This window comes from Hemitrygon akajei, chromosome 10, assembly GCF_048418815.1.
Source record: "Hemitrygon akajei chromosome 10, sHemAka1.3, whole genome shotgun sequence".
NCBI classification, from domain to species: Eukaryota; Metazoa; Chordata; class Chondrichthyes; order Myliobatiformes; family Dasyatidae; genus Hemitrygon; species Hemitrygon akajei.
Window position 1 is genome coordinate 177,183,958 of NC_133133.1, and position 280,638 is coordinate 177,464,595.

The following is a 280,638-nucleotide window of genomic DNA, read 5'->3' on the forward strand; positions in this document are numbered from 1 at the left end:
GAAGATGGACATCTGCTGCAGGATTCTCTAAAGGTTAATTGGCAGGTTGAGTCAGTGGTGAGGAAGGGACATTCTTTTACAAGGGAGATGAGAAAGATTTTCTTTAGTCAGAGAGTGGAGAATCTATGGAATTCATTACTACAGGTGGCTGTGGAGGTAAGTCTTTATGTATATTTAATGCAGAGGTTGGTAGGTTCTTGATTGGTCAGGGCATGAAGGGATGAAGGCAGACATTGGGGTTGAGAGGAAAAACAGATCAACCTGATGAAATGGTGAAGCAGACTCAATGGGCAAAATGGCCTAATTCTGCTCCAGTATCTTTTGCCCAAGAACAAAAGCCGATGGAATGATATTGTTCTTTTTTCAATACAGCACTAAATGATAAATTTCATTGATTGGAAGGTAGACTCTTCATCCGAGATTACCTCGGAACTATATTTTGTTCTAAATTTCTAATCCTTGGATTTAGATTCACACAAAAAATGCTGGAGGAACTCAGCAGGCCAGGCAGCATCTATGGAAAAGAGGACTGTACTCTTCCACAGATGCTGCCTAGCCTGCTGAGTTCCTCCAGCATTTTGTGTGTGTTGCTTGGTTTCCAGCTTCTGCAGATTTTATCTTGTTTGTCATTGGACTTAGATAGCAGGAGCTCAGCAGTGTCTGACAGATCCATCTGTTCCTAGTCCCTGCGCCTACACACTCTACGGACTGGCGGGGAATGCACTGGAACTACCACCCATGGCTGCCTCAGTACGTAGAAACCCGTCTGTCCGATATAGTCCCAGTGATACACATGCGCGGCTAAAATGGCGCAGCATCTTTGCTCACCAGCAGAAAACTTCCCTGGGCTTGGGTACGGTTCGTGGGGCTGAGAGAGAGGGGAAGGAACAGGATTGTCCCAGGTTTGTAGGGCCTCAGTGTGTCCAGAGCTTACAGCAATTGTCCCTCAGTTGGGGTGCAGACGCCGGTGTTTATGAAAGACAAAAAAATCTGCAGATGCTGGAAATCCAAGCAACAGACACAAAAGAAAATCTGCAGATGCTGGAAATCCGAGCAACATACACAAAATGCTGGAGGAATTCAGCAGGCCATACAGCATCTACGGAAAAAAGTACAGCCAACGTTTCTGGCTAAACCCTTCCGCAGGACTGGAGGAAAAAAAGCTGAGGAGTAGATTTGAAAGTTGGGGGGGGGGGGGGGGAGAGAAATGCCGGTGAAACTTGGAAGGGGAGGGATAAAGCAAAGAGCTGGGAAGTTGATTGGTGAAAGAGACAGAAGGGATAGAGTAGGGGAAGGAGCACCAGAGGGAGGTGATGGGCGGGCAAGGAGATAACATGAGAGAGGGACAAGGGGATGGGAAATGGTTGGGGGTGTGTGTGGAGGCATTACTAGAAGTTTGAGAAATTGATGTTCATGCCATCAGTTTGGGACTACCCAAATGGAATATAAGGTGTTGTTCCTCCAACCTAAGTGTGGCCTTATCCCTACAGTTGAGGAGGCCATGAATGGACATATCAGAATATCGGAATGTGAATGGGAAGTGGAACTAAAATGGGTGGTCACTGGAAGATCCTACTTGTTCTGGCAGACGGAACATAGATGCTCAGTGAAATGGTCTCCCAATCTGCATCAGGTCTCAGCGATGGAGTGATAGGTGAAGACAAGAGGAACCCTATCCCTGGTAGGGTGGTGGGAGGATGGGGTAAGACCAGACATGCTAGAAATAGAAGAGATGCGATTGAGGGCAGCACTGATGGTGGAGGAAGGGAAGCCCCTTTCTTTGAAAAAGGAGGATACTGCCTTCATTCTAGAACATCTCTTCCATTTCATGCACTTCTGCTCTTACCCCATCCTCCCGCCACACTACCACGGATGGGGTTCTTCTTTCCTCACCTATCACCCAGCCAGCCACCGCGTCCAGCACTTAATTCTCCAAAACTTCTGCCATCTCCAAATGGATCACACCACCAAACACGTCTTTCCCTCCCCCCTACTTTCTGCAGGGATCACTCCCTACTTGTCCATTCGTCCCTCCCCTCTGATTTCCCTACTGGTACTTACCCTTGCAAGCGGAACAAGTGCTTCACCTGCCCCTACACCTCCTCCCTCACTACCATTCAGGGCCCCAAACAGTCCTTCCAGGTGAGGCGACACTTCACCCGTGAGTCTGTTGGGGTCATATATTACGTTCGGTGCTTCCAATGTGGCCTCTTGTATATCAGTGAAAGACCCAACATGGATTGGGAGACCGCTCGAGCATCTATGCTCCGTCCGCCAGAACAAGCGGGATCTCCCAGTGGCAACCCATTTTAATTCCACTTCCCATTCCAATATGTCCATCCATGGTCTCCTCCACTGTCGTGATCAGGACACACTTAAGTTGGAGGAACACCACCTTATATTCCATTTTGGGAAGCCTCCAACCTGATGGGATGAGCACTGATTTTTCAAACTTTCGGTAATGCTCCCCACCCCCTCCTCTCCTTCACCATTTCCCATACCCTTTTCTCTCTCTCACTTTATCTCCTTACCTGGCTATCACCATTACCCTTTTCTTTCTTCCAGGGCCTTCTGTCTCTTTCACCAATCAACTTCCAAGTTTTTTACTTCATCTCTTCCCCTCCAGGTTTCACCTATCACCTGTGTTTCTCTCTCCCCTCCCCGCACCTTTTATTCTCCAGTTCTGCCGAAGGGTTTCAGCCCGAAACGCCGACTGTGCTTTTTTTCCCATTGATGCTGCCTGGCCTGCTGAGTTCCTTCAGCATTGTGTGTGTGTTGCAACAGACACAAAACGCAGGAGGGACTCAGCGGGTCAGAAATCATCTACGGAAAAGAGTAAACAGTCGACGTTTCGGACCGAGACCTTCCTCTTTGACGTAAATGCTACCCGGCCTACGCTGTTTCTGAAAGCTCCGCTCCTACCTGCTACCGAAACTCCAGAGCCTTTTGTCTACTGAGCGCATGCGCGATATTCGGGACTAGCCAGTGTGTTTGATCGTTGCGTCACCGATGGCGAATTTGGATACGCGGGGGTTTCTGGGTAAGCACCGTGCTGTAAACTTAATGTATCTGTTGATTACGTTGTGATTCTTCTTCACCTTGTCTGCAAGGATAACCTCATCCTTTCTTTTAACCATCCTGATTTCTGTATTAAGTGTTTTCTTGCATTTTCATGATTCTACCAGAAGCAAAAGAAAATCTGCAGCTGCTGGAAATCTAAGCAGCACACAGAGAATGTTGGAGGAATTCTGCAGGCCAGGCAGCATCTATTTCCATAGTCACTTCTCTAAGGGTAATAAGGCGGCCGATGGGTTTTGGGGAGGGAATCTGGAATTGGATTAAACTGCTCTACACAGACATCTGTAGTGCAGTCCAGGTGGACGGGTGGGAAATAGACAGCTTCCCCATCAGGTCTGGAGTCAGGCAGGGTTGGCCTCTCTCCCCTGTCTTGTTCGTGTGCTGCATTGAGCCCTTTGCTGAAGCCATCAGGAGGGATGAGGGCATAAGAGGGGTGACACTCCCAGGCAGTGGAGAGACCCAAGTTAAAATCTCCCTGTACATGGATGACGTCACCGACTTCTGCTCTGATCAGAGGTCAGTTCACAGACTTATGCACATCTGCGAACATTTCCAGCTGGCGCTGGGGGCCAAGGCTAACCGCACGAAGAGCGAAGCCATGCTCTTTGGCAACTGGCCCGAACGATCCATTGTGCCCTTCATCATCAGGTCCGACCACGTGAAGGTGTTGGGGATCTGGTTCAGAGGGACCGAGGCGTACAGGAAGAACTGATGGGAGCGGACTGCCAAGGTGAAACAGAAACTGGAACTGTGGGGAGGGTGCTCCCTTTCGATAACGGGCAAGAATCTGGTCATCAGGTGTGAGGTGCTCTCAGGTCTGTTGTACTTGGCGCAGGTGTGGCCCATTCCCTGCTCCTGCAGCTTGGAAATCACCAGAGCCGTCATCAGATTCATCTGGGGATCAAGGATAGAGCGAGTCAGACGGGCCATTATGCACAAGTCCCTGGACAATGGGAGCAAGAACGTCCCCAATGTCACCCTCACCCTGATGACCAGCTTCGTGTTTGGCTGCATCAGGTTGTGTGTGGATCCCAGATACGTGGGCACAAAGTGGCACACCCTGGCTGCGAAGGATAGGTCTGGCCCCATTCCCACGCAATGCCCCAGTCAGCTGGTCATTGCCGCCATACCTGTCCTTCGTAGAAAAGTTATTCCAGGTCAATGCTTTTGACCATAAGGCTATTGGACAGTGGTCGGCACGTAATGTCCTGCAGGAGCTGCAGAAGGATAAGATGGACTCAGTGGGGTGGTTCCCTGAGCAGACTGTCCAGTACATCTGGCAAATTGCCTCATCGCCAGACCTCACTAACAGGCACCAAGACCTCGCCTGGCAGGTGGTGAGAGGAGCCCTCCCAATCAGATCCTTCCTGTATGCCCGGAACATTGTCTCCACACCCTGCTGCCCACGGGAGGACTGCAAAGAGGTGGAGTCAGAGAACTCACCTCTTTGCACACTGTGGGTTTGCAAAAGAGGTGTGGAGGAGGATGGAAGGGATGGTGTCAAGATTCATGCCCAGCAGCTGTGTAACTGAGGACTCCCTGATTTACGGGCTGTTCCCGGGGACGCACACAGAGACAAACATGCGGTGCTGCTGGCAGATCATCAGCTCAGTGAAGGACGCTCTTTGGTCAGCCCGAAACTTGATGGTCTACCAGCACATGGAGATGTCTGTGACTGAGTGCTGCCGGCTGGCACATTCTCGCCTGCAGGAGTACATGCTGAGGGATACACTCAGGCTTGGTGTAGCCACTGCGAAGGCCTGTTGGGAAAGGACCACAGTTTAAGGTTCATCACCCACAGGAGTGGGAGGGGTCGGGTGGGGAGGAGAATACCCCTCATCAGTGGTGTGGATAGATGAGTCAACATGGTGCCCCAGGAGTGGCTGGAAATGTATAGACTGTAAAGGAACTTTGGTAAAGGAATGAGAGTCAATGCCTGGATGTTTATTGTTAATAATTTTTATTTTATTGTAAATAAGTCTTTAATCCTTGCCTAAAGTTAGAGAGTCAATGAATGGTTTATTGTAAACATCTTTAATTTGAATAGGAACAAAGAGCCAATACATAATTTATTGTAAATAACTTTATTTATTGTATAAGGACTCAGATTTAACAAATGGTTTTTTCTATGTAAATAACTTTATTTTGTAATATTCCTGAATAAAGTATTTTGGAAAAAAAATAAGGCGGCCGATCGTACTGCAGTTAGGCCACCCTTGTTGTTCCAGAAGTAAGCGCAGATTGGTGCTGATGACACCTCCCAGTTTGGAGCAGCAGAGCAGTCCACTCCATCGCATGAAAGGGCAAAGTGGGGCAAGCTGGGTTGGAAGCAGCACGATGGTATGGGGCCTCACACAGATGGACTCATTATGGCTCCATTAGTACTATGGATAGCCCGATGTGTTCACAGGTTCACAAATGTGGGCAAGTGCGAATGACTGACCAAACTTGTTTTGCCCCTGTAGTATCTCAAGTTACAGAACAAATTTGTAGACATTGTATGAGATGTGTCTAACAGAATACGGGAAAACTGGTACAAGTAACAGCGGCTCATACCCTGTCATTAGATGGCCCTTCTGTACACTTACAGATGAACTTCATTCAGTTTCCTCAATGTGATGGGTATCAGTAGGTATTAGTCATTTTTGATCTGTTCTCACCATTGGTTGAAGCATTCCTTGTAGAAAGAATTATGCAGTTATGGTGGCAAAATGTTTATTAGAGGAAACAATCTCACAATTTGGGATCCCTGGGAAAATATCGAGTCCCAACAGTACCCATTTCACTGGCAAAGTCATTAAAGAACAAGCTACGCCTTACAGGTAGATCAAAATTTCTATTGTGTAGCCACCATCCTCAGTCAGCAGGCCTTGTAGAAATGATGAATGGAACAATTATGAATAAACTTTGAGTGAAGAAACTGGATTAACATGGAAACAGGTGCTGCTTTTGGTTCTGATGACTATTCGACTGCTCATAGAACCATTGGCCTGTCTGTCCCCGCATGAAATCATAATCAGACGGCACTTGCACCTGCCATCTGATGTGCCACTGGAATTTAAGCAGATGGATGTATATAACACGGAGAAGGGTATGCTGAACTATTGTATTGTCCTCACAAAAAGCATTACCAAATATCATCAACAGTTAAAGGCAGCCCAGCAACCATTGAATTGATTTCATTTCTTACATCCTTCACATACACAAGGAGTAAAAATCTTTACATTGTTTTTTACTAAATGTGCAATGTGCAATTTATAGTAATTTGTAAAATAGTCTGTACAGTAAGATATACAACAGGACAGTCAATATAGCTTATAGCATGAGTTAATCAGTCTGATGGCCTGGTGGAAGAACCTGTCCCGGAGCTTATTGGTCCTGTTAGGGTTTCATCGAGGCACGACTGCTCAAGCGTGTGGATGTGAGTTAGACCAGCGGGAAGAGTTTAAAAGAAGACAGCTTTATAGAGCGGGCATCAGAGGAATGGGTGACGGAGTAGAGAGAGACAGAGTAGGAGGGATTTGGCTCAACAGGGGTTAGGCAATAATGGGTTGAGGTGAGGTAAGTTACCTCTGGAGAATAGAAAGAGGAGGTATGTCTGTGAGGCTGGTGTTCTGTATTGGGTGTCAGATGTGGGAAGTCCGGGAGACTCACGTTCTCCCGGATGGCTACATCTGCGCCAGGTGCGTCGAGCTGCAGCTCCTTAGGGACTGGGTTAGGGAACTGGAGATGCAGCTCAATGACCTTCGTCTGGTTAAGGAAAGTGAGGGGTGATAGAGAGGAGCTATAGGCAAGTAGTCACACTGGGGCCTCGGGAGACAGATAAGTGGGTAATGGTCAGGAGAGGGAAGGGCAAGAGTCAGATACTAGAGAGTACCTCTATGGCTGTCCCCCTTAACAATAAATACTCCTGTTTGAGTACTGTTGGGGTGAATGGTCTACCTGGGCGAAGCAACAGTGGCCACGCAGAGTCTGGCCCTGTGGCTCATAAGGGTAGGAAAAGGAAGAAGCCAGCAGTGATAGGGGACTTTATAGCTAGGGGGTTAGACAGGCAATACTGTGGACGTAGGAAAGAAACATGGATGGCATTTTGCCTCCCAGGTGCCAGGGTCTGGGATGTTTCTGATCACGTCCACAATATCTTGAAAGTGGGAAGGTGAACAGCTGGAGGTTTGTGTAATAACGACATTGGTAGGAAAAGGGAGGAGGTCTTGAAAATAGACTACAGGGAGTTAGGAAGGAAGTTGAGAAGCAGGACCTCAAAGGTAATAATCTTGGGATTATCGCCTATGCCATGTGACAGTGAATTCAGGAATAGAGTGAGGTGGAGGATAAATGCGTGGCTGAGGGATTGGAGCAGGGGCAGGAATTCATATTTCTGGATCATTGGGACCTCTTTTGAGGCAGGTGTGACCTGTACAAAAAGGACGGGTTGCACTTGAATCCAAGGGGGACCCATATCCTGGCAGGGAGGTTTGCTAAGGCTATTGGGGAGAGTTTAAATTTGAATCACTGGGAGGTGGGAACCGAACTGAAGAGATGGGGAATGGGAGGTTGGCTCACAAATCGAGAAAGCTTGTAGACAGTGTGAGATGGGATGATAGGCAGGTGATAGAGAAAGGATGTGCTCAGACTGATGGTTTGAGATGTGTCTATTTTAATGCAAGAAGCATCATGAACAAAGCAGATGAGCTTAGAATGTGGATCAGTACTTGGAGCTATGATGTTATGGCCATTACAGAGACTTGGATGGCTCAGGGGCAGGAATGGTAACTTAGAGTGCCAGGCTTTAGATGGTTCAGAAAGGACAGGGAGGGAGGCCAAAGAGGTGGGGGTGTGACACTGCTGATCAGAGATAGTGTCAGGGCTGCAGAAAAGGAGGATGCGATGGAGGGATTGTCTACTGAGTCTCTGTGGGTGGAAGTTAGAAACAGGAAGGGGTCAGTAACTCTACTGGGTGTTTTTTATAGAACAGGGACAATGAGGACCTGATAGGGAGACAGATTCTGGAAATGTGTAATAATAACAGGGTTGTCATAGTGGGAGATTTTAATTTCCCAAATAACGATTGGCATCTCCCTAGAGCAAAGGGTTTGGATGGGGTGGAGTTTGTTAGGTGTATTCAGGAAGGTTTCCTGACACTATATGTAGATAAGCCTACAAGAGGAGAGCCTGTACTTGACCTGGTATTGGGAAATTAACCTGGTCAAGTGTCAGGTCTGTCAGTGGGAGAGCATTTTGGAGATAGTGATCACAATTCTATCTCCCTTACCATAGCATTGGAGAGGGATAGGAACAGACAAGTTAGGAAAGTGTTTAATTGGAGTAAGGGAAAATATGAAGCTATCAGGCAGGAACTTGGAAGCATAAATTGGGAACAGATGTTCTCAGGGAAATGTACGGCAGAAATGTGGCAAATGTTCAGGGGGTATTTGCTTGGCATTCTGCATAGGTACATTGCAATGAGACAGGGAAAGGATGGTAGGGTACAGCAACCGTGGTGTACAAAGGCTGTTGATAATCTATTCAAAAAGCAAAGAAAAGCATACAAAAGGTTCAAAAAAACTAGGTAATGATAGAGATCTAGAAGATTATAAGCCTAATAGAAAGGAGCTTAAGAAGGAAATTAGGAGAACCAGAAGGGGCCGTGAGAAGGCCTTGGCAAGCAGGATTAAGGAAAACCCCAAGGCATTCTACCAGTATGTGAAAAAGAAGAAGAAGAAGAAGAAGAAGAATAGCCCTTAACTCAGCAGTGGAGTTATCGAGGCACCGTCTTTTGATGATGTTTCCGTAGCAAGCTATTCTTGTTTTTATGAGGCCGAGTTGCTAGCTGGATGCTCAACCTGACTTGGTTTCGAACTCGGGAACCTTTGCTCCAGAGTCCGGCACAGATATTATTGTGCCACCAAGTTGGACCAAGTATGTGAAGAGCAAGATGTAAGATGTGAGAGAATAGGACCAATCAAGTGTGACAGTGGAAAAGTGTGTATGGATCCGGAGGAGATATCAGTGGTACCTAATGAATACTTTGCTTCAATATTCACTACGGAAAAGGATCTTGGCAATTGTATGGATGATTTACAGCAGATTGAAAAGCTTGAGCATATAGACATTAAGAAAGAGGATGTGCTGGAGCTTTTGGAAAGCATCAAGTTGGATAATTCTCTGGGACAGGATGAGATATACCCCAGGCTACTGTGGGAGGCAAGGGAGGAGATTGCTGAGCCTCTGGCGATGATCTTTGCATCATCAACAGGGATGGGAGAGGTTCCGGAGGATTGGAGGGTTGCAGACATTGTTCCCTTATTCAAGAAAGGGAGTAGAGATAGCCCAGGAAATAGACCAGTTAGTCTTCAGTGGTTAAGTTGATGGAAAAAATCCTGAGAGGCAAGATTTATGAACATTTGGAGAGGCATAATATGATAAGGAATAGTCAGAGGCAGGTCGTTGATGAAGGTAGAGCAGTAGATGTAGAGTTTGTGGATTTCAGCAAGGCATTTGATAAGGTACCCCATGAGAAAGTAAGGAGGCATGGGATCCAAGGGGACATTGCTTTGTGGATTCAGAATTGGCTTGCGCACAGAAGGGAAAGACTGGGTGTAGACAGATCATATTCTGCATGGAGGTTGGTGACCAGTGGTGTGCCTCAGGGATCTGTTCTGGGACTTCTACTCTTCGTGATTTTTATAAATGACCTGGATGAAGAAGTGGAGGGATGGGTTAGTAAATTTGCTGATGACACAAAGGTTGGGGGTGTTGTGGATAGTGTGGAGGACTGTCAGAGGTTACAGCAGGACATTGATAGAATGCAAAACTGGGCTGAGAAGTGGCAGATGGAGTTCAACCCAGATAAGTGTGAGGTGGTTCATTTTGGTAGATCAAATTTGATGGCAGAATATAGTATTAATGGTAAGACTCTTGGCAGTGTGGAGGATCAGAGGGATCTTAGAGTCCAAGTCCATAGGACATTCGAAGCTGCTGTGCAGGTTGATTCTGTGGTTAAGAAGGCATATGGTGCATTGATCTTCATCAATCGTGGGATTGAGTTTAAGAACAGAGAGATAATGTTACAGCTATATAGGACCCTATTCAGACCCCACTTGGAGTACTGTGCTCAATTCTGATCACCTCACTACAGGAAGGATGTGGAAACTAGAAAGGGTGCAAGAGAGATTTACAAGGATGTTGCCTGGATTGGGGAGCATGCCTTATGGGAAAATGTTGAGTGAACTCAGCCTTTTCTCCTTGGAGCGGCAGAGGATGAGAGGTGACCTAATAGAGGAGTATAAGATGATGATAGGCATTGATCGTGTGGATAGTCAGAGGCCTTTCCCAGAGCTGAAAAGGCTAGCATGAGAGGCACAGTTTTTAAGGTGCTTGGAAGTAGGTACAGAGGAGATGTCAGGGGTGGGTTTTTTACACAGAGTGGTGAGTGCGTGGAAATGGCTGCTGGCAGCAGTGGTGGAGGTGGAAACAATACGGTCTTTTAAGAGACTCCTGGATAGGTACATGGAGTTTAGAAAAATAGAGGGCTATGGGTAACCCTAGGTAGTTCTAAGATAAGGACATGTTCAGCACAGCTTTGAAGGCCAAATGGCCTATATTGTGCTGTAGGTTTTCTATGTTTCTATGCATGACCATACACTTTCCAACATTGTATTTGATTTGCCACTTCTTTGCCCATTCCCCTAAACGATCTAAGTCTCTCTGCAAGGAGATCATCATCACCTCCTGCAAAGAAATAATTGGGTTCAAGACGAAAAAACATCAGGATTGGTTTAATGATAACAACAAACTATTCCAACAACTCATCGGCGAAAAGAGAAAAGCTTTCATCACCTTACAAAATGATCAACAATCGACTACCAAAAGGAAACGTTATCAGGAATGCAAGGCTGTGGTCCAGAAGAGCACCTAAAGCCTGAAAAACCAATGGTGGAGGAAGAAAGCTCAGGAAACCCAACAACTAGCCGACGCCAATGACACAAGGCTTTTTCAATTCAAATAAAGCTATTTTTGGCCCATCCACTCACGGTCAAGCCGCTCTCAAAAGCAAAGATGGATCAACCATCCTGAAGAGCAATGCTGACATCAATTCTAGATGGAGGGAGCACTTCGAAGATCTTCTAAATCAGACCTTCTTATTTGACAGGAATGTGATTAACAACATTCCAAAACAGCCTGTTGACAACTCCCAAAGCAAAATACCAACATTTGAAGAAGTCAAACCTTGAAAAACAACAAGGCCACTGGACTCTATGGAATACCAGCCAAGGTCTACAAAATTGGAGGTAACCCAGTTCATTACCAACTGCATCAAGATCTGGATAAATGAAGACATACCAGCAGACTTTAGAGACTCAGCAATCATTACCATCTACAAAAGGGAAGGTGATCGATCTGAATGTGGAATTTCCCTGTTAGCAACAGCAGGAAAGATCCTCACCCACATCATGAACAACCGGCTCAAGCCTTTAGCTGAGAAGATCCTTCTGGAGATACAAGCCGGTTTTTGACCATCAAATGGAGCAATCGACATGATCTTCACAATGCGACAACTACAAGAAAAATGTTGTGAACAACTTCAACCTTTGTACATGGAATTCATCAACCTCACCAAAGCCTTTGTCTCGGTATTAAGGGAACTCCTACGGAATGTCCTATCCACCTGTGGATGCCCTGAAGAGTACATTTGAATCCTGAGACTCTTCCACGATGGCATGCTTGCCACAGTCATGTCAACAATAGTAACTGTGAGCCTTTTCAAGTCAGATCAGGAGTAAAACAGGGATGTGTGATTGCCCCAACTTCGTTCACCATCTTCATTGCGACAATCATCCACATCATCAAGGATGACCTACCCCCAGGAATCGAAATTGTCTACAGAACAGATGGCAGACTTTTCAATCTTGTCCAAGTCCAAAAACAAGACATCCACAAGTTCCCTCATTGAGTTCCAATACGCAGATGACAACAGTGTTGCAGCTCTCTCAGAAAACCACCTGCAACAGATTCTGACTGCCTTTAACTGTGCATACACGAAAATTGGACTTGCCATCAATTCCAAGAAGACTCAGATCATCTAGCAACTGTCACCAACTGAGACAAATCAGATAAAACCAACAATTCAACTTGGTGAAACAACCTTGGAAAATGTGGAACACTTTCCGTATCTTGGAAGTCACCTCTCCTCCAATGTCAACCTTAATGACAAGATCCAACATCATCTTAAATGCATTGGAACAGCTTTTGGACATCTCTGAACAAGAGTCTTTCATGATCATGATATCTGAACAGACACCAAAATGTTAGTGTACAAAGCAGTGGTGATCCCAGTGCTCCTGTATGCATCAGAAACCTGGACAACATACCGACCACATCTGAAGGCACTTGAAAACTTCCATCAACACTGTCTTCGAAACATCTTAAATATCAGCTGGGAAGATAGAAGAACCAATGTCAGCATGCTAAATGAAGCAAAAACAATGAGCAATGAAGCCTTCGTCATCAAGAACCAACTAAGATGGAGCAGTCATGTTGTTCGGATGAAAGACGAACGTCTGCCGAAACAAATCTTCTACTCCCAGCTTAAAGAAGGCAAACGTAAAAGAGGCGGACAACAGAAGAGATTCAAAGACGTCTTAAAAGCCAACATGAAAAAATGTAACATTGACATCAACAATTGGGAAACCAATGCCAAGGACAGGAAACTCTGGCAAACCATCATCCGATAAGGAACAGCAACTTTCGAAGCCAACAGATGTGCAGAATTAGAAGAAAAGAGAAGAAATTGGAAAGAGAGGCAGCAACAACCAAAGCCCGATTGGACTCATAAGCCACTTGAGAGCCCATAACTAGAACTTCAGAATGAAGACCATCATCCTCAACCTCGAGGGATAGCCACAACAACAACAATGGCTAAGTCTCTCTGTAGGCTCTCTGTTTCCTCAACACTCCTCCACCTATCTTTGTATCATCAGGAAATTTAGCCACAGATCCATTAATACCATAGTCCAAATCATTGCCATACATCGTAAAAAGCAGCGGTCCCAATGCCAACCCCTGTGGAACTCCGCTGGTAATCAGCTTCCAGCCAGAATTGGATCCCTTTCTTCCCACTTTCTGTTTTCTGCCGACCAGCCAATGCTCCACCCATACTAGTGACTTCCTTGTAATTCCACAGGCTCTTATGTTGCTAAGCAGCCTCACGTGCAGCACCTTGTCAAAGGCCTTCTGTAAATCCAAGTACACCACGTCAATTGCATCTCCTTTGTCTACCCTGCTTGTAATTTCCTCAAAGAATTGCAGTAGGTTTGTCAGGCAGCATTTTCCTTTCAGAAAACTAGTTTTGGCCAATCTTGTCATGTGCCTTCAGGTACTCCATAATCTCATCCCTAACAATTGATTCCAACAACTTCCCAACCACTGAAGTCAGTCTAACAGGTCTATAGTTTCGTTTTTGCTGCCTCCCACACTTCTTAAATAGCGGAGTAACATTTGTAATTTTCCAGTCATCCAGTACAATGCCAGAATCTATCGATTCTTGAAAGATCATCATTAATGCCCCCGCAATCTCTCCAGCTACTTCCTTCAGAACCCAAGGGTGCATTCCATCAGGTCCAGGAAGTTTATCCACCCTCAGACTATTAAGCTTCTGAGCACCTTCTCAGTCATAATTTTCACTGCACATACTTCACTTCCCTGACACTTTTTAATGTTCGGTATACTGCAGATGTCTTCCACTATGAAGACTGATGCAAAATACACATTTAGTTCCTCTGTCATCTCTGCAATATCTCCAGCGTCATTTTAGATTGGTCCTATATCTATCCTTGACTCTCTTTTACCCTTTATATACTTAAAAAAACTTCTAGTATCTCCTTTGATATTAGTTGCCAGCTTCCTTTCATAATTCATCTTTTCCTTCCTGATGACCTTCTTATTTTCCTTCTGCAAGTCTTTAAAAGCTTCTCAAACCTTTATCTTCCCACTAGCTTTGGCTTCCTTGCATGCCCTCTCTTTTGCTTTTACTTTGGCTCTGACTTCACTTGTCAGCCACGGTAGTGTCCTTCTTCCCTTTGAAAATGTAAAATGTATTCTTATTTGGAATTTATCTGTCTTGCACTTCCCTCATTTTTCACGGAAGCTCCAGCCATTGCTGCTCTGCTGTCTTTCCTGCAAATGTCCCTTTCCAGTCAACCTCTGCCAGTTCCCCTCTCATGCCATTGTAATTTCCTTTATTCCACCGAAATGCTGACACATTGGATTTTATTTTCTCCCTCTCAAATTTCAATGTGAACTCGATCATATTGTGATCACTGTTCCCCAAGGATCATTGCACAATCATTAGGATTACCTCCGGATCATTGCACAACACCCAATCCAGCACAGCCGATCCCCAAGTGGGCTCAACAGCAAGTTTTTCTAAAAAGCCATCCTGTAGACATTAGAAAAAAAACATAGAAAACCTACAGCACAATTCAGGCCCTTCAGTCCACAAGGTTGTGCCGAACATATCCCTACCTTAGAAATTACTAGGGTTACCCATAGCCCTCTATTTTTCTAAGCTCCATGTACCTATCCAATAGTCTCTTAAAAGACCCTATCGTATCCACCTCCACCACCGTTGCTGGCAGCCTATTCCACGCACTCACCACTCTCTGAGTGAAAAACTTACCCCTGACATGTCCTCTGTACCTATTCCCCAGCACCTTAAATCTGTGTCCTCTTGTGGCAACCATTTCAGCCCTGGGAAAAAGCCTCTGACTATCCACACGATCAATGCTTCTCATCATCTTATACAGCTCTATCAGGTCACCTCTCATCCTCCGTCACGCCAAGGAGAAAAGGCAGAGTTCACTCAACCTATTCTCATAAGAAATAAATATATATACTAAAGCTATTATGAACTCCGTGGAGCATGTGGGGATCTTCCGATATCCAGGCTTGCTTGCTTGCTTTCTTTCTTTCTCTTTCTTTCTTTCTTTCTATAGGGATATGTTAGGGGGAGGGGTTAAGGAGAGGGGGGAAGGGTTGATAATTTTTTTTTCTTTCTTTCTGTAATAATTTGAAAACTCAATAAAAAATTTTTTTTTAAAAAAACAAACCTATTCTCATAAGGCATGCTCCCCAATCCAGGCAACATTCTTGTAAATCTCCTCTATACCCTTTCTATGGTTTCCATATCTTTCTGTAGTGAGGCGACCAGGACTGAGCACAAATTCGACAAATTCTCTCTCTTGAGGTCCAGTATTGATCTGGTTTTCCCAATTCACTTTCATATTAAAATCCCCAACGATTATCATGATATTGCCTTTCTGACACACCATTTCTATCTCCTGCTGTAATTTGTAATCCACATCTTGACTGCTGTTTGGAGGCCTGTATACAACTGCCATTAGGGTCATTTTACCCTTCCATTTCTTAACTCAACCCACAGAGACTCTACACCTTCCAATCCTGTGTCATCTCTTTCTAATGATTTAATATTATTTCTTATACACAGGGCCACACCACCTACTTTACCTACTAACCTATCTTTCCAATACACCATATATCCTTGGACATTCAGCTCCCAATGCCAGCCATCTTGTAGCCAAATTTTAGAGATGGCCCCAACATCATATTAGCCAATCTGTAGCCGAATTTCAAGATCATCCATTTTATTTCTTATGTTGTGTGCATTAAAATATAACACTTTCAGTCCAGTATTTGTTGCTTTCTACTTTAACTGCACCATGCCTCTATTGTCCTGTAACTCATGCCACTGGTTGTGATTAAGTCTCATTTCCTGCCTGTTCTTTCCATAATCTCAGTTCCACGCTATCCTTGATTTATTTGTTTTTCCCTTCCTCAACCCTATCACTCTGGTTCTCACCCCCCCCCCCCCGGCTAAATTAGTTTAAACCCTCCCTAACAGCTCTATTAAATGTGTCCACTAGGATATTGGACCCCTTTGGGTTCAGGCATAACCTGTACTTTTTGTACAGGTTGTACCTCTCCCAGAAGAGGCCCCAATGATCCAGGAATCTGAAGCCCTGCCCCCTACACCAGTCTCTCAGCCACACATTAATACACCTGATCATGCTATTCTTGCCCTCACTTGCATATGGCACATCCTGTAGCATGCAGACTGATTGGCCAGACCAATAATGGACAGTTTTAATTTTGGTTGCTCTTGTTTCAACTTCTGCCTGTACATGGGCAGAAGCAGGATGGAGGAGTGGTCAGACTTCCCAAGCAGTGGACAGAGAAGCACTTTGTAAGTTTTGTGGAAGGGAGGGTAGCAGTGATTGAATGTGCTATCTCCCCATGTGCTCACTTGGATGTGTTGACAAAACTTCAGACAGACATTAATCAGCGACACATGATTAAAGTCTACGGCGATTTTGAAAGCAGCCTCCAGGTGTACAGTCTCCAGTGTGCTGATGGTCTCGTACAGTTCCTTGAGAACTAGGTCATTATCTACCTGCGGTGGAATATACACAGCTGAGATAATAACAGTCCTGAACTTCCTAGGCTGCCAGAAAGGTCTACACAGCAGCACAAGGTACTCCAGATCCTAGGAACAAAAGGATTTGAGGGCATGCACATTCCAGGGTTTGCACCAAGCATTATTGACCATGAAGTATACCCCTCCTCCAAAGAGGTTTTTAGACATGTCTGCCTGGAACAGGATTCGATGGTGTCATCCAGTATCTCCTCCATCAGCCAGGTCTCCACAAAGCACAGAACGTTACATTCCTTTGTTTCCCTCTGGTAGGAGATTCCAGCTCTCAGCAGACACAGCTTGTTGTCCAGAGACTGAACATTAGCCAGGAGTACATGAGGGAGTGGCAGCCGATTAGCATAACATCTCAACCAGGATGCCGGCCCTTGTCCCTCGCCTCTGATGCCACTTCTGAGGTAGTGATGGTGTAATAAATGAGCCTCCCATGGATTGTGTAAGCAAGGGTCCCCAGTGTAGAAAAGGAGGCATGTTGTGGGTAAATGCTGTCTTCCCGATTTTCAGAAGAGTCAGTCAATAATATCTGATAGGACTATCAGCTTTTTGAACAAGAAATAGGAAGGAAATTGCAGAAATTAGCAGTACACTGTAAAGTTGGTATGGAGCTTACAACACGGCTGCCATATGCGGCGCAGTCGTGGAAACCAGCAGAAGATGCTAAGTGCTGCAGCATTGAGCCCCAAGATAACGTGCTAGTACGGAAATTTAAAAGGAAGAACTTTTTGGAACTTTGAAGGACGATTTTGGGTTTTACTGGTCACTAATATAGCCATCGAAGTAAGAGAGAAGCCATTGTGGGATCACACTCTGACTGTAAGAAGGTGGCTAATGAAGTAGAAAAATGAAACCACTGAGAGCACCAATGATTGTGGTTGGATTAGTGCTTTTTCCTTTCTCTGACAGATGTAATAGCCATGAATACTTTCTTATGAATGACTTACGAACATGCAAATAGGACCAATATCTCCATTTGCTTGGTTTGTATGGCTGTGCTGGCACATGTAGAAATGTGTGTATCTGTTTTACTATGCCCTTCAGAAAAATAGATGAACTGTAACTTTAATTGGTCCAGGCCCTCAGCCCTGGATACATTTGGTTTCTGGTACAATGATGATGGGACTCAGGCACCAAAAAAGTCATTAAGAAGGTAAAGATGGAATATGTAAGTAAACTAGCCAATAATATTAAGAAGATACCAAAAGTTTCTTCAGGTACATAAGGTGTAAAAGAGAGGCAAATGTAGATATTGGACTACTGGAAAATGATGCTGGAGAGGTAGTAATGGGGGACAACAAAATTGGGGATGAACTGAGTAAGTACTTTGCATCAGTCTTCATAGTGGAAGACACTAGCAGTATGGTGGAAATTCCAGGTTTCATGGGTCATAAAGATTGTGAAGTTACCTTAGAGAGAAGACTCTTGGGAAACTGAAAGGTCTGATGGAAGATAAGTAACCTGGACCAGATGGCGTACACCCCAGGGATTTGCAAGATGTGACTGAAGAGATTATGGAGGCATTAATAATGATCTTTCAAGAATCACTAGATTCTGGAATGGTTCTGGAAGACTGGAAAATTGCAAATGTCACTCCACTTTTCAAGATGAGAGAGAGGCAGAAGAAAGGAAACTACAGGCCAGTTAGTCTGACCTCTGTGGTGTTAGAAAGATGTTGGAGTCGATTATTATGGATGAGGTCTCAGGGTACTTGAAGGCACATGATAAAATAGGCTGTAGTCACCATGGCTTCCGCGAGGGAAATTCTTGCCTGACAAATCTGTTGGAATTCTTTGAAGAAATAACAAGCAGGATAGACAAAGAAGAGACTTGGTTGATGTTGTGTACTTGGATTTTCAGAAGTCCTTTGACAAGGTGCCACACATGAGGCTGCTTAACAAGTTATGAACTCATGGTATTACAGCAAAGATTCTAGCATGGATAAAGCAGTGGCTGATTGGCAGGAAGCAAAGAGTGGGAAGAAAGGAAGCCTTTTCTGGCTGGCTGCCAGTGACCAGTGGTGTTCCACAGGGGTTGTGCCAAAAGTTAAGGACTATTCACAGATCCAACAGAAATAAGCCTTGCACATGCAATGCTGCATGCAACAGACTTTATTGCTAAGTTACACCAAGTGGTACTTATCTCGGAAGTGCCCTGAGCCCATTTAATTGCAGTGTCCCATTCCAATCAGTCCACAGCGTCAGTTGTGCCCTAACTTGTGATGACTCAAGAGACCTCACCACCGGTGGTGCTCATTCTCTTATACACTGATCACTTCTCTCCATCCCTACCTGGGTCGATCCTTTGTCCAGGTGACCCATCATGTGACCATTACCTCGGCACTGCAGGCTCAGGTCAGCAGAGACAATACCTTGGTCATCTGGCACCCAGGTCACCCTTCCCCTGCTCATCACACATTTGATCCCAGCAACTGTTCCTCGCTCGCCCTCTGGCTGACATTTTAGGATTCTTACTTCAACAGGGGTCTGTGTTAGGACCAATTCTTTTTATGTTACAGTACATGTCAATGATTCAAATGATGGAAATCATTGAATCAATGTTGAACCATGTAACTTGCTCTAGAATTACCGCACAGCCTTCTATTTTTCTAAGCTCCATGTACCTATCTAAAAGTCTCTTAAAATACCCTGTTGTATCCGTCTCTACCACTGTCGCTGATGGTGCATTCCACACACCCACCACTCTCTGTGTAAAATAAACTTACCTCTGACATCCCCCTTGTACCTGCGTCCAAGCACCTTAAAACTATGCTCCCTCGTGTTAGTCATTTCAGCCCTGGGAAAAAGCTTCTGACTATCCACACAATCAATGCCTCTCATCAGGTCACCTCTCACTTCCTATCACTCCAAGGAGAAAAGGTCAAGTTCTCTCAACCTATTCTCATAAGGCAGGCTCTCCAAACCAGGCAAAATCCTTGTAAATCTCCTCTGTCATCTCTCTATGGTATCCACATCCTTCCTGTAATGAGGTGACCAGAACTGAACACAAGTGGGATCTAACCAAGGTCTTGTATAGTTGTAAGATTATCTCACAACACTTGAACTCAGTCCCATGGTTGAAGGCCATCACACCATATGACTTCTTAACAAAACTGTCAAGCTGTGCAGCAGCTTTGAGTGTCCTGCACACGGATCCCAAGGTCCCTCTGATCCTCCAAACTGCCAAGAGTCTTACCATTAATATTATATTCTGTCTTTAAATTGGACCTATCAAAATGAACCACCTCACATGTATCTAGGTTAAACAACATCTGCCACTTCTCAGCCCTGTCCTCCATCCTATCAATGTCCCACTGTAACCTCTGGTAATCTTCCAGACTATCCAGAGGATAAGACGCGAAAGAATAGGATCTATCAAGCGTGACATTGGGAAAGTGTGTATAGAACCGGAGCAAATAGCAGTGGTACTTAATGAATACTTTGCTTCAGTATTCACTATGGAAAAGGATCTTGGTGATAGTAGTGATGACCTGCAGCAGACTGAAAAGCTTGAGCATGTAGATATTAAGAAAGAGGATATGCTGGAGCTTTTGGAAAGCATCAAGTTGGATAAGTCACTGGGACCAGATGAGTTGTACCCCAGGCTACTGTGGGAGGTGAAGGTGAAGATTCCTGAGCCTCCGGTGATGATCTTTGCATCATCAATGGGGACGGGAGAGATTCCGGAGGATTGGAGGTTTGCGAATGTTGTTCCTTTATTCAAGAAAGGGAGTAGAGATACCCCAGGAAATTATAGATCAGTGAGTCTTACCTCAGTGGTTGGTAAGTTGATGGAGAAGATTCTGAGATACAGGATTTATGAACATTTGGAGAAGTGTAATATGATTAGAAATAGTCAGCATGGCTTTGTCAAGGGCAGGTCTTGCCTTGTGAGCCTGATTGAATGTTTTGAGGATGTGACTAAACACATTGATGAAGGAAGACAGTAGATGTAGTGTATAAGGATTTCAGCAAGGCATTTGATAAGGTACCCCATGCAAGGCTTTTTGAGAAAATAAGGAGGAATGGGATCCAAGGGGACGTTGCTTTGTGGATCCAGAACTGGCTTGCCCACAGAAGGCAAAGAGTGGTTGTCGATGGCTCATATTCTGCATGGAGGTCAGTCACCAGTGAAGTGCCTCAGGGATCTGTTCTGGGACCCATACTGTTTGTGATTTTTATTAATGACCTGGATGAGGAAGTGGAGGGATGGGTTAGTAAGTTGGCTGATGACACAAAGGTTGGATGTGTTGTGGATAGTGTGGAGGGCTCAGAGGTTACAGTGGGACATTGATAGAATGCAAATTTGGGCTGAGCAGTGGCACATGGAGTTCAACCCAGGTAAGTGTAAAGTGGTTCATTTTGGTAGGTCAAATATGATGGCAGAAAATAACTATATAACCATATAACAATTACAGCGTGGAAACAGGCCATCTCGGCCCTTCTAGTCCATGCCGAACACTTACTCACACCTAGTCCACTGACCTGCACTCAGCCTATAACCCTCCATTCCTTTCCTGTCCATATACCTATCCAATTTTTCTTTAAATGACAATATTGAACCTGCCTCTACCACTTCTACTGGAAGCTCGTTCCACACAGCTACCACTCTCTGAGTAAAGAAGTTCCCCCTCATGTTACCCCTAAACTTTTGCCCCTTAACTCTCAACTCATGTCCTCTTGTTTGAATCTCCCCTACTCTCAATGGGAAAAGCCTATTCACGTCAACTCTATCTATCTCCCTCATAATTTTAAATACCTCTATCAAGACTCCCCTCAACTTTCTACGCTGCAAAGAATAAAGATCTAACTTGTTCAACCTTTCTCTGCAAGTTAGGTGCTGAAACCCAGGTAACATTCTAGTAAATTTCCTCTGTACTCTCTCTATTTTGTTGACATCTTTCCTATAATTTGGTGACCAGAACTGTACACAATACTCCAAATTTGGCCTCACCAATGCCTTGTACAATTTTAACATTACATACCAACTCCTATACTCAATGCTCTGATTTATAAAGGCCAGCATACCAAAAGGTTTCTTCACCACCCTATCCACTTGAGATTCCACCTTTTGGAAACTATGCACCATTATTCCTAGATCACTTTGTTCTGCTGCATTCCTCAATGCCCTACCATTTACCATGTATGTCCTATTTTGATTATTCTTACCAAAATGTAGCACCTCACACTTATCAGCATTAAATTCCATCTGCCATCTTTCAGCCCACTCTTCTAACTGGCCTAAATCTCTCTGCAAGCTTTGAAAACCTACTTCATCATCCACAACGCCACCTATTTTAGTATCATCTGCATACTTACTAATCCAATTTACTACCCCTCATCCAGAACATTAATGCATATGACAAACAACATTGGACCCAGTACAGATCCCTGAGGCACACCACTAGTCACCGGCCTCCAACCTGACAAAAAGTTATCCACCACTACTCTCTGGCATCTCCCATCCAGCCACTATTGAATCCATTTTACTACTTCAATATTAATACCTAACGGTTGAACCTTCCTAACTAACCTTCCATGTGGAACCTTGTCAAAGGCCTTACTGAAGTCCATATAGACAACATCCACTGTTTTACCCTCATCAACTTTTCTAGTAACCTCTTCAAAAAATTCAATAAGATTTGTCAAACATGACCTTCCACGCACAAATCCATGCTGAATGTTCCTAATCAGACCCTGTCTATCCAGATAATTATATATACCATCTCTAAGAATACTTTCCATTAATTTACCCACCACTGACGTCAAACTTACAGGCTGATAATTGCTAGGTTTACTCTTAGAACCCTTTTTAAACAATGGAACCACATGAGCAATACACCAATCCTCCGGCACCATCCATTTCTAATTACATTTGAAATATTTCTGTCAGAGCCCCTGCTATTTCTACACTAACTTCCTTCAAGGTCCTAGGGAAATCCTGTCAGGACCTGGAGATTTATCCACTTTTAGATTCCTTAAAAGCGCCAGTACTTCCTCCTCTTTAATCGTCATAGTTTCCATAACTTCCCTACTTCTTTCCCTTACCTTACACAATTCAATATCCTTCTCCTTAGTGAATACTGAAGAAAAGAAATTGTTCAAAATCTCCCCCCATCTCTTTTGGCTCCACACATAGCTGTCCACTCTGATTCTCTAAGGTACCAATTTTATCCCTCACTATCCTTTTGCTATTAATATAACTGTAGAAACCCTTTGGATTTATTTTCACCTTACTTGCCAAAGCAACCTCATATCTTCTTTTAGCTTTTCTAATTTATTTCTTAAGATTCTTTTTACATTCTTTATATTCCTCGAGCACCTCATTTACTCCATGCTGCCTATATTTATTGTAGATCTCTCTCTCTTTCCGAACCAAGTTTCCAATATCCCTTGAAAACCATGGCTCTCTCAAACTTTTAACCTTTCAACCTAACAGGAACATAAAGATTCTGTACCCTCAAAATTTCTCCTTTAAATGACCTCCATTTCTCTATTACACCCTTCCCATAAAACAGATTGTCCCAATCCACTCCTTCTAAATCCTTTTGCATCTCCTCAAAGTTAGCCTTTCTCCAATCAAAAATCTCAACCCTGGGTCCAGACCCATCCTTCTCCCCAATATATTGAAACTAATGGCATTGTAATCACTGGACCCGAAGTGCTCCCCAACACATACCTCTGTCACCTGACCTATCTCATTCCCTAACAGGAGATCCAACACTGCCCCTTTTCTAGTTGGTACCTCTATGTATAGTTGTAAAAAGCTATCCTGCACACATTTTACAAACTCTAAACCATCCAGCCCTTTTACAGAATGTGCTTCCCAGTCTATGTGTGCAAAATTAAAATCTCCCACAATCTCAACCTTGTGCTTACTACAAATATCTGCTATCTCCTTACAAATTGGATCCTCCAATTCTCGCTCCCCATTAGGTGGTCTATAATACACCCCTATAAGTGTTACTACACCTTTCCCATTCCTCAATTCCACCCAAATAGACTCCCTGGACGAGCCCTCTAATCTATCCTGCCAGAGCACAGCTGTAATAATTTCTCTGACAAGCAATGCAACACCTCCCCCTCTTGCTCCTCCGATTCTATCACACCTGAAGCAACGAAATCCAGGAATATTTAGTTGCCAGTCACACCACTCCTGCAACCATGTTTCACTAATAGCTGCATCATCATATTTCCAGGTATCAATCCATGCTCTAAGCTCATCCATCTTTCTTACAATGCTCCTAGCATTAAAATAGATGCATTTAAGAAATTCTCCACCTCTTACTCTCTGTTTATCCCTAACGGTGCAAATAGCTTTACTATCTTCTTTTTCTTCCTTCTCCCCTACATCTTCGGTCTGAGTGCTCCTCTTCTCTATCACCTGCCTATCCTCCCTCACACACTGTCTACTAGCTTTCTCTGTTTGTGAACTAACCCCCTCTCTCCTAGTCTCTTCAGTTTGATTCCTACCCCCCAGCCATTCAAGTTTAAAGTCTTCCCTATACTGTAATAATACTATATTAATATAGTATTAATGGTAAAACTCTTGGCAGTGTGGAGGATCAGAGGGATTGAGGTCCGAGTCCATAGGATGCTCAAAGCAGCTGTGTAGGTTGATTCTGTGGTTAAGAAGGTGTATAGTGTATTGGTCTTCATCAATCGTAGAGTTGAATTTAGGAGCCGAGAGGTAATGTTGTAGCTATATAGGACCCTGATCAGACCCCACTTGGAGTACTGTGCTCAGTTCTGGTCACCTCACTACAGGAAGGATTTGGAAGCCATAGAAACGGTGCAGTGGAGTTTTACAAGGATGTTGCCTGGATTGGGGAGCATGCCTGATGAGAATATTTTCAGTGATCTCGGCCTTTTCTCCTTGGAGCGATGGAGGATGAGAGGTGACCTGATAGAGGTATATAAGATGATGAGAGGCATTGATTGTGTGGATAGTCAGAGGCTTTTTCCCAGGGCTGAAATGGTCACAAGAGGACACAGGTTTAAGGTGCTGGGGAGTAGGTACAGAGATGTCAGGGGTAAGATTTTTACTCAGAGAGTGGTGAGAGCATGGAATGGGCTGCCAGCAATGGTCGTGGAGGTGGATACGATAGGGTCTTTTAAGAGACTTTTGGATAGGTACATAGAGCTTAGAAACATAGAGGGCTATGGGTAAACCTGGAAACCTAGTCATTTCTAAGGTAGGACCATGTTCGGCATAACTTTGTGGGCCCAAGGGCCTGTTTTGTGCTGTACGTTTTCTATGTTTCTATCCACAACACCCCCAACCTTTGTGTCAGCAGCAAACTTACTAACCCACCCTTCTATTTTCTCACCTGGGTCATTTATAAAAAATTCACTAAGAGGAGGGTCCCAGAACAGATCCTTGTGGAATACCGCTGGACACCATCCTCCATGCAGAATATGAACCATCTACAACCACCCTTTGCCTTCTGTGGGCAAACCAATTCTGGATCCACAAAGCAAGGTCTCCTTGGATCCCATGCCTCATTACTTTCTGAATGAGCCTCGCATAGGGAACCCTATCAAATGTCATACTGAAATCCACGTACCCTACATCCACTGCTGTACCTTCATCAATGTCTTTTGTTATACCCTTAAAGAATTCAATAAGGTTCGTAAGGCATGGCCTGCCCTTGACAAAGCCATGCTGACTTTCCCTAACCAGATTATGTCTCTCCAAATGCTCTTAAATCCTACCTCTCACAGGATGTTCTCCAACAACTTGCCCATCACTGACTCATTTCTCTATAATTTCTAGTTATCTCCACTCCCTGTCTTGAACAAGGGAACAACATTTGCAACCCTCCAATTCTTTGGTACTTCTCCCATCCCCATTGATGACGCAAAGATCATTACAAGAGGCTCAGCAATCTCCTCCCTCGCTTCCCACAGTAGCCTGGGGTATATCCAATCCGGTCCCAGTGAGTTTCTAACTTAAACACGAGGAAATCTGCAGATGCTGGAAATTCAAGCAACACACACTGTTATGTGTGAAGCCAAGCAGAGCTGCAGAACGGATGCTGCTAAAAAGAGATAAGGGAGAGCTATTCAAAAATGCTAATAAGAGAGAGATAACGAGAGAGAGATACATAATTCAGTATTTTGGCGTCTGTAGTGATACTGCCATGGACACTTTGCTTTGAACATGAATTGCTCATTAACACTTCTGTTGAGACAAAAGGAAGCGGTGAAGTTTGATGGACAGGTGATATCCCATGGGGGTGGGGGGATAAAATAGCGGGTTTGCTAAGACACTGCAGACATGCCACGAGACCCTGAATAGAGCATTGTGCCCCAACAAGTCGTTGGGAGTTTGGAGGCCCGATTCGCGGGAATCGGTCAGAGGTTCACAGGGTGTAAAGATACGACCAGTGGGGACCTGTTGTGTGTCCACCCTTGGCTGGGTGACGGGTTCACCACGGAAGAACGGTCACATCTAGAACGGAGGGGTCACAGTCGGTGACCACAACAGGACAAGAAGACAATGGAAGGTTTGCCTGAAATCTCAGCTGTATCTCTCACTCTCTCTCTCCAACAGTACCACAACAACTACCTCGAACTACTCTAAACTGAACTGAACTCTGCTTCACCTGAAGACTGATCATTTACCCCTAGACTTTGATAGAGCTTGGCGGATTCCTATTCACATATTTCTGTGTATATTATCATTATTAACCTGTTATATTTACATCCTTGCCTTTAGTGTACTGTATTACTTAATTTACTAATAAACGTTATTAGTTTCTAGTAATTACAGACTCCAACGAGTGTTCCATTCCTGCTAGTTTGACAACCCAGTTATGGGGTACGTGACAACACAAAATGCTGGTGGAACACAGCAGGCCAGGCAGCATCTATAAGGAGAAGCACTGCCGACGTTTCGGGCCAAGACCCTTCATCAGGACTAACTGAAAGGAAAGATAGTAAGAGATTTGAAAGTAGGAGGGGGAGGGAAAAATGTGAAATGATAGAAGACCGGAGGGGGTGGGGTGAAGCTGAGAGCCAGAAAGGTGATTGGCAAAAGGGATACAGAGCTGGAGAAGGGAAAAGATCATGGGACGGGAGGCCTAGGGAGAAAGAAAGGGGGAGGGGAGCACCAGAAGGAGATGGAGAACGGGCAGAAAGAGAGAAGAAAAAAAAGGAGGGGGGGAAAACTAAATATATCAGGGATGGGGTAAGAAGGGGAGGAGGGCATTAATGGAAGTTAGAAAAGTCAATGTTCATGCCATCAGGTTGGAGGCTACCCAGCCGGTATATAAGGTGTTGATCTTCCAACCTGAGTATGGTTTCATCTTGACAGTAGAGGCCATGGATAGACCTATCAGAATGGGAATGGGATGTGGAATTAAAATGTGTGGCCACTGGGAGATCCTGCTTTCTCTGGCAGACAGAGCGTAGGTGTTCAGCGAAATGGTCTCCCAGTCTGCGTCGGGTCTCACCAATATATAAGAGGCCACACTGGGAGCACCGGACGCAGTATACCACGCCAGCTGACTCACAGGTGAAGTGTCGCCTCACCTGGAAGGACTGTCTGGGACCCTGAATGGTGGTGAGGGAGGAAGTGTAAGGACAGGTGTAGCACTTGTTCTGCTTATAAACCATATAATTACAGCATGGAAACAGGCCATCTCGGCCCTTTTAGTCCATGCTTTGTAATGCTTGCTTACAAGGATAAGTGCCAGGAGGACTTGTTCCGCTTACAAGGATAAGTGCCAGGAGTTTCTAACTTAAATGCTTTTCAAAAGCTGCAGCACATCGTCTTTCTTAATGTCTATATGCTCAAGCATTTCAGTCTGCTGTAAGTCATCCCCACAATTGCCAAGGTGTTTTTCCATAGTGAATACTGAAGCAAAGCATTCATTAAGTACCTCCACTACCTCCTCCAACTTCATGCACACTTTTAAACCATCACACTTGATTGGTCCTATTCACATGTCTCATCCTCTTCTTCTTCATATACTTGTAGAATGCCTTGGGGTTTTCCTTAATCCTGCTCATCAAGGATTTCTCATGGCCCTTTCTGGCTCTCCTAATTCCATTCTAAGCTCTTGATTTCTTGAACCTTTCGTAAGCTTTTATTTTCTTCTTAACTAGATTTTCTACATCCTTTGTACACTATGGTTCTTTAACCCTACCATTCTTTCCCTGCCTCAATGGAACATACCTCTGCATGACTCCATGCAAATGTTCCCTAAACATTTGTAACATTTATGCCGTGCATTTCCCTGAGAACATCTGCTCCCAATTTATGTTCCCAAGTTCCTGCCTATTAGCATTATATTTCCCCCTACCCCAATTAAACGTTTTCCAAAATTGTCTGCTCCCGCCCCCCTCCAGCACTATGGTGAAGGAGATAGAGTTGTGGTCACTACCGCCAAAATGCTCTCTCACTGAGAGATGTGACACCTGCCAGATTCATTTCCCAAAATCTGATCAAGTATAGCCTCTCCTCTAGTTGGCTTATCTACATATTACATCAGGAAACCTTCCTGAACACATCTAACAAACTCCACCCCATCTAAACCCTTTGCGCTAAGGAGATGCCAATCCATATTAGGAAACATAACATCTCCCATCACAACAACCCTATTACTATTGCACCATCCCAGAATCTGCCTCCCTATCTGCTCCCTGATATACCTGTTACTATTGGGGAGTCTATAAATAAACACCCTGGAGAATTATTACCCCTTTCCTGTTTCTAACTTCCACCCACTCTGACTCAGTAGACCATCCCTCCATGACTTCCTCATTTTCTGCAGCTGTGACACTATTCCTAATCAGCAATGCTATGCCCCCCTCTCTGTTCTTGTTGAAACATCTAAAGCATGGCACATTCAGCAACCATTCCTGCCCCCTGAGACATCAGGTCTTTGTAATGGCCTCAACATCATAGTTCCACATATTGATCCACACTCTTTCATCCGCCTTGTTTATGATACTCCTTGCATTAAAATAGACACATCTCAAACCATCAGGTTGAGTTCATCTTTGCTCTAACATCTGCCTATCCTTTCTCACAAACTCCCTGCAAGCTGTCTTTACTTGTGCTCCAACCTCCCATCCTCTACCTCATCATTTCAGTTCCCATCCCCCTGCAGATCTAGTTTAAACCCTCCCCAATAGCATTAGCAAACCTCCCCACCAGGATATTGATCCCCCTCAGATTCAAGTACAAGCTGTCCTTTTTGTACAGGTCACACCTGCCCCAGAAGAGGAACCTGATGATCCAAAAATCTGAATCCCTGCTCCCTGCTTCAATCCTTCAGCCACGGATTTATCTTCCACCTGATTCTATTCCTATACTCACTGTCACGTGGCAGAGTCAGCAATCCTGAGATTACTACCTTTAAGGTTCTGCTTCTCAGCTTCCTTCCTAGCTCCCTGTATTCCGCTTTCAGAACTTCCACGCTTTTTCTACCTATGTTGTTGGTACCAATATGTACCACGACCTCTGGCTGCTCCCCCTCCCATTTCAGGATAATGTGGACTGTTATGTACCCCCAGGGTTCATTTCTTCTGTGGACTGTCACTTTAAAACGCTGGGAGAATGAGACTGACTTTGGGCACTGTTTGAGGGGGTGGGGGAGAGAGAGAGTGTTATTTGATAGACAATCAATGTTATGGTTTCTCTGCAGCTTGCCTTGAATTTACAAGGACAGTTACAGACACACAGAGTCAAGATGGATTTGGTCAATGGAAGACACCAGTGAGTCGGTCGCTGGTTTAAACTTTCAGTAGCCCACAAGGGGTGAGTTGAGATTGATCCAGAGTATTGACAAATGACTGTCACAAGTTTGCTGCAACTAGAAGTTTGCAGGGAAGTGGAGAGGAAGGTTTGAAACAGAAGAAACCTAGTGACAAAGAGATCACTGTTTGGACTCTCTCTCTAAGTAGCCCATGAGGATGAGCTTAATTCCATTCCAATACGAAAGTGCGACTGTCACTTAGTTAATCAACAGGAGTGGGTTCTCTGTGAGGGGAAACCTTTGTGAACACCATGTGTTTGTTTACCCTTTGTCTGGGTGTGGTAATTCACTGAAGAAAGGCAGCCCTGTGGCAAATCACTGTTGGAGTTATTTCATAAGTCGTGGAACTCAATAAGTGGCTATCACGTTGTGTGATTGGGGTAACCTTGTGGAACTTACCAGTGTGTCGACCCTTGCCTGGCGGTGGTTCCCTTAAAGATGGTCCCCTTTGTGATAAGCTACTGCTGGTGATAATCCATATGCGGATTCTGTTTGAGTATCCTGTGGCCACCACTTTGAGATGTCCCGTAGCTGAATTTGGGTGTGGTACTACTTGTGTTGAAAGGATATTCGTTGAAGATCACTGTCAGTGATACTTCGTGTATGGAGTGGAACAACTTTGGAGATAAAACCTACTGCTATTGTTATTTTGTATAGCTGTCATGGCATCTGTGGAGTATCGAGGTAATTGCCTTCATAACATTCGCCTTTGGATTACAAACATCTCGCATTAATTAACCTGTGCACTTGAACTGAACTTTTCTTACATACCATCATAAGATTGTATCACTTACCACTTGAGCTTGAATAAGTTTGGAAACTTTATTTACACCTATATATGCATAACACCAATAACTTTTGATTTACCTGGTTTAAGTTACTATATTACGTAGTTACTAATAAAATACTATTTTGTTAACAGCAAAACCAGATTCCAGGTGTGTTCTATTGCGGCTGATACTTTTACAGGGTTGCGTGTATGTGACAGGACGCACTCAGAAACATCATGAACCCTGGCACCTGAGAGGCAAACTACCATCTTTTTTTTCACGTCCACAGAATTGCCCATATGTCCCCCTAATTATAGGGTCCCCTATTGCCACTGCTCTCCTCTTCCATTCCCTATGCTTCTGAGCCACAGGGCCAGACTCAGTGCCAGAGGCACGGCCATTGTTGCTTCCCCCAGGTAGGTCGTTCCCCCCCCCCCCAACAGAACTCAAAATGAAGTACTTACTGTTAAGGGGGACAGCCAGTGATGCCCTCCCTTCCCTCTCCTGATGGCCACCCACTTATCTGTCTCCTGTGGCCCCGGGTTGACTACCTGCCCATGGTTGGCGAGCCATGAATTTGCGTTGAAGGAATTTCAAATATATTCAAAGTAAACACTGAACTAAAGCTCTCAGTTTCAACTATTCCCATTATCTACCAAGGTATGGACATCAGCTGGTTCTGGACATCAGACATGATCTCAATGTTCCTCTTCAGTTGGTAGAAAATCGCTTATCTTCTTATCTGTAAGATAAATTGTAAGTTTCTCATGAGAGGAAAAACTCAGAAATATATTTTTTGTTCAAGTCCCAAATTCTTGGAAGTAGATAGCAAGATCTCAACTGTGCCTGGGAGGTCCAGCGTGCCCATTGACAGAGCACTTTGTTTACTGAACGCATGTGGACCTTTCAGCAAAAGCTTAGACTCTCAGCACCTGCACATTCAATTCATAGTGATAGCACATCGTTAAGATCAGAGATTTCTGGGTAAGAACATGCCATTGAAAGCATTGCCTCCCCTCTGTCAAATGACACCAATCCAGTCAATACCCAGTTTAACACAGCAAGTTCCCACAAACAATATACTCAATGTCAATAGGCATGGTATGTATCAACAGTCAACCTTATTGTTTTCTGTCAATCAACTTCCAAATGTTGCTACTCAGTCATTAGTTGCCATGGTCCCTGATCCTCATTATATTGTTTAAAGGTACACTTAATATCAGAGAAATGTATTAAATATACATCCTGAAATGCTTTCTCTTTTCAACCATCCACAAAAACAGAGGAGCGTCCCCAAATAATAAATGACAGTTAAATGTTAGAACCCCCAATTCCACCCCCCAGCTCCCCTCCCTCCCGCGCGTAAGCGGCAATAAGCATGATCTCCCCTCCCCTCAGTGGCAAAAAAAAAGCATCGGCACCCGCCACCAAGCACTCAAGCGTGAGCAAAACAAGTGCAAAGGCACAGGCTTGCAGTTACCCCAAAGACTACGCATTTACCCAGTATTCGCCATATCACAGACAACTCGCTGGTTTACGTTGTTAAAAGTCTATTGTGTCGCTTTTTCCGAGCTTTGTGCTCAAAGATCTGATTGTAAGGTTTACCTCTTAGTAATAAAGATTAGTTAGGCACAGATTGAATCTGTATTGACAAGTATCTTTATTGTCTTAACTAACAAACACAGGAATTCACAAACTGTCTGTGTGCACACCTACTAGTTTTCCATGACCCTCCATGAACAGAAAAGGTAATACACTGGCCAAGCGTTCCTTGTGGTCTTGATCTATTCTCCATGTGTCCGATGTGGGGTCCTCCACATTTGCAATGGTTGGTCTCTGGGGAATTGTCACTGCTTGAACCCCTTAATTATCTATTTTTATACTTTTCCTTATCAGGTTAATCTATGATGTTTCAATTTAGTTGACTTGAGGTCATCTGACCTGTGTCACATTCCCATTCACTGTAGCCCAGGGCTACAAGCAATATTGGCCTTTACCTTCAACTTCATGCCTTTTGTGATATTTGTTCTATTCAACTCTTATTGGTTCAAACCAATCAAATTGGGTCCCCCAGACACTGGGCCATGATAATGAGATTACATCAGCAACTGTGTTATTTTGCACAATAAAAAGCTGCTTATCACAATAAACAGACCATAAGATATCGGAGAAGTAGGCCATTCAGTCCATTAAGTCTGCTCTGCCATTCAATCATGAGCTCATCCAAATCTCCAGTCATCCCCACTCCCCTGCTTGCACCCCAAACCCTTTGATGCCCTGGTAATCAAGAACCTATCTATCTCTGCCTTAAATACACCCAATAACTTGGCCTCCACAGCCGCTTGTGGCAACAAATTCCACAGATTTACCACACTCTGACTAAAGTAATTTCTCTGCATCTCAGTTCTAAATGGACATCCTTCAATCCTGAAATCATGCCCTCTTGTCCTAGACTCCCCTACCATGGGAAATAACTTTGCCATATCTAATCTGTTCAGGCCTTTTAACATTCAGAATATTTCTATGAGATACCCCCCTCATTCTCCTGAACTCCACAGAATACAGCCCAAGAGCTGCTAGGCATTCCTCATAAAGTAACCCTTTCATTCCAGGAATCATTCTTGTGAATCTTCTCTGAACCCTCTCAAATGTCATTATATCCAGTATATTTTCTAAAATAAGGAACCCAAAAATGCACACAATACTCCAAGTGTGGTCTCATGATATAGAGCCTCAACATCACATCTCTTATATTCTAAACCTCTAGAAATGAATGCCAAAATTACATTCGCCTTCTTCACAACCAACTCAACCTGGAGGTTACCTTTAGGGCATCTTGCACAAGAACTCCCAAGTCCCTTTGCACTTCTGCATTTTGAATTCCCTCCCCATCTAAATAATAGTCTTCCCATTTGTTTCTTCCACCAAAGTGCATGACCATACACTTTAAAATATTGTATTTCAATTGCCACTTCTTTGCCCATTCCCCTAAACTAAGTCTCTCTGCAGGCTGTCTGTTTCTTCAACACTACCTGCTCCTCCACCTATCTTTGTATCATTGGCAAATTTAGCCACAAATCCATTAATACCGTAGTCCAGGTGGGATAAAGATGAGATTCTGTGGATGGGATAGACACACCCAGACGGTACGTTGTGTCCCCGGTGCCAGGGTCAGGGATTATTTTGGAACAGATCCTTGAAATTCTAAAGGAGGAGGGTGAGCAGCCAGAAGGCTCAGTACACATTGGCACCATTGACATGGGTAAGAAAGGTCAGGAGAGCCTGAAGAGAGATTTTAGCGAGCTAGGTAGAAAGCAGGACCTCCAGGGTAGTAAACTCTGGATTGTTGCTTGTGCCACATGCTGCTAAGGGTAAGAATAGGATAATCTGGCAGATGACTGCGTGGTTGAGGAACTGGTAAGTAGGGCGGGGGGTCCAATTTCTGGATCACTGGGTTTTCTTCTGCAGAAGGTGTGACCTGTACAAAAGGGTTGGGTTATAGCTGAACCCTTGGGGGACCAATATCCTTGCAGGCAGGTTTCCTAGATCTGTTCAGGAGTGTTTAAACTAATTTGGCAGGGAGTTTGGAACCAGAGTGATAGAGCTGAGGATGGGGTAGCTGGTTTAAAAACAGAGGCAGAGTGTAATGAGACTTCTTGCAAGGAGAGGCTGATAATTGAGCAAAACTGGAGTCAATAGGATGAGTTGCAATGTAAAAGGGGGTCAAAATCAAAAAAGGTGATTAAGAAAAGAGGACTGAAGGTGTTGCATTTGACTTCCCACAGTATATGGAATAAGGTAGATGAACTAGCAGTGCAGTTACAGATTTGAATGTATAATGTTGTGGACATTACTGAATCGTGGCTGAAAGAAGTATATAGCTAGGAGCCTAACATAAGATATCGGACTATAATTAGGCCATTTAGCCCATCGAGTCTGCTTTGCCATTCATCATGGCTGATCCCAGATCCCACTCCACCCCATACACCTGCCTTCTCGCATCCGCTGATGCACTAAATGATCAGGAAAGGATCAATTTTCGCCTTAAATATATGCATAGATGTGGCCTCCACTGCAGACTGTGGCACAGCATTCCACAGATTTACTACTCTCTAGCTAAAAATAAATTCCTCCTTACCTCTGTTCTAAAGGGTCGCTCCTCAATTTTGAGGCTGTGCCCTCTTGTTCTGGATACTCCCATCACAGGATAACTAGTCCTTTTAAAATTCAGCATGTTTCAATGGGATGCCCCCCCCCCCCCCCCGGCATTCTTCTAAGTTCCAGTGAGTACAGTCCAAAAGCTGCCAAGGCTCCTCATATGTTAACCCCTTCATTCCCAGAATCATCCTTTTGTGAACCTGCTCTGGACTCTCCAATGACACCACATCCCTTTTGAGATATAGGGCCCAAATCTGTTGACAGTACATGAAGTGCAGCCTGACTTGTGTCTTATAAAGGCTCAGCATTATCTCTTTGCTTTTACATTCTATTCCCCTCGAAATAAATGCCAATATTGCATTTGCCTTCTTTACCACAGACTCAACCTGTAAACTAAACTTCTGGGAGTCTTGCACAAGCACTCGCAAGTCCCTCTGCACCTCTACTTTTCGTGATTTTTATTAACGACCTGGATGTGGGGGTAGAAGGGTGGGTTGGCACGTTTGCAGACACAAAGGTTGGTGGTGTTGTAGATAGTGTAGAGGATTGTTGAAGATTGCAGAGAGACATTGATAGGATGCAGAAGTAGCAGATGGAGTTCAACCCGGAGAAGTGTGAGGTGGTACACTTTGGAAGGACAAACTCCAAGGCAGAGTACAAAGTAAATGGCAGGATACTTGGTAGTGTGGAGGAGCAGAGGGATCTAGGGATACATGTCCACAGATCCCTGAAAGTTGCCTCACAGGTAGATAGGGTAGTTAAGAAAGCTTATGGGGTGTTAGCTTTCATAAGTCAAGGGATAGAATTTAAGAGACGCGATGTAATGATGCAGCTCTATAAAACTCTAGTTAGGCCACACTTGGAGTACTGTGTCCAGTTCTGGTCGCCTCACTATAAGGAGGATGTGGAAGCATTGGAAAGGGTACAGAGGAGATTTACCAGGATGCTGCCTGGTTTAGAGAGTATGGATTATGATCAGAGATTAAGGGAGCTAGGGCTTTACTCTTTGGAGAGAAGAAGAATGAGAGGAGACATGATAGAGGTGTACAAGATATTAAGAGGAATAGACAGAGTGGACGGCCAGCGCCTCTTCCCCAGGGCACCACTGCTCAGTACAAGAGGACATGGATTTAAAGTAAGGGGAGGGAAGTTCAAGGGGGATATTAGAGGAAGGTTTTTCACTCAGAGAGTGGTTGGTGCATGGAATGCACTGTCTGAGTCAGTGGTGGAGGCAGATACACTAGTGAAATTTAAGAGACTACTAGACAGGTATATGGAGGAATTTAAGGTGGGGGGTTATATGGGAGGCAGGGTTTGAGGGTCAGCACAACATTGTGGGCCGAAGGGCCTGTAATGTGCTGTACGGTTCTATGTTCTGATGTTTGAACCTTCTCCCCATTTAGATAATAGTCCACACTATTGTTCCTTTTACCAAAATGCATTAACCAGTTAACAATTACAGCACGGAAACAGGTTATCTTGGCCCTTCTAGACCGTGCCAAACGCTTACTCTCACCTAATCCCACTGACCCACACTCAGCCCATAACCCTCCATTCCTTTCCTGTCCACATACCTATCCAATTTTGCTTTAAATGACAATATTGAACCTGCCTCTACCACTTCTACTGGAAGCTCGTTCCACACAGCTACCACTCTCTGAGTAAAGAAATTCCCCCTCATGTTACCCTTAAACATTTGCCCCTTAACTCTCAACTCATGACCTCTTGTTTGAATCTCCCCTACTCTCAATGGAAAAAGCCTATCCACGTCAACTCTATCTATCCCCCTCATAATTTTAAATACCTCTATCAAGTCCCCCCTCAACTTTCTACGCTCCAAAGAATAAAGATCTAACTTGTTCAACCTCTCTCTGTAACTTAGGTGCTGAAACCCAGGTAACATTCTAGTAAATTTCCTCTGTACTCTCTCTATTTTGTTGACATCTTTCCTATAATTTGGTGACCAGAACTGTACACAATATTCCAAATTCGGCATTATCATATATTTCCCAACACTAATTCCATCTGCCACTTTCTTGCCCATTCTTCCAATTTGCCTAAGTCCTGCTGTAATTGCATTACATCCTCAGCACTAACTACCCCTCCACCTATCTGCAAACTTTGCCACAAAGCCATCAATTCCATTGTCTAAATCATTGACAAACAACATGAAAAGCAGCAGTCCCAATACAGACCCCTGAGGAACACTACTAGTCACCAGCAACCAACCAGAAAAGGCCCCTTTTATCCCAACTCGTTGCCTCCTGCCTGTCAGCCATTCCACTATCCATACCAGTATATTTCCTGTAGTGCCATACGATTTTATCTTGTTAAGCAGCCTCTTGTGTGGCACCTTAGCAAATGCCTTATGAAAATCCAAGTAAATGACATCCACTGCCTCTACTTTGTCCACCCTGCTTGTTACTTCCTTAAAAATTCTAACAGATTTATCAGGCAAGGTTTCCTTTGCAGAAACCATGCTGACTTTGACTTTGATATTAGTTTCCAAATATCTCAAAACCCTCATCCTTAATAATAGATTCCAACACTTTCCCAACCACTAAGGTCAGACTAACTGGCCCATAATTTCTTTTGCCTTCCTCCCTTCTTAAAGAGTGGAGTGACATTTGCAATCTTCCAGGATACACACTGTATGAGAAGGAAAGTCAGGCTGGCAGAATGGGCTATATTGGTAAAAAAATGAAATCAAATCATTAGATCTGAGATGACATACATCAGAAGGTGTAGAATCATTGTGGGTAGATCTAAGAAACTACAAGGGCAAAAAGACCCTTATGGGAGTTATATACAGAACTCTGAACAGTAGTAAACATGGCCTACAAATTATAATGGTAGATAGAAAATACATGTCAAAAGGAACATTATGACAATAATGGGGGATTTCAATATGCAGGTAGATAGGCAAAATCAGGTTGGTGCTGGATCCCAGGAGGGGGAATTTCTAGAATGCCCAAGAAATGGCTTTTTAGAGCAACTTATGGTTGAGCCCACTAAAGGGTCAGCTATTCTGGATTGGGTATTGTGTAATGAACTGGAATTGATTAGAGAGTTGAAGGTAAATGAAACCTTAATGGACCGGAAAATTGCAAATGTCACTCCTCTCTTCAAGAAGGGGGAGCAGCAGAAGAAAGGAAATTATAGGCCAGTTAGCCTGACCTTAGTGGTTGGGAAGATACTGGAGTCGATAGTTAAGGATGTGGTCTTGGGGCACATGATAAAATAAGCTGTAGTCAGTAAGGTTTCTGCAAGGGGAAATCTTGCCTGACAAATCTGTTGGAATTCTTTGAAGGAATAACAAGCAAGATAGACAAAAGAGAATTGGTGGATGTTGTAGAAGGAATCTGACAAGTTGCCACACATGAGGCTGCTTAACATGTTAAGAGCCCGTGGTATTACGTGAAAGATACTAGCATGGATAAAGCAGTGGCTGACTGGCAGGAGGCAAAGAATGGGAATAAAGGAGCATTTTCTGGTTGGCTGGTGGTAACTAGTGGTGTTCCACAGGGTTTGTTTTGAAACCGCTTCTTTTTATGTTATATGTCAATGATTTGTTTGATGAAATTGATGGCTTTGTGGCCAAGTTTGAGGACGATATAAAGTGGAGTGGCAGGTAGTGTTGAGGAAGTAGAGAGGCTACATAAGGACACAGACAAATTAGGAGAATGGGCAATGAAATGGCAGATGGAATACAGTGTCAGGGAATGTACAGTCATGCACTTCGTAGAAGAAATAAAAGCTTAAGACTATTTTCTAGATGGTGAGAAAATTCAAAAATTGGAGGTGCAAAGAGATTTGGGAGTCCTTGAATTTTCTAATAGTTAACTTGTAAGTTGGGTCGGTTAACTTGCAATTTGAGGAAGGCAAATGCAACATTAGAATTAATTTTAAGAGGACTGGAATATAAAAGCAAGGATGTAATGTCGAGGCTTTATAAGGCACTGGTGTGGCCTCACTTGGAGTATTGTGAGCAGTTTTGGGCCCCTTAGCCAAGAAAGGATGTGCAGACATTGGAGAGGGTCAAAAAAAGTTCACAAAAATGATTCCAGGATTGAAAGGCTTATCATATGAGGAGTGTTTGATGGCTTTGGGCCTCTATTCTCTGGAATTACGAAGAATGAGGCAAATCTCATTTAGACCTATCTAATGTTAAAAGGCCTCAATAGAGTGGATGTGGAGAATATGTTTCCTATGGTGGGGAAGTTTAAGACCAGAGGACACAGCCCCAGAATAGAGGGATGTACTTTTAGAATGGAGATGAGGCAGAATTTCTTTAGTCAGAGTGTGGTGTAAGTGTGGAATTCATTGTCGCAGACAGCTGTGGAGGCCAAATGCTTGTTTATATTTGAGGCAGAGGTTGATAAATTCTTGAGTGCAGTGGATAGAGGGGAACAGATGTCGTATACTTGGATTTCCAGGTGGTGTATGATAAGCTGCCACACAAGACTTACAAATAAGATACAGATGCATGGAGTTGGAGGAAGTGTATTGGCATGGATAGTGGATTGGTTAACTAATAGAAGGCAGAGAGTTGGTATAATTGGGCGTTTCTCCAGTTGGCAGTCAGTGGTGAGTGAGGTGCTGCAGGGGTCAGTGCTGAGCCCGCAGCTGTTTACCATTTACGTTAATGATTTGGAAGAGAGGACTGACTGTAGTGCAGCAAATTTGCTGATGACATTAAACTGAGTGGAAAAGCAAATTGTACAGAGAATGTGGAGAGTCTGCATAGGGATATAGATAGGTTAACTGACTGGGCCAAGGTCTGGCAGATGGAATACAACATTGGTAAATGCAAGATCATCCACTTTGGAAGGAATAATAGAAGAACAGATTATTATTTGAATGGTGGAAGATTGCAGCATGCTGTTGTGCAGAGGGACTTGGGAGTGCTTGTGCAAGAATCGCAAAAAGTTGGCTTGCAGGTACAACAGGTTATTAAGAAGGCAAACGGAATGTTGGCCTTCATTGCTAGAGGGATTGAATTCAAGAGCAATGAGGTCATGCTGCAACTATACAGGGTACTGGTGAGGCCGCACCTGGAGTACTGTGTGCAGTTCTGGTCTCCATACTTGTGGAAGGATATACTGGCTTTGGAGGCAGTGCAGAGGAGGTTCACCATGTTGATTCCAGAGATGAAGGGGTTAACCTATGAGGAGAGGTTGTACTCTCTGGAATTCATAAGAATGAGAGGGGATCTTAAAGAAACATACAAAAATTTTTAAGGGATAGATAAGATAGAAGTAGGAAAGCTGTTTCCATTGGTAGGTGAGACTAGAACTAGGGGACATTGCCTCAAGATTCAGGGGAGAAAATAGGACGGAGATGAGGAGAATCTGTTTTTCCCAGAGTGGTGAATCTGTGGAATTCTCTGTCCAGGGAAGTAATTGAGGCTTCTTCACTAAACATATTCAAGATACAGTTAGATAGATTTTTATATAGGAGGGGAATCAAGGGTTATGGGGAAAAGGCAGGTAGATGGAGCTGAGTTTACGGACAGATCAGCCAAGATCTTATTGAATAGCGGGGCAGGCTTGATGGGACGGATGGTCTACTCCTGCTCCCATTTCTTATGTTGTTATGATAGTCAGGGCATGGAGAGATACAGGGAGAGGCAGGAAATTGGGTCTGAGAGAGAAATGGATCAGTCATGATGAAATTTCAGTTAGAATCAATGGGCCAGATGGCCTATTTCTGCTCCTATATCTTATGGTCTTATCTGAAAATGGTCTTAGGTTTAGCAGATCATTAGCAGAAATTCCTAGGGTCCATGTTCAATTGTTCTGGTTAAGTTATCCCAGGGCATGAATCAGTTCATCAAACAATTCACAAATGGCAGTTGCAAGATCAGTTTCACAAAATGACCACCTCCATTCCTGTTCACTGACTGTAGTTCTCTCTGGCCAACATCTTCCTCCTCTTGAACCAAAGATAATTATTTTAGGATTATCATCATCCTTGAATTCTGTTGGCTCATATGGACCACCTGCAGGTGTGCAACACTCACAATATATAAATGCAAAAGTAACATTTACTTAATGAATTTTTACACACATTTTATACCAGAGATTGTTTCTTCTGTTTTATAAGACCATCATTGTCTATTTTTTGTGTAATTTCAGTCTTCTAACTTCTAAGTTGATATACATTAAGCATTAACAATTAATGTACATAAAAGTACTATTACAGTAGCATGCATTACTCTTCTCACCCACAGATATATTTGAACAATGGATTCCCAGTTCCAAAACTTACTCTAAAAGTTTGAATCACACAATACTTCATTTGAATTACCAACATGTGTCCAAACTCCTTTACTGTGTTTAGTCCATTGATGGATTATCTCCTTTGCCTCCTCCACAACACGTCCATTCTGCAGTCAAGTAAGGAATTGGTAGCAACTCTGTAATGACAGTCCTACAAGTATTGATCCGTACCAGTGCATTGGATTGTGAGTTCTGCTTCATTACCATGTTTAGTGCTGGCTGAGGGAAAGTTCATCTTCCAATAACCACTTCTAAAGTCATATCCCCAATTGCGATATGTGACTTTTCAAAGAGCACTGTTTCCATCCCTTAGTATAACTAGTGGCTGCTGTTGCTATATGTCTGTTATACTAATGTATATTGCAAGACAGACTGATTATTCACAGAAAAAGTCCACAACAAACAATTTTCATAAGTTTGTAAATTTCTGTCGTCATTTCTTCTGGGCAAGCTCAGTAGTCTTCTCTTTGAAGGCATCTTGATGAATCCATCCCTTTCCCAGTACCATTCATAACAATAGCATGTGTTGGTGGGTTACTTAAGGATATTGAAGCCTTCTCATGATATTTGTCCACACTGTGAACCCTTTTTACTCTACCAACCTCCATGCACAATGTCTTCCGCTGCACAGTTAATGATTGAAGCATCCTATGGAAAATACTTGGTTCTAACCACCTCAGTAGATATATCTTGCGTGAATCAATGCCCCAGACATATCCCACGGAACTGTAATCATACTGCAGCCATTATTACCTGATGGCTGTTCAATAATTGGACCCAAAAGCTGACTCATGATCATTCCTTCTGGGATACTTGATAATGTCACCTGGAGAATTTTGTATAAAAACTATACACCCATACCCTTTGGGGTACCTAAGACTTCGTCCATGCATGTCAGACCAGCACAATACAAATTTAAATCACTATTACTCCCTCATTAGCCTTGCATTACCCAAATCCACTGTGAAAAGTTGTCTTTGATCACTGAATATTTTCCAAGTAGCAACATCACTGTTGACACATTTGTCTGCTCTAATGATCCTGGAGCAAGACCAACCATAGCCCCAATCATTATTAATTCCATTACAACAAAATACGTTTTCCCCTTCATCTTGTGTTTAAAAGTTTACACTTTTATTCTTTCCAGAGCACTTTCAGCACCCTGATAATCCCATAGTTTATGGCATCAGTGGGTTATTTGGTTTCATTCCCCCTCCAGACCCAGAAATTTCACATAAGACCACTCAGCCTTTAGTAAGCACTCCTGTATGCTCTTTGTACAGTCCTGCCTCTTCTAGAAGTTATCGTACATCTGTTTTTATTTTTTCTCATCATAAAGCCATAGTCTTAATATGTTGCTCTTTTTGCCTCTCAATTTGGCCAATCTGCAACTGCCCTGTTTGCAATACCTTGTTTTGCAAACTTATTAGCCATATTATTCCCCCTTGGGATAACTTTTGAGTGAGCTTTAATTTTTAATGACTTTGTTTTCTTTTACCCTCACATATTTCCCACAGTTGGTCTTCCTCTCACTATCCTGTACAGGTGAGAAACAATCTACAAAAGAAAAAGCTTTTCCTTTGTGTCTTTGTTATTGGTTATTGCTTTATCTGATCTTCTTCCACTTTCCCCCTTTTTGTTTTGATACAAATACTCCCTCAGGATTATTTGCTATCATATCCTGACATCCATGCAGTTCAAAGTTGAAACTTTAATACCCTTTACAACTATATCTTAACACTGCAATGTCAGGGCTGACTGACCATTCAGCAGCAGCTGAATAAGATATGAGCTTTAAAATGGTGAGGGAATTAATGCATAACTGCTTTTTTCACCAGCCCAATATTTAAATTAAACTTTCATTTGTAATTTACATGATAAACACTATGATTGCTCAAAATTTTAAAATATTTTTCAAAATTTCAAACTCAAAGTCTATGTGTCTAAAGTCTTGGGAAACATCTTCTATATTAGTAAAAACAACTTTTAGGATTGCTCCCCATACATTCCAATCTTCCAAATATTAATTTCAAATTCCCACTTCCAATCTTCCAAATGTTAATTTCAAATTCCCACTTTAACTGTCCAGCAATAAGGAATTTCCCCAAATGCTCATTTCCCTCTAAAATGTGGGCCTCTCATATCCGGAATAGAGTTGCACAGATTTCCATCACCTTAACCTGGATTCCATGTGGCTAATGTGAAATCCGGCCTCTAAACCCAATTCCATGGAAAAGGAATAAAGAAACACAAACCAAAAACTTATTCCAAAGAAAAATCCATGCTAGTACTCTTCTTCCTTCAACTGCAAAACTTAGAATTAACAGTTAATGCCCACCATGAAAACCTTTAAGACATTTTTCAAAGAACAAAGGAAAGAAAACTGCTGTGTGGAATCCCACGAGGCATTCATACAACCGCTTAAAAGATAAGAGCTCCTTCAAATTCATTTCTGAATAGCAAAATATTTCAACTAAACCCTAACCCTACTGCACCTTATCCTCTGAAGCAGAGGATTCATTCAAACTTCCTCCCAATATTGATCGGCCAAACATGTAACAGCTTTTGCACACACTCACACACACATTCATTCTCTCTCTCGTGAAGTCATGTCACATGTGGCCACACTTCACATTTGAAACACACCATTTCAGAAAATCCCTTGCTCCAAAACATGGTTACAAACACAACTGAAGAAATGTGTTACCTTAAGACTTCAAAACAAATAAATACTGAAAGTTATTCATCATGCAAAGTATACATTCAACTAACAAGGTTAAAGCATGGCATCCCCAGATTAATCAAAATTCCAACATATTCTGACCTTTCTGTAACCCTAATCCTTGATCTCTGTTAAAATTCACATTAAATGAACTGTTTGCTGTACTGTTCTGGGTATAATGAACCCACATTACCACAGCTGAAACAGCAGATTTGAGCATTGAACTGGGATGTTTGCCCCCCACAACAGTTTTCCTGATTGGATGAAGGTGCACTCCAGCTCTGAGCTACTTTTGCAATCTCTCTGCAGTCTATCCTGACCTGCATTTCTTCACACAATGTCCCCTCAATTTTCTTAAAGGGGAAACGCTTTAGCTGAAGTATTCCTAAAGTTAAAATCTAACTCCTGCACTTCCTTCTCCCATTGTCTAATAATTTTCCTAAGTGCCCATTTTTCAATATGTGTAGGGTTTCCGGTATCAGCAGTTCCAACATCTTTCTAGATTTCTCAGTGTTATGAGACACCAATGTTTTAACCATTTATTTGTGAGTTCTAGTTCAAAATGATCCCAATCTAATGTTAAACCTTACACCCCTTGGAACACCATCTACAGATGCAGTGGGGCGTTCTCCTTTCTTCTGGTAACATCTACATAACTCATCTATTGGGTCTCTGCTGTTATTACCCATAACAGTCAGTGTGGCCATCCTTAACTCCTCATTCGTTCCCCCAGCATGTTACTGTGCTTCTGGCAAAGTTGGGTGTATGTTTGGATGCAAGCACATTATAACCAATCTCCCTTCTGTAGCACCATCTAGACTGCGTATTGCTCTCTTGTAACTAATTGCCTGGAACAGCTCCCTAGGGTCATTCCAGGGCATATATATCCCTTAGTTGCTGTACCCCAAATGGCATAGTGTATGGTATATTCTGGTTTTGATTTTCTGCCCCATTTCCTCCCTCTCTGATAGTAATTAGGGGAGCAATCACGCTGAGGGTAGGGTAGCCTCTTTTTGGTTGTACGTTGGGGGGAAAGCTCATTATCATAATCATATCTGGCTACATCAGCTGCTAAATTGCTCTAATCTATATCTCCATTTTCATTCTCCTCACCTCTTTCAGATCCAAAAGCACATATTATTCCCCTCTGTGCAGCAAATTGGCCCTGCAGCTTTTGTATCTGCTTTAAGCACTCTGTTTGATCTCCAGTATTACTTTTCATGTACTGATTTCTGCATCACACTCACAGCCATCTTTAAATCACTGCACTGTTTCATCAACCCCTTGTACATCATTTTTAGCCACTTGGGCTTCTTCTTTTAATTACCTCCTTTCTTTAACCAGTTTCATACATTTTAGCTGAAACTGGTTCATATGTATCAAATTCATACTCCGCTGTATATCAGTAACCTTTTCCTTAAGGTATACTACCTCCCTGCAAAGCCTTTTAATTTCCTCTTCTAATCAATTTTACTCTAGTTTAGTTTCCTGCCAACATTAATCCTCAATTAAACTGCCAGCTACTGCTGGCTTGTGGAATGGTTTAAATTTCCTGACAGCTTCCCCAGCGGTATTTCTTTTGCTGCCAGCGTGACCAGCAAAAAGCTTTATATTGTGGCCGCTTCCTCAATACATATTTCTGGAGGAATCCCCTCAAATCAAAACAATCCAAGTCCTTCGGACTTGCAGAATTCCCTTAATTTTTCATGCTGTGCCAGTAGTAACTAACTACCCAGCCCCAGATCTCTCTAAACTTCACCCATATGGAACCAGGGTTGCCAATTCTGTTGCAAAGATTACCCCTTAGTAATGATGATCAGTTAGGCACAGAGAGAATCTGTACTTACTGTACCTTTATTGTCTCAACTAACAAGCATGTGAATTCACATACTGCCCAATTGCGTGCACACCTGCTAGGTTTCCTTGAATCTTTGTGAACAATCAAAGAATAAAAAAGATAATACCCGGGAAAAAGGCACCTATGCTGGCCAGACATTCCTCATGGTCCTGATGTGATCTCCACCTGTCCAACGTGGGTTCCTCCACGTTCACGATGGTCGGTCTCCAGAGAGTTATTGCTGCTTGAACCCCCAAAATCATCTATTTTTATACTTTTCCTTGTCAGGCCAATCTATGATGTTTCAATTTCATTGGCTCAAGGTAATCAGACAGACCTGTGTCAGATTCCCAATGAATGTAGCCCAGGGCTTCAAGCAGTATTCTTCTGTGGCCTTCACCTTCAACTTCATGCCTTTGGTGTCATATTTTGTTCTATTCAACTCTGACTGATTCAAACCAGGTCACCCAGATACTGGGCTCAAATGACAAAATCTTCTACAAATCTGCCATTTTACACAATAAACAGCTTATCTGAGAATGGTTTCAGGTTTTGCAAATCATTAGCAGAAACTCTTTGTGTCCATGTTCAATTGCTCCCAGAGCAAGAATCAGTTCATCAAATAGTTCACATAAGGGCAACAGGAAGGACAGTCTCACAAAATGGCCACTTCCATTCCTGTTCACTAATTGTAGTTCTTTCTGGCCAACAATATCTTCTTACCCCTACCACTGTGCAGAAACCCAAACCCTGCCCTGTGCTGACGCATCACAGGTTTCTGACCCTGCTCCATTGAGCAAACAACTAATGGTACTCCACTTTGTTTTTATACTTTAAAGGACAATGGTGAATTCTAAAAAACCCTTTAAAAGCAGTAAAAATGACCCATAACATTGAAATGAGCAGGGAATAAGGAGGTTAACTACTAACGTCATTCTTCCTCAGCCTAGAGATTTGAGGGATGAAGAGCGTGAGACATAACTGCAGTCAGCTCATTTTCTCTTTCAATCTGCAGAAAGTCATGCAGAAAATTCAAAGGAAACCTCTTCATCTTCAGAGTGGTGACTGTTTCAAACCCATAACCATAGGGAGAGTGAGGTGAACAACAGGTATGGATATAAAAGGACTGTCATGGAACAGAAATACAGGCAGGGACCAGCTGGGATGAGTTCACTCCCTGCTGAACACTGGATGTATTGTGGGTTCACTAAATACCTGACAGAGAGTTTAGAGTAGTCAGATCCGGAATGTTAAACTATAGTTCAATTAAAGGTGAACATCAGCTAAAGAAACTCCTTCACTGCAGAGCGACCAGGGTGCAGAAATAGGTGTGATGAACAGCAGCAATAATTCTAGAGTTTGTCACCAACAGTCACTCTTGAACTTGAACTTGCCTCTGGATTCAGCAACTGTGGTTATTATATACTCAGCATGCAGCTTATTTAAAATTTTTCCCAGCATGAACTCGATAGTGTGCCACAAGGTGGGATGACTGAGTGAATCCCTTCCCACATTCAGAGCAGATGAATGGCCTCTCTCCAGTGTGAACTGACTGGTGTATCTGTAGGTGGGATGATTTAGTGAACCCCTTCCCACAAACAGAACAGGTGAACGGCCTCACTCCTGTGTGAACTCGCTGGTGTATATGTCGGCTGGATGACTGAGTGAATGCCTTCCCACATTCAGAGCAGGTGAACGGTTTCTCCCCAGTGTGAACTCGCTGATGTACTGTCAGTTGAGATGACCGAGAAAATTCCTTCCCACAATCTGAGCAGGTGAACGGTCTCTCTCCAGTATGAATTCTCTGATGTACCTTCAGTTGAGATGACTGAGTGAATCCCTTCCCACACACAGAACAGGTGAATGGCCTCTCCCCAGTATGAATTCGTTGATGCTCCTTCAGTTGAGATGATCGACTGAATCCCTTCCCACAGTCTGAGCAGGTGAATGGCCTCTCCCCAGTGTGAATTCGTTGATGTTCCTTCAGTTGAGATGACTGAGTGAATCCATTCCCACACACAGAACAGATGAATGGCCTCTCTCGAGTGTGAAATCGCTGATGAACCTTCAGTTGAGATGACCCAGGAAAACCTTTCCCACAATCTGAGCAGATGAATGGTTTCTCCCCAGTGTGAACTCGCTGATGTACCTTAAGTTGAGATGACTGAGTGAATCCCTTCCCACAATCTGAGCAGGTAAATGGCCTCTCCCCAGTGTGAACTCGCTGATGCTCCTTCAATAGAAATGACCGAGTGAATCCCTTCCCACAGTCTGAGCAGATGAATGGCCTCTCCCCAGTGTGAATTCTCTGATGTACCTTCAGTTGAGATGATTGAGTGAATCCCTTCCCACAGTCTGAGCAGGTAAACGGCCTCTCTCCAGTGTGAACTCGCTGATGAACCTTCAGTTGACAGGACCGAGGAAATCCTTTCCCACAATCTGAGCAGGTGAACGGCATCTCCCCAGTGTGAACTAACTGGTGTGCCAGTAGGTCGGATGACCGAGTAAATCCCTTGCCACAGTCTGAGCAGATGAATGGCCTCTCCCCAGTGTGAACTCGCTTGTGTGTCTGTAGATTGGATGACTGAGTGAATCCCTTTCCACAGTCCAAGCAGGTGAATGGCCTTTCCCCAGTGTGAACTAACTGGTGTGTCAGTAGGTGGGATAACTGAGTAAATCCCTTCCCACAATCTGAGCAGGTGAATGGCATCTCCCCAGTGTGAACTGACTGGTGTGCCAGTAGGTCAGATAACTAAATGAATCTCTTCCCACAGTCAGAGCAGATGTATGTCCTCTTTCCAGTGTGTCAGTGGAGCAGTTGACCGAGTGAATCTCTTCCCATAAACAGAACAGGTGAACGGCTTGACACTGCTGTGAATTTTCTTATGTACCTTCAGCTTGGATGACAGAATGAATTGCTTCCCGCAGACAGACAGGTGAACCCTCTATGTTGTGAACGTGCTGACTTATCTTCGAGCTGAATGATTGAGTAGATCCCTTCACACACACAGAACAGATGAATGGCCTCTCACCACTGTGAACTCACTGGTGTGTCTACGGGTTGCTGAGTGAATGAATCTCTTCACACATTGAGAAGATATCTCCCTGCTATCAATTTTCTAGCAATTCATCAAGTCAGAAGTTAGATGTAGTGAATCCCTTGCACAATCAATGTAGTTAAAGAATTATCTCTGGTGAACAGATGCTAGTATGTTCTCAGCACCTCGGTTCCAAGTGGATTTCATTGAGTTAAAGCAGAAAACTTCATTTCAGACACAAAGCATGTTTTCAACTGGGATGAAATACTTCTTCATCTCCAAGGATCAACAACAGGTATATTGATGTTACAATTGAAATATCTGGTCATTCCCTGAATATCTGGACAGACAGCAAAACTGACGCAATGTTGTTTGTGATTCCCATTGACAAATCCTTTGCCGTTTCTACCCTGTTAGAAGATTTACAAAAGACATCAATGGGTAAAGAACAACATTTCAGATAACTTTAGTCTCTACAATGAGCTCTGACATCACACTTACAATGAGCTGCATCTCAAGCTGAACAACTGAAGTTAGGTGTCGCGGTAGCATAGTGGTTAGCAGAACGCTTTACAGAATCAGCGACCTGGGTTCAATCCCATCACAGCCTGTAAGAGCTTGTATGTTCTCCCCTTGACCAAATGGGTTTACTCTGGGTGCTCCAGCTTCCTCCCACAGGTAGGTACGTAGTTTGGCAGGTTAATTGATCATATTAAGTTACCCTGTTGTTAGGCAAGGATTAAATCAGGGGATTGCTGGGCATTGTGGCTCAAAGGACTCAAATCTCAATAAATAAATAAACATCTCATCTTCTAAATGGGCATGGGAGAGATCACCAAGTTCTCTGCAACACACACAAAATGCTGGTGGAACGCAGCAGGCCAGGCAACATCTATAGGAAGTACAGTTGACGTTTCAGGCTGAGACCCTTCGCCCTTCCACCAGCATTTTGTGTTGCTTGAATTTCCAGCATCTGCAGATTTCCTTGTGTTTGCAACAAGTTCTCTGACTGTTCTTCTGTTGGTATCAGAATGGGACATTTTTGCCTGTTTTCAATCTATGACTTGGCTCAGTTTGTCTCCATTAGTAATATTTCAAGTTCTGGTCAAGTCCTACAATGCTACAGAGAACATATGATATTACATTACAAACAAGAGAAAATCTGCAGATGCTGGAAATCCGAGCAACACACAAAATGCTGGAGGAAATCAGCAGGCTAGGCAGCATCTATGGAAAAAAGCAGTCGAGGTTTCGACCCGAAATGTCGACTGTACTTTTTCCCACATGGCTCCTCCTGGAGACATGACTCTCCCGCACCCCCCCCCCCCCCCACCCGCTATCTGTGCCTAGTGACAGTGAGGGTAGGAATAAAATGAGATGGCAGTAAATGTGTGGCTGAAGAAATGGAGCAGGGGGCAAGGATTCAGATTTCTCGATAATTGGGACCTCTTCTGGGGCAGGTGGGACCTGTACAAAAGGGTTGGGTTGCATTTGAATCTGTGGGGAACCAATATTCATGCAGGCAGATTTAATAGTGCTGTTGGGAGTCATTTAACCTAAAATGATAGGGGGATGGGAAACAGGATGATAGAGCTAAGGATGAGCCAGCAGGTTTACAAGTAGATTATGGGTGTAACATGAATGTAAGGAAGGACAAGCCAATAATTGGGTACAAATGCAGACAAAGCAAAGAGCTAAATAGTATTACAGAGACAAAATCCAAAAAGGCGAAGAATGCAAGACTGAAGGTGCTGTATTTAAATGTGCATAGCATTCGGAATAAGGTGGATGAACTTGTGGTGCAATTACAGATTGGTCGGTATGACGCTGTATCACTAAGCTGCGGCTGAAAGGCGGCCACAGTTGGAAGCTTAACATCAAAGGATATTCTTTGTATCGAAAGGACAGGCAAGAAGGCATAGGCAGTGGTGTGGCTCTGTTGGTAAGTGATGGAATTACATCTTTAGAAAGAGGTGATATAGGGTCAAAGAATGTTGAATCTTTGAGGGTGGAGTTAAGAAATTGCAAGGGTAAAAAAAAATATAGGAATCATATATAGGCTTCCAAATGGCAGCCCAGGTGTGGAGTTGAGATTGCAAAGGGAGCTGGAAAAGGCATGTAATAAGGGTAATGACACAATTGTAATGGGGGTACTTCAATAAGCAAGTTGATTGGGAAAATCAGGTTGGTGTCAAATTACAAGAGAGAATTTTTTAAATGCCTACAAGATGGCTTTTTAGAACAGCTTGTGCTTGAGCCTACTCAGGGAAAGGCCAAATTAGATTGGGTGTTGGTGTTGTGTAATAACACAGATCTTATTATGGACCCTTAGGAGACAGTGACGGTAATATAATTGAATTCACACTGCAGTTTTGAGGAGGAGGAGGATACTGGTGGGGATGACTGCAGAACAGAGATGGCCGAAGTTTCTGGGAATTGTTCACAAGGTGCAGGATAGATATGTCCCACAGAAGAAGTTATTCTCAAATGGCAGGGGTAGGCAACTGTGGCTAACAAAGGGAAGTTAAGGACTGCATAAAAGGGCATATAAGATAGTAAAAATGAGTGGGAATCTGGATGATTGGAAAGTTTTTAAAATCTAACAGAAGCCAACTAAGAAAACTGTAAGAAGGGAAAAAATGAAATACAAGGGTAGACGAGCAAATAATATAAAGCAAGATACCAGAAGTATTTTCAGTTATATAAAGAGTAAAAGGGAGGTGAGAGTTGATATTGAACCACTGGAAAACGATGCTGGTATGGTAGTAAAGGGGGACGGGAGACAAAGAAATGGCAGATGAACTTAATCGGTACTTTGGCATACTACTAGTATCTTCTACAGTGAAAACAGATGCAGGGGTCTGTATGTATCAGGGAGCAGGAGTGAGTGCCATTGATACTACAAAGGAAAAAGTGCTAGGCAAACTCAAAAGTCTGAAGGTAGACAAGTCACCTGGGCCAGATGGACTACATCCCAGAGTACTGAGAGAGGTTGCTGAAGAGGTAACGGATGCATTGGTCATGATCTTTCAAGAATCAGTTGACTCTGACATGGTCCCAGAGGACCATAAAATATAAGATATAGGAGCAGAAGTAGGCCATTCAGCCCATTGATCATGGGCTGAGCAAATTCTTCCAGCCATCCCACTCCCCCGCCTTCTTCCATGCCCTTTGATGCCCAGGCTAATCAAGAATCTATCTATCTCTGCCTTAAATACACCCAATGACTTGGCTCCACAGGCACTCATGGCAACAAATTCCAGATTTACCACCTTTTGACTAAAATCACTTCTCCACATCTCTGTTCTAAATGGACGTCCTTCAATTCTGAAGTCATGCCCTCCTGTCCTAGACTCCCTTACCATGGGAAGTAACTTTGCCATATCTAATCTGTTCAGGCCTTTAACAGTCGGAATGTTTCTATGAAATCTCTCCTCATTCTTCTGAACTCCAGGCAACCCCAAGAGCTGCCAGATGTTCCTCATACAGTAACCCTTTCATTCCTGGAGCCATTCTTGTGAATCTTCTCTGAACCCTCTCTAATGTCAGTATATCCTTTCCAAAATAAGGTGCCCAAAACTTCACACAATACTCCAAGTGTGGTCACACGAGTGCCTTATAGAGCCTCAACATCACATTCCTGCTCTTATGTCCTATACCTCTAGAAATGAATGCTAACATTGCATTCTCCTTCTTCACCACTGACTCAACCTGGAGGTTTACCTTCAGGGTATCCTGCACAAGAACTCCCAAGTCCCTTTGCATCTCTGCATTTTAAACTGTCTCCCCATCTAAATAATAGTCTGCCTGTTTATTTCATTTCATTTGCCAGTTCTTTGCCCATTCCCTTAAACTAACCAAGTCTCTGTGCAGGCTCTCTGTCTCCTCAACACTACCCGCTCCTCCACCTACCTTTGTATCATTGGCAAATTTATCCACAAATCCATTAATCCCATAGTCTAAATCACTGACATACATTGTAAAAAGCAGCAGTCCCACAACGAACCCTGTGGAACTCCTCTGGTAACTGGCAGCCAGCCAGAATAGGATCCCTTTATTCCCACTCTGTTTTCTGCCGATCAGCCAATATTCCACCCATGCTAGTAACTTCCCTGTAATTCTATGGGCTCTTATCTTGCTAAGCAGCCTCAAATGCAGCACCTTGTCAAAGGCCTTCTGAAAATCCAAGTAAGGACTGGAGGATTGCAAATGTCTTTAAGAAGGAGGAAGGCAAAAAAAAGGAAATTATAGGCCAGTTAGCCTAACCTCAGTGGTCGAGAAAATGTTGGAGTCTATTATTAAGGATGAGGTTTCGAGGTACTTGAAGAAAATAAGTCAATGATACAATAAGTCGAAGTCAGCATGGTTTCTGTAAAAGGAAATTTTGCCTGACAAATCTGTTAGGGTTCTTTGAGGAAGTAAGCAAAGGAGAGGTAGTAGATCACAAATACTTGGATTTTCAGAAGTCGTTTGATAAGGTGGAAGACTACACAAAAAATTGGCAGATAGAATAGTGTTGGGAAATATCTGATAATGCATTTTGGTAAAAGGAACAATAGTGCGGACTATTATCTAAATGGGGAGAAGGTTCAAACATCAGAGGTGCAGAGGGACTTGGGAATGCTCATGCAAGGCTCCCTGAAGGTTAATTTACACACCAAGTCTGTGGTAAAGAAGGCAAATGCAATGTTTGCATTTATTTCAAGGGAAATAGAATATAAAAGCAAGGAGATAATGCTGAGCCTTTATAAGACACTGGTCTGGCCACACTTGGGAGTATTGTCAACATTTTTGGGCCCCATATCTCAGGATAGCATGAGATATAGAACATAGAATAGTACAGCACATTACAGGCCCTTCGGCCCACAATGTTGTGCCGACCCTCAAACCCTGCCTCCCATATAACCCCCCACCTTAGTCTCTTAAACTTCACTAGTGTATCTGTCTCCACCACTGACTCAGGCAGTGCATTCCACACACCAACCACTCTCTGAATGAAAAACCTTCCTCTAATATCCCCCTTGAACTTCCATCCCCTTACCTTAAAGCCATGTCCTCTTGTACTGAGCAGTGGTGCCCTGGGGAAGAGGCGCTGGCTGTCCACTCTGTCTATTCCTCTTAATATCTTGTACACTTCTATCATACCTCCTCTCATTCTCCTTCTCTCCAAAGAGTAAAGCCCTAGCTCCCTTAATCTCTGATCATAATCCATATTCTCTAAACCAGGCAGCATCCTGGTAAATCTCCTCTGTACCCTTTCCAATGCTTCCACATCCTTCTTATAGTGAGGCGACCAGAACTGGACACAGTACTCCAAGTGTGGCCTAACTAGAGTTTTATAGAGCTGCATCATTACATCGCGTCTCTTAAACCCTATCCCTCGACTTTTTTTTTCCTCAGCAGTTTAATGGGGGCATGACTGCGCAAGTGCGTGTAAGTCGGATCATGAGGCAGCGGGACTATTTAAAGAGAACAATACTAATTTTATATTTTAACTTTTGTTATACCAACCCTCTCTTATAATGTGGGTTGTTTGTATTTTTTTAACTTTGTTGCGTCTGAGTTGCCGTCTTGAGACACGGGGGTAATTTTAGTATTAGACTGCTTGCTTGCCTCTTTTTGGCTTTTTTCCTGGGGTTTTGAGGGTGGAGGGAGGGGGATTTTTCTTTTTTCTTTTCTTTTTGCTTGCTTTCTGCTTAGTTTTATTTCATGGGCTTATATGAAACTACAAAAATGGTTGCAGTGCCGTGACTTCCGGTTTCTCCTTGAACTTACTTCCTTCTTCCGGGTTCATGAGTTCACTTTTTTTTCAAACTTATGTGTTAATTGTAATAAATATTGTCAATATGGATAGGACTATTAACTTTGTTTCTTGGAATACTAATGGTTTAAATCATCCGATCAAACGGAAAAAAACATTCAAAGTATTCCATAGAATGAATGCTAATGTTATTTTTGTACAAGAGACTCATGTAAGGAAGGTGGATAGTCAACGGTTGTTTAGGTTTTGGAAGGGCCAACAGTATCACTCAAATTCGCAAGCCAAAGTGAGAGGTGTTTCTATTTTTATAGATTCATCAACTTTTATACATCATGAAACAATTTCAGATCCGCAAGGTAGATTTTTGCTTATTACTGGTCTACTTTTTAATCAAAAAGTTGTTTTAGTTAATGTTTATGCTCCAAATACTGATTGTCCTGAATTTTTTAAATGTTTATTTACATCCTTTCCTAATTTGAATCAATATAGATTGATAATGGGTGGGGATTTTAACTGTTGTTTAAACCCTTTGATGGATAGATCCAAGCCCACCCAAACTCTTCCGAATAAATCGGCTTCTCTTATTAACTCTTTTATGATTGATTCAGCTATTTGTGAAATTTGGCGCTTTTTACACCCTAACGATAAAGAGTTTTCATACTTTTCCCATGTTTACCATAATTACTCAAGAATTGATTACTTTTTCATTGATCACCATTTACTTACAGATGTTATGGATTGTAAATATGACTCTATTACCATATCTGATCATGCACCTTTGAAGTTATCTATTAAGGTGACGGATTCATCTATTAATACTAAAGGTTGGAGGTTTAATCCAGTTTTATTGCGGGATCCTGAATTTGTCAACTTTATTAAACAGCAAATTGATTTGTTTTTCTCAACAAATTTTACAGCAGAGATCTCTAGTGGAACTTTGTGGGATACTTTTAAGGCATATATTCATGGACAGATTATTTCATATTCTGCTGGAGTTAGGAAACGAACTAATTCTAAAATATTAATACTAGTTGATAAAATTAAAGCAATTGACAAGATTTATTCAATGACCCCTAGCAAAGAACTTTATAAAGAAAGAGTGGAACTTCAAATGGAGCATAGCTTACTATTATCCTCTTCGATTGAAAGTCAGTTAATTAAATCAAAAGCCCAATTCTATATATATGGAGGTAAGTCTGGTAAATTACTAGCTAATCAATTGAAAATTGTTTCAGATAAACAACAGATTACTAGGATTCGTAAACAAGATGGTACTTTGACGATCGATCACAAAGAGATAAATAAAGCCTTTCAAGATTTTTATGATTCCTTATATCAATCAGAATGTACTAAGGACTCTTTTATAATAAATGAATTTTTAAGGAAATTGAATATTCCAAAAGTAACTGTTGAGGATAGTGTATTTTTGGATACACCTATTACGGAGTCTGAAATAGGAAAGGCTATTTTTTCAATGAATTCGGGTAAAGCTTCTGGTCCAGATGGTTTTTCTACAGAATTTTTAAAATCTTTTTCTTCCATACTTTCTCCTTGGCTTTGTAAAATTTTTAAAGATGCATTAAGTATAGGTAAACTACCACAATCTTTTTATGAAGCTTCTATTTCTTTAATTCTTAAAAAAGATAAAGACCCTACTGAATGTGCATCCTATCGGCCTATATCCTTGTTGAATACGGATTTTAAGATTTTTAGTAAAATTTTGGCTATTAGATTAGAAAATATATTACCTCGAATTATTTCTGAAGATCAGACTGGATTTATTAAAAATCGCTATTCATCTTTTAACATTAGAAAATTAATTAATATTATTTATACCTCTTCATCTAAAATACCAGAATGTGTCATTTCTTTAGATGCCGAAAAAGCATTTGATAGAGTCGAATGGCCATATTTATTTAATACAATGCAACATTTTAATTTTAGTTCAAAATTTATATCATGGATTAAATTAATATACCATAAACCCCTAGCTTTGGTTTTTACCGATAATCAAAGATCACCTTTTTTTCAGCTATTTCGTGGTACAAGGCAAGGTTGTCCTTTAAGTCCTTTATTATTTGACATTGCTTTAGAACCCTTGGCTATAGCTATTCGTGAATCACCCAATATTTTCGGTATTACCCGTGGGGAGACGACGTATAAGGTATCATTATATGCGGATGACTTGTTATTATATATATCTGACCCTGAAAGATCTATTCCTGCTATTTCTTCTTTGCTCGCTCAATTTAGTAACTTTTCTGGTTATAAATTGAATTTTAATAAGAGTGAACTATTTCCATTAAATATGCAAGTTCCAATTTATAATCATGTACCATATAGAATTGTTACAGATTATTTTACTTATTTAGGTATTAAAATTACTAAAAAACATAAAGATTTATTTAAAATTAATTTTCTACCTTTAATCGATCAAATTAAACAACTTGCTAATAGGTGGTCTCCATTATCTTTGTCTTTGGTAGGCAGAGTTAATGCCATTAAGATGATGATACTACCTAAATTTTTATATTTATTTCAAGCATTACCAATTTTTATTCCTAAATCATTTTTTAATATGGTTGACTCTAAAATATCTTCTTATTTGTGGCAGAACAAAAATCCTAGACTAGGCAAAAAATATTTACAGAAGCCTAAGAAGGAGGGCGGCTTGGCTCTACCAAACTTAAGATTTTACTATTGGGCAGTTAACATATGGTATTTAATATTCTGGACACAAGAATCGACTACAGCTGCTTGCCCACAATGGGTAAATTTGGAATGTAAATCTGTGCAAGATTTTTCATTGATCTCAATCTTAGGATCTTCACTTCCTTTTTCGTTATTTAAAATGAATAAACAGATAACTAATCCCATAGTCAAGTATACATTACGAATTTGGTTTCAATTTCGTAAATTTTTTGGCTTGAATAAGTTTATGCTGTCATGTCCTATAGTATCTAACTACTTCTTTCGGCCTTCATCTATAGATCAAGCTTTTCTATTATGGAAAACAAAAGGTATAACATGTTTTCGTGATCTGTTTTTGGATGATAACATTATGTCCTTTGAACAGCTATCTAATAAATATAATTTACCTAAAACCCATTTTTTTAGATATTTGCAAGTCAGAAATTTTCTGTATAATGAATTAAAGTCTTTTTCGAAAGAATGTCCATTGGACATTACAGAAAGAATTTTAGCCCTCAATCCTTGTCAAAAGGGTTTAGTAGCTATCATTTATAATATGATTATGAGTGTACAGCCAGACGTATCAGAAAAAATTAAGAAGGAATGGCAAGAAGAATTGCATTGTCCTATATCTACTGAGCAATGGGAAAAAATTTTGTCATTGGTAAATTCGTCCTCTATTTGTGCTAAACATGCCCTAATACAATTTAAGGTTGTACATAGAGCTCACATGTCTAAAGATAAACTTGCTCGATTTTATTCTTATGTTAATTCAACTTGTGACAGATGTCATTCTGATGTTGCTTCATTGACTCATATGTTTTGGTCTTGTCCTTGTTTACAAAATTATTGGAAAGATATTGTTAATATTATTTCAAGAGTTTTAAATATCAATTTCCAACCACATCCTTTTACTGCAATTTTTGGTTTACCAATGATAGATAATAATCGTCTATCCGCTTCATCTCAACGATTGATTGCATTTGTTACACTAATGGCTAGAAGATCTATTTTACTGAATTGGAAAGAAATTAACCCTCCAACTGTATTTCAGTGGTTTTCTCAAACTATTTCTTGTTTGAGTTTAGAAAAAATTAGAAGTGTGGTTTTTGATTCTTCAGTTAAATTTGAAGAAACTTGGAGACCATTTATTCAACATTTTCATATGAGTTAAATGGTCTGATCCTAAACCTTACTGTTATTATCCTTAATTATTTGGATGGAGGTTCGGAGTTATCGGCACTACTGTATGTATTTAACATTATGCAATTGCCCATGTTGGTTAGTTTTTTTTTAAAGTTTTCTTTTAGTTTTTTTTGGGGGGGGGGGTTTCTCTTTTTCGATTCTTTTACATTAATACTATGAGTTTGGGAGGCTTTATATATTGATTATTACATATCTGATTGTCTATTTAAACTATTAATTATGTACTCTCAAATGTTTTGTATTCATATTTCACTTATGTTTTTCTTAAAATTAATAAAAAGATTTAAAAAGAAAGACAGAAAGAGAACAGTTAGATGGAGCGGGGGACAGAGTAGGAAGGCTTTGTCTCGAGAGGCTTTGGCGTGCAGAGGCTGAGGACGTGCTTCACTCCAAGTGAGGTAAGGCCGGGTAAGTTCCTTTAAAAGGAGAAAGTTTCAAAAGCTGAGGCAAGTATCTGGTAGGTCATGGCAGCTGAGATCGGCCCCATGGTTTGTTCATCCTGCAGCATGTGGGAAATCAGGGATACTTCCAGTGTCCCTGACGACTATGTGTGCAGGAAGTGTGTCCAGCTGCAGCTTCTGGCAGACCGCATTGAGCGTCTGGAGTTGCGATTGGATTCATACTGGAGCATCTGTGATGCTGAGAAAGTCGTGAATAGCACATTCAGAGAGTTGGCCACATCGCAGGTAAAGGCTACACAGGAAGAAAGGGAAGGGGTGGCCACTAGACAGCATAGCAGGAGGCAGGTAGTGCAGGAGTCCCCTGAGGTCATTTCCCTCCTAAACAGATAGATGTTTTGGATACTGTTGGGGGAGATGTCTCATCAGGGGAAGGCAGCAGCAGCCGAGTTCATGGCACCATGAGTGGCTCTGCGGCATAGAAGGGAAGGAAAAGGAATGGGAGAGCTATAGTGATAGGGGATTCGATGTAAGGGGAATAGATAGGCGTTTCTGCGGCCGCAAACGAGACTCCAGGATGGTATGTTGCCTCCCTGGTGCAAGGGTCAAGGATGTCTCTGAGCGGCTGCAGGACATTCTGGAATGGGAGGGTGAACAGCCAGTGGTCGTGGTGCACATAGGTACCAACGATATAGGTAAAAAACGGGATGAGGTCCTACAAGGTGAATTTAGGGAGTTAGGAGATAAACTAAAAAGTAGGACCACAAAGGTAATAATCTCTGGATTACTACCAGTGCCACGTGCTAGTCAGAGTAGAAATAGGAGGATATTTCAGATGAATACATAGCTTGAAAAATGGTGCAAGGGGGAAGGATTCAAATTTCTGGGGCATTGGAACCAATTCTGGGGGAGGTGGGACTGGTATAAACAGGACGGTCTGCACCTGGGCTGGACTGGAACCAATTGTCTACGGGGAGTGTTTGCTACTGCTGTTCAGGAGGCTTTAAACTAATGTGGCAGGGGGATGGGAACAAGTGCAGAGAGACAGAGGGGTGTAAAATGAGGGTAGAAGCAAAAAGTAGTAAGGTGAAAAGTAAAAGTGACAGGCAGGCAAATCCAGGGCAAAAAGCAAAAAGGGCCACTTTTCAACATAATTGTATAAGGGCTAAGAGTGTTGTAAAAACAAGCCTGAAGGCTTTGTTGGTCAATGCGAGGAGCATTCGTAACAAGGTGGATGAATTGAATGTGCAGATAGTTATTAATGAATTATGATATAGTTGGGATCACACAGACATGGCTCCAGGGTGACCAAGGATGGGAGCTCAACATCCAGGGATATTCAATATTCAGGAGGAATAGACAGGAAAGAAAAGGAGGTGGGGTAGCGTTGCTGGTTAGAGAGATTAACGCAATAGAAAGGAAGGACATTAGCCTGGAGGATGTGGAATCGATTTGGGTAGAGCTGCATAACACTAAGGGGCAGAAAACACTGGTGGGAGTTGTGTACAGGCCACCTAACAGTAGTAGTGAGGTTGGGGATGGCATTAAACAGGAAATTAGAAATGCCTGCAATAAAGGAACAGTAGTTATATTGGGTGACTTCAATCTACATATAGATTGGGTGAACCAAATTGGTAAGGGTGCTGAGGAAGAAGATTTCTTGGAATGTATGCAGGATGGTTTTCCGAACCAACATGTTGAGGAACCAACTAGACAGCAGGCCATTCTAAATTGGGTATTGAGCAATGAGGAAGGGTTAGTTAGCAATCTTGTCGTGCGAGGCCCCTTGGGTAAGAGTGACCATAATATGGTGGAATTCTTCATTAAGATGGAGAGTGACATAGCTAATTCAGAAACAAAGGTTCTGAACTTAAAGAAGGTTAACTTTGAAGGTATGAGACGTGAATTAGCTAAGATAGACTGGCAAATGATATACTTAAAGGGTTGACAGTGGATATGCAATGGCAAGCATTTAAAGATCGCATGGATGAACTAATTAGGAAAGGGGAAAAAAGATTATGAGAGAAAGCTGGCAGGGAACATAAAAACTGACTGTAAAAGCTTTTATAGATATGTGAAAAGAAAAAGATTGGTCAAGACAAATGTAGGTCCCTTACAGTCAGAAACAGGTGAATTGATCATAGGGAACAAGGACATGGCAGACCAATTGAATAACAACTTTGGTTCTGTCTTCACTAAGGAGGACATAAATAATCTTCTGGAAACAGTAGGGGACCGAGAGTCTAGTGAGATGGAGGAACTGAGGGAAATACATGTTAGTAGGGAAGTGGTGTTAGGTAAATTGAAGGGATTAAAGGCAGATAAATCCCCAGGGCCAGATGGTCTGCATCCCAGAGTGCTTAAGGAAGTAGCCCAAGAAATAGTGGATGCATTAGTGATAATTTTTCAAAACTCCTTAGATTCTGGATTAGTTCCTGAGGATTGGAAGAGTGGCTAATTTAACCCCACTTTTTAAAAAAAGGAGGGAGAGAAAAACCGGGGAATTATAGACAGGTTAGTCTGACAGCGGTGGTGGGGAAAATGCTAGAGTCGGTTATCAAAGATGTGATAACAGCACATTTGGAAAGAGGTGAAATCATCGGACAAAGTCAGCATGGATTTGTGAAAGGAAAATCATGTCTGACGAAACTTATAGAATTTTTTGAAGATGTAACTAGTAGAGTGGATAAGGGAGAGCCAGTGGATGTGGTATATTTAGATTTTCAAAAGGCTTTTGACAAGGTCCCACACAGGAGATTAGTGTGCAAACTTAAAGCACATGGTATTGGGGGTATGGTATTGATGTGGATAGAGAATTGGTTGGCAGACAGGAAGCAAAGAGTGGGAGGAAACGGGAGCTTTTCAGAATGGCAGGCAGTGACTAGTGGGGTACCGCAAGGCTCAGTGCTGGGACCCCAGTTGTTTACAATATATATTAATGATTTAGACGAGGGAATTAAATGCAGCATCTCCAAGTTTGCGGATGACATGAAGCTGGGCGGCGGTGTTAGCTGTGAGGAGGATGCTAAGAGGATGCAGGGTGACTTGGATAGGTTAGGCGAGTGGGCAAATTCATGGCAGATGCAATTTAATGTGGATAAATGTGAGGTTATCCACTTTGGTTGCAAGAACAGGAAAACAGATTATTATCTGAATGGTGGCCGATTAGGAAAAGGGGAGGTGCAACGAGACCTGGGTGTCATTGTACACCAGTCATTGAAGGTGGGCATGCAGGTACAGCAGGCGGTGAAAAAGGCAAATGGTATGTTGGCATTCATAGCAAAAGGATTTGAGTACAGGAGCAGGGAGGTTCTACTGCAGTTGTACAAGGCCTTGGTGAGACCGCACCTAGAGTATTGTGTGCAGTTTTGGTCCCCTAATCTGAGGAAAGACATTCTTGCCATAGAGGGAGTACAAAGAAGGTTCACCAGATTGATTCCTGGGATGGCAGGACTTTCATATGAAGAAAGACTGGATCGACTAGGCTTATACTCACTGGAATTTAGAAGATTGAGGGGGGATCTTATTGAAACGTATAAAATTCTAAAGAGATTGGACAGGCTAGATGCAGGAAGATTGTTTCCGATGTTGGGGAAGTCCAGAACGAAGGGTCACAGTTTAAGGATAAAGGGGAAGCCTTTTAGGACCGAGATGAGGAAAAACTTCTTCACACAGAGAGAGTGGTGAATCTGTGGAATTCTCTGCCACAGGAAACAGTTGAGTCCGGTTCATTGGCTATATTTAAGAGGAGGTTAGATATAGCCCTTGCGGCTAAAGGGATCGGAGGTATGGAGAGAAAGCAGGTACAGGGTTCTGAGTTGGATGATCAGCCACGATCATACTGAATGGCGGTGCAGGCTCAAAGGGCCGAATGGCCTACTCCTGCACCTATTTTCTATGTTTCTATGAAAGCTAACACCCCATAAGCCTTCTTAACTACCCTATCTATCTGTGAGGCAACTTTCAGGAATCTGTGGACATGTACCCCCAGATCCCTCTGCTCCTCCACACTACCAAGTATCCTGCCATTTACTTTGTACTCTGCCTTGGAGTTTGTCCTTCCAAAGTGTACCACCTCACACTTCTCCGGGTTGAACTCCATCTGCCACTTCTGCATCCTATCAATGTCTCTCTACAATCTTCGACAATCCTCTTCACTATCTACAACACCACCAACCTGTGTCGTCTGCAAACTTGCCAACCCACCCTTCTACCCCCTCATCCAGGTCGTTAATAAAAATCACAAAAAGTAGAGGTCCTAGAACAGAACCTTGTGGGACACCACTAGTCACAACCCTCCAATCTGAATGTACTCCCTCCACCACGAAACTTTGCCTTCTGCAGGCAAGCCAATTCTGAATCCACCTGGCCAAACTTCCCTGCATCCCATGCCTTCTGACTTTCTGAATAAACCTACCGCGTGGAACCTTGTCAAATAACCATATAACCATATAACAATCATAGCATGGAAACAGGCCATTCCGGCCCTCCTAGTCCGTGCCGAACTCTTAATCTCACCTAGTCCCACCTACCCGCACTCAGCCCATAACCCTCCACTCCTTTCCTGTCCATATACCTATCCAATTTTACCTTAAATGACACAACTGAACTGACCTCTACTACTTCTACAGGAAGCTCATTCCACACAGCTATCACTCTCTGAGTAAAGAAATACCCCCTCGTGTTTCCCTTAAACTTTTGCCCCCTAACTCTCAAATCATGTCCTCTCGTTTGAATCTCCCTTACTCTCAATGGAAACAGCCTATTTACGTCAACTCTATCTATCCCTCTCAACATTTTAAATACCTCGATCAAATCCCCCCATCAACCTTCTACGCTCCAATGAATAGAGACCTAACTTGTTCAACCTTTCTCTGTAACTTAAGTGCTGAAACCCAGGTAACATCCTAGTAAATCGTCTCTGCACTCTCTCTAATTTATTGATATCTTTCCTATAATTCGGTGACCAGAACTGTACACAATATTCCAAATTTGGCCTTACCAATGCCTTGTACAATTTTAACATTACATCCCAACTTCTGTACTCAATGCTCTGATTTATAAAGGCCAGCGTTCCAAAAGCCTTCTTCACCACCCTATCTACATGAGACTCCACCTTCAGGGAACTATGCACTGTTATTCCTAGATCTCTCTGTTCCACTGCATTCCTCAATGCCCTACCATTTACCCTGTATGTTCTATTTGGATTATTCCTGCCAAAATGTAGAACCTCACACTTCTCAGCATTAAACTCCATCTGCCAACGTTCAGCCCATTCTTCTAACCGGCATAAATCTCCCTGCAAGCTTTGAAAACCCACCTCATTATCCACAACACCTCCTACCTTAGTATCATCAGCATACTTACTAATCCAATTTACCACCCCATCATCCAGATCATTTACGTATATTACAAACAACATTGGGCCCAAAACAGATCCCTGAGGCACCCCGCTAGTCACCGGCCTCCATCCCGATAAACAATTATCCACCACTACTCTCTGGCATCTCCCATCTAGCCACTGTTGAATCCATTTTATTACTCCAGCATTAATACCTAACGACTGAACCTTCTTAACTAACCTTCCATGTGGAACTTTGTCAAAGGCCTTGCTGAAGTCCATATAGACTACATCCACTGCCTTACCCTCGTCAACATTCCTTGTAACTACTTCAAAAAATTCAATAAGGTTTGTCAAACATGACCTTCCACGCACAAATCCATGCTGGCTACTCCTAATCAGATCCTGTCTATCCAGATAATTATAAATACTATCTCTAAGAATACTTTCCATTAATTTACCCACCACTGATGTCAAACTGACAGGTCTATAATTGCCAGGCTTACTTCTAGAACCCTTTTTAAACAATAGAACCACATGAGCAATACGCCAATCCTCCGGCACAATCCCAGTTTCTAATGACATCTGAAAGATCTCCATCAGAGCTCCTGCTATCTCTACACAAACTTCCCTCAAGGTCCTGGGGAATATCTGGTCAGGACCCGGAGATTTATCCACTTTTAAATTTCTTAAAAGCGCCAGTACTTCCACCTCTTTAATTGTCATAGGTTCCATAACTTCCTTACTTGTTTCCCACACCTTACACCATTCAATATCCTTCTCTTTAGTGAATACCGAAGAGAAGAAATCGTTCAAAATCTCTCCCATCTCCCTCGGCTCCACACATAGCTGACCACCCTGATTCTCTAAGGGACCAATTTTATCCCTCACTATCCTCTTGCTTTTAATATAACTGTAGAAGCCTTTCGGATTTACTTCCACCTTATTTGCCAAACCAAACTCGTAACTTCTTTTAGCTTTTCTAATCTCTTTCTTAAGTTTCCTTTTACATTCTTTATATTCCTCGAGCAATTCCTTTACTCCATGCTGCCTATATCTATTGTAGACATCCCTCTTTTTTTGAACCAAGTTTCTAATATCCCTTGAAAACCATGGTGCTTTCAAACCTTTAACCTTTCCTTTCAACCGAACAGGAACATAAAGATTCTGTACCCTCATAATTTCACCCTTAAATGACCTCCATTTCTCTATTACATCCTTCCCATAAAACAACTTGACCCAATCCACTCTCTCTAAATCCCTGCGCATCTCCTCAAAGTTAGCCTTTCTCCAATCAAAAATCTCAACTCTAGGTCCAGTCCTGTCCTTCTCCATAATTATATTGAAGCTAATGCTATTGTGATCACTGGACCCGAAGTGCTCCCCAACACATACATCTGTCAGCTGACCTATCGCATTCCCTAACAGGAGATCCAACACTGTAAATGCCTTACTAAAATCCATGTAGATCACATCCACTGCACTACCCTCATCTGTATGCCTGGTCACCTCCTCAAAGAACTCTATCAGGCTTGTTAGGCATGATCTGCCCTTCACAAAGCCATGCTGACTGTCCCTGATCAGACCATGATTCTCTAAATGCCCACAGATCCTATCTCTAAGAATCTTTTCCAACAGCATTCCCACCACAGAAGTAAGGCTCACTGGTCTATAATTACCTGGACTATCCCTACTACCTTTTTGAACACGGGGACAACAATCGCCTCCCTCCAATCCTCCGGTACCATTCCCGTGGACAACGAGGACATAAAGATCCTAGCCAGAGGTTCAGCAATCTCTTCCCTTGCCTCGTGGAGCAGCCTGGGGAATATTCCGTCAGGCCCCGGGGACTTATCCATCCTAATGTATTTTAACAACTCCAACACCTCCTCTCCCTTAATATCAACATGCTCCAGAACATCAACCTCACTCATATTGTCCTCGCCGTCATCAAGTTCCCTCTCAGTGATGAATACCGAAGAGAAGTATTCATTGAGGACCTCGCTCATTTCCACAGCCTCCAGGAACATCTTCCCACTTTTATCTCTAATCGGTCCTACCTTCACTCCTGTCATCCTTTTGTTCTCCACATAATTGAAGAATGGTTTTCCTTTACCCTACTCACCAAGGCCATCTCATTCCCTCTTCTTGCTCTTCTCAGCCCCTTTTTAAGCTCCTTTCTTGCTACCCTATATTCCTCAATAGACCCATCTGATCCTTGCTTCCTAAACCTCATGTATGCTCCACTATGTCAGTGCAGAGAGTTTAGCAGTGGTTCATGAGGATGATTCATGGAAAGAAAGGGTTAACATATGAGGTGCATTTGGCAGCTTTGGATCTGTACTCTCTGGAATTCAGAAGAATGCTGGGGTGGGGGGATCTCATTGAAACCTACTGAATGTTGAAAGGACCAGATAGGTTAGATGTGGAGAGGATATTTCATTTGGTGCAGGTATCTAGAACTAGATGGCACAGCCTCAAAATTGAGGGGCAACTCTTTAAACAGTGGTAAGGACAAACATTTCGCAAAAGAGTAGTAAATCTATGGAATGCTCTGCCACAGATTGAGGTGGAGACCAAGTCCATGAGTACACTTAAGGCAGAATTTGATTGCTTCCTGATCCGTCAGGGCATCAAAGGATATGGTGAGAAGGCAAGTGTATAGGCTTGAGTGGGATCTGGGATCAGCAATGATGGAATGGTGGAGCAAACCCAATGGACTGAATGGCCTAAGTCTGCTCCTATAGCTTGTGGTTTTATGATATTATTGTGTACCCAGAGGGAATGGTAGAAAACATATTCTTACAGTCAGAAAGGTCCAGAACAAGAGGAGGTAGAACTGAAGTGATTTTCTCAAGAACTAAAGCTGATGGAAGGATTTTCTTTTTTTTTCATACAGCACTAACTGACACTTTTATTGACTGGAAGGTAAACCCTTCAAGTTTATTTCGGAACAATATTTTTGTTCCGTGTTCCTAATCGTTAGATTTAGATAGTTAATATTCGGCAGCGTATGGGAGACCCATCCACTCCCAGTCTCTCTACTTACACTTTCGAATACGTCCTACGGACTGGCACGAAATGTACTGGAAGAGTCACCCATGGCTGCGTCTATACCCAGAAAACAACACGAACGAGACAAGTCAAGGTCCCAGCGATGCGCATGCGCCGCTGAAATGGCGTCAGCATTTTCGTTCGTCAGCAGAAAATTCCCCGGGGCCCGGTTACGGATCGTGGGTCTGAGAGAAGAGAGACGGGAAAAGGACAGGGTACCGTCTAGAGTTGCGGGGCCACGCTGTGTCCGGAGCTCACAATAATTGTTCCTCAATCGCAGACACCGAAGCTAATGAAAACCCTGCTTGGATCCCCGCTCCTACCTGCAGCCGATCCTCCAGAGCCTTTTGTCTACTGAGCGCATGCGAGATTTTCGGGGTGTCAGTGACGCTGGCGCCTGCGCATTTGATCGCAGGGTCACCTCACCGGCAGCGAATTCTGAAACGCGGAAATCTCTGGGTCAGCAAGATACCATTAAATGTGTCTGCAATTGCCGGTTCCGCGGCATGCCTCAAAAACAGTCAATATTTTTATGTAGAAAACTCAGCAGCTACTTTAACGAAGCAAGCTCCCACAACAATATACTTAATATCAGCAGGCGTTCCATATGTCAAATGTCAAAGTCCAACCCACTTACAAAGCAGATATAAAACTCAAAGAGATTCTGTTGATACTGGAAATATAGACCAACGTACACAAAATGGTACAGGAACTCGTATGTCAGATGACATCTAAACAAACTAGTCATGGTGAAGGGTTTAGGCTCAAAACATTGACTGTTTATTCCTCTCCATAGATGCTGCCTGAGCAACTATGTTTCTCCAGCATTTTGCAGAAATAAACCTAATTTTTCAGTCAGATTCCAAATGTTGCTTATCTTTCACTTGTAGCCACACCTTCCTGCTCTGATTCCCTCTTCCTCCCTGTAACCTTTAGCCCCCAAAACGTCCTGGAGCCCCAAAGCCCTGATGTATGCTGGCCTCTGTTTGGTTTGTGACCCTGCTTTGCTCCTTCGGAAATTTACCTACCATTCTGTTGTTATACTTTAAAGGAGATTGTTGCATTGCAACAACCGAGCTGTGTGAGGCACAGCTGGAACCGGAGCCCCTGGCCAGAAAGGGGAGGATCTCATCGGAAGGTAGATGTCAGAGAAAATGTTGAAATGCAAAATTGAAATTATAGGTATGATGGGCTGGATGGTTGGAAGTGTGTATATTTTAATGCTAGCAGTATTATGGTAAGGGTGATGAACTTAGAGCATGGATCAGTACATGGAACTACAATGTTGTAGCCGTGACTGAAACTTGGTTGAGAGAGGGGCAGGAATGAGTGATTAATAATCAGGTTTTCAAAGCTTTAGAAAAAATAGAGGAGGAAGTAAAAGAAGGGGGAAGTTGCACTACTAATCAGGGACAATATCAGAGCTTCACTCAGGGGAGACATAACAGGTCAGACACTGAGTCCATTTGGTTAGAACTCAGGAATAGGAAGGGTGCAATCATACTGATGGGATTGTACTACGGACCCCCCTAATAATCACTGGGACATTGATGAACAGTCTAAGGAAATGTGTGAAAATAATAGGGTTGTTGTCATGGGGGATTTCATCTTCCCTAATATAAACTGGGACCTTCTTAGTCCAAGGGGTTTAGATGGGGCAGAGGTGTCTCCAGTTAAGTTTCTTAAATCAATATGTAAATAGTTTAACAAGAGGAGGGGCCATATTGGACTTGATATGTTTAAATGAACTATTGCTGCTTGAAACCGATGGAAACAACATCGATGGGGATCGGAAGCACCCACATAGGACACCTCAGAGGAAGCGCTGGTGTAGAGTGGGGTTACAAGTGCGTTTAAAGAAGCGGGGTTTTAAACTCCCTATACTGACTATCTGGCTGGCAAACGTGCAGCCTCTGGTGAATAAAATCGATGATCTCAGAGCTAAGGTGCTGAATCAGAGGGACATTAGGACCATGTGTGTCCTTTGTTTTGCGGAATCCTGGTTAACCCCTTCTGTACCGGATGCAGCGATTCAGATCGACGGGTTTATTATACTCTGTCAGGATAGACCTATAGAGTCTCCCAAAAGCAAAGTGGAGGAGTATGCCTCATGATCAACTCTTCTTGATGCACAAATATATCAGTGCTGTCCCAATTCTGCTCACCAGACCTGGAATATCTAGCAGTTAAGTGCCATCCTTTTTACCTACCACGGGAGTTCTCTGGGGTCATTTTGGTAGCAGTTTAGAGTTAATCTCAGGCCAATGTCAAGCAGGCTTTAGATGATCTGAGCAATGGGATCAACATGCACAAAACAGCGCATCCTAACATCTTCACCATCGGTTTGGGTGATTTTAACCAGGCCGGTCTGAAAAAATCACTAAGCAACTACCATCAACAGATCTCTTGCAATACCAAAGGAAACAACACACTGGGCCATTGCTACTCTACCATCAAGAATGCTTGCCGTGCTATTCCACGCCCTCACTTCAGGAAGTTGATCATCTACTGTACTTTACTCCCTGAGTATAGGCTGAGACTCAATACTGCAGCACCAATAGTGAGGACCAAGAAGGTATGGACAAGGGAAGCACAGGAGCGCTTACAAGACTGCTTTGACTTGATGGACTGGACTGTATTCAGAGATTCATCTTTGAACCTAGATGAGTATGCTGCAGTTGTTACTGACTTCATTAAAACCTGTGTGGATGAGTGTGTGCCTACTAAGACTTACTGTACATTCCCAAATCAAAAACTGTGGATGAACCAGAAGGTATGTCGTCTGCTGAAGGCTAGAGCTGTAGCATTCTAGTCTGGCAACCCAGACCTGTACCAGAAAACCAGATATAATTTTGCAGAGGGCTATCTCAAGGGCGATGAGACAATTTTGTAGGAGGTCGGAGACGACGTCGGATACATGGCAACTCTGGCAGGGTTTGCAAGACATTACTCCCTACAAAGCGAAACCCAATAGCATAAATGGCAGCACTGCTTCACTACCAGATGAACTCGATGCCTTATATGCACGCTTTGAAAGGGAGAACACTACTGCAGCTGTGAAGATCCCTGCTGCACCTGATGACCCTGTGATCAATGTCTCAGAGGCCAATGTTAGGCTGTCTTTAAAGAGGGTGAACCCTTGCAAGGCAGAAGGTTCCGATGGAGTACCTGGTAAGGCTCTGAAAACCTGTGCCAACTAGCTGGCGGTAGTATTCAAGGGCATTTTCAACCTCGTACTACTATGGGTGGAAGTTCCCACTTGCTTCAAAAAGGCAACAATTATACCAGTGCCGAAGAAGAATAAACATAAGAAATAGGAGCAGGAGTAGGCCATTTGGCCCATTGAGGCTGCCACACTATTCAATAAGATCATGGCTGATCTGTCCATAAACTCAGCTGCATCTACCTGGCTTTTCCCCATAACCCTTAACTCCCCTACTATGTAAAAATCTATCTAACTATATCTTGAATCTATTTAGTGAAGAAGCCTCAACTGCTTCCCTGGGGAGAGAATTCCACAGATTCACCACTCTCTGGGAAAAACAGTTTCTCCTCATCTCTATCCTAAATCTTCTCCTCTGAATCTTGAGGCAATGTTCCCTAGTTCTAGTTTCACCTACCAATGGAAACAGCTTTCCTACTTCTATCTTATCTATCCCTTTCAAAATTTTGTATGTTTCTATAAGATCCCCTCTCATTCTTCTGAATTTCAGAGAGTATAGTCCCAGGTGACTCAATCTCACCTCATAGGTTAACCCTTTCATCCCTGGAATCAACCTGGTGAACCTGCTCTGCACTCCCTCCAAAGCCAGTGTATCCTTCCTCAAGTATGGAGACCAGAACTGCACACAGTGCTCCAGGTGCAGCCTCACCAGTACCCTGTATAGTTGCAGCATGACCTCCCTGCTCTTGAATTCAATCCCTCTAGCAATGAAGGCCAACATTCTGTTTGCCTTCTTGTGAAGGACCAGGGTAAGCATAAAACTAGGAGAGCAGGTAAAGGTGAAAAAAATAGGGGTTTTATTTACCCAAAACGCTTACAAACTCAAAAGAACTGTTCTAGAGTCCAAACTTGAATCAATTAAACAAAACAGAATTTGGTTACAACAACATAATAAATACTCCTCAAGCCAAGAGACACCACTCATCTCCTGACTGCGGGATTATATTTGATGCTGGCCAGTCCATAGTAAATTGCAGAGGAGAGAAACATTCCTCTCCTTAAAAAGATATGGCATAAATGAAGCAGCTCCAGAGAACACACCTCTGGCAGTAGCAGAATGGCACAATCCTATTATCCAGCCCCATCTATTTAGGCTGGTGTAATGCAACAACTCAGTCATTTACCAGATTATCAGGAGGATGGTCGGCTACAGGACACTTTAATATGCCTGGTTGATGGTGTGGCTGGTAATTGCAGCCGCCACACTTCTTAATAACCTGTTGTACCTGCAAGCAACTTTTTACAATTCATGAACAAGCACTCCCAAGTCTCTCTGCACAATAACATGCTGCAAACTTTAACCATTTAAATAATAATCTGCTCTTCTATTATTCCTTCCAAAGTGGATGATCTCACATTTACCAACATTGTATTCCATCTGCCAGACCTTGGCCCACATACTTAACCTATCTATATCCCTCTGCAGACCCTCCACATCTTCTGTACAATTTGCTTTTCCACTCAGTTTAATGTCATCAGCAAATTGAGCTATGCTACACAAATCATCAATGTAAATGGTAAACAGCTGCAGGCCCAGCACCAACCCCTGCGGCACCCCACTCACCAATGATTGCCAACCAGAGAAACGCCCATTTATACCAAGTCTCTGCCTTCTATTGGTTAACCAATCCACTATCCATGCTAATACACTGCCTCCGATTCCATGCATCTGTTTCTTATAAATCTCTTGTGCGGCACCCTATCGAACACCTTTTGGAAGTATATGACATCCACCTATTCCCCTCTTGTCCTCAAAGAACTCCAATAAGTTTGTCAAACAGGACCTGCCCTTTCTGAATCTATGCTATGTCTGTCTAATGGAACCACTCCTTTCTAAATGTTCCGCTATTTCTTCCTTAATGACAGCTTTAAGCATTTTCCTGACTACAGATGCTAAGCTAACTGGCCTATAGTTGCCCAGCTTTTGCCTACATCCTTTTTTAAAAAGTGGTGTGACATTTGCTGTCTTCCAATCTGCCGGGACCTGCCCAGAGTCGAGAGAGTTTTGATAAATGATTACCATCACGTCTACTATAACCTCTGCCAATTCCCTCAGCATCCTGGGATACATCCCATCAGGACCAGAGGACTTATCTACCTTCAGGCCCTACAGTTTGCTCATCACAACCTCTTTAATGACCTCTTAATCATTATCACCTGGTAGCACTCACATCTACAGTGATGAAATACTTTGAGGGGTTGGTCATGACTAGACTGAACTCCTGGCCTCAGAAAGGACCTGGACCCATTGCAATTTGCCTATCGCCAGAACAGGTCAATGGCAGATGCAATCTCAATGGCTTTCCACACGGCTTTTGACCACCTGGACAACACAAACACCTATGTCAGAATGCTGTTCATCGACTATAGCTCAGCATTTAATACCACCATTCCCACAATCCTGATTGAGAAATTGCAGAACCTGGGCCTCTGTACCTCCCTCTACAATTGGATCCTCAACTTCCTAACCGGAAGACCACAATATGTGCGGATTGGTGATAACATATCCTCCTCACTGACGATCAACACTGGCGTACCTCAGGGGTGCGTGCTTAGCCCGCTGCTCTACTCTCTATATACACACGACTGTGAGGCTAGGCATAGCTCAAATACCATCTATAAATTTGCTGATGATACAGCCATTGTTGGTAGAATCTCAGGTGGTGAGGAGAGGGTACAGGAGTGAGATATGCCAACTAATGTAGTGGTTCCACAGCAGCAACCTGACACTCAACATCAGTAAGACTAAAGAGCTGATTTTGGACTTCAGGAAGGGTAACATGAAGGAGCATATATCAATCCTCATAGAGGGATCAGAAGTGGAGAGAGTGTGCAGCTTCAGGTTCCTCAGTGTCAAGATCTCTGAGGATCTAACCTGGTCCCAACATATCAATGCAGTTATAAAGAAGGCAAGGCAGTGGCTATACTTTATTAGGAGTTTGAAGAGATTTGGCATGTCAACAAATACACTCAAAAACTTCTATAGTTGTACCGTGGAGAGCATTCTGACAGGCTACATCACTGTCTGGTATGGAGGGGCTACTACACAGGACCGAAAGAAGCTTCAGACAATTGTAAATCTAGTCAGCTCCATCTTGGGCACTAGCCTACAAAGTACACAGGACATCTTCAGGGAGCAGTGTCTCAGAAAGGCAGCGTCCATTTTTAAGGACCTCCAGCACCCAGAGCATGCCCTTTTCTCACTGTTACCATCAGGTAGGAGGTACAGAAGACTGAAGGCACATACTCAGTGATTCAGGAACAGTTTCTTCCCCTCTGTCATTCAATTCCTAAATGGTCATTGAATCTTTGGACACTAACTCACTTTTTTTAAATATACAGTATTTCTGTTTTTGCACGTTTTTTAAATCTATTCAATATATGTACAGTATAATTGATTTACTTGTTAATTTATTATTTTTAAATTTTCATTTATTATTATTATTTTCTTTTTTCTCTCTGCTATGTATTGCATTGAACTGCTGCTACTAAGTTAACAAATTTCATGTCACATGCCCGTGATAATAAACCTGATTCTGATTCTGATTCTGTTGGGTAATATGCCCAGCTAGATGACTGACCATTCAGTGGGGAAACAGTGCCCACAACTCCTCAACTTTCAGGATAGCTACAGAAAATAATAGGTATGGTCATTGTGGGAGAATTGTGAGGGCATTAGGTAGGAACAGTTTTTCTCTGGCAAGTCCACATCAGACATGGGAGGCTGTTTAAAGATCGATTGCACAAAGGTATGTTCCTGCTAAAAGGAAGGACAGGGATGGATAGATAAGAAAACTTTAGATGTTCGGAGAGACCATAGGAGCAGAATCAGGCTATCTTGTCCATCAAGTCTCCTCCACCATTCAATCATGGCTGATTCTTTTTTCTATCTCCTCTTCAACTCCAGTTCCCGGCCTTCTCCCCGTAACCTTTGATTCCATGTCCAATCAAGAACCTATCAATCTCTGCCTTAAATGCACCCAACGACCGACACCTACAGCTGCATGTGGCAACAAGTTCCACAAATTCACTACCCTTTGGCTGAAGAAATTTCTCCATATCTCTGTTTTGAAAGGGCGCCCCTCTATCCTGAGGCTGTGCCTTCTTGTCCTAGATTTTCCCACCATGGAAAACATACTTTCCACATCTAATCTGTCTAGGCCTTTCAACATTTAAAATGTTTCAATGAGAACCCCCCTCATCTTTCTGAATTCCAGCAAGTACAAACCCAAAGCCATCAAACGTTCCTCATATGATAACCATTTCATTTGTGGAATCATCCTTGTAAACTTCCATTAGACGCTCTCCAATGCCAGAACATCTTTTCTAAGATGAGGAACCCAAAACTGTTCACAATATGCAAGGTGAGGCCTCACCAGTGCCTTATAAAGCCTCAGCATCACACCCTTGCTTTTGTATCCTAGACCTCTTGAAATGAATGCTAACATGGCATTTGCCTTCCTCACCACCAAATTGAACTGCAAGTTAACCTTCAGGGTATTCTGCACAAGGATTTCCTAGTCCCTCTGCATCTCAAATTCCTGGATTTTCTCCCCTTTTAGAAAATAGTCTGCACTGTATTTCTACTTCCAAAGTGCATGACCAAGCATTTTCCAACATTATATTTCATTTGCCACTTTCTTGCCCATTCTCCTAACCTGTCTAAGTCCTTCTGCATCCTACCTGTTTCCTTAACACTACCTGCCCCTCCTCCAATCTTTGTATCTGATGCACCATCAATAACTCTCAGAGACGGGAGGCAAGAGATAGGCTTTTATTAGCTGCAAACGTGACCACAACATCTTGGAGACTGAGGGAGGAGCAGTGCCTCCAATCGCCTTTATACAGGGGTCTGTGGGAGGAGCCACAGGAGCAGTCAGCAGAGGGGCGTGTCCAGACAGGTATACACATAGTTTACCATATTCACCCCCCCTTTGTTTTAAAAGAGAGTCTCCACGGGGCGAAGTTTCTCACAAGTATATTTACAGGTTAAGTCTATCAGGTGGTCGAGTCTGTCGCTGCGATCTACGTAGCAACGGTGGTGATTGCACCGGTGACGGTGGTTGTGCTGGCTCCGGCCTGACTTGAGGTGCCAGCCCGTTAGGCATCAGTAATCCCTCATGCGTGTGCCTGGTGCCCGGAAAGGGAGTGTCGTGAGGAGTCTGCGTAGGGCTTGGTGTGCGCGTGGGCCTCGGCTGAGAGGGGAGAGTGCGCGGGGTCTCGTGAGTATATATATACATTGGTGGGTACGGGGTTCATAGTCACCGTGGAGTGTTCAGGGTAGGGGTCTGGTGCTCCTGCGGGCGCCAGATCGCGGACGGAGACCGTGTCCTCCCACCCATCAGGTAAGACCACGTAGGCATACTGGGGGTTCGCATTAAGTAGGTGAACCCTCTCGACCATCGGGGAGTATTTATTGCCCCTTGCATGTTTCCAGAGCAGCACTAGCCCTGGGGACGTCAGCCAAGCCGGTAGGGTGGTCCTAGTGGCAGACTTCCTGGGAAAAGAAAAGAGTCGCTCATGAGAGGTGGCATTGGTGGATGTGCATAGCAGGGAACGGATGGAGTGAAGTGCCTCTGGGAGGTCCTCCTGCCAGCGAGAGACTGACAGTCCCTTTGACCTAAGGGCTAAGAGTGTGGCCTTCCACACAGTGGCATTCTCCCTCTCCACCTGTCCATTCCCCTGGGGATTATAGCTCGTGGTCCTACTAGTAGCAATACCCCTAGCCAGCAGGTACTGGCGCAGCTCGTCACTCATAAACGAGGACCCTCTATCACTGTGGATAGAGCAGGGATATCCAAACAGAGTGAAGAGCTGGCGCAGGGCTTGTATGACGGACGTGGCAGTGGTATTGGGGCAGGGGAACCGCGAGTACTCGTCGATTACGTTGAGAAAGTAGACATTGCGGTCGGTGGAGGGAAAGGGGCCCTTAAAGTCGACACTCAGTCGCTCAAATGGGCGGGTGGCCTTGATAAGGTGTGCCTTTTCAGGACGGTAGAAGTGCGGTTTGCACTCAGCACGGACTTGACAGTCCCTGGTCATCGTCCTGATTTCCTCAAGGTTCCGGGCTTTCACGAAATTGTAGAGTCGGGTGACCCCCGGGTGGCAAAGATCTGCATGGAGGGCTTATAGCCAGTCGAGCTGCGCACTGGCACACGCTCCCCGTGATAGGGCATCAGGGGGCTCATTGAGCCTTCCAGGCTGGTACAGGATGTCATTGTTGTAGGTGGAGAGTTTTATTCTCCACCTCAAAATTTTATCATTTTTGATTTTGCCCCGCTGTTGGTTGCTGAACATGAATGCAACTGAGCGCTGGTCGGTCAGCAAGGTGAACCTTCTGCCGGCGAGATAGTGCCTCCAGTGCCTAATAGCTTCTACTATGGCCTGGGCTTCTTTCTCCACCGTGGAGTACCTAATTTGGGCCCTGAAGGGTATGAGAGAAGAATGCTACCGGCCTTCCTGCCTGATTGAGGGTAGCAGCCAGCATGAAGTCAGAGGCGTCACACTCTACTTGGAAGGGAATGGTCTCGTCCACCGCATGCAACATTGCTTTGGCAATGTTCCCTTTAATGCGGCTGAGGGCCGCGCGGGCCTCGGCTGAGAGTGGAAATGCGGTGGACTTGACCAGGGGGCGGGCCTAGTCTGCGTAGTGGGGGACCCATTGGGCGTAATAGGAAAAGAAGCCCAAGCACCGTTTGAGGGCTCTGAGGGTGGTGGGGAGAGGGAGTTCCAATAGGGGGCGCATACGGTCGGGGTCAGGGCCAATGGCCCCGTTCTCCACGACATACCCAAGGATAGCAAGCTGGGTGGTTCCGAACACACACTTGTCCCTATTATAGGTGAGGTTAAGAGCTTTGGCCGCTTGGAAAAATCATTGGAGGTTGGTGTCGTGATCCTGCAAGTTGTGACCGCAGATGGTGATGTTATCCAAATATGGGAATGTGGCCTTCAGTTGGCACTGGTCCACCATCCGGTCCATTTCCCTCTGGAAGATGGAGACACCATTCATGACACCGAAGGGGATGCGCAGGAAGTGATAGAGCCTGCCGCCTGCCTCGAAGGCGATGTGGGGGCGGTCCTCCGGGCGGATGGGGAGCTGATGGTAAGCGGATTTCAGGTTTACGGTCGAGTACACCTTGTACTGGGCTATCTGATTGACCATATCCGTGATGCAGGGTAGGGGGTACACGTCAAGCTGCGTGAACCTATTGATGGTCTGGCTATAGTCCACGACCAGAGCATTTTTTAAAAAATTTTTTTTTATTAGTTTTTCAAAACATTTTACAAAATTAAAAACCCCAAATCCCAGTGAGGAGCATTAATACAGAGCAAGGTTAAGCATACAATAACAATATGCTACAAAGGAAGAGAATTTAACAAAAAAGCACCTAAATTAAAGACAAGTGAGCTTAGTGTCCCCTCCAAACCCCACAACACAAGAAAAAAAACAATTCCAGACCAACCACCACACAATATAGAGAGTATAAGTCCGGACAGTCAAACTCCCAGACTGTGAATACACTTAGCAACAGAGGATAATAATGCCTACTACCAGAAAAAAAAGGGAGCTGAAAGCAAGGGACCGAAAAGAAAAAAAACCCTAGTCAAGAGGAAGGTTATGAAAGTACTCGATAAAAGGCCCCCAGACCTTATGGAACTTTAAATCCGAATTGAGAACTGAATAATGAATTTTTTCGAGGTCCAAGCAGGCCATAATGTCGTTAAGCCATTGTGCATGAGTGGGCGGGGCAACATCTCTCCATCTAAGGAGGATCAAGCGTCTCGCCAGGAGAGAGGCAAAGGATAGTATTCAGCATTTGGTCGGACCCAGACATAAATCTGTCTCGCCCCAAAAACCGAACAGAGCAATTAAGGGGTTAGGTTCTAGGTGCTGATTCAGAATACCCGATAGTGTAGTGAAGACATCTTTCCAGAATTTCTCCAAGCTAGGACAGAGCCAGTACATATGGATGAGAGAGGCCACGCCCCTCTTGCATTTATCACAGAGCGGACTAATGCCAGGGTAGAATCGAGATAGTTTAGATTTAGACATATGGGCTCTATGAACAATCTTAAACTGTAAGAGACAATGGCGAGCACAAAGAGAGGTTGAGTTAACCGACTTGAGAACTGAGTCCCAGCTCTCCTCGGATAAGGTGATATTTAAATCCTGCTCCCAGGCCATTTTAATTTTATCCACAGGGGCCCGTCGTAAGGCCGCTAGTTTATCTTGGATAATTGAAATTAAACCTTTACCTAGTGGATTAATGGAGAGAAATAGGTCCATAGCATTTTTCACAGGCATTTCAGGAAAGTTAGGAATTAAAGGAGCAGTGAAGTGTCGGATTTGAAGATATCTGAAAAAGTGAGCATTAGGCAGGTTGAACTTAACAGAGAGCTGTTGAAAAGAAGCAAAGCGGTTATCAATGAAGAGATCTTCAAAATGTCTAATGCCCTTCCTGTACCAAACATGGAATGCTGAATCGAACTTGGTAGGTAAAAAAAGGTGATTGTGTGCGACAGGGCTAGAAATGGAAAACCCTTGGAAACCATAGCATTTCCTGAACTGAGCCCATATACGCAAAGTGTGTCTAACCAGAGGATTAGCTATTGATCTGGGCAGACTGCTAGGGAGTGCAGAGCCAAGAAGTGCAGATATAGATAATTCTTTAGTGGAGCTCAACTCCATTGCCACCCAGTTAGGGCACTCAGGTTGACCGTGGAAGAAAGACCAGAAGGCAGCACAACGTATATTAGCTGCCCAGTAATATAAGCGAAAGTTAGGTAAAGCCATGCCACCCTCTTTTTTAGATTTTTGGAGGTGGATTTTATTAATTCTAGAGCGCTTATTCTGCCACAGATATGACAAAATAATAGAGTCTAAGGAATCAAAAAAGGATTTAGGAATAAAAATTGGGATAGATTGAAATAAGTATAAAAATTTGGGGAGAACGTACATTTTGACAACATTGATACGACCTACCAAGGACATAGATAGAGGTGACCATTGTACCAGATTCTGTTTTGTAGCATATGAAAGATCGACAAAGTTTTCATGAAAGAGATCTTTAAACTTCCTTGTGACTGTAATTCCAAGATAAGTAAATTGATTATGGACTACTTTAAAAGGGAGATCACGAAATATTAGTTCTTGTGCTTCTTTATTAATTGGGAAAAGTTCACTCTTATGTAAGTTGAGTTTATAGCCAGAGATCTGGCTAAACTGGTCAAGAAGTGAAAACATTAGAGGTAAGGATGTAGACGGATATGAGAGAAAGAGTAGTAAGTCATCAGCATAGAGAGAGACTTTATGCTCAACACCCCCTCTCCAAATCCTGGTCAGTTCAGGACATTTTCGAAATGCTATCGCCAGAGGTTCTATAGCCAAATCAAAGAGAAAGGGACTTAAGGGGCATCCCTGACGGGTGCCACATTTGAGATTGAATACTTGGGATTTCTGAAAGTTAGTTAGAACAGAAGCAGTAGGACACAGGTACAGCAATTGGATCCAAGAGATGAAACTTTGGCCGAGGTCAAATTTTTCTAAGACTGCAAAAAGGTAGTTCCACTCTATACGATCAAATGCTTTCTCCGCATCAAGGGAGATAACACATTCAGGAGTCCCAGTTGGAACTGAGTATAAAATATTAAATAGACGCTGAATGTTAAAAAAAGGGAGACGGTTTTTAATAAAGCCTGTTTGGTCATCAGAGATAATGGAGGGAATAACGGTTTCTAATCTATGAGCCAACACTTTAGCTAAGATCTTTACATCAACATTGAGCAGAGAGATCGGCCTGTACGAGGAACACTCTGTTGGGTCTTTGCCCTTTTTTAAAAGAAGAATGATAGATGCCTCATTGAAAGAGGGTGGCAATTTGCCGTAGTTAAACGAGTCAGTTAATACTGAAAGTAACTGAGGAGAAAGAAGTGAGGAGAATGATTTATAAAATTCCACAGGGAACCCATCAGGTCCAGGAGATTTCCCTGAGGACAGTGCAGAAATTGCAGAAGATATTTCTTCTAGTGATATAGGCGCATTAAGTTTGGCTTTGAAATCAGATGAAAGTGAGGGGATATTCAGATTCTGTAAAAATTGATCCACAGAGATATTGTCATTCAGGGATTCAGAGGAATAAAGCCGAGAATAAAAATTTTTAAATGCGTCATTAATTTCTAAATGATCCGATGTAAAGTCTCCGTTCTCCTTCCGGATCTTTGTAATATGTTGTTTGGCTTTAGAACGCCTCAGCTGATTGGCTAGGAATTTACCAGACTTATCCCCATGAATGTAAAAGCGGCTCTTGCTTTCGAGAAGTTGGCATTCGACAGGTTGAGTGGACAGAAGATTAAATTTAGTTTGAAGTTCAACGCGCTTCTTGTATAATTCAGGGTTCTTAGTTTGGGCATATAATTGATCCACATCTTTGATCTGGTTAATGAGGTCTGCTTGATCTGCACGGGATCTTCTATTGAGATTTGCTGTGTAAGAGATTATTTGACCCCTCAAATATGCTTTCATGGCATCCCAGACAGTCTGGGATGGCACTTCAGGTGATGTATTAGTGTTAAAATAGAAGGTTACCTGGTCTTTAATAAATTTTACGAAATCATCATCCGATAATAAAGTTGAATCGAACCGCCAGTGTTTGTTCCTCTGAGAGAGACCAGGAACGTTCAGAGAGAGGGTAATTGGGGCATGGTCAGAAATCAGTATACTCTGATAGTCACAAGTGTGGGCAAATGGGATAAGTTGGTTATCGAGTAGGAAATAGTCAATTCTAGTGAAGGTATGGTGAACATGTGAGAAAAAGGAATAATCTCTCTCCGTAGGATGGAGGAAACGCCATATATCAGAGATACCAAAATTAGAGAGAAACGACTGAATAGCTAAGGCAGATTTGGTAGGTGATCTGGTAACAGAGGACGATCGGTCCAGTTTAGGATCCAACCAACAGTTAAAGTCACCACCCAATATAAGAGAGTATGAGTTTAGGTCTGGTAGTGAGGAAAAAAACCGTTCAAAGAAGTTAACATCATCAAAGTTGGGGGCATACAGGTTTGCTAGTGCAACTTTAGTGTTATATAGTTTACCAGAAACAATAATAAAACGGCCATTTGTGTCCGATATTTTATTATGGAGTTCAAAAGGAATATTTGAGTTAATAAGAATGGAGACTCCCCTAGCTTTAGCGGCAAAGGATGAATGAAAATGCTGACCCGCCCACTTGGACAGAAGCCGGGAGTTATCAAAACAACAAATATGAGTTTCTTGGAGGAAAGTAATGTCAGCTTTGAGTTGTTTAATATGTGAAAATACCTTCCTCCTTTTAACAGGGTGGTTCAGTCCCTTTACATTCCAGCTCACAAATTTAAGTGCACTAGCCATTATCAATTACTAATGCATAAAAGGCAGCAGGCATATAAAAAATCAAGCGGTACAATAGCAGTCTGGGAGCAGAGATGTAAACATAGATTCGTAAGGTCAAAATATAAACATGTCCTAAACAATAAAGAAATGTTGGAACTGGAAAATCCACCCCATCCACACAACCCAGAACTAGACGGCTACCAAAACAAGTAGCTAGCTCTACCAAAAAAATTAACCCAAATACAACTTCCAGATCTGTGTCATTGACAGCAGTTCCGTATAAATGCTATAACAAACAGTAACTAGTTTATGCACTAGAAAACATAACTACAGATTAGAACACCTTCTGCCGAGATATACAACTTAATACAGAGAAAATCGGAAGAAAACCAAAACTAACCTACCCGCGAAATATTATAGAAGAATAAAGTAAGAGAAGGGGAAAAAAAAGGTAAGAAGGAAAAAGAAAAAAGAGGAAGGGGAAAATGATAAATTCAAGACGCGTATTTATCAACCGTTTACCGAGAAGGGAGAAAAAAAAATCAGAGAATGGAAAAAAAAGGGGGTGAAGAAAAGAAAGAGATAAAATAAATAAATATTTAAAACAGAGGAAAAATAAATCAGCAGTTGAACTGTGAACCAACAAACAGGGAGGCCTTCACTAAAGACTTCAAACCTCCAAAACAAGTTAGAATTAGTTGTAGAACTCTGTAGGTAAAGTTATACAGAGGTAAAAATAGATTACACACACACCAAATCCCGGGAGAGATTGTCAACAGCCTTTAGAGTTTCAGTGAATAATGTCTGAGTGATTCAAGTGAATTCCGAGTCCAGAGAAAGTAATTTTACTACGAGGAGTACTTATCCACCATTTTAGGAGGCCTGATCAGATTCTGAAGATGACTGGATAGCCGGAAGACTTGCCACAAACGCTTCAGCTTCCCTCGCTGATTTGAACCACTTGAATTCCCCGGTATTAAACTTGATTCTTAGGTCAGCAAGATTACAAAAGGAAGGTTTGAAACCACGATCAAAAAGCACTTTCATTGCGCCTTTATACTCAGCGCGCATCTTTAAGGTCTGGGGTGCAAAATCTTCCACAAAGCGAATGGTTGTATCCTGGAAAGAAAAAGAGCCTCTGCGACGTGCCTCCACAATCAGACTGTGTTTTACCTGGTATTGATGGAAACACAAGACTACTGGTCATGGACGGGATCCCAGAATTCCGGGAGGGACGTTAACTCTGTGTGCCCGTTCGAGCTCGGGCGGGTTTGGAAGCAGATCCTTCCCGAATATCTCACAGAGAAATTCGGCGAAAAACTTCACGGTTGACCCCTTCTCAGTTGCCTCTGGTAATCCCAGAATTCTGATGTTGCAGCGTCTGCTGCGATTTTCGAGATCCACCATTTTGGAAAGAAGTTTATTAGATTTTTCCTCTAAGCTGGAACAGAGAGTCTCCAAGTATCGAACCCGACTTTCTAAAGCTTCAGAAGTCGAATTGATGCGAGATAAGTGTTCAGCATGTTTGTCCACTTTATCGTTGATCCGATCCAGTTTCTCTTCTAACTGTTTGAAAGCAGTTTTAATTTCCTTTAAGATTTCGTCTCGGAGCTTTTCAAGCGCCTCCATCGTCACGTCCGACGAAGTCGTAGTTTCTTTTCTCCCGGATTTAGAACTCTTGCTAGACATTGTAAGTTAGATATATTCACAGGCAAGTAAGAGATACCGAAATAATTCCTAACTAAGCTTTATAAAATGGAGACATTTAGTGCAAAGGTAGCGACAGTAACGGAACAAAAGTTCGGAGCAGCTAAGCAATTGCCATCTTACCGGAAGACCAGAGCATTTTACGACCGGACAGACTGGACATTGATCCTCAAGCTCCCGAAGCAGCTAATAAAATTGATGCACCATCAATAACTCTCGGAGACGGGAGGCAAGAGATAGGCTTTTATTAGCTGCAAACGTGACCACAACATCTTGGAGACTGAGGGAGGAGCAGTGCCTCCAATCACCTTTATACAGGGGTTGGTGGGAGGAGCCACAGGAGCAGTCAGCAGAGGGGCGTGTCCAGACAGGTATACACATAGTTTACCACAGAATCATCTGCAAACTTGGCAACAAAGTCATCTATTCCATCATCTAAATCATTTATATACAGCTTAAAAAGAAATGGTCCCAACACCGACCCCCGTGGAACACCACTAGTCACTGGAAGCCAACCAGAAAAGGATCCTTTTTTTCCCACTTGCAGCCTCCTACCAATCAGCCAATGCTCTAACTATGCCAGTAAATTTCCTGTAATATCATAGGCTCTTAACTTGGGAAACAGCCTCATGTGTGGCACCTTGTCAAAGGCCTTCTGAAAGTCTAAATACGTATACAACATCCACTGCATTGCCTACTTGTAATCTCTTCAAAGAGTTCCAACAGTTCTGTCAGGCAGGATTTTCCTGGAAGGAAACCATGCTGACTTTGTCCCATCTTGTCCTGTGTCACCAAGTACTCCATAACTTCATCCTTAACAATTGATTCTGACATCTTCTCAACCACTGAGGTCAAGCTAACTGGTTTATAATTTCCTTTCTGCTGCCTTCCTCCTTTCTCAAAGTGGAGTGACATTTGCAATTTTCTAATTCTCTGGCACCATGCCAGAGTCCATTGATTTCTGAAAGATCATTTCTAATGCCACCACAATCTCTAAAGCTACCTCTTTCAGAACCCTAGGATGCAGTTCATCCAGTCCGTGTGACATATGTACCTTTCGGTCTTTGAACTTTTTGAGCACCTTCTCCCTTTTAATGGTAACTACATCCACTGTTCTTCCTTCACATACTACAACATCAAGCACACTGCTAGTGTCTTCCACAGTGAAGACTGACGCAAAATACTGATTTAGTTCAGCAGCCATCTCTTTGTCTCCCATTATTATTTCTCCTGCCTCATTTTCTATCCACTCTCATTTCTCTTTTATGTTTAACATACTGTACTTGGAAAAAAAAACTTTTACTATCCACTTTGATATTGTTTGCTAGCTTGCTTTCATATTTCATCTTTTCCCTTCTAATGATTTCTTAGTTGCTGTCTGTAGGTTTTTAAAGACTTCCCAATCCTCTATCTTCCCACTAATTTTTGTTTTGTTGTATGCCCTTTATTTTGCTTTTACAATGCCTATGACTTCCCTTGTCAGCCATGGTTGTACTATTTTACCTTTTGAGTATTTCATCATTTTTGTAATACACATGTCCGGCACCTTCCTCAATTTTCCCAGAAATGCACGCCATTGCTGCTCTGCTGACATCCCTGCCAGTAGCTCCTTCCAATTTACTTTGGCCAATTTATCTCTCACACCATTGTAATTTCCTTTACTCCACTGAAATACTGCTATAACAGACTTTACTTTCTCCCTATCAAATTTGATGTTGAACTCAATCATATTGTGACCACTGGTTCCTAAGGGTTCTTTTACCTTAAGCCTCCTAATTGCCTCTGGTTCATTACATAACACCTAATCCAGTATAGCTAATCCCCTAGTAGGCTCAACGACAAACTGCTCTAAAAAGCTATCTCTTAGGCATTCAATAAGCTCACTCTCTTGAGATCCATTACTGACTTAATTTTCCCAATCGACCTGCATGTGAAAATCTCCCATGACTTCCATGACATTGCCCTTTTGACTCGCTCTTTCCTGTTGTAGCCTGTGGTCTACCTCTCAGCCACTGTTGGGAGGCTTGTATGTAACTGCCATCAACGTCCTTTTACCCTTGCAGTTTCTTAACTCAACCCTCAAGGATTAAATATCTTCCAATCCTATGACACACCTTTCTACTGATTTGATGCCATTCTTTACCAGTAGAGCCACACCACTCCCTTTGCCTACCTTCCTACCTCTCCAATATAATGTGTAACCTTGCACATTCAGTTCCTAACTACAACCATCCTTCAGCCATGATTCAGTGATGGCCATAACATCATACCTAGCAATCTATAATATTGCAACAACATCATCCATCTTATTTCTCAGACTACACACATTTAGATAAAACATTTTGAGTACCATATTTGCTGTCCTTTCTGATTCTGCATCCCTAATGATCTTCTACTCAGCTCGTTGGCTGCAACTATGCCCCATCACCTGCCTGCCCTTTCTGACAGTCTGACTGCATGCTATCTTTACTTTTTTACCACCCATCCTATCCTCAGTCCCTTCACTTCGGTTCCCACCCCACCCTCCCCAATAGCTTTAACAAATCTGCCCACAAGAATATGGGCCCCCCCTCGTGTTCAGGTGCAACCCATCACTTTTGAATGGGTCATACCTCCCCTAGAAGAGATCCCAATGATACAAGAACCTGAATCCCTGCCCCCTGCACCAGCTTCTCAGCCACATATTTAATCTGCCAAATCACCGTTTCCACCCTCAGTGGTGCATGGCACAGGCAGCAATCCAGACATTACTACCCAGGTGGTCCAGCTTCTCAACTTTCTACCTTGCTCTCTAAATTCTCTTTTCAGGACCTCATTGCTTTTCCTTTCTATGTCATTGCTACCAATATGTATCCCCCTCCCTCTCCAAAATGTTGTGGACGTGATCTGAGACACCACTGACCTTGGCACTTGGGAGGCAACATACCATCCAGGTGCCTCGTTCACGTCCACAGAATCTCCTGTCTATTCCCCTCACTATTGTGTCCCCTATCATTAATGCTCCCTTCTACTGGCTCTTTCCCTTCTGCACCACGGACCCATGCTCAGTGTCTGTAACCCAGTTGCCGTGGCATTCTCCTGGGAGGTCAACCCCCACAAAGGTATCTAAAGCAGTATACTTGTTTTTGAGGGGAATGGCCACAAGGCTGCTCTGGTCTAACTGCCTATTTCCATTTCTCCTGACAGTCACCCAGCTACTCGCCTCCTGCAACTTCGGGGTGACTACTTCCCTGTGACTTTGATCAATTAAGTCCTTACTCTCCTGTACAAGCCGAAGGTCATCCAGTTGATGCTTCAGATCCCTCACAATGAGCTGCAGCTGGATGCACTTCACGCAGATGTAGTTCCCCAGGAGACTCTGGGTCTCCCAGTTCTCCAACACCCGGCACGAAGAGCACACCACAGCCATTTAAATGGTACAATAAGAGAGGGAAAATAAACAAAAAGGAAACCTTAACAGATGCTTTCCGAGCCAAAGCCTGTCGCTTCTACTCTCACCACTGGCCTACTCCCAACAATGGCCACCCCAACAAAGGCCGCTCTGCTTATCCCTCTGTACTTTTATTTAGTTTGTAGAGCTCTCTTGATGCCGCTGATAGGCCCTGTACAATTTTGTCCTGTCACCAGCCTCTACTTACTAGGAATCTGACTATACACTGCCTCTGTTTGTTAACCAACTTCCTCATCTTCAGCACTATCACTTCTGTTCCAAGCCCCCTGCCAAATTAGTTTAAATTCTCCCGAACAACTCTAGCCAACCTGCCCGTGATGCTATTGGACCCCCTCGGGTTCAGGTGTAACCCAACCCTTTAGTACAGGTCATACCATCCCCAAAAGAAATCACAATGGTCAATAAATTTGAACCTCAGGTACGCATTCACTTGACAAGGTCTTGACGAGTAGGGTAAAGGAAAACCCCAAGGCATTCTTCAATTATGTGAAGAACAAAAGGATGACAGGAGTGAAGGTAGGACCGATTAGAGATAAAAGTGGGAAGATGTGCCTGGAGGCTGTGGAAGTGAGCAAGGTCCTCAATGAATACTTCTCTTTGGTATTCACCACTGAGAGGGAACTTGATGACGGTGAGGACAATACAAGTGAGGTTGATGTTCTGGAGCATTTTGATATTAAGGGATAGGAGGTGTTGGAGTTGTTAAAATACATTAGGACTGATAAGTCCTTGGGGCCTGACGGAATATTCCCCAGGCTGCTCTGTGAGGCAAGGGAAGAGATTGCTGAACCTCTGGCTAGGATCTTTATGTCCTCGTTGTCCACGGGAATGGTACTGGAAGTTTGGAGGGAGGCGAATGTTGTCCCCTTGTTCAAAAAAGGTAGTAGGGATAGTCCAGGTAATTATAGACCAGTGAGCCTTACACCTGTGGTGGGAAAGCTGTTGGAAAAGATTCTTAGAGATATGATCTATGAGCATTTAGAGAATCATGGTCTGATCAGGGACAGTCAGCATGGTTTTGTGAAGGGCAGATCATGCCTAACAAGCCTGATAGAGTTCTTTGAGGAAGTGACCAGGCATATAGATGAGGGTAGTGCAGTGGATGTGATCTACATGAATTTTAGTAAGGCATTTGACAAGGTTCCACATGGTAGGCTTATTCAGAAAGTCAGAAGGCATGGGATGCAGGGAAGTTTGGCCAGGTGGATTCAGAATTGGCTTGCCTGCAGAAGGCAGAGGGTTGTGGTGGAGGGAGTACATTCAGATTGGAGGGTTGTGACTAGTTGTGTCCCACAAGGTTCTGTTCTGGGACCTCTACTTTTTGTGATTTTTATTAATGACCTGGATGAGGGGGTAGAAAGGTGGGTTGGCAAGTTTGCAGATGACACAAAGGTTGGTGGCATTGTAGATAGTGTAGAGGATTGTCGAAGATTGCAGAGAGACATTGATAGGATGCAGAAGTGGGCTGAGAAGTGGCAGATGGAGTTCAACCCAGAGAAGTGTGAGGTGGTATACTTTGGAAGGACAAACTCCAAGGCAGAGTACAAAGTAAATGGCAGGATACTTGGTAGTGTGGAGGAGCAGAGGGAGCTGGGGGTACATGTCCACAGATCCCTGAAAGTTGCCTCACAGATAGATAGGGTAGTTAAGAAAGCTTATGGGGTGTTAGCTTTCGTAAGTCGAGGGATAGAGTTTACGAGACGTGATGTAATGATGCAGCTCTATAAAACTCTAGTTAGGCCACACTTGGAGTACTGTGTCCAGTTCTGGTCGCCTCACTATAGGAAGGATGTGGAAGCATTGGAAAGGGTACAAAGGAGATTTACCAGGATGCTGCCTGGTTTAGAGGGTATGGATTATGATCAGAGATTAAGGGAGCTAGGGCTTTACTCTTTGGAGAGAAGGAGGATGACAGGAGACATGATAGAGGTGTACAAGATATTAAGTGGAATGGACAGAGTGGACAGCCAGCGCCTCTTCCCCAGGGCACCATTGCTCAGTACAAGAGGACATGGCTTTAAGGTGAGGGGAGGGAAGTTCAAGGGGGATATTAGAGGAAGGTTTTTCATTCAGAGAGTGGTTGGTGCGTGGAATGCACTGCCTGAGTCAGTGGTGGAGGCAGATACACTAGTGAAGTTTAAGAGACTACTAGACAGGTATATGGAGGAATTTAAGGTGGGGGGTTATATGGGAGGCAGGGTTTGATGGTTTTTTTTTGTTTTTTTAAAACTTTTTTAATTGTTTTCAAATAGTTACAGAATAAATGTGTATGAAAAGAAATGTGTTACCCAGCCCCCCTCCCCTTAACCCCTCCCCCCTAACATCCCTATTAAAAAAATAAGAAAGAAAGAAAAAAAAAAGGAATGCCTGGATATTGGAAGATCCCCACATGCTCCATGGAGTTCGTAATAACTTTAGTATATATATTTATTTCTTTCCCCAAGTAACCAATTATTTCATCTTCGGAGCACCTATATATTTAATCCTGTCTTTTGTAAATAAGGGCGCCAAATTTTCAAAAATGTTTCATATTTATCTCTTAAATTATAAGTAATTTTTTCAAGTGGAATACAGCCATAAATTTCGTTCTTCCAACGATCTATACTTAGATATATATTCGATTTCCAAGTCACTGCAATAGCTTTTTTGGCTACTGCCAATGCAATTTTTATAAATTCTTTCTGATATTTATTCAATTTGGATATCGGTTTTATCCCTTCAATATCACCTAGTAAAAGTAATATTGGGTTGTGTGGAAGTTGTATTCCAATAATTTGTTCCAATAAAACTCTTAAATTTGTCCAAAAAGGTTGAATTTTAGAACAAGACCAAGTGGAATGTAAAGAAGTACCAATTTCTTGGTTACATCGGAAACACTGATCAGATAAATTTGGGTTTAATTTATTTATTTTTTGTGGTGTAATATATAGTTGATGTAAAAAATTGTATTGCACTAATCTTAATCGAACGTTTATTGTATTTGTCATACTCTCAAGACATAGTCTTGACCAGTTTTTTTCTTCAATTTTGATATTCAAATCACTTTCCCATTTTTGTCTTGACTTATGGACTCCTTGTTTAATTGCCTGTTTTTGAATCAAATTATACATACAAGAGATAAATTTTTTAATCTTTCCTTTTTGAATTAAAGTTTCTATTTCATTGAGTTTCGGTAATAACATTGTTTGACCTAACTTTTCTCTTAAATAAGCCCTTGGTTGAAAGTAACAAAAAAGAGTGTTGTTTGATACTTTATATTTATTCTTTAATTGATCGAATGACATTAATATACCTCCTTCAAAACAATCTCCTATATATCTAATCCCCTTTTGAAACCAATTATATAAAAGTTGATTATCCATTGTAAAAGGAATGTCTATTTTGAATTAAAGATCTCTTTGCTAATAAGGATTTCTTTGTCTCATCGTCAACATTTATCTTATTCCATAAATCAATCAAATGTTTTAATATAGGAGATTCTTTCTTTTCCCGTATCCATTTAGATTCCCATTTATATATAAAGTCTTCTGGTATGTTTTCTCCTATTTTATCTAGTTCTATTCTGATCCATGCTGGTTTATCTTTCTCAAAAAAAGATGCAATAAATCTAAGTTGATTTGCTTTATAATAATTCTTAAAATTTGGAAGTTGTAACCCTCCTAGCTCAAATTTCCATGTCAATTTTTCCAACGATATTCTTGACATCTTACCTTTCCAAAGAAACTTCCTCACATATTTATTCAGCTCTTGAAAAAACTTCTGGGGTAATTGTATTGGTAGTGATTGAAATAAGTATTGTAATCTAGGGAATATATTCATTTTATGGTATTTACTCTACCTACTAATGTTATTGGTAATACCATCCATTTATCAAGATCTTCTTGAATTTTTTTCAATAGTGGTAAGTAATTTAATTTGTATATGTTCTTTATATCATTATCAACTCTTATACCTAGATATTTTATACCATTTGCTGGCCATCTAAATTGGGTTATTAATCGACATTGATTATAATCTCCTTTAGTAAGAGGTAAAATTTCACTTTTATCCCAATTTATTTTATAACCTGATATTTTCCCATATTCTTCTAATCTATAGGATAATTTACGCAACAATTGCAATGGGTTTGTTAGATAAAGCAGAACATCATCAGCAAATAAGTTAATCTTGTATTCTTCCTGGTTAACTCTAAAACCCTTAATATCTGGGTCCATTCTAATCAATTCAACTAATGGCTCTATCGCCAACACAAATAAAGCAGGTGATAATGGACAACCTTGCCTAGTTGACCTTGTTAACTGAAATGGTGTTGAAATTTGACCATTTGTCACTACTTTAGCTTTGGGATTAGTATTTAAGGTTTTAATCCATTTTATAAAAGATACTCCTAATCCATATTTTTCCAATACCTTAAATAAAAAATCCCACTCCAATCTATCAAATGCTTTTTCTGCATCTAAAGCAACTGCCACGCTCATTTCCTCCCTCTTCTGTGCTAAATGAATTATACTAAATAAGCAAGTTACATTATCTGCTGATTGTCTATTTTTAATAAATCCTGTTTGATCCATATGTACTAATTTTGGTAAGCATTTAGATAATCTATTAGATAAGATTTTTGCTATTATTTTATAATCAGTATTTAATAAAGAAATCGGTCTATATGATGATGGCTTTAAAAGATCTCTATCTTTTTTTGGCAATACTATTAAAATAGCTGTTGAAAAAGATTCTGGAAGTTTATGCGTTCTTTCCGCTTGGTGTATTAACTCCATAAGAGGAGGAATTAATAAATCTTTAAACTTTTTATAGAATTCAGGCGGAAAACCATCTTCTCCTGGAGATTTATTACTTTGAAGTGATCCTAGGGCTTCTTCGACCTCTTTCAATGTAAAAGGCATATCTAATCCCTTCTGTTCTTCTGTATTTAATTTTGGAAGAGTTATTTGTGATAAAAACCTTTCTATCTTGACATTGTCATTTTGTGATTCTGATTTGTACAACTCAGCATAAAAATTCTTAAAAGCTTCATTAATTTCTAAAGGTTTATAAGTAATTTTATTTACTCTTGTTCGAATTGCATTTATTGTTTTAGAAGTCTGATCTGTTTTTAGCTGCCATGCAAGAACTTTATGTGATCTTTCACCTAGTTCATAATATCTTTGTTTAGTTCTCATAATTGCTTTTTCTGTTCGATATGTTTGGAGCGTATTATATTGTAACTTCTTGTTAATAAGTTGTCTTCGTTTTTCTTCTGTCATATTTCTTTGGGATTCTTTTTCTAATTTTGTAATCTCTTTTTCCAATTGATCTATTTCTATCATATATTCCTTCTTAATTTTAGAAGTACAACTTATTATCTGACCTCTCAAGTATGCCTTCATTGCTTCCCACACTATAAATTTATCATCAACTGAATGTGAATTTATATCTAAAAAGAACTGAATCTGTTTTTTCATAAAATCACAAAAGTCTTGATGTTTTAATAATATTGAATTAAATCTCCACCTATAAATTGATTCCTCTTTATCTATCATTATCATTGTCATTATTAAAGGAGAATGATCTGACAATATTCTTGCTTTATATTCCACATTTTTCACTCTATCTTGAATATTCGTTGATAATAGGAAAAAATCTATCCTTGAATATGTTTTATGTCTATTTGAATAAAATGAATAATCTCTTTCTTTTGGATTAATTCTTCTCCATATATCAATCAGATTTAAGTCTTTCATCAATGATAGAGTTAATTTTACTGCTTTTGATTTTGTAACAACCTTTGTTGATCTATCTAAAACTGGATCTAGACAAAAATTAAAATCTCCACCTATTAATATTTTATCATGTGAGTTAGCCAAATTCAAAAAGACCTCCTGTATGAATTTTACATCATTTTCATTTGGTGCATAAATGTTTATAAGGGTCCATAGTTCTGAAAAAATTTGACAGTGTATAATTAGATATCTCCCCGCCGAATCAATTAATACGTTTTGTATTTTAATTGGTAGATTTTTGTTAACCAAAATTGCAACTCCTCTCGCCTTTGAATTAAATGAAGCTGCAATAACATTTCCAACCCAGTCTCTTTTTAATTTCTGATGTTCTATGTCTGTTAAATGAGTTTCTTGTAAAAAAGCTATATCTGTTTTCATTTTTTAAATATATGTTAAAATTCTTTTTCTTTTTACTGGTCCATTAAGCCCATTAACATTAAAACTTAAAAATTTAGTAGATTAGTCATTTTTTAATTATTATATTACTCCAATCTATAATAATACCTAATCTTTCAACTTTCGTGGTATCCTGGGAAATCTTTATAAAAATCTCCATGTTGCTATGTGTGTCCCCACCAATCATCCAGGCAAAAAGATAGAAGAAAATTAAAATATAAAGAAAAAAACAAAATACCCCCCTACTAATGTTGTGGGAAAAAAACACAACATTACCCCCCTCTGCTGTACGGGTCATGGCAACCGCCATGATTACACACGTGAATCCCGCAGTAACCGATCCAAAGCTCCCCAGCCCCCCTGCAACATAAAAAAGTATATGTATAAGAAGAGAAAAAAAAACTATTCTCATTTAGTATTTCTAAAATTTTGCTTTTCTCTTCTATAATATCCATCATTTCTGTTCATTGGGTCTATCTTCATCTTTAATCCATTACGTTTGGAAGCCTCTATGTGTAATTAGCGAATAGATGGAAGTTCTTGTACAAACTCCTCTGCTTTTCGATAATCGGAGAAAAATAATTTTCCCTCCTCCAAAAAAATTATCAGTGTTGCTGGATGACGCATTGTAAATTTATAACCCTTTTCCCATAAGGCTTTTTTTGCTGGGTTAAATTCCTTCTTTCTCTTCAACAGGTTGTAACTTATATCAGGATAAAAAAGAACTGGTTTCCCTGCTATCATCAGTGGCCCGTTTCTATTTTTGGCACTTTGGGCAGCGGCCTTCAGGATCTTTTCTTTGTCTTGGTATCGTAAGCATTTTATCAAAATTGATCGTGGGTTTTGATCAGCTCGAGGTCTTGACCTTAAGGATCTATGAGCCCTTTCAATCTCAATTGGAGTTTCTCTTTCCATTTCCAATTTTTCAGGGATCCATTTTTGAAAAAAAATTATTGGATCTTCTCCTTCTATATCTTCTTTAAGTCCAACAATTTTAATATTATTTCGTCTACTGAAATTTTCAAGCTTATCAATTTTTTCCATAAATTGTTTTCTTTCTGATGTCCAAGCAGTATTTTCATTTTCCATTTTGTCCATTCTTTCAACCATGTCCTCCGTTGTAGTTTCCAAGTCCATAATTCTTTTTTCCATTTTTTCCTGTCTCTTTGTCATTTTATCAAGCATAATCTCCATATTGGTCATTTTTTTTCGAGTATTTTTTGATTATTTTTAATTACTTTTAATGTGTCTAATTTACGCATTATTTGCCTCAAAGTCTTTTCTATATTTCTAGAAGGACTTTTAACTCCCTCTTCATCTGATCTTTCCGGAAGATCTGACTCTCCCTCCAATTCGCTATCACTTTCAGTTGCAGTGGTAGCTGGGCTTTGTAGTTCTTGTTGCTCCCGTTTGCGCATGCTCCATCCTTCGCGTTTGCGCAGTTCACGATGGGCTTTTCCTTTAGAAATGGCCGATGTTGCCGCAGTCTCCTGTTCCGTATCACCGGTGGTATAATGTACCTGAGACCGCGGTTTCTCGGTAGACATGGGCCTTGTTCTTGTTCCAACTTGCGTAGTCTTCCCGGTATTAGTTTTCTTCATCTTCCTTCCTTGAGGCATAGCTTGACACAATCCGGAGTAGTTTATAAGTAACTTTTAGAAAGTATTGACTAACTTTTCTTCATTTAGACATTAATTTATTAACTTTTTACGGGAGAGCTGGGTTCCAGCGTCTCGATCCTACGTCATCACGTGACGTCCCCCCAGGGTTTGATGGTTGGCACAACATTGTGGGCTGAAGGGCCTGTAATGTGCTGTACTATTCTATATTCTATGTTCTAAGTCATCCTATTCTTACCCTCACTGGTATGTGGCACAGGCAACAATCCAGAGATTATTACCCTGAAGATCCTTTTTCTCGGCTTTCTAGTCAGCTCTCTAAAATCTCTCTTCAGGACCTTCTCACCTTGTCTACTTATGTCATTGGTGCCAGTATGCACAAAGACTCCTGACTGCTTACCTTCACTCTTGAGAATGCCATGGACCCGATCCGTGACATCCCTGATCCTGGCACCAGGGAGGCAACTTACCATCCAGGTGTCTCTATCAAGCTCACAGAACCTCATCTCTTTACATTTTATGTGCAAAATTACGTGAAAACTTATGTCACACCACCATGTGATATGCACAAGGATCACTTAAAGTAAAGACAAAACTAGACACACATTATCTCCTGGATCCATATTTTTCTTTTAATTGGTTTTTGAGTTTTGGAGTTACAAAGCATAAGAGGTGGGACCTGTAGAAAGGGTGGAGCCTCTAGCGGTAATGTCTAGCATCAAGGACAGTTGAAAAGCTCAGGCAGGTTGGCATCCATCATTAAGGACCTCCATCACATAGGACATGCCCTCTTCCAGGTAGTACTGGAGCCTGAAAGCACATTTCAAGAACAGCTTCTTCCCCCCACTGCATAATCAAATTTCTGACTGGACAATGAACCTATGGACAATACTTCACTATTTTTTGTTCTCTTTTTGCACTACTTATTTAATTTAATTAATTATTGTGTGTATTCAAGTATATTGTAGATTTTCTTAGTATGTATTGCAATGTATGGCTGCTGGCCTAGTAGATAAGGCATTGGTCTAGTGATCTGAAGGTCACTGGTTCGAACCTCAGCTGAGGCAGCGTGTTGTGTCCTTGAGCAAGGCATTTAACAACACATTGCTCTACGATGACACTGGTGCCAAGCTGCTTGGGTCCTAGTGCCCTTCCCTTGGACAACATCGGTGGCGAGGAGAGGGGAAGGCTTGCAGCTTGGGCAACTGCTGGTCTCCCATACAACCCTGCCCAGGCCTGCACCCTGGAAACCTTCCAAGGCACAAATCCATGGTCTCATGAGACTAACAGATGCTTTTATATATATATATATATATATATATATATCTATATATAGCTAGAGCCTACAACTTTTGAATAGTACAGTATACATCAATATGGAAATATGGAGCAGAGAGTGAGTCTGTAAATCTGGTGGGAGCAAAGAATGGGGGTAATGGTGAGGGTGGAAGTGTGTGAGATAGGTGGCAGAGAAGTAGCATCCAGGGCAGGGGGTGGCACATTAGAGTGCAGACACATTAAGCCATGAGACATCAGGCAAGGTCATCTGATTCCAAACAATTAGTTTATTGATCATTATAGAATGTTGCTCTGTTGCTTCCCACTACCCCCCCCCCAACCTCCTTCCCCTTCCCATTCTTGGTCCATGACATCAGAATCATGTTTATCATCACTCATATATGTACCTAAAAATTTTACACAGTACTGTGTACCGGTGATATTTAACCTGATTCTGAAGACAGACTTGTGGTGGGAGAGTGGGAGCGGGCTTACGGAAGGGACAGGACGTGGTGCAAGGGTTGGGCTTATGCTGGGATGTGTAGGGGGCAGGACCTGATAGACAGGACTCTCAGAAGGGGTGGGGCCTGCTGAAGAGAAGGTGCCTGTGGAAACAGTGGTGCCTGTAAGAAGAGGCACGGTCTATGGAAGTGTCAGAGATATGGCGGGAGCAGTGTCAATGGATGGGACAGGATATATGGGAAGGATGAAGCTTCTGGGAAGGATGGCCGTATGGGAGAGCTGGGGCATGTGGAAGGGGTGGGGACTGTGGAAGGGGCGGGCCTGTACAAAAGGACTGGACTGTGGAAGGGAACTTGTGGAAGTGGTGAGGCCTGTCAAAGGAGTGCACCTTTGGAACGGGTAGTGTCTGTGGAAGTGGTCTACAAATTACAAAGGGAGATAGAAAATGCATGCCAAAAGGACAATGTTAGTCATGGGGGATTTAAATGTGCAGGTAGATTGGAAAAACCAGGTTCGTGCTGGATCCCAAAAAGGGGAATTTATAGAGAACCTATAAGATGGCTTTTTTAGAGCAGCTCGTGGTTAAGCCCACTAGGGGGCCTGCTTCTGGATTGAGTGTTATGCAATGGTTGGAGAGCTTGACGTAAAAGAATCCTTAGGGGAGAAATGATCATAATATGATTGAATTCACCCTGAAATTTGAGAAGGAGAAGTTAGAGTTAGATGTATCAGCATTACAGTGGAGTAAAGGGAATTACAGAGACATGAGAGAGGAGTTGGTCAAAATTGATTGGAAAAGAACATAGGCAGATCAGCAACGACTGGGAAATCTGGAAGCAATTCTGAAGGTGCAGGATATATACATCCCAAAGAGGAAGAAGTATCCTAAAGGCAGGATGACACAACTGTGGCTTACAAGAGAAGTCAAAGCCAACATACAAGCCAAAGAGAGGGTGTATAATAGGGCAAAAATTAGTGGGAGGTTAGAGGATTGGGAAGCTTTTAAAAAACAACAGAAGTCAAAAATGTTATTAAGAAGGAAAAGATGGAATACAAAAGTAAGCTAGCCAATAATATTAAAGAGGATACATAAAGTGTAAAAGAGAGGAGAGAGTGGATATTGGACCACTGGAAAACAATACTGGAGAGCTAGTATTGGGGGACAAGGAAATGGCGGATGAACTGAATAAGTATTTTGCAGCAGTCTTCACTGTGGAAGACACTAACAGTATGCCAGAGGTTCCAGATTTTCAGGGGCCAGAAGTTTGTGAAGTTGCCATTACTAGTGAGAAAGCTCTTGAGTAACTGAAAGGTCTGAAGTCACCTGGACCAGATGGTGTACACCCTAGGGTTCTGAAAGAAGTGGCTGAAGAGATCATGGAGGCAATAGTAATGATCTTTCAAGAATCACTAGATCCTGGAATGGTTCTGGAAGACTGCAAAATTGCAAATGTCACTCCACTCTTCAAGAAGGGAGAGTGACAGAACAAAGGAAACTATAGGCCAGTTAGTCTTACCTCAGTGATTGGGAAAATGTTGGAATCAATTGTTATGGGGTACTTGGAGACACGTGATAAAAAAGGCTGTAGTCAGCGTGGTTTCCTCAAGGGGAAATCTTGCCTGATAAATCTGTTGGAATTCTTTGAAGAAATAACAAGCAGGCTAGACAAATGAGAATCAGTGGATGTTGGGTACTTTGATTTTCAGAAGGCTTTTGACAAGGTTATCCTCTTTAACATTATAAGACCACAAGACCATAAAACATAGGAGCAGAATTAGGCCAGTTGGCCCATCGAGTCTGCCCTGCCATTCAATCATGGCTGATTTTTTTTTCTCCTCCTCAATCCCATTTCCCGACCTTCTCCCTGTAACCTTTGATGCCATGTCCAATCAAGAACCTATCAAACTCTACCTTAAATACACCCAACAACCCGTCCTCCACAAATTCACCACCCTCTGGCTAAAGAAATTTCTCCGCATCTCTGTTTTGAATGGACACCCTCTTTCCTGAGGCTGTGCCCTCTTGTCCTAGACTCTCCCACCATGGGAAACATCCCTTGCACATCTACTCTGTCTAGGCCTTTCAACATTCAATAGGTTTTAATGAGATCCCCCCTCATCATTCTAAATTCCTGCAAGTACAGACACAGTGCCATCAAACGTTCCTCGTGTAATAACCCTTTCATTCCTGGAATTATCCTTGTGAACCTCTTCTGAACCCTCTCCAATGCCAGCTAAGATTATTGGCTAGCTTACTTTCATTTTCCATCTTTTCCTTTTTGATGTCATTTTTAGTTGGCTTCTGTTAATTTTTTTTAAAGGCCTTTAACAAGTTAAGAGCCTGCAGCACTACAGGAAAGATATTAGCATGGATAAAGTAGTAGCTGATGAGCAGGAGGCAAAAAGTGGGAATAAAGTGAGCCTTTTCTGGTTGGCTGTTGGTGAATACTGGTGTTCCACAGGGGCTTGTGTTAGACCATTTCTTTTTATGCTACATATCAATGATTTGGATGATGGAATTGATGGCTTTGTTGTAATGTCTGTGGATGATACAAAGATAGGTGGAGGGGCAGGTAGTTTTGAAGAAGTAGAAGAGCTAAAGAATGACTTGAAAGATTGGGAGAATGGGCAAAGAAGTGGCAGATGGAATACAGTATTGGGAAGTGTATGGTCATGCACTTTGGTAGAGGAAATGGAAGTGCAGACTATTTTCTAAATGGAGAGAAAATTCAAAATTCTGAGGAGCAAAGGGACTTGGCAATCCTTGTGCAGGATTCCTGAAAGGTTAATTTGCAGGTTGTGCCTGTGGTGATGATGGCACAAGCTATATTAGCATTCATTGCAAAACGAGTACGAAAGTAAAGATGTGACACTTCATAAACACTGGGGAGGCCTCACTTTAAGTATTGAGAGCAGTTTTGGACCCCTTTTTTTCAAAAGGATGTGCTGAAACTGGAAAGGTTTCAAAGAAGGTTCATGAAAATGAATCCAGGATTGAACAGCTTGTCATATGAAGTGCATATGATGGCTCTGGGCCTGTATCACTAGAATTCTGTAGAATGAAAACTATCAAATGGCTGAAGGCCTTGCTAGAGTGGATGTGGAGAGGATGTTTTCTATTGTGGGTGGAGTCTAAGAGCAGAGGACACAGCCTCAAAATAGAGGGAGTCTCCTTTTAGAACGAAGATTATGAGTAATTTTTTTAGCCAGTGAGCGGTGAATCTGTGGAATTCATTGCCATGGGTAGTTGTGGATGCCAAATCTTTACATAAATTTATATCAGAGGTTGATAGATTCTTGACTGGTCAGGGCATGAAGGGCTACTGGTAGAAGGCAGGAAAAATAGATCAACTACGATGAAATGGCAGAACAGACTCGATGGGCCAAATGGTTTTATGGGTGGGACGTGAGGAAGGGGCGTGGCCTGTTATGGGACGGAGGTGTGACATATGGGGCGGGGCCAGTGGAAGGGGTGTGGTCTGTGGAATAGGCGAGACCTTTGTGCTGGGAACTGGACCTATCGCCTGGCAGAATCTATGAGGCGGTTTCGGATGCGTTTCTCTTTGGAGAAGTTGCTCTATGATGGCTGGGTGGCTGGAGTGAGTGGTCCTCCAACAATCGGAGCGTTACCCGGCAACCGGGCCTGAGCGTCGCTCGGCAACCGGAATTCCCGCAGTGGCCGCGACTACGGCCTCGGCCTGGGAGGTGAGGCTCCTGGCCCCAGCTTCCTGGTTCCGCGATTAGTTATTGTTTCCTGCTCGGAGCTGTTGTCCTCACCAGGGGCGGATCGGGACCCGGCTTCGGCTGATGCCGGAGGAAGAAGCCGGCAGAGGCCGGCCCATCATGGTTTGGAGATCCGTCAGTGCAGTGGGAGTGTCACAGGTAAGGAGAGAGGGCAGCTAAATGTCCGCCTTAGAGAGCGAGTGGGAGGTGGCGGAATCCCAAATTAAAAGGTTCCTCCGCCGTAGGTCAGCGTCACCTTTAGATAAGATGTGATGTTGTCACGCGTTCATCAAAATGCACAATGACATGTGTCATTTGAATCAACAACCAACGGAGTCCGAGGACAGCTGGCAGGCTGGTCTTAATGTAGATTGATGGATTAGCTCAAAGTAAATTTATTATCAAAGTCCATATACAATATATCGCCATATACAGAATAAGGTTTAATATCGCCGGTATATATCGTGAAATTTGTTAACTTTGCGGCCGTAGTTCAATGCAGTACGATAATAAAAATATTGTATATAAAATAGTTAAATTAAGTAAGTGAGGTAGTGTTCATGGGTTCAACGTTCATTCAGAAAAGGCTGTTCCTGATCGTTGAGTGTGTGCCTTCAGGCTCTGTACCTCCTTTCTGATGGTAGGCATGTCAGGGTGGTGGAGGTCCTTAAAGATGGAGGACACCTTTCTGAGGCAACGCTCCATGAAGATGATCTGGATGCTACAGAGGATAGTGCCCATGACGGAGCTGACTAATTTTACAACTCTCTGCAGTTACTTAGATCCTGTGCCCCCCCCCCCCCACAACACTAGACGGTGATGCAGCCAGTTAGAATGCTGTCCACAGTACAGCTGTAGAAATTTGTGACTGTTTTTTGTGACATTCAAATCTACTCAAACTCCTGGTGAAATATAGCCACAGTCTTGATAGCTGCATCAATATGTTAGGTCCTCAAGGATACTGACACCCAGGAACTTGAAGTAGCTCACTCTCTCCAGTTCTGATCCCTCTATGAGGTCAGCTGTGTTCCCCCTGTCTGAAGTCCACAATCGGTTCTTTGGTCTGCTGACATTTCAGTGCAAGGTTGTTGCTGTGACACCACTCAACTAGCTGTTATCTCTTGTCATCATCTGAAATTCTGCTGACAATGGTATCATTAGCAAATTTATAGATGGCATTCAAGCTGTTCCTTGCCATCTGTCATGGGTGTAGAGAGAGTAGAGCAGTGGGCTAAGCACACATCCCAGGTGTGTTAGTGCTGATTGTCCATGAGGTGGAGATGTTATTTCCAGGTTCTGGAAATAACGGCTAGGTTCTGGAGCTTTTTGATTAGAGGTATAGGAATGATGGTGTTAGACACTGAGCTGTAGTCAATAAACAGCATGCTGACATGGCTTTTTGTCTTGTCCAGGTGATCCAAAGCTGTGTGGAGAGCCAGTAAGATTGTGTCTGCTGTAGACTTATTGTGGCAATAGGCAAATTGCAGTAGGTTCGGGTCCTTGCTGAGGTAGGAGTTGATTCTGGCCATGACCAACTTCTCAAAGCACCTCTTCACTGTGGATGTGAGTGCTGCTGGACAATAGTTGTTGAGGCAGCTCACCCTGTCCTTCTTGGGCACTGGTATAATTGTTGCCCTTTTTGAAGCAGGTGGGAACTTCTGACTGTGGCAGTGAGAGATTGAAAATGCCTTTGAACACCCCTGCCAGTTGGTTGGCACAGGTTTGCAGAATCCTACCAGGTACACAATCAGGGCCTGTCGCCTTGCGAGAGTTTATCCTCTTGACAGACGTCTGAAGTAAGCCTCCAAGACAGAGATCACTGGATCACCAGGTGCTGCAGGGATCTTCATAGCTGTAGTTTTATTCTCACTTTCAAAGCGAGCAGAAAAGGCATTTGAGCTTGTATGGGAGTGGAGCATCAATGCCATTCATGATGTTGGGTTTCATTTTGTAGGAAGCAATGCCCTGCAAACCTGCAATTAATTTTCTTGTAGGCATTCACAGGAAACACAATTGAATCAGTGAAAAGCTGCTACAAGATGGACAAACAACCAATGTGCAAAAGACAAACTGACAATGCAAAAAAGAAAAAATGTAATAATAAATAATTATATATTAGATATTGAGAACATAAGATATAGAGTCCATAGATTGTGGGTACAGTTCATTGTTGTGGTGAATGAAGTTATCCCCATTGGTTCAAGATCTTGATGGTTGCAGGGTAATAATTGTTGTAGGTATGAGGCGTGAATTAGCTAAGATAGACTGGCAAATGATACTTAAAGGGTTGATGGTGGATATGCAATGACAAGCATTTAAAGATCGCATGGATGAACTACAACAATTGTTCATCCCAGTTTGGCAAAAGAATAAACCAGGGAAGGTAGTGCACCCGTGGCTGACAAGGGAAATTAGGGATAGTATCAAGTCCAAAGAAGAAACATATAAATTAGCCAGAAACAGCGGCACACCTGAGGACTGGGAGAAATTCAGAGGAGGACAAAGGGCTTAATTAGGAAAGGGAAAAAAGATTATGAGAGAAAGCTGGCAGGGAACTTAAAAACTGACTGTAAAAGCTTTTATAGATATGTGAAAAGAAAAAGATTGGTCAAGACAAATGTAGGTCCCTTACAGTCAGAAACAGGTGAATTGATCATAGGGAACAAGGACATGGCAGACCAATTGAATAACTACTTTGGTTCTGTCTTCACTAAGGAGGAGATAAATATTCTTCCGGAAATAGTAGGGGACTGAGGGTCTAGTGAGATGGAGGAACTGAGGGAAATGCATGTTAGTAAGGAAGTGGTGTCAGGTAAATTGAAGGGATTAAAAGCAGATAAATCCCCAGGGCCAGATGGTCTGCATCCCAGAGTGCTTAAGGAAGTAGCCCAAGAAATAGTGGATGCATTAGTGATAATTTTTCAAAACTCCTTAGATTCTGGATTAGTTCCTGAGGATTGGAGGGGTGGCTAATGTAACCCCACTTTTTAAAAAAGGGAATTATAGACCGGTTTGTCTGACATCGGTGGTGGGGAAAATGCTAGAGTCGGTTATCAAAGATGTGATAACAGCACATTTGGAAAGAGGTGAAATCATCGGACAAAGTCAGCATGGATTTGTGAAAGGAAAATCATGTCTGATGAATCTTATAGAATTTTTTGAAGATGTAACTAGTAGAGTGGATAGGGGAGAGCCAGTGGATGTGGTATATTTAGATTTTCAGAAGGCTTTTGACAAGGTCCCACACAGGAGATTAGTGTGCAAACTTAAAGCACATGGTATTGTGGGTATGGTATTGATGTGGATAGAGAATTGGTTGGCAGATGGGAAGCAAAGAGTGGGAGTAAACGGGAGCTTTTCAGAATGGCAGGCAGTGACTAGTGGGGTACCGCAAGGCTCAGTGCTGGGACCCCAGTTGTTTACAATATATATTAATGATTTAGATGAGGGAATTAAATGCAGCATCTCAAGTTTGCAGATGACATGAAGCTGGGCGGCGGTGTTGGCTGTGAAGAGGATGCAGGGTGACTTGGATAGGTTAGGTGAGTGGGCAAATTCATGGCAGATGTAATTTAATGTGGATAAATGTGAGGTTACCCACTTTGGTTGCAAGAACAGGAAAACAGATTATTTGTGGAATTCTCTGCCACAGGAAACAGTTGAGGCCGGTTCATTGGCTATATTTAGGAGGAAGTTAGATATGGCCCTTGTGGCTAAAGGGATCAGGGGGTATGGAGAGAAAGCAGGTACAGGGTTCTGAGTTGGTTAATCAGCCATGATCATACTGAATGGCGGTGCAGGCTCAAAGGGCCGAATGGCCTACTCCACCTATTTTCTATGTTGCTATGTTTCCTGAATTTTGAGGTGTGGGTCCTGAGGCTCCTGTACCTCCTCTTTGATGGCAGTGGCAAGAAGAGAGCATGGCTGGGATGGTCGGGCTCCTTGATGATGGATGCTCCATGTAGGAGCATTCAAGGATATTGGTGTTTCCATACCAGGCCAAGATGCAACCAGTCAGTATACTCTACATCGAGCATCTATAGAAGTTTGTCAGAGTTTTAGATGACACGCTGAATCTTCACAAACTTTGAAGAAATTAGAGGCGCTGCCTCTATTAATGGCACTTACGTGCCAGTAAGTAGGTTATCAGCAGCACAAACTTGGTGAGATGTGGTTAGTATAGAGAGCTCTCAATTGATCCAGTAGGATATAGAACAGTTACAGAGGTGGGCAGAAAAATGACAGGTGGAGTTTAATGCAAGCAAGTACGGGATGTTGCGAATGTAAAGGGAAATGTCTAATTCATGGAGGGACCCTTAAGAAAATTGATGCGCAGAGGGATCCTGGGGTCCAGGTCCATAGCTCACTGGAAGTGGATAGGGTAGTAAAGGATGCAACTGAGTACAAAAATCAGGAAGTCATGTTGCATATATATAAAACTTTGATTAGGCCACTCTCATTTAAAATTCTAGCTGCCTAAAATTATAAGAAGAATGTGAAGCATTGGAAAGGGTACAAAAAAAGACTTACCAAGATGCTGCCATAGATGAGAAAGTATGACCAATAAGGACAGGCTCAATAAACCAGATTATTTTGTCTGGAGCAACAGAGGCTGGTTATGTGAGGCCTAGCAAGGATTGATTTGAAATGTTGGTGTGATGGCGTGAGTGCCCAATGTCAGAAAGGGAAAGTTTAGAAGAGATTGCGTGGGGCAAGGTCTTTTTTTTTTTAAAAAAAGCACAAAACGGTAGCTGCCTTGAATGAGCTCCAGGTGTAGAGATGGAAGCAGGAACAGAAGTATTATTAAAGAGGCTTTTACACAGGTCAATGTGCAGGGAATGGAGGGGTTGAGTTATATGCAGGCAGAGGAGAATTAATTAAATTTGTCAGTGCAAGGTCCTGTTCTACAGTGCCTATAAAAAGTATTCACCCCCCCCCCCCCCCGCCCCCCCGGAAGTTTTCATGTTTTACAAGGTTGAATCATAGTGGATCTAATTTGGCTTTTTTGACCCTGATCAACAGAAAAGACTATTTTGTGTCAAAATGAAGACAAATTTCTTCAACTTGGTCTAAATTTATTACAATTATTAAATACAAAATAATTGTTTGCATAATTACTCAACCCACCCCCATGTCAGTATTTAGAAGATGCTCCTTTGGCAGCAATTATAACCTTGAGTCTGCATGGATAGGTCTCTACCAGCTTTGCACATTGGGACACTGCAATTTTTCCCCATTCTTCGTTACAAAACTGCTCAAGCTGTGTCAGATTGATGGAGATTGTGAGTGAACAGCCCTTTTTAGTCCAGCCACAAATTCTCAATTGGTTTGAGGTCTGAACTCTGACTTGGCCACTCCAGGATATTAACTTTGTTTTTAAGCCATTCTCCCAAGTTGCAATTTTCTTGCAGACTGAATCAGGATTTCCTATATTTTGCTGCATTCATTTTACCCTCTACCTTCACAAGCCTTCCAGGTCCTGCTGTAGTGAAGCATCCCCACAGCATGCTGCAGTCAGCACCATGCTTCACAGTAGGGATGGTGTGTTTTTGATTATGTGCATACACCAAACATAGCATTTAGTCTAATGGACAAAAAGCTCAATGTTGGTTTCATCAGGCCATAGAACCTTCTTCCAGTTGACTTCAGAGTCTCCCACATGCCTTCTGGCAAACTCTAGCCGAGATATCATGAGAGTTTTTTTTTCTCCAACCAAGGCTTTCTTTCTGCCACTCTCCCATAAATCTGCAACTTGTGAAGCACCCAGGCAACAGTTGTATGTGCAGCCTCTCCCATCTCAGCCACTGAAGCTTGTAACTGCTCTGGAGTTGTCATATGTCTCTTGGTGTCTCCCTCTCTGGCCCCATTCTAGCACAGTCACTCAGTTTTTGAGGATGACCTGCTCTAGGCAGGTTTACAGCTGTGCCATGTTCTTTCCATTTTTTGATGATTGACTTAACTATACTCCAGGGGATATAAAGTGACTTGAAAATCTCTTGACTTGTGCTTTTCAATAAGCTTTTTGCAGAGTTGCTTGAAGTGTTATTTTGTCTTCATGGTGTACTTTTTGGCGGGATACTGACTCACCAGCAGTTGGACCTTCCAGATACAGGTGTATTTTTACTACAATCAATTGAAACACCTTGTCTGCACACAGTGATCTCCATTTAACTAATTATGTGAGTTTGAAAACCAATTGGCTGCACCAGTGTTGATTTTGTGTGTCAGATTAAAGGGGATGAATCAGATTTCAGATTCAGTTTATTGTCATTTAGAAACCACAAATGCAATGCAGTTAAAAAATGAGACAACGTTCCCCCAGAATGATATCACAAGAGCATATGATGAAACAGACTACACTAGAAAATCCACATAACGTTTGGCAATTCCCAATCCAGAGTCCGGAGAGGCTGCTGCGTATTAATATCGCGCTACCATCTAGCGCGTTCCCCGGAAAGGAACTCCAAATCCACCAGACCAAAAACTAAAGCTACAAGACCTGCACAAAACCACATAATTACAACATATAGTTACAACAGTGCAAACAATAACATAATTGATAAAAAACAGACTATGGGCACAGTAGAAATAGTCCAAGATGTTAAAGGACTGTAAGTTCAAAAGAAATCACCACAGTTTCCACAAGTCCCCAGGGTCCCGACAGACTCGCCATCCCACGCCGGCGGCTGAAGGGAGTACCCCCGCTATGAACTTCCAAGGTGCTGCCCGACTCAGCCTCGCAGACACAGCACACAATGGAAGCTCCGTCGAAACCAGCCTCGCAGACGCAGCACACACCGAAATCGATCTGAGTCCGTCGAGCCTCCGAGCCGACGACCATCCCCTCCGGCACAGCTTCTCCGAGCTCCATCCTCTGCCGAGCGTATTAAGACGGCCTCGCCAACGGCCATCGGCAACGCGACCCCGAGGACTGGGGGCCTGTTCTTCCCAGACCCGGACCTCACAGCAGCAGCAGCAACGAAGAAGGTCTTCCTGGAATTTCCCGATGTTTCTCCGTGCTTCCACGTCCGTTTTCAATCGATTATGATTGCACACGGCACCCCACTTCACAAATAACAGATAATCAGTTCCGGAGTATCCACAGCAAGCTGCGTCGCGCCGCCATCTTGGATCAAGAATACTTGCGCAATCAATTATTTGGTGTTTTATATTTGTAATTAACGTAAATCACTTTGTAGAGATCTCCTTTCACTTTGACACAAAATAGTCTTTTTCTGTTGATTACTGTCAAAAAAGCCAAATTAAATCCACTGTGATTCAATGTTGTAAGACAATAAAAATGAAATCCAATGGTGGGGGGTGAGGGTGAATGTCTGTACTTGTCCATGTTTAAGTTTATTGTTGTCATAGGCATACACATACAGCAGGGGCCCCCAACCTTTTTTGCACCACGGACCGGTTTAATATTGACAATATTCTTGTGGACTGGCCGACCGGTGGTGGGGGGGTCTGTTAATTACGACCGGAATATAGGTGTTAAGTCAACTAAGTCACTTATAAGTGGCTAATACACTCAATTTTGTTTCTAAAAGGGTTTATCTAATGAATTTAATATTAAACACAGTGCATATTTTCCCCATATGAACATATAAAATCATTGCAACACACCAATATCGCTGAATCAATGGGAGCCCTGGGCTTGTTTCCCTGCAATAAGACGGTCCCATCGAGGGGTGATGGGAGACGGCAATACTCAAAGGAGGTTCCTTATGTCCAGTTTATTTCGCAAATTAGTTTTTGTTGCAGTTATTGCAGAAAAGCCTGCTTCGCAGAGATATGATGTTGGAAATGGAAGCAACATTTCCCCTTTCATGGCTATCTCAGGATATTCAGCCTTGACTTTGATCCAGAATGCCAGCAGAGATGCTATGTCAAACATACTTTTCAGCCCACTGTCATTTGCAAGCTCAAGGAGTTGATCTTCTTCCCATGCTGGCATGGATAACACGTGGGTAATGACTTCGCATGCATTCAAGTTCTAACAGTGGGCGTGACAGGGAATGAGGAAAGGTGCAGCTGACTCATATCGTTTCATATCGCCAAATCATATAGTTTCCTTGCGGCCTGGTAGCACATACTTTGCGGCCTGGTGGTTGGGGACCACTGACATACAGGATACAAATGCCATGAAACTAGTTTTCTTTTTGCAGTAGCAGTACTATACCTAACAAGCTAAAGGCAAACCCAAGTTAACAACTTTTAAATTAACATTAATTATGCCTCAGAAATCACATGTGCACAAAATAAGCACCAAAATAAACATACCACGCTAGTGCAAGTTTAAAAATGAGAAAAAAATAGTCTGAGGTGACGTTAATGTTTTACAGATTTCAAGACTTGATGCCACTGAGCAAGTAGTTGTTGCTGAACCATGAAGTGTGGGTCTTCAGCCTTCTGTATCACCTCCCCAATTATGGCATCACGAAGTGGGCATGGATGGTGGGGATTCCTGATGACAGATGCTGCCTTCCTGATATATTACCTCTTCCTGAGCCAGATTGTTTGCATCTGCTGTAAAGCTATTGTGGAGATAGATGAATTGGAATACGTCATCTCCAATTGATTCTACCCATGACCAACTCTTGAAGCATTTTATTGGAATGGATATAAGCACTGCCAGACAGTAGTCATAAAGGCAGCTGACACTGCTTTCTTCAGTACAAGTATAATTAATGCAATCTTGAAGCAGGTAGGAGGCTCAGCACAGAAATTGAAGATGCCCATGAACACTGCCAGTTGGACAGCATGGGTTACACCTGAATCTGACAGGTACCAATATCCTTGCAGGCAAGTTTGCTAAGAGTTTTTGAGGAGGGTTTAAACTAATTTCGCAGGAGGATGGGAACCAGAGTGATAGGGGTGAGAATGGGCAGTAGGTATGCAACTAGAATTGCAGAGTGCTAGGACAGTTAGTGGAGAGGTTGTGTAGTCAAATGTTTCTAAGACCTCAGACAAAGTCAGAAATCAAAAGGTTGAGCATGGAGTGACTAGTACTGTATTCTGAGCCATGTATATTTCAATGCAAGAAGTATTGTAGGAAAGGGGGGTGAGCTCAGGGCATGGATCAACAATTTTGACATTTTAGCCATTAGTGAGACTTGATTGCAGGGGTGGGGTGGGGGGGGGGGTCTGGCAGATCAGTCTTCTGGGGTTCTGTTGTTTTTGATGTGACACAGTGGGAGGGATTAAAGAAGGAGGGGTTCTGTTTTTTGATGTGACAGAGTGGGAGGGATTAAAGAAATTGGGGTGGCGTTACTAGTCAGGGTAGATGTCATTAATATGCTCAGTCAGAGTGTCATAGCAGTTTTTCTGAGTTGAAGAGTGATCAATCAGCAAGAAAGATTCATTAGAAAGTGCCAATGAGAATAATTTAAGTGCAAGTGGAGCGGCCATTCTTTGATCAGCCTTTCATTTGGAGTGTGCCAGACTTTGGAGTGGTTTTGGCTCATCAGGCTTGGGTGATATCAGGATTAAGGAGGTAGATTGGCTTGTCAGTTATTCTCTCACTGTTCTTATTTGTTCATTCTTCATCTATTAGTGCATAGTACAGTGTGAATAGCTCCAGGGACAGTGTTTTGTACCGTATGTGGTCTCCCAGATAAACACATTTGCACAAGGTACACTGAGCTGCAGCTTCTGAGAGAACATATTAAGGAACTGGAGTTGCAGCTTGATGACCTTTGATTCATACAGGAGAATGAGGTGATAGACAGGAACTGCAGGGCGGTAGACAGGAACTTGCAGGAGATGGGTAACTGGGTGACTTTCAGGAGAAGGAGGGAAAATGCACAGCCAATGCATAGTACAGCTGTGACTGTTCCCCTCAATAGTAAGTACTGTGTATAATATTAGATACTATGGAGGGGAAAACCTACCAGAGGAGAGCCACAGTGACTGGGTCTCTGGCACTGAGTCTGGTGCTGTGGCGCAGAAGCGCAGAGAGGTGAAGAGGGCTGTTGTATTGATAGGAGATTCTCTAGTCAAAGGAAGAGAAACAAGGTTCTGTGGGTGTGATAGAGACACCCAGATGGTATGTTGCCTCCCTGGTGTCAGGATCAGGGATATCTTGGATCACATTCATGGCGTTCTCAAGGGCGAGGGTGAGAATATTTCCAAGATGGCGGTGCGACGCAGCTTGCAGCGGCCACTCCGGAGCTGATTATCTGTTATTTGTGAAGTCGGGTGCCGTGCGCAATCATAATCGATTGAAGACAGATGTGGGAGCACGGAGGAACATCAGGATATCTCCAGGAAGACCTCCTTCGTTGTTGCTGCTGCTGCTGCTGTGAGGTCCGGGACTCTGCTGGGAAGAACAGGCCCCCAGTCCTCGGGGTCGCATTGGCGGGGCCGTCTTAATACACTCGACAGAGGATAGTGCTCGGAGAAGCTGTGCCGGAGGGGATGGTTGTTGGCTCGGAGGTTCGACGGACTCGGAGTCCACTGAGGTCAGGTTGCTTTCGGTGTGTGCTGTGACTGCGACGCTGTGTTCAATGGAGCTTTCGTTGTGTGCTGCGTCTGCGAGGCTGAGTCGGGTGGCGCCATGAAAGTCCATAGCGGGGGTATTCCCTTCTGCCGCCGGCGTGGGATGATGAGTCTGTCAGGACCCTGGGGACTTGTGGAAACTGTGTGGTGATTTCTTTTGAACTTATAGTCCTTTAACATCTTTGGACTATTTTTTACTGTGCCCATAGTCTGTTTTTTTTTAATCAATTATGCTATTGTTTGCACAGTTGTAACTATATATTGTAACTATTTGGTTTTGTGCAGGTCTAGTAGCTTTAGTTTTTGGTCTTGTTTTGTCTGGTGGATTTGGAGCTCCTTTCCGGTGAATGCGCTAAGATGGTAGCGCGATATTAATATGCAGCAGCCTCTCCGGACTCTGGATTGGGGATTGCCAAACGTTATGTGGATTTTCTGGTGTAGTCTGTTTTGTCATATGCTTTTGTGATATCATTCTGGAGGAACGTTGTCTCATTTTTTAACTGCATTGCATTTGTGGTTTCTAAATGACAATAAACTGAATCTGAATCTGAGAAGCCAGAAGTCTTAGTACATATTGGCACCAAGACACAGGTTGACAAGGTCCTGAAGTGAGAGTTTTGGTGAGCTAGGTGGAAAGCTGAGAAAAAGGACATGTAGGGTAGTAATTTCTGGATTGCTGCCTGCGCCATATGCCAGAGAGGGTAAAGCTAGGATGATTTAGCAGGTGACAGGGGTTCAAATTTATAGACCATTGGGATCACTTCTGGGAAAGTTATGACCTGTATAAAAGGGATGGGTTACATCTGAACCTGAGGGGGGGGGGGATCCAATATTGTTGTGAAGAGTTTGGCTGGAGTTGTTTGGGATGGTTTTAAAGTAATTTGGCTGGGGGATTGGAACCAGGGTGATGGTGCTAAAGATGAGGTAGTTGGTTTACAAACAGAGGCAATGTGTAGTGAAACTCTTAGCAATGAGAGGCTGATGACAGGGCAAAATTGCAGTCAATAGGATGAGTTGTAGTGTAAAAGGCAGGCTAAAGGTGTTAAATTTAAATGTACATAGTATATGGAATAAGTTAATGAAGTTGTAGCACAGTTGTAGATTGGCAAGGATGATGATGTAGACATCACTGAATCATGGCTGAAAGAAGATTATTGCTGGGAGTGGCAATGTTCTGTTGGTAAAATATGAAATCAAATCATTAGAAGGAGGTGACATAGGGTTGGAAGGTATTGAATCGTTGTGGAGATAGCTAAGGGGCTACAAAGGTAGAAAGACCCTGATAGGAGTTATATACAGACCCCCAAACAGTAGTAAGGATGTGGTCTACAAATTACAATGGGAGATAGAAAATGCATGCCAGAAAGGCATTGTTAGATTAGCCACAGGGGACTTCAATTTGCAGGAAGATAGGGAAAATCGGGTTGACGCGGGATTCCGGGGGGGGGGGGGGGGTGAATTTCTAGACCTACGAGCAGCTTGTGGTTGAGACCACTGGGGGGGGGGGGGGGAGGAAATCAGCTATTATGGATTAGGTGTTGTGTAATGAACCAGAATTGATTAAAAAGCTTAAGGGAAAATAATGCTTAGGGGTAAGTGATCGTAACATGATTGAATTATCCCTGAAATTTGAGATGGAGAAGCTAAAGTCAGATGTATCAGTGTTACAGTGGAGTAAAGGGAATTAGAGGCATAAGAGAGGAGTTGCTCAGAATTGAATGGAAAAGAACACTGGCAGGGATGACAGCAGAGCAGCAATGGCTGAAATTTCTGGAAGAAATTCGGAAGGCGCAAGATATATGTCCCAAAGAGGAAGAAGTATTCCAAAGATGACACAACCATGGTAATAATAGAAGTCAAAGCCAGTATAAAAGTCAAATAGTGGGCATATAACTGAGCAAAAATTAGTGGGAAGTTAGAGGATTGGGAAGCTTTTAAATACCAACAGAAAGCAACTAAAACAGTCATTAAGAAGGTAAAGATGGAATATGAATGTAACCTAGCCAATAATATTAAAGAGGATACTAAAAGTTTATTCAGATACATAAAGTAAAAGAGAGTGGATACTGGAACACTGGAAAATGATGCTGGAGAGGAGGTAATGGGAGACAAGGAAATGGTGGATGAACTGAGTAAATATTTTGCATCAGTCTTCACGGTAGAAGACACTACCAGCATGGTGGATGTTCCAGGTGTTGGGAGTCATGAAGTGTGTGAAGTTACCATCACTAGAGAGAAAGTTCTTGAGGAAACTGAGGAGTCTGAAGGTAGATGAGTCACCTAGATGAGATAGTGTATACCCCAGGGTTCTGAAAGAGATAAAGAGATTGTGGAGTCATTAGTAGTGATCTTTCAAGAATCACTAGATTCTGGAATGACTCCAGAAGACTAGAAAATTGTAAAATGTTTCTCCCCTCTTCAAGAAGGGAGAGAGGCAGAAGAAAATAAATTATATGCCGGTTAGCCTGATCTCAGTGGTTGGTGAGATGTTGGAGTTGATTGTTAAGAATGTTTTTTATTGGTACTTGATAAAATGATAAAATATGATAAAATATGCCGTAGTCAAGAGATAAACTTGCTTGACAAATCTGTTGGAATTATTTGAGGAAATAACAAGCAGGATAGGCAAAGGAGAATCGGGTGATGTGTACTTGGATTTTCAGAAGGCCTTTTACAAGGTGCCACACATGAGGCTGCTTAACAAGCTATGAGCTCATGGTATTACAGCAAAGATTCTAGCATGGATGATAAAACAGTGGCTGATTGGCAGGAGGCAAAGAGTGGGAATAAAGGGAACCTTTTCTGACTGGCTGCCAGTGACTAGTGGTGTTCCACAGGGCTCTGCATTGGGACCGTTTTTTTTTTACGTTATATGTCGGTGATTTGGATGATGAAGTTAATGGCTTAGTTGCAAAGTTTGCAGACGATACGAAGATAGGTGGAATGGCAGGTAGTTTTGAGGAAATAGACAGATTAGGAGAATGGCCAAGAAGTGACAGATGGAATACAGTATTGGGAAGTGTATGAACATGTACTTTGTAGAAGAAGTGAAGGAGTTGACTATTTTCTAAATGGAGAGAAAATACGAAAGTCTGAAGGGCAAAGGGATTTGGGAGCTGTTGTGCAGGATTCCGTAATGGTTAATTTGCAGGTTGAGTCTGTGGTGAGGAAGCAAATGCAATGTTAGCATTCATTTCAAGAGGACTAGAATAGATTGTAAAAGCAAGGATGTAATGTTAAGACTTTATAAAACAGTGGTGAAGCCTCACTTGGAGTTTTGTGTGTATTTTTGGGCCTCTTATCTTGGAAAGGATGTGTTGAAACTACGAAAGGAGTGTTCAAATGAGGTTCACAAAAATGATTCCTGGATCAAACAGCTTGTCACATGAAGATCATTTAATAGCTCTGGGGCTGTACTCAGTGAAATTCAGAAGAATGAGGGGTGTTCTCATTGAAACTTATTGAATGGTGAAAGACCTCGATAGAGTGGATGTGGAGAGGATGTTTCCTATTTCAGGAATGTCTAAGACCAGAGGATATGTCCTCAAAATAGAAGGGGTGTCCTTTTAGAACAGAGATGATGAGGAATTTCTTTAGCCAGAGAGTGGTGAATCTGTGGAATTCATTGCCTCTAGCAGCTGTGGAGGTGAAGTCTTTTTGTATATTTAAGGCAGAGGTTGATAGATTATTGATTGGTCAGGGCTGAAGAGATACGTGGGGCAGGGGTGGGGAGGCAAGAGATTGGTGCTGAGAGGAAAAATGAATCAGAATCAGGTTTATTATCACTGGCATGTGACGTGAAATTTGTTAACTTACAATGCAATACATAATCTAGCAGAGAGAGAAAAAAATAAAATAAAACAAATAAACAAATCAATTACATGTATTGAATAGATTTTTAAAAATATGCAAAAAAACAGAAATACTGTACATTTTAAAAAAAGAGGTAGTGTCCAAAGGCAACACGAGTGAATCTGCAGATGCTGGAAATAAATAAAAACACAAAATGCTGCCAGAACTCAGCAGGCCAGACAGCATCTATGGGAGGAGGTAGTGACGATGTTTCGGGCCGAAACCCTTCATCAGGAGTGAAGTAACATGGGATGGTCGAGGGGGGGATAAGAAGTGCGGGGAGGGATAAAGTAGAGAGCTAGGAAGTGATAGGCTGGAGGGAAATGGGCTGGGGGAAGGTGGAGAATTATGGGAAATAAAAGAGAAAGAAAGGTAGGGCTGGGGGGAGATAATAGTGAGGGGGGAAAAAAGAGAGAGAAAGAGAACCAGACTAAAATAATAGATAGGGATGGGGGTAAGGCCACGTCACATTAGGGTTAGGGTTAGGGTCGTCATTACCTCCTCCCATAGATGCTGTCTGGCCTGCTGAGTTCTGCCAGCATTTTGTGTTTTTAGTGTCCAAAGCTTCATTATCCATTTAGGAATTGGATGGCAGAAGGGAAGAAGCTGTTCCTGAATTGCTGAGTGTGTGCCTGTAGGCTTTTGTATCTCCTACCTGTCATGATGAAATGGTAGAGCAGACTCAATGGGCCAAATGGCCTAATTCCACTCATATATGTTATGGTCTTAATAAGTGAGGCATGACTACATTAATGGGGCTATATTATAGACCACCCAACAATCTTCGGAATTTAGAGGAACCAACTTGTAAAGAGATTACAGACTGTTGCAAAAAACTTAAGGTTGTTATAATAGGTGATTTTAACTTTCCACGTATTGACTGGAAATCCCATACTGTAAAATGACTAGATGGGATAGAGTTTGTCAATGCATTCAAGGAAGTTTCCTTCATCAGTATGTAGAAGTCCCAACAAGAGAGTATGTTTACTGGATCTTCTATTAGGGAATGAGTCCATGAGTTGAGATTTTAAAGTGGAGTAAGACTAACTTTGGTATTACACACTTTGGCAAGTGTGGATTGAGATAGGCTGTTTTCTGGCAAAGGTGCACTTGGTAAGTGGGAGGCCTTCAAAAGTGAAATTTTGAGAATACAAAGCTTGTATGTGGCTGTCAGAATAAAAGGTAAAGGTAAAAAGTGTAGGGAACCTTATTTTTCAAGGGAGATTGAGGCTCTGCCATCTTGGACAATGTCTCCCATCCACTCCATAATGTACTGGTTAGGCACAGGAGTACATTCAGCCAGAGACTCATTCCACCGAGATGCAACACTGAGCATCATAGGAAATCATTCCTGCCTGGGGCCATCAAACTTTACAACTCCTCCCTCGGAGTGTCAGACACCCTGAGCCAATAGGCTGGTCCTGGACTAATTTCCACTTGGCATAATTTACTTATTATTATTTAATTATTTATGGTTTTATATTGCTATATTTCTACACTATTCTTGGTTGGTGCAACTGTAAAGAAACCCAGTTTCCCTCAGGATCAATAAAGGATGTCTGTCTGTCTGTCTGTCTGTCTGTTAAGAGAAGAAAGGAGATGCATAGCAGGTATGGGCAAGTAGGAATAAATGAAGTGCTTATGGAGTCCAAGAAATGCAAGAGAACACAAAGAAATCAGGAGGGCTAAAACAAGTCATGAATTTGCTCTCGTAGACAAGGTAACGAAGAATCCTAAGGGATTCTATAGATATGTTACGAGCATAAGGATCACAAAGGTCAAAATTGGTCCTCTGGAATACCAGAATGGCGATTCATGTATGGAACCAAAAGAGATGGGAGACATCTTAAATAAATATGTTGCATCTGTGTTTACTTAGGAGATGGGCACAGAGTCTGTAGAAGTGAGGCAAAGTAGCATTAATTTCATGGACACTGTACAGATTATAGAGGAGGAGCTGTTTGCTATCCTGAGTCAAATCAGGGTGGATAAATCCCCAGGGACTGACAAGGTTTTCCCTTGGACCCTATGGAAGGTAAGAAATTTCCGGGGTCCTAGCAGAGATAATTAGAACATCCTTAATGTCAGGAGAGGTACCAGAGGATTGGAGGATATCCAATGTTGATCCACTGTTTAAATAAGGCTCTATATAGAAACCAGGAAATTATAGGCCAGTTGTGGGAAGGTTATTAGAAGGTATTCTAAGGGACCAGATAAATAAGTACTTGAATAGACATGGACTGATTAAGGATAGTCAGCATGGTTTCATGCGTGGCAGATCATGTCTAGCCAATCTTTTATAGAGTCTTTTGAGGAAGTTACCAGGAAAGTGGATGAAGGCAAGGCAAGCTCAGTGGACTTTAGCAAGGCATTTGATAAGGTCCTACATGGGAGATTGGTCAAAAAGGTTCGGTTGGTCAAAAAGGTTCAGTTGCTCAGCATTCAAGATGAGATAGTAAATTGGATAGATGTTTGCTTTATGGGAGAAGCCAGAGAATGGTAATAGATGGTTGCCTCTCTGACTGGAGGTCTGTGACTAGTGGTGTGCTGCAGGGATCGATGCTGGGTCCTTTGGTGTTATCTATATCAATGATTTTGGATAATAATGTGGATAACTGGATCAGCAAATTTGCAGATGACACCAAAGTTGCCGTTATAGTGGACAGTGAAGAAGGCTGTCATGGTTCGCAGAGGGTTCTGCATCAGTCAGAAAAATGGGCTGTAAAATGGCAGATGGAATTTAATGTGAAGCGTTGCTCTTCTGTAGGACCAGCCAGGGTAGGTGTTACACAGTGAATGGTAGGGTACTGAGGACCAGCTAGGGTAGGTGTTACACAGTGAATGGAAGGGTACTAAGGACTGTGGTAGAACAAGGGGATCTGAGAATACAGGTTCATAATTCATTGAAAGTGGCACCACAGGTAGGTAGGGTCGTAATGAAAGCTTTTGGCACATTGGCCTTCATAAATCAGTGTATTGAGTGCAGGAGATGGGATGTTATGTTGAAATTGTACAAGACGCTGGTGAGGCCTGATTTGGAACATTTGTGCAGTTTTGGCCACCTACCTACAGAAAAGATGTAAAGAAGGTTGAAAGAGTACAGAAAAATATTACAAGAATGTTGCTGGGTCTCGAGGACTTGAGTCATAAGGAAAGATTGAAGACTGAATAGTTTAGGACTGTGTTCCTTAGAACATAGAAGATTGAGAGGAGATTTGATAGAGGTATACAAAATTTTAAGGGGTATAGATAGGGTAAATGTAGGCAGGCTTTTTCCAGTGAAGTTGGATGGGACTAAAACTAGAGGTCATGCATTGAAGGTGAAAGGTGAAAAGTTTTAAGGGGAGCATGAGTGGAAATTTCTTCGCTCAGAGCATTGTGAGAGTGTGGAATGAGCTGCCAGCACATGGTGCATGCGAGCTTGATTTCAACATTTAAGAGAAGTTTGGATAGGTATATGGATGGTAGGGGGATGAAGGGCTATGGTCTAGTTGCAGGCCAGTGAGAGTAGGAAGGTTAAATGGTTTCCTCATGGGCTAGATAGGCCAAAGGGCCTGTTTCTGTACTGTACTTCTCTTTGACTCTGTCAGTTGATAGAGCATGCAATGAGACTGTCAGGAAGGGCAGGCAGACAATAGGGAAAATTAGTGTGATGAGTAGCAGCGTAACATGGGGAACAAAACTGAAAAGGGCGACAAATACAGGACTGAAGGGTTTATGTTTGAATGCACACAGTATATGGAATAAGGTAGATCATTTTGTAGTGCAGTTAGATATTCTGGGCACCACCTGAGACATAGCTTGAAAGAAGATCATAGTTGAGAGCTTTAAACTCCAAGGATACGCATTGTATTGAAAGGACAGGCAGATAGACAGGGGGGTACTGTGACTCTGTTGGGGGGAGAAAAATCAAATCCTTAGAGAATTTGTTGAGTGCCTCTGATGTTATTTTTAGAGCAGCTTGTAGTTGAGCCTACTATAAGACCATAAGTTATAGGAGCTGAATTAGGCTATTTGGTCCATTGAGTCTGCTCTGCCATTTCATCATGGCTGATCCAATTTTCCTTTCAGCCCCAATCTCCTGCTTTCTCCCTGCATCCCTTCATGCCCTGACCAATCAAGACTCTTATCAACCTCTGCCTTAAATATACATAAATACTTGGCCTTCACAGCTGCCTGTGACACTAGAGGAGAGGCTATTCTGGATTGGGTGTTGTTTTATCAACCAGATTTGATTGCGGGCTTATGGTAAAGAATCCCGTAGACTTCAGTGATCATAATGTCTCAATATTCATCCTGAATGTAATTTGAGAGGGAGAAACTAAAGTGAAATGTATCAGTATTATTATGGAGTCAAGGGAATTATAGAGGCATGAGAGAGAAGCTGGCCAAAATTTATTGGAAAGGTATGACAGCAGAACAGAAGTGGCTAGAGTTTGTGAGAAAAATTCAGAAGGCATAGGCCCTTAGTATTATTAAGGATCCTGCCCATCCATCCAGCGTCCTCTTTGACTTTCTGTGATACATTAATAACAAGAACGGTCAGGATGAGAAACAGTTTCTTCCCCCAAGCCATTAGGTTTCTGAACTCCCGGCCACATCGTATTTGAAGTGTCACTGGTTAATCTGTTCCTTACCTTACAATATTTAATATTAATGTACTTTAGTTTGTGATTCATCTGGTTTTATCTTTGTAAGTTGTCGTGTTATGTGCTTTACACCTTGGTGTGAAGAAGCATCTCTTTTCTATATACATTATATATGTGTAAGTAGTTAAATGACAATAAACTTCACTCGACACAAGATACATCCCTAAGAAGTAGTAGTATCCTAAAGGCAGAAAGGATGTAACTGTGGCTGGCAAGGAAGTCAAAAACAACATAAAAGCAGAAGAGAAGGCATATAATTGAGTAAAAAATAGTGGGAAGTTAGAGGGTCAAGAAGCTTTTAGAAGGCAATTTAAAAGACTGTAAGAAGAAGAAAGAGGAAATATGGAGATAAACTAGCCAATAATATCAAACAAGTTACCAAAAGTTTTTTTCAGATATATAAAGAGTAAAAGAGAAGAAAATAGATATCGGACTGCTGAAAAATAACACTGGAGAGGTAGTAATGGGGAATAAGGAAAGGGCAGATAAACTGATAAGCATTTTGCATCACTCTTCATTGTGGAAGACACTAGCAGTTTGCAAGTTCAGGAATGTCAGGGGGCAGAAGTGACTATTACTAAGGAAAAGGTGCTTGGGAAGCTGAACGATCTGAAGGTAGATAAGTCACCTGGACCAGATGGATTATATCCCAGGGTTCTGAAAGAGATGGCTGAAGAGAATGTGAAGTTTATAATCATCTTTCAAGAAACAATAGATTCTGGCATGGTTCTGGAGGGTGGTAAATTGCAAATGTCATTCTGCTCTTCATGAAGGGAGGGGGGCAGAAGAAAGGAAACTATGAGCCAGTTAGTCTGACCTCAGTGGTTGGGAAGATGTTGGAGTTGATTGTTAAGGATTAGGTATCAGGATACTTGGAGGCACATGATAAAATAGACCAAGTTAAGCATGATTTCCTTAAGGGGTAATTTTGCCTGCAAATCTGTTGAAATTCTTTTAAGAAACAACAAGCAGAATAGATAAAGGAGAATTGGTTAAAGTGTACATTTCAGACTGCCTTTGACAAGGGTGCCGCATATGAGGCTGCTAAACAAGTTAAGAGCCCATGGTATTACAGGACAGGCATTAGTATAAATAGAGGATTGCCTGATTGGCAGGAGGCAAAGAGTGGGAATGAAGGGAGACTTTTCTAGCTGGCTGCTGGTGATTAGTGGTGTTCCACAGGGTTCGGTATTAGGACTGCTTATTTTTACATCGTATGTCAGTGATATTGGTGGCTTTGTGGCCAAGTTTGTGGATGATAGAGAGATAGATGGAGAGTCAGGTAGTGTTGAAGAAGCAGGTAGGCTGCAGAAAGATTTAGATTAGGAGAATGCAAAAAAATGGCAGTTGGAATAGTGTCGGGAAGTGTATGGACATGCATTTTGGTAGAAGGAACAAAAGTGTGGACTATTTCCTAAACTGCCAAAAAATTAAAAAATCTGAGGTGCAAGAGGACTTGGGAATCCTTGTGAAGGATTTCCTAAAGGTTAACTTTCAGGTTGAGGTGGTGGTGAGGAAGGCAAATGCGATGCTAGTAGCATTCATTTTGAGAGGTCTACAATATAAGAGAAAGGATGTGATGTTGAGGCTTTAAGGTATTGGCTAGCCTGTATTTGGTACAGTTTTGAGCCCCTTATCTAAGATAACGTGCTGGCATTGCAGAGTGTCCAGAGGAGATTCATGAGAATGATTTCAGGAATAAAAGGGTTAACGCATGAAGAATGTTTGATGGCTCTGAGCCTGTACTCGCTGGAGTTTAGAAGAATGAGGGGTGATGTCATCGAAATCCATCAAATAAGTGAAAGGCCTAGACAGAATGGATGTGGAGATGATGTTTCCTTTAGTAGACGAGTCTAGGACCAGAGGGCACAGCATCAGAGTAGAGGGACACCCATTTAGAACTGAGATGAGAAGGAATTTCTTTAGCCAAGGGGTGATAAATCTGTGGAATTCATTGTAACAGATGACAGAGAAGGCTAAGAAATCAAGTATACTTAAAGCAGTGCCTGATACGTTCTTGGTTAGATAGATACTTTATAAATCCCAAAAGGCTTATTAAGAAAGTAAGGAGGCATGGGATCCAAGGGGACCTTGCTTTGTGGATTCAGAATTGGCTTGCCCACAGAAGGCAAAGAGTGGTTGTAGATGGGTCTTATTCTACATCGAGGTTGGTGACCAGTGGTGTGCCTCAGGGATCTGTTCTGGGACCACTACTCTTCGTGATTTTTTATAAATGACCTGGATGAGGAAGTGGAGGGATGGGCTAGTAAATTTGCTGATGGCACAAAGGTTGGGGTTGTTGTGGATAGTGTGGAGGGCTGTCAGAGGTTACAGCAGGACATCGATAGGATGCAAAACTGGGCTGAGAAGTGGCAGATGGAGTTCAACCCAGGAAAGTGTGAGGTGGTTCATTTTGGTAGGTCAAATATGATGGCAGAATATAGTATTAATGGTAAGACTCTTGGCAGTGTGGAGGCTCAGAGGTATCTTGGGGTCTGAGTCCATAGGCACTCAAAGCTGCTGCATAGGTTGACTCTGTGGTTAAGAAGGCATATGGTGCATTGGCCTTCAACAATTGTGGGATTGGGTTTAAGAGCCGAGAGTTAATGTTACAGTTATATAGGACACTGGTCAGACCCCACTTGGAGTACTGTGCTCAGTTCTGGTCACCTCACTACAGGAAGGACGTGGAAACTATAGAAGGGGTACAGAGGAGATTTACAAGGATGTTGCCTGGATTGGAGGGCATGCCTTATGAGAATAGGGTGAGTGAACTAGGCCTTTTTTCCTTGGAGCGACGGAGGATGAGAGGTGACCTGATAGAGGTGTATAAGACAATGAGAGGCATTGATTGTGTGGATTTTCCCAGGGCTGAAATGGCTAACACAAGAGGGCACAGTTTTAAGGTGCATGGAAGTAGGTACAAAGGAGATGTCAGCAGTAAGTTTTTTTACGCAGAGTGGTGAGTGCATGGAATGGGTGCCAGCGACTGTGATGAAGGTGGATGCAATAAGGTCTTTTAAGAGACTCCTGGATAGGTACATGGCGCTTAGGAAAATAGAGGGCTATGGGTAACCTTAGGTAATTTCTAAAGTAAGTACATGTTTGGCACAGCATTGTGGGCCAAAGGGCTTGTATTGTTCTGTAGGGTTTCTATGTTTTCTATGTCTGTGTTTTCTAAATTACAGTGTTAGCGTAGTATTACAAATACACAAATATGCATATATTAGAAGAAGTTAGAAATAATAAAAATAGGTTACCTTAAAAGTAAGATATACAAGGTTTACAAGTCAAAGATTACAAGATCACTTCCTTGGCTATAGATTGGCTCAATATAGAGCTAGTGACTGAGGGGAAGAATGACCTCATATAGCAGCGCAGTTGTCTTAATCTATTATTGAAACTGCTTCTCTGTTCAGCCTAGGTGGCATTCAGGGGGTGAGAAACATTGACCAGAATTGCAGGATTTTCCAGAGGTCCTTTCTTCTAGCACAGCTTCCAGTATGTCCAGTTTGACTGCCATAATAGAGCCAGCCTTTCAAATCAGTCTATTAGTCAGGGCGTAAAGGTTATGGGGAGAAGACAGAAGAATAGGGTTGAGAGGGTTTATAAATCAGCTATGATGGAATGGCAGAGAGACTTAATAGGCTGAATGGCCTAAATCTGCTCCTATTATTTAAAGGCTAAGCATTCGGAGGACACACCATAAGTGAACAGCTCACTGATGTCTCTTCATATGGTGACAAAACATTTGCAAATGGAATGCCAAGATCGGAGAACAACTCAATCCAATAATCTATTCCTATGTTTTATTGTCATATGGTGATGCTGTGCAAGTCTTACCACAACTGTCAAGTGTCTGTTTGTTCCCCAGCTTCAACCAGAATTGCCTCTGTTGCAGTGACCTTCCAAAGGTTGTATTTTTTCTTTGTTCTGTGTTTCTTTAAGAAAGAGTAAGAGGGAATCCCTGTGCCTCAGGAGGGAAGCTGGAAGCCAAACATCTCATGAGTCACGGGAGAGAATGTATGTGAGTAGTAGAAAAAGCAAGAGAAAAAGGGGAAAATTCCTGTCCAATAGGGAATACTCCTTCCTCAGCTTGTTAATAAAGAATCCCCCAGCTTGATGGAACTCTGAGGTCGCATCAAGAGTATTGCATTATAGGAAGGATGTGGAGGTGATGGACAAGATACAGAAAAGTTTCAACAGAATGCTGTCTGGGTAGAAATGATGTGCTATAAGGAGAGGTTGGACACAGTTTTCTGCAGTGGTTGTGAAAAAGCTGTAAACTGATAGACACTTATAAAACTTTATGAGAGACGTGGAATACACAGTCTGTTTTTTGTCCCCCCAGGATCAAAATACTTAATACTACAGGGCATATATTTAAGGTGAGATGGGGAAAGTTCAAAGAAGATGAGTGGGGCATTTTTTTTTACATTTTAGTATTTTGTTTCTATGTTTCTGAACTATCTCAGCAACAGATAATTTTGTAGGTTTCCTACTGATGTCACTGAACTGACTGGCATGTGCTTTCCAGTTTTTATTGCTAGTACTTTTATCTTAACAGATGCAGTTTGAAATCTTCTGCTCCGTTGGTTTCACCCATTAATTAAGGAAGATTGGAAGATAGTTCATCACTTATTACTCTTACTCCCTTCAGTAGCATACAGTGAATTCCATTCATTCAGGTCAGGCTGACTTTCTACTTTTTGCTTTACCAATGCTCTTGCATTGCTGTTGGGAAGGGACTTTTAGGGTTCAAACCCAACAACAAAGAAGAAACAGCAACATTAATGATTTGGATAAGCACATAACAAATAAGCGAGTAAAGTTTGCCAATAACAGGCTGCTAACATTCAAGCAGCAGAGTCAATACAATTAGATGTGACAAAACAAAATCCAGATGTGAGCAGATAAATGACAAATGATATTTAATGTAAATAAATGTAAAAATATTTCAAATTGTATATTGATATCTAATATTTCTACTTCCTATAAGACCATAAGATATTGGAGCAGAATTAGGCCAATGGGCTCATCGAATTTGCTCAGCCATTTCAACAAGGCTGATCCAATTTTCCTCTCAGCTCCAGTCTCCTGCCTTCTTCCCATATCCCTTAATGCCTTGACCAGTCAAGAATCTATCAAGCTCTGCCTTAAATATATGTAAAGACTTGGCCTATGTAGCTGCTTGTGGCAAAGAATTCCACAGATTCACCACACAATGGCTAAAGAAATTCCTTTTCATCTCCATACTACAAGGATGCTCTCTATTCTGAGGCTATGTCCACTGGTCTTAGACTCTCCCACCATAGGAAATATCCTCTCTACATCCACTCGTATCAAGGCCTTTCACCATTCAATAGGTTTCAGTGAGGTCACCCCTCATTCTTCTGAATTCTAGTGAATACAGGCCCAGAGCCATCAAGTACTCTTCATGTGACAAGCCATTCAATCCTGGAATCATTTTCGTGAACCTCCTTTGAACCCTCTCCAGTTTCAGCCCATCCTTTTTAAGATAAAGGGCCCAAACCTGCTCACGGTACTCCAAACAAGGCTTCACCAGTGCTTTATAAAGTCTCAACATTACATCCTTGCTTTTATATTTTAGTCCTCTTGAAATGAATGCTCATATTACATTTATTTCCTCACCACAGACTCCAACTGCAATTAACCTTCAGGGAATCCTGCACAAGGACTCCCAAATCCCTTTACGCCTCAGTTTTTTTTGTATTTTCTCTCTATTTAGAACATAGTCAACCTTTTAGTTTCTTTTACTAAAGTGCATGACCATACACTTTCTGACACTGTACTCCATCTGCCATTTCTTAGACAAATTAGATCCTTCTGTAGCCTCTCTACTTCCTCAAAACTACCTGTTCCTCTGCCTATTTTCATATTGTCTGCAAACTTTACAACAAAGCCTTCAATTCCATCATCCAAATCATTGACATATGACATAAAAAGAATCAGTCCCAACACAAACCCCTGTGGAACACCGCTAGTCAATGGCATCCAGTCAGAAAAGGCTCCTTTTATTCCAACTCTTTGTCTCCTGCCAATTAGCCACAGCTTTATCCATGGTAGAATCTTTCCTGTGAATACCATGGCCCTGTAGCTTGTTAAGCAGCCTCATGTTTGCCACCATATCAAAGGCCTTCTGAAAATCCAAGTACACAACACCAACCGATTCTCCTTTATTAATCCTGCTTGTCAATTCTTCAAAGAATTCCCACAGATTTGTCAGGCAATATTTTTCCTTGAGGAAGCCATGCTGACTACAGCCTATTTTATCATGTGCCTCCAAGAACCCTGAGTCCTCATCCTTGATAATCTAGTCCAACATCTTCCCAACCACTGAAGTCAGACTAACTGGCCTATAGTTTCCTTTCTTCTGCTTCTCTCCCTTCTTGAAGAGTGCAATTTACCAATCTTCCGGAACCACTGAAGAATCTAATGATCCCTGCAAGATCATGAGTAATGCTCCATGATCTCTTCAGCCACCTCTTTCAGAACTCTGGAGTATGTACCATCTGGTCCAGATGACTTACCTACCTTAAGACCTTTTCTGTTTCATAGAATAGTACAGCACATTACAGGCCATTCGGCCCACAATGTTGTGTCGACCCTCAAACCCTGCCTCCCATATAATCCCCCACCTTAAATTCCTCCATATACCTGTCTAGTAGTCTCTTAAACTTCACTAGTGTATCTGCCTCCACCACTTACTCAGGCAGTGCATTCCACGCACCAACCACTCTCTGAGTGAAAAACCTTCCTCTAATATCCCCCTTGAACTTCCCTCCCCTTAACATAAAGCCATGTCCTCTTGTACTGAGCAGTGGTGCCCTGGGGAAGAGGCGCTGGCTGTCCTCTCAGTCTATTCCTCATAATATCTTGTACACCTCTATCATGTCTCCTGTCATCCTCCTTTTCTCCAAAGAGTAAAGCCCTAGATCCCTTAATCTCTGATCATAATCCATACTCTCTAAACCAGGCAACATCCTGGTAAATCTCCTCTGTACCCTTTCCAATGCTTCCACATCCTTCCTATATTGAGGCGACCAGAACTGGACACAGTACTCCGAATGTGGCCTAACTAGAGTTTTATAGAGCTGCATCATTACATCGCGTCTCTTAGACTCTATCCATCGACTTATGAAAGCTAACACCCCATAAGCTTTCTTAACTACTCTATCTATCTGTGAGGCAACTTTCAGGGATCTGTGGACATGTACCCCCAGATCCCTCTGCTCCTCCACACTACCAAGTATCCTGCCATTTACTTTGTACTCTGCCTTGGAGTTTGTCCTTCCAAAGTGTACCACCTCACACTTCTCCGGGTTGAACTCCATCTGCCACTTCTGCATCCTATCAATGTCTCTCTGCAATCTTCGACAATCCTCTACACTATCTACAACACCACCAACCTTCGTGTCGTCTGCAAACTTGCCAACCCACCCTTCTACCCCCACGTCCAGGTCGTTAATAAAAATCACAAAAAGTAGAGGTCCCAGAACAGATCCTTGTGGGACACCAGTAGTCACAACCTTCCAATCTGAATGTACTCCCTCCACCACGACCCTCTGCCTTCTGCAGGCAAGCCAATTCTGAATCCACCTGGCCAAACTTCCCTGGATCCCATGCCTTCTGACTTTCTGAATAAGCCTACCATGTGGAACCTTGTCAAGTGCCTTACTAAAATCCATGTAGATCACATCCACTGCACTACCCTCATCTGTATGCCTGGTCACCTCCTTAAAGAACTCTATCAGGCTTGTTAGGCACGATCTACACTTCACAAAGCCATGCTGACTGTCCCTGCTCAGACCATGATTCTCTAAATGCCCATAGATCCTATCTCTAAGAATCTTTTCCAACAGCTTTCCCACCACAGACGTAAGGCTCATTGGTCTATAATTACCTGGACTATCCCTACTACCTTTTTTGAACAAGGGGACAAAATTCGCCTCCCTCCAATCCTCCGGTACCATTCCCGTGGACGAGGACATAAAGATCCTAGCCAGAGGCTCAGCAATCTCTTCCCCCGCCTCGTGGAGCAGCCTGGGGAATATTCCATCAGGCCCCGGGGACTTATCCGTCCTAATGTATTTTAACAACTCCAACACCTCCTCTCCCTTAATATCAACATGCTCCAGAACATCAATCTCACTCATATTGTCCTCATCGTCATCAAGTTCCCTCTCAGTGGTGAATACCGAAGAGAAGTATTCATTGGGGACCTCGCTCACTTCCTCAGCCTCCAGGCACATCTTCCCACTTTTATCTTTAATCGGTCCTACCTTTACTCCTGTCATCCTTTTGTTCTTCACATAATTGAAGAATGCCTTGGGGTTTTCCTTTACCCTGCTTGCCAAGGCCTTCTCATGCCCCCTTCTTGCTCTTCTCAGCCCCTTCTTAAGCTCCTTTCTTGCAACCTTATATTCCTCAATAGACCCATCTGATCCTTGCTTCCTAAACCTCATGTATGCTGCCTTCTTCCACCTGACTAGATTTTCCACTTCACTTGTCACCCATGGTTCCTTCATTCTACCATTCTTTATCTTCTTCACCGGGACAAATTTATCCCTAACATCCTGCAAAAGATCCTTAAACATCGACCACATGTTTATAGTACATTTCCCTGCAAAAACATCATCCCAATTCACACCTGCAAGTTCTAGCCTTATAGCCTCATAATTTGCCCTTCCCCAATTAAAAATTTTCCTGTCCTCTCTGATTCTATCCTTTTCCATGATAAGGTTCCCAAGAACCTTCTCTCTAGTAATGAAACTTCACACACTTCATGCTCCCTGACACCTGGAACTTCCAGCATACTGCTAGTGCCTGCTAATGCAAAATGCTTTTTCAGTTTATCTGTCATTTCATTGTCCCCTATTACTACCTCTCCAGCATAATTCCCAGCGGTCCAATATCCATTCTAGCCTCCCTTTTACACTTTGTGTATCTGAAGAAACTGTTGGTATCCTCTTTTATACTATTGGCAAGCTTACTTTCGTGCAGTTTAATTAACAATCCTTTCTTCCACATCATGTCATAGGCTTTTTCTATGTCAAAAAACACTGCAACCACTGACTCTTTGCCTGGGCCTTTCTTATTTCAGTCTCTAACCTTATCACTGAGTTAATGGAATTCTTTCCCTTCCTAAAACCATTCTGATAACTTGCCAGCATTCCCCTCTTCTCAAGCTCATACGATAACCTATCTGTTATCATCCTTTCCATTATCTTGCACATATTTGATGTTAATGCTATTGGCCTGTAGCTAGTGGGTTTTGATGGATCCTTTCCAAGTTTCCTTATTGGAATTACTACTGCTTCTTTCCATGAACTTGGTAGTCTTCCCTCCTCCCACACTCTGTTGTAAAGATGCAGCAACTTCAAGAGCGCTCCTTCTTCTAGATTTTTTAGCATAACATAGCATATCAGATCTTTCCCTGAGGAGGTTGGTCTCGATCTCTTTATTGCTCTCACCATTTCTGCCAACGTAAATGGATCATCAATTATATCATCTGTTTCTTCCCTCCTGTTTAACACACCTGAGTGTTGACTCATTGTTCTTTCCCTTCTCCTTCACCATTCTTCAGACAATTTTTCTGAACTATGTATCTGTACAAACAACTTGGCCATGATCTGAGCCTTATCCCTGCTGGAGACTGCTGCTTCCTCCTCAGATATCATTACTGGATATTCCCATTCCCTTCTATCTCCTCCCATCCTCTTAATCATTCCCCATACCTCTCCCACAGGTGGTGTTCTTCCTATTTTTTGCAAAAACTCCTCCAACTTGCCCTTTTAGCTAGATGTATAGTTCTTCTCACCACTGCCTGTGCCGTCTTATATTGAATCAAATGCTGCATATTATGGGTTCTTTTAACTAGTCTGAATGGTCTATTTCTGCTTTTTACAGCCTGACAACATTCCTCTGTCCACTATGGTACCAGTTTTCTATTCATCCTATTTTTACTCCTGGGTATAGATCCTTCTGCTGCCACAATAATTGCTGAAATTATCTGACTGTTTAATTCATCTATATTTCCAGAAATGTCAATCCTTGTCAATGCTTCTTCACTCAACTTCTGGAATTTACCCCAGTCTGCTTTTCCAAACACTCACTTTGGGATTCCATCACCTGATCTTATTTCAACTCTCTCACCCACTGAACATGAAACTGGGTAGTGATCGCTGCCTGTTGTTGAAGCAGTCCAAACTCCCCAGTTACTAACTCCAGCCAAGGTATTAGACATTAACATAATATCTAATACTGACTTAGTTCCTGTTGTTATGTTTATTCTTGTTCCTCTACCATCATTCACACACACCAAATCCTTTTCTTCCATCAAATCTTCAGTTACCTTTCCATTTAAATCTGTAAACGAGTCCCCCTATATTGTGCTGTGAGCATTGAAATCTGCACACCACACTACTTTATGTCTGCTTTGTCCTTGTATTCTTAGTATGCTATCCAAATCCAACCTTTTACATGGATTATAGTAGTTAATTATAATTACTTCCTCCGCTCTGTCCCACACTTCCACCACTATGTATTCCTGATCATCTCCCTTTCCCAGTACCTTATATGGTATACCTTGTTTGATTAATATAGCAAACCCCTCTCCTCACCCTTGATTTCTATTGTTCCTTATCATTGTATATCCATATACCACAAAGTCTAAAGTTGGTTTCAACCAAGTCTCCTGAATATGCACTGCATCCGGTTTTACAACTATTTCTTTAATATACTGCTTGAATTCCTGGCTATTGGCCAGTAAGCTCCTTGCATTCCATTGCAAAAGAATCACTATAATTAGTATTAAACAACCCATGACACTTCCTGATTTGACTGATTAGTGAGGTTCTCCCTCACTTCTTCCCGCATCAATCCCACTAACCCTAAATGGTTCATTGCTGCTTTGACAACCAGCTGAATTTTTTCACTTTTTGACTTTACCTCAGCTGTACCATTAATCACTCCTGCAATGAATGTTACTAGAGCCTTTTTGTCTACATAAATCCTGTCATTTGTTCTTTGTTGCATCTCTTGCATCCCTCTTGCTCCCTGTCCATTAGGAGCACTATTCTGTTCTCTTGAAGTTCTTATAGCTTCTGCATAAGTGATCTTTCTTTTCACTCTTATTTCTTGAATTTTATTCTCCCATCTCATAACCTCACATCCATTATATGCCACATTATGAGCTCCTCCACAATGACAGCATTTTGGTTGCACTCCTGTTCCACACTTTCCATATTCATGATCACCCCCACATCTAGCACATCTCCTCTGCCTATTACAGTTTTTAGCTGTGTGTTCAAATCTTTGGCAATTATAGCACCTCAATGGCTTTGGCACATACACTCTTACTGGGTAACTCATGAAACCCAGGAACACCTTCCCTGGCACTCTTTCTTCTTTAAATTCAATCAATACTGTTTCACTTTCCTTTTTGACTCCCTCCTGTATTGTTTTCAGTCTTTGAACATTCATTACTTTTCCTTCTTTGATATTCCTCTTTAACTCCTCCATATTTATACTCATTGGTACCCCCGTGATCACTCCTCTACATCCACCACCATTTTGTGCTCCCACCCTCCCTGTGTATTCCACCTTACATTTTCCTATCTCTCTTAATTTGAGTGCTTTCTCAATCTGTTCCTCATTCGCACATCTTACCAATAGGTTGCCATCATTAAGGACTTTCACAAATACTTTTTCCCCTATCTTATTTGCCAGTGTTGTTGTTAGCATTTTCTTCATGTTTCCTTGAGCCTTCTCATCAAACCTTATTATAACACCTTCTCTCTGAACTTGTTCATCTTCCTCACTTTCAGAGTGCTCTCCACTATCTTTTCTTGTTCTTTTACTCCTTCTCTCAGTTTTCATTCATCTGTCCGCTCACTATCTCCTCATTCCCTTTATTTCTCCCTTCACAACCATCTATTACTCCACAGCTCCAGCCCCCTTCAATCGCTCACTGGGAGGCCGCTGTTGCCATGTTGGTGAGAGAGTTTTTAACTGGATAAAAGATTTTTTGTTTGGTAGGAAAATTCGAGTTGGGATTGGGTCAGAATTATCAAATCAGTACATAGTGGAAAATGGCACACCTCAAGGTAGTGTGATTAGCCCGTTACTTTTCATCATTATGATCAATGATGTCTTCACAAAAGTACCAGTGGATATAGGTAGGTCACTGTTTGCAGATGATGGGGCCTTGTGGAAAAGAGGCAAGAATATGGAACATATAATCAGGAAGCTACAAGGAGCAATTGATGAAGCGGTGGAGTGGAGTTATGATTGGGGATGTACATTTTCAGTAGAAAAAACTCAAACTGTATGTTACACCAGGAAAAGAATTGAGGTAGGGAAGAAGTTAAGGATGTATGGGATAGAATTAGAGAGGGTTGGGTCATTTAAATTTCTGGGAGTTATATTTGATTCATGGTTAACATGGGCAGATCATATCAGGAAAGTTGAGGAGAAATGTAAAAAAGTAATAAATGTGATGAGATGTTTGATTGGTAGGGAATGGGGAGCAAGTTAGATAGATAGATAGATACTTTATTCATCCCCATGGGGAAATTCAACATTTTTTCCAATATCCCATACACTTCTTCAGCGTTGAAGAGAATGTATGTGGCTTTAGTAAGATCTATGTTGGACTATGGAAGTGTAGCATTCAGATCAGCAGCTAGGTCTCTTATAAGGAAACTGGATGTAATTCAGGCTCAGGCTTTGAGAATGTGCAATGGGGCTTTTAAAACATCACCAGTATCAGCCCTACAGGTAGAATTGGGAGTAATGCCTTTGGAACTAAGAAGGATACAATTGATGGCAAACTACTGGGCTAATTTGCAGGGGCACAATGATTCTCACCCCGCAAAAGGAGTATTGCAGGAGTGCTGGGAGAATGGGAGTTTTCAGAGGGATAACTTTAGTCGGGTAGGGAATGATATTGCTAAAGAATGTGGAGAGTTTGATCTAAGGATAAGTCCTTCAGTAGTTTATCCAGTTGTAGCTCCGTGGAAGATTGTATGGCCTGACATAGACTGGCATTTGTTAGAGGTAAAAAGGAAAGAAAAATATAAAACTGATTTGCTAAGTGCATTTAATGATGGAAAAGTATAGTGATTATACTCAGATTTACACAGATGGTGCTAAGGAACCATCAGGGAGTGACAGGGGTTGGGGTGATTATACCAGCAAAAGAAATTGGAATCAGCAGAACATCATCTAATAAGTTAGGGGTGTATACAGTGGAGATGTTGGCAGTGTTGGTTGCGTTGTGATGGGTGGAGAAAGCTAGACAAGTCAAAGTGTTGATATGCTCAGATTCATCCTCAGTTCTAGCAAGTTTATGGTCTTTTCACTCAAATAGCTGGCAAGATGTACTTTATGAAGTCCTTCAGTCAGTCACAAGAGTTGCAAATCAGGGAGGTCAAGTAAAATTTCTATGGGTTCCAGCTCATGTAGGGGTGAAGGGGAATGAGAGGGTAGATGAGTTGGTAAAGAGGGCGTTAAAGAAAGAAAATATAGAAATGTACATTAGTATCAGTAAAGCAGAGGCTAAGTGTGTAATCTGGGGGGAAATCATCCAAATGTGGCAAGAAAGATGGGACGGAGAGGGGAAAGAGAGGCATTTATATCAAATACAAAGGAGTGTTACAGGTACTAGGGTAGGCAGTGGATACAGAAGAGAGGAAACTGTCGACTAGGTTAAGGCTGGGGCGCTGTGCACTAGACAAAACATTGAAAATGATAGGGAAACACCAGACAGGATTGTGAGAGGAATGTCAGGAAGATGCATCAGTAAAACACATAATTCTGAGTTGCAGGAAGTATGGGATACAGAGAGAGATGATGAGAATTAATCTAAGGGAATTCACATTAAAAGGAATACTGGGCATGGGTGAGAGAGCACAGGTCAGGGTGCTTTTAGATTTCTTAAGGGATACAGGGTTTTTTTTAATAGGATATGGTGGATATGCAGGAATAGGGTACTAGGATAGCCAAAGAAGAAAAGATAAAGTGTAGATTAGGGTGTGTGTGTGCGTGTGTGAGAATGGGTGAAGGGATTTAGAATGTAAGTCTATCGTCTGATCCACACCCCAGACCAGAAGGTGGCGGTAATGCACCATTAAGCTGGGTGCCAACCGCCGTAAAACAAGAAGAAGAAGAAGACGCTTACTTTCGTATTCCATCTTTACCTTCTTAATGACATTTTTAATTGCCTTCTGTTGGTTTTTAAAACCTTCGCAATCCTCTAATTTCCTATTAATTTTTGCACTATTATATGCCCTCTCTTTGGCTTTTATGTTGCATTTGACTTACCTTGTTACCGCTGTTGTGCCATCTTTCCTTTAAAATACTCCTTCCTCTTTATGATCTATATATCCTGGTTTTTTTCCGAATTTTTTTCGAGAAATTCCAGCCATTGCTGCTCTGCTGTCATCCCTGTCCGTGTTCAAAGCAGTCAGTTCTGGCCAACTCCTCTCTCATGCCCCTGTAATTCCCTTTACTCCGCTATAATACTGATACATATGACTTAGCTTCTTCTCAAATTTCAGGGTGAATTTGTCCTTATTATGATCACTTCCCCTAAGGGTTCTTTTACCTTTACCTCTCTAATTAACAAACAAGAGAAAATCAGCAGATGCTGGAAATCCAAGCAAAACACACAAAATGCTAGAGGAACTCAGCAAGCCAGGCAGCATCTATGGAATAGAGTATAGTCGACATTTCGGGCCAAGTCACTTCGACAGGGCTAAAGAAAAAAAGATGAGGAGGTGGGGGAGGGGAGAGAGAAGCACATGGGATTAGGTGAAACCGGGAGGGGGAGGGATGAAGTAAACAGCTGGGAAGTTGATTGGTGAAAGAGATACAGGGCTGGAGAAGGGGGAGTCTGATAGGAGAGAACAGAAGACCACTGGGGGGAAAAAACAGGAGGGAGGGGCACCAGAGGGAGGCAATAGGCTGGTTCATTGCACAACACCCAATCCAGAATAGCCGATCCTCTAGTGGGTTCAACCATGAGCTGCTCTAAAAAGCCATCTCGTAGGCATTCTGGAAATTTCCCCTCCTGGAATCCAGCACCAATCTAATTTTCCCAATCTACCTGCATATTGAAGTCCCTCATGACTATTGTCACTTTGCCCTTTTGGCATGCATTTTCTTTCTCCCATTGTAATTTGTAGGCCACATCTTTACTACTGTTTAGGTGTCTGAAAATAACTCCCATCAGGTTCTTTTCACCTTTTTCAGTTTCTTAGCTCTATCCATAATGATTCAACACCTTCCGATCCTGTCACATCTTTCTAATGATCCCTGTCTGTGTTCTTTTCCAGTTAATTCTGGCCATCTCATCTCTCATGCCTCTATAATTCCCTTTACTTCACTGTAATACTGATACATCTGACTTTAGCTTCTTCTCAAATTTCAGGGTGATTTTGTCCATATCACTTGCCCCTAAGGGTTCTCTAATCAATTCTGCTCATTGCACAACACCCAATTCAGAATAGCTGATCCCCTAGTGGGCTCAAGCCATCTTGTAGGCACTCTAGAAACTCCCCCTCCTGTAATCCAGCACAACCCATTTTTCCCAATCTGCCTACATATTGAAGTCCCCCATGACCGTATCGCATTGTATGTTTGGCATGTATTCTGTATCTAATTTGTAGGCCACATCCTTACTACCATTTGGGGGTCTGCATATAACGTCCATCAGGGTCTTTTTGCCCTTGCAGTTCCATTCAATACAATATATATCCTTGGACATATAACTTGGACATATACAACTCCCAGTTATATAGTCTTCTTTCAGCCATGATTGTGTTGCCTACAACATCATAACTTCTGATCTGTAACTGTGCTGCAAGTTCATCTACCTTATTCTGTATACTGCACACATTCAAATATACCTTCAGTCCTGTATTCACCCTTTTTAAATTTTGTCTGCCATTTACTTTGCAACTCATCCTGTTGACTGCAACTCTGCCCTATCAATAGGCTCTCCTCACTATACATTGCCTCTGTTTATAAACCAGCTACCTCATCTACAGCACCATTATCCGCTTTTCATATGATACTATTTGAGATATAGGCAGCTCAGGGCCCTAGTCACACCTTGCTTAACCTTTTGATTCTTAACTTTGAACGAGGTCTCACCAACATCTGCCTCCACAACCTCTCTGCTAACTGTTCTGGCATTCTGGTTCCTATTCCCCTGCAACTCTAGTTTAAACTCCACCATGCAGCATTAACAAACCTTCCCGCTAGGATATTAGTTCCCCACCAGTTCAGGTACAAACTTGCCCTTTTGTATAGGTCCCACCTTCACAGGGAGACAGCCCAATGATCCAACAATCTTTTGCCTTCCCTCTTACACTAACTCTTTAGCCACATATTAAACTGTATAATCTTTCTAGTTCTGGCCTCAGAACGTGGCATGGGTAGCAATTCTGCGATCACAGCCTTGGAGATCCTGCCCTTTTAACTTTGCTCCTAACTCCCTGAACTCCCTATGCAGAACCACATCACTCAGCTTACCCAGGTCATTGGTACCTACATGGTCCACGATTTCTGGTTGTTCACCCTCCCACTAAACAATGCTGAGGACTCGATCCAAGATATTCCGGACCTTGGCACCCAGGAGGCAACATACCATCTGGGAATCTCATTCTTGCCCATGGAGCCTCCTGTCTGTTCCCCAAACTAACAAATTCCCTAAACCACAGCATACCTCTTCTCCCCACTTCCCTTCTGAGTCACAGAGGGAGACTCAGTGCCAGAGACATGACTACTGCGACTTTCCTCTGTTAGGTCATTCCCTCCCTTGGTCAGTTAATGGAGAAGATCCTGAGAGGCAGGATTTATGAACATTTGGAGAGGCATAATATGATTAGGAATAGTCAGCATGACTTTGTCAAGGGCAGGTCGTGCCTTACGAGTCTGATTGAATTTTTTGAGGATGTGACAAAACATATTGATGAAGGAAGAGTAGTAGATGTAGTGTATATGGATTTCAGCAAGGCATTTGATAGGGTACCCCCTGCAAGGCTTATTGAGAAAGTAAGGAGGCATGGTATCCAAGGGACATTGCTTTGTGGATCGAGAACTGGCTTGCCCACAGAAGGCAAAGAGTGGTTAATAGAACATTGAATATAGAATAGTACAGCACATTACAGGCCCTTCGGCCCACAATGTTGTGTCGACCCTCAAACCCTGCCTCCCATATAATTCCCCCACCTTAAATTCCTCCATATACCTGTCTAGTAGTCTCTTAAACTTCACTAGTGTATCTGCCTCCACCACTGACTCAGGCAGTGCATTCCACGCACCAACCACTCTCTGAGTGAAAAACCTTCCTCTAATATCCCCCTTGAACTTCCCTCCCCTTACCTTAAAGCCATGTCCTCTTGTACTGAGCAATGGTGCCCTGGGGAAGAGGCACTGGCTGTCCACTCTCTATTCCTCTTGTGGAGGTTGGTCACCAGTGGAGTGCCTCGGAGATCTGTTCTGAGATCCTTACTCTTCGTGAGTTTTATGAATGACCTGGATGAGGAAGTGGAGGGATGGGTTAGTAAATTTGCTGATGACACAAAGGTTGGAGGTGTTGTGGGTATTGTGGAGGGCTGTCAGACGTTACAGCGGGGCATTGATAGGATGCAAAACTGGGCTGAGAAGTGGCAGATGGAGTTCAACCCAGGAAAGTGTGAAGTGGTTCATTTTGGTAGATCAAATATGATGGCAGAATATAGTATTAATGGTAAGACTCTTGGCAGTGTGGAGGATCAGAGGGATCTTGGGGTCCGAGTCCATAGGACGCTCAAAGCAGCTGCACAGGTTGACTCAATGGTTAAGAAGGCGTACGGTATATTGGCCTTCATCAATCGTGAAATTGAATTTAGGAGCCGAGAGGTAATGTTGCAGCTATATAGGACCCTGGTCAGACCCCACTTGGAGTACTGCGCTCATTTCTGGTTGCCTCACTACAGGAAGGACGTGGAAACCATAGAAAGGGTGCAGGGATTTACAAGGATGTTGCCTGGATTGGGGAGCATGCCTTATGAGAACTGGTGAGTGAACTCGGCCTTTTCTCCTTGGAGCAACAGAGGATGAGAGGTGACCCGATAGAGGTGTATAAGATGTTGAGAGGCATTGATCATGTGGATAGTCAGAGGCTTTTTCCCAGGGCTGAAATGGTTGCCACAAGAGGACACAGGTTTAAGGTGCTGGGGAGTAGGTACAGAGGAGATGTTGGGTAAGTTTTTTACGCAGAGAGTGGTGAGTGTGTGGAATGGGTTGCCGGCAAAGGTGGTGGAGGCAGATATGACAGGGTCTTTTAAGAGACTTTTGGATATGTACATGGAGCTTAGAAAAATAGAGGTCTATAGGTAAGCCTAGTAATTTCTAGGGTAGGGACATGTTCGACACAACCTTGTGGGCCGAAGGGCTGGTATTGTGCTGTATGTTTTCTATGTTTCTAAAGTTGCAGAAATTAATAGTACTGTATACTGTAGATTTGGAATGTAGCTCGCAACACGGGTGCTGTACATGGCACCATCTTGAGGTCTATAAAATGGAAAGGAAAGCTGAATTACATGAATATTGCATAGACAAATTAAAATCAGTGCAAAAATAGAAATAATTTAAAAAAAGCAGTGAGGTAAGGTTCATGGGTTAAATGTCCATTTAGAAATCAGATGTCAGAGGGGAAGAAGTTGTTCCTGAACCACCGAGTGTGTGCCTTCAGGCTTCTGTTCCTCCTTCCTGATGGTAACAAGGTAACCACAAGAAGAGCCAATGTTCTGTTCTGGGTGTGGTATTTCCAGGAGACTTAATGCCTCCTCAATTCACAAGGTGTATCGAGATGCAACTCCTTAGAGACTGTGTTAGGGAACTGGAGCTGCTACTCAATGACCTTTGGCTTGTTAGGGAAAGTAAAGAAACAGTGATTGACAGGAGCTAGAGAGTGGTAGTCAGTGCTATTAGAAAGGAAAAATTGCTAGGCAAACTCAAAGGTCTTAAGGTGGTTAAGTCACCTGGACCAGATGGATTACAGAACTAGAGGGCACAGCTTTAAAATTGAGGGTCAACCCTTTAGAAAAGAGGTAAGGAGAAATTTTTTTGGCCAGAGAATGGTGAATCTGTAATGCTCAGCCACAGACTGCAGTGGAGACCGTGGGTATATTTAAGGCGGAAGTTGATTGTTTCCTGTTCGGTCAGGTCATCAAAGGATATGGAGAGAGGACAGGTGTATGGGGTTGAGTGGGATTCAGGATCAGCCATGATCGTTGATGGAGCAGATTCGATGGGCTGAATAGCCTAATTCTGCTCCTGTGTCTTATGGTCTAAGAGGGTATGTGCTGGGTGACGGAGTCCTTAATGTTGGACGTCACTTTTCTGAGGCACCTCTCCTTGAAGATGTCTTAGATACTATGGAGGCTAGTACCCATGATAGACTGGACTAATTTTACAACTTTCTGCAGCTTGCTTCGCCCCTTTTCCCCACCCCCACCATACCCGATGGTGATGCAGCTAGTCAGAATGCTCTCCACGATCCATCTATAGAAGTTCATGAGTGTTTTAGGTGACATACTAAATCTCCTGAAACTTCTAATGAAATATAGCTGCTGTCTTGCCTTCTTTATAACTGCATCAATATGTTGGGACCAGGTTATGTTTTCAGAAATATTAACACCCAGGAACTTGCTTGAAGTCCTCTCACAGCACCTGTCTCAATCTGGTGACAGTTAGCTCGCTTGCAGTGGCTGGCATGTTTCCACTTACTTTTACCTTCTACCTTGACTGCCGAATTGGTAATTAACTGTACTTGGTAAGGACTTTCCTACTGAGCTCCCAGTGGTTCCTTATGTGGTTTCTTGACCAGGACACACTCGCCAGGAATCAGGGTGTGCCCTCCTTCCGATGGACCGCTCCAAGCAGCGGAAACCTGTTAAGAGCAGACTGAACAGCTTGGGTTCACTTCTTACAATAATCAACTAAGCTATCTGCCATAATGTGTATATCAGCCTCTCTGAGATTCAGGGCACCTGCTAGTGACATGGGTCACCTTGTTATCACTTCAAATGGACTCAGTTTTGTTTTCTTGTTTTGGGTTGCTCTGATGCTAGATCGAACCAAAGGAAAAGTTTTAGGCCACAGTGATAATTAGGGTCAGCCATTGTTTGATGATGCCATTCATTCTTTCAACTTGTCCTGATGACGCTGATGATGTGGACAATGAAAAGACCATTTAATGTTCCATTAGTCGACATGATTCTTGACATATGTTTCCAGTGAACTGTGTTCCTTGGTCAGATCAAAGTGACATGGCAATCTCCATTTAGGAATATAGACCTTAATCAGATTTAGCTGTGTTTGTAGCCATAGCTTTTCTTGCTGGGATGGTTTTCAACCCTCTTGAAAATTTGTCCATTACTACTAGGACATCTGAATATCCTTGGCACTTCGGTTTAGTAACCTAAAGTAAAAATAGGGGACAAGCTCTCCTCTACAATCATTCTGAGCACCAGTGCCCCACAAGGCTGTGTACTCAGCCCCCTGCTGTATTCACTGTACACCCATGATTGTGTAGCCAAGTTTCCATCAAACTCAATATATAAGTTTGCTGATGACACCACAATTGTAGGCCATATCTCGGGTAATGATGAGTTTGAGTACAGAGAGGAAATTAAGAACCTGGTGGCATGGTGCAAAGACAATAACCTATCCCTCAATGTCAGCAAGATGAAGGAATTGGTTGTTGGCTTCAGAAGGAGTAGCGGACTGCATGACCCCATCTACATTGGTGGTGCGCAGGTGGAACAGGTCAAAGGCTTTAAGTTCTTCGGGGTTAATATCACAAATGACCTGACTTGGTCTAACCAAGCACAGTCCACTGTCAAGAAGGCTCACCAGCACCTTTACTTCCTGAGAAAATTTGGCCTGTCCCCTAAAACCCTCACTAATTTTTATAAATGCACCGTAGAAAGCATTCGTCTATGGTGCATCACAATCTGGTATGGAAGTTGTCCTGTCCAAGACCGGAAGAAGCTGCAGAAGATCATGAACACAGCCCAGCACATCACACAAACCAATCTTCCATCCTTGAACTCACTTTACACTGCACGCTGTCGGAGCAGTGCTGCCAGAATAATCAAGGACACGACCCACCCAGCCAACACACTTATTGTCCCTCTTCTGTCTGGGAGAAGGTTCAGGAGCTTGAAGACTCGTATGACCAGATTTGGGAACAGCTTCTTTCCAACTATGATAAGACTGCTGAATGGATCCTGACCCGGATCTGGGCCATACCTTCCAAATATCTGGACTTGTCTCTCGTTTTTTTTGCACTACCTTACTTTCCCATTTCTATTTTCTATTTATGATCTATAACTTACATTTTTATTATATTTACATTCGATTTGTACTCCAGGGAGCGCGAAGCACAGAATCAAATTTCTGTGATGATTGTATGCTCTAGTATCAATTGTTTGGTGACAATAAAGTAAAGTAAGTAAGTACTCCACTTGTAGATGTAAAAATGTACCAGGAGGGGCAGGAGCATTTAAGCAGTTTTTCTGTCAATACGAAGTTTGTTTTCTAGCATGTCTTGCATCTTTGAACTGTTTGTCGAGCTTGCATCCTGAACTTTGAATTCCACCACCTCTGGGAGAATCCGTCAATCATCTTTTGCACTACAGTGTGTTCTAGGGAGTGTATCTGCTGTGCCAGATAAGGAAGCATTTCAGTTGGGGGCCACTAGTCTATGGCGAGTGCCATATCTCCATACTCCATCATCATTTAAAAAGTCACCATTTTCCATCCAGGACCATTTCTCTTGGTCTGAGCATTAATTTTGCATTTCTGCAGGGTCTTACATATTTGTCTGTAACACAGAGTTCAACTTTGTTTCCATAGTTTCAGTTATCTGGTTTTCTTCTATTTCTGTTCTTTAAAAATTCCTTCCCTTTCTGCCCCTTTTGCAGTTTCATCTGTATTTGCATTTCCACGGCTTTCTACTGTGGTTGTTTTGGAGTGACCTTTACATTTCAATACAGCAAATTCTGATGGTAGTTGTATGACTTCCATAAGTTTTCATACTAGTTGACCATTCTTGATTGGAGTTCCCACGCTGTAAGAAATCCTCTTTGTCTCCATAAGTTCCCAGAGTCATGAACAACTTCAAAAGCGTTTTGAGAATCTGTGTAGATATTAGCTGATCTTCCTTCTGCTAGCTTACAGGCTTCAGTCAAAGCTTTCAGTTATGCCTGTTGTGCAGAGGTACTGGGAGCCATGCTTCCTGAGGCCATCACTTCATTTTCTGTGACAACAGCCCAACCAGTCATTCAAATCCTTCCCTCAATGGTTGAGGTGCCTTCAGAGTACAGAATCAGATGGTTTCAATAAAGGCACTTCTTTATGGTAATTTGCATCTGCTTGGCATGTTATTATTCTTGGATAGTCATGATCATCATGGTCTTCTGTGTCCACTGGCAACAGTATAGCTGGATTCACTGGACTTGCTCTTGAATGATGATATTAGGTGTCTTGAAAAATGGACTACTGTCCAAGCAGCTGTCACTTGAGAGCCCTATTCATAGTCAGTAGAGTATGCACTGAATGTGGACATCAAACAATTAAAGTCTGACCCAGCACAATGTTAGAAAAAGCCATGACTGTCAGGTAGGTTGCCTGCACTGAAACCCATCCTAATGCTACATTGTCCAATTTGACGGAGTAATAACAATAATAGCAAACAGGATGCTGTCAGTCTCCATGTTCTTGAGTTAAAACTGCCATCCACTGGTTGGTGAAACTAGAACTAGGTGACATTGCCTCAGGATTCAGGAGAGTAAATTTAGGATGGAGATCAGGAGGAACTGCTTTTCCCAGAGAGTGGTGAATCTATGGAATTCTCTGTCCACTGAAGCAGTGGAGGCTACTTGAGTAAATATATTTAAGAAAAGATTGGATAGATTTTTACATAATAGGGGAATTAAAGGTTATGGGGAAAAGGCAGGTAGGTGGAGATGAGTCCATAGTCAGATCAGCCATGATCTTATTGAATGGCAGAGCAAGCTCAATGGGCCAGATGGCCTACTCCTGCTTCTATTTCTTATGTTCTTATGTCATGTAGCCACGCTTTCTCGTTGACATAAGGATAGATGGTCTTCTCGTATCAGAGATTCCTAATCAAGTACAGTACTTAATATTGCCTTTTAAGTTTGAAATGCTTCCTTTTGTTCTTCATTCAGAATTGCAGGGTTGTCAGATTGCTTGTTTCTTTCAGCAGGCGAGTAAGGGGTTGAGCAATTTCAGTGTATGAATCAACATACAAATGTTGGTAAGATGGAATTACATCTTTAGAAAGAGGTGACATGGGGTCAGAGAATGTTGAATCTTTGGGTGGAGCTAAGAAATTGCAAGGATAAAAAAAAAACATTATGGGAATCATATATAGGCCTCCAAATAGCAACCAAGATGTGGGGTTGAGATTGCAAAGGGAACTGGTAAAGGCATTAAATAAGAGTTATGACACCATTGTAATATGGGGACTTCAATATGCAAGAGAATTGGGAAAATCAGATTGGTTTTGGATCATAGAGAGGGAATTCGTTGAATGCCTACGAGATGATTTTTAGAGCAGATTGTGCTTGAGCCTACTCGAGGAAAGGCTATCTTTGATTGGGTGTTGTGTAATAACCCAGTTCTTATGAGGGAGCTTAATATTAGGGAGCTTAACGTAAAGGAATCCTTAGAGGGCAGTGAGACAGTGATCATAATATGATTGAATTCATACTGCAACTTGAGAGGGAGAAGCACAAGTCATTCACGTCAAGTCACTTTTTATTGTCATTTCGACCATAACTGCTGGTACAGTACACAGTAAAAATGAGATAGCATTTTTCAGGGCCATGGTGCTACATGAAACAATACAAAAACTACATTGAACTATGTAAAACAACACAAAAAACTACACTGGACTACAGACCTACCCAGGACTGCATAAAGTGCACAAAACAGTGTAGGTATTACAATAAATAATAAACAACACAATAGTAGAGGGCAGTAAGTTGGTGTCAGTCCAGACTTTGGATATTGAGGAATTTGATGGCTTGGGGGAGGAAACTGTTACATAATCTAGTCGTGAGAGCCAGAATGCTTCGGTGCCTTTTCCCAGATGGCAGGAGGGAGAAGAGGTTGTATGAGGGGTGCGTGGGGCGCTTCATAATGCTATTTGCTTTGCGGATGCAGTGTGTGGTGTAAATGTCTGTAATGGTGGGAAGAAAGACCCCAATGATCTTCTCATCTGACCTCACTGTCCGCTGCAGGGTCTTGTGATCCGAGATGGTGCAATTTCAGAACCAAGCAGTGACGCAGCTGCTCAGGATGCTCTCAATACAACCTCTGTAGAATGTGGTGAGGATGAAGGGTGGGAGGTACATGTATCTGTATTGCAATGGAATAAAGGGAATTACAGAGGCATGAGAGAGGAGTTTACCCAGATGGATTGGAGCAGGAGCATTGCCAATCAATATATTGACTGGTGGCAGATCCATCAACTGTCTTCAACACCCAGAAGCCATCATATAAATGGTTCTCAGTTATTAACATGGCCAATGGTTTCTGGTCAGTACCACTGGTGCCTGAATATCAACCATGGTTGCCTTTTACAGTTGATGGTCAACCAAATCAGTGGACAAGGCTACCACAGGGACTTCACAAATGTCCCACTGCCTACCAAATGTCCTTGAGACAACACCTAAGGGACTTGCCAGGCACTGACTCAAATATCATACAATATGTGGATGATACCTTGACTGCCCCTGAGCCCGCAGATCAGCATGAACATGAAGTACTTTATTTGCTCAATTATCTAGCCTTCAAGATAAGCACAAAGCAAATTTGGGCACGGCACAACTGCAATAAGAGGAAGTCATTTACTTGGGACAGAAAATTTCCCGAGGCAAATAAGAGATCGCTGAAGGCTGTTATATCAGCAAACCACCTACAACAGCCCAGCAAATTCAATAATCTCTGGGTCTGTACAACTACAACAGAGGATGGGTCCATAACAACACCATAAGACATAGGAGCAGAATTAGGCCATTCAACCCATCTAGTCTGCTCTGCCATTCTAGCAGGCAGAATATAGAAACATAGAAAACCTACAGCACAATACAGGTCCTTCGGCCCAGAAAGTTGTGCCGAACATGTCCCTACCTTAGAAATTACTAGGCTGATGCACCATCAATAACTCTAGGAGACTGGAAGTGAATGATAGGCTTTTATTAACAGCGAAAAGGGAGCACGACCATGTCGAAGACTGAGGGAGGAGCAGTACCCCAATCGCCTTTATACAGGGGTCTGTGGGAGGAGCCACAAGAGCAGTCAGCAGAGGGGCGTGTCCAGACAGGTATACATAGTTTACCACATAGGCTCACTTATAGCCCTCTATTTTACTAAGCTCCATGTACCTAGCTAAAAGCCTCTATCGTATCCGCCTCCACCACCGTTGCTGGTAGCCCATTCCATGTACTCACCACTCTCTAAGTAGAAAAACTTACCCCTGACACCTCCTCTGTACCTACTCCCCAGCACCTTAAACCTGTGTCTTCTTGCGGCAACCATTTCAGCCCTGGGAAAAAGCCTCTGAATATCCACACGATCAATGCCTCTCATCATCTTGTACACCTCTATTAGGTCACCTCTCAACCTCCTTCGCTCCAAGGAAAAAAGGCCGAGTTCACTCAACCTATTCTCATAAGGCATGCTCCCCAATCCAGACAACATCCTTGTAAATCTCTTCTGCACCCTTTCTATGGCTTCCACATCCTTCCTGTAGTGAGGCAACCAGAACTGAGCACAGTACTCTAAGTGGGGTCTGACCAGGGTCCTATATAGCTGCAACATTACCTCTCGGCTCCTAAATTCAATACCATGATTGATGAAGGCAATACACCATACGCCTTCTTAATCACAGAGTCAACCTGCACAGCTGCTTTGAGTGTCCAATGGACTCAGACCCCAAGATCCCTCTGAACCTCCACACTGCCAAGAGTCTTACCATTAATACTACATTCTGCCATCATTTGACCTACCAAAATGAACCACTTCACACTTATCTGGGTTGAATTCCATCTGCCACTTCTCAGTCCAGTTTTGCATCCTATCAATGTCCCGCTGTAACCTCTGACAGCCCTCCACACTATCCACAACACCTTCCACCTTTGTGTCATCAGCTATCCTAGCAGACAGGTTTATTAGAGCTGTTCGGGAGGGTTTAAACTAATTTGTCCGGGGGATGGGGAACCAGAGTGATAGGGCTGAGGAAGGGGAAAACAGAAATAAATCAAAAATAGTGTGCAACAGATGATAGAAAGGACAGGCAGGAGATGAGGCATAATCACAGCCAGTGGGATGATTTACAACAGAAAGCAGCAAATACTGAAAGTGTTATATTTGAATGCATGTAGCGTAAGAAATAAAATGGATGATCTTGAAATTCAGCTACAGATTGTCAAGTATGATGTTGTGGCCATCTCTGGAACTTGGCTGATGGATAGCTGCCATTAGGAGCTGAATGTCCAAGTATATACAGTGTATTGGAGAGATATGTTACTAGGCAGAGGGGGTGATATGGCCCTGTGTATAATAAATCATATTAAATTATTAGAAAGGGATGACATAGGATTGGAAGGTGTAGAGTCTCTATGGGTTGAGTTAAGAAATGGCAAGGGTTAAAATGGCCCTTAATGGCAGTTGTTTACAGGCTGCCAAACAACAGCCGGGATGTGCATTACAAATTACAGCAGGAGATAGAAAAGGTGTGTCAGAAAGTCAATGTCATGATGATCGTTGGGGATTTTAACATGAAAGTGGATTGGGAAAACCAGGTCAGTATTGGACCTTGAGAGAATTTGTAGAATGTCTAAGGGATGGCTTTTTAGAACAGCTTGTTGTTGAGCCCACTATCGGCTGTGCTAGATTGGGTATTATGCAATGATCCGGAAGTGCTAAGAGAGTTTAAGATTAAGGAACCTTTAGGGAACAGTGATCACAATATGATCGAGTTCACTTTGAAATTTGAGATGGAGAAACCAAAATCCAACTTGTCCACATTTCAGTGGAATAAGGAAATTACAATGGTTTGAGAGGGGAACTGGCCAAGGTTTACTGGAAAGAGACACTAGCAGGAAAGACAGCAGAGCAGCAATGGCTGGAGTTGCTGCAAAAAAATGAGGCAAGTGCAAGGCAGATATATTCCAAATAAGAAGAAATTTTTGAATGGAAGAAGGACACTACCATGGCTGACAAGTGAAGTCAGAGCCAAAGTAAAAGCAAAAGAGAGGGCATACAAGGAAGCCAAAGCCCGTGGGAAGATAGAGGATTGGGAAGCTTATAAAATCTTGCAGAAGTAAACTCAGAAGGTCATTAGGAAGGAAAAAATGAATTATTGAAGGAAGCTGGCAGCTAATATCGAAGAAGATTCTGCATCTGTTAAGGACCTGTGACTCCGCCTTCAGAGCAGGTGACAAGGCAGCCCTAACAATAGCAATGGCCAAACTGTCCCGGGCCATCAGAGAGGCAAAGCGTGCATACGCCAGCAAATTCACAGCCACTTCCAGGACAGCAGCAACATGCGGCGCATGTGGAAGGGCATTCAGGACATCACCAACTACAGGACAACATCACCTGACTGTGTGGGTGATGTCTCCCTCCCAGATGTGCTGAATAACTTCTACGCTCATTTTGAGGCGGAAAATGACGTGGTGGCGAGGAAGTCCACCCCTCTTCCAAATTACCAGGTGCTGTGTCTCACCATGGCCGATTTGAGAAGAACCCTGTGCAGGGTCAACCCACAGAAGGCTGCTGGACCAGACAATATTCCTGGTAGAGTGCTTAGAGGATGTGCAGACCAGCTAGCAGATGTTCTTACTGACATCTTCAACATCGCCCTGAACAGCGCCACCGTTCCGACCTGCGTCAAGGCCGCCACCATCATCCCTGTGCCGAAGAAGTCTTCAGTGACCTGTCTCAATGACTACCGTCCAGTTGCACTCACATCCATCATCATGAAGTGTTTCGAGAGGCTCGTCATGAGGCACATCAAGCCTCTGCTGCTCCCCTCACTGGACCCCCTGCAGTCTGCATACCGTCCCAACCGCTCAACAGGTGACACCATTGCCATCACTCGCCATCTGGCCCTAATCCACCTGGACAATAAAGACACGTATGTTCGAATGCTGTTCATAGACTTCAGTTCAACATTCAACACAATCGTCCCTCAGAAACTGTTTGGAAAGCTGAGCCTACTGGGCCTGAACACCTCCCTCTGCAACTGGATACTAGACTTCCTGACTGGGAGACCTCAGTCAGTCCAAATCGGAGGGAGCATCTCCAACACCACCACACTGAGTATGGGTGCTCCCCAGGGCTGTGTGAGTCCACTGCTGTTCACTCTGCTCACCCACAACTGTGCAGCAATACACAACTCGAACCACATCATCAAGTTCGCTGATGACATGACCATGGTGGGTCTCATCAGCAAGAACGATGAGTGAGCATACAGAGAGGAGGTGCAGTGGCTAACAGGCTGGTGCAAAGCCAACAACCTGTCTCTTAATGTGAACAAAAGAGATGGTTGTTGACTTCAGGAGGGCACAGTGCGACCACTCCCCGCTGAACATCGACGGCTCCTCAGTAGAGATCGTTAAGAGCACCAAATTTCTTGGTGTTCACCTGGCGGAGAACCTGATCCCTCAACACCAGCTCCATAGCAAAGAAAGCCCAGCAGTGTGTCTACTTTCTGCGAAGGCTGAAGAAAATCCATCTCCCAGCCCCCATCCTCATCACATTCTACAGGGGTTGTTTTGAGAGCATCCTGAGCAGCTGCATCACTGCCTGGTTCGGAAATTGCACCATCTCGGATCGCAAGACCCTGCAGCGGATAGTGAGGTCAGCTGAGAAGATCATCGGGGTCCCTCTTCCCGCCATTACGGACATTTACACTACACACTGTATCCGCAAGGCAAACAGCATTATGAAGGACCCCATGCAACCCTCATACAAACTCTTCTCCCTCCTGCCATCTGGGAAAAAGCATTCGGACTCTCACGACCAGACTATGTGCACCTTATGCAGTCCTGTGTAGGTCTGTAGTCTAGTGTAGTTTTTTTCTTCTGTGTTGTTTTCACTTAGTTCAGTGTAGTTTTTTGTACTGTTTCATGTAGCACCATGGTCCTGAAAAACGTTGTCTCATTTTTACTGTGTACTATATCAGCAGTTATAGTCAAAATGACAACAAAAAGTGACTTGACTTGACTTCAAAAGCTTTTTTAAATATATCAAGGGTAAAAAAGAGTTGAAGGTAGATATAGGACCAATAGAAAATGATGCTGGAGATATTGTAATGAGAGATACAGTAATAGCAGGGGAACTGAATGCGTATTTTGCATCAGTCTTCATGGTGGAAGACCTGCAGTATACTGGATATTCAGGAGTGTCAGTGAAGTGAAGTACGTGCAGTGAAAATTATGACTAAGAAGGTGCTCAGGAAGTTTAATGGTCTGAGGGTGGATAAATCTCCTGGACCTGATGGAATGCACCCTCAGGTTCTGAAGGAAGCAACTGGAGAGATTGCAGAGGCATTAACGATGATCTTTTAAGAATCAATACACTCTGGCATTGTACTGGATTACTAGAAAATTGCAAATGTTACTCTGTTTAAGAAGGGTGGGAGGCAGTAGAATGGAAACTATAGACTGGTTAGCCTGACATCAGTGGTTGGGAAGTTGTTGGAATCGATTGTTAGGGATGAGATTACCAAGTATCTAGAGGCACATGACAAGATAGGCCAAAGCCAGCATGGTTTCCTGTAAGGAAAATCTTGCCTGACTAACCTACTGCAATTTTTTGAGGAAATTATAAGCAGGGTAGACAAAGGAGATGCAGTAGATGTGGTGTATTTGGATTTTCAGAAGGCCTTTGATAAGGTGCTAAACATGAGGCTGCTTAGCAAAATAAGAGCCCATGGAATTACAGGGGAGTTACTAGCATGGGTGGAGGATTGGCATATTGACAGAAAATGGAGTTTGGGAATAAAGGGATCCTATTATGGCTGGCTGACGATTACCGGTGGAGTTCCACAGGGGTCAGTTTTGGGACCTCTGCTTTTTACGATGTATGTCAATGATTTGGAATGTGGGATTAATGGACTTGTGACTAAATTTGCAGATGATACAAAGCTAGGTGGAGGGAAGGGTAGTGTTGAGGAAACAGAGAACCTGCAGAGATTTGCATTTGCCTTCTTTACCACAGACTCGACCTGTAAATTAACCTTCTGGGAGTCTTGCACGAGGACTCTTAAGTCCCTCTGCACCTCTGATGTTTGAACCTTCTCTCCATTTAGATAATAGTCCACACTATTGTTCCTTTTACCAAAATACATTATCATACATTTCCCAACTCTATTCCATCTGGCACTTTTTTGCCCATTCTTCCAATTTGTCTAAGTCCTGTTGCAATCGCATTGCTTCCTCAGCACTACCTACCCCTCTACCTATCTTCTTATCATCTGCATACTTTGCCACAAAGCCATCAATTCCATTATCTAAATCATTGACAAACAATGTGAAAAGCAGTGGTCCCAATACTGACCCCTGAGGAACAGCACTCGTCTCCAGCAGCCAACCAGAAAAGGCCCCCTTTATTCCTACTCACTTTCTCCTGCATGTCAGCCATTCCTCTATCCATGCCAGTATCTTAACTGTAACGCCATAGGATTTTCTCTTGTTTAGCAGTCTCATGTGTGACACCTTCTCAAACGCCTTCTGAAAATCCAAGTAAATGATATTCACTGCCTCTCCTTTTCTCCACCCTGTTACTTTTTCGAAGAACTCTAACATATTTGTCAGGCAAGATTTCCCTTGACAGCACCATGCTGACTTTGACTTATTTTATCATTAGTCTCAAAGTAGTCCAAAACCTCATCCTTAATAATAGACTCTAATACTTTCCCAGCCACTGAGGTTAGGCTAACTGGCCTATAATTTCCTTTCTTTTGCCTTCCTCCCTTCTTAGAGTGGAGTGACATTTGCAATTTTCCAGTCCTCCAGAACCACGCTGGAATCAAGTGATTCTTGAAAAATCATAACCAATGCATAAGCTATCTCTTCAGTAACCTCTTTCAAAACTCTGGGATGTTGTCCATCTAGTCCAGGTGATTTATCCATCTTAAGACCTTTCAGTTTGCTTAGCACTTTTTCCTTCATAATAGCAATGGCACTCGCGCCTACTCCCTGACACTCACAAGACCTCTGGCACACTGCTAGTGTCTTCCACAGTGAAGACTGAAGCAGAATCCTTAATAAGTTTATCCACCATTTCTTTGTCCCTCATTACTACCTCACCAGCATCATTTTCCAGTGGTCCAATATCAACTCTCACTTCTCTTTATTGTTTATGTAACTGAAATAACTTTTAGTATCCTGCTTTATATTATTGAATAGTTTGCCATCGTATTTTATCCTTTCCCTACTTATGGCTTTTTAGTTGCATTTTGTTGGATTTTAAAAACTTCACAGTCATCCAACTTCTCATTCACTTTTGCTACGTTATATGCTTTTTACTTAGCCTTTTTGCAGTTATTAGCTTCCATCATCATCTATGGTTGCCTACCCTGCCATTTGAGAACTATTTCTTCTGTGCGACCTATTTATTCTGTGATTTGTGAACTATTCCCAGAAACTTCAGCTACCTCTGCTCTGCCATCATCCCTGCCAATATCCCCATCTAATTCACTTGGGCAAACTCCTTTAATGTCTTTATTCCATTGCAATATTGATACACGTAACTTGCCCTTCTCCCTCTCATAATTGCAATATGAGTTCAATCATATATGATCAATGCCTCCCAAGGGTTCCTTTATCTTAATCTCCCTATAAAATCTAGATTAGCACACAATATCCAGTCTAAGATAGCCTTTCCCCAAGAAGGTTCAAGGACAAGCAATCCAACATCAACCTGACTTTCCCAATCCCCTTGCATATTGAAGTCCCCCATTACAATTGTGACATTATCCTGTTTACACGCCCTTTCCAGCTCCCTTTTTAATCTCAACCCCACATCTTGGCTACTATTTGGAGGCCTATATATGATTCCCATAATTTAAAAAAAAAAATCCTTGCAGTTATTAACTCTATCCCCAGAGATTCAACATTCTCTGACCTTGTCACCCCTTTCTGGGGTAGGAATCATACCCCAGACTTACCTTTACCTTTCCCCCTCCACTTTACACAAGGATTGCTCCCTCCGTGATTCCCTTGTCCATTTGTCCTTCCCTACTAATCTCCTTCCCAGCACTTATTCCTGCAGGCAGCTAAAGTGCTACACCTGTCCATTCACCTCCTTTCAGGACCGCAAACAGTCCTTCCAGCTTCAGTTCTCTTCACCTGCCAATCTGCTGGGGTTGTCTTTTGTGTCCAGAACTCCTGATGCGGCCTCCTGTACCTTGGTGAGACCCATTGTAATTGGGGACTGCTTTGTCGACTACCTCCGCTCCATCCACCAAAAGTGGGACTTCCCAGTGGCCAAACATTTTAAATCTGATTCCTATTCCGACATGTTGATCCATGGCCTCCTCTTGTGCCAAGATGAGGCCATCCTCAGGGTGGAGAGCAACACCTTATATTCTGTTTGAGTAACCTCCAACCTTGTGGTACAAATATCGATTTCTCTTTCCAGTAAAAGAGAATTCACTTCTCCTCCCATCTTCATCTGTTCCCAACTCTGGCCTGTTACCTCTTCTCACCTCCCTATCAACCTCCTTCTGGGTCCCCTCCTCCTTCCCTTTCTCCTATACTCTCCTGTCTGATCAGAGTCCTTTCTCTCCAGCCCTTTATCTTTTACACACCTGTCTTCACCTATCACCTTCTAGCTATCCTCCTTACCCCTCCACACACCTTTTTATTCTGGTGTCTTTCCCCTTCCTTTTCAGTTATGAAGAAGGATCCTGGCCTGAAACTTTGACTGTTTATTCATTTCCATGGGTGCCTTCTGCATGACCTGCTGAGTTTCTTCAGCATTGTGTGCATGTTGCTTTAAATTCCATCTACCATTTTCAGCCCTTTTCTCCAGCTTGTTCAGATCCCACTGTAAGCTTGATAGTCTTCCTTGCTGTCCACTACACCCCCAACCTTGGTGTCATTTGCTAAGGCAATGTTGAGTCCAATTTACTACTTCATCCTGAATGCCAAGCAACTGAGCCTTCTGGACAAGCCTCCCAAGCGGGACTTAGTTGAGGGCCTTGCTGAAGTCCATGAGGGGCAATCATCTACTTCCACCTTTTGGTTTCTCCTGCTAAGCTAATATTGAATCCAATTTACTGAATCCACCCTGAATGCCAATCGACTGAACTTTCTGGACAAACCTCTCATGCATGACTTTGTTGAAGTCCAAGAAGTGCATTTAGTGGATGAGTATGGGATTTGCTATTTTATTAATTCAATTTGTAATTTTGACCTGCAGTAATTTCACTCATGGGTGATGAGGAATTTGCTTCAGTGATGGAGGACATGGATACATCTGATACACAATGGAGCTGGTACTACTTGGGGGAATGCGGAAAATGGCACATTTATGAGGTAGTATTTTGTTACTTGTGGAATGCTTAAATGAAAAGTGAACCATCAGTTATGATAGAAAATCGAAGAGTCCTAAAATGTAGTTCAGATTTGTTTTTGTGTAACATTAAGGAAAAATCCAGTTTAGCCAATTTTTATTATCCTATTTAGCATTTAATTTGACAGTATTTGTAGTTAATGGAATTTTAATGGTAGTTTTCTGGCTAAACCACATTTCTGATAGGAAATTCCTCCTTGGTACTGTGTTTTTTTTCCCTGAAATGTGCAATTTCAGTTCTGGGTTTCTTGGCTACTTATAGCTTTCAAGATTTTAGAAAAGTTTCCTTCCTAAACTTAAAGTCTGCTTCCTTCCTCCCCTTAATGAAATGTTCCACCTGTCTAGTGCCATGAGGTTCCTTCACCTACCATCCTTTCTGTGTCTCAGTGGAACAAAGCTATTCAAACTCCCATGCATGTGCTCCCTAAACAATCTCCACATTTTCTGATAATATCTGTTCCCAATTTACACTCCACAGTTCTCGCCTAATACCATTGTAATTAGCCCTTTCCCAATTTAATACTTTCCCACATTGTCTGCAATCCTTTAAAAAGCCTATGCTAAAGGTCAGGAAGTTGTTGGTTACAAACTCTGAAATGCTTGTCCACCAGAAACTGTCACCTGACCAGTTTCACTACCAAATAACTCCATGCAGTGTGACCTCTCCTCTGGTTTGTCTCTCCACATACTGTATCAAGAATATTTCCTGGACACACCTGCATTCTACCTTAACTAAAACATTTGCACTAAGGCTTTTACTTGTCCATATGAAGTAACTTGATAAAGTCAGAAAGTAAATTAGGTTTTGTTTGATATTTTTAGACAATTTTTCTTTTTCTTTCAGAAGGATCCCAATATTCCACATTCTGTAAGCAGCGAAGATATCGAAAGAAATTTTAAGGAGAATTCACATGGTTTGCTTTCATTTTCCACTGCAAAATACAACTACATAATAGATTTCCGAGGTAATCTTACTTGCCCACTTCATCCATTTCTTTCCATTAATACACTTAATGAACAGAAATGATCACCGGTGCCATCAAGGCATTGATGATCATCAGCGACTTACTGTGAGCTGCAGAAAATTGTTCCAAAATGCCTCTTAAATATACTTTTGAACTACTTGCACTGAAATCTGAAGCATGTAACCTTCTTCCAAAGAATGGAATTTTAAATCACCTCAATGATCTTCAGATGTCAATTGAAGAGCCCAGACCAATCAGGGAGGCATCTGTAGAGGCTTATCACTATGGCCAAAAATATGGCAGGAGAGGGGCAATCCAAATCAGGCTTTAACAGTGAGGGATGAGGGTTCCTCTACCCAGCATCTTGTTGGCAAATGTGCCATCACTGAAGAATCAAACTGAGGATCTGAGGGCAAGACTGCTGTATCAGAGGCAGATGAAAGTCTGCTCAATTTTATGCTTTATCGAAACGTGGTTATCTCTGGACAGGCCAGATGGCACCAGTCAGACCAGAAGGATTCACGATTTACAAAATGGACTGAACTGTGAACTCTGGTAAGGCAAAGGGAGGAGTGTTTTGTGGTTAATGCTCGTAGGTGCTCTGGCATGGCAGTTCTGTTGAACTCGTTTACCCCCCCTCCTCCGACGGTGCACCTGATGGTCAAATGTCATCCTTTCTATTTACTTAGGGAGTATTTGTGTAATCCTGACTGCAGTGGATATACCACCAGTGGCCGACTAAAATCAAGTACTCACGACACTGCATAATGCCATCTTCAAACAAGAAAAAGCCCATCCCAATGCATTTCAAATAATAATTGGAGACTTCAACCAGGTTTGTTTGAAGAAAACCCTGCCCAATCATCACCAGCATATAATCTTTAGCATCAGAGGTCCCAACATACTAGACCACTGCTACACTAAGATAAGGAATGCCTACCATTCCTTGCCTAGACTGTATTTTGGTAAATTGGATCACTTGGCTTTATTCCTCCTGTCTGCATACAGGCAAAACCTAAAAATCAAGGCTCCAGAGATTAGGACAAGAAAGAAGTGGTATGGGAGGCAGAGGAATGATTACAGGATTGTTTAGGGCCATGTTCAAGCACTCATCTAGAGATCTGAATGAATATACCATGGTTGTAACGGACTTCATTAAAACAGCTGTAGATGAGTGTGTCCCCTCTGAATCATTCAGAGTCTTCCCCAGTTGGAAGCCCTGGATGAACCATGAGATCTGAGATCTGAAATCTGTTGAGGGCCAGATCAAAGGCATTCAAGTCTGGTGACCAAGAAAGTTACAGGAGGTCCAGATATGATCTCTGGAAAGCCATTCATTAGGCAATATGAAGATTCCAGAGCAAACTTGAATCAACGGGGGATGCTCGACAGTTGTGATAGGCCTTGAATGTTATTACCACCTACAAACTTAAATCAAACAACATGGGGGACAGCAGGGCTTCACTTCCAGATGAGCTCAATGCCTTCTGTGTTCACCTTGACCATCAGAATATGGAGAAACCAAGACTAGATGGGCAGAAGGGCCTGTTTCTGTGCTGTATTTTTCTCTGAGTCTATGATCCTGTAATCTCAGTCTCTGAAGCTGATGTGTAGGCTGCCTTCAGGAGGATGAATCCACAAGAAGCATCTGGACTGGATGGGGTACCTGGTCACGTGCTAAAGACCAGTGCCAACCAACTAGCTGGTGTGTTGGCTGAGACTTAACCACTCACTTTGGTAGTGTGTGGTACTCATCTGCTTCAAGCAGGCTTCAATCATACCATTGCTCAAGAAGAGAGTGATCGCCTGCCTCAGTGACTGTTGCCCAGTTGCACTTATATCCACAGTGATAAAGAAACATATCAGCTCCTGCCCGAGAGGTAACCTGGGTCTGCTTGAATTTGCCTACCAGAGCAACAGTGCACAGCAGATGCCATCTCATTGGTTCTTCACTCAATCCTGGAACATCTGCACAGCAAGGATGCTTGCATCAGGATGCTCTTTATCAACTACAGCTCAGCAATCAATACCTTCATTCCCTCAAAACTAATCAATAAGCTCCAAGACCTTGTCCTCAATACCTCCTTGTGCATTTTGGATCCTGGATTTCCTCACTTGCAGACCTTAGTCAGTTCAGATTGGTAACGATATTTCCTCCATCATCTCTGTCAATACAGGTGCACCACAGGGCTGTGTGCTTAGCCCCCTGCTCTACTCACTTTACACCTATGATTGTGTGGCTAAGCACAGGTCCAATGCCATATTCAAGTTTGCTGATGACACTGCTGTTGTGGGCTGAATCAAAGGTGGTGATAAATAAGAATACAGGAGGGAGATTGAAAATTTCGCTGAGTGGTGTCATAACAACAACCTTCCACTCAATGTCAGCAAGACCAAGAAACCGATTATAGACTTCAGGAGAGGGAAACCAGAGGCCCATGAGCCAGTAATCATCAGAGGATCAGATATGGAGAAGGTTAGCAACTTTAAATTCCATGGTGTGACTACTTAAGAGGACCTGTCTAGGACCCAGCACGTAAGTGCAATTACAAAGAAGCATGGCAGTGCCTTTACTTAGGAGTCTGTGAAGATTTGGCTTGACATCTAAAACTTTGACAAATTTCTATAGATGTGTAGCGGAGAGTATATTGACTGGCTGCATCATGGCCTGGTATGGAAACACCAATGGCTTTGAATGGAAAATCCTACAAAAGGTGGTAAATTTGGCCCAGTACATCAGGGGTAAAGCCCTCACAATCATTGTGCACAACTACATATAATGCTGTCATAGGAGAGCAGCATGCATTATCAGAGATCACCACCATCAGGTCATACTCTCTTCTTGCTGCTGCTATCAGGTAGAAGGTACAAGAGCCTCAGGACTTGCACCATCATATTCAAGTACAGTTACTACCCCTCAACAATCAGGCTTTTAAATAAAAGGGGATAACTGCACTCACTTGCCCCATAAATTTTGCTACAACAAGTGTATGGGACATTGGAAAAAAAAAGTTGAATTTCCCCATGGGGATGAATAAAGTATCTATCTATCTATCTATAATTGAAATCTTCCTACAACCAATGATCTCACTTCTAAGACTCTTTATCTCATTATCTCATGTTCTTGTTACTTATTACTATTTACTTATGTTGGCATTTGCATAGTTAGTTGTCTTCTGCTCTCTGGTTGATCTTTCATTGATCATGTTAAGTTACTATTCTATAGATTTGCTGAGTATGCCCACATGAAAATAAGTCTCAGAGTTGTATATGGTGATATATGTACTTTTATAATAAATTTACTTTGAACTTTAGAAATGATTTACTATCAATGTAACTCTAGTATTTTAATTTAACGTTTGTGGAAATTAAGCTGGACCAAAGAATACACTACAAAATTCCATGCAGATAGTGAAAGAGTTCAGTCTTTGGTATTCCAGTAGGGACCTGTTTCCATGATTGCATTAAGTATGGAGAGGAGTTTTACTTACATGGCTTGCACAGTGTGCACATTGAGCCTAGATTATCGTATGAGAAAACAGCACATTTCATTTCAAAGACACCATCTGGCAGATGCCCTTTTCTCTTTACTGCCATCAGAAAGTAGGTTCAGGAACCTGAAGACCCACAAGTAATGATTTAGGAAACAGCTTCTTCCTCTTTATCATTAGATTGCTGAACAATCTAAAAACAATCCATAAAAACAATCTTGTTTTGCCTTCATTGCACTATGTAAACACAAAGTACACTGCAGATGCTATGGTCAAATCAAGACGTACAAAAAAGCTGGATGAACTCAGCAGGTCGGGCAGCATCTGTTGAAAGAAGCAGTCAACGTTTCGGGTCGAGACCCTTCATCAGGACTAAAGAAGGAGGGGGCAGGGGCCCTATAAAGGAGGTGGGGGGAGGGTGGAAAACCAATCAGAGGAAAGATCAAGGGGTGGGGGAGGGGAAGCAGGGAGGGGATAGGCAGGAGAGGTGAAGAGGGAATCTAAGGGGAAAGCACTATGGGTAGTAGTAGAAGGCAGAGTCATGAGAGAGGTGATAGGCAGCTAGAAGAGGAGACAGAGTGAAGGTGGGATGGGGGAAGGCAGAGGGAGGGAATTACCGGAAGTTGGAGAATTCGATGTTCATACCAAGGGGCTGGAGACTACCCAGACGGTATATGAGATGTTGGTCCTCCAACCGAAGTTTGGCCTCATCATGGCAGTAGAGGAGGCCATGTATGGACATATCTGAATGGGAATGTGAAGGAGAGTTGAAGTGAGTGGCAACTGGGAGATCCTGTCTGTTGTGGTGGACGGAGCGTAGGTACTTCTTTCAACGGATGCTGCCCGACCGGCTGAGTTCATTCAGCTTTATTGCACTATGTGATTCTGTCATTTATGAGGAAATGTTCTATAAGACATGCTGTGCAATCCAGGAAGCATCCTAGTAAGTCGCCTCTGCACCTTTTCTGAAGTGTTTACATCTTTTCTATAATGAGGTGAGAGAACTGAACACAATACTCCAAGTATGGTTTTATTAAACTGTAACGTTATTAAGCAGTACTTTAACTCAATTCCGCCTTCTAATGAAAGTCAACACACTATACACAAGAGATTCTGCAGATACTAGAAATTGAGAGCAATTTCACACGAAATGCTGGAAGAACTCACCTATGAAAGGCAACACCTTTGAAAATGAATAAACAGTCGAAATTGCAGGCAGAGGTCTTTCTTCAAGACTCAACAAACTATATGCCTTCTTAATAGCCCTATCAACCTGCATGGCAACTTTGAGGTATCTATCAACGTGCATTCCAATTGTGGACTTCCCTTTGCAATGCTAAGAATCCTGCCATTAACCCTGTATTCTGCCTTCAGGTTTGACCTTCCAAGTGAATCACTTCACACTTTTCTGGATTGAACTCCATCTGCCACTTCTCAGCCAGCACTGCAACCTGCCAATGGCCTGCTGTAACCTATGACAATCTTCTATACTATCCATAACACCACCATCTTTCAAGTCATCTGGAAACATGCTAACCCAGGCTTTCAATTCCTCATTTGAATGGGATGATCAGTTATTCTTAGCCCTGTTCCAGGTTCCCAGCCTGGAATCTATGGACCTCTCAGTTAATGGTAGTTAAGTCCATAATGGCATAAAAACGCTTGGGAACCCCCGGTCTAGATGAAGGATTCTCCATTATAAAAAGTGAATTTTCTCCATTTTACTTAAAGATTTTATATGAGTTTGCATGTGGTGGATACGATAGGGTCTTTTAGGAGACTCCTGGATAGGTACATGGAGCTTAGAAAAATAGAGGGCTATGGGTAACCCTAGGTAATGTTTATGGTAAGGACATGTTCAGCATAGCTTTGTGGGCTGAAGGGCCTGTATTGTGCTGTAGGTTTTCTGTGTTTCTGTATTGTTACACCTGTATTGTCATTTTCTAATCTGGAATTGGGTTAGCAAATTGCTGATATGAATAAAGAAATGTATGTGTTGCAGAAATGAAACAAACAAACACAGCAACTGGAAAGGAGAGGCCTGTGAAACGTGCAGACTTCTCTGTCACTGCTTTCAGGTATGATTCAGTAATGCTTCATTATGAAAATTGACTGCACATTACAGATTACATTAAATCAATGAGTAAAGAGAAAGTGCAGCACTTTTTGGTAAAACCCTATTGATTTTTCCCACTGGGCATGGAAAGTGCTGTTCATACCATGTATTAAATTCTTCTTTTATCCTGTAAGCAATTTTAGGGAAGTAGAAGATTGAGAGGAGATTTGATAGGGATAAACAAAATTATGAGAGGTATAGATAGGGTAAATTCAAGCAGGCTTTTTCCACTGGGGTTGGGTGAGACTGCAGCTAGAGGTTGTGGGTTAATGGTAAAAGATGAAATATTTGAGGGGATCCTGAGGGGGAATTTCTTCACTCAGGGTCATGATATTGTGGAACGAGCTGCCAGCAGAAGTTGTAGTTGTGGGTTCAATTTCAACATTTAAGAAAAATTTGGATAGGAACATGCATGGGAGGGGTTTGGAGAGCTATGCATGGTCCAGGTGCCGATCTATGAGACTAGGCAGATTAATAGGTTGGCACAGAATAGATAGGCCAAAGGGCCTGTTCTGTGCTGTAGTGTTGATCACTCTTAGGAGGTGATGCATTTTGTGGAGAATAAAGTGGAACAATAATGTAAAAGAAATGGTAATATAGACTAAGATACATGGGATTCAAGGAGACTCACTGGATTGGATTCATGATTGGCTTGGCTAATAAAGAGAGATCATGGTTGAGAAATGTTATTCTGAGTGGGTGTGTTCTGCAAAGATCATTGCTGTGAGATATGTAAACAATTTGTAGGAAAATGTAGATCATAAGACCATAAGGCAGAATTAGGCTTTTCAGCCCATCAAGTCTGCTCTGTTATTCCATCATGGCTGATCATGAATCCCACACAACCCCATACACATGCCTTCTCAGCATATCCTTTGATACTCAGACTAATCAGGAAATGATCAGCTTTTGCCTTAAATATACCCACGGACTTGGCCTCCACTGCAGTCTGTGGCAGAGCATTCCACAGATGCACTACTCTCTGGCTAAAAAAATTCCTCTTTACCTCTGTTCTAAAAGGTCACCCCCTCAATTTTGAGGCTGTGCCCTCTAGTTCTGGATACACCAACGAGTACAGGCCCAAATCTGGCAAACGCTCCTCATATGTTAATCCCTTCATTCCCAGAATCATCCTTGTGAACTTCCTTTGGACTCTCTCCAATAGCAATGCATCCTTTCTGAGATATTGGGCCCCAAACTGTTGACAGTTCTCCAAATGTTGTTATATTCTATTCCCCAAATGCCAACATTGCATTTGCCTTCTTTACCACAAACTCAACCTGTAAATTAACCTTCTGGGAGTCTTGCACGAGGATTCCTAAGTCTCTCTGCACCTCTGATGTTTGAACCTTCTTCCCATTTAGATAATAGTTTGCACTATTGTTCTTTTTACCAAAGTGCTTTATTGTATACTATCCAGCACTATATTCTATCTGCCACATTTGTAGATGGTGCTCAAAAGTAGGTTTTCAGATGACACAAACATCGATGGAATTGTGGACAGTTGATGTAGTTGTCCAAGTGTGCAGCAGGATGTCGGTTTGTTGGACATATGAGCAGAGAAATGGCAGATGGAGTTTAATCTGGACAAATCATGTGTTGCATTTTGGAATGTTAACTGTAAGGGAAAAGTATACAATAAGTAACAGGATCCTTGCAACCACTTATATATACATGAATCATTGGGTGCAAGTCTATGGTTCCATGAAAGTGGTAAGACAAGTGCATAAGGTGGTAAAGAAGCCGTACAGGATGCTTGCCTTCATTGGACAGAGCACTGAGCATACCATGAAGATGTGTCCAGATCCTGCTGCAAGCTTTGATATTTTTCCTCACCCACCAATATGCTGATCCAGTTTACTACAGCGTCATCCAGACCTTAGATATAGATGACAAACAACAATGGGCCCAGTACCGATCCTTGTATGCACACCACTTGTCACAGACCTCCAATCGGAGAGGCAATCATCCACTACCACTCTAGCTTCTCTCACGAAATCAATGTCTAATCCAGTTTACTACTTCAACCCGAATTTCAAGCTGCTGAACCTTCTTGAACAAGTTCCCACGTGGGACATTGTTAAAGGCCTTTCTAAAGTCCATGTAAACAACATCCACTGCCTAGCCTTCATCAACTTTCCTGGTAACTTCCTTGTAAAACCTCTTTAAGATTGGTTAGACATGACCTACTACACTCAAAGCCATGTTGATTATCCTTAATCAGTCCCTGTCTATCCAAATGTTCATATATCCAGTCCTTTAGAATACCTTCCAATAACTTGCCCATTACTGATGTCAGGCTCACCTACCAATAATTTCCTAGCTTATTCTTAGAACCTTTGTAAAACAATACAACAACATTAGCTATCCTCCAATCCTCCGGTACCTCACCTGTGGCTAAGAACATTTTAAATACCTCTGCTAGGGGCCCTTCACTTTCTCTACTCGCCTCCCACAGGGTCCAAAGGAAAACCTTGTCAGTCCCTGGGGATTTATCCTACCTAAATTGCCTTAAGACAGCAACACCACCTCTTCTGTAATCTGTATAGGGTCCTTGACATCATTGCTGCTTTCACTTCTATGAGCTCTATGTCCCAAGTCCCAAGTAAATATAGATGTTAAAAATCAACTTAAGATCTCCCCCATCCCTTTTAGCTCCATGCATAGATGACCACTCTGATCTTCCAGGGGATCAATTTTGAGGTCCTTGGGATTCTCCATCACCTGGTCTGCTAGAGCAATTTCTTGCCTTTTTTTTAGCCCTCCTGATTTCCTTCTTAAGTGTTCTTCAAGTTCTCAAGTACCTCATTTCCTCCTTCCTGCGTATACCTGCTATGCACTTCCTTCTTCTTCTTCTTCTTCTCCTCCTTCTCCTCCTCCTCATCCTCCTCCTCATCCTCCTCCTCCTCATCCTCCTCCTCATCCTCCTCCTCCTCATCCTCCTCCTCATCCTCCTCATCCTCCTCCTCCTCCTCCTCCTCCTCCTCCTCCTCATCCTCCTCATCCTCCTCATCCTCCTCATCCTCCTCATCCTCATCCTCATCCTCATCCTCATCCTCATCCTCATCCTCATCATCATCATCCTCATCATCCTCATCATCCTCATCATCCTCATCCTCATCCTCATCCTCATCCTCCTCCTCCTCCTCCTCCTCCTCCTCCTCTCCCCCCTCTCCCTGAAATTTCAATTTTAAAGGCTTCTCACTTGCCAAGTGCACCTATGCCAGAAAACAACCTATCCCAATCCACACTTGCCAGACCCTTTCTAATACCATCAAATTTAGCCATTTTCCAATTTAGAATCTCAACCAGAGCACCAGAACTATTCTTCTCCATAACTACATTAAAACTATTGGCATTAGAAGGGGCCATGAGAAGGCCTTGGCGAGCAGGATTAAGGAAAACCCCAAGGCATTCTACAAGTATGTGAAGAGCAAGAGGATAAGTTGTAAAAGAATAGGACCAATCAAGTGTGACAGTGGAAAAGTGTGTATGGAACTGGAGGAGTTAGGAGAGGTACTTAATGAATACTTTGCTTCAGTATTGACTATGGAAAAGGATCTTGGCAATTGTAGCGATGACTTACAGCAGATTGAAAAGCTTGAGCATATAGACATCAAGAAAGAGGATGTGCTGGAGCTTTTGGAAAGCATCAGTTGGATAAGTCTCTGGGACCGGATGAGATGTACCCCAGGCTACTGTGGGAGGTGAGGGAGGAGATTGCTGAGCCTCTGGTAATGATCTTTGCATCATCAATGGGGACGGGAGAGGTTCCGGAGGATTGGAGGGTTGCAGATGTTGTTCCCTTATTCAAGAAAGGGAGTAGAGGTAGCCCAGGAAATTATAGACCAGTGAGTCCTACTTCAGTGGTTGGTAAGTTGATGAAAAAGATCCTGAGAGGCAGGATTTATGAACATTTGGAGAGGCATAATAAGATTACTAATAGTCAGCATGGCTTTGTCAAAGGCAAGTCGTGCCTTACGAGCCTGATTGAATTTTTTTAAGGATGTGACTGAACACATTGAAGGTAGAGCAGTAGATGTAATGTATATGGATTTCAAGAAGGCATTTGATAAAGTACCCCATGCAAGGCTTATTGAGAAAGTAAGGCCTGGGATCCAAGGGGACCTTGCTTTGTGGATCCAGAATTGGCTTGCTCAGAGAAGGCAAAGAGCAGTTGTAGATGGGTCATAATATTTATGGAGGTCGGTGACCAGTGGTGTGCCCCAGGGATCTGTTCTGGGACCCCTTGTCTTCATGATTTTTATAAATGACCTGGATGAGGAAGTGAAGGGATGGGTTAGTAAATTTGCTGATGACACAAAGGTTGGGGTGTTATGGATAGTGTAGAGGGCTGTCGGAGGTTACAGAGGGATGCAAAACTGGGCTGAGAAGTGGCAGATAAGTGTGAGATGGTTCATTGTGGTAGGTCAAATATGATGGTAGAATATAGTATTATTGGTAAGACTCTCGGCAGTCTGGAGGATCAGAGGGATCTTGGGGTCCGAGTCCATAGGACACTCAAAGCTGCTGCATAGGTTGACTCTGGTTAAGAAGGCATATGGTGCATTGGCCTTCATCAGCTGTAGGATTGAGTTTAGGAGCTGACAGGTAATGTTACAGCTATGTAGGACCCTGGCCAGACCCCACTTGGAGTACTGTGCTCAGTTTTGCTCACCTCCTTATTGGAAGGATGTAGAAACTATAGAAAGGGTGCAGAGGAGATTTAAAAGGATGTTGCCTAGATTGGGGTGCATGCCTTATGAGAATAGGTTGAGTGAGCTCGGCCTTTTTTCCTTGGAATGGTAGAGGATGAGAGGTGACCTGATAGAGGTGTACAAGATAATGAGAGGCATTGATTGTGTGGATAGTTAGAGGTTTTTCCCAGGGCTGAAATAGTTAACACGAGAGGGCACAGTTTTAAGGTGCTTGGAAGTAGGTACAGAGGAGATGTCAGTGGTAAGTATTTTACAGAGAGTGGTGAGTGCGTTGAATGGGCTGCCGGCAATGGTTGTGGAGGTGGATACGATAGGATCTTTTAAGAGACTCCTGGATAGGTACATTGAGCTTAGCAAAATGGAGGGCTATGCGGTAGGGTAGTACATCCTCTTCCTGGGTCCAGTCCTGGTGACTTACCTAACTTAATGCTTTCCAAAAGCTCCAGCACATCCTCTTTCTTAACATCTATGTAGTCAAGCATTTCAATTTGTTATAAGTCATTCCCACGATTGCCAATGTCCTTTCCCCTGGTGAATACCCAAGTAAATTATTCATTAAGTACCTCCGCTACCTCCTCTGACTCCATGCACATGTTGCCACTATAGCACCTGATTGGTCCTATTCTCACATGGCTTATACTCTTGCTCTTCACATACTTGTAGAATGTCTTGGGGTTTTCCTTAATCCTACTCACCAAGGCCTTCTCAAGGCACCTTTCTAGCTTTCCTAGTTTCATTCTTAAGTTCCTTCCTGGAAACCTTATAATTTTCTAGAACTCTATCAGTACCTAGTTTCTTGAACCTTTGTAAGCTTTTCTTCTTAACTAGATTTTCCACATTCTTTCCTCCTCCTTTTGATTATATAATCCATCAATGTGGCCATCCCTTTCTTCTTCCTCAGTTCTACCCATATAGCCACAGAAGACGAGCTCTATAGTCTATCCTGTCTGAGCACTGCCGTGACATTTTCCCTGATTAGGTATGCTTCCCCTCCCCCTTTAATACAACCTGCTCTATCACATCTTAAACAATGGAACCTGGAGCGCTGAGCTGCCAGTCTTACCCCTCTTGCAACCAAATCTCACTAATGGCTACAATATCATAATTCCACATGCTGATCCATGTCCTAAGCTCTTCTGGTTTTCCTACTCCTTACATTGAAATCTACACAACTCAGAACATGAATCCCACCATGTTCAATCTTTCAATTCTTGACTTTATATGGAGGCTTAACAAAATCTTTCCTCAAAAGCACTACAATATCTACTCTGGCACTCTGGTTCCCATCACCCTGCAAATCAAGTTTATACCCCCCCCCCCCCCCCCCCCCCCCCCCCCGTGCAGCACTAGCAAACCTTCCCATACTGTGCAGGTCCCACCTTTCCTGGAAGAGAGCTCAATGATTCAAATATCTGAAGCCCTTCCTCTTGCATCATCTCCTTAGCCACGACTTTACCTGTATAATTTTCCTATTTCTGGCCTCACCGGTAAGTGGTACAGGTAGCAATCAATCCTGAGATCACAACTTTAGAGGTCCTATCCTTCAACTTAGCACTTACATTTGCAGGACCGTGTCATCCCTCCTACCCATACCATTGATACTGATGTAGTCCAAGGTTTCTGGCTATTCATCCTCTCACTTAAGTGTGCTGTGGACTCTGATCTGAGATGTTCCTGATCCTGACGCTTGAGAGGCTACATACCCTCTGGGGTTCTCATTCTTGTCCAGAGAACCTTTTGCCTGTTCCCCTAACCATTGAATTTCCTATCACTGCAGCTTGCCTCTTCTCCCCTTTTCTCTGAGCCACAAAACCAGACTCAGTGCCAGAGATCTGACAGCTGTGACTTTCCTCTGCTCGGCCATTCCCCCCCACCCCCCCACCAACACTATCCAAAGTGATATACCTGTTGTTGATAGGAATGGCCACAGGGGTACTCTGCTCTACCTGTCTGTCTCCTTTGCCCCTCCTGACAGTCATCCTGTGTCCTACACTTTTGGGTACCACTACACGTTGTATGTCCTGTTGATCAACCCCTCAGCCTCTGAATGAACCAGAGTTCATCGCGTTCCAGCTTAATTTCCTTAACACAGTCTCAAAAACCTGTAGCTGGATGCACTTCTTGCAGGTGTAGTCGTCAGGGACACTGGGGGTCTCCTTGCCTTCCCACATCCTGCAAGATGAGCATTCCAGTATCCTGTCTGGCATTCCCCCTGCTCTAACTGTACAAAGAGAAAGAAAGACAAAAAATATTTAAATGAAAAAAATCTAGTCTCTCCTTGCCTGATGCAAAGCCTAAACTGGCCCACTCCCACAATGGCTGCTCCACTTAAATCTAGCTTTTTATCAGCCTGTGCTAAATGCCTAATTATGCACTATTTAATGTCTTCTTGGGAATCATGGCACACAGATGCCCTGACTACCCTTGCTTCTTTTGAACTCTCTGTTCTGCTGTGTGGAAGCTGCAGGATAGAGGCATCTCAAAGATGAAGTATTCTAAAGGAGGGATGATGCAACCATAGCTAACAAAGGAAGTTGAAGGCAGCAAAAAGCAAAATAAAGGGCATGTAATATGGCTAAAATTAGTGGGAATTTAGAGGATAGGGAAGCTTTTAAAACCAACAAAAGACAACTAAAAAACCAGAAGGAGAGAAATAATGAATATCAAGGTAAGTTAGCCAATAATATAATAGAAGATAAGCTTTTTGCAGTTATATAAAAAGTAAAATAGAGATGAGAGTGGATATCAGGCTCCTGGAAAATGATGCCGGCAAGGTAGCAATGGGGGATAGAGAAATGGCAGATGAACTGAATAAGTATTTTGCTTCGGTCTTCACTGTGGAGGACACTAGCAGTATGCCAGAAATTTGAGTGTCAAGGGGAAGAAGTGAGTATAGTTGCTATTAGTAAGGAGAAGGTGCTTGGGTCCGAACGTAGATAAGTCACCTGGACCAGATGGACTACACTCGAGGCTTTTGTGTGAAGAGATTATGGAGGCATTGATCCTTCAAGAATCACTAGATTTTGGAATGGTTCCTGAAGACTAGAAAATTGCAAATGTCACCCCACTCTTTAAGAAAGGGAGGCTGTAGAAAGGAAATTACAGGCCAATTAACCTGACTTCAGAGGTTGGGTAGTTGTCCATTATTAAGGATGAGCTTTTGGAGTACTTGATGCACATAATAAAATAGGCCAAAGTCTATGGTCTAAGTCAGCATGGTTTCCTTAAGGGGAAATCTTGCCTGACAAATCTGTTGGAATTTTATGACAAAATAACAAGCAGAATAGAAAAGGAGAGTCAAGATAAGAGCCCGTGGTATTGCAGGAAAGATACCAGCATGGATATTGCCTGACTGGCAAGAGGCTAAGAGTGACATAGAAACATAGAAAATAGGTGCAGGAGTAGGCCATTTGGCCCTTCGAGCCTGCACCGCCATTCAGTATGATCATGGCTGATCATCCAACTCAGAACCCTGTACCTGCTTTCTCTCCATACCCCCTGATCCTTTAGCCACAAGGGCCATATCTAACTCCCTCTTAAATATAGCCAATGAACTGGCCTCAAAATAGAAAATATTTTGACAAAGTCTACAGGTGACTAGTGGTGTCCGCATGGAAGACTACTTTTCATTCTATTTGTCAGTCATTTGGATGATGGAAATCCAAGCAACAAACAAATGCAGCAAATGCAGGCCAGGCAGCTGAAACCCTTTGTGGCAGGACTGGAGGGAAAAAAAAAGCTAAGGAGTAGATTTAAAAGTTGGTGTTAGGAGAGAGAAAACACAAGGTGATAGGTGAAACCTGGAGGGGGAGGGATGAAGTAAAGAGCTTGGAATTTGATGGGTGAAAGAGACGAAGGCCATGGAAGAAAGAAAAGGAGGGAGGGAGCAGAGGGAGTCGATGGGTGGGCAAGGGGATAGGTGAGAGAGGAAAAACGGCATGGGAAATGGTGAAGGGGGGGCGGTGGAGGGCATTACAGAAAGTTCGAGAAATGGATGTTCATGCCATTGGGTTGGAGGCTACCTAAACGGAATATAAGGTGTTGTTCGTCCAGCCTAAGTATGGTCTCATCACGACAGTGGAGGATGCCATGGATAGACATAGGCATGGGAATGGGAAATGGAATTAAAATGGGTGGCCACTGGAGATCCCACTTTTTCTGGTGGGTAGAGTGTAGGTGGTTAGCGAAGTGGTCTCCCAATCTATGTCGGGTCTCACTGATATACAGGAGGCATACCAGAAGCACTGGACACAGTACATGGCCCCAACAGACTCTCAGGTGAAGTGTCGCCTCACCTGGAAGGACTGTTTAGGGCCTTGTATGGTAGTAAGGGAGGAGGAGTAGGGGCAGATGTAGCACTTGTTCCACTTGCAAGGATAAGTGCCAGGAGGGAGATCAGTGGGGATGAATGTACAAAGGAGTTGTGTAGTGTGTGATCGCTGAGGAAAGCAGAAAGTGAGGCGGTGGGATCCCTTTGGTCCTCCCCCAGTTTGTCCTCCGGAAGTGCAATACTCCTCACTTACCTGCATTTTTTTTAGTCCATTTTTCTATCTGGTCTAGATCCCACAGCAAGCTTTTCTCACTGTTTGCTACACCCCGAATCTTGGTATCATCCATAAATTTGCAGATCTAGTGAACCACATTTTCATCCAGTTGATTGATATAGGTAACAAACAGCAACAGACCCGGCACCAATCCCTGCGGTACTCCACTTGCCATAGGTCTTCAGTCAAAGAGGCAACCATCTACTACCAATCTCTGGCTTTTCCTGTGAAGCCAATGTTGAGTCCAATTTACTACCTCATCTTGAATGCAAAAGCGACTGAACCTTTTTGACCAACCTCCATGCGGGACGTTGTCCAAGATCTTGCTAAAGTCCAAATAGATAATGTCCACAGTCTTTCCTTCATCAGCTTTCCTGGTAACTACCTTGAAAAGCTGCATAAGACAGAATTGCCATTTCCCCTGGCAGTTTATTCCACAAACATGAGAAAATCTGTAGATGCTAGAAATCTAAGCAACACACACCAAATGCTGGAGGAACTCAGTAGATCGACAGCATCTATGGAAAAGAATAAACAATCGACATTTCAGGCCAAGACTCTTCATCAGGGCTCAGATCAATTCCACTGACCAATTTATCTGCATGAAAGTATTAACTCCTCAGATCTACTTTAAGCCTCCTCTCTTTCACTCTCTGGCACTTCATCTTATCTTTCCCGTAGTGTGGCAAATGGAACTGCAGATACTTCAAGTGTAGCTTAGTTAAAGTATTGTTACAACTGTAACATGACATTCAAATCCTCATACTGAATGCCTTGGCCAATTGAGGGCAAGCATGTCAATCACTTTCCTCATCACCCTGTCTGTGTTTCCTTATTCAGAGAACAAGTGTACCACTTTGTGTCTATTCAACAACATTCCCCAGGTCCCTGTCATACCCGCATGACAAAAGAGGACTTGCTGTTGGCAGTCTTAAACTGTATAAATCCCTGGGGTCTGATCAGGTGTACTTTAGGACATTGTGGGAAGTCACAAAAGTGATTGTTAGAGCTCCGGCAGAAATATTTGTACTGTTCGTACCTTTGTTAGCTATGAGTGTGATACTGGAAGACTGTGCCTTCAAGGATAAAACAGAAAAATTATGTTGGACGATGTGGACAAGGGACTAAGCTAATACATTGCATCAGTATTCACCAAACAGAAGAACATGGAAGATAGATGAGCTGAGTGGTGCATATTCTTATGCTTGGGCATTTTGAAATCAAGCAAGAGATGGTGCAATGTCTCTTGAAAAAAAATTAAGGTGCATTAAGTACCAGGGAAATATCACAGGCCACTGAAAGAGATAAGGGAAGAAATTGCTGGGCCTTGACAAAGGTCTTTGTAACATCACGAGGAACAGACAAGGTTTTAGAGGACTGTAGAGTAGCCTGTGTTGTTCCTTTGTTCATTAAGGATAATACAGGAAATTATAGGCTGGTAAGCCTTACATAAGCAGTAAGGATGCTCTTGGAGTGCATTTTTAGGGATAGAAATTACTAGCATTTGGAAACTATGACCTGATTAGGGACAGTCAGCCATGATTTTGTGCAGGGCAGGTCATGTATTACAAGGCAGTGATGGTGATGATTGATGAAGATAGAGCAGTAATGTTGTCTACATGAGTTTTAAGAAGGCAATGTCTAAGGTCCATCTTTGTAGAAGATTAAAATGCATGAGACCCATGGAGTCTTGGTAGTTTAATTTGAAATTAGTTTGATCATAGAAAGTATCTGAGACCTTACCAGAGCTGAAGAACAGCACTATTGTCAATAGGTCACAAAATATTGTACTCTAGAGTTGTCTTGGATTGTTAGCCTTCTGTAATTGAGCTGTGAGAGCCTGTTAATTGAGGGAACCTTTTAATAAAAATATAAACAAAAGTAAATTTTAACTGTGGGTAGCATAAATCTACATACAAATGACTTTAAAATATTGCATCTAAATAGATTAAGGAAACTGTGTATGAGATATGTATATATGTGTCTATGTGAGAGATAAATGTGTATATAAATATAAAAATATTCTGTTTCCATTTATGTTTTTGAATGGTAACTTTAATATCTGTTTGTTCTGACATCTCTTGAAGTTTTATTTGTGGAAATGCAGAAATTCCTATTCCTTTGCATTGGGAGAATATAGATCGAGACAAACCATACCAGGTAGGTCATTTTATGGAGCTGATTTCAGAATCTTAAAGACCATAAGACATAGGAACAGAATTAGGCCATTTGGTGTATTGAGTCTGATTTCCCCCCCCCCCCATTCCATCATGGCTGATTAATTATCTCTCTCAACCCCGTTCTCCTGCCTTCTCCCCATAATGCTCTACACCCTGACTAATTAAGAACCTATTAGCTTTTATTTTAAATACAGTAGATTCCAGTTAATTGTGACATGTTGGGACTGGAACATTTTGACCCAGTTAAGCAGCTGCCGAAGTTTCATAGAAATAGTTAAAAAGGTATACAGTAAAAAAGACAAGCTACCGTTTAATGAAGTAACAAGTTATGCATTTAAATGAAATACAGAACAAGTAAGAACACTATCAAAACTACCACAGTACTATGAAACTGTGTATTAGTTTCTTACAGTTATGGATGGAGGAATTCATTCATGGTACACGGGTATAATCATTTGATTGACTGCAAATAAACATTAGGGCAAAGCAATACACACATTGCGCTGGAGGACCTCAGCAGGTCAGGCAGCATCTATGGATGGGAATAAACTCAACATTTTGGGCAGAGACCCCTTATCAGGTCAGTTCAGATGAAGGAGCTCGGCCTGAAACGTCGACTGTTTATTCCCATCCATAGATGGGAATTTATGGAATTCATTGCCACTCACAGCTGTGGAGGCCTGTTCATTGATGGTGTTTAAGGAGGAGATTGATAGGAATCTAATTAGCCAGGGTATCAAGGGATATGGGGAAAAAGCCAGAAATTGGAACTAGATGGGAGAATAGTTTAGCTCATGGTAGAGCAGTATCAATGGGCTGAATGGCCTACTTCTGCTCCTTTGTCTTGTGATCTTGTGACCTGTTAGCTCATCCAGCACATTGTGTGTACTGCTCTGGATTTCCAGCATCTGCGGTACCTCTTTTGTCTAAGATTAGTGCAAACACCTAGTTCTGTTAATGGACAGCCGTCAAACAATGTTTTCAATGATTACATCTTCGAGATTTTCATTTTCATTGTAACATTTAAAATGATTGTCGATTCCTTCAAATTCTTAGTAGTTCCTAGTTTGTTGAAGTTGTGTAATTGTTTCATTTTCACTCCCAGCTGTTTCTGGTATCTTCAAGTCTAAATGCTTGAAACCACAGTGAAAAAACAGTACTGAATTGTCTTACTGCTTATTATTCACCAACTATCAGTGACAAAAATCAATGCTTTTTGAACGCAAACACACACAAGTGACACTTTCAAAACTGTTCACTCTAAGCACAATGTAGTGTCTAACAGCCACACAATATGCACATGATTGACATTAGTTAGAAACAGGTCGGCAACAGTCTCCTGCCCCAATTAAGCTGCATTTAAGCCCAAATAAACAAAGGGAATCCCAGCTATTTTCTAGATTTTGTTTTTGGTTTTTTAAGAGTTGTTCCAAATAAACAGCTGCTTTGATTAACCAATGGCCCAAATAACCGGAAACCATTGTATACCTGATGACTTGCACTTCACAGTCATCTGTGACAATGAATTCCATAGATTCACCATGCTCTGGCAGAAATTCCTCCTCATCTCTGCTCTAAAGGGATGTCCTTGTATTCTGAGGCTATATCCACTGGTCCCAGACTGCCCCACTATGGGAAACTTCCATTCCACAAGTTCTCTGTCTCAGCCTTTCAATACTCGATAGGTTTCCATGGGCTTAATCGTATGAACTTCCTCAGGACCCTCTCCAACACTAGCACATACTTTCTTAGATAAGGGGCCCAAAACTGCTCACAATTCTCCAACTGCAGTCTGACAAATGCCATAGGCCTCAGCATTACACCCTTGCTTTTATATTGTAGTTCTCAAGTTCAAGTTTATGGTCATCTGACTGTAGATACATACAATCAAACAAAACTTGTTACTCTGGATCATGGTCCTGCTACAAAACATGTACCATACACAACACATAAACCGAAGTATTACCATAAATAAGTTCATAAAAAATAATTGGAAATGCACGTTGTGCACAACATAGGTAAACAGTACAGTAAACAACTTGCTGCCCTAGTGATGAGACCTCAGTGGTGGCAGGGCATTCATTATTCTCACAGTTTGAATGAAGAAGCTTTTATCCAGTTTGGCAGTCCTAGTCCTGGTGCCCCTGTACTTCCTTCCTGACGGTAGTGGGTCTAAGAGATTATGGGCATTGGCTGGAAGGTATCATCAACAATGATTCGGACCCATTGTCTGCAACACTGCTGGTAAATTTCACAATTAGGGGTGAGGGAGACTCTGGAGATCCTCTTGCTGGCTTTTACTATCATCTTTAGAGCCTTGTTGTCTGATGCCTTACAGCTTCTGTACTACACAGTGATGAGCCTGACAAGATAGTCTTGAGGGTGCTCCTGTAGAAAATTGTTAGAATGTGTTCGGAGAGCCTTGTATGTCTCAGTCTCTTGAATCCTTTTGAAATGAATGCTAGCATTGTATTTGTCTTCCTTACTACCGACTGAACCTACAAGTTAACTTTTAAGGAATCTTGCATGAGTACACCCCAAGTCCCTTTGCACCTCTGATTTCTGAATTATCTCCCCATTTAGAAAATACTCTATGCCTTTATTTCTTCTACCAAATTGCATGTTAATACATTTCCAGTCAAGTTCAAGTTCAGGCTTATAGTGAATAAACCAGGAACCAGACAATGTATACAGCAAAATGAAACATTGTTCTGCTGGAGCCAGGGTACAAAACACAGCACTTTTAGTTACAACATGGCACAATACAGTCAGAAAACAATATTTGTACAAGTTCCTGAGTGGCCTGGCCTGAAGATTGATGGTGCATGGAATCTTGACTTGGAGCCACGTTTCTGTAAGAATAAGCAAGCAGCAGTTCCTCATCTCAGCTGGGTCAGTTGCAGAACAAGGTAATCTAGTTTGTTTTCCAGGGAGTGAACATTGGAGAGCAGTATTGCAGGAGTGCTGGCCTCCAGGGGTTAGCAGGGGTACTGATGTAAGACTTCCCTTACACTGTAATCCATCTGCCACTTCTTTTCCCATTATTCTAATACTTCTAAGTCAGTCTGCAGACTTCATGCTTCCTCAACACTACCTGCCCCTCCACCAATCCACAAACTTGAACATTGAGCCACCAATTCCATCATCCAAATGATTAGAAAACATAGAAGCATAGAAAACCTACAGCACAATACAGGCCCTTCGGCCCACAAAGTTGTGCCGAACATGTCCCTATTTTAGAAATTACTAGACTTACCCATTGCCCTCTATTTTTCTAAACTCCATGTACCTATCCAAAAGTCTCTTAAAAGACCCTATTGTATCCACCTCCACCACAGTTGACGGCAGCCCATTCCATGCACTCACCACTCTCTGCATTTAAAAAAAAACTTAGCCCTGACATCTCCTCTGTACCTACTCCCCAGCACCTTAAACCATAAGACAAAGGAGCAGAAGTTGGCCATTCAGCCCATTGAGTCTGCTCCACCATTTTATCATGAGCTGATCTATTCTCCCATTTAGTCCACTCCCCCGCCTTCTCACCATAACCTTTGATGCCCTGGCTAATAAGATACCTATCAATCTCTGCCTTAAATACACCCAATGACTTGACCTCTATTGCCGTCCGTGGCAACAAATTCTACAGATCCACCACAGATAAACCTGTGTCTTCTTGTGGCAACCATTTCAGCCCTGGGGAAAAAGCCACTGACTTTCCACACGATCAATGCCTCTCATGGACTTATACACCTCTATCAGGTCACCTCTCATCCTTCGTCGCTCCAAGGAGAAAAGGCTGAGTTCACTCAACCTGTTTTCATAAGGCATGCTCCCCAATCCAGGCAACATCCTTGTAAATCTCCTCTGCACACTTTCTATGGCTTCCACATCCTTCCTGTAGTGAGGCGACCAGAAATGAGTACAGTATTCCAAGTGGGGTCTGACCAGGGTCCTGTATAGAACATAGAACATAGAACAATACAGCACAATACAGGCTCTTTGGCCCACAATGTTGTGCCGACCCATAAACCCTGCCTCCCATATAACTCTCCACCTTAAATTCCTCCATTATACCTGTCTAGTAGTCTCTTAAATTTCACTAGTGTATCTGCCTCCACCACTGACTCAGGCAGTGCATTCCACACACCAACCACCCTCTGAGTAAAAAACTTTCCTCTAATATCCCCCTTGAACTTTCCTCCCCTTACCTTAAAACCATGTTCTCTCGTTGCTTCAGTTGTGATAGAATCGGAGGGGCAAGAGGGGGAGGTGATACATTGCTTGTCAGAGAAAATATTTCAGCGGTGCTTTGGCAGGATAGATTAGAGGGCTCGTCTAGGGAGGCTATTTGGGTGGAATTGAGGAATGGGAAAGGTGTAGTAACACTTATAGGGGTGTATTATAGACCACCTAATGGGGAGCGAGAATTGGAGGAGCAAATTTGTAAGGAGATAGCAGATATTTGTAGTAACACAAGATTGTGATTGTGGGAGATGTTACTTTTCCACACATAGACTGGGAAGCCCATTCTGTAAAAGGGCTGGATGGTTTGAAGTTTATAACATGTGCAGGATAGCTCTTTGCAGCAATACATAGAGGTACCAACTAGAGAAGGGGCAGTGTTGGATCTCCTGTTAGGGAATGAGATTGGTCAGGTGACGGAGGTAGGTTGGAGCACTTCGGGTCCAGTGATCACAATGCCATTAGTTTCAATATAATTATGGAGAAGGATAGGTCTGGACCCAGGGTTGAGATTTTTGATTGGAGAAAGGCTAACTTTGAGGAGATGCGAAAGGATTTAGAAGGAGTGGATTGGGACAGTTTGTTTTATGGGATGGATGTAATAGAGAAATGGAAGTCATTTAAAGGTGAAATTTTGAGGGTACAGAATCTTTATGTTCCTGTTAGGTTGAAAGGAAAGGTTAAAAGTTTGAGAATGCCTCGGTTTTCAAGGGATATTGGAAACTTGGTTCGGAAAAAGAGAGAGATCTACAATAAATATAGGCAGCATAGAGTAAATGAGGTGCTCGAGGAATATAAAGAATGTACAAAGAATCTTTAAAAGAAATTAGGAATCTTAAAAAGAAATTAGAAAAGCTAAAAGAAGATATGAGTTTGCTTTGGTAAGAAAGGTGAAAATAAATCCAAAGGGTTTCTACAGTTATATGAATAGCAAAAGGATAGTGAGGGATAAAACTGGTCCCTTAGAGAATCAGAGTGGACAGCCAAAAGAGATGGGGGAGATTTTGAACAATTTCTTTTCTTTGGTATTCATTAAGGAGAAGGATATTGAATTGTGTAAGGTAAGAGAAACAAGTAGGGAAGTTATGGAAACTTTGATGATTAAAGAAGAGAACGTACTGGCGCTTTTAAAGAATATAAAAGTGGATAAGTCTCCAAGTCCTGACAGCATATTCCCTAGGACCTTGAGGGAAATTAGTGTAAATAGCAGGGGCTCTGACAGAAATATTTCAAATGTCGTTAGAAATGGGGATGGTGCCGGAGGATTGGCGTATTGCTTACGTGGTTCCATTGTTTAGAAAGTGTTCGAAGAGTAAACCTAGCAATTATCGGCCTGTAAGTTTGACATCAGTGGTGGGTAAATTAATGGAAAGTATTCTTGGAGATGGTATATATAATTATCTGGATAGACAGGGTCTGATTAGGAACAGTCAACATGGATTTGTGCATGGAAGGTCATGTTTGACAAATCTTATTGAATTTTTTGAAGAGGTTACTAGGAAAGTTGACGAGGGTAAAGCAGTGCATGTTGTCTACATGAACTTCAGTAAGGCCTTTGACAAGGTTCCACATGGAAGGTTAGTTAGGAAGGTTCAATCGTTAGGTATTAATATTGAAGTAGTAAAATGGATTCAACGGTGGCTGGATGGGAGATGCCAGAGAGTAGTGGTGGATAATTTTTTGTCAGGTTGGAGGTCGGTGACTAGTGGTGTGCCTCAGGAATCTGTACTGGGTTCAGTGTTGTTTGTTATATACATTAATGATCTGGATGATGGAGTGGTAAATTGGATCAGTAAGTATGCAGATGATACGAAGATAGGTGGCGTTGTGGATAATGAAGTAGGTTTTCAAAGCTTGCAGAGAGATTAAGGCCAGTTAGAAGAGTGGGCTAAAAGATGGCAGATGGAGTTTAATGCTGATAAGTGTGAGGTGCTACATTTTGGTAGGACTAATCAAAATAGGACATACATGGTAAATGGTAGGGCGTTGAGGAATGTAGCAGAACAGAGTGATCTAGGAATAATGGTGCATAGTTCCCTGAAGGTGGAATCTCATGTGGATAGGGTGGTGAAGAAAGCTTTTGGTATGTTGGCCTTTATAAATCAGAGCACTGAGTATAGGAGTTGGAATGTAATGTTAAAATTGTACAAGGCATTGGTAAGATTAAATTTGGAGTATTGTGTACAGTTCTGTTCACCGAATTATAGAAAAGATGTCAACAAAATAGAGTACAGAGGAGATTTACTACCTGGGTTTCAGCACCTAAGTTACAGAGAAAGGTTGAACAAGTTAGGTCTTTATTCTTTGGAGTGTAGAAGGTCGAAGGGGGATTTGATAGAGGTATTTAAAATTATGAGGGGGATAGATAAAGTTGACGTGGATAGGCTTTTTCCATTGAGAGTATGGGAGATTCATACAAGAGGACATGAGTTGAGAGTTAAGGGGCAAAAGGTTTGGGGTAACACGAGGGGGAACTTCTTTACACAGAGAGTGGTAGCTGTGTGGAACGAACTTCCAGAAGAAGTGGTAGAGGCAGGTTCGATATTGTCATTTAAAAAAAAATTGAATAGGTATATAGACAGGAAAGGAATGGAGGGTTATGGGCTAAGCGCAGGTCAGTGGGACTAGGTGAGAGTAAGCGTTCGGCACGGACTAGAAGGGCCGAGATGGCCTGCTTCCGTGCTGTGATTGTTATATGGTTATATGGTACTGAGCAGTGGTGCTCTGGGGAAGAGGCACTGGCTGTCCACTTTATCTATTCCTCTTGATATTTTGTATACCTGTATCATGTCTCCTCTCATCCTCCTTTTCTCCAAAGAGTAAACCCCTAGCTCCCTTAATCTCTGATCATAATCCATACTCTCTAAACAAAGCAGCATCTTGGTAAATTTCCTCTGTACCCTTTCCAGTGCTTCTACATCCTTCCTATAGTGAGGCGATCAGAACTGGACACAGTACTCCAAGTGTGGCCTAACCAGAGTTTTATAGAGCTGCATCATTACCCTGCAACTCTTAAACTCTATCCCTTGACTTATGAAAGTTAACACTCCATAAGCTTTCTTAATTACCCTATCTACCTGTGAGGCAACTTTCAGGGATCTGTGGACATGTACCCCCAGATCCCTCTGCTCCTCCACACTACCAAGTATCCTGCCATTTACTTTGTACTCTGCCTTGGAGTTTGTCCTTCTAAAGTGTACCACCTCACATTTCTCTGGGTTGAACTCCATCTGCCACTTCTCAGCCCACTTCTGCATCCTGTCATTGTCTCTCTGAGTCATATTGCTGCAACATTACCTCTTGGCTCCTAAATTCAATTCCATGATTGATGAAGGCCAATACACTGTATTCCTTCTTAACCACAGAGTCAACCTGCGCTGCTGCTTTGAGCGTCCTATGGACTCGGACCCCAAGATCCCTCTGATCCTCCACACTGCCAAGAGTCTTACCATTAATACTATATTCTGCCATCATATTTGACCTACCAAAATGAACCACTTCACACTTATCTGGGTTGAACTCCATCTGACACTTCTCAGCCCAGTTTTGCATCCTATCAATGTCCTGCTGTAACCTCTGACAGCCCTCCACACTATCCACAACACCTCCAACCTTTGTGTCATCAGCAAACTTATTAATCCATCCCTCCACTTCCTCATCCAGGTCATTTATAAAACTCAAGGAGTAAGGGTCCCAGAACAGATCCTGGAGGGACCCCACTGGTCACAGACCTCCATGCAGAATATGACCCATCTACACCGCTCTTTGCCTTCTGTGGGCAAGCCTGTTCTGGATCCCATGCAATGTCCCCTTGGATCCCATGGCTGACATGATTGACATTAAACACAAAAAAGTGGGTCCCAACATTGACTCCTGCAGAACACCATTAGACAGTGGCAGCCAACAGAAAAGGTTCTTTTTATTCCGACTCTTTTCTTTGTGCAAGTCAGCCAATCATTTTTCCGTGCTAGTTTCTTTCCTGTAATACCATGGGTTCTAATTTTGCTTAGTAGCCTCATGTGCGACTCCTTGTCAAAAGCCTTCTGGAAGTCCAAGTAAACAACACCTTCTGACAACACACACAAAATGCTGGTGGAACGCAGCAAGCCAAGCAGCATCTATAGGGAGAAGCACTGTCGACATTTCAGGCCGAGACCCTTTGTCAGGACTAAAAGTGAGACCCAAATGGTCTCGGCCCGAAACGTCGACAGTGCTTCTCCTTATTGCTGCGTTTTGCCAGCATTCTGTTTGTGTTGCTTGAATTTCCAGCATCTGCAGATTTCCTCGTGTTTGCTTTTCAAACACCTTCTGACAATCCTTTGTCTACCCTGCTTGTTATTTTCTCAAAGAATTCCAACAGATTTGTTAGGCAAGATTTTCCATTAAGGAAACCATGCTTTGGTCTATTTACAAATGCCCCCAAGTACCCCGAAACATCTTCATTAGTAATGGACCCCAACACCTTCCCAACTACTGAAGTCAATCTGGCCTATCATTTCCTGTCTTCTGCCTCTCTCCCTTCTTGAAGAGTGGTGTGACATCTCCAATTTTCCAGTCCTCTGAATCCATTCTAGAATTGAGTGATTCTTGTAAGATCATTACTTAAACTTCCAGAATTTCTCATTTACCTCATACAGAACCCTAGGGGGTTGTCCATCTGGACCATGTGACTTATCTAGGGTCAACCATAAGACATAGGAGCAGAACTAGGTCATTTATCCCATTGTGTCTGGTCTGCCATTTCATTATGGCTGATCCAATTTTCCTCTCAGCCCAATCTCCTACCTTCTCCCCATATCCATTCATGCCCTGACCAGTCAAGAATCTATCAACCTCTGCTTCAAATGGCCTCAGCAGCTGTCTGTGGCAATGAATTCCACAGGCTTACTACTCTCTGGCTAAAGAAATTCCTCATCCCTGTTCGAAAAGGAGGCCCCTCAATCCTGAGACTGTGTCCTCTGGTCTTAGACATCCCAGCATGGGAAAAATCCTCTCCACATCCATTCCATCAAAGCCTTTTCACCATTTGAGAGGCTTCAATGAGGTCACCCCTTATTCTTCTGATTTCTAGTGAATATAGGCCTAGAGCCATCAAACGCTCTTCATATGACAACCCATTCAATCCTGGAATCATTTTTGAGAACCTCCTTTGAACCCTCTCCAGATTCAGCACATCCTTTCTAATATGAGAGGCCCAAACCTGCTCATAGTACTCCCAAGTGAGGCCTCACTAGTTCCTTATAGACTTTGTACATTAAATCCTTGCTTTTATATTCTAGTCCTCTTGAAATGAATGCTAACATTGCACTTGCCTTACTCACAACAGAACCAACCTGCAAACTAACCATTACAGAATCCTGCACAAGTTTCTTGACACCTTAGTTTTTTGTATTTTCTCTCCATTGAGAAACTAGTTAACTCTTTCATTTCTTCTACCAAAGTGCATGGTCATTCACTTCCCAACATTGTATTCCATTTGCCATTTCTTTCCGAATTCTCCTAATCTAAATCCTTTAAAGAGCTTAGAAAAATAGAGGGCTATGGGTAACCCTAGGTAATTTCTAAAGTAAGTACATGTTTGGCACAGCATTGTGGGCCAAAGTGCCTGTATTGTGCTGTAGGTTTTCTATGTTTCCTTCTGTAGCATTTCTACTTCCTCAAACCCACCGTACCATCCTCCCACTTATCTTCGTATCTTCTGCAAACTTTAAAAAGCTATCAATTCCTTCATCCAAATCATTGACATATAACGTAAAAAGAATCAGCCCCAATACAGACCCCTGTGGAATACCACTAGTCACCAGCAGCCAGCCAGGAAAGGCTCCCTTTATTCCCATGTATGCTTCCTGCCAATCATCCTTTGCTTTATCCATGCTAGAATCTTTCCTGTAATACTATGAGCGTGTAGCACCTTGTTAAAAGCCTTCTGAAAATCCAATTATGCAACATCAACCCTTTGTTTGTCATGCTTGTTACTACTTCAAAGAATTCCAACAGATTTAGAACATAGAACATAGAATAGTTCAGCACATTACAGGCCCTTCGGCCCACAATGTTGTGCCGACCCTCAAACCCTGCCTCCCATATAACCCCCCACCTTAAATTCCTCCATATACCTGTCTAGTAGTCTCTTAAACTTCACTAGTGTATCTGCCTCCACCACTGACTCAGGCAGTGCATTCCACGCACCAACCACTCTCTGAGTGAAAAACCTTCCTCTAATATCCCCCTTGAACTTCCCTCCCCTTACCTTAAAGCCATATCCTCTTGTACTGAGCAGTGGTGCCCTGGGGAAGAGGCGCTGGCTGTCCACTCTGTCTATTTCTCTTAATATCTTGTACACCTCTATCATGTCTCCTCTCATTCTCCTTCTCTCCAAAGAGTAAAGCCCTAGCTCCCTTAATCTCTGATCATAATCCATACTCTCTAAGCCAGGCAGCGTCCTGGTAAAAACATTACAGAAAAATTTTTTACAGGTAAAAATTTTCCTTGAGGAAGCCATGCTGACTATGGCCTATTTAATCATGTGCCTTCAAGTATTGAGACCTCATCCTTAATAATCAACTCCAACATCTTCCCAACTACTAAGGTCAGACTAACTGGCCGATAGTTTGCTTTCTTCTGCCTCTCTTCCTTCTTGAAGAATGGAGTAATATTTGCAATTTTCCAGTTTTCCAAGCTATTCCAGAACTCAGTGATTCTTGAAAGGTCATTACTAATGCTTCCACATTCTCTTCAGCCATCTCTTTCAGAACCCTGGGGTGTACACCATCTGGTCCAGGTGGCTTATCTACTTTCAAACCTTTCAGTTTCCTTCTCTCTAGTTATGCTATCTTCATGCCCCTGACACCTGGAACTTCCACCATACTGCTAGAGTCTTCCACAACGAAGACTGATGCAATATACTAATTCAGTTTGTCCACAATTTTGCTGTCCCACATTACTACCTCTCCAGCTTTGTTTTCCAGCAGGTCCGATATCTACTCTCGCCTCTCTTTTACATTTTATGTATCTGTTGGAGATGGTTAACATGGCTTTGTGTGTGGTACATTATGTCTAATCAATCTTATAAAGGTTTTTGACAAGGTTTTGAGACAGGTAGAAGGAAAAGCTGCTGGCGACTAGCAGTATTCCACAGGAGTCTGTATTGGGGCTGATTCTTTTTACGTTATATGTCAATGATTTGGATGATGGAATTTATAGCTTTGTAAAGTTTGCAGAGGATTTGAAGATAGGTGGGAAGGTAGGTTTGAGGAAGTAGAAATGCTACAGAAGGAAACATTGAGACAGGTAGAAGGAAAAATCTACACAGATTTCAAAAAGGCCATTGACAAAGTCATATATGGGAGGCCGAACCAGATGGTTAAGTCACTTGCCACTTAGAATAAAGTAGTTAATTAGATTCAACATTATAACTACAAGAGGAACTACAAGATGTTGGAAATCCAGAGCAATACATGGAAAATGATGGAGGAACTCAACAGGTCAGGCAGCATCTATGGAAATGAATCAATAGTTAACATTTTGGGCCAAGACTGTAAGAAGAGCTTCAGCTGGAAATATTGACTGTTTAATAATTTTCATAGATGCTGCCTGATCTACTGAACATTGGCTTTGTGGGAGAAGCCAGAGCGAAAAGAAGATGGTTGTACCTCCGGCAGACTGTGTCTAGTGTTGTGACACAAAGATTGGTGCTGAGTTCATTATTGTTAATCATCGACACTCAGTGGCTACTTTATTAGACACAAGAGTTATTTCTGTATGTTCGTGCTCTTCTGCTGCTGTAGCTGATCTACTTCAAGGTCTGATGTGTTGTGTGTTTATTAATGTGTGGTTCTTTGAGTATTGTTGCCTTCCTGTCTGTTTGAACCAATCTGGCCATTCTCCTCTGACCTTTAACAAGGCATGTTTGCCCACAGAATTGCCACTCTCTGGATATTTTCTTTTTGTTTCCCGAACCATGCTCTGTAAACTCTAGAGACTTGTATGTGAAAATCTCAGGAGCTCAGCAGTTTTTGAGATACTCAAACCACCCCACCTGGCACCAACTATCATTCCACAGTCAAAGACACTTGCATCACATTTCTTCCTCATTATGATGTTTGGTCTGAATGACAATTGAACCTCTTGACCATGTCTGCATGTTCTTGTGCATTGAGTTGCTGCCAGTATACAGGTATACCTAATAAACTGGCCACTGAGTGTATATTAAGACTCAACCTGCAAATTAATCATTAGGGAATCCTGCACAAGGACTTCCAAGTCCCTTTGTTTTTCAGAGTTTAGTATTTTGTCTCCATTTAGAAAATAGTCGACTCTTTCCTTTCTTCTACCAAAGTGCATGATCATACACTTCCCGACAATCTATTCCATCTGCCATTTCTTTGCCCATTCTCCTAATCTGCCAAAGTTCATCTGTAGCATCTCTACTTCCTCAAAACTACCTGGCCCTCCATCTATTTTTGTATTGTCTGCAAACTTTGCAACAAAGCCATCAATTCCATCATCCCAATCATTGCAATATAATGTAAAAATTGTTCCCATCACAGACCACTGTGAATACCAGTAGTTACCAGCAGCCAGTCAGGAAAGGCTCCATTTACTCTTACTCTTTGTTTCCTGCCAGTCAGCCACTGCTTTATCCATGCTAGAATCTTCCCTGTAATACCATGGGCTCATAGCTTATTAAGCAGCCTCGTGTGGCACCTTGTCAAAGGCCTTCTGAAAATTCAAGTACACAGTGTCAACCAATTCTCCTTTGTCTATCCTGCTTGCTATATCTTCAAATAATTCCAACAGATTCATTAGTCAAGATTTTCCTTTGAGGAAACCATGCAGACTACGGCCTATTATATGCCTCCAAGTACCTGGAAACCACATCCTTAACAATCGACTCCAACATTTTCCCAACCACTGAAGTCAGACTAACTAGTCTATAATTTCCTTTCTTTTGTCTCTCTCCCCTGTTGAAGAGTGGAGTGATATTTGCAGTTTTCCAGTCTGCTGGAACCAGTCCAGAATCTAGTGATTATTGAAAGATTATTATTAATGCCTCCACAATCTCTTCAGCTACCTCTTTCAGAACCCTGGGGTGTACACCATCATTTCCAGGTGACTTATCTATCCTTCAGAGCTTTCAGTTTTCCCAGAACCTTCTCCTTAGTAATAGTAACTTCACACACTTCATGATCCCTGACCTCTGGAACTTCGACCATACTGCTATTGTTTTCCACAGTGAAAACTGACGCAAAATACTTATTCAGTTCATACACCATTTCCTTGTCCTATATTACTACCTCTCTGGCATTGACAATAGACAATAGGTGCAGGAGTAGGCCATTTGGCCCTCTGAGCCAGCACCCGCCATTCACTGTGATCATGGCTGATCATCCACAATCAGTACCCCATTCCTGCCTTCTCCCCATATTCTTTGACTCCACTATCTTTAAGACCTCTATCTAACTCTTTCTTGAAAGCATCCAGAGAATTGGCCTCCACTGCCTTCTGAGGCAGGGCATTCCTTAGATCCACAACTCTCTTGGTGAAAAAGTTTTTCCTCAACTCTGTTCTAAATGGCCTACCCCTTATTCTTAAACTGTGGCCTCTGGTTCTGGACTCCCCCAACATTGGGAACATGTGCTGCACTCCCTCAATAACAAGAATGTCCTTCCTCAAATTTGGAGACCAAAACTGAACACAATACTCCAGGTGTGGTCTCACCAGGGCCCTGTACAACTGCAGAAGGACCTCTTTGCTCCTATACTCAGCTCCCCTTGTTACAAAGGCCAACAAGCCATTAGCTTTCTTCACTGTCTGCTGTACCTGCATGCTTACTTTCAGTGACTGATGAACAAGAACACCTAGATCTTCTTGTACTTCCCCTTTTCCTAACTTGACACCATTCAGATAGTAATCTGTCTTCCTGTTCTTGCCACCAAAGTGGATAACCTCACATTTATCCACATTAAACTGCATCTGCCATGCATCTGCCCACTCACCCAACCTGTCTAAGTCACCCTGCATTCTCCTAACATCAACCTCATATTTCACACTGCCACCCAGTTTTGTGTCATCTGCAAATTTGTTAATGTTACTTTTAATCCCTTCATCTAAATCATTAATGTATATTGTAAATAGCTGCGGTCCCAGCACTGAGCCTTGCGGTACCCCACTAGTCACTGCCTGCCATTCTGAAAAGGACCTGTTAATCCCTACTCTTTGTTTCTTGTCTGTCAACCAATTTTCTATCCATGTTAGTACCCTACCCCCAATACCAGGTGCTCTAATTTTGCCCACTAATCTCCTATGTGGGACCTCATCAAAGGCTTTCTGAAAGTCCAGGTACACTATATCCACTGGCTCTCCCTTGTCCATTTTCATAGTTACATCCTCAAAAAATTCCAGAGGATTAGTCAAGCATGATTTCCCCTTCATAAATCTATGCTGACTTGGACCGATCCTGTTACTGCTATCTAAATATGCCGCTATTTCATCTTTTATAATTGACTCCAGCATCTTCCCCACCACTGACGTCAGGCTAACTGGTCTATAATTCCCTGTTTTCTCTCTCCCTCCTTTCTTAAAAAGTGGGATAACATTAGCTACCCTCCAATCCTCAGGAACTGATCCTGAATCTATAGAACATTGGAAAATGATGACAAATGCGTCCACGATTTCTAGAGCCAGCTCCTTAAGTACCCTGGGATGCAGACCATCAGGCCCTGGGGATTTATCGGCCTTCAGTCCCATCAGTCTACCCAGTGCCATTTTCTGCCTAATGTGAATTTCCTTCAGTTCCTTCATTACCTTTCCAGCTGTCCAATATCCACTCTTGCCTGTCTTTTACACTTTATGTATCTGAAGAAACTTTTGGTATCCTTTTTAATATTATTGGCTAGCTTACTTTCATATTCAGTCTTTACCTTCTTAATTACTTTTTTAGCTGCCTTCTGTTGGTGTTTGAAAGTTTTCCAATCTTCCAACTTCCCAGTAATTTTGCATAATTAAACGCTCTGTCTTTCAGTTTTATGTTGGCTTTGACTTCTCTTGTTATGTATGGTTGCGTCATCTTGCCTTTGGAATAGAACCATAGAATCATAGAACACTACAGCACAGTACAGGCCTTCAGCCCTCCATGTTGTGCCAACCCATATAATCCTTAAAAAAAAGTACTAAACCCACACGACCCCATAACCCTCCATTTATCTTTCATCCATGTGCCTGTCCCAAGAGGCTCTTAAATACCCCTAATGTTTTAGCCTCCACCACCATCCCTGGCAAGTCATTCCAAGCACTCATCACCCTCGGTGTAAAAAAAACTTAACCCTGATGCCTCCCCTAAACTTTCCTCCCTTAATTTTGTACAGATGCCCTCTGGTGTTTGCTATTGGTGCCCTGGGAAACAGGTACTGACTATCCACCCTATCTATGCCTCTCATAATCTTGTAGACCTCTATCAAGTCCCCTCTCATTCTTCTATGCTCCAAAGAGAAAAGTCCCAGCTCTGCTAACCTTGCTTCATATGACTTGTTCTCCAAACCAGGCAACATCCTGGTAAACAACAACACACACAAAATGCTGGTGGAACACAGCAGGCCAGGCAGCATCTATAGGGAGAAGCGCTGTCAACGTTTCGGGCCGAGACCCTTCGTCAGGACATCCTGGTAAATCTCCTCTGCACCCTCTCCATAGCTTCCACATCCTTCCTATAATGAGGTGACCAGAATTGAACACAATACTCTTTAAGTGCGGTCTCACCAGAGATTTGTAGAGTTGCAACATGACCTCTCTACTCTTGAACTCAATCCCCCTGTTAATGAAGCCTAACATCCCATAGGCCTTCTTAACTACCCTATCAACTTGTGCAGCAACTTTGAGGGATGTATAGATTTGAACCCCAAGGTCCCTTTGTTCATCCACACTCTTAAGTAACTACCATTAATCCTGTACTGAGTCTTCTGGTTTGTCCTTCCAAAATGCATCACCTCACACTTGTCCGGATTGAACTCCATCTGCCATTTTTCTGCCCAACTCTGCAGCCTGTCTATATCCTGTTGTAACCTTCGACAACCTACAGCTCCATCCACAACTCCTTCAATCTTCGTGTCATCCGCAAACTTACTCACCCATCCTTCCGCCTCTACATCCAGGTCATTTATAAAAATCACATATAGCAGGGGTCCCAGGACAGATCCCTGTGCCACTCCACTAGTCACCGACCTCCAGGCAGAATACTTTCCTTCCACAACTACCCTCTGCTTTCTTCCTTTAAGCCAATTTTTTATCCAAACAGCCAAGGTTCCACTGATCCCATGCCTCATAACTTCCTGGATGAGTCTCTCATGAGGGTCCTTGTTAAATGCCTTGCTAAAGTCCATGTAGACCACATCCACTGCCCTACCCTCATCAATTTCTTTTGTTACCTCTTCAAAAAACTCAATCAGGCTCGTGAGGCACGATCTTCCCTTCACAAAGCCATGTTGACTATCCATGAGTAGACTGTACTTCTCTAAATGCTCGTAGATCTTATCCTTAAGAATCCTTTCCAGTAGTTTGCATACCACTGACGTAAGACTCACTGGTCTATAGTTTCCAGGTTTCTCCCTATTACCTTTTTTAAACAAGGGAACTATAATTGCCATTCTCCAGTCCTCCGGCACTTCCCCTGCAGTCAAAGAGGATTCAGAGATCATAGCTAATGCTCCTGTAATCTCTTCTCTCAATTCCCACATACTTCTTCCTCTTTATGATGTGCATATCCTATGCCTTCTGAATTGCTTCCAGAAATTCCAGCCATTGCTATTCTGCTGTTTTCCCTGCCAGTGTCCTTTTCCAATCAATTCTGGCCAACTCCTCTCTCATAGCTCTGTAATTCCCTTTACTCCACTGTAATACTGATACATCTCTTTTTTTTAGCTTCTCCTTTTTAAATTTCAATGTGAATTCAATCATATTATGATCACTTGTCCATCAGGGTTGTTTTACCTTAAGCTGTCTAATCAATTCCAGTTCATTACACAACCCCTAATCCAGAATGACTGATCCCCTAGTGGGCTCAACCACGAATTGCTCTAAAAAGCCATCTCGTAGGCATTCCAAAAATTCACCCTCTTGGAATCCAGCACCAATCTGATTTTCCCAATCTATCTGTATGTTGAAGTCCCCCATAACTATTGTAACATTGCCCTTTTGGCATGCATTTTCTATCTTCCTTTGTAATTTGTAGGCCACATCCTTACCACTGTCTGGGTGTCTGTTATTAACTCCTGTAAGGGTCTTTTTACCTTTGCAGTTCCTTAGATCTATCCTCAATTATTCAACACCATCCGACCCTCAGTCACCTCTTTCTAATAATTTGATTTCATTTTTTACCAACAGAGCAACGCCACCCCCTCTGCATTCGTGCCTGATCTTTCCATACAATATGCATTCTTGGACATTACGCTTCCAGCTATAATCTTCTTTCAGCCATGATTCAGTTATGCCTATAGCATCATGCATGCCAATCTGTAACAGTGCTGTAAGTTCATCTACCTTAATCCGTATACTATGTGCATTCAAATATCAATATTTTCAATTTTGTCTGCCTTTTACATTGCAGCTCATCCTGTTGACTGTAAATTTGCCCTGTTATTAACCTCTCCTTGCTTGGAGTCTCACTGTACGTTGCCTCTTTGTAAATCAATGACCTCATCTTCAGCACTATCACCCCAGTTCTCATCTTTTTGCCCAATTACTTTAAACCCATCTGAACAACTCTAGCTAACCTGCACGCAAGAACTTTTTAATATATTTGAAAAGCCTTTTCTAACCATCTTGATGCTGTTTGCAAGCTTGCTTTCGTTTTTCAACTTTTCCCTCCTAATGGTTTTTTCCATAGAACATCACAGCACAGAAACAGTCCCTTCGGCCCTTCTTGGCTGTGCCAAACCATTTTTCTGCCTAGTCCTACTGACCTGCATCTGGACCATATCCCTCCATAACCCTCTCATCCATGTACCTGTCCAAGTTTTTCTTAAATGTTAAAAGTGAGCCTGCATTTACCACTTCATCTGTCAGCTCATTCCACACTCCCACCACTCTCTGTGTGAAGAAGTCCCCCCTAATGTTCCCTTTAAGCTTTTCTCCCTTCATCCTCAACCCATGCCCTCTTGTTTTTTTTTCTCCCCTAGCCTCAGTGGAAAAAGCCTGCTTGCATTCACTCTGTCTATACCCATCATAATTTTATATACCTCTATCAAATCTCCCCTCATTCTTCTATGCTTCAGGGAATAAAGTCCTAACCTATTCAACCTTTCTCTGTAACTCAGTTTCTCAAGTCCCAGCAACATCCTTGTAAACCTTCTCTGCAATCTTTCAACCTTATTAATATCCTTCCTGTAATTAGGTGACCAAAACTGCACACAATACTCCAAATTCAGCCTCACCATTGCCTTATACAACCTCACCATTACATTCCGACTCTTATACTCAATACTTTGATTTATAAAAGCCAATGTACCAAAAGCTCTCTTTACGACCCTATCTACTTGTGGCGCCACTTTTAGGGAATTATTTATCTGTATTCCCAGATCCCTCTGTTCTACTGCACCCCTCAGTGTCCTACCATTTACCTTGTATGTTCTACATTGGTTTTTCCTTCCAAAGTGCAATACCACACACTTGTCTGCATTAAACTCCATCTGCCATTTGTCAGACCATTTTTCCAGCTGGTCCAAATCCCTCTGCAAGCTTTGAAAACCTTCCTCACTGTCCACTACACCTCCAATCTTTTGTATCATCAGCAAATTTGTTGATCCAATTTACCATATTATCATCGAGATCATTGATATAGATGACAAATAACAATGGACCCAGCACTGATCTCTGTGGCACACCACTAGTCACAGGCCTCCACTGACAGAAGCAATCCTCCACTACCACTCTCTGGCTTCTTCCATTGAGCCAATGTCTAATCCAAGTTACTATCTCACCATGTATACCTAGCGACTGAATCTTCCTAACTAACTTACCATGTGGTATCTTGTCAAAGGCCTTACTGAAGTCCACTTAGACAACATCCAAATGCCTTCCCTTCATCTACTTTCCTGGTAACCTCATTGAAAAACTCTTAATAGATTGGTTAAACAAGACCTACCACATACAAAGCCATGTTGACTCTCCCTAATCAGTCCCTATATATCCAAATACTTGTAGATCCTATCTCTTAGTACTCCTTCCAATAATTTTCAGTTCCTTTCTGTAAGTTTTTAAAAGCTTCCCAATCCTTTATCTTCTTGATAATATTTGCTTTGTTGGATGCCCTCTCTTTTGCTTTTACATTACCTTTGACTTACCTTGTCAGTCACGGCTGTAGTATTTTACCATTTGAGTTTCTTTGTCTTTGGAATACATCTATCCTGCACCTTCCTCATTTTTTCCCAGAAATTCATGCCATTTCTATTTTGCTGTCATCCTTACCACATTTCCTTCCAATTCACTTACAGATGTATAGGACAACATAGTAATAGGGCAGTACAGCACAGAAACAGGCCCTTCATCTCATCTGGTCCATGCTGAACTATTTAAATTGCCTACTTCCATCAACCTGCACCAGGACCATCGCCCTCCATGCCACTACCATCCATGTACCTATTCAAACTTCTCTTAGATGGTGAAATTGAGCTTGCATGCACCACTTCAGCTGGCTGTTCATTCCACACTCTGATGACCCTCTGAGTGGAGATGTTTCCTGTCATGTTCCCCCTAAAGTTTCACCCTTAACCCATGACCTCTGGTTGTGGTCCCACCCAACCTCACTGGAAAAAGTCTGCTTGCTTTTACTCTATCTATACCTCTCATAATTTTGTACACTTCTATCAAATCTCCTCTTAATCTTCTACATTCGAAGGAACAAAGTCCTAACCTATTCAATCTTTCCTTATAACTCGTGTCCTCCAGGACCAGCAACATCCTTGTAAATTTTCTCTGTACTCTTTCAACCTTTGACCAGCAACCAGTCAGCGTTTGGGATTGAATTGTAAGAGGAAGCTAAAGGAAGGCAGTGGCAAGTGCAGTGGCCATCAGCTGAGTGGACATAGAGTGGTGATCTTAAGGCTTTAGCTCCTCAGGGCTTCAAAGAAGAGAGGCTTCACTCAAGAAAGCAAAGGAAAGAAAAGCTGATTTTTTTCCCCTTTTCTTCTTCATATCTGCTCAGCTAGGGACAGTAGAGATGCCAGGCAGGATAGTGAAATGCTTCTCTTGTGGGATGTGGGAAGGCAGGGAGACTCCCAGTGTCTCTGACGACTACAATTGTGAGGTGCATCCAGTTTCAGCTTCAAACAAACTCCATTAAGGAGTTGGAGTTGGAACTGGATGAACTTCGGGATCATTCGGGAGGCTGAGGAAGTGATAAATAGGACATATAAAGAGGTAGTCACACCCAAGATGCAGGACACAGGAAACTAGGTGACAGTCAGGAATTGGAAAAGGTTTAAAGAGCCAGTGCAAAGTACTGCTGTGGCCATCCCCCTCAACAAATGGTGCATCACTTTGGGTACTGTCAAGGGAGTAGGGGTGTGACCTAACAGAGGAAATTCACACTGGTTGGGTTTCTGGCACTGAGTCTGCCTCTGTGACTCAGAAGGGAAGTAGGGAGAAGAGGTGCGCTGTAGTGATAGGGGATTCTGTAGTTAGGGGAATGGACAGAAGGATTAATGGGTGAGAATGAGATTCCCAGATGGAATATTGCCTCCTGGCTGTAAGGATCAGGAATATCTCTGATCGAGTCCTTGGCATTCTTAAGTGGGAGAATGAACAGTCAGAAGTCATGGTCCATGGACATGGGTAGGACGAGTGACAAGGTTCTGCATAGGGAGTTCAGGGAGTTAGGAACTAAATTAAAGGGCTGAACCTCTAGGGTTGTGATCTCAGGGTTGTTACCTGTGCCATGTCTAGTGAGGCCAGAACAAGGAAGATTATACAGTTTAATATGTGGCTAAAGAGTTGGTATAGGACAGAGGGTAAAACTTTTTTTTAGGATCATTGGACTCTCTTCCAAGGAGAGAGATGGTCCCGAATGGGAGGGAGACTAATGCCCTAGTAGGAATGTTTGTTAGTGTTGCATGGTGGGGTTTAAACTAGAGTTATAGGGGATGGGAACCAGAATGCCAGAACATATAGTGGAGAGGTTGTGGAGGCAGATGTTGGTAAGACCTTGTTTAAAGTTAGGAATCAAAAAGTTGAGCATGGTGCGACTAGTGTTCTGGAGCTACATATATTTCAATGCAAATAGTATCGTAGGAGAGGCAGATAATGGTGCTGTAGATAAGGTAGCTGGTTTACAAACAGAGGCAATGTATAGTGAGGAGACGCTGTTAATAGGGCAAAATATCAGTCAACAGGATGAGTTGCAATATAAAAGGTGGATAAAACCGAAAAGGGTGAATACAGAACAGAAGGTGTTTGAATACACGCAGAAAAACGAAATAAGGTAGCACAGTTGAAAGATTATAACTGGGAGCTTAATGTCCAAGGGTACACATTATATTGAAAGGATGGGTAAGAAGGCAGAGGGGGTGGTGTTGCTCTGTTGGTAACAAAGTCAAATCATTAGAAAGAGGTGACAGGATCAGAAGGTGTTGAATCATTATGGATAGATCTAAGAAATGGCAAAAGGTGAAAAGACCCTGATGGGAGTTGTATTCAGACACCTAAACAGTAGTAAGGATGTGGCCTACAAATTACAATGGGAGAAAGAAAATGCATGCCAAAAGGGCAAAGTGACAATAGTCATGAGGGACTTCAATATGCAGGTAGATTGGGAAAATTGGGTTGGTGCTGGATTCCAGGAGGGGAAATTTCCAGAATGCCTACGAGATGGCTTTTTAGAACAGCTCGTGATTGAACCCACTAGAGGATCAGCTATTCCGGATTGGGTGTTTTGCAATGAACCAGCCAATTGCCTCCCTCTGGTGCCCCTCCCTTCTGTTTTTTTCCCAATGGTCTTCTGTTCTCTCCTATCAGACTCCCCCTTCTCCAGCCCCGTATATCTTTCACCAATCAACTTCCCAGCTGTTTACTTCATCCCTCCCCCTCCCAGTTTCACCTAATCCCATGTGTTTCTCTCTCCCCTCCCCCAACTTTAAAATCTACTCCTTATCTCTTTTTCATTCAGTCCTGCCGAAGCGACTTGGCCCGAAACGTCGACTGTACTCTATTCCATAGATGCTACCTGGCTTGCTGAGTTCCTCCAGCATATTGTGTGTGTTGCTTGGATTTCCAGCATCTGCTGATTTTCTCTTGTTTGTTAATTAGAGAGGTAAAGGTAAAAGAACCCTTAGGGGAAGTGACCATAATATGGGCAAATTCACCCTGAAATTTGAGATGAAGCTGAAGTCAAATGTATCAGTATTATAGTGGAGTAAATGGCATTACAGAGGCATGAGAGAGAAGTTAGCCAGGATTGATTGGAAAGGATACTGGCAGGAATTATGGCAAAGCAGCAATGGCTGGAATTTCTGGAAGCAATTTGGAAGGCACAGGATATGTACATCATGAAGAGGAAGTATTTTAAAGGAAAGATGACACAACCATGGCTAACAAGAGAAGTGAAAGCCTACATAAAAGCTGAAGAGGGGGCATATACTAGAGCAAAAATTAGTGGGAAGTTAGAGGATTGGGAAGATTTTAAAAAACAACAGTAGGCAACTGAAAATGTTATGAAGAAGGTAAAAATGGAATTCAAAAGTAAGTTAGTCAATAATTTTGAATCGGTCTTCACTGTGGAAAACACTGGTACTATGGTGGAAGTTTCAGGTGTCAGGGGCATGAATTGTGTGAAATAACCATAACTAGAGAGAAGGTTCTTGGAAAACTGAAAGGTCTAAAGGTAGATAACTCACTTAGACCAGATGGTGTATACCCCAGTGTTCTGAAAGAGGTAGCTGAAGAGAACATGGAGGCATTTGTCATGATCTTTCAAGAACGTCTAGTTTCTGGAATATTTAGGGAAGACTGAAAAATTGCAAATGTCTCGCCACTCTTCAAGAAGGGAGGCAGAAGAAAGGAAACTATCAGTCAATTAGTCTGACCTCAGTGGTCAGAAAGATGTCAGAGTTGATTATTAAGGATGAGGTCTCAGAATACTTGGACGCACATGATAAAATGCCACGAGGAAAAATCTTGCCTGACAATGCTGTTGGAATTCTTTGAAGAAGTAACAAGCAGGATAGACAAAGGAGAATCGGTGGATGTTGTGTACTTGGGTTATCTGGAGGCCTTTGACAAGGTGCCATACATGAGGCTGCTTAGCAAGTTAAGACCTTAATAAGACCATAAGGCACAGGAGCAGAAATAAGCCATCTGGCCCATTGAGTCCGTCCACCATTCAATCATTGCTGATCCTTTTTCCCCTCCTCAGCTTTCATGCTATAACCTTTGATGCTGTGTCCAATCAAGAACCTCTCAAACTCTGCCTTAAGTACACGCAATGACCTGGCCTCCACAGCTGTTGGAATCTGTTGGAATTCTTTGAAGAAATAGCAAGCAGGATTGACAACGGAGAATCAGTTGCTGTTGTGTACTTGGATTTTCAGAAGGCCTTTGACAAGGTGCCACACATGAGACTGATTAACAAGCTACGAGCCCGTGATATTATAGGAAAGATTCTGGCATGAATAAAGCAGTGGCTGATTGGCAGGAGGCATACTGTGGGATTAAAGGGAGCCTCTTTGGGTTGGCTGCTGGTAACTTGTGTTTCATGGTGGTCTATGTTGGGACCAATTCTTCTTATGTTATATGTCAATGATTTTGATTATGGTTTGATGACTTTGTTACAAAGTTTGCAGACGATGTGGAGATAGGTGGAGGGGCAGGTAGTTTTGAGGAAGTAGAGAGGCTACAGAAGGTCTTAGACAGATTAAGAGAATGGGCAAAGAAATGGGAGATGGAATACAGTGTCAGGAAGTGTATGGTCATGCACTTTGGTGGGAGAAATGAAAGGGTTGACTATTTTCTGAATGGAGAGAAAATACAGAAAACTGAGGTGCAAAGGGGCATGGGAAACCTTGCGCAGAACACCCTAAAGGTTAATTTGTAGGTTGAGCCTGTGGTAAGGAAGGCATATGCAATGTTGGCATTCATTTCAAGAGATAGATAGATAGATAGATAGATAGATAGATACTTTATTCATCCCCATGGGGAAATTCAGCATTTTTTTCCAATGTCCCATACACTTGTTGTAGCAAAAACTCATTACATACAATACAATACTTAACTCAGTAATAATATGATATGCATCTAAATCACTAGCTCAAAAAGCATTAATAATAGCTTTAAAAAGTTCTTAAGTCCTGGCAGTTGAATTGTAAAGCCTAATGGCATTGGGGAGTATTGACCTCTTCATCCTGTCTGAGGAGCATTGCATCGACAGTAACCTGTCGCTGAAACTGCTTCTCTGTCTCTGGATGGTGCTATGTAGAGGATGTTCAGGGTTTTCCATAATTGACCGTAGCCTACTCAGCGCCCTTCGCTCAGCTACCGATGTTAAACTCTCCAGTACTTTGCCCACGACAGAGCCCGCCTTCCTTATCAGCTTATTAAGACGTGAGGCGTCCTTCTTCTTAATGCTTCCTCCCCAACACGCCACCACAAAGAAGAGGGCGCTCTCAACAACTGACCTATAGAACATCTTCAGCATCTCACTGCAGACATTGAATGACGCCAACCTTCTAAGGAAGTACAGTCGACTCTGTGCCTTCCTGCACAAGGCATCTGTGTTGGCAGTCCAGTCTAGCTTCTCGTCCAACTGTACTCCCAGATACTTGTAGGTCTTAACCTGCTCCACACACTCTCCATTAATGATCACTGGCTCCATGTGAGTCCTAGATCTCCTAAAGTCCACCACCATCTCCTTGGTCTTGGTGACATTGAGACGCAGGTAGTTTGAGTTGCACCATATCACAAAGTCCTGTATCAGTTTCCTATACTCCTCCTCCTGTCCATTCCTGACACACCCCACTATGGCCGTGTCATCAGCGAACTTCTGCACATGGCAGGACTCCGAGTTATATTGGAAGTCAGATGTGTACAGGGTGAACAGGACCGGAGAGAGTACGGTTCCCTGTGGCACTCCTGTGCTGCTGACCACTGTGTCAGACCTACAGTCTCCCAACCGCACATACTGAGGTCTATCTGTCAAGTAGTCCACTATCCAATCCACCATGTAAGAGTCTACTCCCATCTCCGTTAGTTTGTGCTTTAATATCTTGGACTAGAATATAAAAGCAAGGATGTAATGTTGAAACTTTATAAAGAATTGGTGAGGCCTCACTTGGGAGTATTGTGAGCAGGTTTGGTTCCCATATCTTAGAATGGATGTGTTGAAACTAGAGAGGGTTTAAAGAAGGTTTATGAAAATGATTCCATGATTGAATGGCTTGTCATTTAAGAGCATTTGATGGCTCTAGGCCTATATTCACTAGAATTCAGAAGAATGGGAGGTCACCTCATTAAAACCTCTCAAATGGTGAATTGCCTCGATAGAATGGATGTAGAGGGGATGTTTCCTTTGTGGGAGAGGCTACGACAGCCTCAGTGTGCAGTTGTGAGCCTTTTGGAAGGGAGATGAAGAGGTATTTATTTCACCAGAATGTAGTGAATCTGTGGGATTCTTTGCAGTAGGCAGCTGTGGAAGCCAAAGTTGTTATGTATATTTTAGTTAGAGATTGATAGATACATGATTGGTCAGGGCATGAAGGGATACGGGGAGAAGGCAGGAGATTGGGGCTGAGAGGAAAATTGGATTAGCCATGATGAGATGGCAGAGCAGACTCCATGGACCAAATAGCCTGCTGCTATATCTTATGGTCTTATTTACATCATTCCTATAGGTGGGGAACCAAATCTGCACACAATACTCAAAATTAGGCCTCACCGATGTCTTGTATGACTTCAACATAACATCCCATCTCCTGTACTCATTACTTTGATTTATAAAGGCCATTATGCCAAAATCTTTCTTTTCAACCCTATCAACCTGCAAGAATTATGGACCTGCATTCTCAGATCTCTTCGTTCTACAGCACTCCTTAGTGCCCTTCTTTTCACTGTGTTAGACCTATCCTGGTTGGTTCTACCTAAGTACAGCATCTCACACTTGTTGTCTTGAAATCCATCTGCCATTTTTCAGCCCATTTTTCCAGCTCGTTCAGATCCCGCTGAAAGCCATGATAGCCTTCTTTGCTGTCTACTACACCCCAATCTTGGTGTTATCTGTTAATTTGCTGATCCAGTAAGCACATTATCATCCAGATCATTGATATTAATGAGAAATACCAATGGACCCAGCTTCGATCTCTGCAGCACTTCACTAGTCACAAGCTTCCAGTCAGAGAGGCAACAAACTACCATCATTCTGTGGCTTCTCCCATAAAGCTAATGTCTAATCCAAGTTACTCTCATCTTGAATGCCGAGCAATTGAACATTTTTGACCAATCTTCCAACCGTGAACTTGTTAAATGCCTTGCTGAAGTCAATGTACACAACATCCACTGCCTTGCTTCATCCACTTTCCTGGTAAATTGCTCAGAAAACTCTTAAGATTGGTTAGACATGACATACCACACACAAAGCCATGCTGACTATCCTTAATCAGCCCATGTCTATCCAAATACTTACTGTATATATCCGGTCCCTTAGAATACCTTCTAATTACTTTCTGACAACTGATATCAGATTCACTGGTCTATAATTTCCTGGTTTCTGTTTAGAGCTTTTTTTAAACAGTGGAACAACATTGACTATCCTCCAATCCTCTCGTACCCCTCCTGTCGCTAAGGTTGATTTAAATATCTCTGCTAGGGCCCTGGCAGTTTCTGCACTTGCCTCCTGTATGGTAAGATGGAACACCTTGTCAGGCCCTGGGGATTTATCCACCCTGATTTGCCTCAGGGTAGCAAAAACCTCCTCCTCTGTAATTTGTACTGGGTCCATGAAGTTCATGTCCCTTTGCCTCACTTCTATAGACTCTGTGTCCATTTCCTGAGTAAATATAGATGTAAAAAATAAATAATTTATGATCTCCCCCAACTGTTTTGGCTACATAAATGGATTACCATTCTGGTCTTCCAGAGGATCGATTTTGTCCCTTGCAGTCCTTTTGCTCCAAACATATCTGTAGAATCCCTTAGGATTCTCCTTCACCTTACCTTCTAGAGCAACTTTATGTCTTCTTTTAGCCCTCTTGATTTCTTTAGTATTCTGTTGCATTTCTTGTACTCCAAAGCTCCTTATTTGCTCCTGCCTCCTATACCTGCTATGCACCTCCTTGCTTCTCAACCAGGGCCTTGATATCTCTTGAAAACCAAGATACCCTACACCTTTTATCCTTACCTTTTATTCTGACAGGCTCACACAAGCTTTGTACTTTCTAAATTTCACTTTTGAAGACCTTCCGCTTACCAAGTATACCTTTGCCAGAAAACAGACTGTCCCAATCCACACTTGCCTGATCCTTTTTGATACCATCTGAATTGTCCTTTCTCCAATTTAGAATCTCAACCCATGGCCAGACCTATCTTCTTCCATTTTTACTTTGAAACTAATGGCATTGTGGTCACTTGATATAACTCCCATCAGGATCTTTGTACCCTTGCCATTTCCTAACTCCATCCTCAAGGATTCTTCATCATCTGATCTTATGTCACCTCTTTCTAAGGATTTAATTTCATTTTTTTCCCCAACAGAGCCACTCCATCCCCTCTACATACCTGCCTGTCCTCTCAATACAATGATATCCTTGAATGTTAAGCTTGAAACTGTGATCTTCTTTCAGAGTGACTCAGTGATTCCTCAGCCACTCATTCATCTGCAAAATCATCTTATTCATACCCTCACTGGTGCGTGGCACAAGCAGCAATCCAGGGATCACTGCCCTTGAGATCCTGCCTTTCAGCTTTCTTCCTAGCTCCTGATATTCTCTCTTCAGAACCTCATCCCTTTTCCTACCTATGATATTGATACCATTGTGTACCAATACATCTGGCTTTGCACTGTTCCCTCTTTAGAATGCTGTGGACCCAATCTGATCCTTGAACCTGGAAGTCAACATTCCATCTTGATGACTTCTTCATGTACAAGGAATCTCCTATCTGCTCCTCTAACTATGGAATCCCCTATCACTATTGCTCTCCTGTTCTCACCCCTTCCCTTCTGAACCTGAGAGCCAGACTTAATGGCAACCTCATAGTTCACATTCTCCACTACCTCGTTTCTACCTCCTACCCAAGATTCACAAGCCTGTCTGTCCAGATAGACCCATTGTTTCTGCCTGCTCCTGCCCCACCGAGCTCATGTCCACATACCTCAACTCTATTTTATCCCTCTGGTGCAATCCCTTCCCACCTACATCCATGACACTTCACATTCTCTCAATCTGCTCAACCTTTTAATTCACTGGCCCAGATTGCCTTATTTTCACTGTGGATGTCCAGCCCGTATATAGATCTATCCCACATCAAGAAGGCCTTAAAGATCTCCACATCTTTCTTGACAGAAGACCCAACCAGTTCCCCTCCACCATCAACATCCTCTGTCTGACGGAACTGGTCCTCACTCTCAACAATACTTTTTCATTTCCTCCTACTTTCTTGAAACTCAAGGTATAGCCATGGGCCCCAGCTATGCCCGTCTCTTCATTGGCTACATAGAACAGTCCAATTTCTAAGCCTTCCCTGGTAATGCTTCCCATCTCTTCCTGCACTTCATTGACAACTGCATTGGTGCTATTTCATGCACCCATGCTAAGTTCGTCAATTTCATCAACTTTTCCTCCAACTTCTATTCTGCTCTTAAATTTACTTGGTCCATTTCTGACATCTATCTTTCCTTTTCTGATCTGTCTCCATCACTGGGGATAAATTGTTAACCAACTTCTTTTATAGAATAGAATAGATTATAATAGTACAGCACATTACAGGCCCTTCAGCCCACAATGTTGTGCCGACCCTCAAACCCTGCCTTCCATATAACCCCCCACCTTAAATTCCTCCATATACCTATAAACCTATCAATTCCCATGGCTATCTTGACTATAACTTTTCCCACCTCCTGTAAAAATGCTTCACCCTATTCTCAATTCCTTCATCTCTGCTGGATCTACTCTCAGGACAAGGCTTCCTTTTCCAGGAGATCAATGTTGTCCTCCTCCTTCACAGAATGGGGTTTCCCTTCCTCCACCATTGATGCTACCTTCACCTGCATCTCCTCTATTTCCTGAATGTCTGTACTCTCCCCATCTTCCTGCTGCCTTTTTGCAGGGATAGAGATCACAAACAAGAAAATATGCAGATGCTGCAAATCCATGCAACGCACACAGAATGCTGGAGGAACTCAGCAGGCCAGGCAGCATCTATGTAAAAGAGTACAGTCGACCTTTTGGGCTGAAACCCTTCGGCAAGATGTCTTATCCTCATCTACCACCCCATGAGCATTGGCATCCATCACAACATTCTCTGCAGCTTACGCCATCCTCAACGGGACCATACCACCAAACATGTCTTTACTCTCTTTCCCTCCCACCCCTCCATCTCTCCTTTTCACAGAGTTCACTCCCTCCATGATTCCCTTCTTAGAACATAGAACATAGAATAGTACAGCACATTACAGGCCACTCGGCCCACAATGTTATGCCGACCCTCAAACCCTGCCTCCCATATAACCCCCCACCTTAAATTCCTCCATATACCTGTCTAGTAGTCTCTTAAACTTCACTAGTGTATCTGCCTCCACCACTGACTCAGGCAGTGCATTCCATGCACTAACCACTCTCTGAGTAGAAAGCCTTCCTCTAATATCCCCCTTGAACTTCCCTCCCCTTACCTTAAAGCCATGACTGCTTGTACTGAGCAGTGGTGCCCTGGGGAAGAGGTGCTGGCTGTCCACTCTGTCTATTCCTCTTAATATCTTGTAGACCTCTATCATGTCTCCTCTCATCCTCCTTCTCTCCAAAGAGTAAAGCCCTAGCTCCCTTAATCTCTGATCATAATGCATACTCTCTAAACCAGGCAGCATCCTGGTAAATCTTCTCTGTACCCTTTCCAATGCTTCCACATCCTTCCTATACTGAGGCGATCAGAACTGGACACAGTACTCCAAGTGTGGCCTAACCAGAGTTTTATAGAGCTGTATCATTACATCACGACTCTTAAACTCTATCCCTCGACTTATGAAAGCTAACACCCCATAAGCTTTCTTAACTACCCTATCTACCTGTGAGGCAACTTTCAGAGATCTGTGGACATGTACCCCCAGATCCCTCTGATCCTCCACGCTACCAAGTATCCTGCCATTTACTTTGTACTCTGCCTTGAAGTTTGTCCTTCAAAAGTGTATCACCTCACACTTCTACAGATTGAACTCCATCTGCCATTTCTCAGCCCACTTCTGCATCCTATCAATGTCTCTCTGCAATCTTCAGCAATCCTCTACACTATCTACAACATCACCAACATTTGTGTCGTCTGCAAACTTGCCAACCCACCCTCCTACCCCCACATCCAGATCGTTAATAATAATCATGAAAAGTAGAGGTCCCAGAACAGATCCTTGTGGGACACCACTAGTCACAACCCTCCAATCTGAATGTACTCCCTCCACCATGACCCTCTGCCTTCTGCAGGCAAGCCAATTCTGAATCCACATGGCCAAACTTCCCTGGATCCCATGCTTTCTGACTTTCTGAATAAGACAACCATGTGGAACCTAGTCAAATGCCTTACTAAAATCCATGTAGATGACATCCACTGCACTACCCTCATCTATATGCCTGGTCACCTCCTCAAAGAATTCTATCAGGCTTGTTAGACTTGATCTGCCCTTCACAAAGCCATGCTGACTGTCCCTGATCAGACCATGATTCTCTAAATGCCCACAGATCCTATCTCTAAGAATCTTTTCCAACAGCTTTCCCACCACAGACGTATGGCTCACTGGTCTATAATTACCCGGACTATCCCTACTACAATTTTTGAACAAGGGGACAACATTCGTCTCCCTCCAATCCTCCGGTACCATTCCCGAGGACAACGAGGACATAAAGATCCTAGCCAGAGGCTCAGCAATCTCTTCCCTCGCCTCGTTGAGCAGCCTGGGGAATATTCCATCAGGCCCCGGGGACTTATCTGTCCTAATGTATTTTAATAACTCCAACACCTCCTCTCCCTTAATATCAACATGCTCCAGAACATCAACCTCACTCATATTGTCCTCACCGTCATGAAGTTCCCTCTCATTGGTGAATACCGAAGAGAAGTATTCATTGAGGACCTTGCTCACTTCCACAGCCTCCAGGCACATCTTCCCACCTTTATCTCTAATCTGTCCTACCTTCACTCCTGTCATCCTTTTGTTCTTCACATAATTGAAGAATGCCTTGGGGTTTTCCTTTACCTACTTGCCAAGGCCTTCTCATGCCCCCTTCTTGCTCTTCTGAGCCCGTTCTTAGGCTTCTTTCTTTCTACCCTATATTCCTGAATAGACCCATCTGATCCTTGCTTCCTAAACATCATGTATGCTGCCTTCTTCCACCTGAATAGATTTTCCACTTCACTTGTCACCCATGGTTCCTTCACCCTACCATTCTTTATCTTCCTCACCGGGACAAATTTATCCCTAATATCCTGCAAGAGATCCTTAAACATTGACCACATGTCAATGTAACCATATAACAATTACAGCACGGAAACAGGCCATCTCAGCCCTTCTAGTCCGTGCCAAATGCTTACTCTCACCCAGTCCCACTGGCCCGCACTCAGCCCACAACCCTCCATTCCTTTCCTGTCCATATACCTATCCAATTTTACTTTAAATGACAATACCGAACCTGCCTCTATCACTTCTACTGGAAGCTCGTTCCACACAGCTACCACTCTCTGAGTAAAGAAATTCCCCCTCGTGTTACCCTCAAACTTTTGTCCCCTAACTCCCAACTCATGTCCTCTTGTTTCAATCTCCCCTACTCTCAATGGAAAAAGCCTATCCACGTCAACTCTATCTATCCCCCTCATAAGTTTAAATACCTCTATCAAGTCCCTCCTCAACCTTCTACGCTCCAAAGAATAAAGACTTGTTCAACCTTTCCCTGTAACTTAGGTGCTGAAACCCAGGTAATGTTCTAGTAAATCTTCTTTGTACTCTCTCTATTTTGTTGACATCTTTCCTATAATTCGGTGACCAGAACTGTACACAGTACTCCAAATTCGGCCTTACTAATGCCTTGTACAATTTTAACATTACATACCAACTCCTATACTCAATGCTCTGATTTATAAAGGCCAGCATACCATAAGTTTTCTTCACCAACCTATCCACATGAGATTCCACCTTTAGGGAACTATGCACCATTATTCCTAGATCACTCTGTTCTACTGCATTCTTCAATGCCCTACCATTTACCATGTATGTCCTATTTGGATTATTCCTACCAAAATGTAGCACCTCACACTTATCAGCATTGAACTCCATCTGCCATCATTCAGCCTACTCTTCTAATTTGCCTAAATCTCTCTGCAAGCTTTGACAACCTACTTCATTATCCACAACGCCACCTACCTTCGTATCATCTGCATACTTACTAATCCAATTTACCACCCCATCATCCAGATCATTAATGTATATGACAAACAACATTGGACCCAGTACAGATCTCTGAGGCACACCACTAGTCACCGGCCTCAAACCTGACAAACAGTTATCCACCACTACTCCCTGGCATGACCCATCCAGCCACTGTTGAATCCATTTTACTACTTCAATATTAATACCTAATGATTGAACCTTCCTAACTAACCTTCCATGTGGAATCTTGTCAAAGGCCTTACTGAAGTCCATATAGACAAAATCCACTGCTTTACCCTCGTCAACTTTCCTAGTGACCTCTTCAAAAAATTCAATAATATTTGTCAAACATGACCTTCCACGCACAAATCCATGCTGACTGTTCCTAATCAGATCCTATCTATCCAGATAATTATATATACCATCTCTAAGAATAGTTTTCATTAATTTACCCATCACTGATATCAACCTCACAAAAATATAACTGCAGATGCTGTTGATCAAAGAATACGTACACGACGCTGGAAGAACTCAGCAGGTCAGGCAGCATCTGTGAGAAAAGAGTAGCCAACGTTTCAGGCCGAGACCCTTCATCAGGAATGGGGGGGGGGGGGGGAGGAAGAGAGGGCCGAAGCCCAGTAATAGAGATGGGGAGGGGGAAGGGCCAGAGGCGCCAGGTGGAGAACCAGTCAGAGGAAGGATAAAGGGGGGAGGGGATAAGCATGAAGAACTGTAGAGATAAAAGAGCAGAAAGTTGAAAGGAGAGAGGGGCAGAGAGGGACCTAGGATGGTGGGAGGGGGAGGGAATTACTGGAAATTGGAGATTTCAATGTTCATACCACCAGGCTGGAGGCTACCCAGACGGTAGATGAGGTGTTGCTCCTCCAACCTGAGTTTGGCCTCATCATGGCAGTAGAGGAGGCCACGTATGGACATATCTAGATGGGAATGAGAGGCAGAGTTGAAGTGGATGGCAACCGGGAGGTCCTGTCTATTGTGACGGACGGAGCGGAGGTGCTCGATGAAGCGGTCCCCCAATCTGTGTCGGGTCTCGCTGATGTAGAGGAGGCCGCACCAGGAGCACCGGATGCAATAGACAACTGACGTCAACCTGACAGGCCTATAATTGCTAGTTTTACTCTTAGAACCCTTTTTAAACAATGGAACCACATGAGCAGTACGCCAATCCTCCAGCACCATTCCCCTTTCTAATGACATTTGAAATATTTCTGTCAAAGCCCCAGTTATTTCTACACTAACTTTCCTCAAGGTCCTAGGGAAATCCTGTCAGGACCTGGAGATTTATCCACTTTTATATTCCTTAAAAGCGCCAGTACTTCCTCCTCTTTAATCGTCATAGTTTCCATAACTTCCCTACTTCTTTCCCTTACCTTACACAATTCAATATCCTTCTCCTTAGTGAACACTGAAGAAAAGAAATTGTTCAAAATCTCCCCCATCTCTTTCCACTCCACACATAGCTGTCCACTCTGATTCTCTAAGGGACCAACTTTATCCCTCAATATCCTTTTGCTATTAATATAACTGTAGAAACTCTTCGGATTTATTTTCACCTTACTTGCCAAAGCAACCTCGTATCTTCTTTTAGCTTTTCTAATTTCTTTCTTAAGATTTGTCTTACATTCTTTATATTCTTTGAGCACCTCATTTACTCCATGCTGCCTATATTTATTGTAGATATCTCTCTTTTTCCTAACCAAGTTTCCAATATCTCTTGAAAACCATGGCTCTCTCAAATTTTTTACCTTTCCTTTCAACCTAACAGGAACATAAAGATTCTGTACCCTCAAAATTTCACCTTTAATTGACCTCCATTTCTCTATTACATCCTTCCTATAAAACAAATTGTCCCAATCCACTCCTTCTAAATCCTTAGTAGATAGTACATTTCCCTGCAAAAACATCATCCCAATTCACACTGGCAAGTCCTAGCCTTATAGCCTCATAATTTGCCCTTCCCCAATTTAAAATTTTCCTGCCCTCACTGATTCTTTCCTTTTCCATGATAATGCTAAAGGTCAGGGAGCGGTGGTTACTGTCCCCCAGATGCTCACCCACTGAGAGATCTGTGACCTGACCCGATTCATTACCTAATACTAGATCTAGTATGGCATTCCCCCTAATCGGCCTGTCAACATGCTGTGACAGGAATCCATCCTGGACACACTTAACAAACTCTGCCCCATCCAAACCCTTGGAACTAATCAGGTGCCAATCAATATTAGGGAAGTTAAAGTCACCCATGATAATAACCCTGTTATTTTTGCACCTTTCTAAAATCTGCCTCCCAATCTGCTCCTCGGTATCTCTGCTGCTACCAGGGAGCCTATAGAATACCCCCAGTAGAGTAACTGCTCCCTTCCTGTTCCTGACTTCCACCCATACTGACTCAAAAGAGGATCCTGCTACATTACCACCCTTTCTGTAGCTGTAATAGTATCCCTGACCAGTAATGCCACCCTTCCTCCCCTTTTCCCCTCTCTCTATCCCTTTTAAAGCACTGAAATCCAGGAATATAGAGAATCCATTCCTGCCCTGGTACCAGCCAAGTCTCCGTAATGGCCACTACATCATAATTCCATGTATGTATCCAAGCTCTTAGTTCATCACCTTTGTTCCTGGTGCTTCTTGCATTGAAGTACACACACTTTAGCCCTTCTACCTTCCTACCTTTACACCCTTTATTCTGCTTCTCTTTTCGCAAAGCCTCTCTATATGTTAGATCTGGCTTTACTCCATGCACTTCTTTCACTGCTCTATTGCTCCGGGTCCCATCCCCCTTGCAAATTAGTTTAAACCCTCCTGAACCATGCTAGCAAACCTACCTGCAAGGATTCTTCATTTGTCCTGGCACTTATCTCTGCAAGCGGAAGAAGGCTACACCTACCCATTCACCTCCATTCAGGACCCCAACTAGTCCTTTGAGGTGATACTTCACCTGTCATCTATTGTATCCATTACTCCCGAAGTGGCTTCATCTACATTGGCATTGGTGAGGCCCGACTTACATTGGGGTCTGCTCTGCTCCATCCCAAAAGGTGAATTTTTGGGTGGCCAACCATCTTAATTCTTATCCCCACTCCCGTTCTGATTTATCAGTCCATGGCCTAATCTTGTACCATGATGAGGCTTCTCTCAGGCTTGAGGAGCAACACCTCTTTTTCCCTCTAGGTCACCTCCAACCTGATAGCATAAACATTGGTGTCTCTAAATTCCAGTAATTTTCAATTCCCCAGTCATCTCTTCATTTTCCTGCCCATCACCTCCCTGTCATGCTGTTTCTCTCATGGTCCTTCCCTTTCTCCCATGGTCCACTCTTCTCTCCTACTACATTCCTACTTCTCCAGCCCTTTGCCTTTTCCACCAATCATCTTCTTACTTCAACCTCCCTCCCCCACTCACCTGGCTTCACCTATTACCTTCTATTTTGTCCTTCTTTCCACCTTCTTATTCTGGCATCTTCCCCCTTTTTCAATCCTGATGGTAGGTTTTGGCCTGAAACATTGATTGCTAATTTGTTTCTGTGGATGCTGCCTGACCTGCTGAGTTCCTACAGCATTTTGTGTGTGTTGTTCAGTGTCAGAGACCTGGTTGTTGCAGCTTTCCCCGAGTAAATTGACTGTCCCAATAGTGATATATTTATTTTTGAGGAGAATGGCCACAAGAGTACTCTGCACTGTCTGCTTGTTGCCTTTCCCTCTCCTGGCAGTCATCCAGCTACCTGCCTCCTGCAACTTTGGGAGGATTGCCTCCCTGTACCTCCTATCTATCATGTCCTTGTTCTCTAGTCGGAGCCAAAGGTCATCCAGCTGTAACTCCAGTTTCCTAACATGGTTTGTAACTGCATCTTAACCTATCAATTTAAATTATAAACTCTGTTTTAGCTCTGTCCATTGCATAAATCTACAAATGAATATCAGGAAGTCGCAGAACTCTTTGGACAAACAATGGATCAGAACCGAATCATGCAAATTCAAAGAATTCAGAATTTAGACTTATGGGAGCTCTATTGCAGGTAATCCTGAGGACTGTCTTATTATTTTCAGTCGATTGTCTATACACATTTTCTGCAGGAGAAAAATCAACCTGTTGTTGATTAGAATAATCTTAAGTAGTCTTTTTCTGTGAATATTTTGGGCTGGAATTTCCTTGTCTTACCTTGCATCCAGTTTCAATGCCGGTCACGTCACTGAGAACTTAAATGAAGATTTCACCACCATCTCATCAGTCTGCATGTGCATAACTGGTGACATTGGATCAATTGATACATTTGTATTAATTTCCAGATGTACCAATCAGCATGACATTTTGTGAGAATGATTGTGTTTTACAAACCTGATTGTTTTTTTAGGAGGCGACAAAAGTATTTGATAAGGGTAAGGTAGTGAACAAAATCTGATTTGAGTAAGGCATTTGACAAGTTTCCTCATGGCTGGTTGATTCAGATGATAAAAGTGCATGGGATCTAGGATGAATTGCAGGTTTAGATTTGGAACTGGCTACTCTATAGAACACAGTAGAGGAAGGATTATATACTGTCTGTGCAAGGATTAGTGCTAGGATCTCTGTTGTTTGTCATATATAAACACACATTCCAGAGGCATACAGATTATTGTTAGTGAATTGTAATCATGCTATGTTGGTGCTAGAATTACGGCAACGCTTGTAGGTGAAACTCCTTTTTACTGCGCATCTCTGGAAATGTGGCTCGTCAGCCACTGGACTCTGCGGCGAGAGACCCACCTTTCTCAGGCTTCATTTGTCTAGGGTGTCTATGACTTTGGTCCCGTCAAATCCGTGAGGTTGGAATGTTGTGCCCACCCAAACTCCAGTCTGTGTGAATGCTGTGTGATTTACTGCCCCGGCAATCACCTGTCGGCAAGAAATAACAGATCGTACACTGATAGATAGATAGATAGATAGATACTTTATTCATCCCCATGGGGAAATTCAACTTTTTTTCCAATGTCCCATACACTTGTTGTAGCAAAACTGCATACAATTATAAAGAAATATATTTAAGGACGTTAACTGAAGCAAACAGTTATTAAAGGAAAGAAAGAAAAAAACAAGAAGGCCCATTATGCTTAAACAGTCACATGTGCACAGTGGAGCTCAAATGTTCCACTACATCAACTCCTATTCACTGGAATGTGCTGGAACTTTTGGAAAAAAAACATTAGGATGGGTAAGTCCCCAGGGCCTGACAGGATATACCTCGGGTAACTAAAGGAATTGAAGGAAGAGATTTTTGTGCCTTTGGTGTTGATCTTTGCATTCTTGCCTGCCAGAGGAGTAGTACCAAATGACTGGAGGGTGGGAGATGTTATTCTGTTGTACGAAAAAGGTAGTGGGGATAACCCTGGGAATGATAGACCTATGAGTCTTATGTCAGTAGTGAGAAGACTACTAGAGAGGATTTCTAGAGGCAGGATTTCTGAGCATTTGGAAAAGCATAGTTTGATTAGAGAAAGGTAGCATGGTTTTGTGACTGGCAGGTCATGTCTCTCAAGCTTGATTGAATTCTTTGAGGAAGTGACAAAATAAATTGATGAAGGTAGAGCAGTAGATGTGGGATAGATTTTAGTAAGGCATGAAAAATGAAAGAGTAGATTATTATTTAAATAGTAAAAAATTGCAGCATGCTGCTGTGCAGAAGGACTTGGGAATGCTTGTGCATGAATCATGAAAGGTTAGTGTTCAGGTGCAGCAGGCTGTTAAGAAGGCAAATTGAATGTTGGCCATTGCTAGAGGGATTGAATTTTAGTGCAGGGAGGTTATGCTGCAACTGTACAGGGTACTGGTGAGGCTGCACCTGGGGTATTGCCTGCAGTTCTGGTCTCCTTACTTGAGAGAAAGAATGTACTGGCTTTGGAGATGGTGCAGGGGAGGTTCACCACGTTGATTCCAGAGATGAGGGGATTAGACTATGAGGAGAAATTGAGTCCCCTGGGACTGTACTCACTGGAATTCAGAAGAATGAGAGGAACACATAGAAACACATAAAATTATGAAAGGGAGGGATAGGATGGAGATGAGATGTTTCCACAGGTAGGTGAGACTAGAACTAGGAGACATAGCCTCAAGATTTGTGGGAGTGGATTTAGAACAGAGATGAGGATCTGCTTTTCCCAGAGAGTGGTGAATCTGTAGAATTTTCTGCCCAATGAAGCAGTGGAAGCTACCTCAGTAAATATATTTAAGACAAGATTGGATGGATTTTTGCATTTAGGGGAATTAAAGTTTATGGGGAAAAGACAGGTAGGTGGAGATGAGTCCACAGTCTGATCAGCCATTATCTTATTAGATGGTGGACCAAGCTCGATGGGCGAGATGGGGTACTGCTGCTCCTATTTCTTATGTTCTTATTTGATAAGGTTCCCAACAGTAGGCTCACTCAGAAAGTTAAAGGCATGAGATCTGGGGAATTTGACTGTGTGGATTTCGAATTGACTTGCTTGCAGAAGGCAGAGGTGACAATAGATAGAAAGTATTTTACATGGTGATCAATGGCCAATGAAATTCTGCAGGCATCTGTTCTGGGACACCTGCTCTTTGTGATTTTTATAAATGACTGAGAAAGTGGAAGGGTGGGTTGGTAATGTGCCAATGGCATGAAGATTGGTGGAGTTGTGAATAGTACAGAAGGTTATTGTAGCTTACAATGGACATTAATTGGATGCAGAGCTGTGCTGAGAAGTGGCAGATGGAGTTTAATCTGTGTAACTGACAACATACAACATAGATCAAAGAACCATAGTAGCACAGTATAGGGCCCTTGGTCCATGCTATTCTGCTGACTTTTAACCTCCTCAAAAAATGACAACAGGTTCGTCAGGCAAGATTTTCTCCTAAGGAAACCATGCTGACTTTGTTCTCTCTTATCTTGCGTCACTAAGTACTCCATAACCTCATCTTTAACAACTGACTTCAGTACTTTCCCGACTACTGAGGCCAGGCTAACTGGTCTGTAATTTCCTTTCTTAAAGAGTGGAGTGACATTTACAATTTTCCAGACCTCTGCACCATGCCAGAGTCCAATAATTTTTGAAAGATCATTTCTAATGCCTCCAGAATCTCTACCACTACCTCTTTCAGAATCCTAGGGTGTAGTTCATCTGATCCAGGTGACTTGAGCACCTTCTCCCTTGTAATAGTAACTGCACTCATTTCTCTTCCCTCACACCCTTCAACATCTGGCACACTGCTGGTGTCTTCCACAGTGAAGACAGATGCAAACTACACATTTAGTTCATTTGCATTCATCTTGTCCCCCATTATTATTTCCCTGGACTAATTTCTAGTGGTCCTATAGCCACTCTCGTCTCTCTTTTATTTTTAAATGAAAAAGCTTTTACTATCAACTTTGATATTGTTTCCTAGCTTGTTTTCATATTTCATCCCAATTCTCTATCTTACCAATAATTTTTGCTTTGTTGTATGCCCGCTGTTTGTTTTTACTTAGTTTTGACTTCCCTTGTCAGCCACGGTTGTACTATTTTGCCATTTGATCATTTCTTCATTTTTGGAATATCTCTATCCTGAACCTTCCTCATTTTTCCCAGAAACTCATACCATTGCTGCTCTGTTGTCATCCCTGCCAGCATCTCCTTCCAATCCTTCCAACCTCTTCCAACTTGCGGGTGTGAACTGGGATGAAGTTTTTTCAGGGCTCTGTCGTGGGCAAAGTACTGGAGAGTTTAACATCGGTAGCTGAGCGAAGGGCGCTGAGTAGGCTACGGTCAATTATGGAAAACTCTGAACATCCTCTACATAGCACCATCCAGAGACAGAGAAGCAGTTTCAGCGACAGGTTACTATCGATGCAATGCTCCTCAGACAGGATGAAGAGGTCAATACTCCCCAATGCCATTAGGCTTTACAATTCAACCGCCAGGACTTAAGAACCTTTTAAAAGCTATTATTAATGCTTTTTGAGATAGTGATTTAGATGCATATCATATTTTTTACTGAGTTAAGTATTGTATGTAATTAGTTTTGCTACAACAAGTGTATGGGACATTGGAAAAAAAGTTGAATTTCCCCATGGGGATGAATAAAGTATCTATCTATCTATCTATCTATCTATCTATCTATCTATTAACATGTGGTCGATGTTTAAGGATATCTTGCAGGATGTTAGGGATAAATTTGTCCCGGTGAGGAAGATAAAGAATGGTAGGGTGAAGGAACCATGGGTGACAAGTGAAGTAGAAAATCTAGTCAGGTGGAAGAAGCAGCATACATGAGGTTTAGGAAGCAAGGATCAGATGGGTCTATTGAGGAATATACGGTAGCAAGAAAGGAGCTTAAGAAGGGGTTGAGAAGAGCAAGAAGGGAGCATGAGAAGGCCTTGGTAGGGTAAAGGAAAACCCCAAGGCAGTCTTCAATTATGTGAAGAACAAAAGGATGACAGGAGTGAAGGTAGGACCGATTAGAGATAAAAGTGGGAAGATGTGCCTGGAGGCTGTGGAAGTGAGCGAGGTCCTCAGTGAATACTTCTCTTTGGTATTCACCACTGAGAGGGAACTTGATGATGGTGAGGACAATATGAGTGAGGTTGATGTTCTGGAGCATGTTGATATTAAGGGAGAGGAGGTGTTGGAGTTGTTAAAATACATTAGGACGGATAAGTCCCCGGGGCCTGACAGAATATTCCCCAGGCTGCTCCACGAGGCAAGGGAAGAGATTGCTGAGCCTCTGGCTAGGATCTTTATGTTCTCGTTGTCCACAGGAATGGTACTGGAGGATTGGAGGGAGGCGAATTTTGTCCCCTTGTTCAAAAAAGGTAGTAGGGATAGTCCAGGTAATTACAGACCAGTGAGCCTTACATCTGTGGTGGGAAAGCTGTTGGAAAAGATTCTTAGAGATAGGATCTATGGGCATTTAGAGAATCATGGTCTGATCAGGGACAGTCAGCATGGCTTTGTGAAGGGCAGATCATGCCTAACAAGCCTGATAGAGTTCTTTGAGGAGGTGACCAGGCATATAGATGAGGGTAGTACAGTGGATGTGATCTACATGGATTTTAGTAAGGCATTTGACAAGTTTCCAAATGGTAGGCTTATTCAGAAAGTCAGAAGGCATGGGATCCAGGGAAGTTTGGCCGGGTGGATTCAGAATTGGCTTGCCTGCAGAAGGCAGAGGGTTGTGGTGGAGGGAGTACATTCAGATTGGAGGGTTGTGACTAGTGGTGTCCCACAAGGTTCTGTTCTGGGACCTCTACTTTTTGTGATTTTTATTAACGACCTGGATGAGGGGGTAGAAGGGTGGGTTGGCAAGTCTGCAGATGACAGAAAGGTTGGTGGTGTTGTAGATAGTGTAGAAGATTGTTGAAGATTGCAGAGAGACATTGATAGGATGCAGAAGTGGGCTGAGAAGTGGCAGATGGAGTTCATCCCGGAGAAGTGTGAGGTGGTACACTTTGGAAGGACAAACTCCAAGGCAGAGTATGAAGTAAATGGCAGGATACTTGGTAGTGTGGAGGAGCAGAAGGATCTGGGGGTACATGTCCACAGATCCCTGAAAGTTGCCTCACAGGTAGATAGGGTAGTTAAAAAGCTTATGGGATGTTGGCTTTCATAAGTCAAGGGATAGAGTTTAAGAGTCACAAAGTAATGATGCAGCTCTATAAAACTCTGGTTAGGCCACACTTGGAGTAGTGTGTCCAGTTCTGGTCGCCTCAGTATAGGAAGGATGTGGAAGCATTGGAAAGGGTACAGAGGAGATTTACCAGGATGCTGCCTGGTTTAGAGAGTATGCATTATGATCAGAGATTAAGGGAGCTAGGGCTTTACTCTTTGGAGAGAAGGAGAATGAGAGGGGAGATGTTAGAGGTATACAAGATATTAAGAGGAATAGATAGAGTGGACAGCCAGCACCTCTTCCCCAGGGCACCACTGCTCAGTACAAGAGGACATGGCTTTAAGGTAAGGGGAGGGAAGTTCAAGGGGGATATTAGAGGAAGGTTTTTCACTCAGAGAGTGGTTGGTGCATGGAATGCACTGCCTGAGTCAGTGGTAGAGGCAGGTACACTAGTGAAGTTTAAGAGACTACTAGACAGGTATATGGAGGAATTTAAGGTGGGGGGTTATATGGGAGGCAGGGTTTGAGAGTCGGCACAACATTGTGGGCCGAAGGGCCTGTAATGTGCTGTACTATTCTATGTTCTATGTTCTAATTTACTTTAGCCAACTCCTCTCTCATACCACTGTAATTTAATTTACTCCACTGAAATACTGTTACATCAGGCTTTACTTTCCCATCCTATCTCTCATCTTTCTATTGATTGTATGCAATTTTTTACAGCAGAGCCATGCCACCTCCTCTGCCTATGTTCCTATCCCTCTGATACAACATGTAGCCTTGGACATTCAGCTCCCAATTACAACCATCCTTCAGTCACGATTCAGTGATGGCCACAACATCATACTTGATAATCTGTAAAAGTACTACAAGATCATCCTTATTTTTTATTTTTCATACTCTCTGTGCATTAAGAGCCCATGGTATTACAGAAAATGTCGTTGTGGCTATCCCTCGATGTCGAGGAGGTTGGTTTTCGTTCCATTGATCTTTCACAGAGCGAAGACGCTTGTGCGTGAATTTGTTTAACATGTACTTGATACTGCACTCCAAGAAGCACATGATACTTCACAAATCAACCAACTGATTCCAATGGCATGGAAGCCATGACGATTGGAAATATACTAGCCATGGATAAAGCAGTGGCTGATTGGCAGGAGGCAAAGAATGGGAATAACAGGAGTCTTTTTTTTTCTGGTTGGCTGCCAGTGACTAGTGGTATTCTACATGTGTCTGTGTTGGGACCTCTTCTTTTTACATTATATGTCAATGATTTTGGTGACAGAATTGATGGCTTTGTTGCAAAGCTTTTGGATGAAATGAAGATAGGTGGAGGTGCAGGCAGTTTTGAGGAAATGAAGAGCTAAAGAAGGGCTTAGATACTTTAGGAGAAAAGACAATGAAGTTGCAGATGGATTACAGAGTCAGGAAGTGAATGGTCGTGCATTTTGGAAGGAGAAATGAAGGGTTGACTATTTTCTATATGAAGAGAAAATTCAAAAATCTGAGGTGTAAAGGGACTTGTGCAGGATGCCCTAAAGGTTTATTTACAGGTTGAGTCTGTGGTGAGGAATGCAAATGCGATGTATGCATTCATTTCAAGAAGACTAGAATATAAAAACAAATATCTTATGTTGAGGCTTTATAAAGCACTAGTGAGACCTCACTTCTAGTTTTATGAGCAGTTTTGGACCCCTAATCTTAGAAAGGATGTGCTGACACTTGAGAGGGTTCAAAGAAGGTTCACAAAAATGATTCCAGGATTAAATGGCTTGTCATATGAAAAACGTTTGATGGCTCTGGGCCTGTATTCATTGGAATTCACAAGAATGGTGGGTGATCTAATTGAATTCTATCGAATAGTGAAAGGTCATGATAGAGTGAATGTCAAGAGGATGTTTCCTGTGGTGGGAGACTCTAGGATCAGAGGACGCAGCCTTAGAATAGAGGGGCATCGTTTTAGAACAGAGATGAGAAGGAATTTCTTTAGTCATTGAATGGTGAATCTGTGGAATTGTTTGCTGCAGGTGGCAGTGGAGGCAAAGTCTATATGTATATTCAAGACAGAGTTTGATGGAACCTTGATTGGTCATGGTATGAAGGGATACGGGGGGAAGGCAAGATATTGGGGCTCAGATGAAAATGGATCAGCCACAATGAAATGGTAGAGCATACTTGATGGGTCAAATGGCCTAATTCTGTTCCTACATCTTATGGTCTTATGGAATAGTGTCAAAGCCAGTTTGAAAACAAACAGAGGTTGATAATCTTTTTTATATAGGATGTTAACATAGTTTAGGGAGAAACGGAATGTATGTCATTTACCTATGAAATTCCATCATAAATGAGCCTGCTTTGGTAAAGCAAAACTGAAAACAATTTTGGAGAGTAAAGGGAGGAGTGTTTGATAGCTCTACTCACTGGAGTCTGGGAGAATAGGGGGGAATCTTATTGAAAGCCACTGAATATTGAATGGCCTAGATAGAGTGGATGTGGAGAGGATGTTTCTTATAGTGTGGGAGTCTAAGTCCAAAAGCCACAGCCTCAGGAATAGTAGGACATCCAACTAGAACAGAGAAGGGGAAGAATCTCTTGGGGGGTGGTGCATTCATTGTCATTGTCACAGGCGGCTGTCCAGGCCAAGTAATTGGATATATTTAAAGTGAAGGTTGATAGCTTCTTGATTAATAAGTGTGTTAAAGGTTACCCGGGTAAGGCAGGAGACTGGGGTTGAGAGAGATAATAAATTAGCCATGATGGAATGGCAGAGTAGACTTGATAAACTGAATGGTCTAAGTATACTCATTTGTCTTCTATTCATATAACTCTCTTGGAAGATCAGAAGATGTAATTAATATTTGGTACTGCAGAAATTGCGAGACTTTAAATGACTATTAACATTAGTATACATGGTAGAGGACATATCTAATATGCAATAGGAAGATGTTATGCCTGCAATGGGAGAAAACTAAGTAAACACGTGGGCCTAAAGATAGACCAGTCCTGGTTCGTATGTAATGCATCCCAGGGTACTGAATGAAATGGCAGAAGTTATAATAGAGGCACTTGTGATAATTTACCAAAATTCTCTGAACTCTGGGCAGGTCTCAGCAGATTGAACACAGAATATAGAACAGAACTGCACAGTATGGAACTTCAGCCCATGATGTTGTGCTGACCTAGATTTGGCCCATCGAGTCTGCTCTCCATTTCATCATGGGTGATCCAATTTTCCTCTCAGTCCCAATCTCCTGCCTCACATGTAGACAAACGGCAGGTAGCTGTAGGCCATTTGGCTTAATGTCTGTGGTCAGAAGAATGCACTGAGGAAGATATAGCAAGGCATCTGGATAGAAGTGGTTCTATCGGGCAGACACAACTTGGATTCATAATGCAGGTCTTGTTTGACAAACCTAGTGAAGTTCCTTGAGGATATAATGAGTGCAGTGGATGCAGGTGGATGTTGTCAGGATGTCAGAATCAGAATCAGGTTTAATATCACTGGCATATGTCGTGAAATTTGTATATAGGTGTCCCCCCCCCCCACTTCACAAAGGTAGAGCATTCCTATGAAACCTTTCTTAAGCCAAAATAGCGTAAAGCGAAGAACCATTCATTTATATGAGAAAAATTTTTGTAATAGCGAAAATACTCTTTGTAATGCAAAAACAGGTTATGAATGTAGGTCTTTTGTAAAAGCAAAGTGGCATAAAGCGAACATTTGTAAAGCAGGGGACACCTGTACTTGAGTTTACAGAATATGTTTGAAAAGTTGTGGCATAAATAATTGATCCATAAGATCAGGATTCATGGAGTTGGTGGTAATGCATTATCATTGATGGAGGACTGATTAACTGATTGATGAAGGGCAGAGAGTTGGGATAAATGATTATTTATCTGGTTGACTGTCAGTGGTGAGTCAACTGCTACAGAGGTCATGATGTACATTAACGATTTGGAAGAAAGGGCAGAGTATAGCAAATCCAACTTTGCAGATGACACTAAATTGGGCAGAAAAGCAAATGATGCAGAGGTGTGGAGAGTCTGCAGAAAAATATCGATAGGTTGAATGAGTGGCCAAGAGTCTGGCAGATGGAGCACGATGTCAGTAAATACAAGGTCATACAATTGGAAGGAAAATAATTATTATTTAAATAGTGAAAGATTGCAACATGCTGTTGTGCAGAGGAACTTGGAAATGCTTGTGCATAAATCTCAAAAAGTTAGTTTGCAACAGGTGCAACAAGTAATCATGAGGGCTAATAGAATATTGATCTTCATTGCTAGAGAGATTGAATTTAAGAGCAGGGAGGTTACACTGCAGCTTTATAGGCCGCACCTGAAGTGTTGTGTGCATTTCTGGTCTCCTTAAGAGCTGATGCAGAGGAGGTTCACTAGGTTGATTTTGGAGATAAGGAGAGATTAAGTTGACTGGGACTGTACTTGCTGGATTTCAGAAAAATAGGAAATGTAAAATTAAGAAATGGATAGATAAGATAGAGGTAGGAAAATAGTTTCCACTAGTAGGTGAGACTGGAACTAAGTGATGTAAGTGGGCTGAGAAGTGGCAGATGGACCCAGAGAAGTGTGAGGTGGTACACTTTGGAAGGACAAACTCCAAGGCAGAGTACAAAGTAAATGGCAGGATACTTGGTAGTGTGGAGGAGCAGAGGGATCTGGGGGTACATGTCCACAGATCCCTGAAAGTTGCCTCATAGGTAGATAGGGTAGTTAAGAAAGCTTATGGGGTGTTAGCTTTCATAAGTAGAGGGATAGAGTTTAAGAGTCACAAAGTAATGATGCAGCTCTATAAAACTCTGGTTAGGCCACACTTGGAGTACTGTGTCAAGTTCTGATCGCCTCAGTATAGGAAGGATGTGGAAGCATTGGAAAGGGTACAGAGGAGATTTACCAGGATGCTGCCTGGTTTAGAGAGTATGCATTATGATCAGAGATTAAGGGAGCTAGGGCTTTACTCTGTGGAGAGAAAGAGGATGAGAGGAGACATGATAGAGGCATACAAGATATTAAGAGGAATAGATATTGTGGACAGCCAGCGCCTCTTTCCCAGGGCACCACTGCTCAGTACAAGAGGACATGGCTTTAAGGTAAGGGGTGGGAAGTTCAAGGGGGATATTAGAGGAAGGTTTTTTACTCAGAGAGTGGTTGGTGCATGGAATGCATTGCTTGAGTCAGTGGTGGAGGCAGATACACCAGTGAAATTTAAGAGACTACTAGACAGGTATATGGAGAAATTTAAGGTGGGGGGTTATATGGGAGGCAGGGTTTAAGGGTCGGCACAACATTGTGGGCAGAAGGGCCTGTACTGTGCTGTACAATTCTATGTTCTATGTAAACTCAAGATTTAGGGGAGTAGATTAAGGACGGAGAAGGGGAGAATTTTTTCCCCATAGAGTAGTGAGTCTGGAATTCTCTACCTAGAAGCAGTAGAGTTTATCTCATTAAACATTAACAGTGAGATTTTTGCATAGCAGGGGAATTAAGGGTCATGGGGAAAAGGCAGGTCAGTGGAGCTGAGTCCACAGTCCTATCAGCCATGATGTTATTGAATAGCAGAGTAGGCTTGATAGGACAGATGGTTCCTATTTATTATGTTCTTATATTCAAGATATTTATGGAAAAAAATGGATCTGGTCTTTGAGTTGTGATTCTAAATTGGAGAAAGGCCAATCTTGATGGCATCAGAAAGGATTCGGGAAGTGTGGATTGGGACAGGCTGTTTTCTGGCTGAGGTATAGTTGATAGGTGGGAGGCCTTCAATAATGAAATTTTGTGAATATAGAGTTTGTATTTTCCTGTTAAAATAAAAGGCAATGCTAACAGGTTTAGAGAATACTGATTTTTGAAGATAATGAAGCCAAAGTTAAGAAGAAGATGGAGGTGCATAACAGGTATAGGTAGCAAGGAACAAATGAGGTACTTGAGTATAAGAAATGCAAGAGTATACTTGAGAAGGAAGTCAGAAGGGCTAAAAGAAGACTTGAGGTTGCTCTAGCAGACAAGGTGAAAGAGAATCCCAAGGGCTTCTACAGATATATTAAGAGCATAAGGATAGCAAGGAACAAAATTGGTCCACTTTGAAGATCAGAATGATCACGTAAACATTGAGCCATAAGATAATTCTTTGTACCTCTATTTATTCAGGAGATGGACTCGGAGTTTATAGAAGTAAGGCAAAACAGCAATGAGGTCATGGGTTGTATACAGATTATAGAGATTCAAAATTGTTTAATGTAATTTAATGTTGTTTTCAGTACACAAGTGTAAAGAACAAAATAATTGTTACTCTGGATACAATGCAGCACAAAAAGCATAATAAAATAAAAACACAATAATAAAGAAACAAATATAAATGTGGTATAATAGATTATATACATGCATGTCCATAAAGTGACGTTAGGTACAGGAGTATCTGTGCATAAGGAGACTGACAGGAAATGATAAAGTAGTGGTGGCAGGTGGGGGGGGGGGGAGGGGGGAGGGTGGTGTGAAGGGAAGGGTTAGTGGGTGGATGTGTTGAAGAGTCTTCCTGCTTGGAGAAAATAACTCAATTTTTGAGTCTAGTGGTCCTGGTGCAAGTGCTACATAGCTTTCTCCCTGAAGGGAGTTGAACAAACCATCCATGAGCAAGATGGGAGAGATACTTCATGATGTAAACACAAAGTACACTGCAGATGCTGTGGTCAAATCAAGACGTACAAACAAGCTGGATGAACTCAGCAGGTCCGGCAGCATCCGTTGAAAGAAGCAGTCAACGTTTCGAGTAGAGACCTTTCGTCAGGACTAAAGAAGGAGGGGGCAGTGGCCCTATAAAGAAGGTGGGGGGAGGGTGGAAAACCAATCAGAGGAAAGATCAAGGGGTGGGGGAGGTGAAGCAGGGAGGGGATAGGCAGGAGAGGTGAAGAAGGAATCTAAGGGGAAAGCACTATGGGTAGTAGAAGAAGGCAGAGTCATGAGAGGTGATAGGCAGCTAGAAGAGACAGAGTGAAGGTGGGATGGGGGAAGGGAGGGGGAGGGAATTACCAGAAGTTGGAGAATTCGATGTTCATACCAAGGGGCTGGAGATTACCCAGACTGTATATGTTGTTCTTCCAGCCGAAGTTTGGCCTCATCATGGCAGTAGAGGAGGCCATGTATGGACATATCCGAATGGGAATGTGAAGGAGAGTTGAAGTGAGTGGCAACCGGGAGATCCTGTCTGTTGTGGTGGACGGAGCGTAGGTGCTTGATGAAGTGGTCCCCCCATCTGCGTCAGGTCTCTCTGATGTAGAGGAGGCTGCACCAGGAGCAACGGATGCAATAGATTACCCCAACAGACTCACAAGTGAAGTGTTGCCTCACCTGGAAGGACTGTTTGGGGCCCTGAATGGTGGTAAGAGAGGAGGTGTAGGGACAGGTGTAGCACTTACACTTGCAGGGATAAGTGCCAAGTGGGAGATCTGTGGGGAGGGACATGTGGACCAGGCAGTCGTGGAGGGAACGATCCCTGCGAAAAGCAGAGAGGGAAAGATGTCCTTAGTGGTGGGGTCCTGTTGAAGGTGGCAGAAGTTGCGGAGGATAATATGCTGGATCTGGAGGCTGGTGGGGTGATAGGTGAGGACAAGAGGGACACGGTCCCTGTTGTGACAAGAGGATGGGGTGAGGGCCGAAGCGCGGGAAATGGAGGAGATGCGGGTGAAGGCATCATTGATGACGGCAGAAGGGAAACCACAATTCTTAAAGAAAGAGGACATTTGGGATGTCCTGGAACGGAAAGCCTCATCCTTGGAGCAGATGCGGCGGAGACGGAGGAACTGGGAATAGGGAATAGAATTTTTGCATTTGGCAGGGTGGGAAGAGGTATAATCAAGGTAGTTATGGGAGTGTTACATACCCCGTAACTGGGTCACTTACCAGCAAAGATAGAGAGGTCCGTTGAAGTCTGATGGTACTATTTTTAACAGTATTTATTGATAGAAATGCACAAAAATAATATCAATGCAAACACACAGATAACATACGTCGTCAATACTAAATCTAAAAGCGCAGGTATAATAATAATCAATAAGAAATAGCTCTATCGTTGTCTAGGGGATAATGTATTGTCCGATGGAAATATAAAAGTCCGTTCAGTTCATACAGGCTGCAGCCGTTGGGGACCCTGTGTGGCAATTGTTGGAGAGAGAGAGAGAGACGGGTTAAAACTTGCCCATTCCGTTTATGATGTCAATCCTTCGAGAGTCGTTGAGAGTTGAGTTCCCCGTTGTTAGCTAAAAACCGTTTTTCCGTGGCAAAGGTCACCGATTCCGGGCAAATGGAAGCGGACGTACGTGGCCTTCCACCGGCTTTTGCTATTACGGGATCGCTAGCGTTTCTTCTGGTGTGTCTGAGGGGCTGTTCCCACAGACCCTCTTTTTATCCTGACTCACAGGGTCTCAGGTGTCAATCAGGTTGGGATGATGCAATCCCTCCACCAACCTCCTCCTTGGTTCATTGCCTGGGGCTTCGATTGCATCGTACAGGATGCAATACACAAGTCCGTCTCCAAGAGACAATAGCCGGCATCAATGGGTCCGCCTCTCGGAGGCCAAGACACATTCCACCGCCTTGTGGATTCTGCATGTCTTTCTCTCATTTCCTGGATCTCCTGAATTGACTCAATAGTGATCTTGCGATTCTCACAAAGGAGGGGGCTACCCCCGCACCCTTCGGCCCCTCAGAGCTGTGGTACATTCATGACAGGAGTCAGTGGGTTTATAGAAGATGTCAGTGGACAGTCTATCTCCAGAGATGGAGACCGAGAGATCGAGAAAGGGGAGAGAAGTGTCCGAGATGGACCGAGTGAATTTGAGGGCTCGGTGAAAGTTAGAAGCAAAGTCGATGAAATTGACGATCTCAGCATGGGTACAGGAAGCAGCACCAATGTAGTCGTCAATGTATCGAAGGAAAAGTTGGGGAGCAGTACCAGTATAGATTTGGAGTATAGACTGTTCCACATAACCCACGAAGAGGCAGGCATAGCTAGGGCCCATGCGACTGCCCATAGCTACACCCTTGGTCTGAAGAAAGAGGGAAGAGCCGAAAGAGAAGTTGTTAAGTGTGAGTACCAGTTCCGCCAACCTGAGGAGTGTTGGGGAACTGGTGAGGTCTGTTATTCAGAAAGTAGTGGAGGGCTTTGAGGCCTTCTTGATGGGGAATTGAAGTGTATAAGGATTGGATATCCATGGTGAAAATGAAGTGGTCGGGTCCGGGGAACTGTAAGTTATTGAAGAGGTGGAGGGCATGGGATGTATCCCGGATGTAGGTGGGGAGGGACTGAACTATGGGTGACAAAATGGAGTCGAGGTAGGCAGATACAAGTTCAGTGGGACAGGGGCAGGCCGAAACTATAGGCCTACCAGGACAGTCAGGCTTATGGATCTTGGGGAGGAGGTAAAAGCAAGCAGTGCGGGGTGTGGGAATTATGAGTTTTTTGGCTGAGGATGGAAGGTCTCTGGAGTTGATAAGGGCAGTGATGGTATGGGAGACAATGGTTTGATGTTTTTTGGTTGGGTCCTGTTCCAGGGGTAAGTAAGAGGAGGTATCAGAGAGCTGCCATTTGGCCTCACTGAGGTAGAGGTCCGTCTGCCAAACCACTACGGCACCACCTTTGTCTGTGGGTTTGATGGTGAGGTTAGGATTAGTGCGGAGAGAGTGGAGGGCAGTGCGTTCAGAGTGAGTGAGGTTGGAACAGGAGAGAGGAGTGGTGAAGTTGAAACGGTTGATGTCTCGGCGACAGTTGGAGATGAAAAGATTGAGTGCAGGTAGAAGGCCTGGTGGGGGTGTCCAGGAGGAAGAGGAGGGTTGAAGACAGGAGAAAGGGTCATCAATAGGGGAAGGGGAATCCTTGTTAAAATAGTAGACTTGGAGACGTAAGCGACCGAAGAAGAGTTCAGCATCATGCCGGGCACAGAACTCACTGAGGTGTGGACGGAGGGGGGCAAAAGTGAGGCCCTTGCTGAGCACAGAACGCTCTGCCTCAGAGAGGGGAAGGTCAGAGGGGATGGTGAAGACATGGCAAGGGTTGGGGCTGGGGTCAGAGGAGGGTAAAGAGTGGGAGGTCTCAGGAGGGAGAGGGGGATTGGGATGTTCAGGGAGAGTGGGCTGAGGGGAGGATGAGGGATCAGAGGAATGGAGGGGAGATGAGGGGTGGAGGGAGGGTTGGGAGTCGCGGGGAGAATAGGGGGTGGTGGAGGAATAAGACGAGCGGTAGGACCCAGCTGCAGTAAGAGCGGTCCCAGTCTGGAGAGGTTCAGGATCTCAGTTCGAGCTGGATCTAGAGCTATGGGTGTTGGAGTCTGTGGCCTGCAGGGCGCCAGAACTGAGGTCCGAATCAGAAGCGGGTGAGTCCATGGCATGCTGGGGGCTGATGCCCATGTCCGGGAGGCCGTAGTTCCAGTTGGGGTTAGAGTCAGTGGCGGATGGGTCTTTGGCCTGCCGGAGGCCTGAGAAGTCGAAGTCCAAGAAGTCAGGGTCTGGGCTGGAGGCGGTCGTCGTGGGCTGCAGGCGGGCGAGCTTGTGATCCTTCTTGGATGCGAGGAAGGAGAAGAAACGGCGGTTGGAAGCGTGAATCCGGCGAAGAATGAAGTGTAGGAGAGGTCCATGGCAGATGGTGGAGAGCGAGGCCCGCAGTGGTGGCAGAGAGAGAGACAGGGTCCGTTGGTATCGCTGCATGGCTCGGAGAATCCAGCACAAGCAGTGGAGGGAGCAATGGTCAATAAAATGGCGGTACCAGGGATCCTTGTTGGGTCCGAACTGGGAGGCCTGGAACTGGAGTTGGAATCCCTGCGGTACGAGATGGCAGCGGAGCCACGTTACCAAAAACGAGACGTGGCTGTGGTACTTCATGATGTACTGGCCTTTTTTCAGCACCTTTCTGTATATTTGTCTTTGATAGATTAGCTGATGCCGGTGATGCATCGGGCAGTTTAGACTACCTGTTGTCGAGCCTTCCTGTCTGCCACAGTGCAGTTTCTGTACCATGCAGCTTGTTAAGATCCTCGAATGACATGAGTATAGATGTGCATAGTTCAGCTCTTTGTAGCCCCTCAGAAAGCAGAAGCATTAATAAGGTTGTGTACAGTATTCAACCCCTTGGAAATTTTCATGTTTTATTGTTTTACAACATTGAATCATAGTGGATTTAATTTGGCTTTGTTGACACTGATCAACAGAAAAAGACTCTTTCACATCAAAGATCTCTACAGTGATCTAAATTAATTACAAATATAAAACACAAAATAATTGATTCCAGAAGTATTCACTCCTCTTTAAAATGACACACCAAATCATCACTGGTGCACTTAGGAGATATGTTTTTGGAGACTTGTGTGTAGTCAAGGTGTTTCAATTGATAGTAGTAAAAATACACCTGTGTCTGGGAGGTCCAGCCACTAGTGAGTCAGTATCTTGGCAAAAACTACACCGTGAAGGCAAACAAACACTTCAAGCAGCTCTGCGAAAAGGTTATTGAAAAATAGAGGCCAGAAGATGGATACAAGAAAATTTTAAAGTCTCTGAATATTTCTTGGAGTACAGTTAAGTCAATTATCAAAAAATGGAAAGAATATGGCTTAGCTGTAAATCTGCCTAGTGCAGGCCATCCTCAAAAACTGAGTGACTGTGCAAGAAGGGGTCTAGCGAGAGAGGCCACCAAAAGACCCATGACAACTTTGGGGGTTACAAGCTTCAGTGGCTGAGATGAGAGAGATTGCGCATACAACAACTGTTGCCCAGGTGTTTCATCAGTCACAGCTTTATGGGGGAGTGACAAAGAGAAAGCCATGTTGCAAAAACTCACATGAAATCTTGGATAGAGTTTGGCGGAAGGCATGTGGGCGACTCTGAAGTCAGCTGGAAGAAGTTTCTATGGTCTGATGAAATGAAAATTGAGCTTTTTGGCTATCAGACTGAATGCTATGTTTGGCAAACACCGCATATCATCAAAAACGTACCATCCCTATCATGAAGCATGATGGTGTCTGCATCATGCTCTGGGTATGCTTCGCTACAACAGGCCCTGGAAGGCTTGTGAAGGTAGAGGGTAAAATGAATGCAGTAAAATACAGGGAAATCCTGGAGGAAAACCTGATGCAGTCTGCTAGAGAACAGCAACTTGGGAGAAGATTTGTTTTCCCGCAAGACAATGATCCCAAGCATAAAAGCAAAGCTATGCAGAATAGCTTAAAAATAACAAAGTTAATGTCCTGGAGTGGCCAAGTCAGAGTCCAGACCTCAATTCAATTGAGAATTTGTAGCTGGACTTGAAAAGGATTGTTCACTCATGATCCTTATGCAATCTGACAGAGCTTGAGCAGTTTTGTAAAGAAGAATGGGGGAAAATTGCAAATTCCAGATGGGCAAAGCTGATAGAGACCTATCCACGCAGACTCAAGGCTGTAGTTGCTGCCAAAGGAGCATCTACTAAATACTGACTTGAAGGGGGTGAATACTTGTGCAATCAATTATGTTGTGTTTTATATTTGTAATTAATTTAGATCACTTTGTAGATAAGCCAGTGAGCCTGATATCAGGCATGGGTAAGTTTTTGGAAGGGTATTCTTTGGATTGGCAACAACAGGGGTCACCAACCTTTTTTGCACTGCAGACCGGTATAAAATTGACAATATTCTTGCGGACTGGCCGAAGGGGGCGGGGGGGGGGGGGGGTGCAGGTGTTAATCACGACTGGAATATAGGTTATAAGTCACTTATAAGTGGCTAATACATTCAATTTCATTTCTAAAAGGGTTTATCTAACAAATTTAATATTAAACACACTGCGCATATTTTCCTCGCATGAATATAGTGATAAGTCAATTATAACTCACTTATAAGTCAATAGCATCATAACATATAAAATCATTGCAACACACCAGTGAGAGGACAAGGTAAGGGCCAGAGGTCTGTGTACCGGGGCCGCGGAGGTCGCAGTCCGGAGAAAGTGACCGATTGACTGAGGAGTGCGACAGGGCGTTTTCCCCCCCCCCCCCCCCCCCCCCGGTAGGTAGGTGGGATCTATCGACCGACAAAAGTTTGTCTTGAGGGATGACTTTCATTAGATCGCAGCGAGGTAGCTGCTCCGCTGCTTACGAAACCCTGAGCCCGAATTAGGTCATCTGTGAATATTTTAGCACCAGGTTTCCCAAGAACATTTGGTGTGCTAAACAGGTTTAGAGGCGGCGCCCATCTGTCCGCACTCCAGACCAGTATCAACGGCACTTCTCGCCGGCCGCATGAGGCGGCCGGTTACCCGAGGCCAACCAGTGATCCCTGGCGCTTGGTTATCATTGGGGCGACTGATGACCTCACGTGGGTAATGACTTTGTGTGTGTTCAAGTTCAACAGTGGGTGTGACAGGGAATGAGGAAAGGTGCAGCTGACTCATATCGTTTCATATCGACAAATCCATATCGTTTCCTCATGGCCCGCTAGCACATGCTTTGCAGCCTGGTACCAGTCCACGGCCCAGTGGTTGGGGTCCACTGAGCAACAACTTCTCCTCAGTACTGTCTCCATCAGTACAGGTGCACCACAAGGCTATACACTTACCCCTTTGCTCTACTCACTTTACACTTATGATTGTGTGGCTAAGCACAGCTCCAGTGGTGCTGATGTCACCACTGTCGTAGGCCGAATCAAAGGTGGTGATGAGTCAGCATGTAGGAGGGAGATTACAAATCTGACTGAGCGGTGCTGCAATAACTGCCTCTTATTCAACATCAGCAAGACCAAGGAGCTGATTAGGAGGAGGAAACTATAGATCTATGAGCCATTCCTCATCAGAGGTGGAGAGAGCCAGCAACTTTAAGTCCCTTTGTGTTATAATTTTCAAGGACATGTCCTGGGCCCAGCACGTCAGTGCAATTATGAAGAAAGCATGGAAGTGCCTCTAATTAGGAGTTTGTGGAGATTTGGCATGATATCCAAAACTTTAACGAACTTCTATAGATGTGTAGTGAAGAGTATACTGCCTGGCTGCATCACGGCTTGATATGAAAATGTCAACGCCATTGAATGGAAACTACAGAAAGTAGTGGATATAGCCCAGTCTATCACGGGTAATGCCCTCCCCACCTTTGAGCACATTTACACAAAATGCTGTTGCAGGAAAGCAACATCCATCATCAGGGAGCTCCGCTACCTAGGATGTGCAGTCTTCTCACTGCTGCCGTCAGGAGCCTCAAGATTCACACCACCAGGTTCAGGAACAGTTACTACCCCTCAGCCATCAGGCTCTTCAACTAAAGGGGATAACTCCCCATAATCAATGGACTCACTTTCAAGGACCCCTCACCTCATGTTCTCGATATTTATAGCTTGTTTAATTATGTATTTTTCCTTCATTCCTATCTTCCCTTCCTCCTCTTCCTCTGTCCCCTTCTTTCTTCCCTCCCTTTCCTTCTTTCTTCCCTCCCCTTCTTTCCTTCTTCCCTCCCCTTCTTTCTTCTCTCCCCTTCTTTCCTTCTTCTCTCCCCTCCTTTCTTTCTTCCCTCACCCTGCCCCCCCTTATTATCAGAATGTTATCAGGAAAGATGATGAAGGCAAGGCAGTGGATGTTGCTTTACATGGACTTTAGCAAGGCCTTTGACAAGGTCCTGCATGATAGGTTAGTCAAGATGGTTCAGTCACTTGGCATTCAGGATGAGGTAGTTAACTGGATTAACAAATGGCTTCATCAGGGAAGCGAAAGAGTAGTAATAGATGGTTGTTGTCTGATTGGAGGCCTTTAACTAGTGGTGTTGTGCAGGAATTGGTGCTGGGTCTGTTGTGCTTTGTTATCTATATCAACAAACTGGATGATAATGTGGTAAATTGGCTCAGCAAGTTTACAGATAACACCAAAATTTGGGGTTTGGTAGAATCGAGGAAGAGTTTCAAAACTAGCGATGGTATCTGGACCAGCCGGAAAAATGGACTGAAAACTGGCAGATGGAATTTAATGCAGACAAGTGTATAGTGTTGCATAGGGTTGTAAAGAGATCTTTTGGCACATTGGCCTTCAGAAATCAAAGTATTGAGTACAGGAGTTGGGATGCTATGTTGAAGTTGTATAAGAAGTTGGTGAGCTCTAATTTGGAGTATCGTGTGCCGTTTTGTCACCTACCTGCAGGAAAAATATCAATAAGATTGAAAGAGTGCAGAGAAAATTTACAAGGGTTTTGCCAGGACTTGAGAGTCTGGGTTGATAGGGAAATGGTGAATAGGTTAGGACTTTATTCCCTTTAGCATCGGAGAATGAGGGGAAATTTGATAGAGGTAAACAGAATTATGAGGTATTGATTAGCAAGCAGGCTTTTTTCATTGAGAATGGGTGAGACTCAGCTAATCACTTAGAACTAGAAGTCATGGGTAAGGGTGAAAGGTGAAATATTTAAGGGGAACATGAGGGGATACTCCATTCAGAGTGTGGTGTGAGTATGGAACGAGCTGCCAATAGAAATGGTGGATGCAGGTCTGAAAACAACACAAGAGAAATTTAGATAGGTACAAGGATGGGAGGAGTATGGAGGGCTATGGTCTGGTGCAGAATAGCAATGTGAAGAGCAAGACAATAAGACATGAGAGAATAGGATCAATTAAGTGTGACTGTGGAAAAGTGTGCATGGAACCGGTTGAGATAGCAGAGGTACTTAATGAATACTTTGCTTCAGTATTCACTACGGAAAAGGATCTTGGTGATTGTAGGGAAGACTAACAGTGGACTGAAAAGTTTGAGCATATAAATATTAAGAGGATGTGCTGGACTGTTGGAAAGCATCAAGTTGGACCGGACAATATGTACCCCAAGTTACTGTGGGAGGTGAGGGAGGAGAATGCTGAACCTCTGGCGATGATCTTTGCATCATCAATGGGGATGGGAGAAGTTCTGGAGGATTGGAGGGTTGTGGATGTTGTTCCCTTATTCAAGAAAGGGAGTAGAGATAGCCCAGGAAATTAAAGACCAGTGAGTCTTACTTCACTGTTGGAAAGATGATGGAGAAGATCCTGAAAGGCAGGATTTATGAACATTTGGAGAGGCATAATCTGATTAGGAATAGTCAGCATGGCTTTGTCAAAGGCAGGTCGTGCCTTATCAGCCTGATTGAATTTTTTGAGGATGTGACTAAACAAATTGATGAAGGTAGAGCAGTAGATGTATGTACAACCATATAACAACTACAACATGGAAACAGGCCATCTCGGCCCTTCTAATCCGTGCCAAATGCTTACTCTCACCTAGTCCCACCAACCTGCACTCAGCCCATAACCCTCCATTCCTTTCTGTCCATATACCTATCCAATTTTTTTTAAATGAAAATATCAAACCTGCCTCTACCACTTCTACTGGAAGCTCGTTCCACACAGCTACCACTCTCTGAGTAAAGAAATTCCCCCTCATGTTACCCCTAAACTTTTGCCCCTTAACTCTCAACTCATGTCCTCTTGTTGGAATCTCCCATACTCCCATACTCTCAATGGAAAAAGCCTATCCACGTCAACTCTATCTATCCCTCTCATAATTTTAAATACCTCTATCAAGTCCCCCCTCAACCTTCTACGCTCCAAAGAATAAAGACCTAACTTGTTCAACCTTTCTCTGTAACTTAGGTGCTGAAACCCAGGCAACATTCTAGTAAATCTCCTCTGTACTCTCTCTATTTTGTTGACATCTTTCCTATAATTTGGTGACCAGAACTGTACACAATACTCCAAATTTGGCCTCACCAATGCCTTGTACAATTTTAACATTACATCCCAACTCCTATACTCAGTGCTCTGATTTATAAAGGCCAGCATACCAAAAGCTTTCTTCACCACCCTATCCACCTGAGATTCCTCCTTCAGGGAACTACGCACCACTATTCCTAGATCACTGTGTTCTACTGCATTCCTCAATGCCCTACCATTTACCATGTATGTCCTATTTTGATTAGTCCTAACAAAATGTAGCATCTCGCACTTATCAGCATTAAACGCCATCTGCCATCTTCTAGCCCATTCTTCTAACTGGCCTTACTCTCTCTGCAAGCTTTGAAAACCTACTTCATTATCCACAACGCTACCTAGCTTCGTATCATCTGCATACTTACTGATCCAATTTATCATTCCATCATCTAGATCATTAATGTGTATGACAAACAACATTGGACCCAGTATAGATCCCTGAGGCATACCACTAGTCACCAGCCTCCAACCTGACAAGCAATTATCTACCACTACTCTCTGGCATCTCCCATCCAGCCACTGTTGAATCCATTTTACTACTTCAATATTAATCCTAACTATTGAACCTTCCTAACTAATATTCCATGTGGAAACTTGTTAAAGGCCTTACTGAAGTACATATAGACAACATGCACTGCTTTACCCTTGTCAACTTTCCTAGTGACCTCTTCAAAAAATTCAATAAGATTTGTCAACATGACCTTCCACGCACAAATCCATGTTGATTTTTCCTAATCAGACCCTGTCGATCCAGATAATTATATATACCATCTCTAAGAACACTTTCCATTAACTTACCCACCACTGACGTCAAACTTACAGGCTGATAATTGCTAGTTTTACTCTTGGAACCCTTTTTAAACAATGGAACCACATGAGCAATACGCAAATCGTCTGGCACCATCCCCATTTCCAATGATATTAGAAATATTTCTGTCAGAGCCCCCTACCGTTTCTCCACTAAATTCCCTCAAGGTCCTAGGGAATATCCTGTCATGACCCACAGACTTATTCACTTTTTTATTCTTTAAAAGTGCCAGTACTTCCTCTTCTTTAGTCATCATAGTTTCCATAACTACCCTACTTGCTTCCCTTACCTTACACAATTCAATATCTTTCTCCTTAGTGAATACCGAAGAAAAGAAATTGTTCAAAATCTCCCCCATCTCTTTTGGCTCCACACATAGCTGTCCACTCTGATTCTCTAAAGGACCAATTTCTTCCTTCACTATCCTTTTGCTATTAATATAACGGTAGAAATCCTTTGGATTTACTTTCACCTTACTTGCCAAAGCAACCTCATATCTTCTTTTAGCTTTTCTAATTTCTTTCTTAAGATTCTTTTTATATTCTTTATATTCCTCGAGCACCTCATTTACTCCATGCTGCCTATGTTTATTGTAGATCTCTCTCTTTTTCCGAACCAAGTTTCCAATATCCCTTGAATACCATGGCTCTCTCAAACTTTTAACCTTTCCTTTCAACCTAACAGGAACATAAAGATTCTGTACCCTCAAAATTTCTCCTTTAAATGACCTCCATTTCTCTATTACATCCTTCCCATAAAACAAATTGTCCCAATCTACTCCTAAATCCTTTTGCATCATTTTGCAAGTTAGCCTTTCTCCAATCAAAAATCTCAACCCTGGGTCCAGACCTATCCTTCTCCATAATTATATTGAAACTAATGGCATTGTGATCACTGGACCTGCAGTGGTCCCCAACATATACCTCCCTCACCTGACCTATCTTATTCCTTAACAGGAGATCCAACACTGCCCCTTCTCTAGTTGGTACCTCTATGTATTGCTGCAAAAAGCTATCCTGCACACATTTTACGGACTCCAAACCATCTAGCCCTTTTACAGAATGGGCTTCCCAGTCTATGTGTGGAAAATTAAAATCTCCCACAATCACAACCCTGTGCTTACTACAAATATCTGCCATCTCCTTACAAATTTGCTCCTCCAATTCTTGTTCCCCATTAGGTGGTCTATAATACACCCCTATAAGTGTTACTACACCTTTCCCATTCCTCAATTCCACCCAAATAGTCTCCCTATACGAGCCCTCTAATCTATCCTGCCAAAGCACCGCTGTAATATTTTCTCTGATGAGCAGTGCAACACCTCCCCCACTTGCCCCTCCAATTCCATCACACCTGAAGCAATGAAATCCAGGAATGTTTAGTTGCCAATCACATCCCTCCTGCAACCATGTTTCACTAATAGCTACATCATATTTCCAGGTATCAATCCATGCTGTAAGCTCATCCACCTTTCTTACAATGCTCCTAGCATTAAAATAAATGCATTTAAGAAACTCTCCACCTCTTACTCTCTGTTTATCTCTATCGGAGCAAACAAATTTATTATCTTTTACTTCCTTCTCCCCGACATCTTCAGTCTGAGCTCTCCCCTTCTCTATCACCTGCCTATCAGGGTTGTTATCATAGGTGACTTTAACTTCCCTAATATTGATTGGCACTTGATTAGTTCCAAGGGTTTAGATGGGGCAGAGTTTGTTAAGTGTGTCCAGGATGGATTCCTGTCACAGTATGTTGACAGGCCGACTAGGGGGAATGCCATACTAGATCTAGTATTAGGTAACAAACCGGGTCAGGTCACAGATCTGTCAATGGGTGAGCATCTAGGGGACAGTGATCACCGCTCCCTGACCTTTAACATTATCATGGAAAAGGATAGAATCAGAGAGGACAGGAAAGTTTTGAATTGGGGAAGGGCAAATTATGAGGCTATAAGGCTAGAACTTGCGGGTGTGAATTGGGATGATGTTTTTGCAGGGAAATGTACTATGGACATGTAGTCGATGTTTAAGGATCTGTTGTAGGATGTTAGGGATAAATTTGTCCCGGTGAGGAAAATAAAGAATGGTAGGGTAAAGGAACCATGGGTGACAAGTGAAGTGGAAAATCTAGTCAGGTGGAAGAAGGCAGCATACATGAGGTTTAGGAAGCAAGGATCAGATAGGTCTATTGAGGAATATAGGGTAGCAAGAAAGGAGCTTAAGAAGGGGCTGAGAAGAGCAAGAAGGGGGCATGAGAAGGCATTGGCGAGTAAGGTAAAGGAAAACCCCAAGGTATTCTTCAATTATGTGAAGAACAAAAGAATGACAGGAGTGAAGGTAGGACCGATTAGAGATAAAAGTGAGAAGATGTGCCTGGAGGCTGTGCAAGTGAGTGAGGTCATCAATGAATACTTCTCTTCGGTATTCACCACTGAGCAGGAACTTGATGATGGTGAGGACAATATGAGTGAGGTTGATGTTCTGGAGCATGTTGATATTAAGGGAGAGGAGGTGTTAGAGTTGTTAAAATACATTAGGACAGATAAGTCCCCGGGGCCTGATGGAATATTCCCCCGGCTGCTCCATGAGGCAAGGGAAGAGATTGCTGAACCTCTGGCTAGGATCTTTATGTCCTCGTTGTCCACGGGAATGGTACCGGAGGATTGGAGGGAAGCGAATGTTGTCCCCTTGTTCATAAAAGGTAGTAGGGATAGTCCAGGTAATTACAGACCAGTGAGCCTTACATCTGTGGTGGGAAAGCTGTTGGAAAAGATTCTTGGAGATAGGATCTGTGGGCATTTAGAGAATCATGGTCTGATCAGGGACAGTGAGCATGGCGTTGTGAAGGGCAGATTGTGCCTAACAAGCCTGATAGAGTTCTTTGAGGAGGTGACCAGGCATATAGATGAGGATAGTGCAGTGGATGTGATCTACATGGATTTTAGTAAGGTATTTGACAAGGTTCCACACGGTAGTCTTATTCAGAAAGTCAGAAGGCATGGGATCCAGGGAAGTTTGGCCAGGTGGATTCAGAATTGGCTTGCCTGCAGAAGGCAGAGGGTCATGGTGGAGGGAGTACATTCAGATTGGAGGGTTGTGACTAGTGGTGTCCCACAAGGATCTGTTCTGGGACCTCTACTTTTCATGATTTTTATTAACGACCTGGATGTGGGGGTAGAAGGGTGGGTTGGCAAGTTGGCAGACAACACTAAGGTTGGTGGTGTTGTAGATAGTGTAGAGGATTGTTGAAGATTGCAGAGAGACATTGATAGGATGCAGAAGTGGGTTGAGAAGTGGCAGATGGAGTTCAACTCAGCTAAGTGTGAAGTGGTTCATTCTGGTAGGTCAAATATGATGGCAGAATGTAGTATTAATGGTAAGACTCTTGGCAGTGTGGAGGATCAGAGGGTTCTTGGGGTTTGAGTCCATAGGACACCCAAAGCTGCTGCGCAGGATGACTCTGTGGTTAAGATGGTGCATTGGCCTTCATCAGTCGTGGGATTGAGTTTAGGAGCCAAAAGGTAATGTTGCAGTTATATAGGGTCCTGGTCAGACCCCACTTTTAGTACTATGCTCAGTTCTGGTCACCTCATTATAGGAAGGATGTGGAAACCATAGAAAGGGTGCAGAGAAGATTTACAAGATGTTCCCTGGATTGGGGCGCATGCCTTATGAGAATAGGTTGAGTGAACTTAGCCTTTTTTCCTTGGAGCGACAGAGTATGAGAGGTGACCTAATAGAGGTGTAGAAGATGTTGAGAGGCATTGATCATGTGGATAGTCAGAGGCTCTTTCCCAGGGCTGAAATGGCTAACACAAAAGGGCACAGCGTTAAGGTGCTGGAGAATAGGTACAGAGGAGATGTCAGGGGTAAGTTTTTTGCGCAGAGAGTGGTGAATGCGTGGAATGGGCTGCCAGTGATGCTGGTGGAGGCTGATATGATAGGGTCTTTTAAGAGACCACTGGATATGTACATGGAGCTTTGATAAATAGAGGGCTATAGGTAACCTTAGGTAATTTCTATAGTAAGGACATGTTCGGCACAGCTTTGTGGGCCGGAGGGCCTGTATTGTGCTGCAGGCTTTCTATGTTTCTATGAATAATAGGTTGGCATGGACTAGATGGGCTAAAGGGTCTGTTTCTGTGCTATTATGTTCAATGACACTATGTTCTTATCCTTTTTCGAGTGAAGGCTAGTGTTTGGTGCCTGGAAGGTGCTGTCAGGAAAAGAGTTGGGGGAGGGGGGGAGGTTAGTGGTGAAGTATGATAATGCCACTTTACAGTAGACAGACACATGAATAAGTAAATGGAGGGATATGAATCACGTACAAGCTATGTCATGTTGGGCACAGATATTGTGAATTGAATGGCCTATTTCTATGCTGCACAGTATTAAAGCAATATAAATTAAGGCATTACAATCTTACTTTCCCTAATACTTTTAATATTTCACTTTTTCAGAAAAAAAGCCCATTTGAAGAAGATGAGAAATGTTTTGGAAGTGAATGAAAGATTGCTTTTTCATGGTACGAGCAGTGAATTTGTGCAAGCAATATGTTTACAGAATTTTGACTGGAGGATAAATGGAATGCATGCTACTGTTTATGGAAAAGGTAAGCCAGTAATTATGACATTGCTACTTCTTGTGAGTTGCACTTTCATCAATTAAAAGCAGATTCTATTGCTAAGAATTGGGACTACATTGAAGTACTGTATATTTTGAATTTTTCTACAGGGACTTATTTTGCTCGTGATTCCTCATACTCCAGTCGTTACTGCCATTCTAATGACAAGTCTGTGGCAACATTGCAGCCAGATCAAGGGAAGCCACAATTTAAAACAATGTTTCTCGCTCGAGTTCTTGTGGGTGATTATGTTACAGGAAATCCCAAATATACCCGTCCTCCTTCCAAAGATGGAAGTCTGGTGAACTTGTATGACAGCTGTGTGGACAACCAGTGGAATCCAAAGATTTTTGTAGTATTTGATGCTAACCATATCTATCCGGAATACCTGATTAATTTCTGTTAAAGAGAAATGAAGAAATTACTGCTGAAGTTATCAGGTAATGAAATGAAAAACACATTAAAATGCAATGAAATGTTCCAAATCTAACATTTCTTGAAACAATCAAACTCATTTGAACTCCCTTGCAAAGGGAATAAATATAAATACCAAGGAGTTGGTCTATCAGCTTTTTTCCACTAACTAATATGCTTCCTGGGACTTTTCACTTTTCACACAAAGCAATTGTCCTTAGCAGGAACTCTACTGTTTTTGTGGGAATCAGTGCACAGAATATCTGATATCCACTCTACACATTAAAATCTGGAAGTATTGAAAAAGAGAACACTTGAAGTTCGGTGCTGAAGAATTTTTGAGGTAGAGAGGGAAGAAGTTTAAACTTCTTTCTTCGCCATGTCTCCAAATCTTTGCTATTCATGTTCTTTTTCTCAGGCCAGATCATCCCATTGTAGCCTTCCTGTAGTGTGGAGCTTTGGCACACTTGAAGCCTAGCTTCTCCCCATGCATCGTTCTCCTCATAATTCCTAGTCTCTTTGGATTGACAAACAACTGGATGGACTGCAGAATAGCTCCTCTCATGAGGCATGGTGTGAAGGTTTGTTTAATAACATTATCTCAATCATTTTACATCTTTAGAGTAAAAATTCAGGCAACTATTTCAATTAGCCATTAACCTTATGGGCAAAACAACAATGTTGTCTTTCTACCCCATTTCCTCTTTTTGGAGTATTGGAGCGTGTGGAACACAGTATACTGATGTGTTACACTTTTGTGTTTGTTTTATTATTTCTAAAGGCATGGGGACATGCTTGTCTTCATTGAGCAAGTCATTGAATATGTGTTGGGATATCCTGTTTGCAGCTGTACTATATATTGGTTAGGCAGAACTAAATGTTCTTCAAAAATTCAGAGTAAATTTATTATCTAAGTACATATGCCACCACATACAACCCTAAGATTAATTTTCTTGAGGACTATGATGTTGAATCAGGTTTGCGGGTCCAGCAAGTGAGACAGAAAATGCACTGACTTTGAAAGGGTATATTAATCATTTATTTACAAACAATTAAAACTTGACCAAACATTCATGTTCTCCAAGTTACAGACAATACAAAGCTGAATATTCAACAAACATAGTACATTCAGCAAACATAATTAAAAGTGCATGCAGAGAATACCTTCCCAATCATCATGTGCATTATTGCCTAAAGCAAAGGAAAAGCAAGCAAGCCCCTTCCATGTGCTATTTTATATACCCAACATATTTGACACTGGACACCAGGCAGCTATCCAATGGGAAAAGCAGCTGCCATCTCTGAACTAATCAAAATGGAAATGACTTTCGACAATCGGAATAAGGCACACCCTCCCACAGGACACGGACGTGCAAAGTAAATTCATGAAACAAAATGAAATCAATGAAAGACCATACCCAACAGGATGGACATATGACTAACATGTAAAAGACAACAAACTGCAAATACAAAGGAAAAATTAATTAATTATATATTCTTTAGAGAACATGAGATGAAGATTCCTTGAAAGTGAGCACATAGGTTATGGGAACAGTTCAGTGATGGGGAGGTGAATTTAAGTGAAATTATCCCCTCTGGTTCAAGAACCACATAGTTGAGGTGTAATAACTGTTCTTGAATTTGATGGTACAAGTCTGAGTGCATCCACAATATTCTGAAATAGGGGAAGGTGAGCAGACAGAGGTTGTGGTACATATTGATACCAACCACATAGACTGTAAAAGGGTGGAGGTCCTGAAAGCAGAATACAGGGAGTTAGGAAGGAAACCTCAAAGGCAATAATGTCAGGATTGCTGCTTGTGCCACGCAACAGTGAGTATAGGAATAGAATGAAGTGGAGGATAAATGTGTGGCTGAAGGATTGGGGCGGGGGCAGGGATTCAGATTTTTGGATCGTTGAGTCCTCTCCTCGGTAGGTGTGATCTGTACAAAAAGGATGGATTGCACTTGGATGGGTATCAATATCCTGGCGGGGAGGTTTGCTAATGCTATTGGGGAGGGTTTAAACTAGATTTGCAGGGGGGTGGGAACCGAAGTGGAGGCAGAGGATGGTGAGATTGGAGCACAAGTTAGATACAGCTTATAGGGAGTTTGTGAGAAAGGATAGGCAGATGTTACAGCAAAGATACACTCAGCCTGATGGTTTGAGATGTGTCTATTTCAATGCAATGAGTATCATAAACAAGGCAGATGAACTTAGAGCGTGGATCAATACGTGGAAATATGACATTGTGGCCATTATAGAGACTTGGATGTCTCAGGAGCAGGAATGGTTGCTGAGTGTGCCAGGCTTTAGATGTTTCAAAAAGAACAGAGAGGGAAGCAAAAGAGATGGGGCTGTGGCATTGCTAACCAGAGGTAGTGTAATGGCTGCAGAAAATGAAGTCATGGAGGGATGGTCTACTGAGTCAGTGTGGGCGGAAGTCAGAAACAAGAAAGGGGCAATAACTCTATTGGATGTTTTTTATAGACCCCCCTCAATAGTAACAGGGATACTGAGGAGAGCAGATAGGGAGGAGATTCTGGGACAGTGCAATAATAGGGTTGTTGTAGTGAGAGATTTTAACTTTCCTGATATTGATTGGCATCTCCTGAGCACAAGGGGTTTAGATGGGGTGGAGTTTGTTAGATAGATACTTTATTCATCCCCATGGGGAAATTCAACATTTTTCCAATGTCCCATACACTTATTGTAGCAAAACTAATTACATACAATACTTAACTCAATATAAATATGCATCTAAAATCACCCTCTCAAAAAGCATTAATAAATAGCTTTTAAAAAGTTCTTAAATAGTTTACTAAGAAATACATTGAATGGTAACTTAAGCCTGGCGTTTGAATTGTAAAACCAAATGGCATTGGGGAGTAATGATCTCTTCATCCTGTCTGAGGAGCATTGCATCGATAGCAACCTGCCGCTGAAGCTGCTTCTCTGTCTCTGGATGGTGCTATGCAGAGGATGTTCAGGGTTTTCCATGATTGACCGTAGCCTACTCAGCGCCCTTTGCTGTGCTACCGATGTCATACTCTCCAGTTCTTTCCTGATGCAATATGTAGATAAGCGAGGGAGGAGATTAGTGAGCCTATTGCAATGGTCTTTGCGTCATCAATAGGGTCAGGAGAAGTACTGGAGGATTGGAGGGTTGCAAATGTTGTTCCCTTGTTCAAGAAAGGGAGTCAAGATAACCCAGGAATTTATAGACCAGTGAGTGGTGGGCAAGTTTTTGGAGAAGATCCTGAGAGGCAGGATTTATGAGCATTTGCAGAGACATAATCTGATGAAGGATAGTCAGCATGGCTTTGTCAAGGGCAGGTCGTGCCTTATGAGCCTGATTGACTTCTTTGACGATGAAACAAAACACATTGATGAAGGTAGAGGAGTGGAATGTAGTGTATATGGATTTCAGTAAGGCATTTGATAAGGTTCCCCATGCAAAGCCCTTTCAGAAAGTAAGGAGGCACGGGATCCAAGGAGACCTTGCATTGTGGATCCAGAATTGGTTTGCCAACAGAAGGCAAAGGGTGGGTGTAGATGGTTCGTATTCTGCATGGAGGTCAATGAGCAGAGGTGTTCTGCAGGGATCTGTTCTGGGACTCCTCTTTGTGATTTTTATAAATGACCTGGATGAAGAAGTAGAAGGGTGGGTTAGTAAGTTTGCTGATGACACAAAGGTTGAGGGTGTTGTGGATAGCCTGGAGGGTTGTCAGAGGTTATAGCGGGATATTGATGGGGTGCAGAACTGGGCTGAGAAGTGGCAGATGGACCAACGCAGATAAATGTGTAGCGGTTCATTTTCGTAGGTCCAATTGGAAGACAGAATAAATGGTAAGACTCTTGGCAGTGTGGAGGATCTGAGAGATGTGTCAATAGGACACTCTAAGCTGCTGCACAGGTTGACAGTGTTGTTAAGAAGGCATATGGTGTGTTGACATTCAACAGACTTGGGATTGAGTTCAAGAACCGTGAGGTAATATTACAGCTATATAAGACCTTAGTCAGACCCCACTTGTACTACTGTGTTCAGTTCTGGTCACCTCACTGCAGGAAGGATATGGATAGTATAGAGAGTGTGAAGAGGAGATTTACAAGGATGTTGCCTGGTTTGGAGGGTGTACCTTATGAGAATAGGTTGAGTGAACGTGGCCTTTTTTCCTTGGAGCAAAAGAGTATGAGAGGTGACCTGATAGAGGTGTATAAGATGATGAGGGATTGATCGTGTGGTTAGCCAGAGGCTTTTTCCCAGGGCTGAAATAGCTAACATGACGGGCATTGTTTTAAGGTGCTTGGAAATGGGTACCGAGGGGGTGTCAGGGGTAAGTTCCACACACAGAGAATTGTGGTTGCATAGAATGCACTGTCAGTGGCGGTGATGGAAGCAGACACAATAGGGTCTTTTAAGAGCCTCTTAGATTGGTACATGGAGCTTAGGAAAATAGAAGGCTATGTGCTAGGGAAATTCTAAGTAGTCTGGAGAGTAGGTTACGTGGCTGGCACAACATTGTGAGCCGGAGGGCCTGTAATGTGCTGTAAATTTCTATGTTTAAGTCCTGAGACTCCTGTGCCACCTTCCTGATAGCAGCAAGAAAAGAGCATTGGCTGGTGGGAGTTTTTGATGAAGGTGTTGCTTTCCTGTGACAGTGCTCCGTGTAGATGTGCTCAGTGATGGGGTGGTCTTTACCCATGATGTACTGGGTTGTATCCAATATGTTTTGCAGGATTTTCTGTTTGAGTTCAAATTTGAACAATTGCGAGACGACACTAGTTAGAATGTGAAAGCATTGAAGTGAGTGCCAGGATGTTGTCTGATGAGGAATTGGAGTAATAAGGAGAAACTAGATAAGCTGTGTTTATTGTTACTAACATTAGGAAGATGAGGGTGACCTTATAAAAGTCTTTAAAATTATTTGGTGGGGGGGGGGGGGTGAAATAAGTAGGATAGATGGAATTAGTTCCCAGCCAGGACATCTATATCTCAAGTGCACAGGTTTAATGTGTGAGGGGAGAAATCAGATCTATAAGTGCTGTTTTGCCACATAGACGGTGGTGCATATCTGGAACAAGCCCCTATAATGCTGACTATTGCAATATATCCCCATGAACTATCCGAGGTTCCAAAGTCTTTGTGTCTGTCTCCATGACAAATAGAAATGATAAAAATCGACTTTTCAAAGTCCTAAGCAAATACAGATGAAGTCACTTCCTTAAACACAAGATCCTGCACATGCTGGAAATCCAGATCTGGAAGTCAGTTCTATATGAGACTGCAGAATTCCATTGAGTTGGACACAGAAACCAGTGGAGAAGATATTTTTCCATAGGAGCAGAATTAGGCCTTTTGGACCATAGAATCTGCTCTGCCATCCAATCATACCTGATTCTCTTTTTTCCCCTCCTCAGCCCCACTCAGCAGACTTCTCCCTGTAGCCTTTGATGTCCTGTCCAATCAAGAACCTATCAAGCTGTGCCTTAAATACCCAAATGACCTGGCCTCCACAGCTGCCTGTGGTAATAAATTCCTCAAATTCACCACCCTCTGGTTAAAGAAATTTCTCCACATCTTTGTTTTAAATGGACGCTCCTCTATCCTGAAGCTGTGCCCTCTAGTCCTAGGCTCCCCCACCAATGGAAACATCCTTTCCACATTTACTTTATCTAGGCTTTTGAACATTCAAAAGATTTTGATGAGATCCCCCGTCATCCTTCTAAATTCCAGTGAGTACAGACCCAGAGTCATCAAATGTTCCTCGTATGATAACCCTTTCATTCCTGGAATCATTCTTGTGAACTTCCTCTGTACCTTCTCCAATGCCAGCACATCTATTCTGAGATAAGGAGCCCAAAACTGTTCACAATACTCAAAGTGAGTGCCTTATAAAGCCTCAACATCACATCCCTGCTCTTGTATTCTAGACCTCTTGAAATGAATGCTAACATTTGCCTTCCTCACCAACTGTACCTGCAAGTTAATATTTAGAGTGTTCTGCACAAGGTCTCCTAAGTCCCTTTACATCTCAGACTTTTGAATTTTCTCCCCATTTAGAAAATATCTGCACGTTTATTTCTAGCACCAAAGTGCATGACAGTGCATTTCCAACATTGTTTTTCATTTGCCACTTTCTTGCCCATTCTCCTAATCTGTCTAAGTCCTTCTGCGCCTATTTGTTTCCTCAACACTACCTGTCCCTCCACCAATCTTCCTATCATCTGGAAACTTAGTAACAAAGCCATTTATTCCATCATCTAAATCATTGATATACAGCTTAAAAAGAAGTGGTTCCAACACCAACTCCTGTGGAACACCACTAGCCAGCCAACCAGAAAAGGATCATTTTATTCCCGTTTGCTGCCTCCTACCAATCAGCCAAGCCTTTAGCCATGTTAGTAAATTTCCTCTAATACTATGGGCTCTTAATTTGGTAAGCAACCTCGTGTGTGGCACCTTGTCAAAGGCCTTCTGAAAGTTCAAGTATACAATATCCACTGCATCCCCTTTATCTATCCTAGGGGTAATCTCCTCAAAGAATTACAACAGTCTTGTCAGGCAAGATTTTCCCTTAAGGAAACCATGGTGACTTTGTCCTGCCTTGTCCTGTGTCACCAAGTACTCCATAACCTCATCCTTAACAATTGACTCCAACATTTTCCCAACCAAATTTTCAAAAGGAAGAAGGACACTACCATGGCTGACAAGTGAAGTCAGAGCCAAAGTAAAAACAAAAGAGAGGGCATACAAGGAAGCCAAAGCTCGTGGGAAGATAGAGGATTAGGAAGCTTATAAAAACTTGCTGAAAGAAACTAACAAGGTCATTAGGAAGGAGAAGATGAATTATGAAAGGAAGCTAGCAACTAATATCAAAGAAGTTACTAAAAGCCCATGGAATTACAAGGAAGTTACTGGCATGGGTGAAGCATTGGCTGGCCGGCAGAAAACAGAGAGTGGCAAATGAAATACAGTGTTGGAAAGTGTATGGTCATGCACTTTGGTGGAAGAAATAAATGGGCAGACTATTGTTCAGATGGGGGAGAAAATTCAAAATGCCCAGATGCAAAGGGACTTGGGAGTCCTTGTGCAGGATTCCCTAAGTGTTAATCTCCAGGTTTAGTCGGTTGTGAAGAAGGTGAATGCAATGTTGGTATTCATTTCTTGAGGTACAGAATATAAGAGCGGGGATGTGATGTTGAGGCTCTGTAAGGACCTCGTGAGACCACACTTGGAGTATTGTGTGCAGTTTTGGGCTCCTTATTTTAGAAAGGATATACTGACATTGAGAGGGTTCAGATTCACAAGAATGAAAGGGTTACTATATGAGGGATGTCTGGTAGCTCTTGGGCTGTATTCCCTGAAGTTCAGGAGAATGAGGAAGAGATCTTATAGAAACATTCCCAATGTTAAAAGGCCTGAACAGATTAGATATGGCAAAGTTATTTCCCATGGTAGGGGATTCTAGGACAAGTGGGCACAACTTCAGGATTGAAGGACATCCATTTAGAACTGAGATGCGGAGAAATTACTTTAGTCAGAGGGTGGTAAATCTGTGGAATTTGTTGCCACAAGCGGCCAAGTCATTGGGTGCATTTAAGGCAGAGATAGATAGGTTCTTGATTAGCCAGGGCATCAAAGGATATGGGGTGAAGGCAGGGGAGTGGGGATGACTGGAAGAATTGGATCAGCCCGTGATTGAATGATGGAGCAGACTTGATGGACTGAATGGCCTACTTATGCTCCTATACCTTATGGTCTTATGAAGTCAGGCTAACTAGCCTATAACTTCCTTTCTGTTGCCTTCCTCTTTTCCTAAAATGTGGAGTGACATTTGCAATTTTACAGTCCTCTGGCACAGTGCAAGATGGCATGGATATAGGAATGGCTGACGGGCAAGAGGCAACGAGTGGGAATAAAAGGGGCCTTTTTCTGGTTGCTGGCAGTGACTAGTGGTGTTTCTCAGGGGTCGGTATTGGGACTGTTACTTTTCACATTGTCAATGATTTGGATAATGAAATTGTTGGCATTGTGTCAAAGTTAGTGGATGATACGAAGATAGGTTGAGGGATAGGTAGTGTTGAGGAAGCAATGCGGTTGCAGAAGGACTTAGACAAAGTGGAAGAATGGGCAAAAAGGTGGCAGATGGAATCTTCTTGGAAGTCCATCGGGAATACGATGATATCAGTGACACCTCTGATGAGAGTGAAGCCCAAGTTGGGAATTGCAGGTTCACCCACAGGTCGGGCACGTTATGGCAACTGAAGGGTTGAGCCAGGTTGTCTCTCCTTGTGGTCCTGGCACTTTTTATTCCCTAGAGACTCCCAACATCTTCCCACCCACTGAAGACAAATTAACTGGCATGTAATTTCCTTTCTTCTACTTCTCTCCCTATCTTGAAGAGTGGAGTGATATTTGCAATTTTCCATTCTTCTGGAACTTTACCATAATTGGTTTCTTAAAAGATCATTATTAATGCCTCTACAATTTCTTCAGCCACCTTTTTCAGAATCCTGAGGTGTACACCATCTGCTCCAGGTGACTTATTTACCTTCTGTCCTTTCAGTTTCCCAAGATTCTTCTCAGCAGTAATAGCATCTTCAGATTCTTCTGCCCCCTGTCACACTTAAACTTCTGGCTTACTGCCAGTGCCTTCTACAGTAAAGATTGATGCAAAATACTTATTCAGTTCATTGCCATTTCCTTGTCCCCCATCACTGCCTCCTCAGCATCATTTTCCAGTGGTATAATATCCACTCTTGCCTCTTTTACATTTTATGTAAATGAAGAAACTTTTGGTATCCACTTGAATATTGTTGACCAGCTTACCTTTGTATTCCATTGTTTCTCTCTTTATGACTTTTTTGGTTGCCTTCTGTTTTTTTTTAAATCTTCCCAATCCTCTAACTTCTCACTACTATGCCCCCTTTTTGGCTTGTATGTTTGCTTTGTGTTGTCAACCACTGTTGTGTCATCCTGCCTTTAGAATACTTCTTCCTCATTGAGAAGGATATATCCTGTGCCTTCTCAATTGCTTTCAGAAACTCCAGTCATTGCTGCTCTGCCATTATCCCTACCTCTGTTCAATTCTTATCAATTTTGGCCAGCTCCTCTCTCATGCCTCTGTAATTCCCTTTACTCCACTGTAATACTGGTGCAACTTACATTAGTTTCTCCTTCTCAAATTTTAGGGTGAATTCTATCATATCATGATCACTTGGTCCTAAGGGTTCATTTACCTTAAGTTCTCTAATCAATTCCATTTCATTGCACAGCTCCCAATCCAGAACAGCTGATCCCCTAGTGGACTCAACCATGAGCTGCTATAAAAATTCATCTCGTAGGCCTTCTAGAATATCCCCCTCTTGGAATTCAGCACTAATCTGATTTTTCCAATCTACCTGCTTATTGAAATCCCACAGGACTATCGTAACATTGACCTTTTGGCATGCATTTTGTATCTCCCGTTGTAATTTTTGACCACATCTTATTACTCTTTTGGGGTTTGTATATAACTCCCATCAGAGCCTTTTTCTCTTGCAGTTCCTATGTCACCTCTTTCTAATGATTTGATTTCATTTTTACCAACAGAGCTATGCCACCCTTTCTCCCTATTTACCTGTCCTTTTGATACAATGTGTATCTTTGGATATTAAGTTCCCAGCTATAATCTTTACATATGTGCTGGGCTGTCTGCATATAGTTGTGAACTTCCCATGATTCAGGACATTTACAAGGACAGGTGTGTTAAAAGGGCCTGTTGGATCATTTGGGACCTGAGTCACCCTAACCATAATTTATTCCAGCTGCTACTATCCGGGAAACGGTACCGCAGCATAAAAGCCAGAGACCACTAGGCTCCAGGACAGCTTCTTCCGCCAGGCCATCAGACTGATTAACTCGCACTGATTTGAGTGTACTCTATATTACATTGACTGTTCTATTTATTATAAATTACTATGATTGCACATTTAGATGGAGACGTAACGTAAAGATTTTTACTCCTCATGTATGTGAAGAATGTAAGAAATAAAGTCAATTCAATTCAATATTATTTCAGACATGATTCAGTGATGCCCGCAATGTAATACATGCCTTAGTGCAGGAGTGCAAAGACAAGGGATGGCAGGCATGGTTGTTCCCTGTGGTGATCAGCTACAGAGGTTTCCCAGCCAAATCAGCATGGCAGTTGTTGTCAGCTCTGGGCCTGGATGAAAGGAGCAAAAAACAAGCAGCTTGTAGGATGGGAGAAGAGGCAGAATGAGCTTCTTGTTGGATTTGGAATAGGCAAGAGGAGGAAAGCTGGAAGCCAGGAGCAGATGGGCAGTGATTTGGCCACCACTGCCGGCCCACCAACTAGAGAGTGTCGTGGTTAAGGGTCGAAACACTCTGTGAAGGTTGGGAACCACCTGATGACACCTGCTGCTGGCTGAAGGCTACGGTTACCTCATATGGTATCTGGAGAATGCACCCTAACAGGTGTATGTAACAAGTCTGCAACTGTGCTACAAGTTAACTACCTTATTCCGTATACTGTCTGCATTCAAATGTAACATCTGCAATCCTGGATTCACCCTTTTTGATTTTGCCTGCCTCTTACATTGAAACTCATCCTGTTGACTGCAATTTCGCCCTGTCAACAGCCTGTTCTTGCTAGGAGTCTCACTACACACCACCACTGTTTGGAAACCAACTACCTCATCCACAGCAGTATTACTCTGGTTTCCATCACCCTGACAAGTTAGCTTAATCCCTCCAAATAGCTCTAGCAAATCTGCCTGCAAGGAAACCTCATCCTTAATAATGGACTCCAGCATCTTCACAACGACTGGAGTCAGATTAATTGGCCTATAGTTTCCTTTCTTTTGCATTGCTCCCTTTTTGAAGAGTGGAGAGACATTTGCAATTTTCCAGGCCCCAGAACCATTCCAGAATTTAGTGAGTCTTGAAAGATCACTAGTAATGCCTCTACAATATCTTCAGCTAGCTCTTTCAGAAACATGGGGTATAGTCCTGTGGAATACCACTAGTCACTAGCAGCCAGCCAGGAAAGGCTCCCTTTATTTCCATGTATGCTTCCTGCCAATCAGTCTCTGCTTTATCCATGCTAGAATCTTTCCTGTAATACTATGAGCGTGTAGCACCTTGTTAAAAGCCTTCTGAAAATTCAATTATGCAACATCAACCCTTTGTTTGTCATGCTTGTTACTACTTCAAAGAATTCCAACAGATTTAGAACATAGAATAGTACAGCACATTACAGGCGCTTCGGCTCACAATGTTGTGCCGACCCTCAAACCCTGCCTCCCATATAACCCCCCACCTTAAATTCCTCCATATACCTGTCTAGTAGTCTCTTAAACTTCACTAGTGTATCTGCCTCCACCACTGACTCAGGCAGTGCATTCCACGCACCAACCACTCTCTGAGTGAAAATCCTTCCTCTAATATCCCCCTTGGACATCCCTCCCCTTACCTTAAAGCCATGACCTCGTGTACTGAGCAGTGGTGCCCTGGGGAAGAGGCGCTGGCCGTCCACTCTGTCTATTCCTCTTAATATCTTGTACACCTCTATCATGTCTCCTCCCATCCTCCTTCTCTCCAAAGAGTAAAGCCCAAGCTCCCTTAATCTCTGATCATAATCCATACTCTCTAAACCAGGCAGCATCCTGGTAAATCTCCTCTGTACCCTTTCCAATGCTTCCACATCCTTCCTACAGTGAGGCGACCAGAACTGGACACAGTACTCCAAGGGTGGCCTAACCAGAGTTTTATAGAGCTGCATCATTACATCGCATCTCTTAAACTCTGTCCCTCGACTTATGAAAGCTAACACCCCATAAGCTTTCTTAACTACCCTATCTACCTGTGAGGCAACTTTCAGGGATCTGTGGACATGTACTCCCAGATCCCTCTGCTCCTCCACACTACCAAGTATCCTGCCATTTACTTTGTACTCTGCCTTGAAGTTTGTCCTTCCAAAGTGTATCACCTCACACTTCTCCAGGTTGAACTCCATCTGCCACTTCTCAGCCCAGTTCTGCATCCTATCAATGTCTCTCTGCAATCTTCGACAATCCTCTACACTATCTATAACACCACCAACCTTTGTGTCGTCTGCAAACTTGCCAACCCACCCTTCTACCCCACATCCAGGTCGTTAATAAAAATCACAAAAAGTAGAGGTTCCAGAACAGATCCTTGTGGGACACCACTAGTCACAACCCTCCAATCTGAATGTACTCCCTCCACCATGACCCTCTGCCTTCTGCAGGCAAGCCAATTCTGAATCCACCTGGCCAAACTTCCCTGGATCCCATACCTTCTGACTTTCTGAATAAGCCGACCGTGTGGAACCTTGTCAAATGCCTTACTAAAATCCATGTAGATCACATCCGCTGCACTACTCTCATCTCTATGCCTGGTCACCTCCTCAAAGAACTCTATCAGGCTTGTTAGACATGATCTGCCCTTCACAAAGCCATGTTGACTGTCCCTGATCAGACCATGATTCTCTAAATGCCCATAGATCCCATCTCTAAGGGTCTTTTCCAACAGCTTTCCCACCACAGACATAAGGCTCACTGGTCTATAATTAACCAGACTATCCCTACTACCTTTTTTGAACAAGGGGACAACATTCGCCTCCCTCCAATCCTCCGGTACCGTTCCCGTGGACAACGAGGACATAAAGATCCTAGCCAGAGGCTCAGCAATCTCTTCCCTCACCTTGTGGAGCTGCCTGGGGAATATTCCATCAGGCCCCGGGGACTTATCCGTCCTAATGTATTTTAACAACTCCAACACCTCCTCTCCTTAATATCAACATGCTCCAGAACATCAACCTCACTCATATTATCCTCACCGTCATGAAGTTCCCTCTCATTGATGAATACCGAAGAGAAGTATTCACTGAGGACCGCGCTCACTTCCGCAGCCTCCAGGCACATCTTCCCACTTTTATCTCTAATTGGTCCTACCTTCACTCCTATCATCCTTTTGTTCTTCACATGATTGAAGAATGCCTTGGGGTTTTCCTTTACCCTACTCGCCAATGCCTTCTCATGCCCCCTTCTTGCTCTTCTCAGCCCCTTCTTATGCTCCTTTCTTGCTACCCTATATTCCTCAATAGACCCATCTGATCCTTGCTTCCTAAACCTCATGTATGCTGCCTTCTTCCACCTGACTAGATTTTCCACATCACTTGTCACCCATGGTTCGTTCACACTACCTTTCTTTATCTTCCTCACCGGGACAAATTTATCTCTAACATCCTACAACAGCTCCTTAAACATCAATCACGTGACCATAGTACATTTCCCTGCAAAAACATCATCCCAATTCACACCCGCAAGTTCTAGCCTTATAGCCTCATAATTTGTCCTTCCCCAATTAAAAATTTTCCTGTCCTCTCTGATTCTATCCTTTTCCATTATAATGCTCAAGGCCAGGGAGCGGTGATCACTGTCCCCCAGATGCTCACAGTCTGACAGATCTGTGACCTGACCCGGTTTGTTACCTAATACTAGATCTAGTATGGCATTCCCCCTAGTCGGCCTGTCAACATATTGTGACAGGAATCCATCCTGGACGCACTTAACAAACTCTGCCCCATCTAAACCTTTGGAACTAATCAAGTGCCAATCAATATTAGGGAAGTTAAAGTCACTCATGATAACAACCCTGTTATTTTTGCACCTTTCCAAAATCTGCCTCCCAGTCTCCTCCTCGGTATCTCTGCTGCTCCCAGGGGGCCTATGGAATACCCCCAGTAGAGTAACTGCTCCCTTCCTGTTCCTGACTTCCACCCATACTGACTCAAAAGAGGATCCTGATACATTACCCACCCTTTCTGTAGCTGTAATAGTATCCCTGACCAGTAATGCCACCCTCCCCCCCCCCCCCATCCCTTTTAAAGCACTGAAATCCAAGAATATTGAGAATCCATTCCTGCCCTGGTGCCAGCCAAGTCTCCGTAATGGCCACTACATCATAATTCCATGTATGTATCCAAGCTCTTAGTTCATCACCTTTATTCCTGATGCTTCTTGCATTGAAGTACACACACTTTAGCCCTTCTGCCTTACTACCTTTACACCCTTTATTCTGCTTCTCTTTCCTCAAAGCCTCTCTATATGTTAGATCCATGCACTGGCTTTACTCCATGCACTTCTTTCACTGCTCTGTCGCTCCAGGTCCCATCCCCCTTGCAAATTAGTTTAAACCCTCCTGAACCATGCTAGCAAACCAACCTGCAAGGATATTGCTCCCCCTCGAGTTCAGGTGCAACCAATCCAATCTGTACAGGTCCCACCTTCCCCAGAAGTGATTCCAATGATCCAAAAATCTAAAACCCTGCCCCCTGCACCAACTCCTCAGCCATGCATTCAACTGTCATCTCCTCCAATTCTTACCATCACTATCACGTAACACTGGCAGCAATCCTGAGAACGCCACCCTTGAGGACCAGCCTTCTGCCTATTTCCCGAAACTTACACTTCAGGACCTCATCCCTCTTCCTGCCTATGTCATTGGTACCAACATGTATCACGACTTCTGGTTGCTTTCCTTCTCGTACCAGGATGTCATGCACCCGGTCAGAGACATCCCGGACCCTGGCACCCAGGAGGCAACAAACTATGCGGGTGTCCTTCTCATGTCCACAAAATCTCCTGTCTTCTCCCCTGACTATAGAGTCTCCAATGACGACAGCTCTCCTCTTCTCCGTCCCATCCTTCTGCACCACAGGGTCAGACTCAGTGCTAGAGTCCCTGCCACCGTGGCTCACACCTGGTCGGTCGTCCTCACCAACAGCATGCAGGACGGTAAACTTATTATACAGGGGAATGGCTACAGGGGTGCTCTGCACTACCTGTCTACTCTCCTTCGCTTTCCCCCCTCGGACTGTCACCCAACGACCTGCTTCCGGCAGCCTAGGTGTGACTACCTCCCTGTAGCTCTCATCCATGACTGCCTCATTCTCCCTTATGAGTCGAAGGTCATCCAGCTGCTGCTCCAGATTCCTCACACGGTCTTCCAGATCGTCCAGCTGCAAGCACCTCTGTCAGATGTGACTCTGCAGGAGAGGGGAGTTCCCCCAAGACTGCCACATCTCACAGGAGAGGCACATCACCGTCTCAGGAGGCATTGTAAAGACTAACTGGGAACAAACTCGTCAAAGCCTCAAATCTCCACTCCTTCACTGGCCGCTTTCCACAGGCCGCTCCGCTTGAGCTACCCCTCTATTTATTTGTTTGAGCTTTTCAAACTGCTTGGTCACCTGACCTCCATTGCCCAATCAGCTACTTTCTGCTGATTCTGAGCTATTCAAATCTTGATTTTCTAATCAACGGCTTTCTGCTGAGCTATTCAAATCTTGATTGACCTGGTTGCACAGTCCAACTGCCAAAACTGCCAAAATCTCTCGAGTCAAAGCCTCAAATCTCCACTCTGTCACTGGCCCACTCACTCACTGGCCGCTTTCCTTAGTAATAACAACTAAACTCACTTCTGAATCTTGACACTCTTGAATTTCTGGAATGGTGCTGTTGGCCTCCACAGTCAAGACTGAAGCAAAATTGGACAATCCACACCATTGGTATGTTAAAAGAGCTACTTTTTAATCAGGGCTGATGTTGAGATTTTGAAAACATAGTTTCATGGTAGTTCTTGTGATTTGAGGAGTGACCATTCATCAAGTGCCAGTGTTTATAGGCAGCTACCTTTCAGTTAGGTCTGCATTCAAGATTTAAAAAGCAGAGTTTCAAGTCAGTTTTATCTGAGTTGGACAATCCACACCAGGGGTGTATGGAAAAGAGCTACTTTTTTAATCAGGGAGGCAATTGAGATTTTAAAGGCAGAGTTCTGCAGCAGTTTTCTGATTTGAGGAGTGACCAATCAGCAAGAGGGATTCATTAGAAAGGGCCAATAGGAATAACTCAAGTGGAGAGGCCATTCAGTTGGAGTGTGCCAATGCTTAGAGTGGCTTTGGCTCATCAGCCTTAGGTGAGATCAGGTTTAATGAGGTAAACTGTCTCGTAAGTTACTCTTTCTGTCCTTATTTGTTCATTCCTCAGCTGTTAGGGCATAGTAGGTTAGCAACAATGGCTCCAGGGGCCATGTTGTCATGGGGGATTTCAATATACAGATAGATTGGGAAAATCAAGTTGGTGCTGGATTCCAGGAGGGGGAATTTCTAGAATGTCTCTGAAATGGCTTTTTAGAGCAGCTCATGGTTGAGCCCACTAGAGGATCGGCTATTTTGGGTTGGGTGCAATGAACCATAATTTGTTAGAAACCTTAAGGTAAAAGAATCCTTAGGGGCAAGTGATCATAATAAGATTGAATCCACCTTGATATCTGATGATCAGATATATCAGTATTTCAGTGGAGTAAATGGAATCACAGAGGCATGAGAGAGGAGTTGACCAGAAATTGATTGGAAAAGAACACTGACAAGTGTTCCCTCGCAAGGCAGAAGGTCCCAATGGAGTAGCTGGTAAGGCTCTGAAAACCTGTGCCGGCCAGCTAGCAGAGTATTCAAGGACATTTTCAACCTCTAACTGCTATGGGCAGAAGTTCCCACTTGCTTCAAAAAGGCAACAATTATACCAGTGCCTAAGAAGAATAGTGTGGGCTGCCTTAATGACTTTCGCCCAGTAGCACTCACATCGAGAGTGATGAAATGCTTTGAGAGGTTGGTTATGACTAGACTGAATTCCTGCCTCAGCAAGGACCTGGACCCATTGCAATTTGCCTATTACCACAATAGGTCAATGGCAGACACAATCCCCATGGCTCTTCACGTGGTTTTAGATCACCTAGACAACACAAACGCCTATGTCAGGATGCTGTTCATTGAGTACAGCTCAGCATTTAATACCATAATTCCCACAATCCTGATTGAGAAGTTGCAGAACCTGAGCCTCTATACCCCCCTTTGCAATTAAATCCTTGACTTCCTAACTGGAAGACCACAGTCTGTGAAGATTGGTGATCCTCACGGATTGAGGAGGAGGAGGTGCTTGCTGTCTTGAGGCAAATTAGAATAGATAAATCCTCAGGATCTGATGGATCTCTCGGACCTTGAAGGAGACTAGGTTTGAAATTGCATGGGCCTTGGCAGATACATTTAAAATGTCAGTATCCACGAGTGAGGTGCCGGAGGTTTGGAGGATATCTCATGTTGTTCCATTGTTTAAAAAGGGCTCTAAAAATAATCTGGGAAATTATAGGCTGGTAAGTTTGACGTCAGTAGTAGGTAAATTATTGGAAGGAGTACTAAGAGATAAGATCTACAAGTATTTGGATAGACAAGGACTTATTATGGTGAGTCAACATGGCTTTGTGTGTGGTAGGTCATGTTTAACAAATCTATTAGAATTTTTCGGGAGGTTACCAGGAAAGTGGATGAAGGGAAGGCAGTGGATGTTGTCTACATGGACTTCAGTAAGGCCTTTGACAAGGTCCCGCATGGGAGGTTAGTTAGGAAAATTGAGTTGCTAGGTATACATGGTGAGTTAGTAAATTGGATTAGACATTGGCTCAATGGGAGAAGCCAGAGAATGGAGGCCTGTGACTAGTGGTGTGCCACAGGGATCAGTGCTGGGTCCATTGTTATTTGTCATCTATATCAATGATCTGGATAATAATGTGGTAAATTGGATCAGCAAATTTGCTGATGATACAAAGATTGGAGGTGTGGTGGACAGTGAGGAAGGTTTTTAAAGCTTGCAGAGAGATTTGGACTAGCTGGAAAAATGGGCTGACAAATGGCAGATGGAGCCTAATGCAGACAAGTGTGAGGTATTGCACTTTGGAAAGACAAACCAAGGTAGAACATACAAGGTAAATGGTAGGACACTGAGGAGTGCAGTAGAACAGAGGGATCTGGGAATACAGATAAATAATTCCCTAAAAGTGGCATCACAGGTAGATAGGGTCATAAAGAGAGCTTTTGGCACATTGGCCTTTATAAATCAAAGTATTGAGTATAAGAGCAAACACGAGGAAATCTGCAGATGCTGGAAACTCAAACAACACACACAAAATGCTGGTGGAACACAGCAGGTGTTGACAGCGAATCCTGACAAAGGGTCTCGGCCCGAAACATCGACAGTGCTTCTCCCTATAGATGCTGCCTGGCTTGCTGTGTTCCACCAGCATTTTGTCTGTTTATTGAGTATAAGAGTTGGAATGTTACGGTCAGGTTGTATAAGGCATTGGTGAGGCCGAATCTGGAGTATTGTGTGTAGTTTTGGTCACCTGATTACAGGAAGGATATTAATAAGTTTGAAAGAGTGCAGAGAAGGTTTACAAGGATGTTGCCAGGACTTGAGAAACTGAGTTACAGAGAAAGGTTGAATAGGTTAGGACTTTATTCTCTGGAGCAAAGGAGAATGAGGGGAGATTTTATAGAGGTGTATAAAATTATGATGGGTATAGCTAGAGTGAATGCAAGCAGGCTTTTTCCACTGAGGCTAGGGGAGAATAAAACCAGAGGACATGGGTTAAGGGTGAAAAGGGAAAAGTTTAAAGGGAACATTAGGGGGAGCTTATTCACAGAGAGAGTAGTGGGAGTATGGAATGAGCTGCCAGTTGAAGTGAATGCAGGCTCACTTTTAACATTTAAGAAAAATGGTACATGGATGAGAGGGGTATGGAGGGATATGGTCTAGGTGCAGGTCAGTGGGACTGGGCAGAAAAATGGTTCAGCACAGCCAAGATGGACCAAAAGGCCTGTTTTTGTGCTGTAATGTTCTATGGTTCTAACATATTCTCCTTGTTGATGATCAACACTGGCGCACATCAGGGGTGTTTGCTTAGCCTACAGCTCTACTCTCTGTATACACATGACTGTGTGGCTAGGCATAGGCATAGTTCAAATACCATCTACATATTTGCTAACGATACAACCATTGTTGGTAGAATCTCAGGTGGTGACAAGAGGGTGTACAGGAGTGAGATATGCCAACTAGTGGAATGGTGCCGCAGCAACAACCTGGCACTTAAAGTCAGTAAGATTAAAGAGCTGATTGTAGACTTCAGAAAGGGTAAGACGAAGGAGCACATACCAATCCTCATAGAGGGATCAGAAGTGGAGAGAGTGAGCGGTTTCAAGTTCCTCGGTGCCAAGATCACTGAGGGTCTAACCTGGTCCCAACATATTGATGTCATAAAGAAGGCAAGACAGCAGCTATACTTTGTTAGGAGTTTGAAGAGATTTGGCATGTCAACAAATACACTCAAAAACTTCTACAGATGTACCGTGGAGAGCATTCTGACAGGCTGCATCACTGTCTGGTATGGGGGGGCGGGGCTACTGCACAGGACCGAAAGAAGCTGCAGAAGGTTGTAAATCTAGCCAGCTCCATCTTGGGTACTAGCCTACAAAATACCCAGGACATCTTTAGGGAGCAGTGTCTCAGAAAGGCAGCACCCATTATAAGGACTTCCAGCACCCACAGCATGCCCTTTTCTCACTTACCATCAGGTAGGAGATACAGAAGCTTGAAGGCACACACTCAGCGATTCAGGAACAGCTTCTTCCCCTCTGCCATTGGATTCCTAAATTGACATCGAAGCTTTGGACACTACCTCACTTGTTTTTAATATACAATATTTATGATTTTTGCACATTTTAAAAAATCTATCCAATATATGTAATTGATTTACTAGTTAATTTATTATGTTTTATTTTATTTATTATATATATTTTTTTCTCTCTCTGCTAGATTATGTATTCCATTGAACTTCTGCTGCTAAGTTAACAAATTTCACATCACATACCGGTGATAATAGACCTGATTCTAATTCTGGCAGGGATGATGGCAGAGCATCAATTGCTGGAATTTCTGGAAACAATTCAGAAGGCACAGGATATATACATCCTAAAGAGCAATAAGTATTCTAAACCATGGCTAACAAGAGAAGTTTCTGTTTGTAGAATGCCTACGGGATGGCTTTCTGGATCAGCTTGTCCATAAGCCCACCAGGGGATCTGCTGTTTTGGATTGGGTGCTGTGTAATGATCCTGAGGTGTTTAGGGAGCTAGAGGTAATGGAACCCCTTGGAAGTAGTGATCATAATATGATCGAGTTCAGTTTCAAATTTGAAAAGGAGAAGCTGGTATCAGGTGTATCAATATTTCAGTGGAACAAAGGAAATTACAGTGGTATGAGAGAGGAACTGGCCCAAGATGATTGGAAAAGTAAGCTAAATGGAGGGACAGTAGAGCAGAATTGGATGAAATTCCTACAAGAAATAAGGAGAGAGCAGGAAAAATATATCCCAAGAAAAAAGAAAATCATAAAAGGAAAAATGACACAAATGTGGCTAGTGAGAGAATTTAAGGCTAAAATAAAAGCAAAAGAGGCAGTGTGCAAGGAAGTAAAAATTAGTGGGAAAACTGAGGACTGGACGAATTTTAAAAATTTACAGAAGGAAACTAAGAAAGTCATTAGGAAAGAAAAGATGAATTATGAAAGGAAATTGGCAATTAACATAAAAAAGGACACTAAGAGTTTTTTAAAAATATATGAAGAGTAAAAGAGTGACATGGGTAGATATAGGACCTATTGAAAAGGATGCTGGAGAAATTATAATGGGTAACAAAGAGATGGCAGAGGAACTAAATGAGTATTTTGCATCAGTCTTCACAGTGGAAGATATTAGCAACATACCTGATAGCCAGAGGACTCAGGGAATAGAGTTAGGTACAGTCAAGATTACTAGAGAGAAAGTGCTTGAGAAGCTAAATGGACTAAGGATAGATAAGTCTCCCGGACCGGATGAAGTGCATCCACAGGCTCTGAAGGAGGTGGCTTTGGAGATTGTGGAGTCATTGGAAATAATCTTCCAGGAATCTGTAGACAATAGACAGTAGGTGCAGGAGTAGGCCATTCAGCCCTTCTAGCCAGCACCGCCATTCACTGTGATCATGCTGATCATACACAATCAGTACCCCGTTCCTGCCCTCTCCCCATATCCCTTGACCCTGCTATCTATAAGAGCTCTATCTAACTCTCTCTTGAATGCATCCAGAGACTTGGCCTCCACTGCCTTCTGGGGCAGAGCATTCCACATATCCACCACTCTCTGGGTGAAAAAGTTTTTCCGCATCTCTGTTCTAAATGGCATACCCCTTATTCTTAAACTGTGGCCTCTAGTTCTGGACTCACCCATCAGCGGGAACATGCTTCCTGCCTTCAGCGTGTCCAATCCCTTAATAATCTTATATGTTTCAATCAGATCCCCTCTCATCCTTCTAAATTCCAGTGTAAATTCCAGTGTATACAAGCCCAGTCGCTCCAACCTTTCAACATATGACAGTCCCGCCATCCCGGGAATTAACCTTGTGAACCTACGCTGCACTCCCTCAATAGCAAGAATGTCCTTCCTCAAATTTGGAGACCAAAACTGCACACAATACTCTAGGTGTGGTTTCAACAGGCCCTGTACAGCTGCAGAAGGACCTCTTTACTCCTATACTCAATTCCTCTTGTTATAAAAGCCAGCATGCCATTAGTTTTCTTCACTGCCTGCTGTACCTGCATGCTTGCTTTCATTGACTGATGTACAAGAACACCTAGATCTCGTTGTACTTCCCCTTTTCCTAACTTGACTCCATTTAGATAGTAATCTGCCTTCCCGTTCTTGCCACCAAAGTGGATAACCTCACATTTATCCACATTAAACTGCATCTGCCATACATTTGCCCACTCACCCAACCTGTCCAAGTCACCCTGCATTCTCATAACATCCTCCTGACATTTCACCCTGCCACCCAGCTTTGTGTCATCAGCAAATTTGCTAATGTTACTTTTAATCCCTTCATCTAAATCATTAATGTATATTGTAAACAACTGCGGTCCCAGCATCGAACCTTGCGGTACCCCGCTGGTCACAGCCTGCCATTCCGAAAGGGACCCGTTAATCACTACTGTTTGTTTCCTGTCAGCCAGCCAATTTTCAATCCATGTCAGTACTCTGCCTCCAATACCATGTACCCTAATTTTGCCCACTAATCTCCTCTATGGGACTTTATCAAAAGACTCGGACACAGTTCTGGAGGACTGGAAGGTCGCAAATGTAGTTCTGTTGTTTAAGAAAGGGGGGAGGCAGCAAAACGAAAATTACAGACCTATTAGTCTGACATCGGTAGTTGGAAAGTTATTGGAGTCAATTCTCAAGGATGAGATTATGAATTACCTTGAGGTGCATGACAAAATAGGCTCAAGCCAGCATGGTTTCATGAAGGGAAGATCCTGCCTCACCAACCTATTGGAATTTTTTGAGGTAATCTCAAATAAGATTGACAAGGGAGAGGCTATAGATGTTGTGTATTTGGATTTTCAAAAGGCCTTTGATAAGGTGCCACATAAGAGGCTGCTTAATAAGATGAGGGCCCATGGAATTACAGGAAGGATATTGGAATGGGTTGAGTATTGGCTGATAGGCAGAAAGCAAAGAGTGGGAATACAGGGATCCTATTCTGGTTGGTTGCCGGTCACTAGTGGTGTTCCGCAGGGGTTGGTGTTGGGGCCTCTTCTTTTTATGCTGTATATCAATGAATAAGATTATGGATTAAATGGTTTTGTGGCTAAGTTTGCGGATGACACCAAGATAGGTGGAGGAGCAGGAAGTGTTGAAGAAATGGAAAGGTTGCAGAGAGACTTGGTCAGTTTAGGAGAGTGGGCAAAAAAATGGCAGATGAGATACAATGTTGAGAAATGTACGGTTGTACATTTTGGAAGAAGAAACAATCGGGGAGATTATTATTTAGATGGAGAGAAAATTCAAAAATCAGAAGTGTAAAGGGACTTGGGGGTCCTAGTGCAGGATACCTTAAAGGTTAACCACCAGTTTGGATCGGCAGTAAGGAAAGCGAATGCTATGTTGGCATTCATTTCAAGAGGAATAGTGTATAAGAGTAAGGAGGTGTTGATGAGGCTGTTTGGGGCACTAGTGAGACCCCATTTGGAACACTGTGTGCAGTTTTGGGCCCCCTATCTTAGAAAGGATGTGCTGATGTTGGAGAGAGGTCAGAGAAGATTCACTAGGATGATTCCTGGAATGCAGGGACTAACATATGAGGAGCGTTTATTGGCTCTTGGATTGTATTCATTAGAGTATAGAAGAATGAGAGGGGATCTCATAGAAACATTTCGAATGTTGAAAGGATTGGACAGAGTAGATGTGGAAAGGCTGTTTCCCTTGGTGGGTGAGTCCAGGACAAGAGATCACACTTAGAATTAGAGGGTACCCATTTAAAACAGAGATGAGGAGAAAATTTTTTAGTCAGAGGGTTGTGGATTTATGGAATTTGTTGCCACATACAGCTGTGGAGGCCCAATCATTGAAGGTTTTTAAGGAGGAGATTGACAGGTATCTGATTAGTCAGGGTATCAAGGGATATGGGAAAAAAGCCGGAAATTGGAACTAGACGGGAAAATAGTTTAGCTCATGGTGGAATGGCGGAGCAGACTCGATGGGCCAAATGGCCTACTTCTGCTCCTTTGTCTTGTGATCTTGTGAAGTCAGATACAACGTAAAAGCCATAAAAAGGGCAAAAATTAGTGGAAGTTAGAGGATTGGGAAGCTTTCGAAGACAAACAAAAGGTAACTAAAAAAGTTATTAAAAAAGAAAAGATGGGACATGAAAACAAACTGATCAGTAATATTAAAAAGGATGCCAAAAGTTTCTTCAAATACATAAAATATAAAAGAGAGGTGAGAGTGGAAAATGGTTTGCTGAAAAATGACTCTGTAGAGGTAGTAATGGAGGCAAGGAAATGGCAGGTGAACTGAATAAGTTTTTAAAATTAATTTTTTATGCATTTCTACAACACTACAACAAAAAAAAACCCGAGACCAAAATAAGAGATTAATACAGTGCAAGATAAACATACAATGATAATATGTTTCAAAATAATGATAAAAAAGCAGCCAAACTAAAATCATGTAAAGTTAGTACCCACCCCCCCACCCCGCAAAGAAGGAAAACTCCAGACCAACCACAGCAAAATGTAGGAAATATAAATCAGAACATTCAAATCCCCAAAACTGTAAATGAAAATAAGAACAAAAGATAATAATGCCTAATACCAAAAAAAAAGCTGAAAGTAAGGGACTGGAAAAAAAAGCTTAATCTAAAGAGAAGTTATGAAAATATTCAAGAAAAGGTCCCCACACCTTATGAAACTTTATGTCTGAATTAAGAAGTGAATAGTGAATTTTTTCAAGGTCTAAACAGGACATAATATCATTAAGCCATTGCGCATGCATGGGTGGGGCAACATCTCTCCACCCAAGAAGAATTAAACATCTAGCCAGAAGAGAAGCAAAAGATAATGTTCAAGATTTAGTCGGACTCAAATGTATATCTGTCTCACCCAAGGAATCAAAAAGAGCAATCAGAGGGTTAGATTCTAAGTGGCAATTCAGAATATGGGATAAGGTTAGGAAAACATCTCTTCAAAATTTCTCTAGACTAGGGCAGGTCCAGTACATATGAATAAGAGGAGCCTTGCCACTTTTGCACTTATCACAAACAGGACTAATGTTAGAGTAAAATAGGGACAATTTAGATTTAGACATGTGAGCCCTATGTACAATCTTAAACTGTAAAAGACAGTAGCGAGCACAAAGAGAAGTTGAGTTAACTGACTTGAGAATTGAGTCCCAGACCATATCAGATAAAGAAATATTTAAGTCATGCTCCCAAGCCATTCTAATTTTATCAAAGGGGGCACACCGTAAAGGCACTAATTTATCATGAATAAGTTTTTTTGCATTGAGTTCTGAAGGAGGTGGCATTGTGGAGGCATTAGTAATGATCTTTCAAGAATCACTAGATTCTGGAATGATTCTGGAGGACTGGAAAATTGCAAATGTCACTCCATTCTTCAAGAAGGGAGAAAGGTAGAAGAAAGGAAATTATAGGTCAGTTAGTCTGATGTCAGTGGTTGGAAAGATGCTAGAGTTGATTAAGGATGTGGTTTTGAGGTACTTGGAGGCAGATGATAAAATAGGCTGCAGTCAGCCTAGTTTCCTCAATGTGTGCAGTTTTGGTCACCTAATTACAGGAAGGATATTAATAAGGTTGAAAGAGTGCAGAGAAGGTTTACAAAGATGTTGCCCACACTTGAGAACCCGAGTTACAGAGAAAGGTTGAATAGGTTAGGACTTTATTCCCTGGAGCAAAGGAGAATGAGGGGTGATTTGATAGAGGTGTATAAAATTATGATGGGTATAGATAGAGTGAATGCAAGCAGGCTTTTTCCACTGAGGCTAGGGGAGAAAAAAAAACAGGTCATGGGTTAAGGGTGAAGGAGGAAAAGTTTAAAGGGAACATGGGGGGGGGGGCTTCTTCATGCAGAGAGTGATGGGAGTGTGGAATGAGCTGCCAGATGAAGTGGTGAACGCAGCTCACTTTTGACATTTAAGAAAAACTTGGACAGGTATATGGATGAGAGGGGTTTGGAGGGTGGAGGGATATGGCCCAGGTGCAGGTCAGTGGGACAAGGCAGAAAAATGGTTTGGCAGAGCCAAGAAAGGTCAAAAGGCCTGTTTCTGTGCTGTAATGTTCTATGGTTCTATGGAAAACCTTACCTGACAAATCTGTTTGAATTCTTTGAAGAAATAACAAACAGGATAGACAAAGGAGAATCAGTTGATGTGTATTTGGATTTTCAGAAGGCCTTTGACAAGGTGCCACACATGAGGCTGCTTTAACAAGCTCATGGTATTACAGAGAAGATTCTCGCATGGATAAAGCAGTGGCTGAATGCCAGGAGGGAAAGAATAAGAAAGGGTGCCTTTTCTGGTTGGCTGCTGGTGACTAGTGGTGTTCCACAGTGATCTGTGTTGGGACCGATTATGTTTACATTATATGTTACTGATTTAATTGATGGAATTGATGGCTTTGTTGCAAAGTTTGCAGATGATATGAAGATAGGTGGAGAGGCAGGTAGTTTTGAGGGGGTAGAAAGGCTACAGGAGGACAGACAGTATAGGAGAATTAGCAAAGAAGTGACAGATGTGATACAGTGCGGAAAATTGTATGGTCATGCACTTTGGTAGAAGAAACTAAAGACCATAACATATGGGAGCAGAACTAAGCCATTTCCCATTGAGTCTGCTCCATCATTCAATCATGGCTAATAATTTTTTCCCCTCCTCAGCCCCACTTTGAAATCTTTGATGCTCTGTCTAGTCAAGAACCTATCAATCTCTATCTTAAGTATGCCCAAAGACCTGGCCTCCACAACTGCCTGTGGTAATAAATTCTACAAATGTACCACCCTCTGGCTAAAAATATTTCTCCACCTCGAAGTTTGAAATGGATGTCCCTCTATCCTGAGGCTGTGTCCTCTTGTCCTAGACTCCCCCACCATGGGAAACATCCTTTCCACATCCACTCTGTCTAGGCCTTTCAACATTCGAAAGGTTTCAATGAGATTCCTCCACCCTTATCCTTCTAAATCCAGTGAGTACAGACCCAGAGCCATCAAACATTCCTTGCATGATAACTCTTTAATTCCTGGAATCATCCTTATGAATTTCCTCTGAATTGTCTGCAGTGCCAGCACATCTTTTCTGAGATGAGGAGCCCAAAACTGTACATAATACTCAAGGTGAGGCCTCATCAGTGCCTAATAAATGCTCAGCATCACATCCCTGCTGTTGTATTCTAGACCTTTTAAAATGAATGTCAACATTGCATTTGCCTTCCTCACTGAAGGCACCAACTCAACCTGCAAGTTAATCTTTTTCACAACGACTCCCAAGTCCCTTTGCATATTCTTTGGGTTTTCTCCCCTTTTAGAAAATGGTCTCCACATTTATTTCTTCTACCAAAGTGCATGACCATGCATTTTCCAACAATGTACTGCATCTTATTTGCCACTTTCTTGCTATTTTCATAATCTGTCTAAGTCCTTCTGCAGCCAACCTATTTCCTCAAAACTACCTACCCTTTTACCAATCTTTTTATCATTTGAAAACTTGGCAACAAAGCCACCTATTTCATCATCTATATCTTTGATATATGCATAAAAAGAAGCAGTCCTAACATCGGCCCCTGTGGAACACCACTAGTCACTGTCACCAGAAGAGGATCCCTTTATTCCCACTCACTGCCTCCTATCAATCAGCCAATGCTCTAATCATGCCAGTAACTTTCCTGCTAAACCAAGGGCTCTTAACTTGGTAAGCACCTTCATGTGTGGCACCTTATCAAAGGCCTTCTGAAAGTCCAAATGTACAACATCCATATAGTCTAAATATACAACATCTACGAAAGGTTGACTATTTTCTAAATGGGAAGAAAATACAAAAAAATCTATGGCTCAAAGGGACTTGGGAGTGCTTGTACAGGATTCACTAAAGGTTTAGTCTGAGGGACTTCCAGTTAAGATGGTGATGGTTTAGTTGCTAAAAGCTATCGCTCCATTTTATTTCTTATCTCTGCACTCCTTTCCCTTTTTTTCACTCCAAACTGTTAAACTTTTTATTCTCCCTTCTGCCTGCGAATACACCTGTTTTACAATGGCTTCAAAGACCACCAAATCGGGGAAGAAAGAAGTTCCTGCCACTGGCCCCTTGAGCAAGAATATTATATTGATTTTGGAGCAGCACCGACAGGAGATAATAGCTGAATTTCAGTCTTCTATCAGTTCGGTGAATTTGAAATTGAATCAAATTAAGTCCATAGTGGAGGATCATGCCCAATGGTTATCACATCTGAAGTCTGCTATGGATATGTTAGACCGCCGTTTTAAAGAACTGGAAAGCATTTGTTCCAACTTAAGAGATCATAACGGCAAGTTATTATCCAAAGTTACTGATTTGGAAAGTCAGAGCAGACATCAAAACCTGCGTATTTTCAGCTTGCCAGAACGTATTGAACATGGATCTCCCATCGAATTTTTCTCTAGTCTGCTATGTGAGATTTTCGGGAACAAAATACTTTTGACCCCGCCCGAGATAGACAGAGCTCACTGCACTTTAGAGCCTATCCTGGAGCCAGGACACAGGCCACGTCCAGTAATTATCTGTTTTCATTACTACCAGACTAAAGATCTCCTCATTAAGTAAGCTTGTCAGAGAGGGAAGTTGGAATATAAGCGTCAACCAATTCGTGTTGTAGCAGACAATGCTCCCCAAGTTCTGAGTCTGTGAGCCGAGTTTAAAGGAGTTATGAAAAAATTATATAATCACGGATTCAGGCCTTCTCTTCGATCTTCAGTTTGCCTCTGAATAATTCTTACTAGTGGGGACAAAAAGTGGTTTAACTTGGCTTCAGATGCTCAGAAATTTATCAATGACCTTCCTGTGTCTTCAACTTCCTCTGGTTCGGTCTGAAGTACTTTTTTTCCCCTTTTTTTTGTAATTTATTTTTTATTGAAGTTCATCATCAAACAAACATTTCCATAAGATGTATTTCAGATATTATACATATATATCATATAGTCATATATGCCACAAATCTCCACATAATATTTATCTGAGGTATATACTTATAGAAAAGAGGGGAAAGAAAGAACAAGTGAAAGGAGAAAACTATGTACAAGTAGGGAGTGATCTTTTTTTAACAACATATTCATTGATTTGTGAGGATAAAATCAGGCCTATGAGGTGTTATGTAGTTAAACCATTTATCCCAGTATGAATCAAATTGTTCCAACTTATGATTAACAGATGCTGTTATCTTCTCCATTTTGTAAATGTCCATTGCGATTTCCATCCATGCATTTAAGGTTGGGCTCTCTATGATAACCATTTCCTAGTAAGAGTCTTTTTACCAGCCACCAGCAGTATATTCATTAAATATTTGTCTCTTTTCAACCATTCTTGAGGTATATACCTAAAATATATGGTCTTACTTTCTAAGGGTATTTCACATTTAAAGATGTCTTGTAGGGCATTGTGTATCCCACTCCAATAGTCTTTGATAACGGAATTCCCAGAAAATATGATAATGGTTTGCATTTTTATGTCCACAATTGCTCTAGCAAACATGGAGGTTACTATCATAATGGGATTTCTGAGAGGGTGTAATAAAATATCAAGTTTTTCTATCCCAACTCTCTCCATTTCTGTGAACTGGTACACTTCCATTGATACCTCCATATTATTGTCCATTCTTCCTCAGATATAATTATCCCTCCTTCCTTCTCCCATTTTGTTTTAATGTATGAAGTCAAATGTGTTTTAAGATTTGACAAACCCTTATACATGCTTGAAATTATTCTAGTACCATTATCTGAATTATATGCTTTTCTAAATAGCTCTATCAAACATGTACTTGCCTTGGTTACATTTTTAACTGTTCTATTAACATATCTATTGGCATCTGTAAATACCAATAAAAGTCTTGTTTTTCTAATGTGTTTCTCTTTAAGCAAACCTGAAATGTTCCTTCTTTCATTATATTGCAAAGAACTGTTATTCCTTTAGCTGTCTAGTATCCAGTTTATTTGGTGTAAAATCTGAGTCATATGCACACCATTTAAGAATTGCAATATCTCCCTCTAGTTTATATACTTTTATAATAGTTTTCCATATTTTAAGAGTCCATTTCACCAATGGGTTATCAATAGTATTTATGTATTTTTGTAGGTTGTAATCAGCCAAAATTGCCTGTATGGGGATGGGAAATATCTTCTCCTCAATGTTTTTCCATTGAATGTCATATGATGGGTTGCACCAACATATCACAGCTCTCAACTGTGCTGCAAAATAATCTCTAAGAGAAGGTAGGCCCCATCCACCCTTTTCCTTTGGCTAATTGCAAATTTTTGAGACAAACTCTTGGCCTTTTACCTTGCCAAATATATCTTGATAACATTTTGTTCCATTTATTGAATTGATTTTGACTAATCTCTATTGGTAGGGTCTGAAAGAGATTTAGTAGTCTGAGCAGTACAGTGTATATACATTTTAATAGATTCAATCCTTGAACTGAGGCTACAAAAAGGAATTAGGTTCCATCTTGTTATATCTTCCTTAATTGTTTATATATAGGCTGATAAGTGTATTCTGATAATTTTGCCAAATCTTTTGGCATAATGATGCCCAAATATTTGAAAGGCTCTGTTTCCCATGCCCAGGGATATCTGCTTTCAATTTCTCTTGGTGGGCTATAGTTATATGAAAGTAATTGGGTTTTATCTATGTTGATCTTGTATCCTGATAATTGACTATATTGTTCAAAGAATTGCATCAATTTAGGTAAAGAGTATGTTGGTTGCCCTAGATAGATCAAAATGTCATCCACGTAACAGGCCAATTTATGCTCTGTCCCCTTAATAGCTGTACTGTTCTATGTTCTAAATATCCTCAGCTATTTCTGTACTGCAGTCTGGTAAATCTTCTGCACCTGATGGGTTCTCTGCAGAATTCTACAAATCATTTTCTTCATTGCTGTTACCTCAACTAATGTTAGTTTTAACTGACTTGTTTAAATATGGTAAATTGCCAGCATCATTTAATGAGGCATGTATCATTTTTAGAGCGAAAAAAGGTAAAGATCCAATGGAGTGTTCCTCATACAGGCTGATTTCTTTGTTAAATGTTGATGTTAAAATTTTGGCTAAAGTTTTGACCCGCAGATTGGAGAACATTCTATCTTTAATTATTTCTGAAGACCAAACTGGTTTTATTAAAAATCGTCTCCACTTTTTTAATATACAGTGTCTATTTAATATACTCACCTTCAGCTGGGATTCCAGAATGTGTCATTTCTCTAGATGCGGAGAAAGTGTTTGATCGGCTGAAGTGGAATTATCATTCTGCGGTTTTAGAAAAATTTGACTTTGGATGAAGTTTTATTACATGGATTAAATTGTTATATTCACACCCTACTGCTTCTATCATGACTAATTCTCAGCAATCCCAACCTTTCAATCTTAAATGTGGCACCTGGCAAGGGTGCCTTTTAAGCACCTTACTTTTTGATTTGGCCATAGAGCCATTGATGATTGCATTTTGAAGTTGTGCTGAATTGACAGGGATTTGGAAGGGGGAGTGTTGAGCACAAAGTCTCTCTTTATGCTGATGGTCTTTTACTTTTTATATCAAACTCAACTACCTCCTTATCCCCAATGTTTTCACTCCTTAACAAATTTAACCAACTTTCCGGATACAAAATTAATTTACGTAAGAGCGAACTCTTTCCAATAAATAGAGAAGTACAATTATTAGAATTCTATAACCTCCCTTTTAAAGTAGTAATTAACCAATTTACTTACCTTGGCATTACTGTAGCAAAAAATTAATGTGTCTTTTTGGAGAAAATTTCACTAATCTTTTAAATCATACAAAACAGAGTTTAGCACAGTGGTTACCCTTGTCCATGTCTCTGATAGGTCAAATTAATGTTGTTAAAATGTATATCCTTCCTAAATTTCTATACTTATTTCAATCTTTAACAATTTTTATTTCTAAAGCTTTTTTTTGATTCATTAGATTCTATTATTTCGTACTATCTATGGAAGGGCAAACGTCCCAGACTAAATAAAAATCATCTTCAAAAACTTAAAAGGGTAGGTGGTATGGCCTTGCAAAATTTTCATTTATATTACTGGGCAGCCAACATATGTTCTCTTATCTTTTGATCTTACTTTTATAATCAGTCTGACTGCAGAATATGGATGGCAATGGACTTGAACTCTAATAAGATTCTCTCCATCTCTGCGCTTCTTGGATCCGCACTTCCTTGCCATTTGGATAAACCAATTGTTAATTGAGTTATCAGACACACACTGAGAATATGGGCTCAGTTCAGAAAATATAACTGGCTTCATGGTTTTTCTCTCTCTCTAGTCCTACTCTACATAACCATCTTTTTCAGCCTGTTATGCAGGATTTCACATTTCTAGATTGGCACAGAAAAGGCATTAGGTGCTTTGAAGATCTTTTCATAGATGAGCATTTTGCAACTTTTGAACAATTGTCTGAAAAGTTTGGCCTACCTAACACTCATTTCTTCTGATATCTTCAAATTAGACATTTTATCAATCCTTTAATACCAAACTTACTTGTTAAAAATGTTGTGGATTTGTTTCTTCGTATGAATCCATTGGGTAAAGGTTTAATTTCTACTATTTGAGATATGTTAACGATGTTGAGGCGAGCCCCCTTTGACAAAATTAAAACTGCCTGGGAGCATGATTTAAGTTTTTCTTTGTCCGACAAGGTTTGGGATTCAATTCTCAAGTCAGTAAATTCAACTTCTGTATGTGCTCACCACTGCCTTTTACAGTTCAAGGTGGTACACAGGGCTCTTTATGTCTAAAACTAAATTATCGCAGTTCTATCCTGATATTAGTCCCTGTTGCGATAACTGTAAAGGGGGTGAAGCTTCTCTTATTCATATGTATTGGGCTTGACCTAGCTTGGAGAAATTCTGGAGGGATGTTATTTTTAACTTTATCTCATATACTTAATTGCTATTTGGAACCTACCCCTCTGATTGCTCTTTTCGGTACTTCAGAAGAAATTGACATGCATTTAACTCCAACTAAGCATCGAACATTGTCTTTCGCCTCTCTTTTGGCCAGATGTGCAGTCCTTCTTAGCTGGAGAGATGCTGCCCCACCCACTCATGCTCAATGTCTCAGAGATATTATGTCTGCTTAGACCTTGAAAAGATTCATTATTCACTTCTTAATTTGGACATAAAGTTCCAAAATGTGTGGGGACCTTTTCTTGAATATTTTCATAATTCCCATTTAGATTAAGGGTGCATCCCTCCCATTTTTTTCTTTTGCATTTAAATCTCTTACTTCTAACTTCTTACGGTTAAGATTTATGGTTTTTTTATATGCAAACATATTATAGATTAGGTAGTAGGCAATATAACTTCTTTTTATAAATACAGCTCTGTGCTGATAAAGTTCTGGTTAACTTTTTTATATATCATAAGGTTAGCTTGGAGTTGGGTAGTGGGAGGGTGGGGTGGTAACTAACTTTATACAATTCTGCTATGAGTGCTTTTCTTAATTGTTATGAATTGTACTTTTGACATGTTTGTTTTGCACTGTATAAACCTCTTTTTTCACTGTTTTTGTTTTGTCGCATTGTAGGAACTCATAAAAAATTAATTAAAAAAGTTTAGTCTGTCGTGAGGAAGGCAAATGCAATGCAAGGATGTAATGTTAAGACTTTATAAATCACTGGTGAGGCCTCACTTGGAGTATTGTGAGCAATTTTGGGCCTCTTAGAAAGGGTGTGCTGAAACTGGAAAGGGTTCAAAGGACGCTCATAAAAATTATTCCAGGACTGAACAGCTTGTCATATGAAAAGTGTTTGATGACTCTGAGACTGTATTCATCAGAATTCAGAAGAATGAGGGGAAGCCTTATTGAAATCTATCAAATGATGAAAGGTATTGATAGAGCGGTTGTAGAGACGATGTTTCCTATGTTGGGAGAGTCTAAGACCAGAAGACACAGCCTCAGAATAGAGCGCACCCTTTTAGAATGGAGATGAGGAGGAATTTCTTTAGGCAGGGAATGGAGCAGTGTGGAGGCCAGGTCTGTATGTATATTTAAGGCAGAGATTGTTAGATTCTTGATTGGTCAGGGTGTGAAGGGATACGGGGAGAAGGCAGGAGACTGGAGCTGAGAGGAAAAATGGATCAGCCATGATGAAATGGCAGAGCAGACTCGATGTGCCAAATGGCCTAATTCTGCTCCTATGTCTAAAATACTTGTAAAGTTCACCTGCCATTTCTTTGAACCACATTACTTCCTCATCAGCATCATTTTCCAGTGTCCAATAACCACTCCACCTCTTTCCCTGGGGGCTGTTGTGGAACAGGTGGACCCGGGAGTACAAGTACTTGCTTCACTTTCAGTCGATACCATGACAAGTAGACAGGGTGGCATTTGGTAGAGTGTTTTTCATAATTCAGAGCATGTAGTCTAAAAGTTGGGAGGTCATGATGTGGTGAAGCCGCACATGGAGTAATGTCTTCAGTTTGCACACCATGTCATCAGAAAGATGTTACTAATCTGGAAAAAGTGCAGACAAGGTCGATAAGATGCTACCAGAATTTGAGGGATTTAGTGAGAGGGAGAAGTTGGACAGGCTAAGAATTTATTCCTTGGATTGTAGGAGACTGAGAAATGATCTTTCAGTGGTGTATAAAATCATGGGGGTCATAGCTAGAGTGAATGTACTCAGTATTTTTCCAAAGGGGAAAGGGACTATGACTGTTCACCTCAGCATTTCCCCTGTGATTCTAAAAGATCACCTCTCAGCCTCTGCTGCAGAGATGTGAATAACAGCCCATTCACTCTCTCCTTATAAATCTAAGTTCTCCAGTCGTGGCAACATTCTTGTAATTTTATTCTGCACCCTATCCAGTTTAATCACACACTTCCTATTCTAAGGTGACCAGACCTGCCCACAATCCTACAATGGTGGTCGCACCCATGTCTTGAACGTGATATCCCAACTCTTTTACTCAATGCATTAAGGCAAGCGTGGTAAATGTCTGCTTCACCTTCTCAATGTTAATGCCATTGAGTTGTAAACTACCCAAAGGGAATGTAAGATTTAGCCCTCCTCCTTTGCTACAGAGGGACCAAAAGTGAATTGAGTAACGGAGACTGACGTTCTAGCTCCTGCTTGGCCACAAAGTTCAGGTACATCAATCAAAACAAAATCTACTAACAACATGTCGGAAAGCATTAAGTGGTTAAAACTGTCTCCACAGTTTAGTTGGCAATTGTTAAAGCGTTTTCAAGAGCACCAAATCTTAAATTTAAAAAAAGGTATTCCCAAGGTTCCCGTGAACATCACAACAGTGGAACTGAAACAGTTCAAGGTGATGGTTTAATGTCACTGATTCAGGGGTAGTCACGAACGGGTAGAAATGTTGGCGTGCATACGGAAAAATGAAGTTTAAAAGCTGAAAGTGTGAAGAACTATGTGAACACCTTCTGGAGATTTACTGCGAGTTGCCAGTCACGGTCGTAGTCCGTGATGGGCTTCCTCCGTCCGTCAGTTGGCGGAGCCAGTTCTAGTAGTGGCTCCGCCCCATCAACGAAGCTCCCTGACGGGTGGGGCCCTAGTCCCGGATCTCCCCATCCGCCTCCAGGAGTTCGGGGACTGAGACTGAGGTAGCGTCGGGCTTTTGCCACCGTGAAGTTTTTCAAAGTTACTGCCTGGTGCGGAAGTTGCTGCGGCGGGATTGCGAGAGTCGGAGGTAGGTCAGGAAGTTAAACGTGGCTGCAGCTAATTGTGTTGGTTACTCTTATCATTAGTGAGATCGAGATCGGGGGTATTTCCTGTGTCCTGTGATCATTTTAAACAGAAGCGCGGTTTGATCGGTGACTGGAATTGAAGGACAAACCGGTTGAATTTAGAATTATTCATGTTTTCCTTCCGAAGCATTAAGGCGAAGTTCGTGCCTTGGAGAAAGTTTGTAACATTATTGTTTGATATCGTTAATTGTTCATGACTCTCTGATGGTTCTATATCTGTACCTCTATCACATACACACACATACATAAATACACGGGCTATTCGGCCCATCACACCTGCTTGCTATATTTTCCTGCTTTAATTTCTTGCTCCTTTAGTTCGCGTCATACTATGAATCGCGTTTGTGACACAATGAAGCGGCTTCTGAAAATTCACACACGGAGCACGGATTCAGTTCTCGTCTGAAATCGGTTCCGATTCCGATTCCGATTAGATCACATGATTAGAAAGAGAGGTGGCGGTGTGGACGATGCACAGGCGCTTCGGGGATGGTCGCAGATTTCTAGAGCGGCAGGTTGCAAAGTGACCGAGATCAAACAGAAAATGTAAAGATGTAAAAAAACTCTTGTTAGAAAAAAAACTGCAACGGCAATGTGGTTTTGAAATGGTGAGAAATTGAAAAGTGTTGGTAGTACAAGCGTGGCTAACAAGGGAAGTTAAATATAAAAGCAAAAGAGGAGGCATACAACAAAGCAAAAATTAGTGGGAAGACGGGGGATTGGGAAGCTTTTAAAACCCTACAGAGAGCAACTAAAAGAATCATTAGGAGGGAAAAGATGAAATATGAAAGCAAGGGAGCAAACAATATCAAAATGGATAGATATTAAAAGCTTTTTCAATAAAATAAGAGAGATGAGAGTGGGTATAGGACTACTAGAAAAAGAGGCCAGAGAAATAATAAAGGGGGGACAAGGAGATGGCAGATGAACTAAAGGAGATTTTTTCACCAGTCTTCACTGTGGAGGACACTAGCTGGTTGGGCCAGATGTTGAAGGGTATGAGGGAAGAGGAGTGTAGTTACTATTACAAGGGAGATAGTGCCTAAAAAGCTGAAAGACCTAAGGGTACATAAGTCTACCAGACTAGATGAACTGCACCCTAGGGTTGTGAAAGAGGTAGCAGTAGAGATTGTGGAGACATTAGTAATGATCTTTCAAAAATCACTGGACTCTGGCATGGTGCCAGAGGACTAGAAAATTGCAAATGTCACTCCACTCTTTAAGAAAAGAGGAAGGCAGCATAAAGGAAAATATAGACCAGTTACCCTGACCTCAGTGATTGGGAAAATGTTGGAGTCAGTTGTCAGAGGATGTTGGAGTCAGGGGACGAGGTTATGGAGTACTTGGTGACACAGGGCAAGATATGACAAAGTCAGCATTGTTTCCTTAAGGGAAAATCCTGCCTGATGAACCTGGTGGAATTCTTTGAGGAAGGAGATTACAAGTAGGATAGATAAAGGGATCAGTGGATATTGTATATTTGGACTTTCAGAAGGTCTCAGCCATACACGAGGCTCCTTACCAAGTTAAGAGCCCATGGTATTACAGAAAAGGTACTGATGTGGTTAGAGCATTGGCTGATAGGTAGGAGGCAGCAAGTGGGAATAAAAGGATCCTTTTCTGATTGGCTGCCAGTGACTAGTAGTGTTCCACAGGAGTCGTCAAGTCACTTTTATTACCATTTCGACTATAACTGCTGGTACAGTACATAGTAAAAATGAGACAACGTTTTTCAGGACCATGGTGTTACATGACATAGTACAAAAACTAGACTGAACTACGTTAAAAAAAACAACACAGAGAAAGCTGCACTAGACTACCGCCCTACACAGGACTACATAAAGTGCACAAAAACAGTGCAGGCATTACAATAAATAATAAACAGGACAATAGGGCAAGGTGTCAGTCTAGGCTTTGGGTATTGAGGAGTCTGATAGCTTGGGGGAAGAAACTGTTACATAGTCTGGCTGTGAGAGCCCGAATGCTTCGGAGCCTTTCCCCAGACAGCAGGAGAGAGAAGAGATTGTATGAGGGGTGCATGGGGTCCTTCATAATGCTGTTTCCTTTGCGGATGCAGCGTGTAGTGCAAATGTCCGTGATGGCGGGAAGAGAGACCCCGATGATCTTCTCAGTTGACCTCACTATCTGCTGCAGGTTCTTGTGATCCGAGATGGTGCAATTTCCAAACCAGGCAGTGATGCAGCTGCTCAGGATGCTCTCAATACAACCCCTGTAGAATGTGATGAGGATGGGGGGGGGGGGGGGGGTGGGAGATGGACTTTTCTCAGCCTTCGCAGAAAGTAGAGACGCTGCTGGGCTTTCTTTGCTATGGAGCTGGTGTTGAGGGACCAGGTGATGGGTCGGTGTTGGGACAGCTTTTTATGCTGTATGTCAATGATTTAGATGATGGAATAGATGGCTTTGTTGTCAGGTTTGCAGATGATAGGAAGATAGGTGGAGTGGCAAGTCATGTTGAGGAAACAAGTAGGCTGCAGAAGGACTAGGATTAGGAGAATGGGCAAGAAAGTGGCAAATGAAAAACAATGTTGGAAAATGCATGGTCATGCACTTTGGTAGAAGAAATAAATGTGCAGACTATTTTCTAAAAGGGGAGAAAATCCAAAAATCTGAGATGCACAGAGACCTGGGAGCCCTTGTGCAGAACACCCTGAAGGTTAACTTGCAGGTTGAGTTGGTGACGAAGGCAAATGCAATGTTAGCATTCATTTCAAGAGGTCTAGAATATGAGAGCAGAGATGTGATGCTAAGGCTTTATAAGGCCCTGGTGAAGCCTCACCTTGAGTATTGTGAACAGTTTTGGGCTCTTCATCTAAGAAAAGATGTAATGGTATTGGAGAGAGTTCAGAGGAGGTTCACAAAGATGATTCTGGGAATGAAAAGGTTATAAGATAGCTCTGGGTCTGTACTTGCTGGAATTTAGAAGGATGGGGGGGTGGGGATCTCCTTGAATCCTTCCGAATGTTGAAAAGCCTAGACAGGGTAGATGTGAAAAGGATATTTCCCATGTGGAGAATTTTAGGACAAGAGGGCACAGCCTCGAGATAGAGGGGCATTCATTTAAAACAGAGATGCAGAGAAATCTATTTAGCCACAGGGTGGTGAATTTGAGGAATTTATTACCACAGGCAGCTGTGGAGGCCAGGCCATTGGGTGTATTTAAGGCAGAGATTGATAGGTTCTTGATTGGATATGTCATCAAATGTTACGGGGAGAAGGCTGAGGAGGTGAAAATAAAGGATCACCCATTATTGAATGGTAGAGAAGACCCAATGGTCCAAATAACCTCATTCTGCTCCTGAGTTTTATGGGTGTTTTATGGTATTATTCTGACTGCTGCTATTAGGTATTCAGTCTTCTACTTTCTTAGAAGTTTGTGTAGCTTTGGCATCCCATCTGAAACTCTGACAAACATTTATAGATGCACGGTGGTGGGTACCCTGACAGTTTTTATCATGGCCTGATATAGAAACACCAATGCCCAGGAATGAAGTAGTCTACAGAAAGTGGTGGATATAGCCCAGTTCATCACAGGAAAGGCCATCCCCATCATTGAGAACATTTACATGGAGCGATGTCACAGAAAAGCAGCCTCCATCATCAAGAACCTCTGCCATCCAGGCCATGCTGTCTTACTGCTGCCATCACGCAGAAGGTACAGGGGCCTCGGGTCTCACACCATAAGGTTCAGGAACAGTTATTACCCTACAACCTTGAGGTTCCTCCTCAGTCACCTCAACATTGTACTGATGCCATAACCTACAGACTCACTTACAAGGACTCTACAACTCAGTATTTATTTACATTTTTATTATTTGCACATTTTGTCTTTTTCACATTTGCTATTAGTCTTTGTTATTTATAGTTTTTCATAAATTCTATTGTATTTTTTCCTGTAAATGCCTGCAAGAAAATGAATCGCAAGATAGCATATGTTCACATATATGTACTTAGGTAATAAATCTATGCCTTCTAGTAGTTAATATTTCCACCTGGGGAAGAGTCTCTGATTATCTTATCTATGCCTGTCATAATCTTATAAGTTCTCGTAAGCATACTATAAAGGACTGTTGCCAAGAGTTACCAGGGGCTATTAATAATATGACCATGCTGGTGGTGCACCTCAAAGTGCCAGAAGGGCCTGTTCCACGCTCTATCACTAAATACAATAAATAAAAGATGTTTTCATTGGATCTGTTTTCACACCCCGATGCTTCTAATGGGCTGATATGGCTTTGGTTCAGTCATTATCACTATTTCAAGAAGGCAGTATAACAATTCTGTGCACACCCAATGTTTTATGACAAACATAGAAACATAGAAAATAGGTGCAAGGAGTAGGCCATTTGGCCCTTCGAGCCTGCACCGCCATTCAGTATGATCATGGCTGATCATCCAACTCCTGCTTTCTCTCCATACCCCCTGATCCCTTTAGCCACAAGGGCCATATCTAACTTCCTCTTAAATATAGCCAATGAACCGGCCTCAACTTTTTCCTTTGGCAGAGAATTCCACAGATTCACCACTCTCTGTGTGAAGAAGTTTTTCCTCATCTCTGTCCTAAAAGGCTTCCCCTTTATCCTTAAACTGTGACCCCTCATTCTGGACTTCCCCAACATCAGAAACAATCTTCCTACATCTAGCCTGTTCAATCCCTTTAGAATTTTATACGTTTCAATAAGATTCCCCCTCAATCTTCTAAATTCCAGTGAGTATAAGCCTAGACGATCCAGTCTTTCTTCATATGAAAGTCCTGCCATCCCAGGAATCAATCTGGTGAACCTTCTCTGTACTCCCTCTATGGCAAGAATGTCCTTCCTCAGATTAGGGGACCAAAACTGCACACAATATTCTAGGTGCGGTCTCACCAAGGCCTTGTACAATTGCAGTAGAACCTGGAGATAACACAGTTAAACAAAGATAATGAACTCAGATGTGCCTGTCAGTTGACTTGGAGTTTGAGAAGCTCACCACATGACACTGCTACTAGTTGATTGTGGTTCTTTTAATCTTTATTTCTCAACTTCTGTATAGTTTCCTGCACATTGTGGCTAGAGTTTTCTTTCACGTGGTTTACAAACTGCACTCTCTTAAGCCTTTCTGCTTTTGTAGGACCTCTATACCAAGAACTGTATCATGGTTTTTCTGGAACCACTCGGTGCAAATCCCGAAGTTGAAATTGAAGAGACATAGGTTTGGATTGTGGGTGTATCAAGAGGGAAATTATAGAACATAGAGCAATACAGATGTCTGTACTAGCCATGATCATTTGATTCCACAGTATCTTACTCTCTGCCATCCAATTTCTAAGTGGACATTGCACCCATGAACACTATCTCACTACTGTTTTTTTTATTTCAGTTATTTTGCACTACTTATTTTAAGTATTTAATACGCATATATACTTAATACAACTCAGTTTTTTCCTATATATTTATCATGTATTTCATTGAACTGCTGCTGTAAAGTTAACAAATTTCACAACATAAGCCAGTGATAGTAAATCTGATTCTGAACTAACCTCATCTTCCCATACATGATCTATGTCCCTGCCTTCCTTGCCTTTTCATGTGTTCGTGTAAGCATTACTATTATACCTGCTTCCGTCACTTCCCTTCAAGCACATCCCAAGCTCCTACCATACTCTGTGTTTAAAAAAAACAAACCTGCCTTGTAAATCTCTTTTAATCTTGCCCCTTCTCACCTTCAATCTATGCTGTCTAGTATGGGAAAGAGACTAGCATTCCTATTGAGACATTATAGCTGACAAGGGGAGTCAAAGCTAATGTAAAAGCAAAAGAGAGGATATACAACAAAACAAAAAATATTGGGAAGACAGAGGATTGGGATGTTTCTTAAAACCCTACAGAGAGCAACTAAAAGAGTGATTAGGAGGGAAAAGATGAAATATGAAAGCAAGCTAGCAAACAATATCAAAGTGGATAGTAAAAACATTTTCAAGTATGTAAAAAATAAGGGAGATGAGAGTGGATATAGGACTACTAGAAAATGAAGACAGAGAAATAATAATGGGGTCCAAAGAGGTGACAGATGAACTAAATGAGTATTTTGCATCAGTCTTCACTGTGGAAGACACAAGCAGTGTGCCAGGTGTTGAAGGGTGTGAGGGAAGAGAAGTGCGTGAAGTTACTATTGCAAGGGAGAAGGTGCCCAAGAAGTTGAAAGACCTAAGGGTACATAAGTCACCTGGACCAGATGAACTGTATCCTGAGGTTCTGAAACAGGTAGCGGGAGAGATTGTGAAGGCGCTTGTAATGATCTTTCAAAAATAATTGGACCCTGGCATATTGCCAGAGGACTGGAAAATTGCAAATGTCACTCTCGTCTAAGAAAGGAGGAGAGCAGCAGAAAGGAAATTATAGACCAGTTAGTCTGACCTCAGTGGTTAGGAAGATGTTGGAGTCGGTAGTTAAGGATGAGGTTATGGAGTACTTGGTGACACAGGGCAAGATAGGACAAAGTCAGCATTGTTTCCTTAAGGAAAATCTTGCCTGACTAACCTGTTGGAATTCTTTGAGGAGATTACAGGTAGGATAGATAAAGGGGATACAGTGGATGTATATTTGCTTTTTCAGAAGGCCTTTGAAAAGGTGCCACAGATGAGGCTGCTTACCAAGTTAGGAGTCCTTGGTATTACAGGAAAGTTACTGGCATGGTTGGAGCATTGGCTGATTGGTAGGATACAGTGAGTGGGAATAAAAGGATCCTTTTCTGGTTAGCTGCCAGTGACTAGTGGTGTTCTGCAGGGGCAGTGATGGGACCGCTCATTTTTCTGATTTACATGATGGAATAAGACCATAAGACGTAGGAGCAGAATAAGGCCATTTGGCCCGTTGATTCTGCTCCACCATTTAATCATAGCTGATCCTTTTCTCCCCCCTCCTCAGCTCCATTCCTCACCCTTCTCCCTGTAACCTATAAGATCAAAAGACATAGGAGCAGAATTAGGCCTTTGTAAGATTTGTTGCCAAGTATGCAAATGATATGAAGAATGGTGGAGGAACAGATAGTGTTGAGGAAACAGGTGGGCTGCAGAAGGACTTAGATTAGGAGAATGGGCAAGAGTGTGGCAAATGAAATACAATTTTGGAAAATGCTTGGTCATACAGTTTGGTAGTAGAAATAAATGTGCAGACTATTTTCTAAAAAGGGAGAAAATCCAAAAATCTGAGATGCAAGGAATTTTGGAAGTCCTTGTGCAGAACACCCTAAAGGTTAACTTGCAGGTAGAGTTGGTGGTGAGGAAGACAAATGCAATGTTAGCATTCATTTCAAGAGATCTAGAATACAAGAGTATGGATGTGATGCTGAGGTTTTATAAGGCATTATGATTATTGTGAACAGTTTTGGGCTTTTCATATAAAAAAAGATATGCTGATATTGGAGAAGGTTCAGAGGAAGTTCACAAGGATGATTCCAGGAATTTGAAGAGTTATCATGCAAGGAATGTTAGATGGCTCTTGGTCTGTAGTCACTGGATTTAGAAGGATGGGGGTGGGGGGAATCTGATTGAAACCTTTTGAATGTTGAAAGGTCTAAACAGAGTAAAAGTGGAAAGGATGTTTACCATGATGGGGGAGTCCATGACAAGAGGGCACAGGCTCAGGATAGAGAACAACTATTTAGAAAACATAGAAACATAGAAAAACTATAGCACAATACAGGCCCTTCAGCCCACAAAGTCTTGCCAAACATGTCCCTACCTTAGAAAGTACTAGGCTTACTCATAGCCCTCTATTTTTCTAAGCTCCATGTACCTATCCAAAAGTCTCTTAAGAGACCCTATCATTTCCACCTCTACCGTTGCCGGCAGCCCATTTCATGCGCTCACCACTCTCTGAGTAGAAAACTTATCCCTGACATCTCCTCTGTACCTACTCCCCAGCACCTTAAACCTGTGTCCTCTTGTGGCAACCATTTCAGCCCTGGGAAAAAGTCTCTGACTATCCACACGATCAATGCCTCTCATCATCTTATATACCTCCATCAGGTTACCTCTCATCCTCCTTTGTTCCAAGGAGAAAAGGCCGAGTTCACTGAACTTATTCTCATAAGGCATGCTCCCCAATCCAGGCAACATCTTGTAAATCCCCTCTGCACCCTCTCTATGGCTTCCTGTAGTGAGGTGACCAGAGCTGAGCAGGGTACTCCCAAGTGGGGTCTGACCAGGGTCCTATATAGCTACAATATTACCTCTTGGCTCCTAAATTCAATTCCATGATTGATGAAGGTCAGTATACTGTACGCCTTCTTAACCACGAAGTCAACCTGCGCAGCTGCTTTGAGCATCCTATGGACTCAGACCCCAAGATCCCTCTGATCCTCCACACTACCAAGAGTCTTACCATTAATATTATATTCTGCCATCATATTTGACCTACCAAAATGAATCACTTCACACTTACCTGGGTTAAACTCCATCTGCCACTTCTCAGCGCAGTTTTGCATCCTATCAATGTCCCGCTGTAACCTATCCACAACACCTCCAACCTTTGTGTTATCAGCAAACTTACTAACCCATCCCTCCACTTCCTTATCCAGGTCATTTATAAAAATCAAGAAGAGTAAGGGTCCCAGAACAGATCCCTGAGGCATTCCACTGGTCACTGATACTTAAACAGATGTAGAGAAATTTCTTTAGCCAGAGGGTGATGAACTTGTTGCCATGTGCAGCTGTGGAGGACAGGTTATTGGGTGTATTTAAGGCAGAGATTGAAAGATTTTTGATTGGGCATGGCATCAATGGTTACGTGGAGAAGGCCAGCAGTGTGGGGCTGAGGAGGGGAAAAAAGGATCAGTCTTGATGGAATGGCAGAACAGTCTCGATAGGCTAAATGGCCTATTTCTGCTCCTATGTCTTATGGTCTTATCATAATCTTATAAATCTCTATCAGTCTGCACTGCTCTAAGAGAGAAAGCAACACAAGTTTACCAATCCTCTGTAGCTTATAACCACTGATCTGGCTAACATCCTGGTGAACCTATAAAATGTTTTCACATCTTTCCTGTAATGGGTGATCAGAATGACGTACAATGCTCCAAAGTGCAACCTAACTGTAGTTTTATTCTTAGTGCTCTGACAAGTTCAAGTTCAAGTTTGTAGTTCAGCAGTGCACTTATATACAGCTAAACAAAACAGTGTTCCTCTTGGGCCAAGGTGCAAAAGACAGTACGTACTGTCACACACAGCACATATACAGTTAGTTACAAGAGCACATACAGTCACAATATAAAATAAACACAAGTCCCTGAGTGGCCTGGCCTGAAGATTGATAGTGCATGGGATGTTGAGTTGGAGCCACACTTCTGCGAGAACAAGCAAGCAGCAGTTCCTCATCTCATGTTCAGTCAGCCACGGATGTAGGCAATCTTCCTTGTCTTCCAGAGAGCGAACACTAGCGAGCAGTGCCGACAGGAGAGCTGGCCTGTAGGGGCCAGCCCAAAAACCCAGCATGGATTCCAGCCCATCTGCCGTGCCTTTGTTGTCTCCCACACTGCCTGTGGTGCCTCTGCCCTGGGTGGCTGTGACAGGAGGGCCTGGTCAATGCAACAACTAAGGCCACGCAGTTTCCCCATTGTTGGTCTAGCCAATGAATCAATGAACTGGACTTGTTGTACTTTATATTGCTAATGTCCATCAGAGTGTTCACACCTGCCTGGATTAAATTCCATCTGCCACAACTCAGGTGGCAGCAACTCAATACATAAAAGCATGCAGATTTGGCCAAGTGGTTCAGTTGTTCAGACCAAACATCAGAATAGGGAAGAAATGTGATCTAAGTGACTTTGGAATGATTGTTGGTGCCAGAGAGGATGGTTTGAGTATCTCAGAACCTGCTGATCTCCTGGGATTTTCATGCACAACAGTATCTAGAGTTTACAGAGAATGGTGTGAAAAAAACTGAGTGGCAGTTCTGACAGTGAAAATGTTGTTAATGAGAAAGGTCAGAGGATAATTGA

General features: G+C 42.6%; 2 protein-coding genes across 10 annotated transcripts; one reads left to right on the forward strand and one right to left on the reverse strand.

Annotated features, from left to right (window-relative positions):
• The first annotated feature begins 2,877 nt into the window (after window positions 1-2,877).
• LOC140735011 (protein mono-ADP-ribosyltransferase PARP11-like) lies at window positions 2,878-235,434 on the forward strand. 8 transcript variants are annotated; one of them, XM_073059826.1, is made up of 9 exons: window positions 99,370-99,768; window positions 122,562-122,636; window positions 152,160-152,275; window positions 153,157-153,277; window positions 158,771-158,846; window positions 170,234-170,306; window positions 207,068-207,198; window positions 234,781-234,932; window positions 235,055-235,434. In XM_073059826.1, the coding sequence occupies exons 2-9, from the start codon at window positions 122,618-122,620 to the stop codon at window positions 235,348-235,350; spliced, it is 984 nt and encodes a 327-aa protein (XP_072915927.1). In that variant the 5' UTR covers window positions 99,370-99,768; window positions 122,562-122,617; the 3' UTR covers window positions 235,351-235,434. The 8 variants fall into 8 exon arrangements, with proteins under 8 accessions (XP_072915925.1, XP_072915924.1, XP_072915932.1 ...); XM_073059828.1 differs by lacking the exon at window positions 122,562-122,636 and adding an exon at window positions 123,181-123,301; XM_073059824.1 differs by lacking the exons at window positions 99,370-99,768; window positions 122,562-122,636 and adding an exon at window positions 2,878-3,040 and having other exon boundaries at window positions 153,160-153,277.
• LOC140735010 (uncharacterized) lies at window positions 31,752-66,968 on the reverse strand. 2 transcript variants are annotated; one of them, XM_073059821.1, is made up of 2 exons: window positions 66,926-66,968; window positions 31,752-48,561 (listed from the first exon to the last, which is right to left on the reverse strand). In XM_073059821.1, exon 2 carries the CDS (start codon window positions 47,821-47,823, stop codon window positions 46,552-46,554), a length of 1,272 nt encoding a protein of 423 aa, XP_072915922.1. In that variant the 5' UTR covers window positions 47,824-48,561; window positions 66,926-66,968; the 3' UTR covers window positions 31,752-46,551. The 2 variants fall into 2 exon arrangements, with proteins under 2 accessions (XP_072915922.1, XP_072915923.1); XM_073059822.1 differs by lacking the exon at window positions 66,926-66,968 and adding an exon at window positions 66,598-66,660.
• Window positions 235,435-280,638: the final 45,204 nt, after the last annotated feature.

What these genes read in the sequence shown, in the direction of transcription:
- LOC140735011 (XM_073059823.1), top strand. Translation starts at nt 3,010, where the DNA reads ATGGCGAATTTGGATACGCGGGGGTTTCTGG. An exon ending in CTACATAATAGATTTCCGAG is followed by an intron (nt 153,278 to 158,770) that starts GTAATCTTACTT and finishes TATGTGTTGCAG; the next exon opens with AAATGAAACAAACAAACACA. An exon ending in TTCTCTGTCACTGCTTTCAG is followed by an intron (nt 158,847 to 170,233) that starts GTATGATTCAGT and finishes CATCTCTTGAAG; the next exon opens with TTTTATTTGTGGAAATGCAG.
- LOC140735010 (XM_073059821.1), bottom strand. Translation starts at nt 47,823, where the DNA reads ATGCCATTCACCTGCTCAGATTGTGGGAAGGGATTTACTCAGTTATCC.